The sequence below is a fragment of the Lichenostomus cassidix genome, chromosome 9 (genome assembly GCF_008360975.1).
Source record: "Lichenostomus cassidix isolate B80296 chromosome 9, HeHo_3.0, whole genome shotgun sequence".
Lineage (NCBI taxonomy): Eukaryota > Metazoa > Chordata > Aves > Passeriformes > Meliphagidae > Lichenostomus > Lichenostomus cassidix.
The window spans coordinates 14,654,644-14,933,361 of NC_139490.1; the positions used below are offsets into that span (position 1 = coordinate 14,654,644).

At 38.4% G+C, this 278,718-nt stretch overlaps 5 protein-coding genes and 1 long non-coding RNA gene across 15 annotated transcripts; 4 read left to right on the forward strand and 2 right to left on the reverse strand.

Annotated features, from left to right (window-relative positions):
• The first annotated feature begins 25,730 nt into the window (after window positions 1-25,730).
• On the forward strand, window positions 25,731-40,601 carry SLC16A14 (solute carrier family 16 member 14). 3 transcript variants are annotated; one of them, XM_085069559.1, is made up of 6 exons: window positions 25,731-26,145; window positions 30,212-30,438; window positions 30,703-31,001; window positions 31,810-31,953; window positions 35,942-36,934; window positions 38,432-40,601. In XM_085069559.1, exons 3-6 carry the CDS (start codon window positions 30,740-30,742, stop codon window positions 38,578-38,580), a joined length of 1,548 nt encoding a protein of 515 aa, XP_084925685.1. In that variant the 5' UTR covers window positions 25,731-26,145; window positions 30,212-30,438; window positions 30,703-30,739; the 3' UTR covers window positions 38,581-40,601. The 3 variants fall into 3 exon arrangements, with proteins under 3 accessions (XP_084925685.1, XP_084925686.1, XP_084925687.1); XM_085069560.1 differs by having other exon boundaries at window positions 30,216-30,438; XM_085069561.1 differs by having other exon boundaries at window positions 30,302-30,438.
• Window positions 40,602-40,860: 259 nt separating this feature from the next.
• On the reverse strand, window positions 40,861-46,169 carry FBXO36 (F-box protein 36; the record flags this gene model as incomplete). The annotated part of the gene is given in 3 exon segments (XM_085069562.1): window positions 40,861-41,543; window positions 45,932-46,067; window positions 46,069-46,169. Coding segments are annotated over 3 exon segments (417 nt in total), but the record flags the coding sequence as incomplete, so codon positions are not given.
• A 15,029-nt stretch (window positions 46,170-61,198) lies between these two features.
• LOC146433339 (uncharacterized) lies at window positions 61,199-66,293 on the reverse strand. The gene is made up of 3 exons (XM_085068784.1): window positions 66,210-66,293; window positions 65,163-66,109; window positions 61,199-63,341 (listed from the first exon to the last, which is right to left on the reverse strand). The coding sequence occupies exons 1-2, from the start codon at window positions 66,291-66,293 to the stop codon at window positions 65,456-65,458; spliced, it is 738 nt and encodes a 245-aa protein (XP_084924910.1). The 3' UTR covers window positions 61,199-63,341; window positions 65,163-65,455.
• TRIP12 (thyroid hormone receptor interactor 12) lies at window positions 65,627-146,288 on the forward strand. 8 transcript variants are annotated; one of them, XM_085069555.1, is made up of 43 exons: window positions 65,965-66,113; window positions 92,359-92,505; window positions 100,992-101,117; window positions 102,081-102,742; window positions 102,821-102,880; window positions 111,740-111,845; window positions 113,117-113,253; window positions 114,142-114,225; window positions 115,593-115,688; window positions 116,671-116,819; window positions 117,141-117,176; window positions 117,261-117,356; window positions 117,780-117,872; window positions 118,013-118,174; window positions 119,765-119,833; window positions 119,942-120,107; window positions 120,810-120,927; window positions 121,068-121,224; window positions 121,529-121,682; window positions 122,217-122,445; window positions 123,087-123,205; window positions 123,827-124,034; window positions 125,065-125,165; window positions 125,281-125,455; window positions 125,829-125,970; window positions 126,810-127,001; window positions 127,657-127,808; window positions 129,500-129,672; window positions 130,108-130,181; window positions 130,296-130,495; window positions 131,281-131,408; window positions 131,671-131,822; window positions 132,283-132,425; window positions 133,671-133,827; window positions 134,812-134,910; window positions 135,476-135,590; window positions 135,891-136,045; window positions 136,564-136,728; window positions 137,923-138,087; window positions 141,524-141,637; window positions 143,438-143,532; window positions 143,744-143,847; window positions 144,896-146,288. In XM_085069555.1, the coding sequence occupies exons 2-43, from the start codon at window positions 92,408-92,410 to the stop codon at window positions 145,090-145,092; spliced, it is 6,123 nt and encodes a 2,040-aa protein (XP_084925681.1). In that variant the 5' UTR covers window positions 65,965-66,113; window positions 92,359-92,407; the 3' UTR covers window positions 145,093-146,288. The 8 variants fall into 8 exon arrangements, with proteins under 8 accessions (XP_084925679.1, XP_084925681.1, XP_084925676.1 ...); XM_085069553.1 differs by lacking the exon at window positions 65,965-66,113 and adding an exon at window positions 65,627-65,766 and having other exon boundaries at window positions 102,081-102,880; XM_085069550.1 differs by having other exon boundaries at window positions 102,081-102,880.
• A 16,040-nt stretch (window positions 146,289-162,328) lies between these two features.
• On the forward strand, window positions 162,329-273,632 carry DNER (delta/notch like EGF repeat containing). The gene is made up of 13 exons (XM_085069563.1): window positions 162,329-162,707; window positions 209,133-209,429; window positions 217,911-218,005; window positions 220,425-220,591; window positions 234,433-234,578; window positions 240,438-240,591; window positions 243,003-243,116; window positions 251,625-251,849; window positions 257,859-257,981; window positions 260,223-260,336; window positions 261,375-261,506; window positions 266,704-266,950; window positions 272,547-273,632. The coding sequence occupies exons 1-13, from the start codon at window positions 162,465-162,467 to the stop codon at window positions 272,656-272,658; spliced, it is 2,169 nt and encodes a 722-aa protein (XP_084925689.1). The 5' UTR covers window positions 162,329-162,464; the 3' UTR covers window positions 272,659-273,632.
• LOC146433342 (uncharacterized) lies at window positions 171,284-176,680 on the forward strand. The gene is made up of 4 exons (XR_014853938.1): window positions 171,284-171,412; window positions 172,637-172,754; window positions 174,997-175,054; window positions 176,550-176,680. It is a non-coding gene; the product is annotated as an uncharacterized LOC146433342 (long non-coding RNA).
• Window positions 273,633-278,718: the final 5,086 nt, after the last annotated feature.

The following is a 278,718-nucleotide window of genomic DNA, read 5'->3' on the forward strand; positions in this document are numbered from 1 at the left end:
CTTCTCTTCACTCAGCTGAGAATGTATTTAATTTTTTTCTCAAGCTGAATTTCAAACTGTTACATCACTGCAAATTCCATGGAGTCAGTATGGTCCTGGGCTCTAAGCACAGGAAGCCAGGCTGAGCAGATACCAGTAAGGGCATAACTCGATTTCCAGGATTTTTGTTATCAATGCAAAATGCACTGAAATGCACAGTGCTTCACTCTCAGGGACCTGACCACTCACTGTGCTTGCAAATACAGAAAACAGGATGTATCACCTAAACCTATCGCCTTTTGATTTGAAGATGCTGAGAGACAATACTCATGACACTTGATGCCAGCTTTACTTCTGAGTAGAAACACTACTAAAAGGTAAAAGTACATGTAAAAGCATGCTTTCTCTTGAAAAATCTAAAATTTGGAAAACTAATCCCATGATTGCAGGTATTGCTGGCAGATGTCAGCTCTTGTGAAGAGTGTTTATCTGCTGCTCTATTAATCTGCTGTGTAATCTCTATTTAGGCCCAATCACTGTTTTCAATCCACATGTGTAAAATATCCCAACCTATCTTTACATGTGGGCAGAACCACATTGCCTTAGAGACCGTCCTGGAAAGTGTTGAAAACCTTTGCAGGACTGCAGAACATCTGTAGTGAAGGTGTCACAAATGAGTGGTCCATTGGTACACTGGCAGTGTTTGGCAGAGGTACTCCAAGTATAGCAAACTTGAGAGTTCACCTGCTCCCAAGTGTGTCCAGCTCAGGGTGACAGGCTGGGCACAGCCTGCTGTGGTCCAGGAGAGCTCAAAGGGTCTGTATATAGGGTTGCAGGAGGGTTGGCTTTAGTCATAGTAATTTTCCACCCTGGCCACAATTAGAGTTAGTGATATTCTTTGAAAGTTTGATAACAAAAATGTTCTACTCAAGCTGTTTTCCAGGCACGAGAAGTAATTTTCCAAAGTTATTCTTTGAAAAACAGGAGCTGAGAGTGTTTCTGATAAGCTCAAGAGTAGCTTAGTCCAGGTGCTGTTTGTCAAAGCTGAGGCTTAATGGGTGTTTCTGAGATGATAGTGTGGCCCAAGGAGGGGAGGTGGGGGGAAAGGATGCACCACAAGAGAAGGCAACCTTGAAGATCACTCCAAGGTATTTCTGTCCACATTCTCTGAAATGACAACCAGCAAGAGCTGTCACTACTCTGAAATCCTCTGTATAAATCATCAGAAGATATCCTCTCCATTAAAAGTGGAGAATATAACAATTAACCAGCAATAACAATCATAAGCTACCAAAGGGAAAAGGATCACCACAAAGACAGTTGGTTTCTGTGTCTTTGCTACATAGCATGCAGTTCTCACCATTTCTAGTCTGTGGTTACTAACTCGGGGTGAGCAGGTTGGCTGCTGCTACTGTTTGAGGTTCTCCGCCACTATAAAATGGACCAATGTCTGGGCAAATGTGGAGGAAGAGCAGAGACAAAATAGCGTATTTTGCATTATGCATTTAAAACATAAAAACACAACAAAGCAAAAGTAGCTTAAGAGAACTTTTTAGAGCTCTCATAAGGGATAAGGTAATAGTAAAAAATTAATTACATCCCTCATTAGCTTTTGTCTACTTGACAAATATTCCACTGGCATTACCTCTCACTTTTATAAGGAGAAGCCCTATTGGAGAAAAGGATTTGATGATTCTGGAATGTTTAGAGTCTTGTTAAATACAACATGCTGAGCATATTTTTTTGAGAACGTCTGTGGTTGCCTTAACTTGTGGTCTATAATCAGCTTACTATGATTAAACTGCATAAAATCTGGTATTATCTAAAGGTTTATCAACTGGAATTTAATTTAACTGCAAACTCTGCCTTTAAAAGATATCGAAATTATTATTGTTGTAGCAGCTACCATAAATCTGCATTAGTGACTTAACTTAAGACCGTCTGCTCCTGGGGCTATAACCCCAAAGAAGTCATAGAAAGGGAAAACTGAGAACTGCTTCCTGATATCTAGGACCTAGGGCTTTTTGCCAGGACAAGGGCTTGTGACGAAGACACTCAGAAGAGGGACCCCCATCTATCACTCAAACTGTGTTACCAAAATTCTGTAGAGATGACTGTTTCCACCACTATTCAGGTTTCAGTTTGCGGTTATTCTAAATCTGGTCCTGTACTTGCAACGCAGTTAAGTGATACTCAGAACAGGCTGTGTTACTCCAGTCTTCACACAGACAGCACTTTTTTCCACCTGTCAGCTTGGACTTTCCCCACCTCCCTGTAGCAGGACTCTTCTAATCTCTGTCCTCCCCTGCTTCAACACTGTGTATAACAGGGTGAAATAAGAAAAGCAGTAAGATTTCAAATTATTTATGGTGAAAAAAATATTAATAATTAAAAGTTTTTTTATTTTCTATTATTTGTCTGAACTTTTCGCTTCCATTGCTAATATGGAGCTATGTGGCTAGCACAGGTTTTTCCCATGAGAATTCTTCTTGTGTTTTATAAATAAAGATAAAGTTTGGATGTTATTGGAACAGTGTCCCAGAACTTGGACAGTGCAGGCCTGGCCAATCAGGCCTGGGGGAAGGCTTCTGACTGACCAATCTGGGTAACTTTTGAGAACTCTATATATGTGATGAAATCAAAACAATAAAGGTCATTCCTTCTTGCCACTGAGAACTGGTGTTTTCATTACTCTGCTAGCTGCTCAACAGCGACAGAGCTATGATATTATTTCGTTTGTTTTCATATTTTTACACACAATTCAGTGATGTTGAAACGTGTACATCTCTAGAAGATCAGCGCAGGAGTTGTGAACGTACAGCTCACACTTCCTGTGCTGTTTTTGACATCCTGTGACGTTTTCTTCAGTGAACCCGTGGTTTCAACGAGCGTTCGAGCAAGCGCAGCCCCGGAGCGGGCGGAAAGGCTGGGCCGAGCAGCTCAGCCCGCGGTGGCTGCGCAGGGCAGTGCCAGCGCTCGGCCGCTCCAGGCAGCGGCAGCCTCCAGGCTCAGCTAACACACAAACCTCAGGCCACTTCTATTTCCCAACTCATTACCTGGATACCATTCTTTGTGCTATACTGCGAGGCAGGAAACGTTTTTGCTCCATCGTATCTAAAATCCAGGGCTCATTCCAAAGTGGAACTCATTATTGGCTGGCTTTAGTTTTCAGTCTCTGTGCAAATCGTGCTGTACTTATGACGATGGTAATAAGCTAATATAAAGGCCAAGCTGAAAACAGCTTATCTGTTTCCGGGCCACAGAAGAAATTGGCAAGTGATTGGGCTCATACTTCCTCTTTTTTTTTTTGTACTTCAGGTTACAATGAGGGATCTCATTGGCTCATTTAAACTGACTGCTAAATACGCAGGTTTTTACTAATTTTTCGTCTGCTTGTTAGATCTGCAAAAGTAAGACCATGTACACAAGGCCACTGCTTTCAAATTTAAATGTCACACGTTGTGCATGTCAATATGTAGTGAATGGTACAGTAATGCAGTAGTTACTGAAATTTTACCCTGAAGTACAGTTTAACTTTTTTCCTCATCACAGCATTATGGGATAGGATTTTGAGATCCTATGAGTAGGAAGTGTATTAGCATTTATTTAAAAATAATTTTTAGTTTCACAGATATGTATCAAAGCTAAAAGCAAACATACCCTGTAAAGTTTAACATGAAAAGGTAAGTGAACACCAGATTCACTTTCCTTTAGTTTTATTATCGTTTAAAAGCTGACAATTCATCATCTGGTGTACACAATTATGAATGGGTCTCTTGGGCTTGACAATGCTGGAAAAATTTTCAATTAAAAATTACTCTCATTTTTGAGATTTCTGTGTCTAGGTAGCCTCCCTAAAAATAACCCCCCAAAGATTTAATTAAATTTACCTCACTCCAAAAGGCAACCTCTAAACTTTCCAGGGCATACAGTGAATGTGGGGAAGTAAGAAGTAAAAAAATATGCATGTCCTTCCCTCAAGTACAGCAATTTTAGTGGTCCTACAAGAACAATGTATCAGCATTGTTAGATCAAGAACTCATTGCTTTAAATACATTAAAAAAAAGAACTTGTGTTCCTACTTTTTGATGTATTTCAGAATCCAACAATAAAAGGGAAAAATTCACCAAAAAAGGTAGTTCACTAAAACCTTAATAAAACTTGATTTTTCTAAATGTAATGAGTAAAGACAAAATAGTATACCACTTTTCAGATATTAAAAACAATTCTAAAACTTGATTCTGCAAGTTGATTTTGCATTTGGAAAGACTGTAACCAGAACTTACTTTACTGCTGTTACTTTCCTTTCTAACAATAGCTACCTTCAGATGGATTCCATTGTATTCTTTATAATCATAATTTTTACTACCAGTGAAAGTAGGTTTTAATTTCTTTTAAAATAAATCTTGTTTGAGATTTCATTTGGCAAACCTGCAGCATTCTCACATGCCAAGTCATATTCTTTTCTGCTTGATCTTGTTTTGTAGCAAGCTTCATAGTAGTAGGGTCATAATAACAAGGATATGAAAATTGTTAAAGGAGTCAAGCAGTTCAGCTTCCTTTAAGTTCCAGTCAGTGTCATAAAAACACTTTGCACAGGAGCATCCAAGGTTTTCTTCTTTATTTTACAGTGCTGACGATAATAATTTCTTAGACGGTGGAAAGTTAGAGTTTTCCATATAACTCAGCAAACTAAATACCTGCTGTGTTATTAGTGTTTGCCACATAGTGAGTAAGTGCACCAAGTCTTTGCCTGTTGAATAGCGTGGTTTGCAGCTCTTTGTTTTGCTGACCATAAACCACAGGGTTAAAATGTAGTGCAAATAACAAAATAAGAAGGGTTGTAAAATAGTGTTTTCACAGTGTCTTCCAACAGCTATTATCAGAAGCAGCAGAAGGTGCAAACTCACTTGCAGTCCATGAATAATGATGGTTTTTCTGGCCTTTTCTTTAGCTGCTTAAATGGCTGTCATGTTTTTCTTCTCTGCAGAAGAGGCAATAGCTAATTACAATGATGATTATAAGGACTACAATTAAAATAATTCCAGCTGTTCTGACAAAAGTAGCTCCAGGCAAAGTTGGCCATGAGGTTCTGTTTTGACTATATCTTGAGGTGTTTCTTTTCTGCCTTCTGCAAGTAATAGGCAAATAGCTTTAAACGTTGTTATAATCCAAGCAAAAATGATAACTTGGTGTTTCACTGAGTGCACTGGTGGTAAATACTGCAAAGACCAGCATATGCAGCAAGATACTGGTGGAGGACCATCAAAGTAAAAGGTCTTCTGCCACTTGCTCCTTGTACTCCAAACATTATCCATATTGTAAATTGCAGAGTTCTCACATTAAGTACTTGCACTGTTTTAACAGATTGCACCAAGGTCACAGAAGAGGGAGCAACAGAGCAGGTGATAGCACAGGAGAAAATACTGCACTTCTGAAAGAATTCTCATACTTTCTCGGGTATTAGCAACCTAAGTGAAGTAATAACAATGTAATCATCTGTTTAAAGGGATGGTTTTTACTACATTTTCTATATGCACTGATACTGAGCATTTTCCCTCTGATGAATTACTAAACATGTTCATGATATTTAAAGGCAGCTCCCAGGTCCTCTAAAAAAAAGCAAAATCCAAAGGTATCATAATTTGTACAGTGAGTTTGATGCTATTTCTTCCCACAACCATAAGTGTGATTAGCAGCTATTCACAATAAGACAGGGTTGTCTGCACAGAAGTAGCTGATTTTACTTTAACCTTTACATGTGATATATTGGTTTTCATGGCTGAAAGAATATCATACTAGAACTTTAAAGCATGTCCTTAACTTTCTCCTTTTGATGGCCATTTAGTGGACAGGTGAATATAGCGAGTATTGAAACGAAAAGTATCCTCATATTAAGGATTGTTTGAAAACGATTTTTAGCAGGTAAATTGATTCACAGAGTCACAGAATGGAAGGGACCACAGTGGGTCTTCTGGTCCAACCTCCCTGCTCAAGCAGGTTCATCCTAGAGCACATGGCACAGAGTTGCATCTGGACGGTTCTGGAATATCTCCAGTGGGGGAGACTTCACACTCTCTCTGGGCAATCTCTTCCAGTGCATGATCTTGTGCCCACTAAAGAAATTCTTCCTCATGTCAGGTGGAACTTGCTGGGCATCAGTTTCTGCCTGTTGCCTCTTGTGCTATTGCTCAGCACCACCGAGCAGAGCTTGGTCCTTCCTCTGCCCCTCCCTCAGAGACTCTGTGTACATCACTGAGGTCCCCTCTGAGTCACCTCTTCTTGAGGCTGAGCAGGCCCAGCTCCCTCAGCCTTGCCTCAGAAGAGATGCTCCAGTCCCTTCACCATCTTTGCAGCCTCTGCTGGACCTGCCTCAGCAGCTCCATGGCTTTCTTGTCCTGAGCAATCCAGAACTGGACACAGCACTCCAGATGTGTCTCAGCAGGGCTAAGTAGAGGGGCAGAATCATTTCCTTCGACTTGCTGGCAATGCTGTTCCTAGTGCACCCCAGGATCTCATTGTCATTTTGGCCACAAGGGCTCACTGCTGGCTCATGGACAGCTTGTTATCCAACAGGACCCCCCAGTGCTTCTCTGCAGAGCTGACTGCTAGCAGGTCAGCCCCCAGCTGTCCTGGTGCCTGGGGTTATTCCTCCTCAGGTGCAGGACCCTGCATTTGGCCTTGTTAAACTTCAGATGGTCCTCTGCTTATCCATCTCCAACCTGTCAAGGTTCTTCTGAATGGCTGCAGAGCACTCTGGAGTATCAGCCACTCCTCCCAGCTTCGTGTCATTGGTGAACTTGCTGAGGAGGCATCTATCCCTTCATCCAGGTCATTGATTAATAAGTTAAACAATACTGTGAATAAGTTAAACAATATTGGGCCCTGTATTGAACCTTGGGGGACACCACTAGTGCCAGGCCTCCAGCAAGACACTATGCCACTGATTACCATCCTCTGAGATCTGCCATTCAACCAGTTCTCAATTCATTTGATACTATTTCATGAGGCAAAGCAAGAACAAAAAAATAAAGAGAATAAGCTGCTTGCTGAGCATTCCTGATGGTCCCTCAATTGGGAAGATGAGTAGTGCAGGGAAATAAACTTGCAATACCATAACCCTAATATCTACAAAACCACTCTAGAATCTTTTGCAAGAAAGATTTACTAGATTTAGATTTACATTTACTAGAAAAACAAGGTACATTCCTGATTGTATCTATCTATCTGAGCATGACATAATCTGTGCTGAATGTTTGCTTTCAAATATCCAAACAGATGTAGTTCTGAACAGTATTTGAGGTAAAATTTTAGTCAGCAGGATATGGTTTTTCATTTAAAAACAAGTTGACTTTGCCAGTTGTCACTAGCAACTAAAAAAAAATCTCACAGATAAAAAAAATCTAAGCATAAATGTAATGTGCACAAAACATACCAAAACAAAACCACCAACCCCCCAAAACAGCAACAAAACAAACAAACAAACAAACAAAAAACCCCAAAACAAAACCCAAAAAAACCCACCAAAAGATATTTCAGAGGCAAGGAGGATGCTTTAAATGATCTACAGAGTCTCGGCTTTTTCTGTGTGATCATCAATTAAGAAAGTACTTATGTATACAAATGCTACAGTTTAAGCACTTCCAAAGCAGTTGAGTAATTTCAGAGCGTAAGTCTTGTTTTCAAAATCAGATAACAACCTTGATGGAAGCCTTCACTTTGCTCATGGCCAGCTGTCACTCAGCTGTTAGCCATAGGCTTTCTCCTGACAAGGTTTCCAGGCTGCTTTGGAGAGCATGGTGACCTCATTTTTATTACAATGAAGACCAGCCTGTGTTTGGCTGTTGAGTAACACCAAGCCATAACACAGGTACTACATATAGTTTGTGTCTCAACAAAACCCTACAGTAGGTTTTCCATAGTTCACCTACAGTTATCTTCTTTCAGAATACTGCTGTATACAAACAACATATGGATGGGGCAGAGTCAGCATCTCTCACTGACTCCACATGGTTCAAGAAGGTGACACGGTCTCCACAGATATGTGTGGTCTTTGGGCACATGGAGAAGAGATAAGCATTTAAAATTATTACATGGGCTGTGGAAAAATACAGAGTATAGGAAATTAATTTTGATGAATATATCAGAGACAGACATTGCATGTGTACGAGCTTGTCACAAAAAAAGAAATATTAGTGTTCTTCTTTTGTTTAAGCAAAAGGCGCCAGTGGCTGCAGCTTCCCTCCAAGGGGCTGAGTCACCACTTCCTGTCAACTTGTTAACACTAACACATCACTTCAGAGTTACAGCTCCAAAGCTTCAAACTACTCCACACAGGCCACCTTCTGTTTTTACAGGGCAGTCACTGAGCTTCAGTTCAGCAGTGTCAATACTGGTGTCTGGAGCTCTTTTTAAAGTGCACTGCACTGTCACGAATCAGCCTTCTGGTCTCCTACTATAATCTGTTTAGCAAATGGTGCATTTAGCTACTCCAACCATCTATATCTAAAAATAAATAAATAAATAAATAAATATATGCATGTAGGCGCTCAATCTTCCATTTATTGTGCAGAACGATGAACTCATTGAAAGGATGCATTAAATAAGCAGAAAACTGCTATTGTTTTTGTTTGAATTCTCAGAATAGATATTGTAGAATTATACCACTGAGTCCCGTGGTCGTCAGGGCCCCTAGAAAGTCAAATTTATATAGGCATAAATAAGGAAAGCTTTGCTTAGTCATTCATTTATCAGTTGGTCATTTCCTATCTATGGGCAAAAGAAAACAGTGGTTAAACAGTGTTCCCTGCAGTTTAGATCTGTATGCTGATTTAGATCAGTCAGCAAGGCCTGTGGTAAAATTTTAATGTATGAATTTTTACAGTTCTTGTAACAGAGTCATGGGGTCTGTTCACCCACAACACATGGAAATCTTCATCTTGCAGATTTTCCAATATTACAAAAGCTGAAAGAATGTTAACACTGAGTTTGATAGGAAGTGAAGCTTATTTGTGCATCAGCAATGTTTCTACATTAAGCTAAAGTTTCATTTTAAAAGCATCACAGACTGCATTTGGAGTTTTTAATTAGACTATCTATAACATTCTTTCATTTACACAAAGTAATAAACCCACTACATATATTAGTTGTATTATTTTAGGTACTGATAATGGACATTACAATGATAATATATTGATAAATAAATTAGGGAGGGTTTAAAGGAAATTAAAATCAGATTACCACTCTAACCTGTTTTATACTGTCTTCCATCACTACATTCATTGACTGTCAAAACTCCATACCAATTTTCAAAAAAAACATATTTGGAAATATTTAATATTATGAAACCAATATTTAGTCACTGTAGAAACAAAAGTATTTTTAATACTTACATATTTAGTGGTTGAAGTGGTCTGGTAATGCAAATAAAAAAGAATACACACTCAGCAGAAGCAAACTCCTCCCTCGCAAGATGGGCGGTCCAATCTGGCGTCCAGGATCTCATATTCACCCACTGCTTGGGCTGTGCCCTGAAGTGTCCCTATCTCAGGAGCCTGGGTGGCCCTTCCTGCAGCCAGGGATGCTGCTGTGTGACATGAGAAGGAACTCCCCTTTCAGCAGTGGTGGTAGCTGTGACAGTACTGACTCTCTGCTGTCTGCTGGCAGTACCTAAAACCCAGCAGCTACAGGGTGTCACACACCTTCAACCACTTTGTGCTCAGGAAGCATGAGGGTCTCCTTATTCTGACAGCCCCATCATTTCCTACAGCCCCATAAGGATGCCGTAGCTAACTAAAGGTGTTTTAAAAGGCACTGGAAGTCTCCATTTAGGAAACTGAATTTCATCCCAAGTAACACCATATGAGCAGGTCTGATTCTGGCCTGCTTCTAACTGTAATACTGATATGAAGGAGACTTCAGACAAGGGGAAATGTGAGTTACACTGTGAGATGCTAGGAAGGCATCACTTGCGAACAGGTCAGACTGATGTTCAGATAAGGTATTTCTAAACTGTCTGTAATACCACAAAGCTGACTGAATCTAACTCTATTCTGAAAAAACTATCCACATGATGACAGAAAATTGTGTATAATTCTAGCTAAAATAATGGACTCTCTTCCACTGAAGCCAAAGGGTATTTCTGGTTTCAACTGAACAGGACTGGTTTGAGATGGAAGTGTGGGAATTGATGCTGAATGCTTTCTAGTCTGTTGCAGTTTTATTCAGACTCATTAGAAAGAATGTTGTTACCTGTAGGTAAAATGTTAAGAAGATGGGACATATTCAAAAGTATTTTGGTTCTGTACCAATAATCTATTCCCAAATTTAAGAAGTATCATTTTTAGAAGTTTCACAATACAAAAAAGTACAGGAACATGGTGAATTTAAAGGACAAGAATGATGAACTAAAAATAATTCAGAAGTAGGAGAATTTTATAGGTTCAAACCTACTGAGGCAATATTTAAAGATATATATAACTCAAATCTTAGGGTGCAGACTCACTGAAGAATATCAAGAGTAATTTTCAAACATATCTTGCAGAGTTTAAATATAAAAGTATATTTTCCAGAAATAATTTTTCTTACTACTGAGAATAATAACCTGGTATTATTATTAATCCCTGCTCTTTCGATGTTTAGGCTGCTGGGTATAGTTTTATTCCTTGAGTGCAATGCAAACTGTAGTCTTCAATTCATCCCTTTACTGATTAAAGTTTCATGTAGGGAATACATGACAGTCTTTTATTTGGAAAACACAAATTTTAAAAACAGATATCCATTTCAGCAGTACACTCATGCCTATCAAACCCTGATAATTAAAGGAATATGATGTAACTTGACTGTATATTAAAATAAAGTGAACTTACCTTGTAGTTTGTCTCTGTTCAAATTGGAGTACTTCTGGCATCTGTTTCCTTCTCTGTGTTGTTAAAATATTGCTCATTGCAAAAGAAAAAGCAAGAGAAATTAAACAGAAGCTAAAATAGAGAAGTTACTTGAAAACCAAAATGTCTAGAACGTCATTATGTATTTAGAATGTGAGTCCTTCTAGAGGCATTTACAGTTTTCTATGCCATCACAGACTCAAAACAGTGATAGCAAGAGATATAAATATTGTAATAAATACAATGAACTCACATCTATCGTAGATTTATTGAGGGTTAAAATTTTATAGAAACAGAAAAAGTAACAAAACTCAGATCCCCTTACTTAGAATGTAATTCTCCTAATTAATTAGTTGTGGTAAAGACAATACCTGTTAATAGCCTAAGACATAGTGTATGCAATTCAGCTACTCTGAGTCACAGAAAAGGGAACACATAGAGTCATTGTCTTTTTGTTGTTATTTGTGGATGATATTTTATCACTGTCAATACTATTTGGGTTCTCAATATGTTTTCTAGCATTCCTCTCTGAAAACATTGCAAACATCCTTCTTCCACCCAGGTAGAATAGGAAAAAAAAAGATGGTTCAAAAATTTTTATGGCATGAATTATATAAACTATTTAATTGCATATAGTTCACTTCAGCTGTCCCTTCAGCCAACTCAAACAGCTCAAAGGCAAGACTTCAAAGCTGTTTCAAAATCTTGTAAGAAATGCCTAAAAATATTTTAGAAATAAAATATTTTTAAATGCTTTCATAATGGATTATTAGAAGCAATATGAGAAGAAATAGGGAATAGAATAGCCCATAGATTCCTTCAAGGTCAATACTAAGTAAGGTAAGTATAGACAAGCAAGATGAAGGGTGTGATTGAGCAAACATACCTCCTTCTACATCAGCACTACCCATTGTCACTACTTATTACTCAATTCTGCATCTGCAACTGAATCCCTGCTGTTTTTATGGAGTCCTATGGTCTTCCAGGCCAGGGAGTCAAGAGACCATCTTCTACATGCTGTAGAAATAAATATATATGAGTACCTATGTAAATGAGAAACTAACTCACTGTAATGAAAAATCATTCCTGGGACTCTCATCATAATTTTTGAGAATCTCAAGTGCACATAGTTAATTTTAACTGAGGAAACAAAACATAAGTAGCCTGGAAAATGTGGGTGAAACAACCAAAAAACCTCCATATTTTTCATGCAGATTTTGGTCCTAAGCCTTAGAATGTCAACAGCCTTTTCCGCAAAGTAGCTGTTGATAACAGTCCTAAATAGGTACTGCAAGCTGATATCCCAGGTAGAACACAGCAGCAACCAGGAGTATCTGCACCAGTACATTTTGTGTGATGGCATGGGCACTGGGAAAAATGTGTCTCCCATCTTCTCTGACTTGTCCTTGAAAGTTCCTCCTTTGCTCCAACCACCAGGGATCAGCAGGCAGAATTTCCTTTGGCTGGTTTTTCATGCTGAGTGTACCTTGTGGCTGTCTCCATGCAGAAGTACCTGATGAATCTGACTTCCATTGCTGCAACCCACTGCATTTTGTTGATATTTCTCAGACAGGGCTTGTGGCTTAAAAGGGGCTGCAAGACCACAGTGCACTTGCTGGCTTTGGGCTTTTTTTTTTTAATATATATAATTGTATGGAATTGGGGTAATAAAATTATTCTGGTTGATGGAACAGATGGAACACATCTGAGAAGCTGTTTTATTGCTATTTCTGAGGGAAAAAACAAGTAGGCAATATGCTGCTTATGAGCAGCAGAGAGGATGGGGGCCCTGCTCTGTCAGGTTATTGTCCAACTGAAGATTCTCAGGATACCACTACTACAAGCCAGGCTCTCTGGGTGACAGTGAGCAAAGACTGCAAAACTGGTAAGGAGAGTTGCAGCAACGCACAGCCATCTTCCAGCTAACATCCTACAAACAGCAGCTGCCAACAGCAAATTAATTGATGAGCTGAGACAGTGAGCAGGGCTTTTCACAGCACAGTGCATTTGAAGTGTGCTGTAATTGGGGTTTGGTAGGTGTGCGGCAAATTCAGGAAGTGCAATTTGCACCTCCTTGTGCCAGAAATGGAATGAGTCAGATCTTTAAAGGTTCAATTTCAGCTTTGCTTCTGCCTCCTCACTGTTCTGACTAATACAATGATTTCATACCCAGCTAAGTATGGCGTCAAAGCTAAAAGACTCCCACAGATTTCAGGGAAGCAGCTGGAGGCCACTCCAGCTACCTGTAAGCAAAGTTATTAACTGCACTAGGAAACACACAAATCAAGATTCATTTAACAATACAACACACTGCATCAGAAGTCATTAGCATATCAATTTTTAGGTGTCAAATTTAAAATATCTTAAAAAGGCCAGAAGTTCAGAAAGAACAAAGCAGATGGACATAAGATTTCTAAAATATCAAAAAACTTAGTAAACTCTCAAACAAGAAACTTAAAATAGGCAGCAACTTTAAATGCAGATCTAGTTCTCAAAACATAAGGAAAAAAAACCCTAGAAAAATGCTCCATATAGTTTCAGCCCCAGATGTGCCCCAATTACAGCACACTCCACATGCACTGTGCTGTGAAAAGTCCTGCTCACTGCCTCAGCACATACTCATCTAACACTGCAGGATCAGTGTCGTGTGTTAACTTCGTATGACCTTGGTCCTGGGGAATGGGCAATATTGAAACCTGTGTCATTCATGACACTCTATATACCCACTGGCACTCTTCATAGTCAGTGTACGCATTTACAGAATACAGGCTTCTTTCCAATTTATTTCATGATTTACTATAATTAAAGTATTTCAAAAAACATTTTTAACCAGTGGGTAGGAGGTTTTTTCCTTCTGTTTGTAAATTAACTTTAGTAATTTGTGAAGAACACTGAGGGTGAAATTAGTTGAAATCATGTAACATTTGAAAGATTTAGTAACAGTTTTCTTTCCTTGTGTTCTCCCACGACTTGGCAATGCATTTGATAACTGTTTTTCCTTCTGATCTTGTGTAAGCCAAAACCTTGGTCTGACAAATGATATTGTGAGAGCAGTTATCTAAAACTGCCTGGAGCTCTGGCAGAATCAGGCCAAGGGTCTTGATACTAACCCTGCAAAAGGTTTGCAGTTGGCTATTGGCAGAGTAAGATTAGATTTGGTTCTGTAAAACTGTCGTAACTACATAAAATGAAGACTTCATCATTTAGTAGTGTTCCTAGTTAGTCCACATAATTTTTTTCTCAAAAGGTTGAGGATAAGGTCAGCGGTGAGACCCAGAAGCTTCCCCACCTCTCCAGAAGAACTGCAGGGAGAAAGACCAGGGTAATTTGACACAGAGTATGCACTTGCATGTACAGTATATTCTAGTCTCAGAATAGTGCAGCTGACAGCTAGGATCCCTCCTTTCTAACAGATGTCAGGTGTATTTCAATAAATATCGAAACCATGGATAGCTTTCTGAGCCTGATGTGAAACCCAGAGATTCTAAGGTTTCCTGCACACAATTTGTAACCTCCTTAGAGGCCCTGATTATCAGCCTTGCCTGCCTATCAAGCACTACCCACTTTTTGGGTCAAAGAGTCATCAAAATGGGGTCAGAGGACGAGCTCATTATTTCCTGTCTTCTCAGCAGTCTGCTCCCAGTGTGTTTCTTGGCTCCTCTGTGACGCACATGGCATTGTTTGTGAAACAATGTCATGTTTTAATGATTTCCAAAGGACCACGAATCGTGCATATTGAAGATACACAGCAAGCATTAACAGCTGCTATTTAGTGCAGCAAAGTTTTATAGAATTTCAAGAATACAGACTAATTATGTGCAGAACAATAAGCCCCCATTATAGTGGCCTTACTTAAATTGCCCGTCAAAACTTCAATAAACTGGCAACGGCATGAGAGAAATTAATGTAGGATTTAAAATATATTTTTAATCTAATTTGCTACATCTGAAGTAGCGATATTTTTATACGGATTTTAGTTAAAATGCATAAAATAAATATTAAAAAAACAATGTATGCTTGCCAAATAATTAAATTTCAGCACCCGTGAGGTGTGTGAGCCCAGGGTGACCCGCTGTCACTAGGCTGGTGTCACTGGCGTCACTCCCGCCCCGCACCGCCCGGTGTGTCAGTCACACCAGCACCTGGCGTACCCTGCGGAGCTGCTGCCCCGGCCCGGCACGACCTGCGGCCCGAGGTGCTCCCGGTGTTGCCGGTGTTGCCGGTGTTGCCGGCGTTGTCGGTGTTCCCGACTCCAGCTCCGCACGGCCCGGGCACAGCGGGCTCACGGCGCCTCCCGAGCAGCCCCGCCTGAGGGCCCGGCCGCTAAGCCATGGCGCCCCCTGGCGTGGCGGGCCCGCCACAGCGCCCCGCCGGCCCCGCGCGCTGAGGGACCACCGGGCCTTGGGCGGCATGGCGGCGAGCTCTGTCTCTCACCGGCCCCACAGCGGGGAGCACCGGCCCCACAGCGGCCCCACAGCGGGGAGCACCGGCCCCACAGCGGCCCCACAGCGGCCCCACAGCGGGGAGCACCGGCCCCACAGCGGCCCCACAGCGGGGAGCACCGGCCCCACAGCGGGCCTGAAGGGAGCACCTGCCCCACAGCGGCCCCACAGCGGGGAGCACCTGCCCCACAGCGGGCCTGAAGGGAGCACCTGCCCCACAGCGGCCCCGCGGGGAGCACCTGCCCCACAGCGGCGCCACAGCGGCGCCACAGCGGCCCCACAGCGGCCCCCGGGCAGTGCCGTACCCACACCGGGATGGCACGGGAAGGGGCTGCCGGAGGCGCTGGGACATTCATTATTTTTAGGGACAGTAAAACGTTGTGGTGACCGCTCGTTGCAGGAAGCCTCATTAAAACTAATTATAGCTCCTCATTACGGCCGTATTTAATTTCTGTTAAGAAATACATTAAAAGATACGAAGTGGCGGAAATGTTAGGGCAGTAATAAGCTGGATAAACCGTGCCTTTTTGAATAAAACCTGGAGAAGAGCGTCTCCAATATTTAACCTAAAAGACAGTGCATCTGGTAGGCAGAAATCCCCACCATCCCAGTGTCAGGAGCATGTTAACATTCCAGATCATGAACAAAAAGTGCTTCTAAAACGATGTTTTTAGAGGTTAACAATCATTTCCTTCCTTAACACATAATAAAGTTGTATTAAAATCATATTTGAATTCCCTATTAATGCAACTCCACAGATGACCAACTGATTTAAATTAGAGACCATTTATTCACTGGTTTGTTTTTCCCATTGCAGTCCCTGCAGCAGCAGCACCTCGAACATCTGCCTGGGCCGCTGGCAGCACCAGCCACTGGAGCTCGAGTACATTTTGAGACCAGGCGACGTGAACAGCTGGCTCGAATGAATGCCGGGGAGTCCACACCCTGCTCTCCCTCAAATAACAATGTTTATTGCATTCTTCTTACACTGAAAGGAAAGGAATAGGCATTTGGGAAAACAACCGACATCTACAGGGTGGTGTGTGGGAGGACATTACGATTTTATCCTGTCCAGCAATCTCTTACTTCTCCCTCCCCATTTGATAATAAAAACAGTGACTGGACAAATGTCCCGTTCACACTTTGCTCCTCTGCTTTTTGTTCTCTGTCACCCTCCCTAAAACAACACAAACTAACCGAGCTGTTAATAGTTTGTCAGATTCCAGAGTCTGGGATGCATTTTTGCCAGGCTGTCTCTATTTGGATGGAAGTGTAGAGCTGCTGCAGGAGCCACAGAAGCACAAGAGGTCCCACACATCCCTCTGGCTCCTGTCATGAGGGAGGAGAGCTTTGGGTACGCATAGGAGGCCATACTGGGCATTTCCGCCATGTCTCCTGTGTCATCTGTCAGCACACTGTTCCACCCCCCTCTCTAAGTTTCTGTGCTACTTAAAGCAATTACAACTCGAGTGACTCATTGCACCACAGTCCTTGGAGTCACTGCCTCATGCAAGAAAATAAAAGCTCTCCCTCTTTGCTATGAGATCCTCCTTCTGCTGGTATTTGAGTGAGGCACTGGCAACCCAGAACTGTCACCCAACACTTCTTCCCAAGTAGCTTTGTTACCCCTTAGTGACTTGGTAAGAACAACAAATACATGAACTCAAACGAAATGGAACTGGAATGGTCCCAGTGACACATTCATTGCAAGGCAGTGACTTGCAGGTGGGAAAGCGCCTCACCCTGAAAGGTGAAGACTCAGAATTTACCTACATGTGCATTGTCTTTCAGGATTCCCTTGACCTGACAGCTTCCCCACCTACCTGTGTGATGTTTTATATGGCAATAAAGAAGGGAAAGAAAAGCACTAATAAAGAAAGTGAGATAATAAAAACACAAAATAGAAAAACATGCTAGAAAGAAGCTCAGCAGCAGAGTTAGAAACCAACTTTCCCCTGAAAACAGCAATAGGAATCTAGCTGAGAAACAATGGTCTTGGTGTACTTTGGAAACTAGAAGTGGAATAATTAGAGGCACAAATAAGAAGTTTGTACTTGAAATTAATACTAAATGCTTGGAAGATGTTTATGCTGTTCTTTAAAAATCTGTTTATTAGGAGACAAACAAAGCAGTAGATTGTAGCATCTAATTATGAAAAAAGGGATACACATTGCATCCAAGTATTGTGGCACTCTTCTTCTTCTTTTAACGTGGACACCACAAATACTGAAAATATTTGGATTAAAATAAGAGGTTTATTGTTTAGGTACATGTGTTTTAAACGGAGGGTCATTCTGGCAAATACTGACAAGCAAGCCGGTCCTGTTCAACATTAAGCTTGCTGTACTTTTCTCCTGAGATTAAGAGTTATTTTTAATCTTGACTGCTGGGTCTTTATTGTTATTTTAGTAAGTGTCTAGATATATGTAAATATTTACACATGTAAGTATTTTACAATCCGTAGAATCACTTTAAAAACAGTGCACTTGTGGAAAAATATTAATATGAAAACGTACCATATTGCAGTGCTATTCATGTAACATGTTGTACATTAAACATAAATTATGATATATTCTTGTTCAGAAAAGCTTTCAAGCTCTGACAGTATTATTTAATGTTTTACATGTGGGAAAAAAAAAGGAAAGCTATTTTATTATCTTCCACTAGAGGGAGAGAGAGCAGCTCTTGTTGCTGGGCAGATTCTACGAACAGTTTCATTCTGCACCATTTAAAGCAATGATGTCGAGTTTTGGGGGAAGAAAAACCAGAGCAATTTAGTCCATTATATTGTCAAATACAAAGTAATTTATAAAATACGAAAGCCCTGAAATATAAAATTTCATTGCTGCTGGGTTACTTTCTGCAGTCATTACCATGTTGATTTCTTTAGACATGGATGTTAATATATCTATTAAAAAACCTAAAATAAATATCAAAAGTAATAGACATTGTAATATTGGAAACGAGTTACTAAGTTGATAATGAAATAAAATTACCCATATTGTGCTATCCATTCTGTATTGAATGTGGAACATTCCTACAGGTACTGCATCATTTTCACTGCTTCCTTAGAAATCAGAGCATGATTTCTTCACTCAACAGGCCACCCTTTATCTCAGAAGCTCAGAGAAATCTCACCTCCCCAAAGACAATTTGACAGTAACTTTTCTGAGTGTTGATGTTTCCTTTTCACCTAAATACCCTGATGATCCAGTCCACGATATCCACACAAGCATCTGTGACTTTTAGTCCTTTGGACTTGTGATCCTGCTGGTTTGCAGCTTGTGGTAGGGTAAGAAAACAAGTGCTTGTGTCTGTGTGCCCACAGAACGTGTGGGAACTGCCCCAGCCCACAGAAACACAAGACACTTGGTTCAGCTTCAAAGTACTGAGCAGGACCATGTCTGATGCATGTAATGTCATTTGGAAAGTGGGCACAGGATGTCCAGGACCTGTAGGACAACCATGGGTGGCATATAATCGAAGGCTGAAATATTACTTCTATTTAAAGCAACCCTCACTGCAGAAAGGGTAAAGAAGAAAGCCTAGGAGGGGTTAATATGTCAATTGGCAAAACAATAATCTGCCACTGACAGTTTAAGTGACCTTGAAAAGTTGCAAGTAGTTCTCTATATACTGAGACATGGACAAACTAAGGACAAGGCAACAACTGTTAAGTCTGTGCTCACATATATTTCAAAGGAAGCCCTCTGTTTATGGCTCAAAAACAAAAACTTAACAAGGGAACACAACCCAGGCCTTAATACAATGTTTGAATTTAATTTTGAAGTTTACAAAATGCTCACAAATAAAAAATACCATAAAATAGATTTATATTCTGCATTCCTGTTTATTTAAATTTTTTAAGGAACTGGAGGCAGTTTAATAATACATTCCTTTTCCCTATCTCTGTTTACGGAGAACTGTAGTTGTTAAGAGTATGAGTACTGTGCAGACAGAGATTAAAAAAAACCCAACAAAACAAGCAAGTGATACTGGAACAGTTACTGAGAAGGAAGGAATGACTCTATCTTGGACATAATGGCAGCTTTTGTACAAATAGTTCTGGCTGAGCTGTCACAGGGATCTCTGTTGCAGGATCTCTGGGTTTTGTTGGCCTAATGCAGATCAGTCACACTCCAGCCCTCCAAAACAGCCCATGCAACTGTGGAGAGTGTGACAGCAGTGGAGAGTGTGAGCACACCCTGGCAGCTGAAAATCCCTGGTTCAGATACTGATGCAGATGACCTTATGAGATGTGAGCCACTAACAGCACACTGCATTTCAGTTGTGAGCTGAGGAAGTCACCTGTTCTAACTTGGCTGAAGTATTTTCAGCTCTCAATTCAATGGAGGGCACTGTATGTGTCTCCTCCTGTCTCTAATCACTGTTTACCTGCTCTGTTCTCACAAATCACAACACTGTTGCTGTTCTGGTGTTTAAAAAATACCTCTTCTGAAAATATATTGCTTTGAGATTTTACACAAGTCAAGTTATTGAAATGTTGCATTAGGATTTCATGTAAGCTTTGATATTTCACAAATTATTTATAAAGAATGTAATACTTTGGCAATGGTGCTACAGAGAATAAAAACGGAAACAGAAAGGAAAATCACACAGTTCAATCTCAAAAAACCTCAAAGTTTATAAGCACAAACACTGTTTTATATTGTATTTTCAAAATGTTTACAGATCAGGAGATTCTTTTACTGAAATGTGTGTCAAGATAAGCAGGAAGCAAACTACAGAACAAAGCTAGGAATGTATTTTAAACTTCATTCTTGATCTGCAGCAAAACCAAATTTATTGGTTTGGACAAGACACATGCAGAACATTTACTTTGTACCCACCGGAGTAAAATATTTCAAGAGCAAAAATTTAGAAAGCTACTGCACATAGATTGACACTATGATTTGAATGCCAGAAAATCAAACAAAGCCTTGGTACCACGGAAATAAATACTTGCATTTATGTTAACTAGTTCAGTGCTAATTTGACCTTGCTGGAATTTGCAGTTAATTTGGTATATTTGCAGCAGATGCTGCTCATGACCAAGTCATGCACTGAATGCTCTGAGATCTCTTACATGCACAAGTCTGACCTGGAGGAAGTGACTGCAGTGCCAGTGTGAGTCATGTCGGAGGCCTCGAGTTCTCTCTCCTCACACGGTACTTCAGATGTCCAGCCAACTGCAACCATAACCGTATGCTCACACATTTTAAACCAGAAGAGTGAGATATCACCATGTACAAAACACGTTAGTGTTACAATAGCACTTAAGACTAATAGGATTTTTCTTGATAAGATAGTTTATTTTATCTTCTCAATATACAACTTCGATTGCTAACGTACAAAGCTGAAACTAAATAATGCTATAAAAAGGGACTGTTTTATCTGCTCTTCCTTTGTTTTGTGAGCAAGTCTCATTCCTCCTGTGCTGTGATTTTGTATCAGGGAAATTATTATAATGAGTTGCAGAGCACACATTTTTCCATGGACGTCTTTATCTACAACATGGAAATGTAGGTTTGCTGTTGCTGCTGCCACTGAAGAACTTAGAAGTGTGTGGGTGGCAGCAGTTCAGCTCAGAAGCAGCAGCCACTGTACACACTCCTACCCTTCCAATCTACCCTGCCAGCTCTTTAAGCTTCTTCTCCAGCTCAGTGTCCTGTTCCTACTCACTTTCTCCCTTCATTCTTGCTGTACTTCTTTGTGGCTAGCACAGTTTTTCCCATGAGAAGTTTTCTTGTGTTTTGTAAATAAAGATAAAGTTTGGATGTTTTTGGAACAGTGTCCCAGAACTTGGGCAGTGCAGGCCTGGCCAATCAGGCCTGGGGGAAGGCTTCTGACTGACCAATCTGGGTGACTTTTGAGAACTCTATAAATGTGATGATATCAAAACAATAAAGGTCATTCCTTCTTGCCACTGAGAACCGATGCATTCATTACTCTGCTAGCTGCTCAACAGCGACACTTCTTGTGGCAGGATGAACCTGGCTCTAACCTCTCCTGTGAGGCAATACTCAGTTTTGCTGGGGGAACCTCTAATATCAATCTTGAAAAGTCATTGATAAAATAGCCCCTCCACTCTGAGGCAGGACTGTTAATCTCTGAAGCAACCCCATCTGCTGAGAAACATCCTTTCGTCCTTTTAAGACACTCCGGGAAACTTTCACCACTCTCACAGGATACACAGAAGTTTTTTTACACAATTTAATTGAAAGAGGGTCGATTAAATACTACAAAGAAATTCTTCACTGTGAGAGTGGTGAAGCTGTGGCTGTCCCTGGAAGTGTTCAAGACTAGGCTGGATGAGCCTTTGAGCAACTTGGTCCAGTGGAAGGTGTTCCTAACCACAGCGGGAGGTTTGAAACTACATGATCTTTAAGGTCATTCCAACACAAACCATTCTATGATTCTGCACTGTCCTCCTGAAAGATCTGAGAAAATTGGGCAGGGCCTCCTGTATCAGTAGCTGCTATAATGTATCAGCTGTTGGAGAGAGAAGAGAGAGGCTAGAAAACACAAATAGTTGTTCTCCACATGGAAATCTCCATGCCAGCAATGATAAAAATGTTGCTTTTCCCTCTAGTTTTGAATTCCATTCCCATGGTCTATCCTCAGTCTTGGGTGAACTTGAAGATAGCAAATTAGTTCATTCTTTCCCGTTTGAGTAAGACTCTGCAGCTATCATGGGAGTAGGCGGGGGAATTGCTGAAAATGTTCATACTTGTTCAGAGTATTGTCTAAGAATGTTGTTTTGTGGTGAATCCACCAAAGGTACCAAGGATTCTCCACAGACAGGCAGTGGGAAAACAACAAAATATGCATTATTTGTGTTTGGCAATCTGGAGTTACCAAAATGAGGAGAGGACACAAACACAACTATGAAGAGGTTGTCATAAGAAAGCTGGACTACTGTGCAATCTCTATGCCAAATGGCAATATTAAGTGGGAATTGTTTTCCTTTTTGTCTTTTTACCCAATACCAATGTAACATGCCCTTGCAAATATATAGAATTCTTCAGTCACCCAAAGAGATTAATGGAAGAAAGAGGAGGCAAAATCTATAAATACCATAAATTATAATTCCTTTTAATAGTAACTGTGTAACTAAGAATTGGCCAGGTCATTTGGTGATACTTTGCACTGATTAAAAGTTCAGCGGCTGAAAAAAAGTGAGAGGAGGACTTTTTTCTGTTCTGTATCTTGGTGCTGCAGCAACCAAGCTGCTATTTCAAACCTTTCCTTCCTCATCAATCACTGCAGCACTACCACTTCATGGGAAGCAGGGTGGCAACTTAATGAGAGCTTTAGGGAGGAGAGAAATCAGCACTACAGCAACAGTAGAGGAAAAGTGCTGGGAAGATAAATAGCACTTTATATTTTCATCAGCACACATTTCCAGAGGGCTGAATGGTCTATAAGCTCTACAGCTCAGCTGCCCTTTTGAGCAATGGGGATTAAGCAAGTGGTTAAAGCCTAAGGTGAGGAAAAAGCTGGAGTATGGTCTGGATGAATGAACTGCTAGATGAGTTAAAACTGGATGGATTGCTGGGCTTGAAGAGTAGGAATCAATGGGCTGATGTTTAGTTGGTGACCAGTACAAGCAGAAAATTTAGGGGTCAATACTGGTGCCAGAATTGTTCATTATCGTGACTGCAACTTGAATAATGATACAGGATGCACCTGAAGCAGATTTTCAGACATCACTAACTTAGAAGGAGTGACTTTCAAACCCAACAGTGGAGGTTGAGTTGAGAGACCTTTGTGAAAATTAAGAATAGGGTCAACAGAAACCTTGTGAAGTGTAAGGAGGAATGTGAACACACAGGGTTGAATAGTGCCAGGCACCAGTGCAGGCTATCAGAGCAGCAGCAGCAGCTGAAGAGCATGTGGCTGTCACAGCAGACACTAAGTTGAACATGAGCCAACAGAGTGTTTTCATTGTGAATAAAGTGAACCACAGTCTGAGCTACATTAGGAAGGGAGCATGGACAGCAGATGAATGGAAATTATTATCCCTCCTTATTTAGTGATAAGGAGTTGACACCTGGGATGATGTGTCCTGTTAGGGGTTCCCCAATTCAGAAAGGATGTCAAGAAACAGGAGAGGGGCATCCAGAGGGCTGATGAGATGATAAGTGGCCTACAGCATACAACTTGTGAAGAGATGTTGAAGAAGTTGGGCTTGGTTTGCCTGGCAGAGAAGAAAATAAGCGGGTATCAACAATCTAAAACTACCCAAAGTGGAGTGGCAAAGATCATTGAGCTGGACTCTTCTCAGTAGTAGTGAATGGCAAAACCAGAAGGAAAAGTCACAAGCAGTGTCCTTGGAGTTGTGACAGGATGCATGTGATTGTGCATGGCTGGTGCTACACAGGAACATACTGCCCAGAAAGGCTGGCCAGTCTCTATTCTCGAAGGCTTTCAAAGGCAGCTTAGGCAAGGCCATGACTGACCTGAGATACCACAGGTCACAGCCCTGCTTCCAGTGGAAGGCTGGACAGGGTGGACCCCACAGATCCCTTCCAACCACCACTTCTAGGACTATGCTGGCACAGTACCCTCCAGATAATAAAGAAAATTGAGTTATTGATTATTCCTACTTCTGCCTTCTTCCCTCTCTCCCTCCATTCCTCTTTCCCTTTAAGTTATATTATGATATCTAATTACCATTATGTTTAAGGGACTAGTAAAACATCCTTCCTTGTCAGCTGGGGTTTCTCTGTTTGCCATCCAACCATTTTACACCGTTATGATTTCTAAGGTGCTAGAGTCCATGAGACTTTGTTTATATCTTATTTTACTGGATCAGGCACCTTATTCTTCATAGCTAAAAACTGCAGACTTTTTCTGATACCATAGGATTGTCCTCCCTGTTCTTACAAAATGGACATTTTTCCTAACTGAACATAATTTGTACTCTTGCTTGTACTTTTACTTGTACTTGTAGACCTGCACAATTTAATGGTTACAATTCAAGTAGATCCATACATGCCCATATTCCCAGGAGACAACATAAATCCAAGATTATCCAAACCCAGAACCACAATGGTATATGAACTAAAACTGCTGAAGCAGTATGACACAGCTAAGTGAATTCTCCATCAGATCAAATCTCTGTTTTAGGCATGTAGGCAGCATCTCAAGTACTGGAGGCAACATGGGTTAACAGACAGTCAATCTGTTTCTGTGGAAGTCTTAACAAAGAATGTTAGCCTGTTAGATAATTCATAAATCCAAGTGTATGTGTCTCAAACTTGAGTAATAACACTAGTCAATAAGCAGCAAATTTCAAGTTTCAAGTACCTACCACTAAACCTTTTAAGAAACCAGACTCCAGTAAAAAAGCTAATGCCAAGTTATAAAATCAATTCTTGGATACCAGTGCCCATACACTGTTGGGCAAGTTATCATGATAAAAGATGAAATAACCATGGAACATGTATACTGCAGAATGAAACACATTTGCAATGCACTATCACAGTCTTTCAAAATGGAAATCTAGTTTTGTTCATGAAGAAGATGTAAATGAACACAATCACAAGTCTCTGACACTAATCTAGTCATTTATTCTGGAAAAGGATTACTTTTTGATGACTACAATGCAAAGAAGTGCAAGTTTTATGTAAAGGCTGAAGCCCCAGCAATAGCCCATAGTCTGCCACACACTTGAACCAAACCCAGATAGAAGTGTTTCATATTCATATACTTGATAGACTAGATACATACTGGAACAGCACATTTTTAAAATGAAAAACATGGATCAGATTTGCATTTGTAAACATCAGATAGAGGAAAGAATCAAGTAAAAAAGTAGAAAAAAATATTTTAAAAGCCCCAGATGCATATTTTTAACCTCCTTCAGACCATTTCTTCTTTAACAGATTCTGTCCCACCATGTTTTGTACATAAATAGCATGTGTAACACTATTAAAACATTCCTGTTGGCCTCTCCTCATTTTGTCTTCTTTCAAGGTACTTCTTATTTCTTCTTGAATAGCCTCCATTTATAGTACTCAGTGCACTGCTAGGACATCAAGACTCTGTGAGGATGAAAGTTATGTGCAGTGGGTTACAGTCACCTTAGCCTAGGTATACCTGGGTATAGTCACTGCAAGCAGAGCAACAAATTGCAGAATATAAACCTCATTAGTCAGGTTGTTCAGAAAGATACAACTAAGGAGTGGATAATGGTGTGAAAAACTAGTGTAATTTTGCAGCTCTTCTCCCAAGGGTGAAATATTTTTGAAAATTATTTATTGCACATATAAGGTACCATATAATGAAACTTTCCAAGGTGCATTGTTAGGGTGGTTTGGCTACATAAATTCAACCAGCCACTCTTAAATAAACATAATTCACGGTCGTTAGAATCTTGATACCGGCTGCTTTTATTGGATAATATCCTCCGACTCTCTGGGATGTAAATTTCCGGCCATAACCTGTGCAGCAATAAACTTCATTCAGCCACAAGAGTGTGCATGTGAGAGGATTGCAAATCTGCTCCGCCAAACCAGAATTAGCCGGTATCGCAGGAATGAAAGAGCGTGGAGATTTGAAATTGCAGGGAATGGAGACAAGGCGGTGCAGAGGACGAGCTGCCTGGGGGGCAGGAGGCCCCAGACCAGTGCCGCACTCCTATGGAAAATAAGCCCCCGGGCGGCGAGCAGGGGCGAGGCTGAGCCGGCGCGGGCGCTGAGCGGAGCGGGGCGCAGGTGGACACCGGAGCCCGCAGCAGCCCCCCGGGTCCCGGAGCGCGGAGCTGCGCCGCGCCTTGGGCTGACAGCGGGGGCTCGGCGCAGAGGCGCGCAGGGACGGCGGAGCTCAGCGCGGTGAGTACCTCGGGAGAAGCCGGGAGCCACCGCACGGCACCGGCACCGGCACCGGCACGGGGCGGGGAACGCGAAGGGGCCGCGCCGCCCGCGGCAGAGGCGCGCTGGGCTGCGCTGTGCGGGGCCGTGCGGGGCTGTCCGGGGCTGTCCCGGCGCGGGGCTCCCGGGCCGGGGTCGGCGGCCTCTGGCGGGCGCGGCGGGCCAGGCGCGCGGCTGCCGCAGCGGGGTAACTCGCGGTCATCCTTTGTGCTCGGCGGGCGGGCGGTGCCGCGGCCGCGCCGCCTCCCGAACGCCGCCCGGCCCCGCCGCAGCCCCGCGGGTGAGCCCTCGCCCCCGCCCCGGCCCCGGGCTGCGCGACACAGCCGTCCCTGTGGCACCCCGCCGCCCGGGCGGTGGCGGCCGTCCCCACCCCAGCTCTGCTTCGCTTAGGTGAACCAGAGTGCTGGGAAGGCGGTGCGTGTGAACCTCCCAAAGCTGTTCTCTTGGGAGAAAAAAGTACATCCCCTGCCTTCGGGCTGCTCCCGAAACTGGCTGTCAGCCTGTACAAAATAGAAGTGCACCCCTGATGCAAGCTGCCCATTCCTTTGGTACCAAGAGGAGAAAAATGTCCACCATCTGAGGCAATTCCGCCGTCCCCGAGGACATGGCACCACTCGTGGGTCACACCGGGGCACAACAGCACCGAGAGGTCTCCCGGGGAGGCTGCCTGAGCAGGGCTTGGGAAACATCCCTCAGGGAGGGGCAGCAGGGCAGCACCCCCGGTCTGGAAACGGAACTGCTGCCCACTTTATGCAAACTTGTGAGCCTGGCAATTAGTATAGCTTTTTAAGCATGTAATTTCCCTGATTTTGTGTTCCTTGCTGGGCACACAGTGTTATGCGCTGGGGCTCTGACTGGCCGAAGTGGCCAATGTCCACATCTCCGTGAAGTTGCTGACAGCTGAAGTGCTCAGCATGTTAGCAAGGTGAAGTCAGACTGCCAAAACATATGACAACCAAAATAAACCATGTTTTTAGCAATGTTTCCTCTATATGCCTTCAGCAGCCAAATAATTACGTGTGGCATGTTTACTGGTCATATTGCAAAGTAAAACTCATTACTATTTACAGTGCATTTATGAGTTATCCACTGAAAGTGCCTTTAAAATATGACTTTATTCTGTAATTTTTAACACTGAGGCAGTCAAATGGAAGAGGTTGACCAAATATATGTAAATTATTCATCACATGGACTTTTTATATCAAGAGCAGATGTTTTTTGATGATCTAGCTGAATTGCAAGCTGAAGAGCCATGGCTCCACTGATGGTACATGGAACTTGGGTGTTTTGCTACTAACTTTGGTCTTATTACAGCACCTGCATTTGTCCCTAAAATAGCTCATGAGTCAGGTTTTCAAAAAAGCTCAGCATCTTTGCAGGCACTAATGCTTGGGCCATTTTTCTAAGAGCTCTGTGTACTTTGTGTGCATATAGTCTAAAAGGCTTTTCTGGAAAAAAAATCTAGTTCTTCTCCAGGTGACCAAACAAGAATCCAGTTTCTCCGGCCTTTAAATGAAATTACTTCAGAGAGGCTGTATTCAAAGACTGTTACTTTGAGTCGGTCTTCACTGCCTTGCTTATTGGGGAAACTGGCTGGCTGCACAAGTCAGCTGCTGTCGTTTTCATTACAGTTTCTCTAGGATTTCCCAATTGCAAAGAGTCCCTTGGGCTCCCCTGCCTTTTGTGAGCCTTTCTTGGCAGTGTTGTGGTGTGGGGAGAAGACTGAAGGCAGGTAAGTGCCTTTCTCCTGGGCACAATGGGCCATGGGGCGATCAGTCAGTCCTGGGGAGGGGATCCAGGCATCCAGTCCTTGCTTTATCCAGAGCCTGAGAGTTTGTGCACTTATTGGAGATGACCTCTCCTGCTTTTGAGTGCATTCACTCTGAACTTGTGACCTCAGTGAATAGTATGAAGGTAATAATAAGCAAGAATTCAGTTCAAATGGAAAATATATGCATTTTCTGAAGATTTGTGGGGGTTGATACAAGCATGACATTAACTTGCATCTACTCAATCTAAGCCCGTTCTGTCAGTTAGACTGCAAAGAGGAGTGTCATAACTTTTCAGCTCAATATCAATTATTTTTCTTCAAATAATTAAAAATATGTAGAAGATGTGCCTATTTCCTGTCCAAAGAAATTTTTTGTATCCAGTATCAGGATTCAGGTGTGCACAAAACCAGTCAAAAGCATAAGAGAGAAAGGTGAGGCTTTACATTTAATCTTGACTCTGAATCTTCAGTTACATAATTTTGTATTCCATTATCTAAGATGCACTGTAATATCCCTCATACATTTTCATAAATCTTATACAGAGCATGTGCAACAGCTTGCGATTTCCCTTCATTCTCCCACTTCTTATTATTTCCCATTAGCATGATTATTCACTGTGTTTATCACCTTTGTGCAGCTAGTCTGTCTGCCTTGTGAGTGGCCTGAATCCTCCATAAGTAGTCCTGTAACCTACAGCAGCAGAGGTTCTGGCTCCAAGTACATTGTTAGGAAAGGGCTGAGATGTCATCTTTAAGACCTACCTTTTGTAGAGGAAGGGGGAGGTATAATTATGACTAAGGCTGTCCTCTTTAATTTAATTAATAATTTAATTTAATAATTGTGACCAGGCTGTCCTTTTATGGTCAAAAAAACAGTCAGCACCTCCACATGGCTCTGATTTGTTCCCCTGCTGCCTGTCCTGCCTCAAACACCCTGCAGGACCTCTAGAAGGACCTCTAAGCACCATCCCCATTCTCTGCTTCTCTGTTTGGAAAGGAAAAGCCTGGAATGCCTTTCAATATCCATTTCCACTGGCAACTCACCATTTGATCACAGCTATCTGCCTTTGCTGCTAGTGATTAATGTGCACAGTTCTTTTCTTCCTGACTGTGTCACCAGTACCTCCCATGGCCAAGACAGGGCTGGTGACAACTTAGTCACTAAAGAACATCCATTTATGAAAAATTTGCTACCAGGAGTGCAAGGTATTTTAGCTTCAGCTCACTGTATGAGGCAGATCATTGTGCTCTTGGGAGAACCTACGTGCTCCAGCTGCCCTTAGTTACACGATTCAATTGCATTGCAAGGAAGGGTGAGGTGGCACTTGACTACAAAGGGAACTTAGGCAGAAGAGGCTGCACAGATCAACAGGTGTTCACTGGTGTCTGGGGCTGGCCAGCTGTGACTCAGGCTATGGATTACCGTGGAATGCCTCAGGGCCTTCTCTGTGTGTTTGTCTAGCAATAAGAAAATAACACTTTGGAAATGCAGTAACTTGAGAAGCAAAATGTACTCACATGTTTAAAAACAATTTTTCAGTTTGTACAGTCTGGGTTAGTCCATTCACTGCCTGTTTGCAGCAGTGAGGAGCCAGCCCAGAGGCACACCTTCTCAGAGCTCACAGGATATGCAAGCAGCTTTTTAAAACAATTTTTGATAACTTTCTTCTCTCTTTCAACTGTTGTGAAGCTGATGTTTATTTTTATTTCTCTGGAGAAGAAGAAAAAAAATTACCATCTCTGGTAATTTGTATCATTGCATTTCTAGTCTCCATGGAAACCTATGTGGTGCTCCACAGTTGGGTAATGTTTGAATCTGTTGCGGCAGAAATCAGATGGAGGGATGACTGCATACTGCACCTTGACTGTTAATCAATTAAAAGTGGTTTTGAAATTATTTTCACCTTGTGTGGCAATCTTCACTTAGAGTAACAATAAATTGCAGTAACCAAATTAAGCTAGTGTACCCTGATCCCATGTACACCTATGCACAGAACTCCACCACTCAGTTTGATTCTGATAGGCATTGACATTAATTTGAAAGAATTCTTTGTTTTTAGTAGGATTATGTGGATTAATACTATGGAAACTGAAAGCATAATAGCAAACGGTTGTCACATTGACTCTGGTAAAAAGCTTTCCAGAGAGGTAGTAACAATCTCCTTGTTGTGATTTATGTAAGCAAAGCATTTTGAGAATTAAGAATCTTAATTCTTTATCTTTTGCTGTCTTCATTCTTGTTCTTCCACTGCTAAGGAAGAAAGACATCCCCAAACTGGTTTCCTTTGAAAAGATGTGGTAACTTCATCTACCTGCTGCTTCAGGATTTAATTTCTTTACTCCCAGCTTTATGAACTTGAACACAAAGGCACATCATCTTGCTGGGACAGCAGAAGGTAATAGAAAGAAATCTTATGCAGAGAGAGACCAGTCTTTTTTGTGATCACAGTCAACCCATGAAGAGTGCTCTCAGCCACCTAAAAGTAAGTAAAATATATAGTAATGGAAATAATGCAGCCTACTGTCAGCCTGTAAATACTCCTGCATAGATAGCTGTGGTAATAAGGTACACAAAGAAATAAATAAATTGGACAATTTTCATTTGAACATGGACATTTTACATTTGAACAATGATACCACAGTACTCACTACAACTGCACTAACCACAGTGGTGAAATATGATAGTGATTTATGGTATTCACTATAACCAAACTACAAAATCTGATCATGTTGTATGTATATTTTAGGTATTTACTACATTTGCTTTAGAATACTGTGGAGAAAATGTATGCTAGTCGAGAGGATATTGGATATGATTTTGGAGATGACTCAAAAGTTGGAAGTAAGCCAATTAAACCTAATCCAAACATCGATGGAGGATGGGCTTGGATGATTGTACTTTCCTCTTTCCTTGTGCACATACTTATCATGGGTTCCCAAATGGCCCTTGGAATACTCAACATGGAATGGCTTGAAGAATTTAATCAAAGTCGTGGCTTAACAGCATGGGTTAGCTCCCTCAGCATGGGCATCACACTTATTGTAGGTATGTGCCAACATCACATATTTCAAAACTGTATAGATTTTTAGAATATGTTTGCAATTCGTCCTTGAAGTATTTTCTTACAGTTGTCCTGAGTTGACCTTTTAAAGTCACCAGGACAAATTTTATAATTTAGATGGAGAAAGGGAATAACAGGGAAGATGACAGGGAAAACAGTTAGTCCAGGAGACTGGAGGAGGAAAGGAAGCCTGTGACTTCCAGGTCTCACTAGAATTAAGAAAACAGATGATCTGTGAAGCTTGTGGTCCTCCCCATACTCCATCTGGGAGGAGAAAATGTTGAATTCACACAGTTTATATTTCAGTTTGGCAGCTGAATTAAAATTTATTTTCTAAGTTGCGGTTGGATCAACCCAAAATAATATCTGGCGGAAACGTTTGTGTATATATGCACATACACATCTATGGCTCCCTAAATGAAGACTGAAAAAGTTGTGTTTAGATCTGCCTAAAATATTCCATGGAAAACAAAATAAAATGCTTAACTTCTGGTTACTTGTGAAAAAGTCTTGCACTCATACAGCATCAACACCGGGAACAAGTTATTCGTCTGTTTAAACTGTCCCTTCTTCATGGGGCAATTTTGATTTTAGGTCTTGCAGGTATTTGCTAAGTATTTAATCGGTTGGTTATATTTCTCTTTACAGGATTTTAAGAAGTAATATGTAAAATAAACTGAGTTGCCCGAGGCTTAACATTTTATTTAAAACATTAGGAAACTTAAGGTGAAAAATTATTAGAGCATACAGAATTAAATAAATAATTTATAATTTCTTTCATGTTTTTAACAGGTCCTTTTATTGGTTTATTCATCAGCATGTGTGGGTGCCGCACAACAGCCATAATTGGAGGAATACTGAATGCCCTGGGTTGGATACTGAGTGCCTATGCCTCAAATGTGCATTACCTCTTCCTGACCTTTGGAGTGACAGCTGGTGAGAGCTGCACTAATGTCTGAAGGTTCTTTCAATTATTTTTGATTCCTTTGAAGCTTATCTGAGTGAGTAAAGAGGGAAGCTAGACTGTAAAGTTATTCCAGCTCTGCTTTTACACTCTTTACAGCCTATTATCTTTCTAGAAAACTTATTTTCTCAGTGGATTTGGCCCAGTGACTTCTCTTGTCATTTAAATCTGCCATGTGAAGGTGGTATTTTTATCAGTTTCACCAAAATGAATATATTAGAGGACATTTTTAATTAGGGGAGTTAGTGTAACACAAACTCTAACCAGTAAAATTTAAAGTTGAATTATATATGTATCTAACTTCACTCCTTGGAAGGAAGGAACAGATGTTTTCTGTTTCTGTTATCCACATTAATAAAATACTGGATTGTGATAACTCTGCATTGCTTCAAAACCCATTTTAAAGGGTGAAGTGGGTTACAGCTGGTAGGCAGCTAAGCTTCACACAGCTCCTCATTCACTCTCCCACAGTAGAATGGGGAGAATCAGAAAGGCAAAAATGAGATAAAGAGAGTTCAGTAGATAAAGCCAAAGCCAAATCAAGATAAGGAATGTATTCACTACTTCCCATGGGCAGGCAGGTGTTCAGCTGTTTCCAGTAAAGCAGGGCTTGGTCTGGGAAGACAAATGCCACAGCTCCAAATGTCCTCCTTCCCCCCTCTCTTCACCCAGTTTTATTGCTGAGTACAGCATCTCATGGTATGTGATGTCCCTTCAGTCAGCTGGGGTCCCCTGTCCCACTGCATCCCCTCCTAGCTTCTTGTGCTCCCCCTGCTCACTGGTGGGGTGATGAGAAACAGAAAAGGCCTTGATGCTGTGTAAGCACTGTCCAGCAATAGCTAAAGCACGCCTGTGTTATCAGCAGTATTTGGGTCACAAATCCAAAACACAGTACCATAGGAGCTGCTAGGAAGAAAATTAACTCTATCCGAGCCTCACGTAGGATAATGCATGGGGCTGCATTTCATATGTAAGTTCTAATAAAGGTTATTCAGATTGTATCAACAACCACTTAGAGCAACTAATATTGCTACAGTTTTAAAAACCAAAATTACTGAAGTAATGTTTTGTCATTTTAATGAAATTGGATGTCTAGAAAACCTCTCGACATGTGTAAGAGCCCAATCAAAATACAGAAGGGCGTCAGTGTTCAGGCATTTTCCTTCAAAACCAACAGATCCTTACTGCCTGAATGCTCAGTTTCTAGCAATAAGTTTCTTCTGAAAAAATTTAGGTACTTGAAGTAAGTTAAGTAGAAGAACCCAGTATTATCTACTTAAACCACTACTCCACTTTTTTTACTGTTAATTTCTGAAAAGAGATACTGTTAATAGATATGAAACACAAAGGTGAAAGTTATCCATGTAAGAAATACAAAATTTGGGCTTTTATTACTATCTGAGCAACACTGAACAGTTAAAAGGGCTTTGAAATATTACTTACTCCACAGATACCGTGGCCAGTTATGTTTGCAAATGAGGCAGTATCTGTGTTATATTTGACAGAGGGAAACATTAGGAAAAAAAGGGATTGTTTGCAATATTACTAATAGCTTCAATACCCTGCATTCTCTTAAACTGTTGTTTCATAGAATTTCATAGAAATCTACAGTAGTTCTATACATAAATTTTTATCTACCTTTCTGGATGGAGAAACACTGAGACTTGCAGAGATCACTGTGATGACCCTTTATACCACCATACCATAGACTTCAGTAATGTTGTAAATTCCTGAACAAAGAACAATGATCACAGAGAGGATTCTGCCTTTTTCAGAATTTCTGTTTCCATATATATTGAATATAATCAAGCAGCCGGGAATCTACACAGTTCTTGCAGCCCCTGCTGCCTTTAAGAAAGAGCACACAAAAAATAACAAATGGCAGAGATTATATGGAGAATTTAAAGAGCAGTGAAAACCCTATTTTCAGAAAAAAATCAGAGACAGACTTTTATGTGAGGTGGAGAAGTGAGGTGCTGTTGCAGGAGTAATTCTGGCCATAAAAACAGTGTAGAGGTGCCTGGGAGGTTCCTTCCAGCTCCATGAGACCTCTGCTCACTGTCCCCTCCCTCATGACCTACTCACTCACCCTCAGCTCCTTCTCGCTCACTCCCATCCCCTTGCTCACCATCACCTCGGCCCTGCATTCCCCAGGGGAGTCTCTCCAAGTTCTCATGGCTGCTGGATGAAAATCTGCTGTTCTCTTGCAGTGGCCACCTCTTGCTGCCGTCACTTCTGGGCCTCCACGCTGTGCTTGTGGCGCTGCTCATGGCTGCTGCCTTCAGTTCATCCCTATGATCCCACCCTCATCTCTTTAGCCTCAGCACAGTCCCGAAGGGCCCCTCAGCTCAGGGTTCCCTTCCCCAGCTCCTCACAGCCCCGAAGGGCCCCTCAGCTCAGGGTTCCCTTCCCCAGCTCCTCACAGCCCCGAAGGGCCCCTCAGCTCAGGGTTCCCTTCCCCAGCTCCTCACAGCCCCGAAGGGCCCCTCAGCTCAGGGTTCCCTTCCCCAGCTCCTCACAGCCCCGAAGGGCCCCTCAGCTCAGGGTTCCCTTCCCCAGCTCCTCACAGCCCCGAAGGGCCCCTCAGCTCAGGGCTCCCTTCCCCAGCTCCTCACAGCCCGAGCCCCTCAGCTCAGGGTTCCCTTCCCCAGCTCCTCACAGCCCGAGCCCCTCAGCTCAGAGTTCCCCTTCCCCAGCTCCTCACAGCCCGGGCCCCTCAGCTCAGGGTTCCCTTCCCCAGCTCCTCACAGCCCGAGCCCCTCAGCAGCTCCTGGGCTGATTCTCATGGCAGCCAGCAGCAGCCCCAGGAGCAGGAGGTCTCCTGAGGGGTAGAGAGGCCTCCCTGAGTCTCGGGTTGGGTTTGGGGAGGGACACTTATGCCAAATAAAAGCCCAATTGTGTATTTGCCTAGGAAAGAAAGAAATACTTCTAACAAGCAAAATGGGTAAGCTCCAGCCAGGGTCACTGCTGTGATGTTGAGGGCCTTTTTTTCAGGCTTTTCTGCAATCAGGGCTTTCTCCGGCCTAGCTGTAGCTAGATCATGCTGTAGCTGCATGGAGCTGCGTTAGCATCGATTTAGGAAAACTTCTAAGCCACAAAACACTTCTGAATTATAATCAGAGTGACTTGAGAAGCATCTTCTACATACACCTGTTCCAGTCCAAATTCCTCTATGAGGAATTTGCTGTGAGAAAAAACGGTGAACTGTTACCTCTAATGATGTGTTTGCACAACTCATCGCCTTCTGCTCAAGGTATATGCTGTGAATACCCCATTTTTTAACTACAGGTAAGGAGTTTTCTACAGATTTAGAGATCTGCCTTATTGGACTGAGCAGCTACTGTGTGGCCCTCCCTGAACTTCCCTGGAGTGCCCAAAGAGAACCAGTCTGGAAGCCACCTGAGGTCCTACCACCACACCAACCCCACGTGCTGACTCCTCAGATACATGTCACTGTCACTATGGCTCCACAGTTACTGAACAAGGACAGAAACTCAGTGTGAATCTGCAGTGCTGGGGATCTTAGGTGAAAGCAGCAAGATGTGCTCACTAAGCAGTTTAGATCGCAGATACCATCAGATGTGGGTATTATAAATGCAGATATTTCAAAGCAGGCTGTTCTACGTTTGTTCCCATAGTAACTGTCACTGATTGGCTGTGGGACATTTGTAACTTTCCGGTGTTGTCATGCTGACTTGAGGTAAAGGTTTTAAATTCCATGTGTTAAGTTTTTCCAGCAATTAATATCAGTATTGTATTCTCACTGGAATGATTATTGCAGATTTTGGAAAACACTACAAGACAGAAATGAAAGGTAACATCAGAATTGAATATTACTGGTTTTACTACTATGCTTACATAAAAGTTAGGAATAGAACTAATTTGTTTTTCATTGCTTTTTACATTGCTGGCAAAAAGTTCAGATTTATTTAGGGGTTTTTTTGGTCTTTTTTTTTTTAGGCATTGGAAGTGGCATGGTTTATCTGCCTGCAGTGGTCATGGTAGGGCAGTATTTTCAGAAGAGAAGAGCACTTGCACAAGGGCTCAGTACCACAGGAACAGGGTTTGGAGCTTTCCTAATGACTGCCTTACTGAAGTACCTCTGCACTGATTTTGGGTGGAGGAATGCCATGTTCATCCAGGGGGCCATCTCCCTGAACCTTTGTGTCTGTGGGGCGCTGATGAGACCACTCTCTCCCAAAGTCCTTCATGAAAAATGCATGGTGAGAAGTGATAGTGAAGAAAATCGGGCAAAAGCTCCATCCAATTCTACAGAGACTATAAAATCTAATGGAGTCCTCAGTGAAGAACCAGAGAAAAAAGAAGAGGCAGCAAATGAAGAAGTGCATGGCAGTGTGCAGCACATAGAAACTGGAGGTAAATCTGGAAGTGGAAGGAGTATGTATGGACTGCGCATCCTTAAGACAGCGAGCCAGCTGACAGTTACAGTCAGGAGGGGCTTTGCACTCTGGTACTCCAGCTACTTTGGAGCTGCATCCCTGTTTACCAATAGAGTATTCGTGGCCTTTATCATTTGGGCTTTGTTTGCCTATAGCAGCTTTGTCATTCCCTTTATTCACCTTCCAGAAATAGTCAAGCAGTACAACTTATCTAGGCAGGACAATGTATTTCCTTTGACATCCATTATAGCCATTGTTCATATTTTTGGTAAAGTGATCCTTGGAATCATCTCTGATCTCCCGTGCATCAGCACATGGAATGTCTTCCTCATGGCTAACTTTACGCTGGTCACCTGCATTCTTACTTTGCCACTAATGCAAACATACGTTGGCCTGGCTGTGGTTTGTGCTCTAATAGGATTTTCTAGCGGCTATTTTTCTCTAATGCCTGTTGTGACTGAAGATTTAGTTGGAACTAAACACCTTGCAAATGCCTATGGCATCATCATTTGTGCCAATGGAATATCTGCTTTGTTTGGACCACCCTTTGCAGGTAAAAAATTCAAATTGCTAACCAACAGATGTTTGTGTAATGACCGTGTGACTCTTTATATTATTAAACTTTCTTATGCTATGAGCATGTGTAGTTAACAAAATCACAGCTGCTCCAGAATGGACCTAACATCCAGCTTAACATTGTACAGATTTGCAGGTCACATCCACTGGGTTCAGGCTCACTGTCCTCACATTGCAAATTACAGTTCTTGGACATAACCCAAATCTATAACAATCTATCCTTGCAATGGTATGTTTCCTTAAAATAGTATCATACAATTTTTTTCTTTAAATGAGAAAGGTGTAACCTATTTTTTCATGTTTTGTGTAGTATATGCACCATACATACTCATTCCACTACTCACATGAAAAAATGGTGATTACTTCGTGGGGTAGGCAGCTGTTTGTACCACAGCATTACCCCAGGGACTGTGCTGTGTGTTTGGCTGGCACCACTCCAAGCTGCCAGTGGATGTGTTGATTTAACTACCTTTGCTTTGCCTTCCTTCAGCTAGAAATACCTACTTTGCACTGCTCATAACCTCTTCACTGCCATTCCCAGCAGAAGGGAGAAGTGTATGTATGTTACCCCCAGAGTTACTTAGGTTTAAACAGACATTCATTATAAATTTTCTCATAGAAAGAGGCAGGAGAGTACAGAAGAGATAACAGGTACTGATTGTCAGTACTATCCCAGACTCCACCTCTCTTTTACAGAGGTGCTGATCAGAGGAAAGCAGTAAGAAAGTTTGGCAGTCATGGCCATGGTCAGCCAGGGGCAGCTTGAGGCTGAAGGGAAAGCCAGCAGCAGCATGAGCAGCCCAGAAAAGCGAGAGCCCCTTCTCTTCCCATCACTGAGTGAGCGATGTGAATGAGAAGAAAGCTTCCTTGAAAAGTAGCAGTGTTTTACTCTGCCATGTCCCCTCAGCACCTCCCAGTGTGTGCTAAAACTGTCTGTGTTTGTCTTTGGTTATGAAGAAAATTGAATACAAGTAGCTGATGTAAAGAGAACTTCTGATCTTGTGGGTACACTATAGTGCAACCTGTGTGGTGTGAGGGAATTCTGCTGGTTTGGGTTCTCAAAGCTTCCCAGAGTAACTTTAAAGTGTCTTTGCAAAGGAATTGAGGTTGGAATGAGAGTCATTGCTGTACTGAGATTGTATCTCTTGAGCAGTTTTCTGTTGGTATGTGAGTCTTGGTGACAGCTATGGGGAACATGTTTGCTTGCACAAGGCACAGCATTTGAGCTAACCAGTACTGGGCATTTGACAGGGGCACTGGTAGGGTGGAAGGACTAATGGTTTTGGGATTACAAAATACTGATTTTAAAATCAAACCTGTGATGACTTGTTTGAAAAATATTTTTTTTGCAGAAAGCATCTATGGATTTGACAGAAATATCATGAAAGGAATGTGAAGTAATTTTTGTATTTTCCCATGCAATGTACCTTTTCGTCAGGCTTTGTAACAAACATGTTTTGTCCTTATTTTCCAGGTTGGATCTATGACATCACACAAAAATACGATTTTTCTTTTTACATAGCTGGATTGCTATACATGGTGGGAATAATATTTTTACTTATACAACCTTGTATTCAAAAGAAGCAACCAAAAGAAAAATCTACAGAAGAAGCACAAGTATAGAACAAATTCCAGAAGTTTTTTTAACAGAACTTTTTGTTTTTATGTTTCTATTGTGTGACAATATGAAGATGTTTTTCTTACGGAACCAACCACATTGAGCTGCACTTAAGTGAAAAGTGAATGTGCTCCATAATGCTAATAAATTATTAGAAATATGCTTTTAAAATTAGTTAAAATATTTTACTATAGAACTACCAAATACAGTGATTAAAAGCACACTGCTAGTCTTTGAATATTAGAACAGTACTAAGAGCCCTTACCCTTGCTTTTCTTTTAACTTTTCACCATTGACACTGGTGAAAATCCATTGACTGCAGTGCAGTTACTCTGATTTACACTAGTCCTATGAGAGAATTTGATCAGGACATGAATGATTTATAAAGTCCTTCCTACTATGTGTTCAATCTGATAAAAGGTTAGTTACTGAGTAAAAGAAAGTGATTGTATTTCTTGCCTGGCTAGTCAAGTACTGCTACTATAATAATCCCATTAATTCAGTGTACTAAAATTACTATTTCTGTGATGCAAATCTGAAGAAAAATTTTCATATATTTCTGAAGTGACTCAGTTGGACTCAATAGGTCCCTTCCAACTTAGAATATTCTGTGATTCTACTTCAATGATTTCTAATTTTATTTTTTTTAAGTACCAACTGCATGTAAAGTAGCCATCCTCAATACACAGGCTGCATTATAAATGCTATGACGCTTAATGCACCTGAAGTAAAAAAGTCCATAAATGCAGAAACAGGAAACATACGGAAAATATTATTGTGACTGGAAAATGTTTCCAGAAACAGTTTGAGGTCTCTGTCCCCTTTACCTAATTAGAGTTATTGCAGAATTTAATAACATTGCCAGTGACTCCTTCCATGGGAACAAACTCTACTACAGCACACTAAATTTTGTCATAATTTAATTTAATTGTTCACAAACTCTGTTACTGTCATAGATACAGTCATGTTGCTGCTCATAATGTGCACCATGAGCTAAGATTCATCATGTTTGAGAAGTTTATTCACTAGAAAATTAGATACTGCAGAGCATCAAATAGCTAAAGATAATTTAAAATATTCAAAAAATTTTTCTTAACATTAAGCACCTGGTAACCAATGCAGAAGGTGCTGTATGGTGGTAAAGGACATAAATTTTTCAGCTTTGAAAGGTGAGTCTTATGTTAATTTTCCTATCAAATAAAAGCCACTGTAAGTTTTCATCCTCTTAGCTTTATTAAAGTTCTTTGCATGACAAATCAGGTTCTTAGTTTAATACTGCTATGAGCTGCTGGAATTCCTTAAAAAGCAATTGAAACTATTCTATTCTATTGAGGAACTATTGGGAAACAGTTCAGTAGGCAACTATCAATATCCCGATCTTCTTTTTAGCTGCAAGGTTGGTTTAACAAAAAGTTCTGAATGTGTACTGTTCTATATTGCAACTCACCAGCTTCTTAGTGTTTCACTTCTACAACTGTTGGCAGGGACATACATTAAAATAGATCACTGAAATGAGCCAAGTTAGAAAAGAAAACCTTAAGAAACCCTGAACTACTTTAAGATTTACATCAGTGCCGTCATATAGGGTAGTTATGTATGGCCTTTAAAACTCACATAAGACAACTGAGGTGGCACTGAACTGCAACACACGGTAAGAACACACAGTAACTTCTTCAAATCAGCTTTTTTACTGGAGACAATGTGCACGTAAATTTTCACATCAGTTCTTTACTACAGGCTAAATGTCTTCTTGCTGGGAATGCTGCTGATAGCTCATTTGAGCTGAGCTTTTATTGGTGAAATATATTTATTGAAGCAATGATTTCCCTAATTTTCCTTTTTTTTCTTTTTGAAAGATATGTACCCTCTATACATAGATCTTCACTTTGTATTTTGTCAAAAGCAAATTTATTTGCCTATTACAGTAATAAACAATATGTTGTTCACTTGTGATATCTGCAATATATCCTTCTATAGAGGTCCTTACAGGGTCATGTGTTGGGAATAAACTTACATTACCCAAAAATACACTTTCTGTTCATTTATTAATACAGTATTTTAGCCACATAATAAAATTTGTATTTGTCATTATCTTAAATGAAGTAATCACAAAGAGGAAAAAATATATATGGAAGTGTTTTTTATATTTAAAGATCAACAATCACTGAATTTTTCCAGAATATTAGTGTATCATTGTAGAGCAAAAAGAAAAATCTTAATTTAAATCAACAAATATTTAAGTATTAAAGTACTGGTTTATAAAGAAACAGAATGATACAAGAGCCCTGCATTCATAGTTTTTCATAAATTTATAAAATCCAAGTTTAGTACTTGGCATGTTAAAAAATTGTAAACTCCTACACTCTTCAAATATTAAATTATTATATCCAAATACTGAAATCACTGTATTATTTGGTCCTAAATCCAGTCAATTGTAAATGATGTATTAATCAGCCTCTATAAATGACCATGCCAAAGCATCTCATATAAGCCATGGAGCACGTGTAATGCAGATACAAAACAGAAATCAGAATGAAGGAGTACAAAATAGCCACAACCTCTTCTATTGCTGTAACTGATATAGTGCTGATTATAACACAATTTCAGGATGCCCAACATATTAAACATTGTAATATTTACATGTTGCTCCTCCTAGTAATACATATTTTGTTTTTCCTCTTTCAGTCCTTACAAAAATCTGCTTTCCCTAGTAAAGAAGACAAGTCCATGTGTGTGACCCAATAAACAACCATGCCTTATAACAGTTGCTTCAATGAAAAATGCACCTTTATTCTGTTAGTTTTTTATTCTGAGCCGGTTGTTTCTGCCTTCTTTGGAGCTGCAGCTGTAGCTGACATTTGTGTGTGAAGGTTCCTAGCCCACTTGCTTGGGGCTCTTTCATTTCAGGTGTGGTTGTGTCATGCAAATTCTCCATAAGAGCTTCCCAGAGCACATTACTGTCACATAGCTACTTGGAAGAGTCTTAAAATCATCGTTTGGCTTACTCACTGCTGATTATTCTACTACACAAAATGTGTTTCGACAGCACAGAGGCCTTGTATGAAGGTCACTTGCAGTGCAAGCAGCCCACGCATTTTGAAAGACACAGTGATAATTAAAACACACAGGAGATCAGCAGAAGTTTTGCCCAGCATTGCCAGTGCAAGATATCACATATTCTTCTGTGAAAAATCTGAGAAGCTATTTTTGGTATGATATCCAAGGCCTTTCTGCTACACTTAAAGCAGCTGTAATGCCACATATTCTGGTGTGTAATTCATACAGCTGCTCTGAAATCAACCAAGCTGTGTAAACTAATGGCAAAAAACTTGTTAGGATGTAGAAATCACATCACAAATACAAATCTGTTTTCAAGGTAAGTAAAAGAAACCTTGGGGTTTGAACAGAAATGCAATTTTAGAAAACTTTCAGATGTACTATAAGGATTAAACCTGTTTCTCAGGAGATGCTTCCCTCTTTCAGAATGACTCCATAAACAGAATCAGGTGGAAATATTATAAGGGGGAAGGAAAAATGATGTAATTTATTAGACGACAGGACCATCTCAAAAAGATTAGGAAGATACTTTGTGTCATATAACATCTACTCATCGTGAGTTATACAAGAACAATGAAACATTGATTCTCCCCCCAGATGTTATACTTTCCTGCATGTACAGTTGCAGGAGCCTAAGTGCAGCTGTACTCAATGACTCCAATGCAAGTGGTAACAGAAAGAGAAGCAAAAGCCCTGGTATAACTTCTGTTGCACACTGCAAATGGAGCTGGATACTTTAAACTGCTCCATTCACTGCCTACAGCAAAGCTCTCAGAGTACATGTGGTCCTGGCTGTTCTTGTGCAGGCACACACAACATCCTAGCACGTTCTAGCAAAGGAGGAGGGATCACTGGGGGAAAATGCTGTATAAGTGCTGAAATGAAAATACAGGAACCTTTAAAAGTTCTCTTTACATTTCTTCTTACTCCCTGCCTCTTGCCATTCTGCTTTGCCCATGAAAAATGGACACTGGGAGAATAAAACCAGTGTAGACTGGGTTTAAGTATTGCATATTTTTCTTTTCAAACACGGTGTTCTACAAAGGAAATACAGGAAGAAAAGCAAAGACGATTATACCAGCCATTCCCTGCTCCGGGTTATCCCGGCCATTCCCCGCTTTGGGTTATCCCGGCTATTCCCCCGCTCTGGGTTATCCCCAGCTCCGGGTTATCCCGGCCATTCCCCGCTCTGGGTTATCCCGGCCGTTCCCCGCTCTGGATTATCCCGGCCATTCCCCGCTCTGGGTTATCCCAGCCATTCCCCGCTCTGGGTTATCCCGGCCATTCCCCGCTCTGGGTTATCCCCAGCTCTGGGTTATCCCGGCCATTCCCCGCTCTGGGTTATCCCGGCCATTCCCCGCTCTGGGTTATCCCGGCCATTCCCCGGCTCTGGGTTATCCCCGGCTCTGGGTTATCCCGGCTATTCCCCGCTCTGGGTTATCCATTCCCCTCTCTGGGTTATCCCGGCTATTCCCCGCTCCGGGTTATCCCGGCTATTCCCCGCTCTGGGTTATCCCGGCCATTCCCCGCTCTGGGTTATCCCGGCCATTCCCCGCTCTGGGTTATCCCGGCCATTCCCCGCTCTGGGTTATCCCGGCTATTCCCCGCTCTGGGTTATCCCGGCCATTCCCCGCTCTGGGTTATCCCGGCCATTCCCCGCTCTGGGTTATCCCAGCCATTCCCCGCTCTGGGTTATCCATCTCCCGCTCTGGGTTATCCCAGCCATTCCCCGCTCTGGGTTATCCCAGCCGTTCCCCGCTCCGGGTTATCCATTCCCGCTCTGGGCTCTCCCGAGGCGCAGTGACAGCAGCCCTGCCCCGGCGCGCCCTCTGGTGGCATAACCGCCCGCAGCGCCCGGGACTCGCGGCAGGGCTCGTCCAAAATACCGAACCGAATCCCACCCTGGACTTGTGCCGGGACACATCACAGGACAGCAGCTCGCTGGAAAAGTGTTGGGAAAACACACAGTGCTCACGGAGTGGTGTCCACCTTAGGACTTCTGTTCGCTGTTTCTTTAAAGGTGTAACTTCTTTTACGGGGAGTAAGAACAGTACCTAGTGAGCAATCTAAAATACTCTGAAATGCACATTGAAAACACCTGCATCTCCTGGAGAGCAGGATTTATGCTCAGAACTACAGTCAGAGAAATGCCTTGCTTGGCATAACAATGCAGATACCTGCTGAGTTCAGCCTACACGTATGCATGGCACGGGATGGATGCACAAAGCCTCCCACACTCCACTTTGCAGTCCTGTGTGCAGAGACTGTTATATTTCCCCTGTTCAAAAATCTGAATATGCTATTCTATAATTCCACAGAGAGCAGCATTCCAGCCTACACATGAATTAGTCTGGAAATGAAACTCCTATTATTTGGGCAAATTTTTAATTCCCTAAATATGCTGCTGAAATGAGAGAAAGGGAGCATGGCATTATTAGTTCTAATAGATTATTGCACTGTGCCAAAATAATGTCTTTATTATTATGCAACTGAATTATTTCTAGGATTTCTTTAAATTCCAAAATATCTAAGGCTTTGTGTTACACTAATGAAAACTTTACTGCCCTCCACAGTACCTCATTCTACTCCACTCACATTCTGCAAATGACAGGTGAATTCCAAATATACTGAAAAATAATTTCCTGATCTCTCTTCAATCCATTCTCTTCCTCTCCTTTAGCTGTTTTTACACCCTTATTCTCCACCCAGTTGTTCCCCAGTCACAATATCAACTGATTTATCTTCAAACTGAAATAAAGCCCAGAACTTCGACAAGCTCATCTACTCCCATCTGGCCTTCATCTCTAAATTAATGACATGCTCTATTTTCCTATCTTGCCATTTTCTCCTGTGCTTTCTTTGCACCGTTCCCTTTTCCTTGTGCTCACTAGAACTCACTTTCGCTACAGCATTTGTAATGCCTTTGTAGCCACACCACAGGAACAGCAGCACAGCCACGTCCTCTGGAACTGCCAGTCTGACACAGAACTTTTCTTGAAATCTTGTCCCACATAGCCTCAAAATAATACAAACCCCGTGAGCAATCTCATCCTGATACAGCTGGTAGATGTACTCTGCACCAGACATGTCCTACTCTCTGTACTACAAGTTTAGCCTGTGTCTCTGAAGTTTTTCAGAGCATATCCAGTTGTCACAGCAGAATCAAAATGACAGAACCTGTTTTTAACTCCCTCATAAGGTCTCACTGTTACTTATGTTTTCATTAATTGCTCCACCCATAAATTGACAGGCTTCATTCTGGGCTTCTACAGAATCCTCAGCAATAAGAATAAAGTTATTCTTCTCTTTAAAACATTTCTTCTATTTCCCATAAGCTAAAATCCTTTTCTTCCCTTCCTGAATTATTGCAGCAGCCTTTTCCCAGGCTCTGACAGAGATAGAGAACACAATTTTGAGGTATTCAGACCCACAAAAATAAGCTTCCTAGGACATAGTTCTGAACATATTATCTTTTCATCCCAATTTCCTGACCCTGCACAGACCAGGAAGCTGGAACAGTTGACCTCCCAAAGGCCTTTCCAATACAACTTCTCTCTTTTGCACCAACAGATTGCCTCTCATTCTCCTGCAACTTCCAGGCTATCCTTGTAATTCTTTGCCACTCATTCAGCACAGAGAGGTTACCCTTGGCTCCAACTGTCCAAGAGGGGCAACATCTGTTATTCACTATTCAAGTTTTAATTTAACATTTTCCATACTATTTCCCATATTTTCCTGTGAGCTGGGAAGAGCTTCCTAGCAAGCAAGCTGAAGTCACCTCTTTCTTCTCCCATGTTTCTAACAGCTCCTTGCTGCAAAATCTACAAAAAATATTGAAAAAAATCTCTTTCCCTGTGTTCCTGTCATTTGTCAAAAACATAAAATGTGAGGAATGGCAATGAGTCCAGCATAAGGGGATTCCAGACTGTGGTTAAAGTTTCTAGACACTAAAATAATACAAATCATAACACAAAGCAAAGGTTTCACATTTCCAATACTTAATTCTGGAAGTAGTGTGTAACACCCAGCAATGTTGCAATCGAATTACCTGGATCACTGTGTTTATTATAAAAGAAAAGCTTGCAAAATAAACACAGCCTTTCTAAGATCTGGTTTTTACTGCACCCATTCAGTTTGATTAATTTATTGTCTAAATAAAAAGACAATCCTTATTTACTTATTGTCTTATGTGCAACAGACTGATGATTATGTTAAACCAATGAGATGACTCAAAATCAACAGACTGCACAGCAAAGCTAACAATTTCAATTTTTAATTTTTGGGGTTTCAAATTTTTACTGTTTCAAATCTGTGTGAAATTTGAGAAAGCCTGGCACTCTCCTCAAGTTCCAGAAAGGAAATGATGTTCAGGAGCAATGGGACAGGAAGCTGTTCCAGGAAGTCATAGTTACCTTGGCACAGACTGAGGACGTTTCAGAACTTTGGCACCAAATAATCTGAACTGGGACAAGAATGAAACCAAATCCAAGAGGCAACAGATTTTTAAAAGCCTGAAATTTCTTTCCAATATCTCAAGTTATTCAGACACATCTTTAAAAAAAACCCAACAATGACCCAACAAAAAGTCAGCTTTTTTCCTTTTATGTTTCTGGAGAGAAAACAATATTTAACATGAATGTCCAGATGCATTTTCCACATATATTTTTACATAAAGACTGTGCTTTTTACTCAAAGGGAGATTAGTAAAACAACTGAAAAAAGTACTTCAGTCACACGCTGAAATATGGCAAAATAATGATGGCTCTGACATGACGAGCGCTGTAATTCTGCTTCTTATCTTACAAAGGTACAGTTAAACCTCCAACGTGAAATTGAAGGCAGTTCCCTTCTACATGGACATGGCATTTTTTGACTCATTCCTTTGTGATCCAACACAACACCAAACTGTCCTTCTGTAAGCTTCCTACTTAGTGAGCTACTGCCCATCCTGCAGTGAGTCAGCTGATTATTTCTGCTTCTGTGTCCAACTTGGAACTTAGCCTTTTGAGTTTAACACTGTTTCTTCAGATCACTTATCTACTTCATCAAATTGCTGTAATAAAATTACTGGTTCATTATAAAGCAGAATCCTGAATTCAATTTTCTATGCTTTCAATGAACAATCAGTGGTACATTTTGAAGCTGCATGCTCTTTTCTAAGATCTAACAAAATGAATGCAGTCATCCAGATTTGTACAGGGTTTTTCCCCCTTATTTTCCATGGAAGTTGAAACTATCCTGACTATAGGCCTATTTTGATGCAGCAGTTTTCCTTCCAAAGTATTTTGTAAAATTAATTATAGAACTCAAGCTTGCATGAATACATTTGAAAGAGCTTTGAAAATGACACAATTTTACTGTTAAGATGTTAAGATTTTTTTTCTTCTTTTTTCCCCCAAATATTCCTAAGGTAACTGTAGGGGAGGAAGTCATCACCTTATCTTCCTTCATGTCTTTGGATAGGCAGCCCAATAGTCTGCAGCGTTCTTTTCCATGCTGTATCACACTGTAAAATCAGTTTGCTGTCAGTTCTCCTTTGCTTTTTTGCTTTCCAAGCATCTCAGTTCTATATAGTTGGTAATTTCCCTCAAATTCCATATGCAAGTACAAAATTATCTACACAGTCAACTAAAAATGGTCAGGCTGATCTAATTCAAGCTGATGCTCCAAATCTTTTCATCCCAAGAATGATAATGATAAATAATATTTGCACTGCGCATTCAATTCCTGTTGAATGATGAAGCAGGCTACCACACAGATATTTTGAGTTTTTCCTGAAATTATTTATTTCTAGAAATAAGAGTGTGCTCTGGCTTGGCTATTCTAAAATATTTTCAGTATTTAATTTATTAATGTCTCAAGCTAATGATGATCTAACTGTGAAAATCTATTGAATTTTAACTTTTCTATGAAATTTTCATTCTGCAAGTGCTGGAGAATATTTGATGACTTCTACTAAATGTTCGCTCATCCAGAAATACAAGTAGACCTCTCTTGCTCGACACTATCATCAATTAATTTTCCATCATTACAAAACCAAATACAAAACCTTGCTCTATCCTCTTGGCTTTATGAAATTATGAAAAGAAACTAATGATATGTTATTTCACTGCCCAAAAAGAACAGAAAACATCTCAAAACAAATATGAATGTTTACAGCTGTATGGTAGCTCCTATAAATTTAGTCAAATGGTAATGTTAATAGTTCAGGCACCTTACTAAAAAATTCTCTAAAAATCCCAATCACATGAAAAGAGATACAATCTTAGGAATGAAAACCAGGAGATAATGACAGGAAATACCAATACTTAACAGGAAAACATTTTACTGGCAGGAATGTACCAAATATTTAGCAGCAAACCATAGATCTGGTGAGGAGTTTTTTATTTGAACCCTCAGTTGGCAAATAAATCAGTGTGGATAACTAGAATATCCAGAATATACATATCTCTTCTTCCAGTGTATATATATATGTGTGTATATATATTTGTAGAGAATTAATAGAAAAATAATAATGTGTGAATACTTAGGAGCAGCAAAGCTCTTAACAGGAGGTGAGGAGGTGTAAAAACATCTGATTGTGTGGAACAGCAAGAACCATGGACAGAAATAATATCAGTATGACAATACAACTCACAAACATAGTAATTTATACTTGTAATACTTCTATTTATGTTAGTGTTTTCCTAAAAAAGAAAACAACTTTATTTTGTATTACAATTTTAATAAAAAATAGAGGGGAACCCCCCAGTTTTAGAGATAATTTTAGAAGGAGGAAGAAATAACTACATTTTAGAAAGGAATGGCAACTGTGGCTTTCAATACTTCCTATAGGATAGGGAACCCCTGAATCACCAATAAGATTTTTCAAGAAAAAGCAGGTAGATCTTACTTATAACCTACTTAATGAATTGTAACCTACTCAAACCACAGACTAACAGTAGAAAACTGCTTGTTAACAATAATTTAATTATCTAAATCATTGCACCCATATAACGTAAAACAGATGTTTCATCATGTCATCATATTAATATCAAATCCTGCAGGAAAACCTCACACTACAAGCAGTGAGTAAAAAACAAAAAGCTAGAATCCTTCTCACAAGCACATATTCGCACATGAAATCTACTTTTATGAGATAAATTACAAAAAAAGAGTAGAAAACAAAAAAAGGTATAGAAGACTACTTCTTTGAATGCTCAAGTTAATGAAAAATTGATTATCATTTTTGCCATGAATTAAAATGTGGTACAATTTTTTCCTTCAACTAATGGAGCAATTAGGAACATGCACTGCAAAACCTCAGCATATTTAGACTCCCTGAGCCAAGTTCAACAGGCAGTTCATTTTCTATTGGTTCAGGACACATTCATTCCCCTTCTAGTCAAAACAAGCATTAATAACTGGAATTAAAAGATTGGTTTTGTCATGGACTGCGAGTGCTGATTGAAATATTTTCCATGGTTTGTGCACATATCCAGCCACTTGAGCTCAGAATGTGCAGCCTTCCCATCCAAGGAACACTAACAGGGCTCACTTGCAGCCATACCCAGCAGCCAAAGGAATTGTTATTATTTTTATTAGTGAGGTGAACATTTATAAGCACATGCACATACACATGTATATAAAAGCCACAATCCACAGATCTTTATTTTTTTCTACTGGCATGCCAAAAAGGAAAATGAAAAGCAAGACCTGAGTTAACTGTCAATACTCACATATATTGACTGAAACACACAGAGTTACTATTACAAATCTTAGATCTGGCAACAGTGGTTTACATCTCTCAACATCAAGTTTAACTTTAGATGTCTCCAGTATTTCAGTACTAAAATGTAGATTTTAAAGTTGAGCATTAAGTATTTGTAACTCCCAATGAGTTGCATTTACTTTAATCACTATTTTTCAAATTAAATCTCAGATTCCAGATGATCTTCTAAGGCAGGCCTACACCAACCATTTCTGTATTTTTCAAGACTTTCCTTTATCCTGTTGATATCTCATATACAGCAACAGTAAAGAAGTTTGAATAAATGCTTAAGATCTTCATCTGAATGTCAAATATAGCCAGTTAAAATTTATCATTTTGATGGTTATTGTGGCTAATATATCATTATATGGGGTAATCAGAATTGCTAAATCATATATCTGATTGCATACATATAAAATAGCTTTGATTAATGCTCAGGCATATCCGCAGTACCCCGTAAAACAATCTGATTATGTGAATAAAAGGAAAAAAACCTACTTAGTTACATAAGTTCATCTTATTTTACAATACACAATCTTTATTCCTCTGCAGTGAAACAGTTGCATCTTTGAAGGCAAAAAAGCCCATATTCATCCAAACCGCATTCTAGAATTTAATATACAAAAAATAAGTGATACCACTGAAACATTTGGCTACAGTGGAATTAACATTTCTGCAATGTACATGCACAATATAGACTAGCATGTTGTTAGAATAACACCATTTCATACACGAGTGGTCATACAAGGATTCAACGTGAAAGGGATTATAAAGCCCTTGTCATTCTGAGATGATGTTACTACCTGGGAAAGCTTTAGAACTAGAAAGTTTGCAGCCCAGCACGGGAATAACAGGACAGTGAATGCTGTACTGTGCTTCCTAAAGCTCTTTTTATCTCTAGCAGGGTAGGAAGAAAAAGCTCACAAGGCTACTTCCATTCTTATTTGTGGAAAACATGAGGTGAGAATAAGGTCAAAACAAAACTCACACACAAATGGAGAAATAAAAGACATCTATCTAACGTGTTCCTCAGCTTGCATATGCTTTGATATGGTCTGCAAGAATACACAGGGAAAACCCCCATTGCTCAAGGAGAAAAGAAACCTGGTAAATAGGCTTTCTCTTGGCCTTTTCATGTTACTGTTGGAAGTGACATTTCTTTAAAAAAAAAACCAAACAAACCCATTTCTCAGCATGAAAATGCCAAGTGTAAGTGAAAAAAAAAATAGCTACCTGCCCCCAAAACCACTTACCAATAACAATTAATGACTGTTGCTTTTTAACTTTTGAACTTTAATACCTAACAATGTTCCACAGATTAAATCTATAAGGTTATACAAAAAATTAAGTACACACAATTTTAGAAGTCTAATTTTTAAGAAAAGCAGAGCTATATTGCACAACAGGTTACAATGTTTTACGATCTGTTATAAAATCCATTAATCAATACTTTTCAGTCTGGGATATACAGTACAACAAAACAAAGTGTATGCAGATAGCAGATACTCAAACTCTGCACTGCTGTAAGCAAGACAAACTTTTCACAGTAAGTATTCTATGTAATTTTTGTTTATTATTTTATGTATATGAGTGAATTTGTCTGTAATGTAGTTTAAATAGATGTCAATGTCCAAGAACATATTTATTCCAAGCACTAGGGTGGGCATATATGTGTTTAGACTCTTGAAAAAGACTTTTATCTTTACAGAATCCAACAAACTTTGAAATGGAACAGAAGCCAATACTCTGCAAATGAAATATCCCTGTCCATTACAGCAGATGTTTTAACATGGGTATAAAAATTTACTTTCTTGCAGTATTGTTGCACAATTCCACATTATTGTTATATGAATTCCAAGGCATTTTAATAGTAATTTCAAAAAACTACAGAAATACATATCTCCGTAATACCTTCTCCTCTTAATTGCTGTACCAGGAAGCACACTGCAATAGTATTATCTGCCAAAATGAAAATATCAAGCCAACATGAAAAGGCACAGGAAAAATAAAATATTCAAATTTTATTAAACACCACTGGGTATTTTCAAAACATTATTCTTTGATTTACAGTGGAACAAACTGTCAATAGCACTATTCCACTAATAAACTTCTTCATGTGCAAATACCCAGGACAAATTGCAGTTACCTTGGTAATCTAGTAGCATGTGGTTATTTCAAATAAAAATATTGCATAGATTTTGTAATACCTATACTATTTGCATAGATTAAAAGTTGAAGAATGGAATGTGTTATAAGTGCATCCTGGTTACCATGGACACATTCAATTCCCGATGTTACTTGGAGGTGCAAATGGTAAAGCAATTCACTACCACATTGCTTATTCCAGTGGCATTTTCTTCATTAAAAAAGAAAAAAGGATGAGCAAAACCAGATTTAAACAGCAGCAACCAATCAAGGCTTCAGGTAAAAATTCATTGCCATTTTTTTTAACAAATAAAACAACTAAAATATTTAAATGAAAATTAGCAAAAAAGTAAAATATTTAGGAAGTATCTATTGTCAAAAGTAATCTGGACTGTAGATTACCAGAAGCATGGAACTATTTACATTGTGTGAGAAAATAATATCTGAAATTTGTCATATGGTGGGCCAGCTTTTAAGGATGTTGGTCTCATTCTTCCTTTAATTTTATCTATTTTGGAATTTATAGAAGTAAAGACAAGTCTCACAAGTCAAACTCATACTGTATAAGAAGTTGGGGGAAGTTGAAGACAGATGGTGTGAATTGTGAAACCCTGTACAAAGGCAAATATGAGAAACTTTTTCCTTTCCAGGACACATTTTTAGGATTTCAAACTTCTTCAGATTCAGCTTTTTGCTTTGCTTAAAACTAGTAACTCAAGATATAATTTCCCAGATTACAGGCTATATGGAGGTTAATTTTTCCCTTAAATTGTTTTTCCTTAAATAGTTAAACATTCATTGGAGAAGGAAGGTGACTCCAGAATCTCAAAAATAACATTGTTGAGATTCAGGAGATCTAGATTCAAACATTTTCCTCTGTCCAAGGTGAATGGCCTAAATCCCCAGTTTTTGTTTTCAGCCTTAGATTTGTTACTACAATCCAAGCTCTCATTCCACTGTGCAGTGAAGGAACCATTGTGTCTTCTACTGAGAAAATGTCACATTCTCAGTTAGTCTTAGTGATTCTATCTCTACTAAATCCCTTCTCCCAGACTATTTTATCCCATATCCAACTTCTCCATAGTTTAAAAATAAAACAAAGAACCTGTGCTTTTGGCTGGTTTTGGAGATTGAAGGAGACCATAAAAGTTTGATTTCAAAATCAGAGTATTCAAATGCTCCTGTCACTCATTTTATTTTACCTTATTTTCTCTTGCACAGTATTGTTGCATTTTTAATACAATTTCATATGAATCTATTGCTTTTAAAACAATTCACTTTCATGTACTTTGGTTAAGAAATCGCCCATTTCACCCTCACATAAATCTTTATAAAATAAAAGTGGAATAAATATAAACATTAGTGAACTATCTTGAGATAACTATAAATTAGATATTTCTAAAATCATTATCTATATAACTAAATATCTTTCAGTTAATTGGTTGCTTGAGGCCAGTATCTGCTAATCTGTTGCCTAAGAATTCATAAATCTAGGCTCAATTTCCAAGCCATGAAGTCAAATGCTTTCGCTAGATAAATATTTTAAATTCTGAAATTAATTAGTGAAAATTACCAGCTCACCTGCTTCCTTCATCTTTCCAACCCCTGCTGGTGTAGTAGAAATTTTACTCATGAAAAGGCACCCATCCCATCATAGCTTTTTCTACTCTTTTTCTATTCAATGTAGTTGCATCTAATTGAGAAGCCAATACCATAGTAATGGGATTTTTTACTTTATAGTGAAGTTTTTCACACAGTTGCATTTAAATCCACACTGCAGCTTTGACTACATAAGGAATAAAGCAGAATTTGAGTTGGACAACAGAAAACTTTAGGCTTAGACAAAGCTATGCTCATTTTTCAAGTGAGTGAAGCTGAGGCTTCTAGGTCACTTTAAAAAATGCAAAACAGGTACCTCAAAATTTTACTCAGTTTTCTCCAAGGAGAGGAAACCATGTATTGTGTCTAAACTATGGAAGCATCTAGCACTGACAATGGACAGGTATTTGCGAAATAACTAAAATAAAATGTTTCATAACTTTACAAACAGCTGGAGAGAGGCTATCCTTAGGCATGGACACTGACCCAGCTCAAGCCAATGCTATTTTGATCCCTGGGGGATAAGCTGCTGCGGAACGTAACACACATGGGCAATTGTTTCATGGGAGGCTACAATGGCATATTGTGATTAACTTAAAAGCAAGAATGCAGATCTTGTAGAACTGAAGAATCTGTTAAGTCTTCTTCTTTCCTTCCTGCCTCCTAAACCAGTTAGACTCTTGGTAATGAAAATATATGACTGGCCAAAGCAGATTATTTTGAGAGTCCTAAACTGGTTAATATGCACGAATGTGAACACTAGCAAATGCAGCCCGGAGGAAGGGACTACACTGGTTTCAGGGGAGGTGGTGGTACATAGCTCAAAATTACTGACAGGGTTTGACCTCTTTCATTGGAAAAAAAAGTAAAATGGACTATCAAGAGATTGATAATGAATCAATTCAGTTAATGAAATTTTCATTTATTTAGGGTTCTCAGAAGTCTTTGAAGGACAACTTTTTAAGAGTAAACAGAAAAATTGAAACACACCTGGGTGCAGTAGTGCAAGAATTAATTTCACCAAACTGAAATTAATCTAAAGCCACATATTGGTGCCATTCCACATTTCAGGGATGAACAATATAAAATCAAATAGGTACTAGCTGCTGCCTCTTATGTATGTGAAATTGGATGTTTTTTGTTCTTTTGGCAATTTATTAACTTTCTTTTCAAATTTAAGATAGGGCTTACAAGGTCCCTGCTTCATTTGACAGCTGATACAAAACTCTAACATCTCCATTTGCTTCAGTATAGGAAATGATATAAATTACTATTTCGTCTACACTGATAGGATTACAGAATAGTAGTTTCCTGATGATGTGCACTCATGAGAAGCAAAGATAGGTCTCTTTAGCATTTACTAGACATAGTCAATTTTTCAGTCTTTCTAAGAGATGTCCATTTCATATATACCAAAGAGTCTAAAGTGTAAAACCTAATACAAAGTAACTGTTCTACAAGAGAAACCCGTAATTTGGTTGAAATTCTGGACAACAGTGTGTACTTGAAAGTTTGTACAGATTCTTCTCAGGACCACATTAGTCATCATGCAAACCCACATACTTCCCTTCCCTATGTCTGCTTTGCTTTTGCAAAAAAAAGAGCATACTATTAATAGCAATAAAAGCTAAAACAATTTAGTTGGCAAACAAAAATACAACAGTGACTTCAGCAGGGTACAAAGGTAAAGACTGTGACACATGGAAAAAAGATAACTACCTGGTGTCAAGGCAAACTGTTTTGTCTGGTGCTTTTAACAAATATTTCAAGTGCATGAAGAAGAAGAGAAATGTCTGAATTCCAAAACTGAGCATGTACCAATTATGATGTGGATAATTTTTCCCTCACTTCACTCACACTCAGAAACAACACCCCACTTAAGCCAAGGGATTAGCTTTGCGTGTGTGTGTGCATGACTACCAAAGGCTCTCACTTAGAGCATCCGAAAAACATTTTAGTGAAATACAGGAGGAAGACAGAATAAAAAGCTTGGAAATAATAATTGTCTTTTCCTTTGGGGAATGCAGTAGTTATATTTAAGCACAAAATCTGCAGTCTTGCCATGGTCTCCTCCCTTTCATGCAGCTACATGCCTGGTTTATTCCTATTTTAGTATCTTTCTTCCTTGGTTTTCCTAGAGCTTTTGAGTGGGAGGGGGAATAAATAAAAAGTCAAGAAAGTAAGAAAAAAGAGTAGGTCAAGCTGTTTATCACAGCTGCGTACAGCACAGGTGCTTTGGAAGCAAAGGTCTATCTTTATGCAGACTTGTGCACACAGATCAGAGAAACAATGCAAGAGCAAGAGACAATGCAGAAGGGAGGGGATGCGCTGAAGAGAAAGCAAAACTATCAGAGGGAATAAAATATTACTCTAGAGGATCAGAGTCTTCAATTATGAGCATGATACTTGCCATTTATTAATGTGATTAAACAAGCAGACCTAGATTAGACTGCCACAAAGAGATTATTCCACTACTTAACAGAACAAAGGATGGAAGCGAAGGGCAAGACATAACATTCCTTTCTAGATGGATAGGACACTGACAGGCTTCATTTATAACCATTTCTTTTAGTTTTGTCCTCCTTAACTCAGTTTCAAGGTCTCCTTGTTACAATTTCTGGTCTAGTCTATGCTTTAAAATTACTCATTTATTTCTTTTCCTTTTTTTTTTCCCTTTTGAGTTTGTTTCCCCTTTATTAGAGTAAAAATCACAAACAAGGGAACAGAGCAGTCAGACTCCTGCCATCTGCATAAAATGTCCTGAAGTACAGCAGTGTTACAGCACAAAGTAATTTTTAGGGAATCTGCACCTCTTTTAGCATGGTCTGTACCTATATCTGGCCATCCTTTTTATTACAGATGAAGTTTTAGTCAAATCACCCCATAGTTCCCTTCTTGGATACTTCTTATCATCCTGATCTGCATATATCTGCCACCAGTTGAATCTAATATCTGCTGAAAATTGTTTTCCTATAATCTTATGTGGGCAGCTCACTTTCAGCACTATCTCGTAGTCTGAATTTTGAGAAACATCTCCTGCACTGGCCCCTAAAATCTCATCACGTTCTTTAAGAAGAAACTAACAATATCAGTCGGTTTTTCAAAGTTCTCTTGCTGTCTATTCACAGCTTTAATGCCACCTCAAATCAAAAGACAGGAACCCAGCCCCACTGTGCCTGGAGCTCCAGGCTCTTTAGATCTCTCCAGCCTGACCCAGGCCCCTGATGGCAGCTGAGCCCTGGGCAGAGGTGCTCACCCCTGTGGCAGGTCCAGAGCAGAAAGGTGTGAGAGCAGCAAGGCTGGGGCCTTGTCGTGTTTGCCTTGGCAGGCTATCAGATGGTGCAGACATTTTTGATGCACTTGACTCCTACGAATGTCTCCAGTTTTTAGAAAAAGCTGTGTTAACAAGTGTGCGCTTTCTCTCAATCACTTATCAGCTCAGTACTACAGGTAGCATGTTCTAACTATTGGTTGATTTTTTTTCCTGTTTCTTCAAAGACGAGGATTTTTTCACTCCAATTTTAATTACTCATTTTACATGAAACTTGACATTTGTTATCTTTAGGTTTCAGTCTCATGTAACCTGCATAGGAGGAAACAACTGCACAACTCAGCAGCAGCACCAGCTTAGCAAATGCTGAAATCTATCCTTTCATTATCTTTTGTCATGAAAATTTGATGGGTACATATATTAAAATAGACATTGCATTTTCTGTTAAAAGTATCTGCTTGATTTTTGATGCTTTCCAGCTCTACAGCTTCTGTGGTCTGCAATCCCCATCTGCTGTCATTCCTTTCACTCTATTGTTCACTATCATCCTATTATGTTATATAGAACTCTGGCTTCAGACATTCTTCCAGGCTTCTGCTTCTACAGTATTACTTTGAGTTTTTCAGCAAATGATTTTCATTATTTTACAGTACACTAGTGTTCAGTCTTCTAGTTCCCACCCTTCTCCAGTGTAATTCAGGTTTCAGCCAACAAATGACATTTACACTGGTTGCACCCAGTGCACTACTTTAATCTAATTTAGTGAAGTTCATCCAAAAGCTGCAGGCACTTTTACTTTGGTTTAATTTAGGCTTATTTCAGTTTAACACAAACTGATTTAGTTTATACCCAATCATAATCAAGCGAATCTTTACAATAAAAATCCATAGAACAGTTTAGACCAGCAAGTTTGTTTAAAAATAGCTTTTAGGTTACACTGGTGTGTCTTTAGATAAAACCTTTCCTAGCCTATCTCATTTTGAAATAAAAATTCTGAACTTTTTCTAGCCTTGCCTTCTACACTTGCCTTCTTTCTTCCCTTGAACACTTTGCTGAGTGCATATAACTACTTTAGATAAATGAAAAAAGTATAAATGCCTAGTCAAGTAAACATACCTGATAGGTCTTCTCTGTGAATACTACTCTGTATATGGAAAATTAAATAATGTAAACCGCTCTTGGTTAATAAAGGCAACAGAAAAGAAGAAATAATTTTTCTAGCTTGAAGCAGGAAATATTCATTTCCATGCATCTTCAAAAGGAGAACAAGACAACAGGTAAGAACACAAATGTGCTTTTGGTAACACAAAAGTAGAATTATTCCTGAAGTAGCCCAAGACAGAGAACAAGATTGATAAGGATGTACTACCTAAGTAAGGCAAGTGAAAAGTAGAACTAAATATTTCTCTGGAAGAACAAGCACTGGCAATAATGAACATATGAACCTCAGTTGGGTCCGGCAAGAAATGTTTACATTATTAAGCAGAAAGTAGTCGTGATTGCTTACTTTGAGAAACTATTACACCTTCATGACCTGAAAATCATCTTTGTCAGATACAACTAGATCAAGCATGATACTTTCAAAGAAAGCCACAAATTTTCAAACATGCATAAAACTTAAAATGGGAGCTTAAACATTGCAATTCTGTGAGATCCTGCTGTCTGTATATTAAAGACTAGTTTTAAGTAAACAAAACCTAGCTGAGACAAGAGTAAAAAATACATCTCTAGGCTACCAGTGACATAGAAAAACAAGATGAATAGCAAATAATGGTAACAGAGAATTAGCTAAGATTATTATCTTTAACACACCTTAATTGAAACGGATACGAGAATATTCCCATGCATCTTCACATAACAGCTCAACCACTACTGAGAAAAGAATTTTATAAGCCCACACGACAGCACTGCATTATCATAGGCTCACTAACAACTGAACTTCACAAGTAATAATCACTCAATATCACTTATATACCTAATTTCAAATCAATAAATGAATGTTTCACAGGGATAAGCATTTAGTAACATTTGTGGGGGAAAAAAAAAGCCAAAACAACCACCCTCTGGGAAAGATAATTGAGTCTTCTACTCAAAAGCACACCACTTACACTGCTGTATGTGATACCTTCTGTAGAAAAATCTTTCTCCATTAATAAGGAAAATCCTGAAATTCCAGCATTGCCAGTACATCACATCACAAATTGCATTTCAGTTGTTGAAAATCCAAATTTTCCTATGTCAGTTCTTGTGCTGTGTTACATCTTCTGTATTGTAGCATGACCAAAGAATTCCCAAATCTTCCCCAAAACCTTACGGATAAGATTTAGCAACTGCATATATCCAGAGATGGCACATCATGGAAGAAGCAAGAGGTAACATCAGGCATCCAACTACAACACATCGCAACACTGCTAAACAAACATATTTTAGCTTTGGACAGAAACACCTGACAACAATATTCATGTTTTTCCAATGTAGCATTATTTCCCCAGAGAAACCATCTCAATCTTCCAAGCAGCTTTACTGTTTACTTTGATGTCTGAATTAGAGACAGCAAAAAAGCTAAGGAGATTTCCCTATGAATTTTATGCTTAACAAACATTCTCCTGATAATAACTGCTTCATACCATGTGATATCATTACCATAAAAATGTTCAATTCTTTTGGAAATAGACCTTTTCAGCACAAGAGAGCATTTCCTGAGCAGGGACAAAATGGCTTCCTTCTCCTGGTCTCATCAAATTATACTTGAAATATTTCTAATTTAAGACAACAACAAGAAGTTCCTAGTTTTATGCAATTGAAGTGCTCCATACAAATAGCTCATAATAAAAATATAACATTTTAAACTCCCTCTTGAGAAATTTCTGTGCTCTTTTTGTCTGTTAAGAACACAAATCTCTATTTGAAAAGTCAAAGAAGAGACTTGAATAGAGTTGGTCCAGCTAGGTAATAACTGGTATGGCATCCTTCAGGTTTCAAGTGCAAATAAAATAGTAGAATTTTGAAAAAGTTTCATCTCCCACAGATCTTTACTTAAAATAAGGCTTTTCTTTCAAAAGATTGTTTTTGTGTAACATGAAATTAATTTCAGCTCAATTACTATTAGAACATCTGTTAATTTCCCCCCCCTCCTCCATCTGGCTTAAGCACTTCAAATGGCAACTGCTGTCAATCAAATAGGTTACATATCAAATGTCATCATAAAGACTTACAAGCCCAAGATATAACAGTTAACTTTACAGTATCTTTTTTTTTTTTTCCAAATGGAGGAGCTATTCTTGCAGGTTTAGTAAAGCATGAAGGTTCTCACAACTGAAAATCAGCCAGCCCACAACCATTACAGTGATCATTTATTAATGTCTCCTAAAATGGAAATTTTAGCAAAAATTATAAGCTGTTGGTTTTGTTTTGTTTAATTTTTGTTTGGGTTATGTTGTTGTTGAGGTGGTGGTGGTTTTTTGTTTGTTTGGGTTTTTGTAGTGTAGGACTTGGAGAGATCAGTCACAGAACTGGGTTGCTAATTAAAAAAGGATTTTAAAAATGTTCTTAAAGATTTAAGTTTCGTAGGTTCAGAATTTTTGCTTACAACTCAGTAAGCCAGAAAACAGCTTTATTTTTTAAATTAAAACAATTAATTATTGGATCTTTTAGCAAATAGTGTAGTACTCAGTATGCAAAATAATTTGCTGTGCTCAGAATGTATTGATTTAATCAGAAACTGATTGAAGATGTAGAGGCAAACACTAAACAATGGGAGCAATGAGGGGTAAAGAACAAGAACATTCATCAGAACTGTTTGCCCAGTTACTTACACTGTTTGCTCATCTACATGTCCCATGTATATTTGGTAGAGAACCCAGTTGCTGATCTCTGGCCAAACACAGAATTCTGCAGTGGCATATTTGTCAGAGTTCAGTTATCCTGGCTTTACAGGAGCAGATCATATGTGGAATATTGCACAGAATGACAGCAGCCTCGTGTATGTACAATGCCGCTCTTTCGTGGGTAAGTAGCTGAACATTTTACTAACATGACAAAATCTTCTGATTAGTGCAGCATTCATTAAATGGTGACAGATGCTAGTATTAATTACATGTTGAGCGGATCATTTTCCCATTACATTTCTTTTGTTACCAGCCTCATCATTGCAGTTATCAGCATGCCCTATAAGCAGATTAGGCACCAGACTTTTTTGGGGGGTGGGGGATGTGTGTCTATACTCCTTGTTTGACCAAAATGAGCGACCGATCTTTCCTATCCTACCATCTGGATTCCTCTCTTGCACTTTTCAAAACCTGTACTTATCATCTGTTAGACAATTCATAAGAAATGTTATTTTGAAAGGTTATTTGCGTGGCTCTCTCAAGCCATCTTACATTTAATGTTGGAAGCCCTATGATTAATCGCTTGCTTTGTACAAACTGATAACATCTATTGTTGTTTGTGATAAAGCTTGCCAAATTATAACTGGCATATCAAATATTAATTTGGCATTTCAAGATTGAAAAACATGTACAGTGAAAGGTAATGGAAAGGCATGTGAAACAAGTTGCCATCCCTCATGTCAGTCTTGAACAAAAAGATTCTATGTAGTATTACATGCACTCAAAATGAAAACTAGTCACCATTTCCATGAATCCTAGCAAGATTCCTAGTATACATTTTATGGCCAAAAATAATTTTTTCTTTATTATGTTTATTTATTATGTTTATTATGTACACCAACTTCTCCTTCATAACAACTCAGAGCAATCCTGGAGAGGAAAAAAGAAAACAAACAGTAAAAAAAAAAAAATTGAAAACTACAAATGACAATGTCATTCATTTGGAAATAATTTCTGCCATAAACCAAAAGGTTATAAACCGAAAGTTGACAGAGGAGAAAGACATTAGAATAATAACTAATCGAAGGATGATCAAGAGTCATTAATGTGATTTTGGTAGAGAAAGTTAAATACAATCCTAAAATTTAAATCACCCAGGATTTTCCAGAAGACATGAGGAAGTAATGCTTTTGTACATGGTACTCATTAGGCTTATTATTATTAAGAACAAAAGTAGTAATGAGAAGAAATACAGTGAAAAGATATGACAGCGATCAAGAAACAGAGTCTGTTTCACAAGTGGAGACTGAAAAAACAAAACAAACCCTATCCAGACCATATATTTATTAAATACATACAATATATCATATATATGTATACACACATATACAGAATTGTTACCTATACACAAGATAGACAAACAAGCTGTAAATTAATCTGCGTAACTGCACTTGTAACCATCACAGAAGTGATGATCTGGAGCAGTTGTTCTGTGTGAAGTAGCAGAGGAAAAAAGCCTCACTACCTTTGAAACACATCAAATCCCATTTATGCTATAAAGAACTATTATGTGGCTGGATGAAACATCAGGCACTGGGACTGGATGACCTGAAGTTGTCTCTTTCAGTCTTGTATTTCTGCAGTGGAACTAGCAGATGCCCACGCAGGGGAAATATGTGCAATGGTTTCTGTGCATTTGTAAAATTATGATTGCTGACTTGAAAAAAAATATTTTCACTGATGGCTCAGAAGATATCTCCTTCCACACAATCCAGCTAGGTGAACTGTATTCTGTGAATGCTCATTTATGCATCTGCACCTCCATATACTCTACTTCTAGAAGAGTTACTTGCAAAGGGTTACAGGGCTCTCCCCTTCTCCTTACTCTTCCTCCTTGAAGTACCTTATACAGAAACTAGTTGGTATTCTTCCCTCCCTAACTTCTCAATGGAAGCACAAGCTTGCTGCTCACTAGTCCATATCTTCATAAATTATTAGCTCCAATTTTGACATATAATTGATCCTGAATTTGTATCTGGTATGGAAGCTGTCTCTTGCTACAAAACTAAGGTAGCATCAGGCTCCCCTTGTCACATTTTGGACACAAACACCTCCACACAGACAAGGGGGTTTATTTATAGTTGTTTGTTTCACTTTCTTCCCCCAAGTACTGTTGCGTTTGATTACTTAGAAGAGTTCAACAAAGCCTCTGCTTTTGTCTGCTACCAGTATCTTGCCCAAAGCAGGCCCTGCTTTCCTTTTTCCAGGTGGTCTAGTTTCTCTAGAGTTGAGTTAAACATAAACAGTATACTGAAGTACACTTTGCTGTTATTACAGATACCTATACTAAGTAATAACTTTCCAGTTTATTTTTATAGTAATAAAATAACTCACATGCTTAGAGCTTAGAGCTGAGGATGTATGCCCCTGTGGTATCACATTCTAGGTTCTCTGTTTGTCTGTCCTGTCCTCTTTACTTGATTATTGTCCTATACTTAGCTTCAGCAAACTTAGTAGTGTATGCTTAGCTCTACTCAGAGACATCCTTTCAGTCAATTTACAGTAATTCCTCGTAATTAATTTTAGTTATTCAATAGTGTGGGCCTACTATAGTGACTTGAGGCAGGCAGCAGCAGAATTCCAAAATGCCTTCCAGAGAACACCCCTAACCTATGAGGTTGCATGACAGAAGAAAGATGTCAGTCCTCTTGAATGGGGGAAAAAACTCAACAAAAGCCACAGACATTTCACATGGCTCAGGTGAACACAAAGCCTGCTGCCATGGATTTGTTTTACCCCCTGATAGGGCCTCTTCGTCCAGCTAAGTTTCTTGCCCTAACATATTTCTTAAGATTTTCTGTATTTGTACAGGATTTCTGGTTCTATGACAGTTTGACTTGAGAGTCAGCTAATACCTGGAAATCCTGGCTATGACCACAGGTACACACACCCTGGAGCTTTATAACACATGCCCAGTAAATTGATAACTTCATCCTGAAGGAGCTGAATTTACTGTTCACGTAAAGTCCAAGCAGATCATTCAAAGAAAGGCAACACTCACAGAATTATGGGAGCCTTCATACAAATCCACCATGCAGCCACAAACTCCTCTTCTTCCTTTTAAAGAAAAACAATGGACGGTTCTGAAACCACTCACTTCCAAAAATGGGACTATTCAAAGTAGCAGGTTTCAGCATTCATGTACCCATGTGCAAGGCTGGAGGCTTAGACTGTGAGGCCTTTTAGGCAAAGACTGTAATTTATTCCGAGACTGACTACAAAATAGCACACTGGGAACATGAACCAACAACAAGGCCTCCTCCATGCTAACACAGGACAGCTAAATATATTTTACATGAGACACAACTTGGAACATCAGTGATGCACATACCTTCAACTGCTATTTTTGACACAGGTCTCTTCTCAGGAGACTCCATAGCCTGTAGAAAGGCTAACTAGCATCCAGAAGTTTTACGTGTACAGAAGTTAAAACTGGAGACACTACTTATGTGAAGGTGTTTTGAGGAATAGTGAATTAAAATTTGAGTGAATTGGGAAGTTTTGCTGGAATCAGATACATTAACTTCAGAAAATATAGTAATATATTCAAATACATACATTTACTGCACCATACTCAAATGATGTTATTCCCATAAAATCAAAGCTGAATTCTTCAAATAATCCAAACCAGTTATTTTTCAATGACACCAACTTCCTGGTAATGCTTTGTACAACAAACATTTGCAGAACAATTTGAATTTAGTTACACTGAGTGTTATGAAGAGTTATGAAGCTTTTTTGCACGGTTTATGTTAACTGACTTTCGTTTGTTTTCAGGATATATTTGGGCAGCTGAAAACAAACCCAAGAATAGGTACCTGAAGTGTGTGACAGGAAACAGATATGAGAACCAAAAAACTGAAGAAAACAACAATAATAAGAACAATCTTGTTTTTATTATCTAAGTGCAAATATGAATAGCAAAGACCCCACAACACTCAATGCCATTCCATGGACAAGCAGAGCACCGATAGGATTCCTATGGGGTCAGTGGGACAGGCCCACTACAAGACTTCAGCCACTCAAAAGCACATATTTCCCAATTATTGTGCAACAGCTCTTTCCCGAAAGAACATATGCTCATTATTTTGGTTTACTTTATGAAAACAAACTGGAAACTTCCTCCTTGTTTAAAAATATGTTGGGTGGGGGTTTTTTTGTTCTGGTGAGGCATTTAGAAAACTTTCTCAGAAGAGTTTCTGAAACTTCACAACTTCTAAATCAGTATGTCCAGCCTGAGACAAGCATTTGTGTTTGTCTCTCTAATACGTATAAAGTAAGTAAACTAAGTAAAAAATAGGTAGAAATGAAATAAGGATTATAGTATATTTGCATTTTTATTTAATAACTTCATAAACTCATAATCAGATTTACTAAACCTCATATGTTTACTGTCCAATATTCCTCATTGATGATTCTATTAGACTATTCTTAAAATACTCTTATTGCACATTTTGCAACAAATTTAAAAAAAAAAGTTCAAAAAACTATTCCAGGATATTTAACATTTCTTATTTCCCTGTGTGAAAACCCAGTTATTTACATTGGTGTAAGGCAGGACACCTAACATCTTCAGGTACAATGTGGAAAATATATATTGCCTTCCCATTCTCCGATGTTAATTTTAAGTCTTTGGAATGACATGTTAGACTATTGCTTCCCCCCCTCCCTGCCTTCAATCTGATTACACTGAAAGTGCTGCTCAACTTATCTTTCTTTAGAAAGAATACTGTGGCACTACTTAAGGATTTGTTATTTATTTGCTCTAAATTTAGAACCTTATTTATTTGTGAGGCATTTCTGAGAGAAGATTTATGTCTGTTTTGAGGGTACAAAATCACGATGTGTCTATACTGCTTCACAAGGCTACTAACTCACCATTTTGACAGATTTTTATTTCCTCCTTTTCTCTGGTTCCTCACCCAGAGCTCCATCCCACAGGCTCGGGAAAGTCCAGGTAGAAGGAATCTCTCACGTGCTGATGCTCCTGGTCTAGACGCACTCTCACCCACGCCTGGAAATACCCTTGTTGCAGGCAGCCCTCCCGCAGCCGGGCGCTCCCTGCCCTCAGGAGGCCAGGCTGGCGGCACTTACCGCTGGCACCTCCCGGCTCCCTTCCTGGCGGCGTGAACAGAGCCCCCGTCCTGCCCCGGCACGGAGGAGCTCCTTCCCTAAGGACGAACCCTCAGTAAAGCCGCCTCCGCCTCAGGCTGCCGGCCTGCCTGCCTTCCTTCCCGGGCGGCGGGGAGAGCGCCGGGCCCGCTGCCGCCATTTTGGGACGCCGGCGGGCGGTCTCCATGGTAACCAGGAAGGGGCGGACATCGCGCGGGGTCACCGCTAGCCCGGCCCCCTCTTAAAGGAGCAGCCGCGGCGGCCCCGCCGTGCCGGGCAGGCTCTGACCCCCGCCGCCGGTGCCACCAGCGACCCGCGCCCCGGCCGCCCCCTGGCCGCCCCGAGGGGGGGACATTCCCGCGGACCCGAGGTGACGACCCCGGCGGAGGGATACCGACCGCCGCCAGCAGCGCCGCCGAGCGCAGCGAGTGGGCCGCGCTCCGGGCCGCGGCGGGGGCTGCGCGGGGGGCGGCAGCCGGGGCAGGGGCCGCCCGCCGGCCCGGAGCGCGCGCGGGCCCCGGCGGGGCCCCGGCGCCAGGAGAAAGTAGTCCCGTGGCCTCCCCCTCGCGCCGCTGGAAGGCGTTCGGCGGCGGAGGCGGCGGACGAGGCGTCGGTCGGTGCTGCGGCTTCAGCTGATAATTGAAGGGAAGCGAGGCGGCTGCTGCCGGGAGGAGGGAGGCACGGAGCGTCTGCGGAGGCCGCACCGGGACAAACTAGGTACCCGGGGCCCCTCCGCTCGGTCGGGGGGCGCCGGGCGGGCGGGCGCGGGGCGGCGGGGCGCTCGCCGGGCCCCTCGGCGACTCCGGGCCGGGCCTGTTGTGTCATCCTGGCATTAGCCGAGCTGCCCTTCCTGGCGGCCCGGGGCAGGGGGAGGGGAGCGGCGCCATCCCGGAGCATTGTTGTAGAAGGGGGTGGGGGGGCGAAGGGGAGCCGGGAGCGACGCGGCGCCGCGCTGGTGAGTGTGTGGGGCGGCCCGGAGGGGTGGAATGGGGCCCTCGCCGTGCGGGGAAGGGGTGGAAATGGAGCTGACAAAATGGCCAGGCGGTCCCCGAGGCCGCTGCAGGGACATCCCTCGCCCCCCCGCGCCGGGCAGGGGTGCCGGGGCCAGCTCGCCTCTCCCGGGCCGGCCGGCGGGAGGGGGGCGGCAGCGCGGCCGCCCCTCGGCGGGCCCTGTGCGGCTGCTGATACAAAAGGGCAGTGTCAGTGTTGACACTGCCGTGCCGATTTCGATGCCCTTCCCCGTCTTCCCTCCCCCACTCCGCTTGGCCCCCTTTTCCCTAGTGGTCCTTTCTTTCCCACCGACCCCCCCTTTAACCCCCCCTCCCCTTTAAAGGAGCTGTGGAATATCTTAAAGGAAAAAATAGCAATTTCTCTTTCTTTCCCCCCTGCCCAGCTCGGTAAAAATGCTAAACAATCGGCCGACGTCCATATTTCACAAGCTTTTTTGGGGGGAGGAAGAAGGTGGGCAGAAAACGGAGGCGCCCGTGGGGTCGGAGTCACAAAGCTGGCTGCCCACGAAAGGGATTATTTTCGCAGCTAAATGGTTTAGAGCTGATGTTTTTCTTGTTTTCAGTCAAGAAGCAAGTTGCCTGGTCCTTGCGTTTGCTTGCATAATGCGTCGTACTTGGAGGCTGATCAAACGCTGGGTTCTGCCTTTCCTGCCTGGCTCTTCCTCCTTCCCTTTTCCCGGGGGCCTGGCTAGTGGGACGAGTCTGGGGGGGCTGGTGGCCCCGGGGCTCCCGGCTGCTGCCCCGCTGATCCGGGCAGGGGTAGCAACCGAGGCCGGGGCTCTCGCCAGACCTGCAGGCCCGTCTTCCTGTGTCCAACTTTTTTATTGTTCCCCCTTCCCCCTTCCGAGTGCCCGGGCGCTCCGGCAGGCGGGGGTTTGCACGGCTCGGGAGTCCCGAAGTCTAGACGGGGAACCGGAAAATAATAGGGGAAAGAATGGAAAGTTATGTCAAGGGCTTTGGGGGAAAAACATCGACGTATCGAACAAAGGTCCTGCCTGTGTTGGAGAGAGAGGCCTGCATGTGAGGCCTGATTGTGTCGCATTTACACACGGGGAAGAAATGAGTGCTTGGTACTGGCCTAAATTTATTCTGTAAGTCTGGCGTGCAACTTAGGAACGCTTTCAGAGAGTGTGTAGTTTGTTTTGGGAGTGTTTTTATTATGTGTAGCAATCCAGTAATAATTTTTTATTTTAAATACTACCCCCCTCAAAAAAAAAGTTAAGTTTTTTTTTTCTTCCTGCCTTGTTTAGCAGAAATAATATTGATTCAGAGCTTCTAACACTGAAATGCAAAACTTTACTCAAACAGGGGTAGCTTCCACAGTTTATGTATTGTGTGTAATATGAATATTGAGCTTCCTGGTGCTTTAAAGTCTGTCAGTAAGAGCAGTTGAGTAATTACCAGCTGATAAATTTGAAGTACATCTATCATAATGAGAAAGAAGGGGAATTCTGAGCACTTAAATTAATTTTTCAAAATTTTCTTATGGGATCTGTCACTGTGGATATACTTTTGTAAGACTTTAAAAGCTAGCAAACATTGCTGTGATTACTTCTGTTTATCTCTGGTATAGTCTCTTTCCAGTTCTCCCTCTTCCAGTCCCAAAACTGGAGTTCTAATTGAACAGGGTTGGGGTTTTGGTTTGGGTTTTTTTTTTTTTTGTATTTGATTTCTGAGGTTTCTGAGATTTATTAAGGTTTTCACCAAGCTAGAAGTTTTTAAACATATTTCATTTTATGTATATAAAATATGTGCAATGGATGTGAAAGCACTGGAAAAATAACTGTAGCTTTCTATTGTTTGGTAGCCTACTTAATAAATATAGCAATTGAATGTATTTATGAAAATATTAGAACTTCAGCTTTTGCAGCTGATATTTTAATAAAATATGCATTATTTGAACTAAGAAGTTTAAAACCTGTGTTCTGGTGAATAAATTCTGTAAATAATACTTGGAATTTTTGGCAATATACATGTTTTTAACTTGCAGTAGTTTCTATTTTTGTAAAATGCAGCTGATTGTGAGCAGCTCAGTTCTTTTGATCTTAAATGCAAAGATATTTTTAATTTTATTGTTTGGTATATCCTATTATTGTGTTAGAAATATATGTAATCAGATCTTCTTTTTTTTCCTTTCCTAAAGACTTTCTGAAAAAAAATCTGAGTAGTAAACTTGAATTAACAACCTCTAAGTCTTCAGTCTCCAGATGGTTCCATAGGTAGGAACCTAAACATGTCTTAGCTGTCAGTAGAAAAATTGTAGGTCATCCACAGCATGACATTACTACTTATTAATATAGCAGATCTACTTCAGTAGGAGTGCCAACCTGTTGAGTAAGAGCTTATGAAAATGGAGTCTTTTGATGTCTTGCAAAAGTTCTTCAGGCCAAAGTGACCATTAGAGGAAACATTCTGCATCTTCCTAGTAAATGAATAATCAAAGCTGTCATTCCTAATCAGGAATCATGCACAAGTTTGTTTTTTTTAATTTTCTTTTTATATTGTACATTGACTGTCTTCAAACCCAGAGTGTAAATATTACAGAAGAAAAAAAAATGAAAACTTGTTCCTACAGAATAAACTTGTTCCTGTAGAATAATTCTTAAATTTGAGGCCTATAGCTCTAGGTGACAGCACTATTAGTTCTGCAGCAGTGTGGCAAAAATATCATGCGTTTGGCTTTAATGCCATCATTATCAATTTCCATGTGGATCCTTACATCTCTGATCAGTACAGTTACTTACTCTGCAGCAATCCAGAAACATAACCAGACTGAATTCCTTTTGTTTCTAAGTGATGAAGCTGAAGCAGAAGTAGGAATTGTATTGTTTAACTAAACTATATGTTTGTACCTAACCTGCAGCTGTCTCTCACAGCTGTCTGTGTTAATCTTGTATTTATATGCCATGCTATATTTTCTAACAAACTAATTGATAAGCATCATGTAGAACACTTTTGATCATGGATCTGTCTTTTGTCACACTGAGGCTAAATTATTGTGACAAAGAATAATCAAATCCCAAGGTTGTACAACACGGTGTACTATTGCATTGGCAAAAACTGGCAAAACCAGGCGTCCACCACTGGCCTGTTGGATGGTCAGTGTCCTGTTCATCACCTGTCAAGTTAGTAACACTCCCTAAAAAGCACTTTGTGGACTCTGTTACACTCTTTTCATCAAGCTGTCACTGCCACATTCAGCACTGACTCTGAATGTAGTAGTACATAAGATGTTTTTGTTTTGGTAGAGTAATATATTAGCTGTGGGTGAGTATGCTTAGATTTCTGAAGAAGTAATACTTTAAATGTGCTCTTAATATTTTAATCACTATATAATATCACAACAGATTTGTGGCAGTACATGAAGCAACTTCTTGCTGAGAGTTTTCACATCTCAGTTTTAATTTAGGACATGAGATTGGTTACTACAAAACAAAGTCATATTAACTTTTTTCCTCCTGATGTATTTTAAAAAAATTATATGAAATGAAGTGCTTCTCAAGGAACAAAACTCTTTTCAAAGTTCTCAGTGGTGATTAATAACTGCTTGTATGTAGCCACTTGTTTCAGGATGTCTTTTTTTAACAAAACAATTAGTTTTGAAGCACAAATTCAGTAATCTTCTGTAAATAAAGAATTTTTAGCTGCATATCAAGTGTACAATGTCTGTGGAGGACAGGGCTAAGTCAACTGGCTTCCTCTGCTTGCATTCAGATACCAGCAATGGTTGCTTTAGTATGAAGTTTAGTTTGAGGAGCAATTGTTCTCCTAATCCTGCCATCAAGTTGGTAGAATCCAATTGTGTAAATATCCCGTCATGTTCTCCTTCCATTCTGTCTGGCAGCCAGGGTTCAAGCACACAGAACCAATCTGTTTACTCTTCCAGTCTATAATAAGGCTTGTCTTGCCAGCCTTACTTGACTCATGAAGGTACTCGGTACAAATATGGCAGAAAACTGCCATGTATGAGAGCAGGAGATGGTCAACGCTGGAAGAAAGGAAGGTTTTCATATAGAAAAAATGGAAAACTTAGGTGTATTATCAAAAAAGTTAATAATGGTAATTTAATACTGGACTTCAATACTGAAGATACATGAAAAGTGCTAGCAATGATGTTCAAGCCATTGTGTCCTCAGTTATCCAGAAAAGCCTCTCTTGGTAGGATTCATACAGCAAGCCACTTTGGAAAGGACCTCAGGAAGTTACTTGGCCCTTCTCACGTTTGACTTCTACCCTTGAATAAATAGTTTTTCGTTTATCACAGCTGATAAAAAGACCTTCATTTTCTCGATTGACCTGACAGGAGAAAAAACCCCAAACCTAACAAACATACAAGGGTACATGTGGAAAAAAAACCGGAAGGATTCTATCAGTGTCTAGTAATACCATGCTGGCTCATGGAGCTGGGGGGAAATCCCATTTTCTCAGTTTTTCCTGAATGATTTGCTTTGCTAGTGTCCATAATAAAGTGCACATGCTGAACTGCAAAGATCTAACCTTCATAAAAGGTGTGAAAGGGTCTGAGTCATCTGGAATGTGAACCTTGAGTTGTGGGGATAAATTTGGTGTTTCAAAATGGAAGCTGAGGCCCCTGGTACTTTTTGAACAAGATGGCTTTTTTTAATCTGAAGGGCAAGGTATATTTCACATTTATCAGCGCAACTTACTACTGACAACCAGTGTTGTATTGCATGATGTCCAAATAAGTAAAGTTTAGTGTAAAGAAGGGCAAATAGTTGCTAGACTTTTGTAAAGCTAGACATAAAAGAATACAAACATATTCTTTATTTTCTGATCTATGTATGTGTTTTTTGGTAACAAAGGTTAAATTTTCAGAAGGCTGTCAAGCCCTGTGATGGGTATTAGTCTTAATACTAGCAATGTGGACCTCCTTCAGTTTTGTGGCTGGCTGTTTGAAGCATGGTTAATACCAATTTTTATTAATGTGGAGCAGTAACTTTTATTTTTTACCTTGATTTTCAGGTGTAGCTTCTAAAAGTAAAACTGTTAGGAAAAAGGTTTGTGACAAACTCATGCCCCGAGGTAACTAGGTCTAGTCTTATGCTATGTTTGCTTTTAGAAAGCATGTATGTTGTTTTTTTCTCCCTCATCTTTCTCCATGTCTGGCTTCTGTCTTACTTGCCTTACTTTGAGCTTGTGATAGTTTGTCTTAATCAACCCTGGGTAGGAGAAATGATCTCTCTGTACGTGGTCTTTTATGTGCTTGATGTCTGTTCTGTACCTCTGCTCTAGTCCAAGACTATCTAGATGTAAAAGTACAGATAAATAAACAAATCTGGAAATCAAAAATACCTTTTTGTATAGTATCTTCTGGGTTGAAAACATAAGGTTTTTTAGGAGCAAGAGCAACATAAATGAATTGAAGCACCAGAAAAAGAAGGATGGAAACAATGCATACTAGCACAGGTCATGGTGGACACTCCAACATCCCCCCGGGCTGTCCTCCTCCCCCTTCCCTCCAGCCCTAAAGAAGAGAAAAAATACACACATGCATCCCACCCACTCATCAAGGGACTTGAATTACATGTCCTTGATACTGGTATAATGATTAATTGCTTACTTTAACTCCTGGAATTAGTGAGGAGAAGCTGTCTTCACATATATGCATTTGTGGAATATGTGGTAGATGTGTGTTTTTGGACAAGGTAATATTGTAAGATGTGGTTAATGTCAGGGCTAGAGGATGGCATCTTATGCAAGTTAATAATGTTCTGTGTCTTCTAATGTCAAATCCCTTATGTAATTAGCTTATTCAGTGTAGGGAGCGTCCTGTCCTGGAAGGTGTGTGCAGTGTAACTGAATCTTCTGATCACAGGTGAGATGTGGCTGTGCATTTAAAGAGAACTAATGAAGAAAGTAACTGAGGGTGCATATTAATAGGCTGTATGCTGAATATAAACATGGAGCTCTGCCTTCCTTAGAGAGTGAGTGTTTTCTTTCTCTTTATTTTGAGGATACACTTCATTAATAATCAGCTTACTGACTACAAATTGTAATTTCTCCTTAAAACTTCACTTGTTTTAAGCTTTGCAGTTGTTTCAGGTGTGATGGCTTGATGAACTTGCCTGTTGTACGGGGTGAGGGGAAGGTAAGAAATCGCTCAGCTGAACAAGGACAGCAGACAGTCATAAGCTGTGTCAATAAGCCTGAGTGAACAGCACCTGAGAAGCAGCTACATAGCTAGGTAGGTACTTAGGAGACCTTTAAGTTAAACAGCTGGAAAAAACATAATTTCCACTGAATCTCATGTAATGAAAGGGATGTAAGCTGCATAACTTTGGCAAACTTCAAGCCAGGATTCCAAGTGTTAGAGCTCGTGCTTTAATGCAAGTGTTAAAGCACTGCTGCTGCAGTCTATTCCACAGTGTTATTCAAGTTTATGCAATGACCATGGAGGCTGCCATACCTTACTCTGGTAGTATTCTGCCTGTTGTACTTAGCAGATTATTTTCTACAATAAAATACTGATAATAAAAATTAAGACTGCATTATAACATAAGATTGTAGATTAAAGAAGTTAGTTTCACTCCCTTACTCAGTTACAAGAAGCTTGGCAGAAGAACAAATGCGTTTCTTTGCCAAAAGTAAGATAACAAATATGTGTTAGTCAAATTTCCTGTATGGCAGCTCTTAAGTTGATATAGTTCTGCTGCATATTTGTAGACTTGCAACTGAACGTAGCCATGCTGGATACCTGACTTGACAGCCCCTTAGAACTTTCACCAGCACTTTGTAACTAGAATTGGAAGAAGTGTGTTAAGGGAAATGCCACTGCACACCTCAGTCTGCACGTTCAAGTGCTCCATGGAGTGGGTGGGAATTGAGCTCTCTTCAGATTAGCTGTGAAGAGGAAAGATGAGTTTTATGAAGTTTACTCTGTGAAGGAATGGTACCCCTTAAATGCTTTCTATTAATATTGATATATTTAAGCGCTATGCTCATAGTTTTTTAAAATAATTCAGAGGTTCTTGACATATTGTCTAAACCAAACTGGAGTTGGAAAGAATGGGCACTGAAAATTCCAACTTTATTGTGCTTTATGGAGAAGAACTCAAGCTAAACATCAGAACTATATTTTAAAACTTGAGGTAAACAGAAATGTAGTGATGAGTTGATTTTTGAGAGTACATTTAAACTAAATGTAAAGTTGTCTGTGAGAGTCCACTGAAGTGACAGGCAAAGTCACCTCAATCTGTCACTTTCAAAGTACAGTGCAGTGACCACACTTGTTGCTATGCTTCATGGCTTCCAAAGGTTGCCTAGAGTAAAGTGTATTCCCTGTGTGCATCAGACTTTTCCCTCTGTCACAGACTTGGCCAAAAGCTGTCAAAATTATTCTTGTAGTTTAAATAACGTAGATTTCTATTAAGTAACAAGTCAATGGATAAACAATTGTATCATGTGTTTTTGGAAACTTCTTAATGAATGTATTTTATTCAGATGAAGCCTTGAGTTTATATCGGATTGAGATCTCGCTAACTTGAATGCTAACTGTGATTCCTGCTGGTAATATCTGTAGTGTCACCAGAAACACTGTCGACTCCCTCGACCTGTTCTCAGCAGTCTGCTTGTTCTGAACTAGTGTTGCTTCTGTTTTGGCATCTGTTTTGTTGCAGTTTCACATCTACCTTGCAATTACTGGATACCTTATTAGGACTCATCTGTACTATTATGCAATTAATTTTAATCCTATTTTAGTGGTGTTGGAGCATCTTAAAAACTTTTATCAGAAGTAATTCAAGTAGATCACTCTGCGTTACAAAATGTGTAGTATGTTTTAATTTAAAAGCTGTTCACTTCCACTAAGAAATGGTTTCTTCCTTAGACTCACAGTTCTGCGATACTGCTTTCCTTGACCAAAATGATGTTAGGCTGTTTGGAAAGTCAACTCAGTAAGATGGCAAATCAAAACCAGATAGCAGGTGATAGTGCTAACTGATCTAACGGAAGAGTTAAATCAGTAGTTTGACTTTCTCTGTTCTGTAACCCATTCTGAAATATCAATTGAATTGAGTGTTAGCAGTTCAATTACAGAATTTCTCTGTTGCACTTTCGTAGGACTCCTGTGTTTTTTGTCTGCTAGTTCTACATGGAGCTCTTTCCACAAATGGAATAACTGGTTTGGTTTTTGGAATATATTAATTTTGGCAAGTTTCCTCACCCCGCCCCCCCCCCCCCCCCCATGTGGCAGATATCAAACATGAACATATGGGCACAGAGTGACACAGCAATAGAAGGATCAAGATGGATAAACAACCTCTGCACAGACTAACCCTATCCAAAAGTGTGGTATATGGTTTGTGGTTTTTTATTTTTAAATCCTAGAACTTGCTGCTTGCTGCAATAACTTGCTTTGTGGAGGGCTGTCTTCTGCCTCCCTTCCTCCTTCCCAGGAGAAGATGTGGGGACAAGTTTTCTTTCCTTAGGCATAACAGAGCTTCAGTGGTAGGTACCATGGGACAAGAAGGACAGGAAAAGCTTCACAAATTATAGATAATACAGGCTTGCTTCTTTGCAGTGTCTTCTCTGACTTCTTACATCTTCTGAGAAAGAAAATGGGTGTTAAGATAACAAGAATGCTGTTCTAGTTAACAGCATTAAGCTCCAAAGAGGGGGGACTAGCTTTTTCTAGGAACTGAGCTGTTAAAGAGATTTTTGTACCTGAGCCTCTTCTCTCTCTGTTAGTGGGCATAGTAGGACAGCAGAACTTGTTAGTTGTCTGTAAGGGCAATGAAGGCTCTCCAGGAGTATGCTTAGTAAGACTCCTCATAATGTCAAAACTGTAATTTGCTAATATTGTTGATATATCACTTAGCTGCTTTTTAGATGGCTGAAAGTTAGAATTAAGTGCATGCATTGGGGTTTATTTTCCGTACCTGCCTTTTTAATTCTTCAGTCCTCCTGGGATATCCTTTCAGCATGTGGTTTCTCAAAATTCAGGATCATCGAATTTCCAGCCTGAAAGTTTCTCATAAATGTTTGCCTGCTAGCTGTATCAATACTATCCTCTCTTTAAGTTACTTTCTTCTGTTGATGTTTTACTCTTAGCACTTACATAAAGTATTTACAACCTTGTTGCTGGGCTAAATAATACAGGTTTTATTACATAACTCCTTTAAGATCACCCTTCTTTTTTTCAGCTGGAATTCATGTCTCTTGACCACTGAGGTGATGGGATAGAGTATTCCGGATAAACGCTATTTTTACAAAAGCACTGAGAATTCTCGGTTACTCTGTAATGGTGTATTCACCTCTAAGCACTGGTTCCTCTTTCACACCTTCTCTCCCATTCTCCTCCAGCATCACTCTGGGAGGAACTGGAACATATAGTCACTAATGCTTAGGTCAGCTGACAGGGGTTTGGCTTATAGTTATGCTTTTTGGGTTCAGTACTGAAGTACAGCATCTCTGTATTGAATGGTGTTATTGTACTTCATAGCACTGCAAGTGTCTCATTAGAACAATTTACTCTTCCATATTTTGATGCATACTTGGTATTTTGGGAGGGGGACAGAGGAAAGAAAAGGGAAGTTTTAAGTTTTGGTAATTTTGGAAAAATGGGAGTTTTGGGGAAAACAGCTCTGTGTTTAGTTAACTACATCTCACCTGTGTAGTTATGTGGACATAAGCAAGGCCATAATAATAATAAAGCTTTCATCTTAGTTCAGATTTTTTTTCTGTGGGTAGTAGTCTTCCATCATTACCAATACTTTCAGTTAAACTTGTGCAATGATGCATTCTATTTGGATGCTACTTAACAACAATTGGTTGTTTAAGTAGTTGTGGGTTTAACAGAAATAAAATAACTAGTGACTTCTCTTCTGTGAGCCTAGTAACAAGTGTCCAGAGTTCTGCTGTCAAAAAAAAAACAAAAAACTTTTGTTTCTGGTGTCTATTGATGTCCTGTCATTACTGAAGTAGGGTTTCAAGATTTAATACCATTACAAGTTAATCATTATTGCCTGCCTTCAAGTGTTACAAATGTTTAAGCACCTACAGCTTACAGAGACAATAATTTTCAGTTGTTTTTCAAAACCTTGGGCCTTTGACTGCGCATTCAGATTAGCTGAATTTTAGGTCCAGCTATGTGTGAGTGGTAGAATATTCTCGCTCAAGTGTTCCTGCTGTAACACTTTGAAACCAGCCAGGTGGAAGCAGTACTCATCAAAGAGTTCTTTGTTGCTAAACTTTAAAACATTGGTTCAATGAGAATGTCTATCTACATAAGTTCTTGGAGTAAACGAATATAATGTCATTGCACTACTGACATAGGGGAGGAAGGTAGGCTGTCCTGTGAAAAGTCCGTGGGAAAAAACAGACTGTTTCTCAGGAAAGGAGAGAGCGTATTCCTGGAAGTACACTCAGCACTAAGGGTATCTCTTTAAATAGTAATGAGTTTTCTAAAGCAAAGGGACAATTCTTCCTAACTGTATTTTTGTATTGCTTTAGGTTGAAGGACTTAAAATGCCTGATTTTAATCTAAAATATCTAGTTGCCAGCTAAAGGCTAACTTAGGGAGGAGAAAAAATGAAGTGCAAAAGTATGTACAAGTGTTCAGTTTTCATACAACCGATTCTAGCTGTGCTGTTATAAATATTATAGCTATACCAGGAAAGATAGTTACTTTTATGGGAATCTCTGTGCTTGTGTCCCTTAAGGGAAGACATTCTGAGGATGTTAACCTGCCATGCCTAAGCTTTGAACAACTGAGTCAAGGAATTCAAGAACCGAGAGTTTTGTGTCTGTGGACTCAGGAATGCTGCTCAGAGGTCACTGACAAGTAGAGGAGATGCAAACTACTGTATTTCCTCAAATTCTCACCTAACTTTGTGAGACATTACTGAGTTGGGGTTTGTAAACCCCTATCCCTGCTTTATGTATGTTATCTACCTGGTTAAAAAGCCTACTTTGGAAGGGTTTGGGCTTTCTTTTGACAGCATCAAATGCAGGATGCGACTAATGCAAGCCCAGACCTGTGGCAGCTAGGAGCAGCAGCTCAACCTGTGGTGGAATATAGTGATTTAAATGTCTAAGTTTAGCTTAGACACATCCAAAATCAACGTAGTTTGTTACTACTTAATAGTATTCCAGGTTACGACAACATACTAGAATTGCATCCACTCCTGAGGTATGTTTGGTGTGTTGTTGGGGAGGTTGGTGGCCCAGCTTTGAAGTGGGAATAACTTGAAAATACCAATTTGTGACTGGCTATCATTTAAACTGTTTCATTCTTTGTACTTGAATAGACTGGAGTGGTGTTTGTGGTGGCAGAGTGGAGGAGAAGCTGATGTAATTTCAGGTTGTTGCTTTGGCAGAATTTGAGAAGTTTAACTTGTGGCAGTTGGTGGCAGATCAAAGTGTCAGGTTTTAATTGTCTATATCAGTTTGTACAGATGCAATCTACATTTTTGACCAGCTCCCTGAGTTTCATATGCTGAATTTTAATGTGAAGGTGCTCTATCCCCATATCCTCTGAGGTACAAAGGAACTTTGGATAAATACATGTAACAGCTGGAAGCTTATCGCCTTCTGTGAAGTACACAGAACTTCCACCTAGGTTTGGATTAGAGGAACTAACTTGCTTTCCTGTTTTATCTAGGTGACCACACTCACTAGGGTATCTCCCAAGAAATATAGTTGAAAGTTTAGCTTCCATCAGTGGTTGGTACTCCTTGGAAGATACAATGGAGATCAGCTGAGCAACTGCATAGTGCAGACTTATGGCTCTAATGCACTCAAGTCTGGCCTGTTTGTTTTCCCTCTTTGGTCTGTAGTGTAACTTCAGTAGTGAGTTAAATCTTGCATGAGGACTATAAGGAAGTGTAATCACCACTAAGCTTAGAATTAATGGAGTTACAAAAAAGCCCAAAAAACAAAGAGGTGTTTGGCTCAGAATCTGTCATACTTGAATATGTATAGAATGTTTTTAGTGTCAATTTTAGAAAGTATCCATTATAAAACACAAACTGTGATACCACATCTGAAATGCTTTTCTTGAAAATGAAAAAGCACTTCTGAAACTTTCAGGCTCTTATCATGCATCTGTTTAATATAATAAATACTGCCATGATCTGCTAGTGGCAATGCTACCCTTGATACAAGAAAAAAACAACTTTGGACTTCAGTTTTGAGAATCCAGTGTTAGACGCTTTATATCCTCCAGTTCCTAAGTAAGTACACATTTAATAGAAAAGAGTTTCAACTATTTTTTCATAGCTAACTGCATGGTTGGTGAGCAGTGTTTTCATCAGCTTTCAATTCTGTGGAAGAAGTTTGTGTTGGACAGATCTGGCTGTTTTCAAATAGCTGTACACGGTGTCTGTGTCCCAAAACTGTTCTGTCAGGAGAGCCTTTAAATACAAAGTAAGCATAAAGTTTGAAAAGCATAGGATAAAGATCCAGATTTAGTGCAATTAATTTGGCATCTTTGATAGCCAATAGGAGTTGGAGATGCTAGGAAATGGTGTTGTAAAGAGAGTTCTTTTATCTTGCACTGTGATGAAATTCCCTCTCCAGTTAAATATCCCTCTGTTTGTCTTACTAACTAGTGCATTTTATTAAATGGCTTATAATAGAGTAAAGAGAATGATGTGGAGTAGGTCTGTAGTGCCTTATGGATATTTTTTAAAGAAAAAAGAACCCACACAAAAACAAACCAGAAAGACAAGAAATCTTGCATGGGAATTGAGTGACCTTTGCTTCCAATTCAGTGTCATATTAACAGTATAGGATTATTCCCATGTTTGCCAAAATGTATTTTAGGAGTGTAGCAAGATGGATGCATTACTTTGCTTCTAGGTGTTATATCATTGATGTATGCACAAAGCCGTTACAGGAAACACTGTCTTCCTTTCCTCTCTTCCTTACCATACTCTCAGTCCTAGACAAGGCCAAATTAATGTGTTGTTTGGGGGGCAGTAGGTTGTAGATTGGCTCATAAAGTGTAGTTAAACATTAGTGTTGGATGAAAGGTCATCTGTATAGGAGACCTTTGAGTATTCTGATTGGGTCACAGAGCAAATTCCAAGAGCAAAGGCTTATCAAACCAACATCTTAAATAATCATTTTGATTAAGCTACAGAAAGCTTAAGCTCTGCTTGTTCTTTTATGAGTTTCTCAGAGTTGTGAAGAGACTGTGTTCTTTGGATGTGTGTTCTGTATTAGTTCGTGAATCCTTTCATTGTATCAGAGAGCAGCAGTTTCGCTGGAAGGTAACAAAAACCATTGAACAGACTAAGGCAGCATCTGTTGGAACATCTTGTTGGTAGAAAGTAAGAAAGTCTTTCTTCCACCTCTGAAGTGATTGTTGACAAGGAATTCAGGCTTTGACAAACTTGGCCATGCTAGGACCCTAGGAAAAATACCTCATTAGTGTTAACATGTTAGTCTTGTGAGCTGTAACGTACGGGTATAGTTACCATTGTTCTTGTTCAAGGAAAGTGTGTGGGTAGCCTGGGAAAGAGGAGGTAAAAATCATTGATGAGGTTAAGCATAAAAAAGTCCTGGTGGCACTTGTACATAAGGGAAGGAAGAGAGGAATCTGTAGCAGGCTTTTTTGTGTGTATTTGGTGATGTTGAGTTCTTGTCTAACTTAAAACCAAGTCTGGCATCCTGCTAAAAAAGCACTTGAAAGAGCTCTAATGTTTAGATTTGCTCAAGTTCAGCATCTTAACTCTCTGCATTCAGGTCTTTGGATAGTCATTTGCTTTTCTCATACTCTGTAATCCCCATGTACAATGCCTTGTTCCCACAAACTTGGTTTATTTATGGAGCACTAAAAAGGTGTATATGTGCAGAGTGGAGTAGACACTTGTCAGTAAAATGTGCCATAAAGTTGTTTAATTCCTTCATAAAGCTCTGGCTTTTTACACGTTTTTCCATGACCGTAAAAGTTTGAACCTTCCAAAAATACAGTTGTGGGAGCTAATATTGTATGGTGTTCCATGTATGTAATACGAAAGAATAGCTCTGAACACTTTAAAGTCATGATCTTATCATTGATAGGATCAGTTTAAAAGCAGCTTAATCCTTAGTGTTTAATAGGTGCTTCTTGGATTGTGACTTCCTTTTGTTCAGCTTTACACAGAACTTCTTTTGTTTATACAGATGTTTGGTAGGCAGTTTAGTTCATGATTTCATACAAGGTAAATGTCTTTAATTGTGCCTGTGTCAGTAATTTGGTATGTGTATTGGAGCTTGCTTCTAATTACATCACTGTAAGGAATAATGTAGATGTATAAATTTTTTGGTGGTCAAGAAGATGCATCTGTGGCACCTAACTCCCAAGATCTTGCTGGTTTGCCCACTGCCTAGTTCAGAAAACTTAAATGTGTTTTAATCTCTTTGTTTGTTGTTACAGTATTCTTGTGATAGCTAAAGATCCATATGCAGATCCAGTGCTGAGGAAGCCGGAAACTTAACCTGTTTTAATTGGATTTCTTCCTCAACAACTGCAATTAAACCATTTCCCAGATTGTGTCATGTGGCATAGGAATCTTGCTATGCATTAGGCCTATGACCTTTTTTGTGTAGCATTTGGATGAAGTCTCTCTCTGTTCAGGGAAGCATAACCTGCTTGAGCCAGTGTGGGAAAGGAAACCTCAGCAGACATTAGCCTGAGTCAGTATTAAATATCAGTGATTAGAAAAACAACAGGAAGGAAATCTCCTGAAATCTTCCTGATTTGTCCCAAACTTGTCTAAATTATATGTTGAAGATGCAAAAATCTGAGGACCTGTTCTAGGTGAGTAGAAAACAGATGAGTACCTTCTTACCTGTCCTTGGAAGCATAAATTATTTTTTAAAATTTTTGTTCTTATCTCTGTAGTTTTTCTTTTTAAGACATGCTAGCATTACTGAAAAGGTTTGTAGACTGGTTTAGAACTGTAGGTGCATATTATCAAAATGAAGGTGCAGTCTCCTGCTTCTTTACCTTGTTTTCATAATACCCTTAGACCTGTGGTATTGAGTTCATCTGCGTCACACTTGTCTAATTTACATCTACAAGTAAACTGGTTTTTGTGTTTCTTCTTCCAGCAGTAACTTCTGAATTTCTGAAGTTTCTGAATTTCTCCAGTTTAGTTGCTAATTAAAGTGGGGTTTTTTGTTTTGTTTTTGCCTTTCCCCTTCTAGTTGGTATAGAAGATTGCAGAGATCACCTTGTGTTAATTTAGACTTTGGGTGATCAAACCATGTTTTACTAGCCGCTGAGCTTGCTAGGTCTCTCAGTAATATAAGACAACCTGGCAAAAGTTGATAAGGAATTTGGCAGGTCACAGAAAACCTTCCATGCTGCAACTTGGGGCATGTATTGTCTAACAGGCTCTGCAGGTAAGACATGGCTATGTACCATATCAGTATTTGTCTTGTTCTATTGCACTGGCTTTTGCTTAAGGGCTGTGGGTGCCAGACGCAGGTGGATGGAAAACTGCAAATAAGGCACCATCTGGTCTGTGGCATTAGAATAGGGAAGAGGCTTGGTGTTTGAGCAGTAGGTTCTGCATTCAGACTCTGTGTTGTAAGTAAATGGAGCTATACAGCTCAAAGGGAGCTGGGCATTAGGCATTGGGCAGGGCAGATTTAGAGTGGGTGATGGTTTTGAGCACTCCTTGGTTCACTTGCATAAAAGTACTGAAATAAGCTACTAAATTGAAATCTGTATGAATTACTCCTTGTTTTTTTCTTTCTTCACTGGTTATAAATGCCCCCTCTCCTAACTTCACCACACCCGTTTACTTGGTCCTAGCTTGACCACCTGCTTCTAACTTGCCTTTTCTGATAATGTCACTGATCTGTACTTCATGAAGGATTCCATACTTTGATTCATGTTTTCTCACAGGAGGTAAAAGCTCCTCATTCACATTCTTTCTTGTCTTCTGAATAGAATCTTCTTCATTCTTGCCAGACAATGTTTTGTTTGTTTGTTTTGGTTTTGTTGTTTGGTTTTTTGTTTGTTTACTATGATGTTAGTGAAAACTTAAGCCACTATACAGATAGTGACTTTTGGCCCCTGCTAAACAAGGCTTTCTAAAGAAGCTGAAAATGAAGATTAGGTAAGATTTTACTTCTGTTGCTTCTGATGTTTTTTGGTTAAAAGTCTTCAAGAAATGAAGAATTCACATCAGTTCACTCTGTGTGCAAACAGCAGAGTTTTGGCCAGAATTTGGCTGCTGGAAAATGTTCTTTTCTTTTGGAGAGAGAGAGAGCTGCTTTTGTTTAATTTTAAAAAGGAAAAGAACTATTATTTTAATTGTTATTAACGAGCTGAAATGACACCAGGTAGCAGAATTGCATCCTAGAGCTCTAATAGTGTAGACCTTGCTGGGGAGCAGCTTGTCAGAATAGTAGTTTTAAAGCAGTAGTAGTTTTTGCAGTTGTAGCAGTAGTTTTAAAAGTCCTGTAGAGCTGAAGTCAGGCTCTTGCTCTAGGACTGATTTGGCAGAAAAATTTTACTCTGTGACACAAGTGTACAGAAGAAGAAACTTTTAACATACTTGTTCCTCACTTTTCCTTTCATTCCTGTTGTTATGCTAAAAGGGAAAAAAATCTGTCAACAAAATGGGAAGCCTGGTTCAGTATTTTGCAGCTAACATTTGCTGTGTTTGTGTGTGCCTGTTCTCTGTGTGGTGTAACAAATCTTCCGTGTTACTGACATGGCTTAAATACCCCTGGGCTGCTTCTTAAGCTGAGCTGTCTCTGGCTGACTTGCAGCTATATAGATCAGACTATTCTTTTCCTTGATATAGATTAACTCAGGAGTTTCTGGGTTCTTATGCTTTTGATAACCTTTATATCTCTGTGGTAAAAAATTTAACTGCTGCAGGGTTGACTGAATTCTGCAGCAGAACTTAAATGTTTAGCTGTTTAAAAAGCCAAAATGAAATAGTACACTGAATTCAGACTGAGAAACTACAGGTGTTGTAAACATAAAAATATTTTCTTAAAGCTTCAAGTCCTGGCCTTCAGCCACAGCGAGAGCATTCCCTTCCTTTGTTAATGAATTCAAGTCAACCTGTACACTAGAGGAAAACTTCCAGTGAACTAGTTTGAACGTGTTACAAATGGTGACATGGAAAGGTATCAAATTTGGTTTATTTGGAGAAGAACAACTATAATGTTTTAATTTTTTTACAAGGGCACCTTCTTTGAATGAAGTTGTGAGTAAATGTTCTAGAAGATTATTTTTATAGTTAACTGTGTTTCTGGTGCACTCAAAACTAAGAGGAATAGTTGCTTTGACAAAACTTTCAATATATAATGTGAAACTACAGAGAAGCAAGAGGAAAAAAAAAGGAAAGGCTTTCTGTTTTTCCTAACTTCTCCTTTGGAAGAGGATCAAAGATCTGACTGACAGTTGTTGTTTTGTGGACCAAAGTGCAGTCCAAAGAGTGACACAAATTGTAATATTTCAGTTCTTGATGAACATAAGAGAAAGAAAGCAGTGATGTGGCAGAACTGAACTGAAGCGGGCTGCCCTCCAGAGACCATTGTATTTGTTCCATACAACTCCTTTAATTTTTTTCCTGTGACTGCAGTTTCTGTTTTTCCAGAGGAAGAAAAGTACTATAGGAGTAAAGGCTTATACTGTCTCCATATTAGGTAGCCCCCTTAACCAGCTTGCAAAAGTTCAGTTAAGATTTAGACCTGCTTTTAATTTCTCAATTGCCAAATACAGTGATTTTTTTCTTCAGTAATGAAATGAAGCTATGGATTGCTGTGTACCATGATTTGGGAACACCAGGAGTACAGTCAGACCTGAGATACTTGAGCTTGCCCTTGTATGCTGTGCAACCATATCCAGAACAGAACACGAGCACCTTTAGTTTTTTTGTTCCTTTAAGCTATGCAGATGAATGGGAATGTTCTGCTCTCTAACTTCTGTGGGTGCTTAATTTTTAAATTTTTTTAGCTAACTTTTAGCCCTCCCCTCTATCCATAGCTTTCTCTTGGTTCTTCAGTTGACAAGTTAGTTGTACTGTTGAGTGCCAGTTGTACCTGTACTTCACTGTAATTTTGAGTAATGCCTCACTTGCTATTTCAATGTGACTCTTCCACAGCCCAGAAGAAGGTTCTGGCTGTGGCATAGAGGCCAATCTGTTTATTTCTAAAGGAATAATGGGTGTCAGTTCTCTGTAATCTTAATGGAACAAGTTTTTAAGTTTCTTCCAGGCTGCTGAAGAAGTTTGCTTTTCCCATACCAGGTTCAATGAAAGGTCTCTGCAGTCTCAGACTTCAAATTCAATTGACCTGCTTGAAGCAGGGGAGACTGTTCAGCTTCTACAACTCAGTCATTGTCACAAAACTGTTCTTATCAACACTGCAGCATGGGATGTATGCATTTAGATTTTTCCTTAAACAATACTTGACCTCTGACTTCCCAGACTGTGTTCTCAAGCCGTGGTATCTTTTGCACAGATATCTTCCAGTCCTCTCACTAGACAGGAGTTAATAGGTAAATGTGCTACTTAGCTTGCTTGCGGTGATGGCAGGGATGACCTTTTGGATCACACAGTCCTGATAACCTGGGCATTCCTCTAGCAAGTAGTGCTGAGCATCTTTTCAGAGGTGTTTCCAGTGTTCTTATCGCCTGTGGGAACTTGTAGATCTTCTGGTTTCAGTAGTGAATATTTGAACTGCCAGTTAGTAGTATGAGATCACAAATGAAGGTTTGTTTTACTCCTCTCCCTTGCTTGTTCATGCCAAGACTTTCTCTTCCCAGTTGTCTGAATGTCATTACCCATATATGCATTGATGCAGGCTGGAGACTTGCCTGGATGTAACCACCAGTACAAAAGGTGACATCCTTTCCGGCTCTGAGCTGCTCACTTTGCTGGTCTGTGAAGGTGGCCTTCAGCACTGCCACTCTATTGCCTGGAAGGGGAGGCAAGGGCTGAGCTCTTGAAAGCCTGGGAAGGGGAAAGCTGACTTCCTAATGCAGCAAGGCCCAAAGTTTGCTGTCATTTTCTAATGGCTGTTTGTTATAAAGTCAAGGGAACAGGGAATAACTCCTGTTCCTTGTCTGATTTATTTTTTATTTTTCTTTGTTGAAATCTCTCCAGTGATTCCAGAGTAAGTGAATTAAAACAACTTCCACTGTAAATAAAATCTAGGAAGAATTTTTACTGAAGTTTTGCTCTTTTGTTGGCAATTTGGAAAGACCTTCTCTGGCTAACAATATTGTACATACGTATTGTCTAAAGTTACTCTGTAAAAACGGGCATGTGAGCTCATCTTGAATCTGTAATATCTTCAGAGGCTATACTCATTTGAAGTTTGTAGCTTACATGCCCATTTTTCCTACTTCCTCCAGGTTACTGGATTGTGCTTTTGAGGAACTGAAGGGGATGGAGGGCTTTGTGAGCTCTGTATGATTGCAGTGAGGAGGTGGGCCATAGTTAGCTGTTCTGCTCTGAGCAGTTGTCTTTGGGAGGGATGGGGAGTGTGTCCTTGTGTATATGTACATCTACACAGATCTGAGTTCTCACCTTACTTGAACTAGTATCTGTTGAATGACTTTTTAAAGTTTCTGATACTCTGCTAGTGTCTTCTTTGCATGCTTTTATATGTGGTGATGCTTTGATACCTCACTTTGTGATTTTTCCCTTACCCCTTTCTTCAGGGTAGCTCTTGTGATTCACCTCTTGTTCAGGACTCAGTCTATTTTGTCATCATGGTTGGCAATTGTCACTTCTCAGAATGAGGGGTGTCTAATGTAATGTGAAGTCCTACTTTCAGCAGGTGGTCAGACCATATCACCTTGAGATTCTTTCCAGCCAAGGCTTTTTTAGTAATTCTGACTTAACTCTTGTACTTCAGTTGAACTCTGCGTCCAAAAGGCATCAGGTGTGACGAAGAGTTCGCTTCTGAATGCCGTTAAACTCCACTTGTCTTCCCATCAATACCTTATTAATGTCTTCAAAGGGAGCTGACAAAAATGTTGCAGCTATATAACTCTGTAGAAATTCTGTGGCAAAGTTGTAAAAATCTGTTTCTTTACAGCTGTACATGAGTGTTTTGAGAAGAAACTTCCTTGATACCTCCTTATCTGTCTTCTTAGCAGTGAGGTAATGTTTACAGCATTATAAGGCTGTAGAGTCCTGTTTGTCCTGGAGATTTTTGTGTATGTACTGAATTTGCTCTGTAGGGTATCTGTACATGCATTTCTGTGTGTGTAGTTTTCTAGGTCTTCTCTAGCATTGGAAAACACAAAAAGAATACAGTCCAGCCTAATATGTGAATCAGATGATTTTGTGTGGTTTCTGTACCAGAAAAAGTGAATCTGATAAAAGTCGCCATGTGAGTTTTACATCATTAGGTGGAGTGCAGCAAGGAAGCCTTAGTGTACTGTGGCATCTTTGAATCATGTAGACAACTTATGGCTGTTCATGGGGAGAAGGTAGAAATGGAAGTAAATAAGGAAATTGTTAACTTGGTCTTTCTTTGTTGAAAGAAGAAAAGTTTGTCATTTTCTTAAGGCTCAGTGGTTTCATGCAGCTGAATAACCCAGGATTTGCATGAATGCAGATGAAATGTGTACATCTTACTGTGCTTTATAGCACCTTGCAGCTCATGGGAGAATATATTTTTTCTTTGTGTATAGGAATTTACTGTCAGGAAAAAGGGAGGGATGATGAGAATTTAGGATATGTTGCAGAAAATTTTTCTAGGAAGTTTTCAGTATGTTATTGTATCCACTCCCTAAAATTCTTCCATGAGCTACTTCTATAACCAGAAGGCACAAGAGGTTATAGAAGATATACTTCTATAACAAGAAGGCTAAACTGAAAATACAAGCATGGAGCTTTGAAATCTGCTTGAAGGTCAGGATCTTAGTGGAAAAAGAACAGGGATGAGTAGATAACTCTTGAATTTGGAGAATATAGGGAGGGATAGTACTGAGTCAAAATCATCTGCACAAGACTGAGTTTAAAGTAGCTCTTTGGACTAAAGAGTCATCTTAATTTAAGTCAGCTATTGAAGTAGTAGTAATTGAGTACTTGCAAGTGCTTGCTTGTAAGGCAAGTAGATAGGTGTGTGTGTTTGCAGGTAAATGAGGAGAACCTCGTGAACAGTGAGCAAAAATGAGGTGCAGCTGAGATCAGTTGAAAATGATGTAAATCTGAAACAATTCAGCAGTTACTAAACCACAGGGAGTAATTTCTTCAGTTTAGTTGAAATTAAAATCTCAGCTCTTAAATGTGTTGTCTGCTTATGTATTTAGAGTGGTGTTTCTATCTTTGGTGACTAGATTTATTGCAGAAAAAGCTGATGAAGTAAATTATTGTTGTCTACATTGAAGTAAAAGAATACAAATCTGAACTCCTAGGCTTAATATTTTCTGATATGTACACTGAACTCTGGGTTCTGGCTGGCAAGATGTGCAACTTGCTGGAAGAAAATGTTCTGAACTTGCAAGGCACATAAACATCCTCCTGTCTTTTTCTTCTTCCCTCCCTCCTTTTACCTAATACTGACTTCAGGGCAGTAAGTCTGTGCAGTTCTGAGGAGCTGGATGGCTGCAGCAGCATTAAAAAAGGCAACTGGATTTTTTGGGCTACAGTACAAGAGAGGAAATGTGCTGCAGCAGCGTACTTAACTCCAAGTAGATAACAGGTGTTACAATGGAGTATTATAGGCAAAGGTGCTAGGCATGTCCTGAAATATTCAGGAGAGTACAAGTTGCTTTCTGTACAGTCATAAAGATGACTTTAAATAATGATCAAATAGTGTCTACTAAAACACAAGAATACTATGCAGCATAGTAAACACTAGATACCAGTGTTGTTACATGGCTTCAGAAGATGTATTGTGGAGTTTTTTTTGAAATGCTGACTTTTGGAATTCATCTTCATTCTAAAGAATCTACTTATGATGAGAGCCTCTGCAGGCCCATGCTTTGGCATCATCGTAGCAAGGAATATGGAGTTATGAAACATTAGCTAGAAAAGCTTGTGTGCAGATAGCTTAATGCTAGAAGGGGACCTGAGCTTAAGAATTTCTAAATAGCAATGTCTGTCATGGAAGCATGGAGGTCTGATGGATGGTTGTACCTTTTTGTTATTGTGGGTGTGAGGAAAAATCAGTGTAGTTGAGGCAATTGTCTTAAAATCTGGCAGGACTGCACTGGCGTGTTTGGCTGATCTCTACTGAGTTGCATATTTCCTTTGAATGTAGGTGTCTGACGATGGGAAAGAAGTTGCCAAGTGCTTGGAGTGAGACTCAGAGGGTCAAATCTGGATGAGAGCAATTCAGATTTAGGACCCTCTGGGCTCTTCTCTTGTTTTTTCAGGATATGGAAGGCACAGTTGTGAAAATATCTCTTCATTACTGGACTAACTGGGCACATGGTATTGTGTGGCTTGCAGTGAGACTTAAGTTAGTGTTTTGATGTTAAAGGTCACAGCTGAATCATGAAGCTGCATAGTGTTTAAAAGCAAACTGGCAGTCAAATGGCAACAAGTACACAGTAAGAAACATAGTTGGGTCAAGAGGTTTCAATATAGAAGCTAACTCCGGACATCATCTTGACTTGACAGATGCCTTACAGGATAAAACAGCTGTTATTTCATTCTTCTACGCAGCTGAGAATACCGTGTGTATGATAATACATTGTGCTACGTAACTCCTATGCACAGACTAGTTTAGGTGTCTGGCTAACCCTGTGTGTTTCATGGTTTAACCCCAGCCAGCAATCAAGCACCAGGTAGCTGCTTCCTCACTCTCCTACCTGTGAGATTGGGAAGAGAATTGGAAGGGTAAAAGCTGGAAAATTTGAGGGGTGAGATAAAGACAATCTAACAGGAAATGCAAAAGCCATGCATGCAAGCCAAGAAAGACGAAGAATTAACTGCTTCCCATGGGCAGGCAGATGTTCAGCCATCTCCAGGAGAGGAGGGGTCCATCACAGTAATGGTGACCTAGGAAGACTAAATCCATCACTCCAAATGTCTTCCTCGTCCTTCTTTTTCCCTCTTCATATACTGAGCATGAAATAATGTAGTCTGGAATGTCCTTTTGATCAGTTTGGGTCACCTGGTCCTGATTGGGTCTCCTCCCAACCTCCCATGTGCCTCTAGCCTCCTTACCAGTGTGACAGTACAGAAAGCAGAAAAGGCCTTGGCTCTGTGTAAGCATGTCTCACCAATAACAAAAACATCTGTCTTATCAACACTAGGCTCTGTTGTCAGTGCTGTGTTCAACAGAAATCCAAAACATAGCCCTGTACCAGTGAATGTGAGTAAACTTAAGTCTATCTCAGACAAAACCAGCATACCCAGACAGATCATTGTTAGACTAAAGTTTCCCTAGGGAAAGTAGCCAGGATTGCCTGTGGAGTGTTTTCTTCAGCTGACTCTTGTGGTGGTGTGTGGCAAAGCCCATGTTGTAGCCCTAGGTGGGAAAGTGTGTGGCTCACACAGCAGAGCTCTTAAGTGTGCTGTGCTCCTTGCAGAATGAAACCTGCTGGAATGCACATCTTTGTCAGTACAAGGTGAGAAAATAGTTCTGTGGCAACCATTTCTGTAGTATGACTGAAAGTCTGACATTAGTATGCCAGCTGACCTTTGTGCAGAAGGGACACTACTCCCTTCTTTTAGAAAAAGCACAAAATGCGCTTCATTTCTGATAGTAGAGAGGTTTGATTTTTTTTTTTTTTTTCATTTGGTGTTTGAATATAAGGAAATAAAAAGAGAATGCGCAACAACGTTTGACAGTGCCTGTGACTGACTTCAGCTGGACCCCCTAGGTAGTGCTGGGCCCTTGGTCAGCTTTTAGCCTGGGTAAATGCTAGACTTTGTTTATTGCGTTGCTGTTCTGAAGAGAATGCTATAACCTACGATCTCCTCAACTTGACTGATCTGGCTACACCAGCAAGCTGGCATGATTTCCAGCAGTTGCAAGCTTTTTCTATTTCATTGTAAATCTTTGAGCTCCAAAGTGTGAGAAGTTGTAGATTGATGGTGTTACGTATTACTGAAAAGCTTTAAACTTTTCTGTTAGCGGGAATACTGGCTCTGAAGTAGTTAGAATAAGAGGAAACAATTGTGAAGAGGGAAAGCTCACCTTTTGAGGAGTAGTGTTTGTAGCCTTCTCAGCTTAGTCATCAGGACTTCTAGTGAAGAAGTTCATCAAACAACTGTATTTTATAGGGTTGTGTATTTTGTGCTTTACTTACATTCTTTCAAGTTCCTAAACATAAGGTAAAAAAACCCAAACAACTAGCTAAAACCAGTGAAGGTAAAAATGATTTGTTAATTAATTCTACTTTCTGTTTTTGCTGTTTGCTGCTGTGTTGGACCTCATAGTAGAAAGAACATGAACTTTCAAAAGATGCTTTTGGCTCCTGTGATGTGGGGATTAGGATGGAGAGCAATTCTTCTGCCTAACTTGTATTCTTATTCAATTCCTGGAAATATTTGAAGTATTTCTGGCATGCTAAGTGTGACCTTTCAGTATTAGGTTGTATTACTACAGTGTAAACACTCCTGTTACTACAGGAGTGAATCTGAGTTAGCAGAATCCTGATCAATAATTTCCTGCGCTGCCCAGGTGTCTGGATGATATATACATGTTCCTTTTAGCATCATACATGAGTAGTGGTTTGCATAATACTAGTTTATATGCCTGGTTTCTTTTGGCCTACAGTAAAACTGCATCATTTAGGATTCTTTCTTGTCCCCCCTTCCCCTCCTGTGCCCTTTGTTCACTTCTGTAGGCCCTTTTCAGAAGAATAGACAATTATGTTCAGCTATTCACTGTCTTTACTGACAATGCCAGATCTTGAGAGTTACTTCATTGGAGACATTTGAATTTGAATCTGAAGCTGCAGTGTTTTAAACTTCTTTGTGACAGACTTCTTGCTTACTGTGCTCTAGATATAATAGGTACCAAATCAGCATAATCACTATTGAGTTTTTAAACTTGGGTTACTTTCCTTCTTACAGCTTCTTTTTTTGCACCTGCAAATACCCTTTTTTACCAGATTCCACAAAATTAGAAACAGTAAAACTGATTTGCTGGTTGTGGTCCTGTTGCTATGCTCTACATGGAAATACCAATTTAGCACAGGATACAGAAGTCACCTTTCTTCACTGAGGAATTAAGTGAAGATTGTTCTTGAAATACGTCTGATTCGGAGGACTGTGGCTGGGGGTTATGGTAGTCTTCTATAAATAACTACCAAAATAATACCTGTAGACCTCTAGCAGCCACAAAGCAGTTCCAAAAGTAGTAATACAAAGCCATCATAGATTTTTTTTTTGTAATAATTGTGTGCACTCTTTAAACCTTCTGTCTCAAATACCTTTTCTCTTTAATTTAGCTCTCATGAGCAAAACGTCCTGATTATAAAGCTAGATCTTTTTTCCTGAATGATTATATATCTTGCTTTATGCAAATGAAAGTTGCATAAATCAGAATAGAGAAAGAAGCTGTTTTGAAAGCACTGTGGTTATGTTATGAATACTGCTGGTTATTCCTGAAGTGGGCTTTGTAATCTCCTGCAATGAAAACTAAAATACTTGAATACTGTTGTTCTCTATCAAGCATTGAGTGTTTCCTTAATGTTGATAAACAGAGATCTTCCTAAACTGCATCTGTCTTGTCTCCTTACAATTAGAGAAACCTACTAGAAAAGAATCTTGTCATTACAAAGTCATTTAGGAGCTTGTAGTTTGGGTTGGAAGGGACCTTTAAAGGTAATATAGTCCAGTAGATCATCTGTACGCTATATATATCAAAACCTCGTTGCTCTGTATTAAGGTTCTAAATGTTTTTGAGAAGAACCTTGTCTGTGTGTCTTTTAACTAAAAATTGTGTAAAAGTTACTGTCTTTAGGTTTTGCTTAAACAATAGCATTTTACATTTGCCTCTGGAGGTGTAGCAGTGAGTCTTCATGCCACATGTCTTACGACTCTTTCTCTCTTGTCTTTCAGTGAATGATAGTGTCTAGAAAGGGTATGTCCCTTCAGGAGAGAGGTGCCAATGTCCAACCGGCCTAATAACAATCCAGGGGGGTCACTGCGACGTTCACAGAGGAACACTGCCGGGGCCCAGCCACAAGACGACGCAGTAGGAGGAAGGTATGACTGTTATCTATGGGTGTGTTCAAATGTATAACAGTGAAATTGGTGTGACTTAATCAAAGAATGAAGTTTTCCACCCTGCAATGCAAGCACTGGAATTTGCATAAAATCTTTTTGCCCTTGAAATGCTACCTGTACTGTTACTGTGTGGGATGAACCCATGGATAACTCACTACCATACATGTTCAGCTAGAGTAACAGTAGTAGAGCTATAGGGCGAAAAAGTTGTTTTCTGTAAGTCACAAATTCCTTCCCCCTCTTTTTTCCCTGACACTAAAAATATGGGAGGGGGATGACAGGGAGAATCTGTTACTGGGAATCTGGGAAAATTTGTATTCCTCTTCAAGAAGACTGAATAACTGGTACTCTGTTACTTTTGCACTGCTTATAAATACTGTGCAGCTTTTGAATAATTCAAGACAAAAAGGTTTGCCATCATTTAATATGTCTGATGTAGTGAGCAAGTGGACCAGATTGTATTTGTTCTGTAAGCGGTTGCCTCTGCAGTGCGGAACAAAGAAGGTCCTTAAAACTTTTCTATGGATGACTGTACTATTACTGCCATGAGTGAAGCCTGTATGGATATAAATGTTTTTTAAAAATTCTGTTAAAAGATCAGTCTAATGAAGAAAGGTTATAGTGTGAGGGTAGGCAAATCTCTCTATATTCTACTCCCTCAGATATGTTACTGGTGCAGTTGTTGAATATGTGTATCTTGGGCTTGATTTTGTTTAGGGTGAGTATTAAAATATTGCAGGTCAGTGGCACAAAAGTCTTCTGCTATGAAGGAACTGGGCTGAAAAGTTGTATGATGAGGTGTGTTTCTTATTAGGATAACGTCTAACTGGGAAGTTGAACAATTGTTGAATGGGTGAAGAAGGCCAATTTCTAAGGAACTTCAGGGAGAATAATAATTCAATTTGAAAAATGCAGCTTCACTTTCTCTAAACTAGTCTACTGTACAAATGGAAGAGCAGATGATAAACACACGGATTCTCTCCTGGACTAATGTGGCATAAGGAGAGGGAAGTTGCTGCCTTATGTAGCTGATTATTTTGTAAGCTATTTCTTTTAATGGAGGCATAGTGAGCCCTTCATTCACTTCTGTCCATTTTGTGTTGTCTCTGTATCTCAGTGGATGTTCAAGTTAGATACTGCCCTACCAGCTCCTTCCCTTACACTGAACTTCACCTGGGGTGAATAAACCTCTCCCTAGAATAAAGAGTTGGAGGCAAGTTATTTGGAGATGAGATGGAGCATTCTTCTTCAGATATCTCCTGTTCAGATTTTACAGCAGAGTGCCAGGGAGATGCTCCACAGTGAGTGTCTGACAAACTGAAGAATTTTTAAGGGTAGCACTGTTTTCTTTTAAGAAAGTCACTCATCCATTGTTTTGGTGCATTGTGATCTGTTTTGCTGTCATGCAATGACTGAAGACTGACTTTCCTTAAATGACTGGACATCTTCCACCCCTCACCAAATCTGTACCAGACTTCCATGAGCAAGAGTGTATTGCACTCTTAAACTGTGTTAGACCTTAACCAGAACCAGAGCTCCTTGATTTAAGTAAAGAGGATGGAAAAAGCTTTCAGTCTTCTTTGAATCTGGATCTCTTTAGAATAGGACCTCCCCTGCCTTTGAATATCTGAACAAGCATTTTGAGCTGGCAAAGCCTACAAAAAGAGGCCTAGTTAAAATATGCTGGTTAATATAAAATTTAAAATGAATTCATCCTCTTTTGCTGTCATCGGCATCTCCTTTTTAGTAAGGTGGTGGGCAGATACGGCTATTGTACAAGGACCAATGTAAGATAGGTCTGTCAGATCCTTACAAAATTAGCAGATGATGTGGAAGGAGACAGGTTCTCAGATACCAGTTTTTAGCTGGTAGCTGTCTTTGGATGCCAACCTGACAGGCCTCACCCTTCCATGTATCTGGCGTGCAGTGGGATAGTATGTTTCACTTCTGCTGCCGAGCAGTGTACAGGAGAGTCTAGAGTTCACAGCTTGATGTGTCTTTTTATGCCTTGCTGCACTCCAGTGATAAACACTGCTTTGGCTGCTATATTAAAAAATAAACCCCAAATACTGAACAAAAAACAGCATACCTTTTCTTACATTAAGGGTTTCTTTGGGATGCCCAAGACAATTTATTTTCAGTCTTTCTTGCATTTGTCATCAGTAAAATGAAACTCTTCAGTTTCAGCTGTAAAAGCACTTAAAGTAGAATAAACTGTGGAAAGACTAGTTTCAATAATATGCTCATATTGTGCAAATAACTGTGAACTTGGGATGTATCTATGTTAGTATTTTAGTTGGAGCTGGGAATGTTCTTTTGAAGTAAATCAGCCATCCTCACCTGCTGTGTCTTGGCTAGTGTGGAATGGTCTTGGAGCACTAGAACTGGAATCTTTTGGATGAAACTGAACTGCAAGTTGTGCTCTATGAGAGCAGTACATGTATGCTGGGCACTTGTAGTTGTAATCTGGCCTGCTTTGAAGTAGAAATCATTGAAATGCAGAGATGGTGGACATGGATCCTTAATGGCAGCTGTCTTGCTTTACAGATTTTCTTCTCTTGATCCATACTGCTTATTGATGTTGTTGTGCAGACAGTGTGAGATTTTATTCAGCCACTTTTAGATCCAAATGTTTCATAAAAGAAAATCCCAATAAACAACAAACCAATATACAAAGATTAAAAATTCTTAACATCTGCCCTCCCCCCCTCAAATAAAAAAACTAGAGGGAATTAAGCAGTAATGTGACTCTGTAGAGGGCTGTTGCTTCATGCCTAAAATTAGCCACAAAGTTTGTAAGCAGACTTAAGGGCCACACCTTCTGAAGTGTTGGAAGTTACTTCACTTTGGTCATAGATATGCAATCATAACTCTTCGAGCAAGGACAGGTTTCGATACTGTCTGAACTTGTGTACTTGATTGCGTTTCTGCTTTGTATAAATAGCTTTCTCAGTGCTGGAAATGCAACAGCTTTTTTTCTTAAAGCTTTCTTGTGGCTGAGGTGCATGCATTTTCAAAATACAAATTAAGTGACGAAAGCTTGGCGAGTTTATGGAGTTTGTCACTCATAATTTCAGACTTGGATGTTAAGGCCAATAATCCAAGGTAAGCAAGTGGTATGGCCAGATGGCCATGTAATAGCCTTAGAGTTATCTCAGTCTCTTTTATGCTCTGACTGGAGTGAATGCAAGAGACTTTAGTTGAAAAAGGTGTTAAAAAAGAAAGTCGAGAGAATGATAGTGCTGCCAAGCTGAAGTGCTAATGTATGTCTTTCCATAATCTTTGACACTTTTATAGCTTAAAGGTCTTTTGTTAAAACTTTGCCAATTTAACTTGCTATTGAGCTGCTATTGTTCCCTTGCATGAAGACCTTGGAAATTCCAAACTTCTCTTTGGTCTGTTCTAAACACAGAATCTTCTTCCTGTTATATCAAGTATTGACTGACTGGCTTAACCTGGAAGCAACAATGCAAACCCATTTTCCTCTAGACTGGGCTTGTTTGATGTCCCTGTAACATCAATACTTGTAGTCACAATGAGCAGGGGATGCCTGTAATGGTTTTCTGCTGGAGTTTCACCAGCAATTTCACACTCAGCATAATAAATTGATAGGAGCTTTGAGAGTTTGATTTTGAGGCGCATTTGTTTAAAAGTACAAAGAATGATACTGGGCTTAAGGAAGTGTAGAAAGATGCTGTTTATTTCCAGTTTGTGCTGTAGCAATGATGCGTGCTTTTCTCTAAAAGAAGAAAGAGATGTGTATTTGAAAAGAGATACATAAACTGGTGGTGGTGTGTCATTCCCTCCCCATGTATGCATGTAAGCAAACTGGCCTTGGTGAAGTTGAGCTAATGTGATTTTTCACTTTCTGTTGTCAGCACTGATGTTGAAATAACTTCATGCTTTGGATGAATTTCAGCTGTTGTGGGTATTATAGTTCTTACAGGTTTTACCAGGTACCACAAAATACTTTTCAATACCATTTTGAAAAGTATTTAGTGTTTACCTCCTAATTGAGAATTACTGTTATGATGGCACCTTTATAATTGTACAGCGTGAACCCTGTATGAAGTCTCTTGGAGCACTTTCCACAGAAAGATGACTCTTTGCAGGTTTGTAAGGAAGCAGTAATGATGCTAAAGTTTCCCCTTGCAGCAGTAAACCGAAGCAGATGCGTTAATGAAGCTTTCATTTCATAGGGGTAGGAGGAGGGGGTGGAAGGTACTTACTGTCATTTTCTTAACTGTATATCGACATTGTTACCATGTGTATTGAAGAATTGTGCCCTCCTGGCTTAGTTCCCAGTGATGCCATAGTATTTACTTTGAATGGGAGCAATTTGGAAGTGGTATTGTGAGGCACACAATAAGATCTTTTCTGCATGTAGTGCAGTTGATTGTTCCTTTCAGTGGTGAGCAATGTTTCACTGTGTTGGTATAGAGTAATGGAAGTGGTCCTATGTGCTAGAACTTTTTACTAGTGCTGCAAAAATGATTTTTTTATTAGTGACATTAAATGGCAGTAGTGTTTATCTTTTAGCGTACTGTTAGTCTTATGGAATCTTTAGGAGTAGCAGCATATAAGTAGGATATTACTTTGACGTAAATGGCTGCTATGCTGTTAAGTTGTATACGAAAGTAGGATAGTTTATAAACAAATTTTAATGTTTTGGAATAACATATGTACATGTTCCTGTGTATTTGGAATTGAAGGCTAAATGACAAATGAGATCCTTGTTGGCTGCATGTAGGACTTTGGTATAAGTGGATAGAGTGCTTTTGTCAGTTATAATGCTTTTGTTCTAAGGATTTGGTTTTGGACCAGTCTTGGTGATATGTTAACTGATATGAACTTACCTGAGACCTGTGAAAAGCTAAGTATAATGTTTGAGTTAGTCGGGAAGACAGGTGGGATATTTCTGAGGAGAGAAAGTAAGTGTTTTTCCACTGTTTTAATTTGTGCTATTGCTTTTTTCTTAATCTCAGTTTTGATAGAAGTGAAAAGATGATTTTAGAAGACTTTGGAAGCGTTTAATAGCTCACTCTCAGCTGCTGAGGAATATAACTTAGATTAAACACTGTTTATTAACTAACTTCAAAAGCTGGTTTTTTTGTTTTTTTTTTTTAATGCACACAGAGTAACTCTCTGAGAACAGGTTCTAGTTGGTTCTTTATTATGGTTTTGCTTAGGGCTGGCATTTTCCACCATATTGTTTATATAACACAGCAAACTACATGGTGGTTAGCTTGTCAACGTCTGTATGTGTGTTACTCTAAACTTGAGTGTCTGCCTGTGAATTAAAATGTGCAGCAGCAGACAGCTTTGTCCAGTTGAATGCAACCTCGGAGTTGTTTATGAAACTGTCTTTTAGTTTGGGGAGGCAGGGAAGGAAAACAAAAAACTCCTGCAAAACACAACTTGAAGGTGCAGCAAGAGCACAGGCTTTCTGGAGCTGCCCCAGAGAGTGGAAATGGACAAACACAAGCTCATAAATACTTAGCTTATCATTTTTTGTCATTAATAAGGAACTCAGTCTCTCAAAACACTTGTTGCTGGAGTGTTGGTTTAAATAAAAATTCTTAATGAATGATACATTAATGGAAAAAACTGAAGAACTTGTAACGGTAAGTTACAAAAGAAAAGCCTTGGAATGTGGGCAAAAGTACACATAACTTAAACCTTTAAAAAAAATCAGCCTTCTAGTTGCCTGTGTATCTTTTACAGCACTGGATTGTTCTCCAAGCATTGCTCATTCTGAGCGCGACAGACTATTCTAACTACCTTTGTATGTGAATTAACTTTTTTAAGGAGACCTTTAGTAAACAGCCACAACTTCAGTATAAATGGGCACAGTGATACTTGTTAGTTGGTGTATAGTAAAGTTAATCCTGCAATCAAATTCTCAGTCTTCTTGCTCTTGTATAAACTTTAGAGAAGGAGAGTTCATGTCATGTTCCTGTTGACTGGCATGCTACAGCATGCACAGTTGCTGTTGTCTTGTGGACCTTCTCTTTGCAATACGTGCAAGGTGAATGATTAAACTAGGAGTCAGAAGTGAGAGCACAGTAGCTGTTTCCAAATAAAATTTAAAAAAAAATTCTCCTCAATTGTGACTCCCCGTTTGTTACGTTTCTAGAGCAATGTTTCTGGAGCAACCTTTCTGCTCAGAAGGTTGTTTGTACCAATAGTTTGATGGATAAAGAAAGCAAAGCAAATGCAAATAGTATTCATGATCCCTAGGTTATGGCTGTACCTTTAATAGTCCACACAAATTGGACATTGGTATGAAAGTGTATTTGTAAAACTTGTAAGAATCTGAAGGTTATAAATGTGTAAGGGGAGGAGCCTGAAACAAGTGGAACCTCTTCAGTGCATATTTTGCATGTATTGCTTTAGCAGTATTTCAGTTGAAAAGTTCTTAAATTATTGTGTTTTGTGAATATCTAAAACAAAACAAAAATCTTTACGGGAAAGTAACCTTTTAAAATATACTTCAGAATAAATGACCCCCTGATTAGTTTAGCTTACATAAACCCCAAGATTCCTGCCAAGTGTAAATTATGTAATAACATCTGTTACTCCCATAATAAAAACATTTCACGGGGAAAATTAAATTTCACGCCTTAATCTTGTGTTGGGAAAAGGAAAATCCAAACACTCAGGATTAGGTGGAACGTTCTCAAGTTTACCTTGATGGAGTTTGCTGTTATGACCTAAAGATCTGTTTTACTTCACTTGCTTTTGATAGTAAACAAGGTTTCTTATGGTATGGTAAATAAAAATTATTTACTGGAGTATGGAGAAGGTGCTGTTAATTTAATCTTTTCAGACTGTCATGCTCTTAGAAAGATGGGCCATGGAAAGTGTTGAATATGTACTATGTGCATTCATCTGAAAAACTGACTAAATAGGAATAATTCAGAAGAAAGCAGAAGGAGGAAAGTTACCAAGAATAACAGTCCTATTCCTGAAGTTTTACCATTTGGACTCTAAGCAAATTAGCATGTGGTTATCATCGGGATGGTTAGACTTGGTACTTGTTTTCTACTGAGAGTCAAGTTTGTGTTGAAATCCTGAAGAGGGTTGTGAAACTTTCTGGTCAGAAGTGTACTTAGCTCTGCCTTTGCTACTAGACTTCTGGCATTTGATTGGAAGAAACTATTTTAAAGCTTATGGAGCTCTTACCACTTCCACTTAGTCTGTTGGCCTAAACTTTGTGGTGTTTGGGGTTACAGGTTGGAGTGAGGACACTTACATTGGAAGTCCATGTTCCTTGCTGTCCCCCATAGCTTTTGAGGATATTTGCAGAGCTCAACTCGAAGGCTAGCTAGGCCTGGGTTAATAGCATATGAACATGTAATCAGCAGTTCTTTAACTTTGAAACATTGCTTCTTTCAGCATTAAAACGTTAAACCACTCTAGTGTTTCAAAGGTTAGTGGTTCTTGGTGCTTCTGTATAGGTGGATGTGCAGTAGGGTTTTCCTGGTGACAGCTGAAGTCAAAAGTGCATTTTATCCAGGGAAGTGCAAGTGAGATGTCTGTTGCCTTAGCAATTATTTATACTGTCCTGTTTTAAATGCTGATGAGCACTCTCTCCTGAGTCTTGCAGATGGTAATTGAGTGGGTTTCAAAGTAAATATGGAATATATGAAGATGCAACTTAAGTCTTAAATTTTATCTATGGTGTATAGTATTATCTTTGTCCTTCAGTCAGAGTTCCTACAATAAACCATTTTTTGCATGCAGCTGAAAGCTGCTTAGAAGACCTCTTACAGCTTATCTATGTGAAACTCGTTCCTGTCTCTGACATCACAAGTTTCCTGTCTCATTTGACTGCCTTCATTGGTGGCATGCATTTCTTCATTACTCTTCTTCAGCTGTTACCAAACAGCTCTCAGTCCTTTGAACTGGTAGTTCTGCAGCCAGAAAGTAACTGGTAGGGTTGAGCTTTCCTACCAAGTGGAGCTGGCTGCATTCCCATTCTGAGCACTTGTTGTTTTTTTAAACTGAAGAGCAAAGATGTAAATACTCATAACTGTATTAGGACTTTATGCATGGAATCTTGAGGTAGATGAGTATGTATCTATTTTTGAGAAGAGGCCTTTGACAGGTGCTCTAGTCTTGTGCTTTAGTGTGCTAGCTTAATGCTTAAGTGAATAATCCAGTAATCTTGCACACCAAAAAGATCTGAATTTATCTGCAAAACTCGGGTGTGAGATGTTTTATTCATTTTAAAATGATTAAATAATTGTGTGCTTTGCAAAACAGTTACACTGGTAGTGGTTTGTAACTGCATCAGATGATTCTTTCGAAATGCTGCTTTAATATTAGGAGCTGGTATGGAAAGGTTTGTAGCTGTAAATTAATATTTGTAAATGGTCCAAAAATAAACAATATTCCACCTGCAGGTCTGTATCTGTATCTTGGAATCCTGATAGCTTTCTGTTTTGACTTTCTGCTGACAGGTCACATTTAGGGCAGGCAAAACATAAGGCACATAGCCCTCCTGAGAGTAGAAAATCTATTTCAAAGACACCCAAAGTGCAGTCTAATACTACTTCTGAGCAGTCCAAGGGACACTTTTCTAAAAGGTAATTGTGCTTCATATTCATATGTTAACCAGTGTTATCTGCACTTCAGAACTGTGTATAATTACTGAGTTATGCAGAGTTCCTATAAAACTTACGACTAATAGATATTTAACTAATCTAGGTATTGCATTCACTGGATATATTTCAGTGTTTCAAAATGTTAGTTTTTTTTTTTTTCTAATTCACCAACTAAGAGCATTCCATCAGTGATGGGGAGGAAATGATTTCTGCATAACTAGTCCTGGAATACTTGCAAGGTCTTTCTCCCCTTCTTCTGCTTCATGTTGGGGGAAGACTGCCTAAGGAGCTTAGAGCAATGTCCAGTATGAATTGAAACATGCAGTAATCTAAAGCAGGCCTGTGCTCAGGGTAATCATCTTGGTATTGCTTGTGTGCTCCTCATATGCTTCCACAATATACACTCTTGGAACAGTTTTTCTGGCATGTAGAAGAGAATTTTGCCATTTTTGTGTGTGATTCACTACATCAAATTAAAGATTGATGAGAAACTATCATTAAGAGCCTTTCTTGAACTAGAATCCAGTTATGACTAGTTATGCATTACTAAACACTCCTTACTCTCTTGTGGAACTTACATTCTCAAACATTCAGTTAATAGCTTCATGGCTTGATTTTTTTTTTTTTGTTTGTGTTTAATCAGTTTGAAATATGTATATAAAAAAAGTAAAATCTGTTCAAGTTATAACGTCCTTTTTAAAAAGGCAGTGCATTGTGCTTTTATTTTGAAATCTGCTTAATTTTTATGCTAGCAAATACGTGCAATATGACTGTTCTCATACAAGCATGTGGGGCTTTTTGTTTGTTTGCTTCAATGTAAACTTAACAGTGTTTCTTACATGCAGTTTCCTTTATTATTAAAGAATGATATTTACCATGCAAAACTCTTACTACTGTGAGGCTTCTTGAGTTCAATGCTAATGCTGTTCCTGCTTACTTCTACAGAGGCTGTAGTTCATCTGCTGTTTTAATACCACAACAAGAAGATCCAGAGAGAGTCAATACTTCAGAAAAGCAAAAAACGGGGCAAGTGCCTAAGAAAGACAATTCTCGAGGAGTTAAACGCAGTGCTAGTCCAGATTACAGGAGGACCAATTCTCCTAGCTCTGCTAAAAAACCCAAAGCACTTCAACACACTGAAACTTCCTTGGAAACTAACAAGCCACATACTAAATCTAAGAGAAGACACTCAGACCAAGAGCAGCCCAAGTCTACACAATTGCCATCAACAAGCAAGGCTCACACCAGAAAGGGTGGAGCTGCTGGTAGCTCCCGAAGTCAGAAAAGGAAAAGGACAGAGAATCTGTCTTGTATAAAGAGTGGGTCATCAGTTGAATCAACTGGCACTGAAGAAAAGTCAGCAAAAGTCTCCAAGCTGGCTTCAAAATCGGTGACCTCAGCCAAAGCTGGGTGTAGCACCATCACCGATTCTTCTTCTTCAGCTTCCACCTCCTCTTCCTCTTCTGCTGTTGCCTCTGCTTCTTCTACTGTTCCTCAGGGTGCCAGAGTGAAACAGGGAAAGGACCAGAGTAAGGCTAGACGTTCCCGTTCTGCATCCAGCCCCAGTCCAAGAAGGAGTAGCAGGGACAAAGAACCGAGTAAAACAGGTGGCTCTTCAAAGTTTGACTGGGCTGCTCGATTCAGCCCAAAAGTCAGTCTCCCTAAAACAAAACTGTCTCTACCAGGCTCTTCCAAGTCGGAGACATCAAAACCTGGACCTTCAGGACTACAGGCTAAGCTAGCAAGTAAGTCGCTCTTTTGTGGAAGAATAAACACATATGTTTTAAAATCAAGTCTTCTAAACAAATACTTCTGTTTTTTCAAGCTGCTTGGGCTCTTCCTAGAAAAATTAACTTTTAGTATGTTCTGCTGAGTTAAGTAAAGCTATGACTGAAACTACTTAAAGCTAAAGCAGACCTTTTAAGTTTAGTCAGTGTTCTGTAAATTTAAGTTGCTTCTGTGTCTTGCAAATCAATTTTAAAAATAAAATACATGCAAAATAATTGGATGTTGTGATGGGGACATATGTTATAAAACACTCTTGATTATATTCCTTTTGTCAGATTCCATCCCCCCCTCACAGCCCCCCATTTTCTTAAGTCTTCTGTTCTGAAGTGAGAATGATAAATGCTGGAAAACAAACAGATCATATGTGGTTTCTTCTTTCAAACGTACTTTCCTGATTTTTCCTTGTTGTGAAAATCTGTGATGTTTAAGAACAGTAATCTTGTAAACCTAGTGTACGTAGTGCTGGGGATATTAGTCACTTTATCTTTTAAGTTGTTCTTACAGAGTATGACTTGTGTCTGGTGCTGAGTTTGAACCGCAGGTACTGTTCTAGGACATGGTCACTAAGAAATATAGGCTGTTTCCAAGCAGAGCACCTGCTTGCTGGTGTGCAGATATGCTTGTAGCTCTGTTGTGTTGAACAATTCTTCTTTTCAGATGTGTTATGCTGACTTTGTGTACTGAATGATTTATATGCTGCATGTATTCTCTATACCTTGATGTAAGAGGTTGGATTTCTAAGCTTGCTTGCTGTTGTTCTTTACTTAGGCATGATCACAAGTAGCTTGTCCCAGCTGGGACACATCCATAGCTAATACTAATAGGCAAAATAATCAAAAGCAACTGGATGTCTTCCTGTATAATCAACATAGGTCAATTAAATTTAACAGGGGTGTTTTGGATAACATGCATGACTGGAGTATTGATTCTGGAATGACCTAACCTAACAGATGAAGAATGGCATTTGAGAAGGAGAGAGGAGTTATTTGCTTTACAGCAAAGGTTTTTTTCTATCTGCTCCGTGATTCAAGGCTACCAGGTGATGAATTCCAGAATCAAAACTCTGAATTTGCACAGCGTGGAAGGAGGGGGAAGTGACAGGTAGCAGTGGGAATGACCATCAAGTTCTGAGCTAAGTCGGGCTATAGGCAATGAAGAAAAACAGGGAGGAGAAAGAATTTACATCAAACAAGAAGATGAAGGCAGAGAGTAATTAATGTCATAAGTTACAAAACTTCATCAAGGAGTAAGAAGAGGAAGAGTGGGATAGCACAGTGTAAGGGGGTGCGTGTTTGTTGAGTATGTTGAAAAACAGTATTGAGAATGTGAGCCTAAACTGTCACTGTACTGTACTGAGAAAGATACTTTAACTTGACTTTCATGTCAAGTTAAAGAGCTGAAGGTGTTTTGTCAAAAGATAAGACATCCAAGTGTATGTGACAAAACCAACTTGGTAGGGAGTTATGCGTGTGTGTATAAAACGTCACTGCTAAGGGGCACAAAGCATGGTAAGAGATGTTCCTACCTGCAATAGAGAATCAAGGTACTTTTTGTAGATGGCATTTCAATTTGAGGGAGGAGAAAAGTACTAACAGGTGATACAAGGAAGTCTAAAATGTGTAATACCTCTTTATTTTACCACAGATTACAGCAAAACTTATTCCAGTAAATATAATTGATCACCAAATACCACTGTAAGAGCTCAGCCTAGAACAGAAGTCTTAAACTATGATATTTTCAAACAGCCTCTGTCTTTCAAATAGTACTCTTTGACAACAGGTTGAAGTGATCTTGGAATCAATAACTATTGTTAGCTTAGCCTTTAAAAAAAAAAAAAAATTATGTGACATACAGTTTCAAACTATTTGGAGAAATCTGAAGTATTGTAACAAAATACACATTTTTGCATAATGCTGGGAAATGTCATGAAAGTATGAAGAAAATAAACCACCAGGGTAGGTTTTTGAGAAAGAATGGGTAGGTTCAAATTTATTTTCTGTAGCAGACCAATAGCCTTAAAGGTTAAGGGAGCAGAAGAAAGTGATGTCTCACTCAAATATTAACACCCTGAAGCTTTCCAAAGCTGGAAGGCAGAGAGTGATCTAGATGAAATTGAGCTGTCCACCCTTCTACCTGGAAACAAGCCCTTAGAAGTCATAGTACTCCTGTGTAGAAACTAAAAGCTTAAACTTGGTAGGCTGTTAGAGAAGTCTGAAATAGGGCCTGCAGAGCTAGTGGGAGATAAAAAAGCAAAAATAACAGCTGAAAAAACTTCAGGAAAAATGACAGGTGGAAATAATTATCCCACTTTGGATAATAAGTGGGATGAGAGGGGAGATTATTCAGGCTAACATTAAATCATAGAATGGTTTGGGTTGAAAAGGATCTTAAAGATCACCTCATTCCAAAACCCCTGCCACAGGCAGGGCCACCTTCCACTACACCAGGTTCTCAAAGCTCCATCTGGTCAGTCATGTCTGTGTAAATGCAGTGCTGTTCACTTCTGGGTGATGCAGATCAAGGAATACAAGAAGTATTTCTAGAGGCTGTGATCTTTGAAGGAAAAATAAGAGCAGCTGGTCTGGCTTACTCTACTGAAGAGAAGAATGAGGAGAAACGTGGCTGCCACATTTGCAGAAGTTTTTCACATGCTGGAGGAGAGCAAGAATACCCTGAAGTTTCTTGTCCAATCCTCCTGGATAAGTAATAGGTGTTAAATCCAGCCAAGGTGACTTTCAGAATGTTAAGCTCTACACAGCAGTCTGCAACAGTGCAGTGACATCACTGGGTGACAACTAGAGAAAATGTTGGAATAATAAAAACAGGTTAGACTAAAAGTTTTTCCACATCTATTTGAGTAGTTGAATATTTCTTCACAGGAGGGAAGAGAGGAAGAAAGCAAGTTGCTCATTTGGCTCTTGTGATTTGACTATTTTCACATCCCTTTCAAGCCATATCTGTTGTAGGGGCTTTTCAAACGTTGCAAATCGGGTCATGTTACTGATTATGTAACAATATAAAATCAAGCTTAATTATGTTTCCATTATTAGGGAAATCTTTGCTGTCCTTTGTGTAGTGTCTGGTGGCCCTTAAGTACAAAGAAGCTGGCAAGAGTGGCTGGGACAGTGCTGAGAGCAGAATAACTTAGAGATAGCTGTCCCTCCTGGGGAAGTCTCTTCCTAATACTTGGAGATTTGGGGGACTAGGGAGGTTATTTGTGAATGCACTGAAAAGCCACATGAACGTAAACACGGAGTATAAATGATATGTAACTCCTGGCTTTGAGGGATTTGGCAGAGGTGAGGGAGAAAAGAGTCAAAAAATAGCTCTGAATTAGTTAATTTGGGATTGTGGGTAACAGTGCTGGCTTGGGTGATGGTAGTTAAAGCCTTGGAGTTGTGGACTTGGGACTGAGGCAGTAAGATGGCTGGCTTGGAAATACTTGGTGTTTAATTGTGGTGGCAGATTGTGTGGGGCTTTAATAAGAGCTGGGGATGTCTGGGTTGGTACTGAGGGAGGGTAATAGTGGAATATTAGAGTGGCAGGAGGCTGTCTTGGCTTCCCCTGCTGCAGCTCTTTTCACCCTATCTCAATTACTGAGGAGAGCAGCTTCTTAGAGGAGCCAATCTGAAGTCTAAAATTCCAGTCTTAACACGTAAATCACTCCTCATTGCCTTTCTGAACTGCAGATGAAGGGCTTTGTAGGTTATGAACTGTGAAAGTTTGAGTAACTTTGTGTTGACTTGGGTGATACATTCAGACTTAATAAGTGATTGCAGCACAGCTGCATTCAGAACTTTTTGCACAAGAAAATATTCCTTAAAATGCTGACGAGTAAACACACTTAAATATGAAGTTGTTAAGATTTTTTAGTTTGATTTGTTAGGCTGTGCTATTTCAGGTTTAGCCTGTTTGAATGTGTTTTCCTTCTGACTCATAAACATGAGTGCTTGGCATGCAAAATAGGATGATGTCAGGGCATAAGCAATATATGTCTGCCATAAGAAAACCTGTGCTTCTGCTTTAATTCTGAAGTTTACTTCTGAAGTTTTTGTAGGTACTGAATGTGAGCTGCTTAAACCTGAACTTTGAGGGGGTTTGGATTAGAGATCATTTAGGTAAACTTGACACCCACGAATCCATGGGCCTTGATGGGATGCACCTATGAGTGTTGAGGGAGTTGGCAGATGTTACTGCTAAGCCATTCTCCATCATTTTTGAAAGGTTGTGGAGAACAGCAGAGGTGCCTGAGGAAAGCCAGTGTCACTTCAAAAAGGGCAAGAAGGACCCAGGAAATTACAGGCTGGTCAGCCTTACCTCCATCCCTGGAAAGATGATGGAAGAGCTCATCCTGCATGTCATCTCTAAGCATGTGAAGTAAAAGAAGGTTATCAGTAGTAGTCAACATGGGTTCACTAAGGGGAAGTAATGCTTGACCAGTCTGATAGTCTTCTGTGAGGGAGTGGCTGGCTGAGTAGATGAGGGGAGAGCAGGGGATGTTGTGTACCTTGATTTCAGCAAGGCTTTTGACACTGTCTCCCATGGCATCCTTATGAGTAACTCAGGAAATGTGGGTGAGACAAATGACAGTGAACTGGGTTGAGAACTGTGCATGGCGGAGTTCAGAGGGTTGTGACCAGTGACAAAATGTCCATTTGGAGGCCTGTAGCAGTGTTCCCAGAGGTCAGCACTGGGTCCAGTCCTGTTCTACTGGTTTATCAGTGACCTGGATGAGGAGGCAGAGTGCACCCTTAGCAAGTTTGATGACACAAGAGTGGGAGGCGTGGCTGATACACCAGAGGCCGTGCTGCCATTCAGTGAAACCTGGAGAAGCTGCATAGGTGGGTGCAGAAAAACCAAATGAAGTTCAAAGGCAGGTGTAGGGTCCTGCACCTGGAGAGGAATAACCTCACACACCAGTGCAGGTTAGGGGCTGAGCTGCTGGAGAGCAGCTCTGTGAAGGGCCTAGATGTCCTGGTGGACAGCAGGCTGTGCATCAGCCAGCAGGGAGCCCTTGTGGCCAAGAAGGCCAACAAAATCCTGGGGTGCAGTAGGAAGAGCACTGCCTACAGATCAGTGGAGTTGATCATGCTGCTCTACTCTGCCTTGATGAGGCCTCACCTGGAGTGGTGTGTTCAATTCTGATCTTCCCAGTTCAAGGAAGACAAGGGACTACTGGAAAAGGTCCAGTGGAGGGCTGTGAAGGTCATGAGGGGACTGAAGCATCTCATGAGTAAAGGCTGAGAGATCTGTGCCTGTTTAGCCTGGAGAAGGCACAGTTTATCAGTGCATACAAATACTTCAAGGGTGGGTGTCAAGAGATTGGGGTCAGACTCTTTTTTCAGTGGTGCCCAGCAGCAGGACAAGCAGCAGAGGACACAGACTGAATACAGGAAGTTCCATCTGAATGTGAGGAAAAACCTCTTTCCTTTTCACCTGATGGTGACAGAGCAGTCGAACAAGCTGCCCAGAGAGACTGTGGAGTCTCCTTTCCTGCAGATACTCAAAACCTGCTTGGAAACAACCAGTGAACCAGCTCTAGCGGGGGGGGTTGGACTAGATGGTCTCTGAAGGTCCCTTGCAACCCAGCCTTTCTATGAGTCTGTGAGAATTGCTCTATGTATTACAGAAACAGTGCTGAATAAACAACTTTGAGAGATGAGCATCAAACCAATTCCTCTGAAAGCTGTTGCTGGCTGTCTGTGGCAGTATGACTGGTGCTTTCCTCCATTAGGCATCCGCAGGGCATCTTTAATCTCATTTTCCTGAACACTGGTTGTGCTCTATTTACTGGTGAATGCTTGCAACTTTTAGCCTCCTGCAACTCCTGAAGACACAGGACTAACTTCAGTTTGGAGCCTGTGCTGGCTATCCCAAATTATAATGACAATGTGAGCAAAAGGAAGAAAGCTCAGTCTGAAGAAATCAATAGTCATGAAGTTATTGTATTGGGAAGGCTCAAAAAGGATTTGCAAAAGATGTGAGTTGCAAGATTGACTTGAAGTTGATTACTTAAGAAGGCTTCTTAAGGGCAGAGTGGCATTGAACAGCAGGAAGGGAACATGATCTGAGGAGACTTTCTTTGCTTTCTTTTTTAGCCTTTAAAATTAGTAGAGGGGGGTGGAAGCTCATTTGTGCCATGGTAGATGCTCAGAGATAGAGAAGTAAAGACTTGGGAGGAGAAACACGTAGAAAGACCTGACAAGTAGAATGTTCTTGAGCAGCAGGAGAAAATGTGCTCAGCTCCTGTGGGTGCTCAGGGTGTGATGTATTCTGCAGCTCACTCACCAGGCAGTAACTGGGTAACTTCGCATTCTCTTCAATTCTCTGAGGTAATTCAGTTTAAAGAGATGGCTCAGCTAATTCTAATGCCACTTATAGAAAAGGAAGACACATTTTATTGCATTGTTGCCCTACTGCTTGATGGTGTCTGTGCTCATCTGACCCTTGTTAAGCAAGCTCAGCTCACCAAACTGGCAGAGTACTAAAACAAGAAAGTGTGTGTCAGATGTGTACATTGTACATCTTGGGACTGGTCTGGGGAAAATAAGACATGAGTGTGCCATGCTGTTAAACAGCAGTAGGTTGTTAAGCCAGCTCTGCTGCTTTGTGAAACTTTTGCCCTTAGCAGAAACCCTACTTTGATACAAGTTAAGGCAGTGTTCACTTACAGTGAATGTGTGGTGTCTCATCAATAGCCCATTACTAAGCTAATATGAAGTTACCTAATTTAGGTCTGACTACTTGAAAATGACTACCCACAGATTTGAAGTAGTGAATGGTGTGCTGACATAAAGGATGAAAATGTGCCTTTTTTCCAGCGAACTCTACTGTATGAAGATGATTAATTTATTCTTCTAATGTAAAGCAAAAGTACATTTCACTTAAAATTTCACCATAGTGTTACAGGTAATCTACCTTTCCATATGTGTTACAGATGAGAAAGTTTATCTGTGAACTCAGAGGGGCAAATACATTTTCCCTGTTGAGTAATACAGTGCTATGCATAGTGCCAATTAAAGCATGCATTTTCTAGTGTAAAATACTACCAACTCTGAGGGAAATTTTGTTGTATCATTGCTAAGTCCTTGAGAAGATTAACTATGGCATGAGATCCTGCTGCAACTGTTTCAAATTATTTTTGTGTTGTATCTCTACCTTATGACATGTTTTCTCCTGTCACATGTACCCCCCCAAGTATTACATATACTGTATGTAAGTAGGTTGAGTCATTGTGTTGTAGTCACTTCAACTTATATTTTTGGTTTCAAAGCATATGTAGTAAAAATGCCATTTCTTTGTGAATGTTTGAAAAAGTTATGTTATATTCTGTATGTACAGACTGTCTGGAAATTGAAGTGACTGGCCTGCTTCAGTTCAGTGCTTCGTGACTTTTAAATTCAGAATGTTGTTGTTTTCTTAAGGTTGTCAAATTTCTTGAGTTGCTAAGCCAGGTGTGTGGTGAATACATGAATATCAGGTTAACCTTCATCTGCATGGAACTGAGCTGCACACAGCATTGTATCTCTGGGTCAAATATGCAGTGTTGTTTGAAAGGATACACTATAGGCCAAAACAGCCATAGCTTTTTAGATCACTTTTCCTTTTCAGTTGAACATCCAGTCAGAAGCTGCATAGTTAGCATTTCATCCCTCAGTACCACAGCTCTGCATTCCTGGAATGTTTTAGGATTAAGGAAGCAGGAGCCAGTTTGATAACTTCTGAACTCAAACACATTGCATGTTAAAGTATGTTTTATTTCTGCTTTGTTGCCAGAAGAGGGAGCAGTGATCTAACTTTCTTTTCAAAATTGTTTACATCTGTTCTAGTAATAATATATCTGAATTTGATGTTATGATGTTCTCTTTTATTTTGTTAAGTTATTGTGGAGGGGTGTGTGTGAGGTCACTGCAATGTCAAACTAGGCCTGATAAAAATTTTTAATTTTCACCCTAAATTACCAGTTTTCTGCTTTGGAAGCTGCCGTGGGATATTTTAAGCTGAGAGTAAGCTTGCTGAGAATGTTGTATTGCATGGGGATGTTGTGTGTTTAAGATTAACCTGGTTCTGTGGTGGGATGTTATCAGAACAATGGCTTTGAAACCTAGAGCAAATTGGTATCAATTGGGTCAGTTTTCAACAGTGCAAATACTTGTAAATTAAACACTGGAACTCCTTTTCTAAAGCCATGAGGATGTGCTTGATTATTTACATCAAGGATGGCCTTCTGACAGTAAGAGGGGCTGAAGTGGTATAGCTGAAATAGGAACACAAATAATATATGTGATAGATCTCAGCGCTGACAGTGCTTGACTCCTGGAGGGGAGCATGGTTCTGATTTAAGACAGTTATGTTTAAGCCATATTAGTGTGAGTAAAACTGTCTAAAATCTGAGATTGCAACCACCACTGGCTTCCCTCTCAAAATGGGAATTTTTTTTCTGTTTACGGCTAAAGCATTATCTTTTAAGTGTTTGAACATGGAAATAATGCACTTGTATCACATAATGTGATATCTGTTTAGCATGAGAAAGATTATCTTCTATAGCTGTAGTGTATAGTTTAGGAAAAGGTGCCTACATAAAAACTTGGAGTATTACTTAACTCAAAATAATGAGTAAAAGTAAATGCCTGACCCTTCCTTTTCCTGGTATAGCAGTTCAGTGTAAGCTGACTAAAATCGATGTGGACTTACTGTGATTCTTACATAGAAGCTGTTCTACGTGGAAGTTTCCTGTATGCAAAAGTTTGATTTCTTTGTAGAACTGCTGTGTATTTAAAGACTGATTTACTCTTAATTCTTTACATATTGCACAGGTCTAAGAAAATCTACAAAGAAGCGCAGTGAATCACCACCTGCTGAGCTCCCCAGTTTACGGCGGAGCACACGGCAAAAGACCACGGGCTCCTGTGCTAGCACCAGGTAAAACTTAGGGAAATGAAACCTGATTACTGCAGTGAGTTGGTATTGATGTCATTTTCAAGCATGAAAATTGGCCTTGTCTATCTTTTAGTTGGCTATTGTAAAAGTAGCTGTAGCTTTTCAGACCTGCTGGATTACTCTACACTGATACCATGGATAGCACATTGAATTTGTCACCATCAGACTTCCAGGAAGTCCCTCAGCTGTGTAGGTGGAGGGAGAGAAACAGCCAAAGCCAGTATCACAAACTTAAGTAATCCTGTCATTAGGGAGGTGTTTAAGATGACAGACAGTAGTGCTGAACTACTTACTTAACACAGACAGTAGTGCTCAACTACTGTCCATCATGAATAGTAAAAGAGATGATTGTTTTGAAAAGTAGGACTTCATGGTACCACATAGGAGTCTGTTTAATGGAGCGCACTGTTAAGCTGACTCAGCTTGTTAGCAGTTTCATCTGAACTGTATGTAAGTACTTAATGTACTTCCTGGTGCAGAGGAGAAGTAGTCCTGAATTAGTAATTTTAAACACCTGGTAGAGTAAAGAGGGGGAGATAGTTAATGTGTCCTGTGATGCAATAAACTTCTGTAGTTGCATATATTCTGGAACTAGATGTAGGAAGCCTTAACAAGCTTTTTTCTTGTTCTAATGCCTAGACTGTGTTTCGTAGTTCCAGCAGATCCTCTTTTCCCTCTTCCACACCGTTTGAAAAAAAACACTTCTGAAGTCTTGATTCTGTTGCTAAGTGTGCATTTGAATTTGACTATATACTTTGTAGGCATATGTATTTGTAGTGATAAAGGCTGCAGTGTTTGAAACTGCAAATCTAAATAGGCTCATCTTCTCAAACTTGTTCTGACACTGAAAACCAAGTTGAATGTCAGAGTCCTCTTCTTGCTTTCGGTAGTTCAGAACTTCCTTTAAAGATGGTTACTCTATCATCAGCCTTCTCAAATGGTTTAGAGCTAACAGTCACTTTAAGCTTGCTCATTTTTACTGTTATATATTCGTAGATTGGCTGGTCTTGAAAGGTATAGTGTAAGGACCTGTCTGTGATGCCTTAGTGTAAACAAATCATGGCCATGGTGCAGGGCAGGGAGTGGAGAAGGGTTGGATAATTTTGTGAAGATTGATTTGTACACTAATTGCTCGTTTGTGCAATGTTGTGGTAGTGATGTACATGAACATCATGTAGTCTTTAGCAGGCTTACATTAATAAATCTCTTGTCTCAGTTCATAAGGTCTGAAACTTTGTTTTTTGAACCTTTAGTCGGCGAGGCTCTGGCCTGGGCAAAAGAGGAGCAGCTGAAGCTCGCCGACAGGAGAAGATGGCTGATCCTGACAACAACCAGGATGGAGTTAACTCTTCAGCTGCACGAACAGATGAGCCTCCCCAGGGAGCTGCAGGTAAGAAGAAATTCCAGCTGAAGAATTTTTTGCATAGTTGCTGATATAAACTTCTTTGCATTTAAAAATAGTTAAATGGATTAAGTTCTGAAGAGAAATTATTTAAGCTGGTAAATAATGGTGGCAGGTTTTTGAGTGATTTGATTGTGATTTCTTGGCTACTTGGTACATGTTTCAGTTATGCTTTTTGTAGTATCCAAACTATATCCAGTAATCTGGATGTTGGTTTTCAAGCTTCTGCTACTTTTTTAAAAAGTAACTTCAGCTGATGCTACATAAAATAACCACCAACTGAAAAGACATCAATCTGTTCAGAATACAGAAGGCATGCATTTACCTGTAAAAGCTCTGTGTAACCTACTCATAAATATTCCCCAAATTTTCTGTTGAAACTGCAAGCATGTCTGTACTGGAGAAATTTGTGACCGAATTCAATTTTGTCACTTGTCACAGTCCTATCAGATGATAATTTTATCATCTGGTCCTAATTAGTGAGTTAAAGGAGCTGTTCAGTAATTATGCTGAATGGTAAAAAATACTAAACATTCTATGCTTAGCGCTGGCTACCTGAGTACAAAAAGAAGTAATGGAAACCAAGTACAACATAATACTCAGTTAAGAAAAGCATACATTTATTAAGGATACAGGTAAATCTGTCTAAAACTTAATTTTATGCATCTGGCTCTATTTTCTTTCATTATCTTGTGTTGATAAAGCTGTTCTCTTCAGCTTTTGGAAAGTACTAGACCTTCAGACTGGTCTGTTTTAACATGAAAGTTGTACAGGAGTTTGCTGGTGGCAATGTTAAATGCAGAGCATGCTTTTGATGGTGAGTTTTATGGCTCTAAAAACACTGTAACTTGTATTAATCTCTTGATGTTCCTTTAGCTTCTAGTTCTGTTGCTGGAGCTGTAGGTATGACAACTTCTGGAGAAAGTGAGTCAGATGATTCTGAGATGGGAAGACTACAAGGTATAAAAGTTATTATTAATTTACATTTTTGGTTGTTAGCAGCCTGTAAATAACTACACCTGCACAAACTCTGTATGACATTCAGTGGGAAGGTTGTATTTTGTTTCACTGTCTGTGAATGTGTTTTTGCTTACATTAATTCTGAAGTAGGGATTGACAAGCCTTAATTCACAAAAGATGCAAGAATTGGGGGGGTGGGATAGTATCCTTATTCATTTAAATGGTGTTTAATACACTACTATTGATGATTTTCTAGGAGGAGGTGAGGGGGGAGAGAACTGAGAACTCAGTCCTATTAAGTGTGTAAGCTCAAATATGAAAATACTCTTTGCAAGCATGTTTTAAGTTTAGAGGCCAGGTTAGGCCTACTATACTCTGCCTGCTTCTAGATAACATTTTTTTTGTGCTTGTCATTGATACCCATGTTGCTGTAAGCTTTGACCAAAAAAACCTGAATGTTCTTGAAATGCTTGCTTTTGTGCTTGGGCTAAAGACTCTGGTCTCTCAAAACCAGAGAGTATGACAGGTATAAACTCAGTTTGCATGTCCTGCAACTGGTCTAATGATTTTGCTACTACAGTGCAGGGAGTCCTGAGATCATGATCTCCCTTGCAAATGATAGGTTTTTGTTAATCTGGATATTCAATGTGGAAGTGAGTCCTGTCAGTATCAGTTCACTTGCTTATAGTTCTCAGTAAAAATCGGTTTGCATTAGGAATATTGGGCTAAATTGGCTTTCCCTTTAATGATTATTGTACTGATCAGCAGTAGTCATGGTTGCTACAATAAAAACCAGAATCACCCACTTAGTTCAGCTTAAGTAACAGTACTGTGAAGTGTTGCAAATCAGTCAAAAAGAAACCCGCTAATACTTAGCAGAGTTCTTCCCTCTCCTTCTCATCAGCAAATAAAGCCGTGAAACTGTTTTTCAGTGTCATTTTTTTCAGATTAGTAGTGCTTACAGATCCTGAAAACATGACGATAAGCTTAACCTATCTAACCTATATAGTTTGAATTCAGATTTGAAATTAACTGCTGATGTATCTGCTGTTCTGGCTGTAGGCTTATAACAGTTTAATAGACCAGATTACTTTTGTGAAACACACAACTGTGGAAACTCAGCGGGTGACTTCGTAAAGGACCTTAATGCTCTGATAGAAACAAAAATTAGTTACTTGTTCCTTAAAGGTCATCTTTTGGATGGGTTTTTTTTTTTTTTTTTAAATTGAGGTAGATGCAGTCATCTAATCCTAGCTCTCAAAGTATCAAAATTCTAGTAGTCTTAAATGGTAACATCACGGAATTTAAGCTTTTAAAAATATACATAGAAGCTTTGACAATGGCTGTTATCCTCTGTTTGCTTTTAGCTCTATTAGAGGCTAGGGGTCTTCCTCCTCACCTGTTTGGCCCTCTTGGTCCTCGGATGTCGCAGCTCTTCCACAGGACAATTGGAAGTGGAGCTAGTAAGCAAAGTTTGTCTAATTTGACTTAATTCTTTCCACTTCCAGACTAGTAGAATTCAGCCAATAGTAAATCTAATATTTGTATTAGCTTCATAGTTTAATATAATATTTTACGTGTTGGAGACTTGTATGTCATGATAGTACTAGACCACTGGTCAACAATTTTAATTTGCTTGTCTTCCTATAAGGAGCAGAAATTTGCCTTAGCTGTATTTCTTTGCTTTTCTCTTTTGGGGCATCTTAATGTTCCCTTCTAGGTGGGGAAGGGAGGGTTCTTGCCTTTTCACCCCTCCTTATCTTTTTCTTTTGCATGATGGGCTGCTTAACAAAAGACCTCTCCAACTCCCTTGAGTTTTTTGCTAGCTTTAAACAAAGGCTTAAGCTAGCTTTAAAACAATTACATGTCAGTTCTAAGTTATGTTGGCTTTAGTTTCAAAAGTGTCTTGGGTTTCAGACAGAATTAATTTCCATCAGGCATTGTGTCAGTGAGAACATGGGTGCTTAGACTTGTTCTACCAGGTCTGCATTAGGCAGCTGGATAAGGTGTGTACCTTCCAGTCCAGGTCTGTTTGGCTTCCCAGGAGAGCCAAAAGCAGCCTGTTACACTGCATGCCAAGAAGAGGATGGGGTCTCATGGGTGCTCCATGTGCTGTATTATCTGGGGGGTGTTGCAAAGTCCTTTGCTGCACAAAGGCGGGATGGTTTGGGCTCTGGCACCTGCTGTAGGTTGGCAAGATGACTGTGGTGAGCAGTGTGGCGGACTCCTTGTGCTGACCAGTCTGCACTGGAAAGGCTGCCAAGAGTGAGATTTTTGTCTCCCTTCCCTATTCCCCCTTTCTATGACAGAGAAAGGAAATGAAACTACAAATACAGAGGAAAACAAACTATCTCTGGTCTTCCACTCTGGCAGAAGTATGGCATAACAGTTCTCTTGAACACTTTCTAATACCTTCTTTCCTAAATTTTTTTTCTGGATATCTAGGCTCTAAAGCTCAACAGCTTTTACAAGGTCTCCAAGCCACTGATGAAAGTCAGCAGCTACAGGCAGTGATTGAGATGTGCCAGCTGTTGGTTATGGGAAATGAAGAAACATTAGGAGGATTTCCAGTCAAGAGTGTTGTACCAGCTTTGGTAAAGATTTAATCTCAGATTTCTATTGGAGGATGTAATATCTCACTCAATATCTTGCTTAAATTAAATCTTTATTTATATTTTTTACTTAAAAGTGGGTGTAGGTGTGTCTGTCTATCTTATTATTCGTTTTGAGAGGATGTTTTGCTAAATTTTGATAGTCCTATTAATTTTTTAATAGCGCAAGAATAGGCAGTAGTTCTTTTGGAACTCTTAGCAACATTCAAAATCCTAAGTCAGAAGCTACAGTAGTGATGTATACCTTTTTTATGGTATCTAGATACAGTTTTCTAAACAAACAATACTTTTCTTTTTAAACAGATAACACTGCTGCAGATGGAGCACAATTTTGACATTGTAAGTAGTTCGTAATATTTAAGAAACTTTTGAAATATAAAAATGTCATCTGAACTTAAAATGAAATATCTGTGTATTTAATAGATGAATCATGCATGTCGGGCCTTAACATACATGATGGAAGCACTTCCCAGATCATCTGCTGTAGTGGTAGATGCAATTCCTGTCTTCTTGGAAAAGGTAAAATGAAATCAAAACAGTGATAAAATAGTGTGAGAGGATTTTATCTTTTGTTTTAACTTTAGGAAGTGCCATTAAGATGGTGGCTTCTTTCATGGCTTACAATGTAATATAAAATGCATGAGAAGCTTCTAAAGCCAGGCTTAATCTTTGCTCCCACCCTTACTGAAAAGCGCTCTCTGATTCACTGAAAACTTTTTGTTGGATTCATGTTGCAAACATAAAAAATGTGTAATTATATGAGCTGTTGCCTCTTGGAGTAGCTCCATGGCTGAGGTAGCTTTGAACTGGTAGGCTTGGTCAGAACTGGCTTCATTACTGTATTTGTCTTAGCAGAGGCTATATGTCCAAATGTTAATCAAGATGATTATTCTTGCAAATTGGTTTAGAAATTGATCTACAAGCTTTTTGGTTTTCTTCTAGCTGCAAGTTATCCAGTGCATTGATGTGGCAGAGCAGGCGCTTACAGCCCTGGAAATGTTGTCACGCAGGCACAGTAAAGCCATTCTGCAGGCAGTAAGTAAAAATAAAAAAAAATATTTTTGCCTCTACCAGTTCTTATATCTTTGTCATCTTCTGTGACAATGAAATAAGAAAACAATTTTCTGTGACTTTAGTAGTACTGAGAGTGAAAATGTTTGTTTGTTTTGTTATAGGGTGGGTTGGCAGACTGTTTGCTCTATCTGGAATTCTTCAGTATAAATGCACAAAGGAATGCACTAGCTATTGCTGCCAACTGCTGCCAGAGTATAACACCTGATGAGTTTCACTTTGTGGCAGACTCTTTGCCACTGCTAACACAAAGGTTAACCCATCAGGTAAGAAGCTGTTAAAAAATGGAGTGTGTTGATTTTGATCTGAAGGTTGTTTGAAGATGGCTCCAGATGCTTGGTTCTTTGCTGTGTATTATTTGCCTATGCAGGGTGATAATTGACTTTAAGTTTCTATACTGTCAAGTTGTGATATCCCAATGTACATATGGGCCTTTTGTGTTTCTGTAAACATGACATTTTATAAAGCAGGACAAATAAGGTACTTTACCTTGAAGCATGAGTAAAAGTGGTTTTGTAGTCCTTGTAAGAGCAAGGATATCAGTAAAGAAGTCCAGTAGCATTACTGGTTTTATTTTTTTCTTAACAAATGAGTTGCAACGTTCTCTCCCACTCCGAACAGTTTAAATTTTTGTGGGTTTTTTGTGCTTTAACTTTTTGGGAGGGTTTATGGCATTTTTAAAAAGTCCCTGCTCTCTTGCACAGTAGTTTGGAGTGACAAATCTGAAATCAAGGGGCTCATGAGGGCTATATATCCTGCAATGCGGCTGTATTTGTAAATAAGCACTTACAATGACTGGTGCACCAAAAGAGATTTTTGGTGACCTGCTTGGTTAGCAGATCCCTATTAAAAAGATGAAAAAGGAGAAATATTTTGTTTGTTAATAAATGCAACTAAATGGAAGTCTCCAGGTAATAGTTTTGTGTATTTTTGTGCTATTCTTAATTTTGCCTATATCATCTTGCTGAAAGACTGCTTGAATCTTTGAGGTAGCTTATAAGAAGTCAGAAATGACAGCTTTAGATTGTACTGTAGAAACAGCACCATTCTCACCAGTAATAGGGACAAGTACTGATTCCTGCTCTCTGAAGAGAAGCTATAACCCACCAAAGGAAGATTTCAAGAAATTTTGAAGTGGAAATTTTCTGGAAAAGAATCTTGAGTTAGCTCTTAACAGAGTAGTTGAAGTTGGAAGAGAGCTCTCGGTTATCTAGTGCTAGCTCCCCTGCAAGGTCAGCTAGAGCAGAGAATGAGCATGTCCAGCTGATTATTAATTTTTTTTTTAAGTATCTTCAAGGATGGAGACTTAATCTCTCAGGCTACCTCTTCCAGTGCTTAGCCACCCTAACTGTTAGTATTTTATTATGTTCAGATGAACTTTTTTGAGCATTTCACTGAACTTTTAACTAGAGCTATTTTCAGAGCAGTCTCTCTTGCTCTTTTGGCTGTGCTGCGTAATACCAAAATCAGGTTTCATGTAGTCTGTAGAACAGTAGCCTTCACTCCTGCTCATTATCTATGTCTCCTGTTACTTTGGCTTTTTGTAGCTCTTTACCCTGTTGTTTTGTCCTTGGAGAATCAAAAAAGAATGTTAGAGATGAATTTATTCATCTCTAAAGGATCCCTGAAGTTTTTATGTTGCATAGTGAGGGTGTTTCCCAGGGAATATGTAGGTAGCACAGCTCTATCAGGAGGTTAGTTTAGACTGTCAGTGAATTTAACAGTCAGAGCTGTAATGTTCTGTAAAATGTGTTTAGACTGGCCATTTTGGTGAAATTTTATGAATGCCTCAAAATGACAGGATGATCTAATGCAAGTTAAAATATTTCAATTTCAACTAAACTTTTTTATAACAGGACAAAAAGTCTGTTGAAAGCACTTGTCTCTGTTTTGCACGGCTAGTGGACAACTTCCAGCATGAGGAGGTGAGAGTGTAGATGGGGGTGCATTTTTTGTTCTCCCCCCACCCCGTACCCCTTGAGGGCTTACTTTTCAAAGACTAATGTTTGCCATCTTATTGTTCCCTCCTGAAGAACTTGTTGCAGCAGGTTGCTTCCAAGGACTTGTTAACAAATATCCAGCAGCTCTTGGTCGTGACACCTCCTATCCTAAGCTCAGGAATGTTCATCATGGTGGTGCGCATGTTCTCCCTGATGTGCTCCAACTGCCCCACACTTGCAGTCCAGCTTATGAAGCAAAGTGAGTTCTTACTCTTCCATGTTCTAGGGGGCTGTTCACGTTAATGCCTACAGTTGATATGGACCTCTGTGCACTTGATTATATGAATATTCGGTTCTTTTAATTTTTCTCTCTTACTGTGCTTCCTCTGGGATAAAAAGTTTAGTTAAACTTCTTGAAAAATTTTATCTAGAGGGGTTTTTTATCCGTTTTCTAGTTCTAGGTATTGTCACTGCAGTGGTCACCTAATTTTGAGTCTGTATTGGCTGCACAAACTATTCTCATTCCAACCCAAGCTGAATAATTATTTTCTTAGTTTTTACCATGTGGGGGAGCCATGTGCTTTAAGTACATCCTCTAGGGGAAACCATTAACAAAAGTAACTGCTACATAGCTGTCTTAGTTGTCACTTGTTTCCTTTGTTCCGTCTCATAAATTTTGACTTACCACTTCAACTGCCCTGTATGTTTCCGTTTTCTTCTGTGTCTTGTATATTGAGAGGTATTTCTCCCCTAGTTAGCCCTTAAAGGAAAAAACACACACCCAAAAAAGCCACAAGCCGCAGACCTGAGAACCAACACATCTCTTGGTGTTCAAAGAGATGGCTTTTGTCGTACTGTCCACTGTCTGTTTGCTTTGGGCAGTAACTCTTCCGTGTAGTGTCCAACAGAAAATGGAGTCCATAGCTGATACAGGCAGTCTCACGAATAATAATTTTTATAGATATTGCAGAAACGCTTCACTTCCTCCTTTGTGGAGCCTCAAATGGGAGTTGTCAAGAACAAATTGACCTTGTTCCAAGAAGTCCTCAAGAACTTTATGAACTTACTTCTCTTATCTGGTAAGTCTTGCACCCCTAGGTTTTGGGTCTGGTTGGTATGTTAAAATCCTTAACTTCACTAAAATAAGGCAAACAGTTTTCAGCTTAGATGGACTTCATTGTATACTTCTAGTAAAATACTGTTTTAATGTTCTTTACAGTGAACTGATGCCTTGCCTGCCAAAAGAGGGAATCTTTGCTGTTGATACTATGCTAAAGAAAGGAAATGCACAAAATACAGATGGTGCAATATGGCAATGGCGAGATGACAGGGGTCTCTGGCATCCCTATAACAGGATTGATAGTCGAATAATAGAGGTAGTAATTCCACACATTTGTGTGGTGATGCTTTTCAAATCTGCGTGCGGTTGTATAGGGAATTGAGTGCTTTCTCTGTCTTTGAAAATATCACTCTTGATCTTTCTGAGTGAGAAACACAAATCTCCTCAAACATCCTCCTGTAATATTACACTATTTCAGCCATACCAAAGCTCTTAATCACTGTTCTTACTATATTTCTGTCAGTCATTGTTTTTCCTACTGTGTTATCCCTCTCCTCACCTTTTATATAGCTTTCTGTTTGTTAGGGATTTCTTAACTTTAAGTTCTTCCTTGGTTTTAGGCAGCTCATCAGGTTGGTGAGGATGAGATCAGCCTGTCTACGCTTGGGCGTGTCTATACTATTGATTTTAACTCTATGCAGCAAATAAATGAGGATACTGGAACAGCCCGTGCCATTCAGCGAAAACCAAACCCTTTAGCCAATACAAACACTAGTAAGTACCGCTCAGGAAACACCTGAGCTTTCTAGCTGTGGCTCATTTATGCTGGGTTGTGGAGCAGTTTACTGCTTAACTCTTAAATTTCTTACAGCTTCTGTGGAACATCTACCTATTCTGATTTACATGAATGATGAAAGCTTCATAACAAAACTCATTCTGTTGACATGTGTGCTTTTTAACATGTAAACTCCTCCTGGGACCTGAAAATGCATCGAACTGGGAGGGAGCTGGGAGTGTTCCTGGCTTGGGATTTCTGAAACAGTTTTATTCATACAGCTTTTTTATTTAACAAAGTCTCTGTGAGGCCTTCTTACTATAAATATAAAAATACAAAAGAAAACTGAAGAAATAAAGATTGAGCTCCTTGAAAGAGGAGGTTTTGTACCTACTGATTCATTTTGACTTCTGATTTTTGAATTTTGTCTTTTCAATCCAAGAGCTGAATTAAATAAGTTTTAACAAAAAAAGTAACCATCAGAGCAGAGATGCAAAGGTTTGTACAGTGATTTGTTGCATACTTTCTCACAGGTGGACATTCGGAATTAAAGAAGGATGATGCTCGAGCACAGTTAATGAAAGAGGACCCAGAACTGGCAAAATCCTTTATCAAAACACTGTTTGGTGTTCTTTATGAAGTATATAGTTCTTCAGCTGGACCTGCTGTTAGACACAAGTGCCTTAGAGCAATTCTTAGGATAATTTATTTTGCTGATGCTGAACTTCTGAAGGATGTGCTGAAAAACCATGCTGTTTCAAGGTGGGTTCATTAACTGCTGTGAAAGAAATTAATTTTGAGCTTACAGCTCAAACTTGTGATTACTTTTCTTGAATCATGTCTTTTAGGGGAAAAGGATACTTTTAAAATTTCATTTCCCAAAAGCTGAGGCTGCCAGCTCTGCAGGAAATTTTTTTACATCATAGATTTTGCAGTAGTTGCCAACGCTAGGCATTCGCACTAGAAACTTACATGGCCTCTGGCTGTGTGTACAAGTAGTGTCTAATATTACCCTTTATTGCTTTTTTGATTTCTAAAACAATAACAGATGCTCATTGCATTCAACTGGTTTTATTCATTAAACCTCTCCTACATGTTACACATGAAGTTGGGGATCTGCATAAAAGGATGCAGCTAGAAAATAAACTAAATATTTTTTCAAAGACAGTACTGAGTTTCATAACACTGTGTTTATAGGAGACTCATTTATGCCATGTTGAAACTTGGTAAAAGTGATGTAGATGGGAAAAGAACTGTTTCGGTCCTCTTATTTGTAGCTTTTATAAAAGCCTTATGTTTGCTTTCAGTCTCCAGTGCTATGTATGGAACATAACTGACTTGATTTTAAAAGAAAAACCAACCAAAAGAAGATAAAGCTAACTCTAATAAATTATCTGTTTTAGTCATATTGCCTCCATGCTGTCGAGTCAAGACCTTAAGATAGTAGTTGGAGCCCTGCAGATGGCAGAGATTTTAATGCAAAAGTTACCTGACATTTTTAGTGTTTACTTCAGAAGAGAAGGTAAGTCGTGTTTTTCTTTTTTCCTCGTCACCTCTTTATGTAATATTTTAAAAATGTGTGTATGGAGAATCCATATCCTTTACTCCGTGTCTCCACTCTCCCCAAGCTGTAAAAATTGAATATTGTTCTTGAATAATAAAGGCAAATCTGTGCAAGCTGTTCTCATATTACAAGGGAGGAGCTGACCCAGACTCTGGAGGAGCCCAGCTTGTGTTTTCAGAATCTGAAGCAAGTTTGTACAGGCTTACTAGCTACTAGTGAACTCACTTAGGCTGAAGATGGCTCACTGAAATTACATGGGAGGTCTTACTGGAGAAAACTGATGAATCTTTGGCAGGAAGTCTTTGTGCTTGGGGTTTCTTTAGCTGCTGTTGATACGGCTTTAATTTTTTATTTTTAAACTATGTAGGTTAACATTTTGAAGGAAAGATTGAACTGCTTTCAAAACTTAGTATTGATGGTTGGGGTGAGCAAATACTGCCACAGTCAAAGCAGAGGTTCAGATAACAGTCAGTTCTACGTTTTCAAACCCCCTTGTTGCTGCCACCACATTTGTAGCACCCCCTCCTCTCCCCCTACCCCAGACCAACCCACCAAACAAAGATTTCTTCTTTCTCCAAGGGGTGATGCACCAAGTGAAAAACTTGGCAGAGTCTGAGGCTTTGCTAACAAGCCCCCCAAAAGTATGCACTAATGGATCAGGAACGCTGGGCACCACTACAATGATAAGTACTGGGACAGCCACTGCTGCCAGCAATGCAGCTGCAGATTTGGGCTCTCCCAGCTTACAGCACAGCCGGGAGGATTCCTTGGATCTGAGCCCACAGGGGTAAGTGCACTTGCTGAAAAGTAATCTGTTTGCTCTGGCTTTGGTGCTTTCTTGTGTGGTTTTGTCTTTAGGGTTTTTTTTAATATTGTTTTTTAAAAAAAATTCTAGAGTGGTATGGGCTGCCCACATTATCTGCATTTTTCTGTGGTGTTTTCCTCTAGAGAACTAAATTGGAGCGGTGTTGAACTTTTCAACAGGTAGTTTTGATTCATTTTATATTAAATATTTGAGAGAAAAAAAACAAACTAGTGACCTGATAGTTATGTCTCAGTTACATTACATAATTTTCTGTTTTGAGAGAATACCAGGAGCAACAGCTTTAGTTTCATCTAACTGTTGAGGACAGTGGTTCTTTCAGAACCAGGTGCATGGTTCCTTTCTGCTGGAGACTGGAGAAAAAAGAATCATCCTTGTTTTGTTGGAAGTCACTCACTTTGAACACTTGTAGAGTTAAAATACAGTGTAGGAATAAATTACTAGTTTGCTTTTATTGTAAAGGTCACATATTTGTCACTTCAAACCAGAAATGAAATATGTGAACTTGTGAAGTGTAGTGATTGACGAGTAGAAATGCCACAAATTGTTGAAGAAGTGTTTTCTGGGCTTTTGTAGGAGAGGCATGTCAAATATCCAATGTTGGTTGGTGTTTATTCAGTGGTGATTTGTGGAATTTTTTTTTTCCTTTTTAAGTGTATTCAACTAAATTAATGAACAGATGGTTACACTTAAAGCATGAAAATTGTGAGAAACCTCTATTTAGTGTTACTTCTGGCTGCATTTGGCTGCTCATAATAGAAAGATGACAGCCAGCAAAACCCTTTCTTTCTGGACCAAGTAGTCACTTTGTCCTGTCAATTACAGAGTTGAGGGCCCTTCTCCTAGAGCAGGGAATGTCCTTGTTATGGGATGGAATCTGTTTTTTCATTCTCAGGGAAGTAGTTGGCTATTTGCTTCTTTAACTAAGGGATGGGTGTGTGCATGAATATGTTCATGGGTGGAAATAAGTTACTTTATTTTAAACTTTGGGCAGACGACTGAGTGATGTTCTAAAGAGAAAAAGACTGCCAAAACGAGGGCCAAGGAGACCAAAATACTCCCCTCCAAGAGATGATGACAAAGTAGACAATCAAGGTAAATAATTTTCAAAGTACCAGACTTTTATTTCCTTTTAAAGTAAGCTTATAAACTGCAAAAAGAGCTTGCTGTAATAAACCTGTTGATTCTCTTAAATTTTGTCTTCCTCCAGCTAAAAGCCCTACAACTACTCAGTCTCCTAAATCTTCTTTCTTGGCAAGTTTAAATCCTAAAACATGGGGAAGATTAAGCACACAGTCCAACAGTAATAATATTGAACCAGCACGAACAGCAGGAGTAAGTGGTCTTGCAAGGGCTGCTTCCAAGGATACCATTTCCAATAACAGGTAACACAAAAAAAAATCATGATACTTGTAACAGATGTTGACTATGATCAGGTGATTAAGTAGCTCCTAGAAAGAAATTTGATCTTAACCACAGTTGAAATAATTCTGGAAAAAGAATCAAGGAATTAAAGTAGAGAAAATAACATCTTAAAAATATTAAGTTGCGTGGTGGGGAAAAATTGGAGAACTGAGAAGAATTATGCAAGAAGTGATCTGTGGAGAAAAGTACTTGACTGTGTTGGTATGAAAGCAAAGGGTTTTCCATGACTGCTATTTAACATGGAGAAAATTACACTCAGGCTGTATTTACTTGTAATATTGATGTATGCAAATGCTCAATGTGGCTAAATGCCTTTCGTGTGCTTCTTTACAGAGAAAAAATAAAGGGCTGGATTAAGGAGCAAGCCCATAAATTTGTAGAACATTATTTTAGTTCTGAAAACATGGATGGAAGCAATCCTGCACTAAATGTATTACAGAGACTTTGCACTGCAACTGAACAACTCAACCTCCAGGTTAGAAGTGGCAAACTTATTTGGAATGGGGAGTCATTTCTTGACTTGACTTATGAGTCATTATGACTTGGTGTAATTTTTTAGAATGAGTATGTAAGCTTTGACACAAATCACTTATGATAAAAGATCAGTCCTAGCAATGTGTCACTTGCGTAGCATTTTATTTCACATTCAAAAGTTCTACAGCTAAGTGTTAGGGATTGACTTTATTCTTAAAGAACAGTACAGTTTGTAATAAGAACTTTGAGTCTGAGGGGAGAAAGAGAGGGAAGCAGCATTTTGTTAAAATGATAGAAAAAATACAGATTGGGGTGAATCTGATAGCATGTCAAGAACTTCAGAACTTTTCAGACTACTGTGGCCCGTGGTAGGTGGTCTAAACACGTAACTTCTAAAGCAGCACAAGAGCTGAGTTACGTTCTGAGTTATGTTCTGATCTAAGCAATCATTAAGATATGGAACTTTCCCTCCTCCTCTCTCCCACACAGATGTCACATAAAATATATACCAATCTGAGTTGTTGGGGGGTTTTTGTTTTTGGTTTTTTTTAAACAAAAAGCACCCCTGCGTGGAGCTTATCTTTACCTTGCATGAGAAAATGGGACCTTGCATTTCTCTCAAAGTAGAGGAAATGTAGATGTTGCCTGGAATGTCTCTCCTTGAATAGAGAAGTGCTTATCCTCAGATTATTTGCCCTTGCTGCTTGTATTGAGTTACTTTATGCCCCAGAATTTCCCTTTTCCCCCTCCCCATAGAGCTTTCCATGCAATAGAAAGAAAAATAACATTTCTTAAGCCTTTAATACCTGGGTAGTAAAATACTACCTTCATATTTTTCAGGTGGATGGTGGAACAGAGTGCCTTGTAGAAATCCGTAGCATTGTCTCGGAATCTGACGTCTCCTCATTTGAAATCCAGCATAGTGGGTTTGTTAAACAACTGCTGCTTTATTTGACATCTAAAAGTGAAAAAGATGCTGTTAGCAGGGATATCAGATTGAAAAGATTTCTTCATGTATTTTTTTCTTCTCCAGTAAGTTTTCTTGTTTATTTTTTTGGCATTCTTAGTTGTCTTTCTCTCAAATTTTATTTCTCAAAAAGCCATCTAGCCGGGTCTGTGTTGACTCATTTTAAAGGTGGAATACAGAAAGAATGTTCTGTTTATGTCAAAGCTATATAACACTGCAGCTTTCACATTTTTCAATGTCTTTATAGGCCATGAACTTTTTTGAATACCCTGTAATTACAGAAAATACCACACAGCAGTGGAAGAAATGCCAAAATAGCCAATTGTCTTGAACAACTTAAAAGTTGTTTCTGTCTTTTAAGAAGTTGATACAGGGTTTGGATAGTAATCTTACCACTTAGAATACTAGTTTCTTGTAGTATTTAGTCCTGTCCTGAAAGGAAGAAGTTTGAAGTGGAAGAGAGGAAGGTAGATAACTCAAACTTCCAAAAAGCTTATTGCTCATGGTTAAGGGTGAATGCTTAAAATCTGTAGGGCTGTTCAGTTGAAACCTGGAGAGAAAAGTACATTCTTTGAAACAGGTCTTTCATAAACTTGTGTTGTTTAGTCATCCTGATACTGGCGCTGCTTTCAGTGAGAGCAGTGATTCTTAGTTTATGATATAAATTGTTTAAGATGGCTTAATTCAAGCAGGTAACTAAAAGACTGGACTATATTTCAGCTTCCCGGAGAAGAGCCCCTTGGAAGATTAGAGCCATTAGAAAATGCACCTTTGTTGGCATTAGTCCATAAAATGAACAACTGCCTCAGTCAGATGGAACAGTTTCCTGTTAAAGTGCATGACTTCCCTAGTGGAAATGGAACAGGGAGCAGGTAAGGATTAATGCTCAGGTAACAGTTTTTTGGGAAGCTTTATTTTCCAAAACTTGTTTCAAACAACACTAAAAGGAGAAGTGCAAGTAGAAATACCATTACACAAGAGGAGGTGATGGAAACTTGTAACCCTGTTAAAGACAATAAATTGGGGATGGTAGAGTAAATGCAATCTCTAAATTTACCCTTTAAAAATCCAAATGTCTTCCTTTTCACCATAAAACAAATACTGGAAAGAAACAATCTATTGTTTGGACACTGATGGTTTTTAGCAGAGTAATTGCAGGGAGTGTATTACAGTGCTAAACTTTGTTATTTGTATAGGTTCTGTTCTCTGGGATTGTAGTGGATTAAGTGATAAGTCTTGGCTGTCAGTAGAGTTTAAAATAGCTGTAGACCTGCCCTGAGTCTTAAGATACAGAATAAATTTGGAATCCAGCTTGTCAGTTGTGTTTTAAGTAACAAATCTGAGTACTAAAGACCTGTGTCTACAGTTGCTTTTCTATACTTCAATAAGTCAAGACTATTTTTTTTTCGTTGTATAACAGGAAGTCTTTTTCAGTACAAGTTGAGTGTAAGTTCTGAAAGTATTTTTTGGTGCTGGCTTAAAGCTCAGCTTGAGGGGAGGAGCTTTAAAAACTCTTCTTTAAAGTTAGAAATGCCAAAGGTCTTCTATGTCTTAGGTAGCAAGGTAGTGTGGAGGGATTTTTTTGTCACTAATGGTGACACAACATCCATTAAATTGGATGTATTGGAGTTCCACACTGTCGCATTAATCTAACTAACATTAAAATTTGTACTTGTATTTTGTGAAACTTAAAATCAATAGGAATGAATAGAGTACACAGATTTCTTATTAGAAGAAATTATTGTCTCTATACTGGCTTTTGCAAGAGTATCTACTGTCTAATCTCAGAATGCTTCCTTATATACATTATTTTTGTAAAAAGTTGGATAACTACCAAAATTAAAAAGCTGCTAATCATAGAAGCCAAATCCTGCTGTTCTTTTTGATGAAAAATGAAACATGGGAAGCCAGACTGCTGGTAGGATTGTTTGCTGGTTTTACTGTGGATTATGTCAATGAGGATTTTGAGGCATTAAGTTTTGGTAGCCTTTTACTAGCACCTGGAAATAGAAGCAGTGCAAGATAAGAGGCTTGTTGTATAAAACCAGCTAGCTTGAGTATTGGCAGTTTGATGAGGTGAAATGTGTATATAAAGTAGGCAAGAAAAAGCCAAGAGCTTTCAGGTTTTCTCTTCAGGTCCTTATGGAAAAAAAAACCATGGAAATCAATACTTGTATTTTCCGTGCCCATTTCTGATCCTTGTTTCACTGCACGTAAATGCAGCTCTAAATCTCCTGTGCCATCAGCTGACCACTGAACAACTTCAGATTTCAAAGATGGTCACTATAGGCCATATTGTAATCAGACCTCAGGCTGGACTTACTCTCAATTCTTGTAGCTTCCAGATTTTGTTCTACTTGGATTCTGGTGTTCTTGTAGAAGAAAACTTCTAATCTATTTATCCAAGCCGTAGTTGCTTATTTTTTGAGAAATAGTCTGACAGATAGTGCTCTGAACAAGTGAAATTATAAATGCATGTATAAGCCTATTTTAATGCATTTTTAATGCAATTCTGGTTATTAGATTCTTTGTGTAGCAACTTTTTTTCACAAATTATTTTGAGTTTTTCTCTTAACAGAGGATCCCAAGCTTTAAAATTCTTCAATACACATCAATTAAAATGCCAACTACAAAGACATCCAGATTGTGCTAATGTGAAACAGTGGAAAGGTGGACCTGTGAAGATTGATCCTCTGGCTTTGGTACAAGCCATTGAAAGATACCTTGTAGTTAGAGGTATTTATATATTATACAGTCTCTTGTGTTTTCCTTTTTGGAACAGTTCCTCCTGTCAGTGTAAAGACCTGTGAGAATTATGCTGAAGACAAGTGGAAGTTACCTATATAAATGTATCTTGCTCTTAAGGGAGGAGACTAAAGCTGTAGAGAGCCTTCCTTTTCTGGGACAAACTTTCTCATGTTGGAAACAGTTCAATCAAAATACTAAGAGAAGTATTTCTGCTTTACTGTCACACTGGCTGTAGCTTGGCAGTTTTGATGCCAGGTGTCAATACTGAAATTTGTTCTAGCAATTCTGAATCTAACTGTTTTTAACTGATGTATTTTAGAACTGTTTTAAAGTTTTCAAAGTTATAACAGTGAGAGTACCAAAGCATTGTTACATTTCATGTGAAAAAGCAAATGAGCATATCTTTCTTCTCTATTGCGTCAGGCTATGGAAGAGTTAGAGAAGATGATGAAGATAGTGATGATGATGGGTCAGATGAAGAAATAGATGAATCTTTGGTAAGGTTTTGTTCTGGGAGTTAAGGGGATGAAGCAGTTGCGGAGTGGCTTAACGAGTAGCTATGCAACAAGTTTCCTAACTTGTCTGGTTTGGTTTTTTTTTTTTTTGTTCAGGCTGCTCAGTTCTTAAATTCAGGGAATGTGAGACATAGACTTCAGTTTTACATTGGAGATCACTTACTGCCATACAATATGACTGTGTATCAAGCAGTCAGGCAGTACAGTTTGCAAGCTGAGGAAGAGAGGGAGTCTACAGATGATGAAAGCAACCCGTTGGGAAGAGCTGGGATTTGGACAAAAACGCACACCATTTGGTAAGTTGCCTAGAGAAAAACTTACCCAGTTTCCTAGATGCATATACATTAAAAAAATTGGAATATAGCTGTCTGTTGACTTTTTTTTTCCTTCCTGTGGAAGGAAACTGTGGAGCTTTTTATTTCCTGATGTGCTTGAGATACTTAAAACGTAGTAAGAATTCATTGCTAGCTCCTGATGTTCTTTCTAGCTCGTTAGTAAAGCTGCTGAACAAGAAATGGAAAATTTTAAATGACATCTGCCAGATGGGGAGGAACCATTCTTAGTGTTAGGTAACTAACCACAAACAGTAGAAAATGTGCACAAGGGTCAACTTCTTACTAATTTTCCTAGCTGATTGCTGTGAAGGTGAATGTATTCCCTGGCCATACTTTGCCAGACGCATTGACACACAACTGTGCTAAACATCTAAATGTTCAGCAGTGTCTTTGCCATTTAACCATGGTAAAGAAAAAAGGAAGCAAATAAAAAACCACAACACAACAACAAAAAACCCCAAAACCTAACTTAACTCTAACTTCAGTCACTTTGGGGTTTTGTTTATACATTCACCTTCTCTCCTTCCAGTTCATGGAGCTGAAGGGTCCCCATTTTTGACTCCCCTGTGAAACACTTTTCTTCTGAGGCTGCATCACATCCCAGTGCAGTGTTCTTGTCTTTCTGCTTTTAATTGTCATTCAAGTAAAGTTGTGGTAATCTGAGAACTAGCACCTTTAAAAGTGCTTTTGTTTCCCTGTAAGTTAGCTTTTCAAAAGTGTATTTTTAACTTCCATTTACTTTGTAGGTACAAACCTGTGCGAGAGGATGAAGATGGCAATAAGGACTGTGTTGGTGGTAAAAGAGGAAGAGCACAAACTGCTCCCACAAAAACCTCCCCTAGAAATTCTAAAAAACATGATGAATTGTGGCATGGTGAGTGAGGTGTCTTGCTAATATGTTAGATTTCCTGTCTGTCCTTTCAGAACTTTCAGAGTGTTTACAGACACTTTAAATGCAAGCATAGTATAAAAATAGTAAGCATATATTAATCTGTATATTAAAACTAAAAATATGTACTGAATTGTTTAAATAAACTGTTGTAGTTAAGTGAATGCCATGACTAATACTACCAGGCTCCTAATAATTAAATCTTCTGATTGAATTGTTTTGCTAACATGTTGTTTTTTCTTGCTAGATGGTGTATGCCCTTCGGTATTAAATCCTCTGGAAATTTACCTCATATCTACTCCACCTGAAAATATAACATTTGAAGACCCCTCATTAGATGTTATTCTTCTTTTGAGAGTTTTACATGCTATCAGTCGATACTGGTATTACTTGTATGATGTGAGTAGAGCACTTTTAAAATCATTTTGATACTTGGTTCAGGACAGAACAATCTGTAATATCTTCAATAAGCTTTTCCCCATGTCTGCTGCCCCTCAAGAAGAAAGAATAATGCAAATACTGCCGTCTTCCCCACATGTTTCTCTAACTTCTGATAAGATGAAGGCTGTAATTTCTTACAGTCAGTCATACTTCCTCCATGGTGTATTGAACACAATTCCCATGCTTTCTCCTTCCTTAAGTTCAAAGACCAACATTATTCCTGAAAAGAAAATGAGTAGTAAAAATCTATGGAGTCCTTATTTCATGTCTTAGAATCTGGATGAACAAACAGCAATCAAAATTGTTTTTACTTTCCATGATAAGCAAATTAGAAGCATTAAAAATCTTTTTGAACAAAGACTTGGTATTTCTTTCAGCATTTCTCTAACTAGAAATACATTGCTTTTATTTAAATCAGAATGCAGTCTGCAAGGAGATAATTCCAACCTCAGAGTTTATCAACAGTAAACTGACAGCAAAAGCAAACAGGCAGCTTCAGGATCCCTTGGTGATTATGACAGGAAACATCCCGACTTGGCTGACAGAACTTGGAAAAACATGGTATGAGTTATTTGCTGTGTAGTTTCTCTAATTTCAGTTCAGCAGGAATCTTGGCTGAGCAGCACAGGTGCTTTATAGCTTACTTGACTCTTGAGAGTGCAAAACGGAGTCACAGAAATCTTGCCAAGTTACATAGTGACACTTGGATGGATGTTTACACCTATATTGATAGTTTAAATCACATTCTGAGGGACAGACCAGCTGCAAAGTTTGGACCACTTCTTACAGGAGTTTCTGAGGAGTCTGAAGGTTTTCCATTGAAATTTTGATTATTCAGGTGATGTTTTTTCTCCTGTTAAACTGCTTAATGGCATTCTTACCATATCACTGTATTTATCTTGGCATATTCAGTATGGTACAAAGGAAGATATGTTTATCATTACTGATAAAAGAATCAAAATAATTTATATAAAGCTATGTGTATAGCACTGTGTAGTATCTTGATACAGAGTGCAAGCTGTAAAGCTCTTGCACTTGAAAGAATGAGAAATCAGAATTGATATTCTTGGATTTCTCAAGCTTGTTAATTGCAGCAATATTGGTGAGAGCTGACTGTAGAAATAGGTACTTTGGAGAAACTCTTTGGCTTTTCATTTTAAAAATAAGATCTCTAACTTCATTCATAAGAGTTCCAGATAACAGATGATGAGCATGAATGTATATTCTTAAACATTGGTATTTGTTAATAAAACTGCCTTTTCACTTAATGCCAGTGGAGGACCACACTGTTAACATACACGTGCCTTTGAGACTAGTGGAAGTGATAAAATAAGTTTCACAGATCATTTTAAGTAATTTTGCAAATGGTGGAAGGTAGAATACTGGTGCTGCTGTAGGCAGGTTCTCATGTCTTCGTGCTGCCACATATGGGATCTTGAGCTTAAAATCTTTGATCTGTTAGATTTATTAATTGTACAACAGTAGTGACCAAGGATTTTTATTTTCTGATGTAAACTTTGCACAGCCAAGGCATTCAAGTATCTTGAGTTATTTTTCAAGAAGAGTTAGAAGTTTCTGGAACTTTTTGTGTCTTCTTCATCTAGTGCATTTCTCTAGACTCTTCTTCCTAAACATTGTAACTGAAACTAAAGTGTGCTCTGGAGGGCTTCCTTTGGAAGCTGCTTACACCACAGTGTGTAGTAAAGCACTAATTTCAGACAGACTACATTTCTGTTGTGTTTTAAACCAAATGCTGCTCAGAGATGCTGCTTGGCACACAGCTGACTAATCCAATGCCCTTTACAGCCCATTTTTCTTCCCATTTGATACCCGCCAAATGCTGTTTTATGTAACGGCCTTTGATCGCGATCGAGCCATGCAAAGGCTACTGGATACGAATCCAGAAATCAATCAGTCGGATTCTCAGGACAGCAGAGTGGCACCGCGACTGGACAGGAAAAAAGTAAGTACACCTTGTTTAAAATGGAGTGAAGATGTACGTATTTTTATACTGTCTCTAAGAATATACTTGTGAGCAAGATTGATTTGTAAAGCTTGAGGGTTTGGTGGTATAGTGAAGAAGGGGAGGTGGGTTTTGTTCCTGCAGTCCCCCAGCAGAAGGCACAGTGTCTTGTCCGTGCTGGCTGCATGAGGGCAGGAGGGGGCACCCTCAGCCTGCCTCAGCAGGGCTCTGACAGAATTCTTGAAACTCAACTCTGAGAGTGAACACAGAGTTTTGGGCAACATTAGTGATATTTCCACATATTGGCTTATAGACTTCTGTTTTGCTTGATTCTCAGAAGAATTCAGGCGGCACAATTTAGACCCTTAGTAAACAAAAATACTGTTGTTGTATTTGGGGAGGGTAAATCACTTGTCACAACATAATCAAACTAAGCTTTGACCATGTTAAATTTGAGGGAGTCTTGGATGTCTGCCTTGAATATGGAGAGATAGTATCTTAAAATTAGATATTTTATATATGTTATATGATCTTGAATACCTGTGGGGAAAAACAGCAAGTGACATGAGAACAAAGTTCAAAAAGAATACAGCTGCCCACATGTAGGAATCCCAGTACTCTTTGAGTTTCAGTGTCTTTGTTTTCTTTTCTACATAGTAGTTTGAGGCATGTAACATGGCAGTACTTGTTTGCTGTATCATAATCCTATTGCTATATTCTTAGCAAGAACAGTACCTATTAGTTATTTTGATATAAATGTAATGCATTGATTTTTCATTTTATATTGAACACTTTAATCCTAAACAGTTTTCACATAGAAGAAAGAATTGTTATATCAAAGTATAAGCTTACAAATTGTTGAACTGTGAAACTGTTGGCATGGGGTTGAAAAAGGTGCATAATTGATTTTTTCCTGTTGTAACTGCCTTTGGAGATGGGACTTTAAGCCATAATTTCACTACTTAAAACTTCTCTAATGTGTAGCGCACTGTGAACAGAGATGAGCTGTTGAAACAAGCAGAATCTGTGATGCAGGATCTAGGCAGTTCAAGAGCCATGTTGGAAATCCAGTATGAGAATGAAGTAAGTAATATCAATGCAGTCTAATTTAACCCTTTTTTACTGAAGATTAATACAAAATAGCTACAGCTTTCCTGAAATGGCTTGGTCAGACTCTTTGTCTTTCACATTGCTGATGCTAAAGAATTTTATCCTTTAATTATCCCTAATCCACTTGGCTGTGATTTTTAGTTGCTAGGAGAAGCTCTTTCTGATCTAAATTTCATAATCAATCTTACTTGGCAGACCACATTTTATTTCTTACTCTTAAGCTGTGTGTGTTTATTTCTAACACACGACTGTGTGTGTTTCCTCTTTAATGTGATCATTAGGTGGTTAATACTTTTACTCCACTGTTAATTCCTCTGATATGTGGTCTTTCCAAGCTGCCTCTGTCATTGTAAATGGTCCTGTAGTTAGGTTCTCTAGATGCTTTTTGAAATTTAGTTTTCTTTATAGCAAATGATGTATTGTATTATATTTCTTAGACTAAGTAAAGATTTTTGTATTCCAGCTTACCTAATGGACTAATATATTTACTTATTTATCTCATTCCCCCTCCTTTCCCCTCACCCTCTGTCCCCTGAAGGTTGGCACAGGCCTAGGCCCTACACTAGAGTTCTATGCACTTGTATCTCAGGAACTACAGAGAGCAGACTTAGGCCTTTGGAGGGGAGAAGAAGTGACTTTAGCCAATCCAAAAGGTAATTGCTCTACTACCTAATCTATAAATTTTGATTAGTATTGAATGGATTCAAAGTTGACTTTAGTTATGTAAAGAGCAGCTCAGTTTGTGGTCAGATAATGTGCCTGATGATAGTGTGTGATTATCTTAGTGGGTTTTGTTGGGGTTTTCATGTGGGTTTGGTTCAGGTGTTTTTTTGGTTTTTGTTTTTTTTTTAATAAGAAGCTTAGGTTAAGGTTCTCCTAATGCCACTTGCATCTTGAAAGAAGCTAGCAGTGTAAGTACTGAACTCTCCTTTTTTTTCTTTCTTCCTCAACAGGAAGCCAGGAAGGTACCAAGTACATTCATAACCTTCAAGGCCTTTTTGCACTTCCCTTTGGTAGAACAGCCAAGCCAGCTCACATTGCAAAAGTTAAAATGAAGTTCCGCTTTCTGGGAAAACTAATGGCCAAGGCAATCATGGACTTCAGACTGGTGAGAATAGAATAGAAAATCTATTCTGAAGGGGTTAAATAAAAACACTAGTTCTGACTGTAGAGGGATAAAAGCATTAAGAGTTAAATGGTATTACTTTCAGCTCACAAGTAAGGGCAGTCTGAGGGGAGGGCAAGGAAGAGGACAGCTATGTAGCTGAACTTTCTTGGGGGAAAGGGTAATATGTGTTGAAGATCTTTAGAGCGGCTTTTGAAACCACAGTGTAAAAACAAAAAGCCATTATGTGTTGCAATCTCTCTCCAATCTTCTTTTAAGAATGTTTTGGGCTTATTGTTACTCCAGTTGCTAGATGGCTGATTGCTTCAATGCATATGCACTAGGCAGTCACTTGTGTTTTTTTGACTAAATTTCTGAGGCAGAACCACTCAGATATGGTGTTTTGGTGTGTGCCAGAACTATGAGACAGTATTCTAGATCTAGTCAAGAGTTGAAACAGTTGAAGATAACGCTTTTGGAAGACAGTTCAATACTAAACAGTTCAGTGCTTTGGTTTCCAGGTGGACCTTCCTCTTGGACTTCCTTTTTATAAGTGGATGCTACGACAGGAAACTTCCTTGACATCGCATGACTTGTTCAGTATTGATCCAGTAGTAGCCAAATCAATATATCACCTTGAAGATATTGTAAGACAAAAGAAAAGACTTGAACAGGATAAAACTCAGGTGGGAAAGTAACCCTAAGGATGGAAGAGTGCGTCGTTACACATTTGGATTTTATGAAGTAGCAATAATTCAGAATGTATCATAGGGTTTAATACTGATTGTAATAGTGATAATTACTTTGTTCTGATACAAAGTATGTTTTTAGATCAGTAGCTAGTAATTAAAAAACAGTCTACTTGAAAAGTCTATAATGAGAAATTCAATATGGGATTCTTCTGTGTAATTAAACACAGTCTAGAAATGTCTAACACTGCCAGATGTTTGCCTAACTTCTCTTTTGATTCACTTTAAAAATACTAACCAACTTAAATATCAGAGGAAAAAAATCTGTCCTTGGTTCCTGAACAGTCAAAAGGTTTGCCTTTTGTACTAGTTGGTTTAGTCAAATTTTCAGATTTTCTTAGAAGTGCCTTTTTTGTAGAGTTTTTTCTTCTTCACTGAAGAGCTGTATGCAGAACAGTTGGAAACTCATTATGCATGAACATACAGGTTCTTTCAGACATACAAAAATATCTTTAATTTTTCAAGGATATCTGCTTAGCTGAAAGTACCACAGTTCACTGTGGCAGTAGTGATAAAATGCCTTTGGCATGCATGCTTTTTCTAGCATCCAATATTAATAGATGGTAGGAAGTAATAACCTAATTTATACTCAATACATCTGCTTTGTTACTAGTGAAATTATTGCAAGCTTATGGGTCTTTGTTGCTCTTTTACCTTATTGTCTCACTCTCTCTCCTTGGTCACCGCTTTTAATTTCCCAAGAGTTTGAAAAACCTGAAACCTGATGGATGAAAGCTGAAAAATGTCAGTATGCATGCCAAATATGAATGCCATTAACTGTTCTAAGGAAAAAACACCCTCTGACCCTTAGAATAGTTCACATTTCCTTTTCTTGCAGTAGTACTTTCTAGATAGTTTGTCTTCTGGCATATTACATAATTCCAGAAATGCCAGAAAAAGTGTACTCCTGTGATCTTTGCAGTTTATTCATTAAATTTATTTATCTGGTTTGTCTTGGTTTACTGTTATGTATGAAAACTACAGAAGGCAAGCAAGGAGTACTGTAACAGTTTTAATGGTAATGCTCTTAGAGAAATGTCTGCTTAGTCAAAGCTGCTTTAGATGTCATAACTTCCAGATAAGTTTATTTCAATGAGTTGTTCTCACTGGTTTTCACTTCCAATTTTTTAGACCAAAGAAAGTCTACAGTATGCATTGGAGGCTCTGACTATGAATGGCTGCTCAGTAGAAGATCTGGGGCTGGACTTCACCCTTCCTGGGTTTCCCAATATAGAACTGAAAAAAGGGGGAAAAGATACACCAGTCACTATCCACAATTTAGAGGAGTATCTCAGAGTATGTAAAAGCAAACCTATGACTTAAAATTCTGTTTTTCTTGCTCCCTGGTAGTTTGTTTCCATATATATTTCAGTTCATTCTCATGAACTAGGAATGGACATAATTTTCCTACTGATTATGTCTCTTCTGTACTAGTTTATTACTACAGAAAAACTGTTAAAAATCTTATTGCACCTGACTTGAAAATTGTATAATACAGAAAGTCTGCTTTACATGTAATGAAGTCATCAGAAGTTTGGCTTTTTGGAGAAGTGTTGTAATTGGACTCATCTGACCTGTGGAATTTCAGAATATTTTAACAAGTTTGCACATCTGCTTATGATAATTAATTTTTTAGGAATTGTAATTTAGCAAATTCTTTAACAGTAGTGATCTAGTATCTGCTACCTAGTGGCCTTTGAGCTGCTGTAATAATAGTGTAATTTTTTTGGACTCAGACTTAAAACATCAGCAGTTGTGAGTCAAAATTAGAGCAGTAGTTTTTTGTCAAAACAACCAAAACCAACCAATCAAAAAAAAACCCCAAAAAAACCAACAAACTAAGGAAAACCAAACCAATCAACCAAAGAACCTCAAACATGGGTGAAAAAACCCCAAACCCTGAAAAAAATTTGTAAGGAAAAGATAACAAAACATTGCCAGAATAAATTGACAGTACCACCTGTGTATTGATTAATTCCTATGTCAGAAGGCACATAAGGCATAGAAAAACAGAAGGTTGATACTGCTGAACAAAGGTAGGAAGCTGTTTCTGTCTAAGAAAATGATAAAGGGAATTAGTTCAAAGCAGCCAGGAAAAGAGATGAAGAGAGACAGGAAGAATGCAATATTATCACATGAAGTCATGAGGGGGATGGAGTTGAGGATCACTGTATTCCAGTTACTAAATAATGCATTCCTTACAGGTTAGTGTATTGCCAGTTTCACTCTGAGCACTGTTAAGTTTTGAAGCACTGATAAGAAACACATCTGATGTTGTGGTAGAAACAATTCAATAAGTGTCATGTAAGGTGCTGCCTATCAGCTGAGAACTTTGCAAAGCTATTCCATAATTCTTACAATGGAATATTGAGCAGTTGCTATCCACCTTACAGTTCCAAACTGTTACCTGTCCAGTTCTCATGTATTAATTTGTTGAAAGAAAATTCTGCTAGTCAGGAATCACTTACAAAATTAACTATATGTGGATATAAAGCTCTTTGCAGACCTACACAGGAGAATATGAACTGCCACAGTTCATTAAAAACAGAATTTGCAATCTCTATTTACTGAGCAATGTTGCTTTCAAGTCTGATTTTCATTCAGTTTGCAGTCTTTTTTTTTCTTCTAAGTAACTCAGATATCTGATATACTGAGAAAGGCTTACAGATGGCTCAGGTGTCCTGTAGTTGTCCTGTTGCAGGCTTCAGGCATTGTAAAGGAGAAGGAGGTTGACAGAAAGCTTGCTCTCCTCCTTTTGAACATCTCTTGGAACTATTTTCTTAAAGGACCTCTGCAGTTTTTCCTATCCTTGTCATTAAAGCTTTACAGATTTGATGTGAAAGAAATAGATTTTAGAGAGAAAATTAGTGCGTTCTTTATCACACGTATGATGAATTGTATTTTAGAAACAATATATTTATCAGCTGGCCTGCACAGCTCCTTGTGGGTCAGCTGTTCTGCTCTTGAGCACATCGTTCTCATTAAAATCTTGTGTGAAGATTAACATGAAAAATAGTTTATAAAGCTGGAATATCCTACTGTTGCTTTCCATGCCTCTCCTGCCATCATGTCATTCTATCCTCTACCCCCCTTCCCCCCCTGCCCAGACAGTTCCCACAGGAGCTGCCTTTATCAGAAAGTACAACTACTTCAATTACTAATATAGTGAAAGACTTTATTCTCTCTCTCTAGTCTTTTTTCCTCTTCTCCCTTGTGCTATAAAGAGGCCAACTTGCATGTTCTAAATTTGTGAACAAAATCTCCAGTAGTGTAGTTTTTTGCCTAGCAATTTGATCTTCTCTTTGAATCTGCAAGAATAGAATACAGTGCAGCTTAATGATGCCACATGCTCTTGTAACTCCGAGATTACTCCTTAAAGGTAATCACAGTTGTAGGTAAGCAATCCTGCAGTTAAAATAGCCATAGAATATTCTATATTCTATATATGTAGACGAGGTTTTTGTACTCCTGGTGCTTACTACCTGCCTCTTCAGTATTAAAACCTATGTGTGAAAGTAGGGGAATATATCTCACCTGAAATTCAATGCCTGACTCATCTGTAGGAAAACTTATCAGCAGATCCTGATGAGCTTTCGTATCTGAGAGCTTTCTGGAACAAGTAACTCTTCAGTTATTGGGATAGGGTTAAGTACATGCTTCAGGACTCCAGCAGGACCTATGAACTTCTTAATCCTATTCAGATGCATCCACTGATGACTTTAATTAGCACCACAGAGCATTTTAGAACTAGTAGTTCTGTGTTGGCAACATATCTTTTACAACCAGCCTTCATTTCTTGCTAGAGTTGAGGATATCCAAGACAAGTGCAATCATTAACAGGAGTGACTGACAAGAATCTGAACTTGGGCTGCAATCTGCTATGTATCATATCTTAGTTTAGTGGAGAGCTACTGGCTGTGGAAGATTAATTTAAAAGAACTCTGGTCTCATTTGTGCCCTTCCTCCCCCCACTGATTGTTGTTTCAGTATGTGCTGTCCACTTTGAAAGTTAATTTAATGTTGAGGGGTAACTACAGATACAAAACCAAAACAAAACTGAAAAATTGTACTCAAAAAGCCTAGACTAATCTCTTACTGTCTTTTGCATTATGGTTCTTAACCATATTCCAGTAACTTGAAATGAAGTTACTTCTTTTGTTCCTATGTATACTTGTAATATTAAGCTACTAATATATCCAACAGGCTAGAGTTACTTTCTTAAAACTTTATATTAGAATAGGGACCCATATATTTCCATGGGGGAAATTAAGATAATACTGATAATATGGATTTCTGCTTCAGTTGCTGCATTTTAAATGGAGTAGAGAGAGAACACCTAGGTTAGGCTTCCAGAAATAACTACTAAATGTTCAGATTTACTTCAAATTATTCTGTTAAATAGGTTCAGTTTAACTAGCTGTTGTGAATTCTGGTTTTGTTTTGGTTTTTTTTTTTTTTTTTGTTAAAAACAAAGGCAAATAAGTTGTTTAAATTCTGCATAGCATTCACGTTAAGGGCAATCTAAATTATTAATTAAGGCAGAATGAGGCAACGCTGTAGAGCAGCTCCATGAATCAATGTGCACCCTGTGGTAACTCCAGTGAGCAGATGGCTGGGCTGCTGGAGTTTGGCTTCTGCTGTTGTACTCTTTTGTACCGTAGTGATCACTGCATGCTTCCTTTGTTCAAATTGCTTTTTTTTCATTTTTGGTGTTTTTTTTCTTTGCCTGCAGTTGGTTATATTCTGGGCACTAAATGAAGGTGTTGCCAGACAATTTGACTCCTTCAGAGATGGATTTGAGTCGGTCTTCCCCCTTAGTCATCTTCAGTACTTCTATCCTGAGGAGGTTGGTGAAAGTGTTTTTGCTGCTGCTTTTATAACCTTATATCTGCATGTGTGGGCAGTTTTAACCTGGCTGCAGGGCATTTGTGACAGTCTGATGACATTACATTTCTGAGGAAAACCGGATGTCCCAAGAATTGCATGCATTTAACTATTAAAGATTGCTCCTTAATAGGCCTGTAGTCATTTATTTAATGTTTTTATTATGAGTAACTCCATTTTCTTTGAAATTGCGGGTATCCAGCTTTTCTGAGGAGTGCTTTAATTTATGTATCTTACTTAATTTCTCAATGTTGGTATGGATATTCTTAATTCCTTGTATTTCAGTACCTCTGAATAGCTATAGATAGATGTATTTGCTACCTGGATCTTCTATTTAAACAATAAAGCAAGTAGGCAGCTCTTCAACAAAGCTTCAGACAGTAAGAAAAGATTCAGATGAAGGGGTAAAGAATATGGATAGTTGGTCTTGCTTTGTTCTCAGCACTACTATACTGATTTCCTTGTAAAATGCTCACACTCTTAAGTGAAACAAACATTAAAGCACATTGTGAAACAATGTGTTAGTCAAGCCTTTGTGGTACTCTTACATTCCTGGTGCTTCACAGTGCAGGAGTCTCTCAAAGCTGAGACCTTTACCTGCTATAGTGATTATTCTTCATGCCCCTCATTTGGTGCTACTTTCAAAGAGTATGACGATGTTTTTTTTCCCACAACAAATTTAAGGCTAGTAAAAATAGCAGATTATTCTGGTTTATCCAGTGTTTTATCCACTTCTCAATTTTGTGGTATATGTAATACTCTTTTCTGTCTTGCCATTATTTGGTATGGTTTGCTTTCCCTGGGAATTTTTAAAATACTGATGTTAGTCTGTCGCTAATCTGCTAATAATACAATTGATCAGACTTAAGCTATAGAAGGCGTAGTATTAGATGGAGCTTTTCTCTGATGGAATATATCTGTGTGGTCTCATGTTCTGTTGCTGGTAGCTGTCCAGCCATTTGAACTTTTACACAAGCCATGTCCAAACTATTACAAAGAACTTGTAAAATTCTTTTGTTCATAAACAGAATAGCTAAGTGTATCACCCCTCTGGTGTTCCTGAGATTGGGGCTTTACAACTCCTTTTGTATCCTAGGAGGATGGCAGTAGAAACTTGTAATGTTTTGGCTTTTGCACCTTGTCATCCCTGCTTCTCCAAGGGCATAGAAAGAGCAGCAAAAGAACTGAAGAACTGCTGTTTGACAGATCCATCTCTGTCTAATGATTATTCTTCATGCTTTCAAAAAAGAGACCATTTTTCTAAAATGCACATATAAACACTATTCATCATATTCCTCTAGATTTCTTAAAAAATGGTGAGATTTCAAAAAAGTTAAGGCATTTTTGGTTCTCCAGTGTAAGTTGTTTGTTTTAAGAGATGTCACATTGTAGTGGAGTGCTGGCAGAGGCAGACTTGGGAAATGAGGCTGTCACTGGGCTGAAATAATTGCATCCAAAGAATTTGGGAGGATTGGTTGGTCTGAGAGTTGGTTTTGCACCAAGCCATTCCAGAAAGTAGAGTGCCATAATAGTATTATTTAATTTATTTTATTTTCAATTTTATTTAATAATTATTTTATTTTACTACGTTTTAAATTTATTTAAATTTGTTAATTTATTACATTAAATACTTTGTTATCATGGCAATAATAATAATTATTATTACATTATTATTACTGTAATAATGTAAGAGAACAGACAGTACTCATCCTGCCTCAAGTTCTAAAAGGGAGTCCTTATTCCTTGTTGTGTAATTTTACAGTTGGAGCAGCTCTTGTGTGGCAGCAAGACAGACACTTGGGATGCAAAGACTTTAATGGAATGTTGCAGGCCTGATCACGGTTATACACATGACAGGTAATATCATGTTGGTCTTGTTAAACAAATAAAAGAAACCCCAAAACAGTAGAAAATACTTTCTTTCAGTCATCTTGATACATTGTTATTCAAGCTAAAGGATTTATAGGAAATCTGTTTGAAAATACTTATATGGCATTGAATATGAATCTGATGCAATTATTTTAACTACAAACAAAATAATATTCTCTTGGTTCTTTTCCCTCCTCAGTCGAGCAGTGAAGTATCTCTTTGAAATTCTCAGTAGTTTTGATAGTGAGCAGCAAAGACTGTTTCTTCAGTTTGTGACAGGCAGCCCCAGACTGCCTGTAGGAGGTAGGTTTTCCTTATTACATATTGATGTGCGTGAAATCCCTGTTATTGATGTATTTCAGAATAAGATGATTACTTCAGTATAGGAAAAAGTTCCCTAAGTTATGTATTTGAGAGGTTCATACTAGTTTGTAATTTCAGAAGTTGCTGGGTAGACTTCAAGAATAATTCTGTGTTACTCTCATGACACCTCATTCTGTTGACTCTCCAGGTTTAAATTGTTGCCAGAAGATCTGCTGGAGGGCAAAAAGTGTTCAAAATTTAAATAAAACTGAAAGCTCCTAATGCTGTGTTTCTTGGTTAGAGGTGCATTGTTATGACAACAAAATGATGTGTTGCTACCTGGAAACAACAGTCTCCTTTCTAGAAAGGAGACAATACCAGCATAGTATAAATCTTATTTAATTTCTCCCCCTTTGAATTTCTGAATTTAGGTAAGAGGTAGTGTGGTAAACAGAGAAATCTGCTGTCTTTGCTAGGGACCATTGTAAAATACACATTTTACTGTCTTCTCAGCTGAAGTTTTGCAAGTCAAACCAGAATCCGTGCATCTGTTCCTCTACTTACATTCTTTGGGATTTGGGAGAAAGACTTGATACTGTTTTCCTAAGTATTTTTGGGAGCTCTTTTATGAAGAGATGGTGCAGTCACAAGAGAGAGTTAAGAATGTAAAAATCTTAGCTGGAGTAAGAAAAATCAGGTACTAGAGTCGTAGATAATTCCTGAGAATCTTAAAAATGTGTGCAAAGCAAACAAACTCTTAAAAACGTTATGATCAGAATAGAATTTTTACACATACAGAACAGAAATAAAAAAATATTCATCTAGCTTATTCCTTTATTTTAAATTCATCTTGGCAAATTAATCTGCAGACGGGATTGTAGGTATTTTTAGCTTGCTGTGCAGCTTTATCAATCTATACTCTAGACTTTTAAAGGTGGAGAGGAAGTTAGTTGTGCCTTGTGTGCTTCTGTCACTGGGGGATGTCTGCAGTCAGCTGTGGGTGTTCAAGAGGAGCAACCTTATTCTGAATGTCTTTTCTCATTCAAAGGTTTTCGAAGTTTGAATCCTCCCTTGACGATTGTACGGAAGACATTTGAGTCCACAGAGAATCCTGATGATTTCTTACCCTCAGTAATGACTTGTGTGAACTATCTCAAATTGCCGGACTATTCAACTATTGAGATAATGCGTGAAAAACTCTTGATAGCTGCAAGAGAAGGGCAGCAGTCATTCCATCTTTCCTGATCACAATGAAAAATGCAATGTCTGCCTGTTACAGCAAAAGAGAAACTCATGATTCTTTTCTAAATATATCACCTGAGTCAAGGAAACGTGTTACGCCTTCTTGTTGTAGAAAAACGGCTTGCAGATTATAAACAAAGACACTTGGTTGATATTCATTAAAAGCCCCTATGGACTTAAAGTGATCAGGCCCTAAAAGTTGTTGTGACAAGGTTTCTTTAGCAAGTTCTTGTTTAAATTATCATTTATTTGATGAGTGAAGTTTTTAACTTGCTTTGCTGTGTGAAATTTAAAAAGGGATGTTTTTCCAGGCTGGATCAATAAATGTCGCTGTGCAGTTTAATACTGGGCTGTGTGTATCCATCTAGCTAAGTCTGAAGTTTTTCCTCCAAAGACAACTTTTGTACATAAGTACAGAAATTAAAATACACCATGTATTTGACGAATCTAGTTTAGTAGACTAGTTCTGTGTACCCTCACCTGCCTCTAATTTTACCCATCCTCATGTATTGTCTGATGTGCAATTCACTTGGTTCTTTTTGTGTGCAACATTCAACAATTGTTATGTTTTGGTTAGCATGGGCATTTTAACTGCTCCATGCCTCTTTCTCTGATTAAGATAATTTAAATTTTACTGAAATCAGATATATATTGTCAATATAATTCAGCCTTTGTAACTAGGTAGAACCTTTCTTATAGCATAGTTTTACTGTAGTGGTAGGATATAATGGCGACAGTCGTTACCAGAGCGCTCCAGAGCTGTTTACACAGTGATTCAGGCAGCAAAAGCCTCGTACTGGAGGCAAGGAAGAATTATTTCTTTCATGTAGTTCAAGTCCAACAGCTTGGGCTGGCCAGTGTGTATTGTGGTAAGGCCCAGAGCATTTCGAATTGATGTAAAGTTTTTTAAAAGACAAATTAGTTGTTTCATTTGCTGTTTGAGTAAACAGTTTTCCTGTTCTTGATCTAAGTTCCTGGTTAATTTTGTAGTTTTTTCTCCTTTTTTTTTTTTTTCTTTTTTTCTTTCCCCCCAGTGCTAGCTTGGAACAAGCAGTTCAGCCTTTGTCTTTTGACACAGATAAAGCACCTGTAAGCAATGCTCTGTCCAACTGTTTTATGTGCTGATTTCTCAAATCTGCAATAATTTACTTCATCAGGTTAATGTTTTTACCTGAATATAAATAAAAAAGTTTGCTTCACCTTTTTGTTCATAGTTTTGTACTGTATGCCTAAAGCTCAATTGTGTAAATTACTGTAATGCAAGTAAATCATCCGAAATCTACTTGGCTAACAACTTGCAACTTGTGGATGATTTACTACTAAAACAAGACCTTTTAAGACCTCCAACTTTGAGGGAAATTTTTTCCTTTCTATGGGTTCAAAAAACGGGCAATTACAAATATTCCTGAGATGTATGTGCCACATAGCTAATCTTTATGAAAATGTGATAGTTAATTATTTTTATTCAACTTTGAGAAATCAAAATTCCTTTCAGTGCTTAGAAATTGTTAAATTTTGGCTAATCAGGCTAGTGTTTCCCCTAAACTAACAAGTTTTCTTTTATCCAGCTGAAGAACTCGTACTTCCAGAACACGTAATGGACATTCTTCCAGTGAACATTCACAGAATTACTTGTGCTTGCTCAGACCAGTGCCACTGAAATGTAATACAGACCTGTCATGAGCATGAGTAGAATGTGAAATCCTTGCACAAAGAACCTGATAACTGAACAGTTTTTTATTACCGTATTAAACCTGACTGAAGGCGCTTCACCCTGTACATACAATAATGGTAGCGCACAGTGCGGCATAGTTTTCATCCAACTTCAAGGCAGTGTTTAAACTATGGACTGGTGTTTAAATTGTTCTGATAACTTGATCAAACTGAGCACAAACAAGTGTTTATAGTGTGTGGATAGCAATTTGTTCATTTTTTTAAGGTTCTATATTTTAAAAAAACTGACTTGTGTAAAAAAAAAAGAAAAAAGCTAATATTTTGTATTAAAATATCATGTGTATTGATACTTTTTTTACCCATGTTGTCTCCCTCTAGAATCTGGCTTTCATTGACTTGGAAATTTCAAGGAGCTTTCAGATTTGATACCTAGCCTTTGTGTAACTGTTTCAGTGGGAAAATAAGTTGTTGGTTGCCTGTTAAAAAAGGAAGGAAAAAACAAGTACCTGCAGTAATGTGATTTTTGGTTGTTCTGGCTATCATTTGCAGCACAGACTAAGGTTTTATTTGCCTGAAAAACAAATGAAATCCTTTTGGATGACACTTCTTTTTTCCTACCAAGGGCAGCTTTTAGAGTATTAGAAGAGCAGTCTGGCTTACAAGGTAAAGGTCGTAAATTATAAGAATAAACTCAAAAGTCACGTTTTGCATGACTACAGTACTGTTCTGCAAACAAATGTATCTAAAAGTAGTCCAAAATGAGTGGAGGGGTGGGGCAAGATCTTAAGGATTCCTCCTTTCCAGGAATTTTGGATTAAACGAAAAGCTCACTATGACCAGTCATGGGTGTGTGTAGTCATCTTAGTACTGCACTGCTTTGTATACCTTTATAAGGTATAATAAAAGGTACAATCAGAAGTCTTTTAAAATAGATGCCTTTTTTTAGCCTGGTAAGTTCAACTGGTTTTAGATAATTCAGGTACTGTTTTGGATGAGTTTCATGTCCTTCTGTATTAACAAGAGCAGCAAAAAATCGTTCATGGATGAAAGAGCCATCCAAGCAGTGATAGCTGCTACTGAACTTGTGCAGTATTTTTTTTCCCTGTTGTTAGATGTCAGCTTTTTTACCAAATGTCTTGTGTAGGCAACACTTTAGCGTCCATCTGACATGAATTAGTTACAGTTCTTCATATTCTCTAGAAAGATGCACAAGAGTGAATTCCAATCATGTGTAAAGTCCCCATGCCCAGTGCCAAACTTAAACAGATACTCAAATTTCCATAGTCAGACTGCTTGCATAATTGAATTGTCCAGATTCTTCCTTCTCACACACCTCAACTGTGTGTTTATTTTCTTCTATCTTTCTTTCCCTTATTGAGCTCTCTATTGATGAGAAGGTGGGTCTCTCAGGGAGGGGACTGGTGAAATTCCAAGTGCTTGTGACACTTGTGCCCTCTCTCCTGGGCCCTGCTGGATGTACATCTGTCATCTATAGAGTTTTTGGGCCCTGTCACAGCTGTCTTCACGTAAGTAGTGCCAGTGCCCATGCTCTGAGCAACCTGTACTCCGCAGAGGCAGGAAATGAAGGCCTCTACCTAACATGGTTTCAAAATGAATGTGCTTCCCCCAACCCAACACTTTTCTATAGCTAAAGCTGTTGGCAAAATGGAGAAAAATAAAAAGCCGTGCAGAAATGGATTATGGAAATGCTGAAATTGGAAGAGGACGTAAAATCGGCTGATGGGTGAACCTTTTCCAGGGCAAGCCCTGTCTCCTACTTTCCTTTCCTAGCCTCTTCCTTGCTTGAACTGGAAAACATCTGAGCTATGTGACCTCTTCCTGTGATCCTGCAGGAAGTTCCCAGCTGTGCATTCCCAATGTGCTGTATCTGTCTCAATGTGTTGTTTTTAGGAGCTTTTCCCAGGTGAGTGTAGGTGGTTGCCCCAAGAGCCAGACTGGTCACCCAGCCCAGTGCAGCAGTATGAGCTGCACAGGCAGTGTTTGATGAGAACGTTGGTATTTGTACAGCAGATGGGAAACAGATTCCATCCTCTGCTGCTTGTGACTGACAGCAAATGGCTCAAGGAATGAGTGATGCCTCTAGAGGAATATCATGTCCTTGTCTCCTGGTGCTGAAATGTGCCTGTATTGATCAGGTATGAAGCTGTTTTGGAGGCAGAGGGAGGAATGGATCCTGGGTCTCTTCCTTTCCTTTGTGCATCTGGGGACTAATGATGTCTTGTAAGGAGAACTAAGCCAAGGGGAAATAGTTAAGACACATCTAATGTTTTTGAGGCACTACATTAAAGTTCCTGGTAATTCTGGGTCTAGTTTGGCAGCAGCCTCTGGAAAGCTGGTTCAAAGAGGTAAAAAGAGAACAAAATGCTGCAAGACAAAAATCCAAACCACTCTAAACAGCATAACACGCAACATGAAAGCCACTCTCCCACCCACCCTCTACAACAAATTCCTAAGTCCTGTGTTATATTCCCATAGTTAGGGAGAACACTGAGCAGTTCACGCTGGAAGAAGCATGTTGGGATAAAGCAGCATTTGTAGTGTGGGTTGGGCTAGTTTTTGGTCTTCGTGTTCTCTGTCCTGTTTCCCCTCCTACCCCTCCCCTTAGGATTAGGCTGTGGCTATTGCTGAGATCCGGTAAAACTCAGATAAGCTTGGGGGAAAATGTGGAACAGCAACCACCCTGCCCTCTTGCCTGAGAACAGGAAGAGGTGGAAGGAGGAGGTCTCTCTTTGTAAAGGTAAGCTTACACACAGGATGTTCTTACACACTGAAAGCCAAGGTAGTTTCATGTTTTGGAGATACTTAAATGTACTTCAGTGTTCCCATCTCAACAGCTATTTCCCAAATTATTTTACTGTTCCTTTAGCTGCTATCCAAGGTGTACTAGGCTAAATATAGGCCTGGTCTGACTGCAGCTCGGCTGTTCTTGTGACTTCCTGCATGTAGAAGCCTTTTTGACAGGCAGGGCAATGCAAGCAGTGATCCAGAAATAGCCAGTCTAAGAGGTGGTATCTTATTTCCCAGCCTCTTCTTCCAGCCCTTTTTACAGATTGTTACTTCTGTGTATCAAAACTGTCAAGACATTGGCTAAACTGAAAATTTCCTAGCTGATAACTTTTTTCCCAATGTTTCCCATAGTCTGTGCTATGCTTCCCAGAAAAAAATAATAATAATCTTCAGTTTGTAGCTTGGCATGCTTAATCTATTAGAAGTATTGATGTTGCTAACCATTCAGAAAGGTTTACCACTGTTTTGATATTTCTTTGGTATGCAGAGGACCAGCCCTTATTCTGGGGCGCTAAAACTATAAATGCTATTTGAATGGGGAGAAAAAGTAATTTCAAAATTTAGCAAAATTGTTCCACCTTTTTTAACACTAGGTTCTAAGAGTGATAATTTCCAATTTATGGCCAGCAGTTCTGGCTAATTCTGCTGTACCAGAAGTGAGAGAGAAAGGGAGGAAGTGGCTGGAGAGCAGCTCTGCTGGAAAGGGTGAGCCCTGGTCAGCATTGTGCCCTGGCAGCCGGGGAAGGCAGCAGCATCACACTGCAGTGATGGGAGCACAGCTGGTGAATCAAGGGAAGGGATTATTTCTTTCGCTTCATATCCCCAGAGGAGAGATTGTGCAGTCCCCCTGGGTTTTTTAAGACCCAACTGTATATATGTGTTTGTTTCACTGAAACATATTACAATTCTAAAATGAGCTCTCTTTAGAATTTAAAATCAGAACTGTATACAGGCACTTACTGATGACAGCATTAAACTAAGTTGATATGCATCTTAGTCTTGCACTGTTTTGTGCTACATCAATCCCATCAATTTAAATAAGTTCAGTGGGAGAAATTTATGTACAGAGAGAGGTTTTCTAAATTTTCTGATAAAATAAATGGAAAATACAAGCGTCTTAGTTTCAGCTGCAGGTTATGGATAATCTCCACTTCAGAGGACTCTGTTTCAACTGGCTGAAAATTACAGGCCTTAATTACTTCTACTTTTCCAAATGGTTTCAATTCTCAAAACTTTTTCTGGCCTCTTATTCTGTTTTTAACGTTGAAAGAATTGGCACTTATCTGTAATGAGAAACTGTTATGTCTCTATGTTCATCTCTGCCCCAGCAAGTATATGGTCATTTCCAATTTATTCTGGAGTAAGTCGTTAACATGATTTGACAGCAATTATGGAGAGATGCCATAGTTGCATATACAGGATTTTCTGGAAAGAACAGTTTTCACAAGTATTAACAAAAAAATAGCATCCTGAAAAGTGCCTAAAAATGGGGTAGAATTAGGAATGTGGAAAAGATAGGAAAAAGTTCTAATTCTGTCCCAATATGTGGAATTTGAAAAATGAGTACTGATAGGTGAGTGACCACAGCAGTGCTGGGTATGTCCATGGTGATGCTCAAGATGTTTATGGCTATGTTATATAACCTCCTGCTTTACTGTGTTAGTGCAAAGGTTAGTGCAAAGACCTGCAAAATACATTTTCTACCAAAAGCTCACTCAGTGCAGGTTACAAATTAACTAACCCTTGATTCTAAGAAATGTGTGGGCAAAGGAACAGAGTAAGATGCTGTTTAGGATCAGATGCCAAATTTTCTGAGACCTTTCCAGCTGTCAGTAATATTTGATACCGTTGTTGAAAGCTGTTGGAGGCCTGTTTTTGAGTTGGTATAGATCCTGCATGGCTGTGACAGGATAAACAGAAAAAGGTAGAGCAAGAATCTAGCAATTTGTTGAAATAAAGCAGGATTTCATTTTGTCTGTCAGTTTACAGATCCACCATTTATGGATCCACCGAGCAATCTTTGTTAATGTAGTTTCATAGAAAAACACTTAAGAATGACTGAGACAGCAATGATGGGAGTTAAAGCTGTAAAGACAGCATGTCCTAGGAGGAACACAGGTGCTTCATGCCCTGACAAAGGTGTGACCCTGTAACTCAGCAGCCTCTGCTCTCCTCTAGCAGCACTGATCTGTAATACACCTCTTTCAAAAGTAAGAGCATAAGTAATGCACGAGTTGCATTAGGTAGGCAGAGTGGAAGCTTTACAACTCCTGAATGTGGAAGCACTGTTAGTCACACAAAAGGGCCAGAGGCTGTCCAATACCAGCTGTATATTATATCCTATATGCCACTTTTATCTTCTCATATCCTTGTTACTTTTGCTACATACATTATATGTTACAATTGCTGTCCCCATTCTTGGTTTCCTCTTCTCTCATAGTCTTTTTTCAGTAGTCTTGCACTAAAACACATTCAGTTGCTTCCTTCATACTATTGATTTAAAGGTTTTATCCTTCTGTGCTGAAGCAGACTATTTCTGACCAAATTCCAATCCTGATGTAATAGCACTGTCCAGATGTTTCATATCTGTTAAGTCCAAAATAAGGCTTTTAATCGTTCTTCCAAGAGATTTACTTTTTTTCTTTTTCTTTTTTTTTTTTACAACCATCCTCCCCTGGCCTCAAAAATAGATTCAAAAATGTCACCCTGGCCTCAAAAATAGATTCTTGTATCCACGCTGGATCTGAATGTACTGATGCTTTTTGCTTAGCAGGTCCTCTCCTATCCACATACATCATTCAGTGGTTGTATTGGATCCATAATGTAACTAGCATTTTTGTTTAAGTTTTCATTTATTTTGCTAGTAAAGACAACTTTGCTTATTCCCATTCAGGGGACAGATATGCAGACTGCAGCTTTGCTTGTGTTAATCATCTCTCTTCTCCATGTATATTTCTTAGCTCCCTTTCCCCCTGCACATTAATTATAAAGTTTTTGTCTTCCAATGCTCAAAAAAAGAACTGTTGTTTCCTCTCCTGTTCTTCATGTCACACTTGAATGTATTCTCAGGTTGCCTCAGGCACTTTAAAAATGTTTAAAAAGCTTCTTTGTCACAATATTTGCCCCAGAAATGATAAATAACTGTTGTGGATGCTTATGGCTTGTTGTGATGGTTGATATTGTCTCATTATGCCCTTCACAATGAGTTGTTTTCCTGTAGTGCCTGACTTTGCCCTCTCTTGTGCTTTAATGGTAAGAAAAAGTGGGGAGGTTTTCTTGCCCTTTCTATGCACAGCATTAAATAGAATGTGGTAACAAGATGAGTATCTCAGAACTGTTACCCAATCTGGAAACAGAAGCAAAAAATTGCCAGCTGCTAGAGACTTACTTTTTAATCTTATGTGAGAAAATAAATTAAAATATTAAATTTAATAGCAGTAATTTTAGCTTTTCAATAATTCTTAAATGGAATCAGGCAATTCCAGTTAGCTAGTTGTCAATATAAGCACTTACCAAAGATGATATGGCTTTTTCTGCTATTTCTTTTAGGAGGTCTACCTATTTGATTCTTAATCATGAAAATGCATCTCTTCACACCTGAATTAATGTGAAGATCAGAAAAATATATGATATTATGTAATAATGTCTTTTACACTTCATGTTATCATCACAGAGTTTTAAAAAGTGTTAGGTAATCTAGACTATATTTGCTTTGTATTACACCATATCAGCAAATCAGCTTTTCAAAGGGCAAATCCGCACCTCTCATTCAATTTTTACAGTAAAATTAATCTCAGTTCAATGTAATCTTCTTACTTGGCCAGGGCCATTTATGAAATTTACTGAAAAATTCAAGTTAAGCAGTCGTCTACAGAGCTTGCCTCATTTTCATTTGTTGGAGCTTTGTTTAAGTGCTTGCCTTTCCCCTCCAGAGGCTCAGGGATTAGGTACTCTCCATTTGCTGACAGGCTGCACACAGCATGGGGATCTGCTCTGCTGCTGCTTTTCCAAAGTGTGCTGTTTTCCAGAGAGACTGAGCTACAGCACCTCTGCATGGAGCTGAAGCTGTCAAATGGATGACACAGATTATTTCTGCAATATGCTTTGTTGTCGTTGTTGTTTTAGTAAGAATTACTTAATATCTTGCCTTTTTGACTACAGAGAGCAGAAAAAAACCCAAAAAAACGTGCTAGTGGAAAGCCAGATGCCATCTGAACTCGCCCTTGCTCTGCGTGCAAAGATAGCACTTTGGTTTTCAAGTTCATAATTTATGTGTCTTTATATAAAAATCTTCTATAAATTTACAAGTACCAGTGACTCAGTTCCTATGGTTTTTATACATGCATTTTTTTTTCCAGAATTGATGATTGCTGAGGAAAGGAACAATTTTAAAGTGACCTGGACACTGTCTTCAGCAAAACTAACCAGCTTTCCTCCCAAAACCAAAAGCTTCATTTCTAGAAGTACCACCTAATGCAAAATTGCCTGATAGAGGTCATCTGTAACTCTTGCACACACCAGAAGTGTGTACTAGATGTTGGCATAACCTGACGTATCTTTGAGATAGCATGCGAAGATTTTATGACTTAAATTTCTCATTACTTGAGCAAAAATGGGGAGTTTAATATGTGTACCTCTACCGTGGAGAATCCTGTGAGTATATTCCTTGAGGTTAACAGATACACAATCTCTTAAATCAAAAAAAGCAAAAAGCGGTTAAGCTGAATGTTGAATATAGATGAAGGACTGCATTTCACATTTTGGATTATTCACTTGCTAAACTGTGTAAGAGCATGAACTTTACAGCCACTTACAAACTAAGCGAGAAGGTATTATTAAGAAAAAATAAACAATTTGCAGTGGGGTGGGATTAATAGTTATCGCTGCTGTATTACTACAAAAATGTCTGGGGTGTAGCCATAGAGATCAAAGTAAGCTATTTACTGTTTTTAGTACTGTAGATTTCTATAATTTTGTAGTAATTTCAGAAACATAAAATATTCATATATAATTTATTAACCTGGAACTAAAATTAAAGTCATTCTACCCATTAGTCTGTTATATAGTATCTGTCAGTCTAAAAAAAAACCCCAGGTTGGCATATGAAACTAACTCTTTAAGGTTTTTGATTTGAGGTTTGATAAATCCTCAGTTGCCTTCTGTCTGATGATGTCAAAGACTAAATTATTTAAGTACTGAGGCACAGATGAAGAATTTTTGTATTTTGTGTTCCCAAGTCCCAAGAGACACTCAGGGCTCAAGTCATTCAGCCATGTTTGTTGCTGACCTAGTGAACACCTTCCAGACAGTACCAATCCTGCTACGATTACTAAAAGCAATTGAGAACCTTTATATTTCAATTAGTAATACATTTCACATCAGATATTATTTGTTTTTTTATTGTAATTTATGTGCATGTAACTTTGCACACCCTGGCATTTCTTTCGGAAGATTTTTACAGTATAAGGAAAAGCCCATGTAATTTTTGGCCTATTCCCTGTAAAATCTTTACAGGCCCACATAAACTAAACATACTACATCTTTCCTCAGAAACCAAAAACTGTTAGTGGGAGATAACTGCATGAAGAAAATGTACGTGCAGTGATTATACAAGACGAAATGGTGAAGATTCAACTTTTGCTGCCATGAAATGTCCATGCAAACTACAGTGCATTATTCTTAATGAACAGTGACCACAAGATGTTCTACTCCTCTAAAAGCATGTTAAAAATGGCCTAAACTTAGTGCAGAATCATCTACAAAGTAAAAATGCTATGTTGATTATTTTATTAGCATGTAGGTCCTGAATCTGTGAGGAAAAATAGTAAAACTAGATCCAGTGAGTGACTGATAAAACTAGAGTAATTCAGATTAAAATTATGATTTCTGAGAAAAATATACCTCGAGTCTCCATCACTTGTGGTCTTCAAATAAAGACTGGATACTGTAATTCATGCATATTTCTAGTCTGAACATAAAATAAATGAGAAGTTCTTTATGTGGGAGGCCTCATGAAAATTGCCCCAGAACTGTCTTACAATATTACCATTTTGTTTTGAAAAGGTTTTAAGAAACAGTGGATACAGTTTATAACTGTGGACTGTGTGGAATGCCAGCACACATCCACTACCTCTGCAAACACCACTGATACCTTGAATCTGTCAAGTCTACTTTTCCCTAAATTTGGGTTGATGTTTACACCACATATTGCACAGTGGCCCTCTTTTTCAAGACAATGAAGTCATACTGGCTTCATTGTTTTTCCATAAATATATATTTATTCTTCATTTTCACAGAGATTAGAGCCTGGTTGTTTTCTCTGGCAAGGTTCAGCATTGTGTAAATCAGTAGTTCAGACCTTCAGGATGAGTTTTGTATCTAGTCCAGGTTCTGTAGATGTTAGGGAAGAATCTACCTTGTTGGTCAAGTCTTTAAATTGTTTAGGATCTGGGCTGGAGCTTGAGCTGTAAAACTGGGATAAATCACCACCTCAGGAGAGGGGTGAGCAGGGGTAAGTCATGATCAGCACTCAGTTAACTGGGCCTCTGAAGATTCAGCCTATAAAGGAGTCAAGATATTTTGTGGATCCTCATTTATTAAAATAGGTGCATACATCATTTAATAAGAGCAAGTGCAAGGTGCTGCACCTGGGTCGGGGCAAACCCTAATATCAGCCCAGGCTGGGGGATGAAGGGATCAAGAGCAGTCTTGCTGAGAAGGACTCAGGGGTGCTGGTGGGTGAGAGGCTGGATATGAGCCAGCCATGGGCACTGGCAGCCCAGAAAGCAAATTACACCCTCGGCTGTGTCCCCAGCACTGTGGGCAGCAGGTAAGAGAGGGGCTTCTGCCCCTCTGCTCTGGTGAGACCCCACCTGCAGTGCTGCATCCAGCACAGGAGGGACAGGGACCTGTTGGAGACAGTCCAGAGGAGGCCACAAACTCCTGTTACGAGGAAAGGCTGAGAGAGTTTGGTTTGTTCAGCCTGGAAAAGAGAATGCTTTGGGGGTGTCTAATTGTGGCCCTCCAGTACCTGAAGGGTGTCCAGAAGAAAGGCAGAGGGATTTTTGACAAGGGCATGTATTGACAGGACAAGGGGCAATGGATGCAGACTGAAAGAGAGTAGGTTTAGATTAGATATTAGGCAGAAATTCTTCACTGTGAGGGTGGTGACACACTGGCACAGCTTGCCCAGAGAAGCTATGGCTGCCCCATCCCTGGAAGTGTTCAAGGCCAGGCTGGATGGAGCTCTGAGCAACCTGGTCTAAGGAAGATGTCCCTGCCCATGGCAGGGGTTGGGACTATATGACCTTTAAAGTCCCTTTCCACCCAAACAATTTTGTGATTCTATGACATCTTTTTGAAATAAATGCTAAAGGAGAGAATGCAATTGAAAAGACAAGCCTGGACTGAGCCATTGTCTACTAATGTAAAAGAACAGATAGAAAAAAAGTGACATTTAATTGTGAGTTTGAACTCTAGTGAGGTTGATATTGCAGAGCAATAATAATCTGAAAAGCTTGAATTCCTGAAAAAGAAAGTTTGAAAGAATAATTGCATGAAAGAAAAAAATGCAAGATATAAATTCAGCTTTGTATATGTTGTGACATTTAGTGCTGAAATTAAAGCAATAAAAGCAGTTCTTTATTTGGGGTATTTTTTACTGCTGGCTGCCCCTTGAGAATCTCAGGTACTGATCTTTTGTGTCTACAAACCAAACTAAAGCATCACCTTTTTGTTTACTGCTCAGGAAGAATAAAAAAAAGAAGCATTAAGCCTTAAAACCTGCAAGTAAATTATGTTTGTTGTTTTTTTTTTTTTTAGGAGGGGGGGAACAAGGAGGTAGGGTCAGGTGTGTATTGGCATTTTATTTTTCTTTCTCCTTTGTACAGCTTCTAATGTGTAAGGTTTCCAGTCAACCAGAACATCGACATCCTGTCCTCTGCCATACACACCTTGAAATTCATAGAAATAAAAATTCATTTAATTACTGGATATAAAAATAGCTCTTCTTGAGCTTATATTACTTCCTTGAAGTTCTTACGGTCAAATACTTGTTCTGATTGCTGCATATTAAGCACAACACTTGAATTACTGAAACATCTCCGTAAATTCTAGGATGAAGATTTAAGGTAATTCTGACATTAATTAATTCTGATCCTGTTGTTTGCACTTGCTCTGTTTCTTTAACTAAAAATTACTGTCTCCATGAATGATACCTTATGAATTATTTTCTTTATCTCTACTGAAATTGTAGTTACATCACATCATTATTTGAAAGCCTAAGTCACAGCTTAAGTATAGAGCAGAAGACCGTAAATGGCAAACCCTGTACATTCTTTCTTAATTACTTTGTTGTATCTACACCATAGGATTTAAAGACCTTAAGCTGCACCTATGTCAGTTGCAACACCTGTTTTGTGAGAGACTTCTCAAACAAGCACCATAGAAGGTAATTCAAACATGGTATAAACATGTAGGATTTTACCCTATGTAGTTTGCCTAGGAGTAGATCCAGATCAGTTTTTTCCTATGATAAATTTCTCATTTTATGAAGTACAGTAATATTTGCTGTGGTGTCACACAACACGGTGATAAAAAAACATTGTAAGAGTGTAAAAAGCGCATCTTTGCTGAAAAGTGCCTGTGTTTAAATGATGTGTACAGCTTTCTGGTGAAAGATTGGGTAGCTATTGAGAAAATCTTTCTGTTAACTTTTAGAGAAAGATCTTAGATATCTGAGAATCATTTTGTTTGTGAAACAGCTATATTGTGTATATTTCATTTCATTGTTCTAAAAATATTTAAAACCCACACAGGCTGATAAAAGTTGCTGTGAACCAAACAAACAGGTGAAGATGTGGGAAATGCTGCCACTCCGCAACTGCCTGCCACTGATAAAACAGGCATCATGAATTTTCACAGCACAGCGGCTTCGTGCTCCCTGATAGAAGAGTTTAACTTCTGCTCTACGGATTTTATCTTAAAGCATGGTTTATGACTCCCAAGAATTTATGATTCCCATGATGAAGAGTGTTTCTCTACCTTGGCTGGCAGCTCTCTCTTGGTATAGTTGTATCAACACCCTACTTGTACCACAGCTCCCCCCGCGCAGCAGACATTAAATGACAACACACAGTGTCACTGACAACAGTCGTACACAAATCGGCATGATTAGCACTATTCCTTATTGCAAAGTTAGCAAACAAAAAGAAGATAACATGCAAGCAGAAAAGCAGGTAAATCCCCACACATCATCAGGAAGCAAGGTGTGTACCAGTCTGTGCTAAGATAAAAGAAAAATAGCAATTATTCAGGTACACACAAAAGTAAAGCAGTATTTCCCCGTCACCCACCTACAGCAGTAAATAAAGTACTTTTAAAAATTCTATCTCTGTTCAGAGCCTTAAATGATCTTTCTCTATGGTTAAAAACTGCCCTCACAAGCCCATGGAGGCAAGACAAAGTAAGTTCCAATGTGACACACCTGAGCATGCTCCTTTCAAGATGAGTATTCTTACTGAATTCTGTGAGCTCAGAATGTGTCCTCCAATATTTTGATAAATTGAAGTGTGGGTAATTCAAAGTTATATTAATAGTTTCTATTCCAGTAAACTGTATGTCCTTCGAAAAAGAAAGTTATAAACATGTAGCAAACATTTTAAATAAATGCATTTTAAGCTGCATGAAACACAAATACAATAATAATTTCTGTGATTCCAGAAATTATTTTCAACGGGATGTAGTTTTAATTTTGCCTGCTATTTGATACAGGATTGAGAAGATAATGGGTATTCTTTTGAATTTTTACTTCATTTGCATGAGTGGGACCCTTCTGAAATTTCTCAGAAGACATTAGGATCTCAGTCCTTGTGTAATTTGGAACGGAAACTCATGAGATGCTGTAAAGCAGGCACAAGCTGAGGGAGACATGAGGAAAATGTCAGTTCACCACTCAGCAATTTCAGCCTGACCCAAAACACGGAACAAAAGAATCACAGTCCAGACAGTGTTCAGAAAAGGATCAACACAACAATTTTTTCATCTACATTAACCCCTATACTACTTAAGAAAAATGCAAGCAATAGCTAGAGGTTTTAAAGGAATTCATCAATATTTAGCAGATCATTTTTGTCATAGGAGACATTTAAAACATGCAGCTTCCTTTTAGCAAATAAGAGAGGTTTTTGTTCCTTATTAAATATTTAATCAGAACAGTTAAAAAAATCTCTGCAAAATCTTCTTCAAGCCACTAGAGGATGAGTACTTCTCCATCAAAATAAAGAGTTAAGCTGTAATGTAGCTTATCTAAGCCACACTAATAAGCTATTAGACTGGAATACAATTCAAATCCTAGCAAGTGTAAACGAGGGATACAGCTTGAATCCTTATTGAATACTAAGATTAGTAATTTGTTTATGGAAAGCTGACTATAAAATTATTTAAACTATGCATATTGCATTATTAATATGCATAAAAAGAAAGAGTATTTCAAAAAACACTAGCTAATTAGGTAAGCATAATATTTTCTGTTGTAAGGTTAAGTGTTTCCATATCAAAATAATACAAACATTGCTTATATATTCTCTAAAAAGCTAAGAAAACTGTGATGTAGATATGTACAATCTGACTCGGAGCACTGTGTCATGTCCTGCTTGGCTGGCTGCATTGGTGGACCAGCTTATTTTTAAGGTTGTTCTTTTCTGCAAATACCAGGCTATTCCACCAACAGAATCCGTTGTCTGCTGTAGCTGTCAGTCCTGAAACCTTCTTTTCAATGCTTATCTAAAATGTCTTTCTCCTTAAAAACATCAGATATAGACCAGAATTTCCAACCCTTTATGGGTACAGGAACAACTGGAAAATAGGGTCACAACATAACTGACTGTTCAGGCATCCTCTTTGTTAGGAAGATCAGTCAGCGGCTCAACAAAATTAGCATGAGCCAGGAGCAGAGCTTGAGCAGAAAGAAAGATGGGTCAGGTTAGGGAGGAGAATGTTTTTTTAGATTGCCTGGTTCTGATGATTTGTTTTATAAAATGTTTAGAGAACTGGCCAAAGCTTGTTATTAACAAGTATCTTTGCCAGCCTGTGTGGATGGGTGAAGTCCTAGGAGACTGGAAAAGGACAAACCTTATTGAGAAGGAGGACAGAGAGAAGTACAGCCCTGCTGCTTTAACAGCAAATCCCAGAGCAACCTGGGATATAAAGTTATTTCAGAGCACTTGGAAGAAAACAGGGAGAGAAAGAGCAGCCTCTATGGACTTATCAAGAACAAATCCTGTCAAATGTAAATGGAGTCGGTTCGAGCGAAGCGGTCACTGCAGCGCTCGGGCCGCAGCTGGCGCGGAGGCAGCAGAGGGAGCCGGAGCGGCACCGAACGGCGCTGCGAGTAGGAAAAAGGGGATGGGGGGATGGAGGAGCAGGGACAGCTCCTGAGGAACGGGGCTGGGGGGATGGAGGCGCAGAGACAGCTCCTGAGGAACGGAGCTGGGGGAATGGAGCAGCAGAGACAGCTCCTGAGGAACGGGGCTAGGGAGATGGAGGAGCAGGGACAGCTCCTGAGGAACGGGGCTGGGGGGATGGAGGAGCAGAGACAGCTCCTGAGGAACACGGCTGGGGTGGGATGGAGGAGCAGAGACAGCTCCTGAGGAACGGGGCTGGGGGAATGCAGGAGCAGAGACAGCTCCCGAGGAACGGGTCTAGGGTGGGATGGAGGAGCAGAGACAGCTCCCGGGGAAGGGAGCTGCAGGAGGATGGAGGAGCAAAGACAGGATGCAGGAACGGAGTATCATGGTCAGGCTGCTAGAAACCCTGATGAATTTTCAGTTCAATTAGCGTCACCAGTTATTTCTGCTCGTGATAGGGCTTTTGGCCTTACGGGAAGTGTGAAAGTTTACGCAAATTGCAGCCAGGAATCCTCCTGTACCCTGCGATGGGGATGTGACAAGTCGTTAGCTATGAGAAATTCAAACACTTCACTTTTGCAGAAGCAAATGAATAGAAGGCCAAAGAACAGAGTTATCTTCTTGCTCTCTGTTGACTGATTTACAGATTTCGTATCTTAGTTCTAGTACGATGTAGTAAAAAAATCCCCAGAAGACTGGCAAAATATAAATCGATTTTTAAAAATCAGCCGTAGATAACCTCAATAGAGAAAACTCACAGGTTCTTTGCGGTACGAGAAAGGGTAGGATTAATGTTTATGCTTTTCACCTGACCCTGCTTCGGTCTCAGTAGAACGTTAAAGCAATTATAAGCGAATTACACTTGTGAAATAGTAAATAAGCAGCAAACGGTGAGTTGGTCTTACGAAGTGTCCCTTCCCGGCTGCCTGCCCAAGCCAGGGCAGCGCTCGCTCCCGCCGGGCGCCTCTGCATCGCCACTCGCAGCCGCCGGGCAGGCGGGAGGCCCGGAATGTCCATCGGGCAGCTCAGCAACGCGCTGCTCCCGTTTGCAGCCAGCGGGCCGGGGGCGCAGCGCCGCTCCCCATGCCCCGGCAGCTCGGCGCAGCCCTGTCGCCCCGCCCGGGGCTCAGCCTGAGTCGGCGGGGCGGGAAGGGTAGCCCTGTCCCGCTGTCCCAGCCCATCTCGCCCCGCTGTCCCAGCCCTGCCCCGCTGTCCCAGCCCTGCCCCGCTGTCCCAGCCCAGCCCGCCCCGCGCCCCCCTCAGCCCGTCCCTCAGGGCCCGCGCGCTGCGGGCGGGCGGCGCCCCCTGGCGGTCACGCGGCGGCGCGGCAGCGGCTCCGCCCCTCCCCGGCCCCGCCCGCCCGTTGCCCGGGGAACGCGGGCCGGGAGCAGCAGGGCGGCCGCTGCCTCCATCCCTCCATCCCTCCTTCCTTCCCTCCCTGCCGGCGCCAGCAGCGGAGCGGCGCCCGCATCCGCACGCCCCGCCGCCATGCCCCGAGCCGCCCCGCTCCTGCTGCTGTTGCTGCTCGCCCTGGCCCAGCACCGCGCCTGCCTTCCCGCTCCTGCCAGCGTCGCGCCCCCCGGCCGGGACCCCTGCCTCAGCCAGCCCTGCCGCAACAACGGCACCTGCTCGCCGCTGCCACCGCCCCGCCGCCTCCAGCTGATCCTGCCCCAGCCCCCGGCCGGCTACAGCTGCACCTGCCCCCCGGGGGTCACCGGCGACTCCTGCCAGGTAAGGGACTCGCCTCAGCGCCGCCCGCCCGCCGCGCGTCCTTGTGCCCGTCCCTGCCCTTGGGTGTCCCCGCGCTCTGTGGGGACAGAGCCAATGTTCCCCCGTCCCCCTCCCGCCTCGCCCCTGCCCCGTCCGCGGGCTGTGCCCGCCCTGCCCCACTCTCCATCCCGCCCTTCCCGCTCCCCTGCGCCGGCCCTGCCGCCCCGGCCGGTCCCGGTCCCTGGCGGGCGGTGTCGCTTCCTCCCCGCCCCGCGCGGTTGCTCCCCCCGCCGGTCCGTTCCCGGCCGCCGTGGGCACCCCTGGCCGCGGTGGCAGCGGTGCTTCCCGGGCTTCCCGGGGGCTGCCGGCCCTGCGGGCTGCGAGCCGCGCCGCGGGCTGCCTCCCGAGCCGGGAGCCGCGACCCGGGGCATCAAACGGAGCGGCGGCGGGCTCGGGGCTCGCTCGGGGTGAAGGAGGATGGGGCTGAGCTCAGCCGGTGCCTCTCAGGTTAATGTCAGTACTTCAGCGCCTCCCCCCCTTTCCCCCCGCCGCCCAGACCTCGCAGGTTGTTTAGCACTGGCTTACTGGAAGGTGAAAAGGATGGTCCTTGGAAGCGGATGCTCTATTGCATTGAATGCTAATCCTTAAATCGTGTCTCCAGTGGTCATTTTCATAGGCTAGAAGTGCTCGTTCCCACGTTTCGGGTGCTTTTTGAATTGATTTTGGATTCTGAAAGATCGGAATGCTCAGAGTAGGGATAATGAGCTAAAATATTTTAGATCATAAAAGTAGTATCTTTCTAATGTGCTTGGTCATATTGGGACCTAATGTAATGACATAATTGGATTTAATTATTGTAACGTGAAATAGTAATTTTTTTAAATTTTTTTTTTTTTTTTGTCTCTAGCATTAAGGATGGCAATCTTTGTTATCATGTTAAGAAATTCACAAACACTCAATTTTCTCTATCTCCAGATAAGGAAAAGCAGGTGCAGGCACCCAGAGGTTTGTTTCCTGCATGTGTATGCGCTGGGTCACTTTCTGTGACTGTGGTGTACAAAAGGCTTTGTGGATTGACGACCATTGCTTTGTCAGTGCTCTTGCTTGTAAGTGCATCTGACATAGAAGCAAATGATTTTAACTAATTTCAGTCTGCTTTTTAGGCTTTATTTTCTTGTTCCTTTGTCATGTAGTATCTGAACTGTACTGCTGAATAAATGAAAGGGATAATACGTTTACTGAAGACTTAATGTGTAGTCGAGTATAAGAGTCATTGTAAAGTAGGAGCGCTATGCACAGACTTCTCTGCTTTCCCTGAAATGCCTCAGCTGGTTCAATGTAACAATGAAAGTGAAAATATTTACACTAATGAGATTCTGTAAAATCGGAGAGATGAAAGTGGATTAAATAGATTTCTCTTTGGCTAATTTTAGATCTTGTCTTAGGAGTTTACTATGTTTCTATCTCTACAAAGAGAGAAAGAGAGCGCTGTGTGTTTGCTTCTGCACATTGCTGTTAGACTTAAGTGTCTGAGATCCATGACTGAAAGATTAATGACCCTTTTGAAGACCTAGTAAAATGTAATGCTGCCATCACACCTCCTGTGAAGTGTTGTGCCTGGGGATCTGAGTTTAATTGTTTTTCTAATGAAAGACATAGGCAATGTTTTCATAGCAGTTATGCATTTTATTAACTAATAAGAGGAGGCTTATGGTGTTATGCATTTTGTTTATTTTTATAAAACACAGAGTAATGACCCTTGCAAGGAATACTGATAAAGAAATGAGCTCTGCTTTAGCTACATGTCAGCAGTTAAAGTGTGGATACCAGGTAGCTCTGAAAAGTTAATATGGTTTTGAAATGTAACTTTAACTGGAGACCAGGCAGGGATTTTTAAAGGTGTAGTATAAACACAGTACACCCATCTTTGAGGTTTTGCTCATTTTTGATAAAATAGGGAATAAATAAATGTACAAATGCATTACTTCTTGTGTTGCTCTGTTATTCAGATACCTCAGAGCTTAACAGATGCCTAATGGCTTAAACTTCCAAAAGAAAGGTCATGTTTTGTAACTCAGTGAGAGTAAATGATTTCAAAATAACAATAAGGATTTTTTTTCATGTATCTGTTTCAGGTAATGAGAAAATTATTGGCTAAATCATGGTATCACTGGGATATATCTAGATAAAGGTTTTTGTCTTAATGCTGAAGTTGTTACTGAACAGTTGGACTTACAGAGAAATTCCAAGAAGGGAAGAAAGAATAGGAATTATTGTCTTTAAATACTTCAGATAATGGAAAGGAAGTTTGGATTTTTGGAATTTGTAATGTAGCTGGAGTTCTTTGGGAACTCCTGCTTCCCTGGAAAGGTAGAATTACTTTCATGTCGCTTCTTGTAGTGAAGGCAACATTTCAGTGGTTCTGCTTAGACGTGTCAAGATTTTAGAATGAAGACAAAATGTTCTCAATGTGCCTGTGAGTCAGCTGAGCATGGTGAAGTTGATAATGCAGAAAGATTGCTGAGAGTCAAACTTGGAGATTGCACATCAATTTTACCTCTGAAGATTTTACTGTAACTGGTTTTGATGCATCTGTGGATGCTGGTGCTGGCTGGGAAAAGAATAAAACTGACACCACATACACATGAGATACTTTTTAAAGCCCAGAGCTTTCCTATCACCAAGTGATGTATTTTACTTAGGCAAGCCAATTCCATGATTTCATGTTATAATTGCTTTAGTAACTCATTATTTATTTAACAACAGAAATTACAGGTCCTTCTTGTACATCCATCCCATGAATTATGCATTTGTATATGCCTCACATTATTTATGGTTTGAATATACTTTGCTTTGCAAACTTCAGGCTAGTTTTGTTATGGATTTTCTGGTCTCACATTGTGGGACATCTCTCCAATTCTCCTCCATTTCTTTTAATGATTCTGATTTTTTCCCCACTTCTCTTTACAATACTTCTAGTCTGTAAAGGAGACATAGTATTACTGTGTTGAGGTATCTTAAACTTTGGTCTGAGCAAAGAAATTGCTTGTATTCCCAAGAAAATCGTACAAAATTATAGTGAATTCAACTACCTTTTTTCTGTGGGAATGTATAATTGGCCACTTCTCAGGTTTACACTGAGAGAATTTGGTGAAATAAATGGAAATATACCGATACCGAAGTTCCATTAACTTTATAATTCCTAAATTTTTAATTGTGTTTTACTTTTAAAAGCCATCTTTGTTTCTAATGACAATGTAATGACTACTCTTTCATTTTAAAGGATGCATAGAATTCAATAAAATAGTTTCTCTTTACAAGGAAAATTGAATGTAAAAATTAATTTTTGTTAGTGCCTCATAAAATAATTTTAGAGACATAAGGTACAAAATAACTAGTTGGGAAAGGAGAAAACTTCATGATCAACTTGGTAATTTACTTAAATACAGAATCTGAACTTAGCTAATTGCATTGAATTGCATGATGTGTATTTGATCCAGTGCTAGTGCTAATTTCATTAAAAGGCTATCACATGAAGAAATATTAAATTATTAATGTATTTTAAAATACTGTCATACATGCTTTGTTTTGGTTGCTTGTCTTGTTTGTTTTTTTAATTTAATGTTTTTCCTCTCTTTTGGTTGATAATTTTCTCTCGTTCTTTTACTTTGCTGCTTTTTAATAGATTTTTAGTTATTTTTTAGGTTGTGTCAGTAATCAAAACTAGAAAACAAGTAGCGTCCAAGCATACTGAAGCAGCATTCTGACTTTGCAGCAGTTCTGTTCCATCCAATCTGATTAGTGATGACTGCATGTTCCACTTCTGAGCATGACGTGGGAGCCACTGGTGCAATATCCCTTTTGAGTTAGTGTTCAAGTTATTCTTTTAGTAGCAAAGAGATCTCTTTGGTCTTGGGGAGGATTTGTTGTGTTTAATGTTGTATTTCCACACCTAGAACAGAAGGTATTTTTTAGATGTAATTGTGGACATCTTATTTAAAATGGAATTCTAGAAAGATGTAGACTGAGTTTAAAAAAGTCAAGGAAGGAACTGATATTATAAAAACTGGTCAGTAGATTATATTTAAAATTTTGCTCTTAGAATTATTTTCATAATTTTTAAAGTTATTTTTTATTTCCCTTCCTGAATTTCTGCCTGGTTGTTCTTCTTCATTCCCTCTCTTTTTGTTTTTGTACCTTTGAATGCCAGATGAATTCATTCTTGTCTTTGATCATAGTATTTGAGTGTATTAGACTTTACTGTAGTGATTTCAGGTTTTTTTGTCCTTTGACCCCTGCTTTTGTATTTTTATCTTCTGTTGGGTTTTTGTTTCTTTTTTCTTTGGATTTATTTCTGGTCTCAATAGATCTCTAGTAATATGGTGTTTAATGCTGAATGCAGAAATCCAGAGTTAGCAAACTGCTGCAGGAAGGATTGTTGTTTCTTGACTCACTGGTCTGATACTTGAGCATGACCACTATGAATTTCATTGGCCAGGTTATTTCAGGTTGCAGTGGACAGTGCTGTGTAAAAGGACATCCTTTAATCTAACTGCTAAATCACCTTGGTGTCAGTATCCTGATTAATTCCTCACATGATCCTGTTTACTATTAAGTGCTGACATCCCTTCTGAAAGGTCCCTAATCCTTAAATTCATATTGAATTCTCTAGTATATTTAAAATGCTATTTTTCCCATTCTGTACTTTTTAATGGAGGGTATTTACTCAGATTATGTGGTTATTGTGATTCAAATGTTTTGTGACGTGACCACTCTGTTTGCTCTTTCACCTTTAATAACAGTAACATGTAGAGTTAGCAGATGCCCTTCAGTTTTCTTCTTTTATTTGGGTGGTGTTTAGCCTGAATTTTGAGATACCACGTTGTTTCCTGCTGACTAGCTCTGCTCACTCTTGCAGTACTTTCAAGATGCAGAATTTAAATATTTTCACCTATAAATATACTATGTGTGAGAAGAGGCTGTGAGAGCTTGGTTTGTTTTTCTTGGAGGAGACTAAGGGGGATCCAAGTGCCATTCTCAGCTACCTAATGGGTGATCATAGAGAATGTGGAGCAAGACTTTTCCCAGATGTGATCAGTGAAAGGAAGAGAGGGGACACACATATTATAGTAGGGGAGGTTCCATTTAAATCTAAGGAAAAGAGTTCCTTGCAGTGATGGGGGTCAAGCACTGGAATAGACCTTTATAACAGTTGTTGGACCTTCATCCTTGTAGATTCTGGGCTTGAGTGGCCAAAACCCCAAGCACCTTGGCCTGAGCAGGGGTTGGGGCAGAGAACTCCCTCAGATTCCTTCCAGTCTAAACCATTCTGCATATACACACCCCTGTATACCTTTTTCCCCATTAGATTTTGTGTTTGCCTATTACTCTTGTCCTGTTCCTGCCTCCCCTTTGCTGGACATTTGAATTATTTCCATATTGTTATACATTGTTTTACATCAAGTCTAGACTGTACCTGGATGCTGACAAAGTTTGTGCTGTGCAAGCAGGGCTCCTAAGATGGCATACATTTGGTATGAATTTCAGGACACTTAGTTTACATCTCCTTTAGTCACAAATGGGTATATTCACATTTCATAGTCATTGTTGAGGTTTTTTCAATTTACAGTTGTGTGTCACATGGAACTTATGGGTGTAATTTGTTTACTGTGAGTTCTTGTGGTCTGGAAGTGCAATGTTGTTCAGGTACCTCATGAACTCTGATCTCCAGCCTGCAGTGGAGCTGATGAATTTCTGCACTGTGGCAATGTGTGGTTTCAAATAGCACAGAATAAATTGATGTGAAAACTAGTTTCTCCACCCAATTTCTTTTAGCTGTTATAACATCTGGTTTCTCTAAGTGTAGTAGAAATGTATTTCCAGTCAGAAATTTAAGCTTTGCAAATTAGCATCTTGCCTTGAAGCATATCATGTGAAAATACGTAAGTAAGAGACTATTCAGCAGTTTCCTAAGCAGTCAATAATGAATTGTGCTGTGATTTTTGCCACGGGATCTAAACGAATTTATTGTAAATTTCAGTAGAGGGAAGCTGGAATAATGTAATAACCCAAACTGTCTCAGTTATATAAGAAGTAATTATTTAGGTATCATCTACACATTGACCTTTGTGAGTCTTTGTATCATCTTTTCCAGTGTCTTGAAATGCTCTCTTTAAATTTGTTAAAAGTAGTTCTTTTTAAATGCTAGTCAGGTCATTACACAGTGCACACTATTTGGTTCTGCAAATTCCATCATATAAATGACAGCTTCATGTGTTGGTTTTCAATAATTTTTTGTGATTAAAGATTGCAGAAAGCCAGATCAGGTGTAAAGTAACAGAATAGTAGTAGAAGATGTGCTGTGCTAAGATGCTTCAACTTTTCATATGTTGTATTTTATTGCAGTATATGCTCTTTGATCTAAGAGAATCACTTCCCAATGATACCTGCTTAAAAACGGTCATTGTTTTACTTTCTGTATTACATTTGTGGTCCAATTAATCCCACAGTTTAATTGCATGGAAAAAATAACTTTGCTAGTTTTAATTTTCTGTCTTTCAATTTAATTGCATTCCCTTGTTGTATTTTCCCTTTTAAAAATTAGTTATTCCACTCTTCCCTCCATGTGCATATAGAGAATGTTTTTCTTTTTGCAGTGTCCTTTCTGAACTGAATAAATTTAGTTAATGATGTTCTTTTTGTTTGTTGGTTAATCTAACTTAAGTTTTTGTACAATGCTAAATGCCATTTTTACATATACTGAGAGGTTATCTGTTCTTTTGACAACTGCATTAGAGGGAAGGCTTCAATAAACAGTAATAACTTTTTTTATACTTGTGGTTGATGTTGTAAGCTGAGCGCAGCAACCTGCCTAGTGGTATGGTGATCTTCAAATGAAGGGATGCAAATTTCCAGTGCACATGTATCAGTTGGAAACACATTTTTTGGCAAAAATAGGGCTAATTGCGCTAAAATTTCTGAAAGGTAAAAGTCTGAAGGTAAAAGCAGTTTAGTATGTGCATTTGACACTGTAGAGCATTGTTTATTAAAAGTCTTGAGTTGATTTTTAAGGGAAAAAAAGTAGTTTTATTCAGCTTTTTGTGTCTGTATAGCTTTCCTAATTTATATGCCACTGGAATAAAGTAAACTCCAAAATAAATGTCCCCTGGAGCGCAACTTGTCATTTGTTAATATGACTTCACAGAACATGAATTGTAATTTTGTTATTAGGAAAAAGATCTTAAACTGTGATTCAGTTGTAATTTTGCAACAATTTTGTAACAAGGGAAAGACACATCAAAATAAACATTGAGAAAGTAATGTTTGCTTTATAAGAAAACGCTTTAATTTTTCCATTGGCTGAGTCTAATCTCTTACAAAGAAGCAGTTATGCACTCAAAAGCTGATTTGCATGCTGCATATGGAACCTGTTTGAGTTCAGCAATACATATCGCTGCCCTACATTATTTTTCAAGTTCACCTTGGTTTGCTTTACAATAATACAGTCTGTGACAATTAGAATGTATTTTTAGTATTATATTCTGATGAAAACCTGAAAAAGTAGATGTAAATTCTATAGAAAGGTCTGGAAGGGATACATAGAGACTAGGAATGGGAATATCAGGATTTGGAGTTTGGCATTTTCACTGCCTTGCTGAGTCACACTGGGCAAAAACTCATGCAACTTTCTTACTTACATTTCTTCTCTCTAAATTCAGTTAATCCTGGGTGTTCAAAAGGTTAATTTGTGAATACATATGAAAGCTCTAAGAATGCTGAGTGAGAAGCACTTTATAAGAAAACGTAGTATTGAAATGCCAGATTCTGAATTACACATCAGTGACTTACCAGAATATATTTAAATTGCAATGAAAAAAGCCTTCTTACTAAAGAGAAAAATCAACCACTTGGACTATTTTTATGTCTGGCAAATATTCAGTCTAGCAGTTTACAGATTAATTTAGTTTCATAATGTTCTTTCCCACTGGAAACAGGGCAATATATCAATGATCAGTATTTCAAAGACTTCAATAGCAAAGGTGTTTGTGAACAAGGTGCTCTTGAATAAGGTAAGAACAGAATTCAAATTGGCTCTGAAAGTAGGGTTGTTTTACTGAGATAAGGTCACTGAATGTTAATGATTTTGAGAACTTTCTTGTACCTCATGCTTTAGTTGCAACAGCAACTGTATTGTCAGTTTGAGAAGACTTTTGGGTAGCTGTAGGAACAAAAGCTGTAAAAAAAGTAACAAGATAGGGTTCCTTTTCTTTCCAACAAGCCTCTCTTTCAGTCTAGGTAGCCCTTATCTGGTCCTTTGTGCTGGATCTAATAAAGCTGAAGCTTGTTGTCGACAAGTGCACAAGAGAAGGAATAACTTCATTCGACAATGCATATTCTGAATAAACTCTGATTCTTTGGGAGGAGGACCCGTATGTTTTGGTGGGTGTATGTGGTATAATCTTCACTGAGCCTGAGTGTTCAACATGCAATTTAAAGATGTGTAGATAACGTCACAAGAGAGCAGGAACTGTTCTAGAATGTTGTTCCCTTCCGTGAGCACATAGTACTTGGTTCCCTGAAATCAAGTTGAGGTAACTTTATTTACAAGATGGAGAGGCCAGAAATAGATATCACCCAGAGAAAGATTCATAGATAGGGAGAGATTTGAATAACCTGGGATGGACTACTTGTTCACTTTTACAGAGACAAGCAAGGAGAGTCTGAAGGTAATTTTGTGACAAGGACAATCCTTTAAAAAACCAACATCAATGAGAGCTAAATTCTTCTGGGCATCAGCTATTAATCAAATCATGTGACTAAGTAAAATAAATGGACAATTTTTTGTAATTTTCCAGACTGGATATGTTGCTGTGCTCTCCCTTGGAAATAATTATTAGTTGTGTTTGTCCATAAGGGCAGTAACTATCACCAAAAACGACATGATTATTCTTATTTCTTATTCAGCCCTGTGATTTGTGGTTTCAATTCAAAAATTCTGTAAAAAATCATGCAAATTTTATTTATATCCTTGCCTAAAGGAGGTGTATGGTTTCTTCTGCTGAAGAAATTACGCAAATTGTTAAATACCTTTCTCAAATTCAAATTAATGAACAAATCTCTGTAATGGCTAACCAAAACAAATTTCTTAGGTTTCACATGCACCTAGAAGTCTATTAATAACTGGTGATTGACTATATACTTGTGCTTCCATTGTAATCTAATTTTCAGGCAAATTTAGCAATTTTCAGACAAACTGAACATTAAACGGATGACGGCAGTGTAAAAGTCTAATAATAGTTTATGAGCTAAATGCCTTTTGTGTTGCAAATTCTAATTCTGCTGTCTGGTGGCAAGAGAGCTTTCTGGCATTTATTGTGACTATGGAACACCAAGGTTGTGTTCTTGCATGTGGGGATCTGAGAAACTTTCTCATTGGAGAATGTCTTTGAATTTCAGGGAGTTGGGTTACACGAGGTTTACTGACACAGGCAGGGTCTGTAAGATCAGATACTTGATTAATTCTTTTTAAGGCTACAGGGTACTGTGTGATGATGGCATATGTGACAAGTGAAGAAAATGGTGTTGAGTCCTCTGGGAAATTAACATGTTTAATTGAAGGAAGGACAAGTTGACTTAATTTACATAACTGTAATAGACTCTAATGTTAAAATTTGTCTAACTATTGCCTTTTAAAAGTAATGGAAAGGTACTGAGTTGATGTTTTAGAAATTCCTGATCATCTTTCTGATGGTGTGTGGGGACCTGGTTTGTACAGAGGATTCTAAAGATGTGGAACATATTTAAAAGGCTGCTTGGGACTTGACTGTGATACCACTTTAAGCTGATGTAAACTCATAGTCATTTCTGTGTTTATGAAAATAATAAATGTAAGTTTAGAAATGGTTATTTCAATAATGTTTTGAACTTTGCTTTCTTGAAATGTACCAAAGAAATACTGTAAGGTGAAAGAATGCAGGAGCAAGGTCAGCTGTGCCATGTGGTTCTAAAACACCTCTCCCCAGCTAAACATCTTCCCCTGCAATCATCAGATTTCAACTCCTTCTGCAGGTGAGTGAGAAAGGATGGATCAATAGTTACAGTGATTCTGCCTTGTCACAAAGGCCTGCATGATAGATCTATCAGTTACAGTTTGCTCTCTGACTATCAAGTCCTGCTAGTACTTGACTATCTAGTACCTGCTAGTACTCTGACTATCAAGTGCTGCTAGTAGCATGTGGCAAGCCAGGGTATGGCCCAAATTTCACTGTGTTCCATTTAGGAACATGGAGGCTTTTCTGTGAATGTAACATATTAGTGAGTGATTTACCCATATTTTATGTTTATATGAGACATAATGTAAATCATTATACTAATCAATTGAAGGATACTCTGGAATGACCACTGAGCTAGCAAACCTTAGTAGGTGACATACAGCAAACACAAGTGTAGTATCTTAGTTATTTTTGCATGATGTGTGTGCTTTTCACTTTGTGATCAGTACTGCAGCATCTTCCAGCTTCAGATTTCTAGTTCTGAGGACATTCCTCTTTTCCAAAATGCATTTGCATCTGGTTCTAGTCTACGTTCTCAGATTTTCTAAACTCCTTGCCTTCGGTGTGGAAGTTCACCCCACTTGGAGCTGGGGCCTTTACTTCCAGCCGCTTTTGAGCTCTGAGAGCTGCTGGTTGGCAGAAACCCTTCCAAGCTTCTTGGCAGTAAGCAGGGCAGTTCTGTGAAAATGAAGTTCTATGAAGTCTTGAGAACTTTAAGTTACCCTGGCAGTCTTATGGCTTTGAAATTCTCATCTCTGGGAGTGGGGCTGCAGCTCAGGCCTTCAAGGGGCAGCATTCCCTGATCTTGGAGCAGAGCATTAGTGCTGCAGTAGGGAGAGAAAGTGTCTGTCAGAAACACACCTGTGATTTGGCCTCCTCTGATCAGAGGTGCCAGCACAAAACTCATTTTAATCAATGGACTGACATTTTCTGATAACCCCTATGTTCAGCCAGAAGTTTCTACCACTTGTGGTGTCTAGAGAGAAAAGTTCCTGAGTATTTAATAGTGTATTGATTTAGATGTTAACCTTGCCATTACCTAGTCTAATTTTGGAGATAACTGTAAAACTCTGGAGTACCAGTTGTTGATCTGCACAATTTATTTTTCTCTGTCTTTTTAAAACAATGAGGTTTTCTGTTTTTAAAGGGAATTGTAAAGGTGTTAGGTTGATTGCTGATCAGGCTGAGCTGATCAGACTTGTATCTCTCATTTTAGAAGCATTTGCTTTCTTTCTAAAGACAATCCTGTCAAACCCAGAGGGAACCAAAGTTGGCATAGGGATGTTTCCGTGCAGAAACTAATTTGCAGTCATTCTACCGCAATTATGGATGAGTAGAATAATAAGTTGTTCATAGTCCCTTTAAGCCTCATGAAGTAAGTGGGATGAAGATGAGTATGGAATACGATGTGTGTTTGCATTTCCTTAGTTAAGACATGAAATACAGCCAGCATTGGGGGGAAAAAGGGCAAAAGTTAAACCTTATGAATGACTTTTAAGCTTGTATAACAGAGAAGCTGAAATATTTACCACAGATATTCATAATAGAATGAGGAAATCAATACATTCAGGCTTAATCACAAAACACTTGTGTCTGTGCTCTGGCATTTGACAGTTATAGAAGCTTTGATTTCATGTACAAAATATGCTCTGAGCAAGGGAAGTTGGCATTGCTGTGTTTGCTGGTTTGGAAAGGGAGAACTGAGCTGGGGTCCTGGTCTGACATCCACAGCACTGCTGCTTCTAGAGCACAAAGCTGCCCTTGCCTTTGACCTTCACAGGGTTTGGAATACTTTTGAGGATACATCAAATGGCCATTAGAAGGCAATCTATTTGAAATATTTTCTAGGTATGTTTTCCTGGTTTTCCTCTACCTTTATCAGAATAACATCTGTTCGATTCCCAGTTTGTTTGATGTTTAGACATCTGTTCACTGTAGTTGTAGGTATGTAATTTCTGTAGCTTCTGTTGTTGTCTTTTAACTGTGAGTTGCATAAATAAAGTTAGCTTACAAAAATAGTTGGTTTTTTTTTCTTAGACAGAGAAGATTTAGATGTTGAAAAAGTCTGATAGCTTCTTTTCTTGCTTGACTTGCATTTCAATGGCATTGTGGCATTTTCATTTCAGTACTGACAGTTCTTTAGGTACAAGTAAAAGCATAGTTGGTTTGAATTTTCTATGTCTCAGCTAGGTGAATTCACATAACATATCAGGGAATTTGACTGTTGGCCTTTTCTTTGGCACCTGCCTGTATTCCAGGTCTGAATAAATGCATTAATGATGCTGCACTGTGTTCCAGGTGTCCTTACTCTCACAGGTATGAAAGGATTATGAATTTCCCTACTCCTGTTATATGCCATTGTTCATGTGGATACAGCAACCCAAATTATTTTAAGCCATCTGTATGGATTTTTGAATTTTGCGTCCTCTTAGACCATCATTGTTCTTTAATAGAGAAGCAGAGAGAGTTAGACATCTGCCACGGGAGTTCACATGAATAGAAACAGTAAGAACTATTTTTAGCATCAAGGTATAAATTGGTATATACAAGAAGCAGATAATTTAGAGAAGAAATTGTCAGTTTTCATTGCTGATGACTTTCCAGATATAATAATCATATTTATTCTCCTTTCCCTTTTTTCGTTGCAAATCTGATTTACATTTCCATAGTGAATGCTAGAGAACTAACTAGAGTGATCCAGTTGGTTTTAATTTACTCCTATTAGTCAAATTACAGTCTTATCATAGGTAAAATGTTTTTGCTCAGCAGTAACTAACCAGGTAGAAGTATTTTCTACATTTTTAGTTCTGAAAAGTTTAGTAAAAGTTGCTCAACGCTTGACAAATTTAGTAGATTTCCATGTTTTTTATTGACTTCTTAACCCTGACTTTCACTTGTGACGACTTTCACTTGTGACGACTTTCACTTGTGACTGTTAAGTAATACTGTTATTTCAGAATGTATTTAGGTCTTTAGCTTTTTTAGATCTCATTTCCGCTTTGGCCAATAACTAGCGTGGAGATCCCAAACCTTTTTGCCAAGGTCATATTGCATAGTCATTTACATCAGCTAGGAGATGTGAGTGGATTTTATCTCTTCTTATTCCAGACCGAATGAGAGGATTCTTCTAGAAAAGAAGTTTCTCTAAAATTCCTTTCTGTGAAGTATGTTGGGAGTCAGTCTTTATAATTCTTCACTGCTGATACTTTTTGGTTTTATGGACAAGATTGAGTTTCTGAGGGGCTAAGTCCTTCAAGGAGATTTCCAGTTGTAATTACAGTTTGATAGTTGTTTTACTGTTTCTGTTTATTCTGGAAAGGTGTTCCTGGAGCAAATAGATGGCTCCTATCACCAACTTTGCTGAAATGGGAATTGTACTTGAAAATCCTATGAAGCACAGCAGCAACATTATGAACAAATTTGTTTTCAATATTTGACTGTAAAATTAAAAATACTTTGTGGAAAATCAGATGACAAAAGAACTTTATTAGTGTTGCAATTCATCTTCTTGTTTTGTTTCAACTAGCTAAATCATATAACAACTTTCTTATCTTTCTATACTTGTGATAACTTAGCGCAGCTTGAGAGTGTAAGTAAAATCTGAGATTCCATTTTTGTATGGATTTTGGAATAGATTTGGAATAATCTATTGTTGAAGCTGTGTAACAATAACTTATTTCTAGCAACATTTAAAATAATTATCTACAGTGATGCATTTAACAGTTGAATTGCACTCCCATCCCTCCCATCACTAATGTATATATGCAAATACACCTAGTGGTGTGGCAAGTGCAGTTTAATCTTTTCACAGTGAATTGTGGTGCTGCTGCTGACACTCTTCAAGAAGCTCATTTCTCCAGGTACTCTGAAATGGCTTGATTTGAGCAGTGCAGCTCAGAGGCCTTGCTCTGAAACCTTGAGTCATTTGCTGTGCTGTGTAGATGTGGTAAGCACAGTTTGTTCTACGTGCCCTTGGGTTTTACGCTTTTTTAAAATGTTTTTTTAATGCTTTCATTGTGTATTGCTATGGGGTGAGTTCTATGTTGGATTCTATGAGAAGATAAAAGATTTGATAAGACTCAAGGTGAAGGAAGGAAAGGAAAAAAAAGAATCTATTTTGCAGGCATGCTTAAATTCCTAATTAAAGGCTGTTTCCATTGCACTCAGCTGATTGTGGATTGGATCAATAAACTGCAATAGTGATCAATATCTGCAAGATCATGATTGGTCAATTCAGATAAAATGGTTCTGTCTACAAAAAAATAATAGATTTAATAAAAAAAATTCCTGTTTTCACCCTGCTTGTTCTTCCTTGTCTCCTATGTGATCTTTTAACTTTGTCTTTTTTTTTGATCTAAAGGTTTGGAAACTTGATATTGCAAGGCTTGGCTTATAAGCTGCTCCTAGAAATTTCCTCACAATTTCTTCAACATCAAAAGTTTCTGTATCTCTATAATGTTGGAAAAAGAAATGCTCACATTTCACTTTGGAAATCTCTTGATCTTATGAGAAAAACATAGACTTTCAGAGCACAAAATGGACTCTGTATGTTTCATTCCAAATATTGGAAACTTTCTTGTGCAGTTTAACAATATGGTGACCTTTTAGAGCTTACAGAGGTCATCTTCAGGGCTGATAGGTACTGTAGTTTTTTACCTGCTGATACTAATTTGCTTTCCTTATTGTCCATATCAGATTTTTAGTAAATTGTCCAGCAATCTGGTGGAATTTGATGCCTTATTTAGTTGTGCCAAATTCCTAATTTGGTCCCCCTTTATATTTAGGCCTTCATTTGGTCCCCCTTTTATTTTTACTTTTACCAGTTTACCTTGTCACAGGATGCTATTCTAGTGAATTTTTTATTTAGTTTGTCTTCATTTCTGTAGAGGGGTTTTGAGTCTCTGAAAGTGTACCCTTGTGTGGGCTATAACCTCATGGGACTCTCAGTAATGGTTAAAACTCATCTCATTATGATGAAACATTTTCACTCTGTAGTAATAAGCACACCAAATGCAAATTCTGTTTTTCACTTTATTGTAGGTTTGTGTTTGTGCCTCTATGCCAGTGCAAAGGTTTGCTTTCTACTACTAGCTTCCTCTCTTCCTTGTACATTTTTGGGAAGTTTTGTACAGAGGGGCTGAAACCAGAGTGGAACAGTTTTGGACAAAATCTTTCTTCTGCTAGTAGTCACTTCCCATTATCTATTATTGGGGAAATAGCATACTCCACATGGAAGAAAGCTCCAGGGTACTGATGAGGATCATGTGGAGTCACCTACATTTGTCTGCGTAGAGCTGAGCTTTATTTAGAATGGTTAATGCTGATCAGGAGCTAACAAAGCTCCTGACTCCCTGCCAGCTCCATGCACAATTACCCAGGTCCCTGGAGTGTGGTGCTGAGGCACTGCAGCTGACTGGTAATGCAGCATCATGCCAGAATTAACCCTGCTGAGCCAGCTCCAATGTTTTCCCCATCTGTAGTCTGCTTATTTTCCACCCTGAAAAATCTGCTAACAACTGAAAGCTGAATGTAGTCATCAAATTGTCCACATGAAATTCTCTTATTTTATATGAATATGAGCCAGTTCTAATTTTGTGTCTTAGGAAGTTTCGCAGAATGCTCTTTACTAATTACAATAACCTCCAGATGCAGAAATCTTTTTCTGCTCATTGTTCCCTGGCTGCCAGGTCAGCTTGATATAAAGGTTGGTGCACATCCAGCTTTCTCCCAGCTGTTTGCTTGCAAATTGCAAGTCAATATTTGATCGTCAGCAAATCTCCTTTTCTGGACTTGGTTGAAGTAAAGAAACTTGTCTTTTACAAATGATGTATGTATAAATAATTATTTATTTACAAATAATTATTTATACATATAATATTATTTATATTTTTATGAATATATTTAATTTTTATATATTTAATTATTATTGACAAATAATGAATGGAATTTCTTGGAAGTAAGAGTACATATTTATGTCTATTTCTCCTTGCCACTCTGGCTCCTATGCCAACATTGAGTTCTGTAACTCAATGTTACAGAATTTCTGAAATAAACTTTCTCAGTTGTAATCCATCATTTGGAATTGCTTTTAAACACTCTGCTTTTATAGCCATTCACAAAGTAACTGTTCTTGCAGTCTTAAAATATGCTTGAAAAAGCATTAATTTCATATTAATAGGCATAAAAGTGATATCTTTTAAACCCTAGGATTATAGGCATGTTTTACATGCTTTCTTTTTTCAGGAGACAATGATTTGAGACTGCATGAGTCCAGTTGAGAATCATTGCTTTATTTCACTAGATTTTCCTGGGTTCTAAAAGGATGGAAACTAAGCAGCACCTCTGGCTCTTAATTGCTCAAATCATTCATGCATTAGCTGATGCTCATGCAAAGCAATTAAATGCTATCAGTGTGAAGTCTGTTTATGCTGTTTTGTTGTAAGACCTGGAGAAGAGCTTAAAATAGCAATATCTAATAATAGAGAATGCATAATAGAAAGACTTAATAGTGTGGAACGATTCTTTCTGCAGAGGGTTTCGCAGAAGGCGCCCAGACTGTCTCGTAGAGCCTGAGATACTAGTGTTGCTAAATCCCAGTATTGAAAGGCTGCCGTGGCTTTTTGCAGCCTCATCTTCATTCAAAGTTTAGCCAGGCTGGGGTCCTTGGTGCTCCAGCGTGTGGCAGGAGTGCCAGTGCTGCCTGAGGTCTGCAGTACAGCTGTTGCCAGCTGTTGCCCTGGACCCTTAGCTGAGCCAGCAGGGATGTGATTCCCAGGGCTGAGGGAGGTGCCCGATGGGTTCCAAGCCCTGCTGCCCACCCTGCCGGTGCCCTCCAGCCCAGGCAGGGCAGGGCGTTGCATGGTGACTGCAGGCTGTCCCTGCCCTTGGCCTGCTGCTGATGCACAGCCGCTGTCCCGGGGGAGCTGCGCGATCCGCGGGAGGAAAACACTGCGCTCAGGGGCAGAATTCAGTGGTTAACAAAAGGCTTCAGTCCGGGAAATAGTCTCATCTGTAGCACAAATTCTTGTCTCACTGCTGTGCCACCTGCATCCTTTCTTTCCCGTCTCCTGCAGTATCCTCACCACAGTGTTTGTATTTTTTAGCTGTTTGAGATCTGCACAGTTAGCAAAGCAAATTTATTGTCACCTCTTATGTTAAAATTAAATAGAGAAAGGTTTATAAAATTGGGAAATACAGAATTAGGCCTGGATGTTTTCTAACTTGTCTGTGGAGGAAACAAGTGTATTTTGACAAGTATCTTTAATCATAAAAATGGTACCAGTAGGTCATTCTGATATTGTTGCATGCAGGGAAAGAAGTAAAATATTATTTTCCTGTTACAAACGGATGAATGACTGGGATTTCAAATGTTTAACCATTTGATCTCCAATCTGCTGATTTCAACAACAGAAATTTTTGCGTATGCTTGGGTCTGTGCAGAGATAGTTTATTTCAGTCTTCTATTGACCTGCAGTAAAAAAGGGAGGGGAAATGAAAAGGGAGAAAGAAGGAGCAGCAAAATTCACTGAGAGCAAGGGCTTGCTTTGCTTGCTGTGGTATTACTGCAATGGATGGTATCACTCAGGTTAGGTGAGGAAGAAATTTTAGTTTAAGAAATTATATTGCCAGCTAAAACTCAAATAATTGATTAATTTCTGCAACATACCTTGCCCACGTCTCTGCATCCATGTTCCAAATGAGTAAAAGCTGTTTATGACTTTATATTCAGGTTTACCTTTATGAGATGAAATACACAGTTTCTGCTTTGGGCTGGAATGCTGTCCAGATTCCATTATCTGAATTCTGTGCTGCCACTAAGAGTGAGTTGTTTTGCGGGATTGCACAATTTCAGGGAATAGTGGTAGTTTCTGTTCAAAACCGTCAGCCATGCCAGATTATAGTGTCCATTATCAGGGAAATAAGCTTTCTAGCTCGAAGTTCTTTCATGAATGCTTAGTCTTGTCCAGATGCAGGGATGTCAGTGAACTGGTTCTTTGATGTAATAAACTAAGCATGTATTCCTAGACACTTCTAAAAATATGGAATCTTTTGAAGTTTTATGACAGTTGTAGGGAAAAATTTTTTGCCTGAAAGCTTCAGTGCTTAATGACTTGAGTGCTTGAAATTAGAGTATTGTAAGGCAAAAAAATAATAACTGATGTTATCAGCAGCAAATGCAGTGACACCATTTCTATTCCATTGCATTTCATGTGAGACGGATTTATATGTAAGAAATTAAATCTAAAGGATTTACATCTGTTGGGAACAGGATTATGTTAAAAACACCAAACAGGATTTCTTTTTCCCTAAATTACAGGAAAACAAATTTTCTGATTTTGAAACCACGTGTCAAGGTTTTTCTAGTTCTGAAATGTGATATTTTGATGTCTCTTTTCTTTTGTGCCAGTGTGGTAGTACAAGTATAGTGTCACTTCTCATATCTCCTACTTTAACAATATTTGAGATTTATTTTCTTCCATATCAAAGATGGTGTTTGGTGGCAGTTCCTCATTAGTCTCAGTTTATTTCTGCATTTGCTTATCCCCTTTAAAAATACTTCGCAATCTTGCTCCATGTTATATCGAAAATAAAAATAGTAAGAAACATTCCTTGCTTAGTATTAAAGTAATAATATTTCTAATTATTTTAGAAGTGTACTATTTTACTAACCTCTTTCCGCCCCCAGAAGTATCTGACTCTCCTTTTTGTAAAACATGCCTCAATGTTCTTGAGGTGGTAAAATTTGCTATCACTATCACTGCCTTGATTGCTTCAGGCTTTTAGTCATAATGTGTTGTTCTTTCATTTCTCTCCTTGCTTTCTGCTTTTTAATGGGTAGACATGAGATTAAATTTTAACATTCTTTAATAGACGTGTTTGACAAGCACAGAAGTTAATGAGGTAGTAACAAATGTTTTTAATAACTTTTTAACAAAGTATTTACATGGGGTTTTAGATCTTACAAGTAACATTAGACCTGACTTTAATATCATATTTTTAATTAAAAATGGAGGTTTAATGAAGGTATGTGTGTAAGCTAGGGAACATTTTCTGCTATGTTGTTTTGTTTTGATTTCATTAAAAAGTAAATGGTCCTACACATAAGTTTCAATAGATAATGAATTTTCAATTACGGCTAGTAATTTGAATAGAAATGGGGAAGTCTGGCATTATGGAGAAATTGGATCCAAAGGTATGACAGTCAGGACTAGCCTGTACTTGGTTCAGTAAAATGTAAGTAGTTACCCTTAATTATTTTCTATGTAAAAGAAAAAACCCCACAACCAATTAAAAAAAACCCCTACGTTTTCATACTAATCTGCTGGAGAACTTCTTATTGAAAAAAACTTTGTGCTGATAAAAATACTGCCTTTTAGATGTAAACATTATTTGACATTGAAATATGGAGAATTTCAATAGCATACTTTTTTCATACTCTCAAGAAAACAATGAACACTTGCTTTGCATAAAATAGCAGCAGCTGGATCGACAAAATTGTATGCTGTAGTGAAAAGAGAAATAATTTTATTGTCAGGTTGAAAATAAGAAAATTTAGAATAATTTTTTGTTCTTTGATTTGAGCATCATCATATGGATGACACATGAGTTTACACTGATGGGAGAATTTAGGTCTAAATTTAGGTCTATTGGAGAATTTTAAATTTAGGTCTAAATTTAGGTCTATTGGAGAATTTCTAAGAAAAATGTATAACATAATTCTTATAGTTTTTAGAATCTTTAGTATTGGGTCTTTTTATTTCTAGGAGAAACTGATGAGTTGCTAATTTTAATAAACAATTCAAAAAGGCTACCTTCTCCCTTGCTTTGTTTAGTAGAAGATCTGTATTACTAGAAGATCTGATAGAGGGTGAAAACAAATACACACAAAAAGATGTTTCTCCAACTTTTTTATTCTGTAAGCCCTATTCTTCCAGCAAAAAACTAACCCCACATTTTACCCAGTGAGTTTTATGTTGCTGTTACTGTCTTTTGCTCATAGTTCCACAACTGCTAAAACAACTTTTAAAGTCGAACGGTTTTCTTACTGTCCTTTACTGCAGCCTTTTTTAGGTTGAATATTAAATAGTATCCTGGTCTCAACTGAAATGAATGACACTGAAAAGACTTACTTGGTTTAATGGACAAACCTTGTAAACCAGCAAACACCTTATAAATAATGTACTAATATTGGGCTTGTGAAAATTTAATTCAGGAATTTAATCTAATCAGCACTGCCATGCCTAAAAGTGTGGAATATTTGAATAAGAGTCCAATATAGTATTGATATAGCAGAAGATAATGTGGGACAGGACTGAAGAAGTTGCCAGAAAAATCTTCAGAAGCAATTTTTTTTTCTTTCTCCTGGAGTATGCAGATTCCATCAGGAAAAGTGTGTCTTCAGTTACCCCTTCTATCAGACTATCAGGATTTGGTTTCTTCTATGTATATGGGTTCATGTATCTGGATCAATTAACTGACTGATCCAACAGTGGGAAAAAGCCCCAGTATTCACCACCCTTACCTAATGTTATCTAGATTTGTGGTGGTTACCACGTATTAGTTAAAAAGTAATAAAAGGAGGGATTATTTTGCAAATTTTCAGCCCTGTTTTTATGCGTAAGAACTTAATGTGACAGCAAAGCTTTTGGACTTCTTTTCCCCAACATGCATTAATATTCATTTCTGTCACTTTCTGTCAGCTGGCTGTTCATTCTGGATATCCACCTAAGAATGAAACAATGCTAAATGACAATAGAACCCCAACTTAATTAGGTAAAGTACTGGCTGTAACAAACTATGCTTCAAACTGCTTGTTTACTTCTACATTTCATGTAAACTGCAAGTATATTTGGTTAAAAAAGACGATTCATTTTTATTTTTCCTCTTAGGGCCACTGACTTCTTCCCCCTCTGTAGATTTTTTTTTTTTTTGGTGTGTGTGTTACCTGAGGTAATTCTTGAGACATTTAAGCTCCAAATATAGAATGGCCACAATAGAATTCCAAATGAAAGCTTTGAGTGTGTTCCTACATGTTTTATTTAACAGCTTCTCAATTTAGGCTGACATGTTTTGGATTCCAGCTAGTTAAATTTTTAGCAGTCTTTAAGGGTGGAGTATAACATACAAAGCTCTTGCATTTAGGCATTCTCATGATAGATATTCTCAGATATGATAACTGAAAAGGAAAATACAGTTTTTCCTAAGCTACCTTTGGATGGAACTTCTGAGTTACAAGCCTGTTTCCCTTGGATGTAGAGTCCTTTCCAGATAACAATGATCAGTGAGGTGTACCCTTCCTGGGTCAGATAGTTTTAGGCAGACAGTGGAAAAGACACTCTCAGCTCTTACACTCCTGTTGAGAGCTGTTCACATTGATTTAGCTTGGGAAGGGCTGGAGTTTGCATAGCCTGTCAAATTTGGGTCATTTGAGCTGACTGCAATAACCTCCTGTGTGAGATTCTGACCTTGCAGCCATGGTATCAACCAAGGCCATAATTTTCTTGTAATTCTGCTTATAATAGTTTAAGTATGTTTGTAGCATCTAGAAAATTACCACTGAATGAGGATCCTGCTGTACCAGTATAAACATAGAGGGAAAGAATGATTCCTGTATGAAAGAGCTTCCAGTTTGTCACAAAAGAAAATGGATGGTGGAACATGGAGACCTAGCAGTATTTGCTCCATGGTTGCTTTATCATGACACTGCAGAAAAAGTAGTGCTAAAAGCTTGATTAATAAGACATGAAGAAGAAATATTTGTGGCTGTCTTTGGAAGTAAATGGGATAGCTGCCTGTCTCCAGTCTAATAATCCTCCTGCCCTATCTACCCTCTCCATGTCTGCCTGCAGCAATGAAAGTGTAGGAGTCTGAAGCAAGAGTTCTCTTTAGTAGGATTATATGAAATTCTCATAAAATGAGAACAGCACAACTTTACAGACACAATTTAAGTTGAAATAAGTATTAGAAAACCTATTATAGAAGAGTCCCTGCACAAAGAATGTATTAGTTTAACAAAACCTATTTCAGTTAACCTGGCATGACTTCAGTAACCAGATTCCATGGGAATTGCTTTTGCTAACCCTGTATCAGTGGTTCATGGTTGCTGTTGAAGCATAATTTCCTAGTTATAAAAGATTTTATATAAATGTAACTGCTGGCATTATTGTCCATGTTTTGGCTAATGCATATTTATCAAAGTACCGAGTAAAGTAGCTGTCCTGCTGTGAATGGGCATCCTCTTCCATTATTTACATATTCAAGTCATTGTTTCCTTCGGTGTGTATCCTCAAATGAGACCTTGTGAAAGTGTCTGATGAAAGACTTCAGTTAAAATACCTGTTTTATTTAAAAATACCCTTTTTTTTCCTTTCCTTTTACAAAATGTAGAGGTGTGACTGCTTTGGTGAGTTAAGGCAATTTAGAGATACCTAAGGTCTTATGAGACATGAAATAAAGAACCAATTTGGACAGCCTTGAGGTATGACAAGGCAGACTTTGTTCTACTGTAATAAAGTAAATTAAAAAAATTTTAAAAACCCAAGAATACAGTAATTTTATTCTTATCCAAGAGATTGTATTATAAACTGGTAATCTTTTTACTGAGAAGTTTAATAAACAGCCTGTAGAGGTCAACTGCAGTTTGTGAGACTTTTTCCTACTGCAGACTTTTTAAACTTGAGTGCTTTTATCTCCTCTTTCTTACACACATCTTTGGTGAAAATTATCCCCTTTATTGGATCATGGTGGCAGCTTTGTTTTGGCCACTGTTCTGGAGCTAAAGTAAGTATTTTCCGGGAAGTTCAGCACTACTCTCCCAATGTGAAACATACTTGGGCTGCTTTGGAGATATGACAGATTTCAAGCAAGATTGCTAATGATTTTTGTGCTACATGAGAGTATGTTGAGATGAGAGATCTCCAAAAGGTGCCGTGAATGCAAGGAAATGGGAGAAAAAAGAAAAAAAATATCTGAAATATGGTAGAGGAAATAAAACCTTTATTCAAATCCACATATATCTAAAGGAACAGAATAGCAATCCATCTTCATGATGTCAGGAGGGTTGGGAAATAATGCAGAGCTGGTAGTAATGAACTGAATTTACAGCATCTGTCTTGTTATATCCATTTTCCACTGCCAGTTAAAAGATTAGGAGCTCTAAAAGAACTAATTTAAAACCAGTTTTTAATTTTGAGCTGTGGTGTTTTTGCTTTTTGCATGAGAACCTAATGAACTGCAGCATGTGGATCACAGTTTTGCTCATTAAATTTTAGGAATGTTCATTTCTAGTAAGTATATGTATTTATAATAAGTAGTTCCTGTTTATAATGTGATACAGTGCCATGCTCAATATAATATTATAAGGCAAAATGGAAATGAGTAGTTTATATCTTGAAAATACAAAAATATGTTTGAGTGTCTTCTGAGGATGCAACAGCCTTGTTAGGAAAAGGCTGTTGAAATCAGTGGAATGGGAGCACATACCAAAAAGGTACACATATTTTTAATAAAAAAAAAAACCAAAACAAAATGGGTGGTGTTGGTGGTCCATGCTTCAGGCCTGTAAAAGTTCTTTCTGCATTATACCTGAGTATTATCCTTTTATGTCTGCAGATGTATTTGGAGGCATTGGCATATAAATATACTGGTAAATATCTCTTATTCAGAAGGGATCTATTTCTGAGGATAAATGGGTTTATAACAAGAGGGTTACAGCTGTGACTGCATTTATTTATAAAGTGTATGTACAGTGTCCTATAATTACTTTTGTAAATGTATGAATGCACTTGTGTGAAGAAACAAGAAAAGAGTTTTTTCCCATGTGTTTTTTTCTTTTTATTCATTTTGTTATTTTTGAACACTTACTAGAGTTATGAAGGTTGCTTTGTTGTGATTGCAGCAAAAGTAAGGAGCAAACAGATTTTTGCATCAAGTTAATGAGTTAGCTGAGGTTAATTGCTGCAATCTAAGATGCTGACAAAGTGGATTCTAGTAGGGTTTTTCAAAATATTTATGGTAATTAAAAGTTTCAGTTTGAGATGCAGAAAGACCACTGTCTTACTTAAGCCTACTTTTATATTCAGGAACTTTGAAATTGTTGTAGTCCACATTTTTTGAGAGGTTTCATACTTCTAAGAACATTATTAGAGAAAAATCACTTCTTGGTCACAGAGAGTAAAAACTATGGTATTTTATTAAAATGAAATTTTTGAAAGGTCATTTTTCTGGCCCGATGTTTCATACCTGTCACTTACAAGCAGTAGTCATGTCTATAACAATTTGTCTATGATTTTTTCTATAAAAAAATTAACTATAGAACATGTTAGGAAATCTTTGCTTCCATATGACTCATGCAATGTGAACTGAATTATGTTTTTTGTAGTCCTACTTACTAAGCAAAACAGGTTTTATGTGGAAAAATATGAAATAAACATGAAAAAATTAATTTGATACTTTTTTGAGGCACAAAAGCTTGGTTTTCAATGTTTTATGTCAGCACACATGTAGATGACATTTGTTTTGTATGGTATAAGGCTATGAAGCAAAATCCATATTATGCCTGTTTTGGCTGAAGTTTGATGCTTTTAGGTTGTTGCTGTCAGTACTGTTTTGTTCTGAAACAATGAACATGTTGAAATATCCTTCAAGTAATTTTTTTCTTTTAACCTCAGTAATGACCCTTAAGCGTAGATTATAGACAGGGCTAAGAGTTCTATCTAAGTCAATGTTAGACAAAAATCTTGCTATTTTACTTGACTTGCCGATAACCCCAATTGTTCTGGCATGGATGAGCTTTGAGGTGGCTTCTGCATGGAAATGCAGGTAATTAGAGGTTTTATTGCCAGGTGTAGCCAGTATACATTCATGCACAAATAAGGAGGCTCATGTTTATAGACACTGAAATATTGGAGGTAGTCTAAGAAAATTCTGACAAATAGTTTGCTGCTGTAAAAGCCCTGGAGATCCATTGGAATTGCCAGCACTGGGAATCCATAAAATTTGAAACAGCAAAACTGAATTCTAAGAATAAGGAACAAACCTCTTATAGCTAAAACAAACAAACAAAATTGAAATAATAACAGAGTTTGGAGAGGTTTCACCAGAAGTTTCCTTCAGTTAATTACACATGGAGGAAAGTCATCGTTGGGGTGTCCTGTAACAGAGCTCCTGATGTCAAAGTTCAGTCATGATGCAGAGAAAATGTAATCAGCAAGACCGGATGGTTTTGGCATTGTAAACACTTGAAGATCAGGCTGTTTGATGCATCTAAGAAAGTAGTTCATGCACAATGCAGGTCTCAAGGGTACTCCAGATTTCAAGAGAATTAGGTAGGATAACAGAACTATTGTCTTCCCACTTTGCTTTCAGTTAATAAGATAAAAGTAATGCTCACAGTAATTTTATGTGCTCCCAGAGACTGAAAATATTTTCTGCTCTGCTTGTTCTGCTAATCAGTGCTGGCCCACTTGTTAGAGGACATGTGAAATGGTAATTTAAGATAATTCATGAGCTGTTTTTGGGGTGATATCTCTATATGTCCTTTCTAGAGTTCTAGGAATTCCATGGCTTTTCCATGACTAGACTTACTCATTAATTTTTATATGGTGTATGAAATGTCCTGTACTCACAATGTCAACAGAAGTTATGTTTGGGGTTTTTTTCTTTCTTTGTAAGTACATGAAATCTGTGAGTAATGGTGCTCCTGAATGACTGTCTGAATGGGCAGAAAGAGGTTAGGAGGATAAAAGTAACAAGTTGAGAGTTTTAAATTTTTTTTCCCCCCTAAATCCTCCTTATTTTTGTATAGTAGAACTTCACATTTTTACCAACTCCTGTTTTCAAAGCCCTGGTGAGAACAGCCCATTTCTGTCTTATTTCAAAGGAACACCTTTGTGCTTGACTTTACATCTACAGGCTCTTGCTCCTGCTGTGGCTTCAGCTCATCAATTACAGCCAGTTCTGGGTGCTGCAGAATTCTGATAATGAGACTTTGTCATTTTATATATAGGTCACCACAAGGACCCAAGAACAGAAATCAGATGAGAGGAAGCAATTGGAAAGAAAACATGAAAATTCAGTAACAGTATCCTTTAACAGGGAGCTAATTGGGTATAACTTTTAATCCATAAATTGGATCAACAAAGCCTTGGTTAGGATTTAAGACATTATACTTTTTGTCCTTTCCTTTCTGCATGGAAGACATTTTGTGATGTTCTTGGATTCAGGCACTTTAGAATGCAGAGGCTCACTGTGCATGCCATAGAGTCCAGGTAAAACAAGTGTTAGTGAATATTTAACATTTTTGCAGGGATAATTACTATGCAGAAGACTGAATACTGGAATGGTTCTCTCCTCTCCCTCATTTTAAACATTTTCTTGTTGACTTAGAGATGTAGTATTTAGCAGGCGAGAATATCCTGCAATGTATGAAAAAATCTCTGTAGAACCAAGGGGATTTTACCTGGCAAGTGCATTAGCAGTGTCATTAATTTGTAGAGTTTCCTTTGAGAGATTCCAAAATTATGATGATCCACATAACAGAGGACCCAAATAAAATTCAGCAGGTCATTAGTAAAATAAGTAATGATGGTAGCACTAAAAGGCAAAGTCAGGCTTGGATTAAACTATGATTTAGCATTATATGAATACAAAAAAAGAATTTGAACATAGTCCAGAGACTTAGTCTGGTGTAATTACGAGCATCTGATACACCAACAATAAGAGGTGAATTCTGATACGTGTGTGCTTGTGTTGGTAAAACTCACAATTAAATGTTTGTCTTTATTCACTGAAAATAAGTTTATGTGAAGACAGTGTAACATCTCAAGATGGGGATGTGTGCCAATGAATATCAGGTTTTGGGTGTAAATGTTGGATGCAGGGCCCAACTATCAAGTCTTTACTTTACTTTGTTTTTACATGTAGTTTAAGTATGTGTGGTAACCTACAATGCTGTGTATGACTTCTGGCTTATCCTCAAAAAGTTACTGTATCTTCAAATAAGTGGAACAAAATGTGAATCCACTTCTGTTTATAAAGAAGTAAATATAAAAAGTCTTCCATAATTTTCTGATTTTCTGTATCTTGAAAGATACAAGGGCTCTGAGAAAAAAAAGATTTTAAATGGGAATACTTTTTGGGATAGATATAGACATGAAGGTGTCTTTTTTTTTTTTTTTCTTTATGTGTAAAGTTCTCTTAACCAGTGGGGAATTTGCTATTGATCCATCTTATCTGTAACAAATTCTGAGACAAGTTAGGCTGCATTCCTTTTAAAGAAAAGAAATATAAACTTTACATTTCAAGGAACAAATTAAAATTGTGCCTAAATGTTGTTACACACAACCAATATCTTTTGAAGTGGGATTGTGCAGTTGCAGCCAATGTGTAGATAGGTACACCTTTCCACAAAGACATACTTTAAGAATGTAGCTTTGAGTAATAGAGGAGTGTGAAGAGCAGGGAGTTTTTGTCTTTGGCTAAAATAGGACCAAAGCTGTGACGTGCAGTGGACACAGACTGAAATGAAGGTTTTTCAATTCAAGAATGAGTTACAGAAGCCTTTGCTTGAGAGTGACACATTCGCTAATTACCAAGACACACTGTAATTTATTCTGTAGATCTAAGAGGATTGTGAAAGGAGTAAATTTCTACTTAGTTCAACAAGCAGTGAAATGTGACATTCTCCCATTTTATCAATGTGGGAAAGGAGGATGAATGCAGCAAGGTAAGAAAGGGAACAATGGATGGAGCTGATGCAATAAAAGGTCAGCTGTAAGATAGAAGTATCTCATCCTGAAGATAAGTCTCAATCACTCTTGCCCCTGGACAGGCAGAGAGAGTGAATCTCACATGTGTGTGATTCACTACTTTTTTCTTTTTTTTTCCCCCTTTTGCATAGCAATAAAGCCGCATTTTTAAAACAGTTAAACAGATTTCCACTGTAAGACAACGAGAGCCCATATAGGATGGACCGACACTAAATCAGAGAGATGTGGCCTATTTCTAACAGTCTCAGGCTGAGGGGATCTTTTTTGAATGCCATGATACAAGGACCAGAAATTTTATTTTGTATATAAAAGTAGAGGGGCTGTTGCCTCATGGATCTTACATAGGGTATTTTTCACTAACCTCTCCTACCTCCCAGCTTGCTATGTACTGTGTTATTATTTTGGAAATTATCAGAATGGCAGTTCTGTCAGAATGGAGACTCTAAAATCCATTGCTGTAAGAAGTAGCAAAACCTGAAAAATTTATGATGTATTTTTGAAACCACAATTTTTAAGGCAGATGAGGGTGATAAACACTGAACTAAGTGATCTATGGAACATCTTTTTGGTTCTAACTAGGCTGTTCATGTGTTTAGTTTTTATGAAATAATTTATATTTTAGCTATTTCTCTTTCAAATTTTGCTTTTAGTCTCAAATGTTTTTTGACAACAACCTTAGTTGTTGTCTTTCAGTTTATTCACTCCCACCTCTTCCATCTCTAATGCAATTTCATGATGCCAATGCACACTATCTGGTGCTTGGGTTTTGGCCTGTGGGTAAATATTGATTGTAAGAAAAATTAAGGCCAGTGTCCTGTTTGGTTCGTTTTTTTGCTGCAGAGATCAGAGAATCTGTAGTATTAAGGGGCGTGCAAACATACATTTTAAATTTCTGTGATTCTGTGATTTACCAGGTGTTTTGACTTTTTCATATCAATTTTGGGAGACTGTATTTAAAGAATGTGAGATGTATTTTTACTAGTGTTTCTTTCCTCAGCCTCAGGGTGGTTGTTTGCACTGTTAGGTCATTTCTGTACTGCTGGCTGCTGTTGGGTGTAACTTGTCATATTGTGACAAGTTATGGAGAAAAGACTTCATGCTAAATCAAGAGAATTTCTGTCATCTGGTTATGCATGTGCTTGAATATTAACAATGTAGGTGTCATGCATTGCTTCAGTTGTAGAATATGTACCTATAAAATAAAAACTCGCTGTCTTGTCACAGCACTCACTAAGTATCTTACTACTTGCTTTGGCAATAAGTAGCTTACTTTGTCTCAGGGCTTGATTGTTTTTTTATACTTCTTAACTAACAACTTAAGCTTATTTTTGCTTCAGTGTAAAAATATTTTTTACTAGCTGGGTGGGATTTGTAAACAGAACTGATGCATTTTGCTAGGTGAGTTTGATATAGTCGGAAAATGCTGACAAGCTAATAATTGTGTCTAATAGAACCATTCAGAGGAAAAATTGTACAGATTGTGGGGTGTAATCACATATAATACGGAGTCATATGCATTTTTTGGCAAGAGCTCTTTATGGGAAATAAAAATTACAAGAAGGAATGGTTGAAGTATTGTTTGGGAGCAGAACAGGGGTTTATAAGATTAGTGTAAAAAATAATCAGTGCATTTGCTTGTCTTGGGTAGTAAATCTTGGCCACGGAAAGGCTAATGAAGATACAGAACAAGTCTACTGGGATGGAGATAAAAAGACAGTTTTATTTTTGGAAATATTTCTATAATAAGAAGAGCAGGTAAATAGGTGAAATAGACGTGGTGGTTTTTATCTAAAAGAAAAGGAGAGAGAGAAAAAGAAAGAATGTATGATAGTGCTTTGTTTTGCAAGATCATTGCAATTTTAAATCTAATAAGGATTGCTAATGAAGAGCCATAAGAAATCAGCGGGCATAATTTTCTACTTAACTAAAGGAATAAGTACAGTTGCATTAGGGTATATCCTAAATTGTGAATGTAAGTCCAATTTCAGCACTCTAGAGTGCATTTTTAGTTCCAAGCTTATTATATTGTGGGACGAGAAAATATAGCTAGTTACCAACATATGGGAAGTTATTGTAAAGGAAACAGAGTAATTATTGTAGGCATTTTACCAGATGGTTTGTCATCTAAAAACAGCATTGCTTTGCTTTGCTTTTATTTTTCTGTCTTTGCAATTGAAGTGTGAGCAGAAGGAACGTACCCTAAAGAAATTTGGGATGGGATGGTGCCATGCTTCAATCTGCTTGTAATACCAGCCTTTCAGTTTCCAAATATTTATCTGGCAGATCTCTACATGTTTGTGATGGAAAATGGCTTTATTTTTTATGTGCTAGATACCACAATGAGGGGTTGCAGGCACACCTACAGCACTACTTGCTGCCATTCTACTGGATTATGAGGGAGGGGGTTTCTGTGGTTAGTTGTTCAGTTAATATAGACAATTTTTTTTAGTTGCATTTCAGACATAAATAACATTGACTGTGTTCCACAGAAGACTAAAATTGCAATGCAAGGAAGTCATAATTCAGGTTGTTCCTTTGCTTTTTATCAAGATTCAAGTCCTCTTCAAGGTCATAAATTAAAATGAAATTGCTCATTATTTTGTTCTTACTTGACATTTTTGTGTGCAAGAAATTATTGCTGAATGTCTTCATCAAATATGCAGTCTGTTTGAGTAATGGATAATAGAAAAATAAGAGAAGTGTGACAAACCAATCTGGAAATATTTTGTCAAAGCAATGTCGCAAAGCTTGTGCATGAGCCACCTGCTTTTATCTTACCTTTCAATCTGTTTCCAAATTCAGTACTAATTTACAAGACCAAGAAGATGCCTTAAAACTTCTCTGGCTTGCAGACTTCTCTTTACTCTCTGAATCTATTGCAGGCTGGTGTGGCTGCCAGAACTGGACTGACATTTAACCTGCAGGTACATAGTCACTAAATTCCAGTTAAATTGTCGTGGCAATACTTCATTCCTGGTAAGCTGTTTATGGAACTTAAATTAAATAGCAGTGGAGCCATTGGAGAAAGGACAGCTTTGGCTGTAATTATGTTTATCATTTGTTCATATTTTGTCTATAACTGTGTTTTAAATTCATTTGTTCTGGCTAATTATTTGTGCAGAAGTTGACACTGGACTGAAACATCCCATTTTACTGCATGTGTTGTGTTAGGCTTTGTAGATATCTGTCCCTTTGTTCCACTTGATGTGGCAAAAGCAGATAGTGAAATACAATTCAGTCTTGCTGAAAGCACTAATGAGCAAAACTTTTTATCTGATTATCTGATTTAAATGGGAATTTAATGTTTCATTTACTCTTCTTTGTTTTTGCTGTCACAGGAAGTCAGTGATTTGGCAGAGGAGACCATAAGAATAAAATTCACTTTTTATGTACTGTTTCTCTCCATCCTTTAGGCTTCAAATGTAATTTCAGTAGCATTTCACAAATCTGGACTTACTTCTTTCAGGGTTTAAGACCATGAGGATTTAATGTGTATCTTATTGTAGAATTATTTTCTTTTGAGACCACAAATGGTATTTTACTTCTGTCTTTTTTTTCTTTTCTCAATGTGTATTTGGCCCTGGAATTCAAGGAGGTATTGATAGAGGGTGAATATGAAGACTGATTATCAAAAATTGACTGGAGTTTCTCTGAATCAAATGCAGGAACGTTAGGATAATGAATTGTTTACTGCCAAGAGATATTGATCCTTCCACATGGGCTTGTAATTAAGCAACAGATCGTTTAAGCAGGGAGGGAAAATTGTATGGATTTGGTAAACTATCAAAACAGACTCTAAGGCTGTAAAGGAGGGATGCTTTTTTTAGTGATTTTTGGACAGGGGAGCAGATTTTACAAGCCTAAATGTAAGAAAGCTTTTGGACTGACTTGTAACCCAAGTATCCTAGTGTAGCCTGAGCAATGGAAAAGGGATTTTGTTCATATATTGTTGATTTTCCACCCCTTATACTCCTTTTCTTTCATTTTCTCCCGGTAAAGTGGGTGTGTGTCTGAAATCTCAGTGTCTGAGTGTTGGCTGACTTCAGTGTTAGAGATGAGCTAAAGAATTCCACCATGAAATCACCTTTGAGGATACATCACAGACTAATCTGAGTTGGAAGGGACCCATTATGAGAGAGTTTCTCCTGGAACAAGGGCATGGATATTTCCGAATAGGAGACTGAAGAGGTGTTGGGAGTGCCTGTGAAGGGGTGCTGAAGGATTTGAACCCAGAGAGACAAGAGTAAACTGGAGAGAGCAAATGAAATGCTACATAAATCCAGATTTGGTTAGGAAGTTCAGTCTGTTTGTGAATATCCGTCAGAACTCACACAAGTTACAAGGTATCGAGTTGCTGACATCTTAGGCAGGGTAATGGTATTTTCTAGGATATTTATTGATTCTCTAATTCTGAATCTTATTTTGAATTTGCAACCGATTCCTCTTTACTCAAGGATGCATAAATGTCCATTGCTCATTAGAAGCTCAGTTCCAACATATGTTTGATCATCAAGAGCAGTCTCTAAGAGTGTAATTGCAGTAGATTTCCCATGATGGTACTGCAATTATATTATATTTTAGCATTTACTGACAACTTACAGACAATTTGATCAAAAAGCAGTAGTACTGCGGTGGAGAATTTCACAAGAATGTTTCTTCAAAGGTGAGCAGCAGCCTGATTTTTCCTGAACAAGAGAGAAATGGGACTATATTATTATCAGATTGTTTCTGTTTCAAAATGTAGGTCTCAGTAGTTCTAAAAATTCTTTCTGCTGTGCCTTGCAGTAGGTGGATTGTAGTATTCCTCCTACATATTTAGTTAGTAAGTAAAAGTAATAATGGAAAGCTTATATGATATACATACATAAATAACATTTTTATCTCTAACACTTCAGAATTTAAATTTTTTACATCTTTTTCTTTACATCATTTCAGAAAGTAGTGCTTTAGTATTCTAAGTATTTTGCAGCTGAATGCTTCAAGAATGCATCTGTAGTGGGAGATTTCAGGTTAAAGATACACTACCAAGTTTAGCAAGTGTAGCTGGTTTATTTTTTAAATGTTCGTATATTCCTGTGTAAAATCCTTGTGTTCTTCTGTCCTTGCAATACAAATCTGTTTTGGGGGGCTGCAAACTACAGCTCTAGCAATATCTCTCCCTTTATTTATCTTTAACTGAGTGTCTCATTGCAATTGATAAAAGAATGTTGAGCTCATGATCCGTAATTTAAAATACTAGAAAATCAAGCTGATTCTGTGACTAGATATTTGGGTTAATTATTACTTCTTCCTCTTGTATTGTCAGAATAAGTTTATGTCTGTCCAGATCAACTTCTCTTAGCTGCTTTTGCCCTTGCACTAGGGCAAAATCTCTTTGCCAGTATCTGTTTCCTAATATTTCAGAGTTGGCCCCTAATTTTCCTAATTTCAGAGTTGGCCCCTTTCTACATTAAATAATAAATTATTTGATAAAAGAACTTTTTATTTGGATTTTAAAAACCCACCCTTGTTTCCCAGAAAAATATTTTATTTTGGTCTTTAATGAAAAAACAATTTGCATAATGAAATTTAAGTAAATTAATGTGAAGAGGTTTGCCAGCATTAATACCTCATCACATCATGGTTTTAAGGTTTTTTGACTTTCAGTGGAATCTTGAAGGAATATTTTAACTCTGAAAAGTCTCCTGTGTGTCAACAAGCAGACCAGAAGCTAGAAGAATGAAGAGAAAATAAAATTTTTTACTTTTCTTTTTGTTCTCTGTGTTTTTGTTATCCTTTTAACTACTTAACTACTTGGTTCAAATAACACTGAAAGAACAAGGACTAATGACAAAATTTATACCACATTGAGGTTATGCTATATTCTTCCATTTTGCAAATACAGCATTAGGAATCTACTCCATTGCACTTTCTATCCTCGGAGGGAAAGGCAGTGGTGTAGTACCTTAAAATATCTTGTAACCTGACAGAATAAAATGCATAAGAGATGGTACAGCAGGGATTTAATGAGCCATTTTTTGGTCCATCACCAGAAGCTTCCTGTAAGGCATGCCCATAGGAGTGGTTTAAAATTGTTACTTTTTGTTTTTTCTATTTTTCCTATCTTTTTAAAGAAGCTTGTTGTATTATAAATGGGTTTGCTGAAGGTCAAGGACAAAATGCTGATGCAAGATGTGTGTGTGTAATTTTCAATAATTTATAAAAAGCCGGGCATTTCTCAAAAGATGCCATCTCATCCCATGATGTAAATACATGAAATGTAAAAATTGAATTCTGTGTTGGGTTGGGTGGGCCCCCAATGATAGAAATATTGTGCAAAATGTACTCTACTGTTTTGCTATTTGTAAACTCAATGTTTGGCTGCCTCTTCAAGTGTCTCCTGAATCACCATCTTTCAGTACAGTTACAATAGGAGAAGTAGCATTTTCAATATTGTGACTAACGCTTGTATTAGAGCTAAGCATTCTAAGCGTCAGTATACAAGTGCCTCACTCTCATGCATGTGATGTGGAGGCAATATGCTGGGTGATAACCCCCAAAATAACCCAGAATTCTTTTACAGTACCAGGAAATACTCACTTGAATTCTTGTAGCTGTTTCAAAAGGAGGTAAGTGCTTTTGCCCTTAAAAACCTCATAATCTGGAGGGAAATAATATCAAAAAACACTCCTCCTTGCCTCTGGAGTGCTCTCAGACACTCTTGTGTGTCTTGCTATCTATTGTATCATAAATTGATATAGTAGAGTGTCTTTCAAAAGCCCTGATGTTTGCCACCAAAAATGAATGTTTTGTCATAAGAATTAATGGAAACTTGAAAAAAAATTACACAGAAATACACAGAATACACAGAAAACTATTAATAATGTAAGCATGCATGTAGGACTCTAACTGATCAAAGGCTGCTGGAGTGATCTGCAGGAAGCACAATTCTGCTTCTATTGCCTTTGTATTCCATACAAAGCTTCCCAGCATGGCTGTGACCAGATCAGGAAGTGCCCTCATGTGGGTCATCACTGTCATGTGTTGCACAGGTGTGCAGGGGAATGGGGACATGCAGAACCTCAGAGGGTCTGTGTCCAAACCAGTCAGCACAACTTGGGCCTTGGACACAGTGAGTGGAGAGTCATGTGTCATATAGATGGGAAATGATGTATAGTGACAAAACAAAGGAGAATTGGTGTAGAAGTTGCTTGTAGTATTTTAATTACTATGATGAAAGGACCAGAGAAAAGAGGAGAAAAATATCACAATATCAGTATTTAAATCCAAGGTATACCCACATCTCTGGTGCTCTCCAGATCCAGAAGGGACAGTGTATGAACAAGGTGTATGAAACAAGGTGTATGAAACAGCTTCTGAATATCTCAGACTTTGCTTGTTCACCTCTTTTTCAAATACAGTTGTGATAGAATTGTCTAAAACCATAAGTGTTTTGAGGACAAGCAATACATATGCTAAATATCATAAGAGAAGGGGTAGGGACATATAATAAAATTACCAAATTTTAATTGACAGAAGATCTACAGTTTAGTTACTACCCTGAAGATTTTTTTAGATGCTATCAAGTCTTACATCAGAAAATTATAAGTAATTCATAGCATCAAATCATGAAGGGATAAATTGGTATTATTAGCTAAACAGCAGATTTGAAGTCGTTAAAAGAGAGCAATTAAGGATTTGGAGAAGTAAATACTATGGGGAATGACCTGTGAGATAATTTCAGCTTGTCTGGATACAGACTACTTCATGAGGGTAAACCATCAAAAGAGAAATTTAACTGACAGAAATTGTAGAATGATGTTGTTTTAAACCCACTTTTTTTTCTGGAGTTTATAGTGGACAGCAAAATTACAGCATGCGCACAATGTAGTTTGATGACGGATATAAAGTCTTTTGATACATGAGCTCAGAACAAAATTCATAGGAGAGCTTATTTAGGTGACAGCCCTGCTTTCTACAGTGCTAGAAAAATGGGCTGTACAGTATTGTGTCTGATTTCGTAGATTCCAGTGTTTAGACAAACTGAAAGAGATACTTAAGCAGAAGAAGCCCTATAATGATTTACACCCTGAAGGGCCAGGGCCCCTTTATTTGTGCCCTTTCATCTAGAAGGGGCACAAATCCTGTCATTTCTTTCAGGAGCTGTTCATTAATATTGTAATGCATTTGGTAAAAGCTGTGATCTTTGGGGGAGATTTCAAATGATAGATGATGGGTTTATTGCTGGGCTGAAACTTGACTGACTTTACGATCTCTACCATGTGTCTTTCATCGTGTTGAACAGTGAGGATGCATGGCATCCTGGACACACCACTAAGAACATCTTACAACAAACAAGTTTTGCTTGACATCTCTGATGTACAGTGAACACACGGAGAGGTAATTCCCCTATTTATAATGACAGGCTCCCTGCAACTTGCTTCAGGAGACCTGGGATTGCATACAACTGTCCCAGAGAGGGAGGCTGTGCACCAAAGTTCAATTTCCTTACACCTAGAGATTTTTGAATTGTTCCCTCAGGAAGTGCATTTCTCTGCACCAAAAGAAGGAAAAGTCTGAGTATATAAGCAGAAGGTTTGAGAGTGATTGAGTAGATGAAATTAAAAGAAAATAATGAAAACCTGCTATGAGAAGAATTTTGCTGGCATAGACTAGCAAGACAAAACCCTGAGCAATTGTTCCTGGATGGCATGGGAAAAATGATAATCCACTTGATTTAAATCCCAATTTTAGAAGGTCTTTTGGGCCTCAAGATAAATTTGGTTTTAAAAAAAATTACCCCAAGAAAGGTGTTCTACTGACTGAGGAAAAACTGCTATTTCAGATGAGGTTAAAAGAAGCACTGCCTCTCACCTCTGAATACAAAGACCTATTTTATGCATATGAAGAAGACTGGCTTATTTTCAAGGTCAGGCATATGCTGCTGTTTTCATACCTTAACAACTTACTGTGTATTAGGTGCTGTGAAGTAACTGAGTTCACCCAGGCTGCCATAAAATGAGATACAACATTGTAGTTTAAAGTGCTTTCAGAGATGGACAGTGATAATGGCAATGAGTGCCAGCTTGAGTGAAAGATGGTGTTTAAGGAGGTAGGAACAGAGACATTTTGGGCTTCTATCTCCATCCCAATGTTGTTCGAATATTTCATCGAATTACTTCTTGCAGTAAAAGGGTAAGTTCTTTAGGGATGAGGAAGTGGATGTTGATTTGAAACTCTTTTGACATTGCTCTTTATGTGTGGGCAGGTGCTTTGTTATGAGATAAAGATGCCTCCAGCCCTGTCTTAAAATTAAAAATCACTTTTGACCAGAAAACTGTTAGGTTCCTAATCCAGAAAGGAAGGCTTTGAATCCTTGTCTGCTGTAAAAATGAGAGAGCTGAACTCAGCTATTTCACATTGGCATCTCTTTTCAGCTGCTTTCTTTGGATGTCAGACCTGACATTCCTGCGAATGTCAGATGCACGGTGTTGTCCAGGTGTATTAAATGTATTAATTAAGTGTATTTAGTATTCAATGTAACCCCCAATAACCATGTAGAAATATATCTGAGTTTTGGAATTCTAATCACAAGTCCAGAGGATTAAAATCAAGTATATATTAATATATAAAGGAAAAAGTTTCTAAAATAGCAATCACGGGGAGTAACATAATCCAACACAGAAAACCAGAGAGGGTGTACTGAGAGGATGTGTTCATGGGTTTGCAATTTTTTGTATCTTTCTTTAGGCATTTCTTCAACTAGACATTATATTAACTTCGGATCTGACAGCAAGTTTAAGTATGAGAAATAAGCAAAAAATCAACAGACCACATAGCTGTGATTTACTGTGCTGTCAGTAGTACTGCATGCAATGCAGGAATGTTGGTTGTTTGAAAGTGCTGGAAGATCCATCTAATGCTCATGTATTTCACTCGGTGCATAAGCATTTGCTGTTTAATTGATTGCCAAATGCCTCAGCTGCCAAAATGTCTCTTTTCTGATGTGTTGTGGCTTGAAATGATAGCAACTGCTTCTTTTCAAACACCCCAGATTTTAGTTGTTTTTTTCATACTTGATTTGGAAAATGTGACATCAGTTAACTGCTGGTTATGTCACATCTCCTAGGTACCTTATGGATGTGTTCATTATCTTTTCCTTTTTTTTACAGCCTCTTGTGGGCAAAAAGCTATGGGAGTAGCCAATTGTCACATCTGCTGAGTTTTTCAGGATTTCATGCAGTATTGATGGTTCAACTGCATAATTTTGTGCACAACTCACTGTGTTTTTCAGTCCTTCTCTTGTTCTTACAAGAATTGTGTGTCTATTTTGCTGCATCCCACCTAGAAAATGCCTGAACCCTCAGACTTGGAAATCAAGAAATGCCATGGGTACTCAAAGTAATTAAGTCTTATTTTATGCGAATGTTTGTCCTGAGGTTGATTGATGTTGGTGCTAAAGAAAATGAGAATGCTGTTGCTGTTCTGTTGCTGAACTTTGGAAGGATGCTGTGTCTTGTTGATAATCAAGTGTGAGCTTACACTGTGCACTTTTGTCACTTAGAGCACTTACATAGGCTTGATCCTCTGCCTGGTTGTTCGTTCATGCAATGAAGGTAAAATTTTAAATAATTTTTTAGATTTCTAGAAAACTATCAAATCTGGTTTGTTCAATATTTGTAAGGGTGGACAGACACGTAAAACTCAGCATTCCTGTAGAGAGATTATAGCACACTAGTGTTGTTAAAACAGCTAAAATTTTAGGAATTCAGGATCATCTTACTTTGAGTAGGATAAGTAATTTCCTTAGTTAATTTTGAAAATTCCAGTAGCAGATTGTTTGGGATTTTTTTTTTCTTAAAAATAATTGGACTGTATTCCTGCCTGTGCTAGTCCTGATCTCGTCATAGCTAAGAGTATGTGTGGCAGAACTTCAAGATTTTGAAATTATATTATTAACCTTGGATTAGCCTGTGACCCATATGGTTAATCTCAAACTTTTACTTATTGGAATTTACAAATCTTTTGTTTAAAATTTTAAAAAAAGTCTTTTGCATGTAATTTGGAACACTTGCTTGTGTGGCTTTTTATAGAATTCTACTTGTCCTTTTTTAGGTCAATTAATGACTTCTAGAATAATATAAGGGAGCATATTTACTTAATTTCGGCTTTGCACTAGTTCATCTAGAAATAAAAGATGTTATGAATTCTCATATCATCACATATCTTAATATCCTGTCATAAAAATACTTTATGTGCCCTAATGTTGCTCAAGAAAAATTACTTCTAAAAAGGGAAAAAATATTAAGAATAAAGATACTATTGATAATTCTTTCACTATGTGGTGTTTTAATAATGAAATAATGGCATAAGATCTAAAGAAACAAGTGTATTGCGCCACTGTAATAAATGTAATGCTTTGCCTTCACAATTAGCCCTAGTTTTGCCACCAGTAATGAGAGTACCACTGGGGTCCCATCTAACAATTATAGTAGGATAGCAGCCTTTATTGAGAATAAAATGAATTGATTCTGTGGTAAAAAAACACCAATACTAATGTTCACAGATCTGTTGGTTCTTCTTAGATTCTTTCTCTTAAGTAGTTTTTGGGATAGATATCCTGACTTCATTTACTTTTTGTTTTTTTTAAAGAGTCTTTGCTGAATATGGGTGTTCCTGAAAAACACAATAAATTGGCTTAGCTTGTCTATTTGGAATGTAATGTTAAATCTGCTCTATTTAAACAAATATCAAACAATTTGCATTTCCTTTCACAATAGGAGAAAGGCAAATCTATATAAAAACAAAGAAAGGATTAAAGGTAATCTCATGAGAAGAGCCAAGACAAAAGTCAGCTGCTTGTCAGTAATTGTTTATGCACATGCTGACATCTGACAGTTCTCTGTGTTAGTGTGAAGCAGATATTTTCCATTCACTGAGGGAGAGGGAAAGTGATCTCAATTTACTTTGCCGTTATTCCATGATACCTTGAGGTAAGAATGTGCCTGAGGATAGGTAGAGCAAAGCAGTTGGTGTCTGGTAACTTATTGCACAAGGGTAAATCAGCCATTTGCCAGAGCTCTGTTTTTAAAATCTATCATGCTGTTCAAATTCTGCCTTGTTATGTTTGCTGGTTTTTCAAATAGATTTGGGCAGCCATGCTTTGGTTCGCAATTAAACAGACAATTTCTTTAGGCATATTTTTTCTGCTTCACTGAAGTAAAAAAAATGTTTTATATCTATTTATTACATTCACTGGCAGTTTCATTACTCTGAATATTCAGAACTCAGGGAATGAGAATTGCAGCTTGGAAGAAATCCAAAGTTCTCATTGTTAATGGTGTTTCAAAGAATCATATTCCGAATTATCTGATAAAGGTTACACTTTATTAGATTTATTGATGGCTTTCCTCATGGGTTGGGCATTGAGTTGAATTGCTAAATGAAAATAGTAAATGTTTACTTCTAGAAAGAAGTTGCTTACATTGTATTTTCAGTATGATACAGTTCTTGGCCTTGGCCTTCTAAATCTTGATTAATCCCAGTTCTGTCTTGCAACTTGTAGTTAGTTCCTAATGATTGAAGCTGACATAGCTGCCATATTCATGTTTTATGTAATAGAGAAATGTTTTGTCCTGCTTGTACTTCTTTGAGGGATGGGAAAGAAAGCCCTGAATGTTCTGGCTTGCAAAGCCCTTTTTATTACTTTGTGGTTGCCTTTTCTATTAAATCCCTGATTCTCAGGGCTCAGATGGGTGTTGTTCATTGCACATGGGCAGTTTGTAGTATGAAACAGCACCATGATTCCATTTTTTTCCTACTGACAAATTGTGACATTCCAACTCCTGTATGGACTGACTAGTATCTGATCACTGTGGTCACTGCACCCTGTCAGACAGTGTTTCACTGTGATCTGGTGCATGTTGTAGAAGAATTACTTATGAGGAATGTCCTTAAATTCACTCACAAAGGACATTGCAGACAGCTTTTAGGGAGTAGCCATTTAAGGTGGTGATACCTGTGTGATTATGGTGTGGATTGGGGTTTGTTTTGACATCCTCGTGTGACATTCATCCTGACTCTCATAATCGGAGTGTATTAGCCACTTGTTTTGTTTCTGTTGTATTTGGTCACAGTTGGAAACCGAATATATTCTTCAATGCATGTGTTTTCGAGCAGATCTTGTTGAAGAGGAATAGTATGTAAAGATGCAATATCAAGATGGTTTTCCTGTCTATTATGGGTTAATTAGAAGAATTAATGTAATTTAGGATTTTTTCTTCACTTTAAAGTTTGCTGTACAATTCTGTAAATATTTCTGTTCATTGAAGCAAAGAAGTGTTTAGCCTTGCTCTACAGAGATGTATTTCTTGATTGTATTTGTTTGTATTTCAGTGCTGCCTGAGATTTCCTATTACATATGTCTCTGTGGTTCCCATCCTGAAAATAAATTACTTTCTAAGCAGACAACACAGGCAGTGGGAGAAAGGAAGTGCAATCTCCATTTTACAGTTGGGAAAGAGGCAGAGACGGAGTCTGACTGTTCTCAGCTCACACAGGATATCTCTGAGAGAGCCAGAAATTGAACCCAGATACGTTGCTTAAGTCCTACTGAGTCACAAGACAGTCTTTTCTCAAAACAGAAGAAAATGTATTTATTTGATATACTCATCTCAGTGCTTTTCCTGTGGATACGGTTTGGAACATCTGTTTTTTTCTTTTTTAATTTAAATTAATCCTTTTTTCTTGCTTTTTATTTCATAGTTAGCACTAATATTTAATGTGAGATGGAATGGAATTCACAGCTTCACTGTGTGAGGGATTGAATTAGAATAAATTTTAATAGTAGTTTGAACATAATCAAACAATTTTTTCAAAGAGATTCCATTTTTAGATAATCTTTACTGTTATTGCTATGTAAAAGATTTAGATCTGTTTCCATCTCTTTTTCATAAATTGATGCATATGCAAAAATAGATGATATTTCAGATGTACTTAAAAGGAAAAAACTTTCTTTCCCCATACTTTAGTGAAAACAGACAATGGCTTAGGTTTTAATTATTTTCTTTCTAGAATATTCAGAAGTTGATATTTCTAATGTACCATGCTTATCTTGAAATTGGTGTGTCTGATCTTGGTGATATGTGATGGATCTTCCCATCATCTCTTCTGGGAGAGAAGTTGTTTGCTTTTGTATTGGGGAATTTCTTCAGCAATGTAGGAGCAAAACCAGCTTTATTTTTACTGATCTAAATTTTTCCTAAGATCTCATTTTACCAGAACACATGAAGAAGCTACCTGTCTAAATCCCAGCCCCTTCAAGTCACTCTACATATTTGAGAACCACAACAATTTATCCTGTAACTGGAAAAATTACCTTAGGGAGTCATGGAAGAGTTGAAAACTTTGGACTATGTCAATTTTTAACATCTGCAGGCTGATGCAGAGATAGTGAGTGCTACTGGACCTATGTGCAAAATATCAGCCTTTGACATCATTGTGGCAGCTGGGCTTTGTCAACAGGTAGACATTCACTATGTAGAATGAATTTAAGCAATCTGCTGAATTCTTAATATGAGGACTGGATTTACTGGGAGCTTTTTTCCACATTTTACTGAAGGTGCAAGCTGGTATAATATTGTCTGTGGCTGTAGGCAACAGCAGTGAAAACTGACCCAAAAGTTAATTTTGTGCTAACACATCTAAGAGGAGAGTTGCAGGTGGAAGACAGTTTTGGCACTCTGTTTAGGAGCTCCTCTGTAGCCTTGGCTTTAGACTTACCATTCTATTTTTTGAAGCTCTCTGGAGGATCTACCTGGACTATCTCCAAGTGGTTCTACTTCCAAGTAGAGCCACTTGGAAGAGAAGGTGAATGAGCATCAAATGACAAATGGGTGTCACCACAAGTAGTACTGGCAGAAAGATCTTGCACATTTACATCCTGCACTGTTTTATCTTAAACTGAAACCTTAGGAAACAACTGGACTGGCTGGCAAATGATCCGTGATTGTGAGTGTGATTCTTAAACAAGCCCAATGTTTATACCATGTTCAGCCTGCCTTTGGAAAATTAACTATGGTATGAAGGGCACCTTGGTAGGCATTTATCTTAGGATTCTATTGGAAAAATAATTCAAGGATTACGACTGTCCAGGCATATGGAATAGTAATTGCATGCAAATACATTTTATGCTTTTTAGCTTGGCTCTGTCAGCTGCAACGGCTGGCTGTGCCAATTTAGTAAAGAAATGTATTATAAAAACAGACAGACTATTAAATGAAAAAATGGCGATGAAAACAAGAGGCCTAAATACAAAATATACTTTCTTAATAGTGACTATTGAAATTCTGTACCTAAAACAACCCTGGATTTTTTAGTAGTGATCATAAAGGTTTAGTATTTATTCATGGGCTATACGGATATGTGTTACTTGGTTCCTTTTTTCCTCTGTGCAACCATCTCTGAATATACTGTCAGCTTCACAAGGAGTGGCTAAAACCAGGGCTTTTTATTGTGTACTGACAGTATACTTATGTTGAGCTCTTAGTTATGAGACCAAGGTGGCAATGTTTTTGGTTGGTTGGTTGGTTTTTGTTTTGTTTTTGTTTTGGTTTGGTTTTTTTGGGGGGGGGGTAGGGGGTTGTGAGCTTCAATCGTTTGTTGAAGTTTAAGCCTTGAAATTTTGCTAGCATTTAATTCTGATGTAGCTGTGCTGTCCACTGTGTCAAAATGTTTCTCAGATCCCTTGGCCAACCATTTCTGCCACCTTGGTGAGGACCACAGAAACATCACAACCAACACAAATGAATCAGTTTTATTTGCTTATCTCTTTTTATCTGATAATTATAATTGACTTTTTTTAGTTCAACAGAAAATCTATGCACAAAGGACATTGATTTGTTTCGATAGGCTTATTGAAAGACAAATGAGCTTTTGAATTACTACTAACTAAGAGAGATGATGATAAAATGCTGTGAAGTACTTCATAAAACTAGGTTCTGAGGAAGTCTGTGACTGAAGTTCAGCATCTACTCATGTTTTTAAATTTTATTTTATTTTTTATTTTTCATCTAAACTAAACCATTTAAATTATTTTCACTTCCACTCTGTGTGACAGGGCAGGGATGGTTCCTAGGGCACAAGGTGTTCTTCAGTGCATGGCATGGACAGCACTGAGCAGGGCTTGTTATTAATTAAACACATCTGTTTCCAGTCAAATAAGCTCAAAACAGTTTACAGCAAATAGCATGTATCACCCAGCGTTTTTTTATTATTGAGCTTGTAAAGTGAATGGAGGTATTCAGTAATGGGGAAAAGTGCCCTTTGTGATTGAAAAAGTTATTTTTTCTTTCTTGGTACTAGGTTTGCAAATAATAGCCTTAACATTCTGGGTGTGACAAGAACAATTGAATTACTAATACAAAATAGGCTTAATGTGAATTTGGATTTATTTTGAAAGCATAAGTAAAGATGTTATCCAACAATAGCATATCTGTAGTTCTTTGAAACTCAGATCTAGTCTAAGAAAATAGAATATGAAAGACTGTTGCAAACAATTTTTGAACTGGGCTTTGTTCACATGTCAACATGTTTTATCTTCAATATTCTTAAAGAAAAAGGAAATTTCTATGAATATCTCTGGCATTTGGCAGTGGAGCAAAGTTAAAATGTAACTGACAAACCATAGAACAGAACTAGTTCCTTCCTGAAAATTGTTCTTTTCTGTCACTTTATTGTTTTATGGAGAAGAGATTTAGAAATTGTTCTTTGAGAACTTATGTATTCTGTTGATTTGCAGAGAAAAGAGACTTAAAGGAAATAAGACCTTCTGATCACAAAAATCCCTATTCCCTTGATATATCAAGGATATATATCAACTTGCCATATAGCTGAGTATTAAAAATGAAGAGTCAGAGCTTGGCCCTGATGCCTGATGTGTCACCTTATGTGTATGTGATGTGTCCTCATGCAAAGTGAATAACATTCCAAACTGTAACCAAACCACAGGATAAATTATTAGACCCTCTATTTTGGACTGTCCTCTATGGCCTCTAAGCCTTCTACATCAGTCAGGACAAAATCTGACATTCGTCATTGACTGTCTCCAAAATTAACTTTCATAATAATGTTTCTTCTGTTTTCTGTCCAAAAATGTTACAGTCTAGGGTATACAGAAATTTGATCCAAAGAAAGAATTCCAGCTGAGGTCAATAATAGTATTGTTTTATATAAGGAAGTTTAATGTTAGGATTTGGTGTCCCTGACACCAGACCTTTGGACTGATAGAAAAGTAAAATTCCTACTGTAGACCCAATACTTGTTTTTGACATTAATGGTATATAAGGTTTATGTAATTTTGGAGATAATTGTATGAAATGTTTAATAATAAGTAACTGTGGTTACTTTACTGATAAATGAAACAAGAAGCATTGCTTCTGCAGGGAAGGGCAGGAATATTGTACAGGGAAGAGCTGGGTAACTTTCAGGACTGGAGCACTGGGGTGAAGTTTGCATTTAAAGATGAAGAAATGTCTGATTCCGGTGATGTGTTTTCCCTTTGATGTGAAGACAAACAAAGGGAGCTGCCTGACATTCTTTGTTGATGTCAATAAGCCAGCAGTGTGATTTAGCTCTCATTAAGGCAAATATTTCTTAAGTATTATCTAGGAAGCTGTTTCCAGGCCAAGCAAAAGTATTGATGCTTTTGTAAAAGGCAGTGCTAAACTTTGGAGTCCCAGGTGCAAAAATGAACACATCTGGAGGGAAGGGTTTGTCCTCCTCAAGGAAAGTGGGCAAGTATGGCTAATTTTTCTAGGAGATGAAACTTGAAGAGTTTGTAGATGTATTCTATAAATGCATTATGGATGTAAAATTCAACATAGAAAAGGGAAATCATTTAACCTTGAAGTCAGTGATGACATAAGAAACTACAAAATAGCTGTAGGTAAATTCAAGCTAGATATTAAAGGCATGCAAGCCTCGGACAGGATTTTTCCTACATCACTGAGCTTAGTCTTGTCCTATGCTATTACAAATGCTGTTTTAAAAACAGGCACAGTTGCCTCTGCTATCTAAGTCCTGTTAGAAAGCTTTCAGCACCCAAATGAATTGGATTCTGAAACTGCTGTCCACAAAATGAAGTGCTGGTAACAGGCCCAGCTCTTTTACAGTGGAAGTTGTGTCCACAAATAGGATTGAGTGATGTGGTTAGCTCTGACCACACAGAGCTGCTTTGTGACCTGCTGATCTGGATGAGTTCTGTGCCCTGGTCCTATTTCTGTTACTCCCTTAAATTCCAACATATCTGTTGTTTTCCCTGAATAGGTTGCTTTTTTAAGTCTGTTTTGGAAAATTCCTGATAATGAATGGTGGCCACGTTCCCTTTTTGTTTATCTCTTTGCTTGAATGTGGCAACAGTGAATTAGCATAAATGGTCTGAGGAAAGTAGTTAATATAGATTAATTTGTATTCTTCTTTAATCCTTTGAATTTACCTCCTTGAAGATACATCAAAGATGAGTTTAGTTTGTAAATATGTTCAGAAGATGAATACAGTAGGGGGAAAGAATCCTGTTTCATGGTATTTTTAAAACTCAGAAATAAATCCTTTATAATCAGTAATTGACCTATATGATATGTTTTTTCCAGTTTGTTTCAGATCCTTGTGCCAGCAACCCCTGTCACCATGGTAACTGCAGCTCTAGTGGGGATGGCTACCTCTGTGTCTGCAGCGAAGGCTTTGAGGGAACAAACTGTGAGCACTCCTTGCCCAGCCTTGCAGCCTCTGAATGGACAGAGGCCACATCCCCCCGGCACAGCAGCCCAGCCTCGTCCACCCTGGAGCCTGACATTGCTCTTCCCCGGTCGAGAGCCACTGTGACATTACCTACATGGCAGCCAAAGGCGGGACAGAGAGTTGTGGATCTGAAATGGGATGAAATAGAGGTGAGAGTGTTCTAAGTGAAAATTCACAGAAAAAAAACTTCTAAAGTGGTTTTTTTTGGGTTGTCATTTGTGCATGGTTTCGTGATGTCTTGAGAAGATTGAAGATATGATCTCTGCCCTGAGTTAATATGCCAGTAAAATTAAGTGCAAAAACCCGTTTGATACACGTAAGGGACTTAAGATGGCTAATGTGTTGTATTAGGTATTTCTTTGAAATGGAATAATATTGTTTCTTCCAGTCAGTTGTATGATACCATATTTCCAAACGTCAAATACATTTAGGAAAATCTAAAGGTTAAAGCAATACCTTTAATATATTTTTTGCTATTTGCAGTTATAATCACATTTGCTTTGAAAAATACGTGTTCCTGCAGTGTGTTACAACTCTCTGATTTTATCCGAGGTATAAGTATTTACAGGGCTGTATTCCATTTCAGTGGGAGTGCTGGTGGGCAACGTCTGGAGCAGAAAGCTTTATTTCCTGGAATTCTATCTCCCATATCTATTTTTTTTACAGTAGAACATATGTTAGGCACCAAGGATGGAGTTTGGAGTGAGCACTGAAGCAGAAACAAACAATGATCTGCTCTTATTACTTAGTTTAGATGCAGTCTCATCTCTGCATGGGTGGTCCATATGTCCTGATCAATTAAGGGCATGCTCTTCCTCGTACCAGATTTCCCTGGTGTGTCTCCCTCAATTTGTGGTCTGGTGTTGCATAAGGGACATTTCTGCCTGCTTTGCATTTTAGGTAGATTCACTAAGAATTTCAGTCAAACAGATCATTCACAAGCGGGTATTTCATTACCTGAATTTACCCTTCTCCCTGTCTTCTATTACCTGAGAAATACATCATGGTTTGCATGATTATCACTAGCATTGAAATTACTTGCAACCCTATTACTTGTGTTGATAGGTTTTTAATTTATTCTGATGGGTCTTCTATTTTACACAAGCTCTCCAGTGTGGCATAATGACCTTTTACCTTGCTCTTTGGAAGTCACAAAGAGAGAGATGATTAACTGAAACAAAGAGATTTCAGTTGCTGATTCAAGACATTGTATCTGATCTATATTAACTGTAGAGAGTTGATTTGCCTGAAGGTCTGTGTTCCAAAGCCTCTTTGGTGGAGGTTTCAAAAGTAAAACATGTAAATAACATAACACTGCCTTTCCTTATGGCTGTAAGAACTTTGCAAAGCTTGATCCTTTTTTGCTCTCTTGAAAGGAAAAGAATAAAGTAGCTGTAGGTTTTGTATTGCAAAAATGTACTCTTTTGATCTTTGTTGAGATTCAGAGGACAACAAATACTGATATTATGTTGTTATTTTTATTTTTTAAAATCTTGCAAGACAGTCTGTTTTCCAAATTATTCTATACAGGTACTGGAACTGAGCTAATGCTCTTCAGACCCTTTTGCCAGACTTCCCAAGCGAAAGCTCTCACTGTCTTGCAAGGATGAAGTTTCCATTAAAGTTTTTAAGGGTAATTCTGGGAACTCAAAGAATGAACACCTGAGAGAAGTAAATTTGTCCAGGAAATGCATGATGTGTGCTTACAGCTGGGCATGTTTTCTCTATTCCTTGGATACCAGGGATATATTTAGCACTTCTTGCTTGAATGAACTGTCTCAGTAGTGTCTGCACCAATAGGCAACATACAGAAGTCTTTGGATGCAGTTTCACTTCTTCGAGTCGTCTTCATACAAGAAATTAATCTTTTCCTGATATGCAGATTAAGGACTAAAACCACAGATCATAGACAAGCGCATTTTCTCTTGATTGATTTCTTTAGTATAATACGGACTTATCTTCATGCTCATCTGTTGAAAGGTAATTCTTTTTCCTACTTGGGACAACTGGTTGCACTTGCAATGGAGATCCAACAAACAATCCACATTTCCCTAGTCCAATCATTTTTTGTTTTACAGTGTATAAGAGATACATATTAACCAGTAATGGAGGGAAAAAGAAACCTTCTCATTAATCCTACTCAATTAACAGATTTAACGAGGGTTTCAGTGCACAAAATCAACCTTAAGAATAGCAGTACCATACTCTTACATACAATTTATCATAATAGACCTGAAATTCTTTTCAAAGGAAATCAGCTGTATTATTCACATTTTACAGACTGAGATGCTGAAGCACAGAACAGTGAAGTGATTTGCCAGGTGCGCAGCCAGAAATTAGAATGCTGAGCATGTGAGTCCTAGTCTAACCTTCTATTTGTACTGCAATTTTGTGCTCAGATTCAAGGGTTTGGAGCTAGTGATTAGAGGCTACAATAAACTTCTAATTCCCCTTGCAGTGGGGACAGCATTTGTTTTACATGTGTCCTTAGTCAGGAAATTATAGGCCTTTAAAAGGAGTCTGGCTGAGTCAGGTGGAAAATCCTGAAAGAGTTTGTTTCTGCTCTGCAGCAATGGCAGAATCATTCCTTAACTGTATTCTTGAAACAGGAGCCTTTGAGTCTTGACTACTTTATGTGTTGCTAAATGTTTGTGCATTGCTTTGTCAAAGTATGGTACAGGTGCAGAAGGAGGAACAGAGCAGAATCTGAACAAAATCAGAGGAGAGATCCATTTGAGATTGCTAAATACAGAATAGAAACTTGATCCTTAGAATTGACATGCTAGGAAAATCTGTGACATGGAAATGGGTGAAGGCTGGAGTATACATGCTTGCCCTTTTATTAACCTATTTTCTTGGCATTCCCTCTTATGATCGCTGTTAAAGTACTGAAACGTGTGTAATTTGTGTTTGATTTAGGACAGCTCTTCTACCTTTATATGAGATTTGTTTTGGAAATCTCTATTGTTTTTCTTTTGCTTTGAGAAAAAAGATATTCTATAAACACATAAGGAGAACGAAGGAAACACAGATTTTGGTAGAATAATATAAGCTTTCTTCTAGGATAAATCTGTAACTTCACTAATTCTCTCCTCAACAGTATTAGTTTATGGAACTTTTTGTTTATATACAAACACCGTTTCAATAGACAACTTGATGTAAGCATCTCTGCATAGGTGCTACCCTTTATTTTTATTTTCTAAATAAAACCCTAAATGTCTCTAAAACCTCAGTATAGTTAAACAAAATGTATGTGAAGTTCGCACAAACCTTAGTTTATTATGTTCCATTACTAAATCATATTTAATAGGTAAGTAATAAATACTAGCTTTCCTAAAATCAAAGCTCTTTAAGACAGAAATTCTAGTGAGTTCAATTACATCAAGATATTTAAGGCCTGCTTATCTGAAGCTATACTGGTGGGTGGGCTCAGGAATTTTTGTTATCTAGAGCGGTTTTGGAAAAGTATCTGGATTCATTTATCTACTCCTTCAGCAGTCAGCCTATTTTGAAGTCCTAGAGAGTCTGAGGGGAAAAAAGAAAAAAAGAAAAAGCCTGATGTGTTTACTGCCTTTCAGTGTTTTGGTGTAGAAATATCTATAGCTGACTTGACAGTCTTAGGTTGAAGTTTATGTCCCAGCTTATTCTCCAGTGACCTGAGCTCATACACTGCATGCAAAGATTTGACTATGTGGAATTTCTGCTCAATGAACTTGTTTATGCAGTATTTACCTTTCTTTTCAGAACAGCTCCATACACTCTGGAATAATAAATGACTATTAATTGTTCGTGGAAGTAATATTTATTGAATGACTGTGTTGTGATCTGAGCAGAGGATAGGTAGCTAAGCCCGTTGCCCACTCCCCCCTCCAGTGAGATGGGGGAGAGAATTGGAAGCTAAAAGTGTGAAAACTCATGGGGAGATAAAGGCAGTTCAGTAATTAAAAAAAAGGAGAAAGAAAAGAAAAAAAACAAAACAACAAATAAAAAACCTGAGCAAAACAAGTAATGCAAAAAAACCCCAATTACTCACCACCAAGTAACCAATGCCCAGCCAGTCTCTGAACAACAGCCGCTCTGGCCAACTTCCACCCTCCACACCCGGTTTTATTGCTGAGGTGGGACACCACCCCAGGACACAGCCTTGCTTTTCTCAAAGAACTCATTTTATTACTCTTTCCATAACATAATATCTTTTCAAACATGTTTAAAATTTTTGTTTTTTTTTTCTTTTAAGCGCTGATCTTTGCTGTGGGATGAGTTTGTATCCATCTTTTTGATTTAGTTCAAGAATTATGTGTGCATTCATATATTCTGTTTAATTGCAGACTAATTTGCCCCACTTTGCTCTGGCTGCAAGACCATGTAGAGTTCTCTGTTGCCCCACTAGGAGGTAAAAACAAGAGAACAGCTTTTTGTGGTCAAAAGCCAAGAGATTAATCAAAGAGAACTTTCTCAGAACAGGAGGAGAGTATCTGAGTCACAGGTATCTGTGTGCCTGAGTGTGCATGCACATTCACACATACTTATTTACAGTCAGGGATATTTTCAAAATGAATCACTTTGGCTGTGTGCTGGAGTGGGGTTTGGTGAAAGCTGTGGTGTCACTGAAGTTACAATGGCAGTTAACAGGAAGGACTTAATAGGCAACTGACTCATGGGGTGAATTTTCACTCACAGCATCACAGTGTAGGTGAGGTTAAAAGGCACCTCTGGATTTTGACTAGCCCAAACCCTTGCTCCAAGCAGAGTCACCTAGAGTAGGTTGCTCAGAACTGTATTCATCTGTTTCTTAAATAATTTAAAGGGTGGAGAGTCCACAAGATATCTGGGCAACAACCTTCTCCGCTCTTTGGAACTACCTGTTGGCTTTTAGAAATATTCATTAATACCTTTTTAATAGGGTAGTGAGGACTTTCTAAGGCTCATATGAATTTGGCCATTCCACTAACAGACCACTTTTAAATTTGAGGAAAGTGTGGCACATTTTGCAAAAGGTAAAAAAGCCTTCTGCCATTCTATGAAATTGAGGTTGAGATACAAAAGAAATGCAAACGTATCATGGTAGCAGAATGGCTGTATTTTGCACTGTCAGGATTAGTCTGCCCATGTTGATAAGACCTTGTAGAATTACAAATGTCTGCTCAACTTCTCAAGAAATATACTATGAAATTTCATATACAATAGCTGTCTTAAGAGAACTAATTTCAGCACTGAGAGGCTGCATAAATGTAGACTTAGAGTCTCTATGCTACTCTTAGCCTCATTGAATTAAAGTCTAGTACACTTACCAAAGTAATAAAGGCACTCACTCATGTAAAAATATTGCCTTGGGATTTATGTATGTATTTCAGCACTTGTTGAATTAAATATATCTCTCATTATTCTGGTTTTGTAAGGCAGGAGAGTATCTGTCTAACTCACGATATTTAATTTCTTCAGAAAAGCTGTAATACGGAAGAACAATCTGTTGCTCTCTTTTTAGGTACCACCTCTGATTTTCTTTGCAATCTCCTCTATACCACTGCTATGATAAAGAAATCTAATAAAATCACTGCTGTCTTGTTAAGGCCCAGGTAGAGATTCTAGGAGTAAGAACTCTTCTCAAGATTTCACTCTTGTTTTCTCAAATGATGCTGCTCTTTTACCTAGGTAAAGTCTTTAAGCATTTGAAACAGAAATATAATTTTTATAGATTATATTATCTTTTAAGAAACAAGAACATGATTTAGATGCAAACCTATGGAACATGTATGTAAAGAGGAATTCTGTGTTTATTGTCAACAATTTGATATTTAATAATTTTAAACTCTTAAGTAAGGTATGGAAGAACAGTTTTGGTCGTATTCTCTGTTGACACAGGACATTATCTCTGTAATCAGCTCCAAAACATACTTTAGACTCTGGGAGGTGCATGAAGATTTTGTTTTCTTTGGTGACTATTTTTAAACTAGCTGCATCATTTGTGTAAATAAATCTGTTACCCAAGAACCTTCTTGCTGTCCTAAAGTTTCTGTACTATTAAATGCTTCAGAAGTGTTTGATGTCCTTGCAGTTACATGTTACGTTTTCTTTTGATTGTCTTTAAATGACTTTAGATAGTTAGTCTATTTGTGTTTGTTACTTTAAACTAGGAATGATCTTTATTTTGTCCTCTGGAAATCATTAAAGTATATTTCCCAGTGACTTCTGCTTTAAATATCTCCTACCAGTTCTAGCAGCTTTTTTTTTTTTTAAGAGCAAAAATTATAAATTGTTTTCATCTTCTGAGTGTCCTTTATTGTTGTAATATATTGGTTGTCTTTGCCCTCATTCTTCAGTAGTTCCATTTTGCAGAGCGCTCTGTTAAAACATGAAAGAGACACACTTAAAAATCTTTACACAAATTTCTCACAGCTGTGGAAAAACTGCAATTTGTTTCCTAATCCAGGTGTCAAAGCTGTCATTTTTTGTCTCCATAGTACTTGACTGAAATAGGATACTGCTGGGACCATTTTTTTTCTTTTACTTATGAGAGTTTCTGCTTCTTCCTGTGTTTTTTGTCTGATCCAAGTATCAGGGTTTTTAATATATAAAAAATTTCAAATTTCAGCTGCTGTAAAATCCTGGGTTTATCATTCTACTGGTTAAGATAGTTGTTTGACCAGATTCTTAGTCTGGGAGGGCCAGTTTCAAATGGAGTTCCTGGAGAAAGACATCAAACATTAGAGGTCTCTTAACAGAAGAGTGAAAATCATGCATTTTGCCTTTCAGTCTTCTGCTTATCATTGCAATATTTCTATGTGTGCTTTTCTTGCTAAGTAATCCTAAATTCTGATGTGTTTGCAAACTAAAGTATTTCTTTGTTTGTTTGGGGGTTTTTCCATTTTGTCAAGGTTAAATCTCAGCTCTTGTGCAGCCACTTGGTTCAGCTCTTCTGTGATTTTTTAATCTTTATTCTAGTTGCAAAGACATCAATACCTTTTACTTAAAAAGCTTCTAATATTAAATAATAAAGTAAATTAAATGCTTAAATTACAATTTCCTCCCTTGTGTTCCAACATAATAGATTCATGAAATTGTAAAACCACAAAAATATTATAAAAGCAAGTTTATTCTACATGTAGTGTAAGACTGTGTGAGAATAGAGATATTGATTTCTTTTTTCCCTTTGTTCCAGTAGGCATATAGATTCTCAAAGAAAGCAGATGTTTTAATGTTGGCAAATATAGAAGGAGGAGTGTTAGCCAAACTAACTAACTAATTTTGGATGCATCGTACTTTGACTGTTAGGGCCATAATTTTGACTTTTGAGATTTAAAAATTGTAATGGATGTATTATCTTTTTTCAAAATTCATTTGAACAGATAGCATAAAATTGCATCTCACTTTATTTTCATAAACTACATATATTCATATTATATACACCAGGGAATTCAACAACGAATTGAGTAATCTAGATATTGGGAAATAATTCACTTGGGAAATGTGAACACTGAATATTTGTCTTGCCTGAGTCAAGAAAAGTTCTGAACCTCCTAAAAATTATTACTTGCATCATATTCTGAACTGTTGTTGTTCATGTATTTACATGTGTCTTATTACATTAATGTAATATTTACAATGTGAACTTGAATGTTATTTAAATTTAAAATTTATTTTCTGGCTTTTGCTTTGACGTAAAATTCATGGAAGTGTGTCAGGTTGCATTTTTGCTTTTTCAGTAAGGTTGATGTAAAAAGCTTGCAAACATATTCTCTGTGGCTGAAAGAATGACATTGCAAACTGCCTAGAAATTTGAAGAGTGAACTGGTTTGTTGGTTTTTTTTCCAGTATGACATTTCATAGGCAAGTTTATGAAGATACATGAAAAGTTATTTTAAACTACTGATGATATTAAGTGATAGACTCAATTATGCCATGGAAAATATTTCTTATTTGAAATAAATATACCCTTGAAAACACAAATAATTTTCAAACTGTGTTTAGGAAATTACTACTTGTGAAGATGTGAATAATTAAGGGGTCTGTCAGTGATTCCTGTGTTGTGTGACACCTTGTATGGTGTCTTGATCTAGTTAATGTGGTAACTGATTTCTATGCCTAGTAGACATCACTAGATTTGGCAAAGACATCCTTTCACTCTCACTGTGATCATAATTTTTTTTCCAGCTGAAAGCACTGTTTGTCCAAACATCTTTTACTTGGAAAGAATAGTAATGGGCAAGTGGGAGAGGGCTTTTTAAAGGAAAACTGTGTTTGGAAAAAATCGTATTTCAATATAGCAGAAAGGCAATGTCTGTACTTGTTAGTATAAATCCTTCAGGAGTCCATAAATTAATGATACACTATTTCTTGGATGTGGCAAATGTTAGAACTTTGTTTATTATTTTAAAAGACTAGGAGCCTATTCATCTTTTAGAAATGCACGCTTACTTGCAGGAATTTTTGTTAAAACAAAACTCTGAAAGGACAGCTATGTGAATTTTCAGCACCTTTGTTTGGCAGCATAAAGGTTCCAATGAATGTTCCTGGGGATTTTTAGAAGATTATTGCTGGACTATTAGTGTCATTTGTAAAAAAAAATCTTTCATGTTTTCTTTGGCCAGATTTTATGGTTTATTGTTAAATAAAGCTATTTTTATTTTCAGATAACCCCAGATGTGGCTTGTGGAAATGCCAGTTCCAATACTTCTGCTGGAGGCCGGCTTATCTCCTTTGAAGTTCCACAGAATACATCAATAAAGTGAGAATATTCTTATATGTGATGAAATATAAAAGCACTTTTATTTTCATTTGACTGGATATTTTAGACAACAGCTTTTCAGATAGGCAGATTTGTCAAATGACTAAAAGACTGAGAGAATTCAGACAGACTTCAAGCATGTAGCAGAGCCATGACAGCTCTTTGCTTGGCATAATTTCTCCCACACATTTAATATTTTAGAAGATGTAAGCATGTAAGCTGTCTCTGGGCTATCATAATGCATTAGAAATTAGGGTAGATGTGTTGAAGATGTCAGTTTGGAGAAGATATGACATTTTTTTTCTGCTTCATGCAGTGAACACTTTTGCCTCTCTTTAATCTCAAGATGAAGTTGCTGATAGAAAGTGTTATGGTTGACTATATAAGTGCATGTATTTTGTGCTTTTGTATTTGATTTCTGGGTTATTGCTTTGGGTGTCATCATTAGCTGTGAAATCTTTCTGAACGTCCTACAAAGCACGTTTCTCAAAAATTTGAATTTATTCTGTTATTCCCTTTTCCAATTCATGCTTTTTCAATCAAATGCTTGTTTTGTTACATTTAATTAACAGCACCTGACTTCCTAGAAAGATCTGATTCTGTCAGCTGGCATTTTCTTATTGGAAATTTTATTTTTAAAAAATCTGCCAACGTAGTTCTCTGGCTCACAACTTTGCTGCAATTTTAGACTTACACTTTCCCAAAATACTTTACTTTTCTCATACTGTCATCTTATCTTTCAGAATCCCATGTCTCTGTTAGAAAAGGCCATGCTCACAGGAAAAAACAAAGTGATGCAAGCAGACAAGCTGCAGACAGTTTGGAGCAGTAACTGTTAAACGCGGGGGCTGTCCCACCCTTCCCACGGGACTTTGAATTGTGCTCATTCATGAGCCTTGAGCCTAAGTCAGGAAGAGATCTGCCAGTGTGGATGCCCTGGCTGGCTGGAATCTGAAAGCAAACAAGTGTCTTTTCTTGGAATCAGGAAAAAGCTGGCATTTGTGGATTCTAAAGCTCTATTTAAGAGCCTTGGTGGAGGAACCCCGTTTTAAAGGAGATTGCAGAGCACACAGTCAGTTTGATCATTTTTACACTGTGTATATTTAGTAGCGTTTTATGTCTGGGTAGATTAGTGTAAGTCAAGATCTAATTTTATTTTGTTCCATTTACTATCTTAAAGGCCCAAGTAACATATCTGGTTCAATGGTTCTCTGTGAAAGGAAAATAATTTCAATATAATAAGTTTGTTTTGATTTAGTTCTCTCAGATGAGACCTAAACTGTGAAAGTAGTTGCTATCCTGTTCTGAAAGTGAGACAGTCAGCTTTTGGAGTACCAGTTGGGGTTGTTCTTAAAGAGAATGCAAAATAACTGTAAAAAATTTGTTTCTTCTGATGTCTAGTTGCAATATTTTTTCAACTTCTGTCACACATGATTACAAAACTTTGCTTTTCTTGTTTTGAAGCCAAATAACTAGTGACCAGGGATAAACTGACTTGTGTTTTTGGCAGGATTGAATCAATTTCAGCACAGGAAATTGTGGGACAGAGCTTCATCTCTAGGTATTTGGAAGTCTGTTTTCAGCAGGAGAGAATTATCAGCTTTTAGCAGTTGGATGAAGTTGTGTTTGAATTTTTAGAGGATTGTTCAAACTCATTTGGGATTCCTTCATAGGAAATTAATGCAATTATTTGGGACCTTGCCAGAAATATGACAGATTTTTATTGTTTCTTGGTGGGGGTGAGTAGGGAAAAAAAGTGCCCTGTGAGGACAAAGAGTGGGATAGTGTACAGTGCTCCCTATGGAGCCAACAGTGTGGATGCAGTAGTAGACTCTACATCCAATCTGTCAATATTCAGGAAGGCACCATGGGCTCAGTGACCTTGGGAGCATTACATGACTCATTTGATTTACAAGAATAAACTGCCCTGAATCTTCGATCTGGTGTGTCAAACAAATGAGGATTTCTACCAGGATCTGTCTCCCGGTATTGAACGAACATTGAATGTTCTTCAGTAAACAACAGGGCTGAATGTACTTCAGCTGCAGAAAATGATGGCATTGTAGATGTAGCATGGAGGTACTACTCAAAAAGGCATAAATACAAAGAGTGAATAAGGATCCTTTACAATTATGTGGTATTTATCTAAAACTCTTGGGCATTAAGATGGTGACCTTCAAGTATTGGAAATTGGGACTCTGTATGATTTAATCTGGTAGTACATAAACTATTATGAAAATACTACAATTGAAACATTTTTAAATTTTGTGGACAAGGTAAAAACATTCAGGATTTTCCTGATTCCATACTTTCTAGATTTAAGTTTCCCATCTTTGTTAAGCTTCTGTTCTACGGTGATGTGTTTCCTAATAACCCCAATTTCCCTCAGTATAAATATTCTCATAATTTCTTTTCATAGAATAAGGCAAGATGCTACTGCTTCTCTCATCCTGCTATGGAAGGTCACAAGCACTGGATTTAAACAGTGTTCACTTATTGATGGCAGAAGTGTCACTCTTCTGCAGGCACTGGGTGGACTTGTGCTTTCTGAAGAAATGCTTGCATTAGGAAACAACTACTTTATTGGTGAGTAACATGCTGACTTTCTGTCCATCACCTCTAAGTGACAGCTGCTGGTTTATTCAGCATTTAGAGGAACAAAGAACTAATTCCTTTAAGTACTGAGAGATCCTGATGGGATATTAGGACCATGTTTCAGACATTGTTTTGTTCAAACGCGATGAGCTACACTAAATTCTTAGGCAGTTGGCACCATTCACTTTAAAATCTACACAGTCATTTTTGTCTGATACCTTTAGATGGTGCAAGTTATTTTACATGTTCTATTTTAATAAGCTTTTGGTAAATGCTGCAGTGTATAATTGAATGCTTGAGGTGTTTCTTTGTCTGGTAATGTGTCACAGAATGCTTTGTGAAGACGCTTAAGCCTGTACACTGGAAAATTGAAAAAATATATTAGAAGATCAGATTTCCTATTATATTTTAACAGTGTTTAATTGCACTACTTTTTTATCTTCTAGTGTTGTCTCTGAATATGAAACCTTATAAATATACTATTTGTTTCACTTGGCAATTAAATGTTAAGCATCTGTGTGGAAGGAGTATAACGAAAATAGGCTGATATGTTATTTTTAAGGGTATGGGAAATAATACAGATTTAATACCATATTTATGCATAGACACAATAGACTTAATTAAATTGAGATTTCTGGACAGATGTTTTAGTATACCAATGACATGAAACCAAAGTAATTGTAATAACAGCACTTATTATTATCTGCTTGAAATGCTGTATTTTTAAGGAACTATAAGCTGGAACAATTGTTATTTGAAAACTTACCATGATAATAAATGTAAAATTAAAAGCATTCTGATGTAGAAACACTGGGACAAATTCCAAGTGTGTAGTTAATACAGAAAATCCCCAAATGCAGAAGTAGTACCTTGTTCTCTCCTTTTTGAGCTGTCACTTTCCAAAGATACTGCTTGAAGGTTGTTAGTAGGATAATTTAATTCTTATCGTCAGTGGTTTCCTTTGGTGATGTTTATTTTCTTCAAATAATTTTCCAGTCTCTCTTTTAAAAATATTATTATTCCTTCTAAGATACTTTTAGGCTTTTTTTTTCCCTTTTTAATCTAGTTTATCTAATTCATCAAAGTTAAAGCTATCCTCATGTGTCTCAGGAATAAATTTTTGCATTTGCTTTGTGGTAGTTAAGGTATGATAAAAGTATCCTGAGGACAGGCTAATCTGTATCTTTTATGCAGTGGTGAAAGTGCCTAAAGGCACAGCTTGGTCTAAGCTCCTCAATAGACAGCCCAAGCTGCTCTGTGAAGGCTCCACTTGACTGTACAAGCCATGCAGCCCAGGCTGTTAATTCAGATAACTAAAACCTGTGTTGTTTTACTCTTTCATAGTTTGTCTTGTCCTACTCGTCTCTATGGCTGAATTTTTGCCACTGGGATTCTTACTTTGAGTTTTTTATTGTGTGCTGGGTAACATGAGGTGAAAATGTACCTTTTCCTTGATGAATACATGACAAGGTTTAGTTCATAAACTAAACAAGTAAAAGTTTTCTGAGACCTCTTGCTTTACTTCTGTGTGATTTTTGATCATTTCTTTGGTCTTTCTTTTTAATTTCCTGGTAGTGAAATTCTTTGTAAAATTTTCCAGCTGCTGAAACTAAGGCATGAATTTTTTAGTTTAAGAACCTTTTCAATTGTATGGAAATATTCTGCTTACTTCCCATCATCAGTTTTTGTCCAATGAAGTGTAAGTCTTGGGTATAAAACTTAAAAAGTAACTTGGTTATTTGGTGTGTAAATTAATTTTATCTTCACTCAACTGAAATCCATAATTCTGCCAAGGCTGATAGAAAAATAATTTGATCTTTACTTCAGATTTGATCCAGATGTATGGAAGAGGTCTGTCAATTTGAGGTGCTTCACAAGTTTTTAATAATTTAGCTTTCAATAAGTCACTTGAATAAAGTATTTTTTATGGACAAATTTCCAAGTTTCTTGATATACATGACAAGCTTATTCTAAGGTATAATAAGTTAAAAGTGGGTGATTTTATATAAAAAAGCAATCATGTTGCCAGTGCTTTTATTTATATTGAAGCAAGAGTGATATGAGGAGACCACAAGAATGCTGTAGGCTGCTGTAAGCAGAGTCACACAGTAAGGCTGTGGACCATGTCAGTTGATACATTTACTTTATATAATTTCCTCCTCCTTCCCCCACTCTTTTTCTGTCTATTCAAATGAGATTTTAAAGGTTTCTTCTCTTAATTGGTGAATTTTGTACAATGGCAATTTTTTTATCTTCTAAAAAATTTCTAATTAGAACTGTAAAAGAAAAATGAGAAAGATCTGAGTGGATTTTTTGTTTGATTTTTGTATGTGTGTCTTTTTGATCTACATCCTTTTTGAGTCATTTCTCACCATGTTCCTTCCAAGTTTTATTACTCAGCAAGGTACTTTAATTGCCTCCTGCAAATCTTTCTGAATAAGTTATTTATGTAAAAGGTAAAACATTTAGGGAAATATTATTTGTTTTGTTTTACCTTTTGGTGACACAAGTTTAAAGTTGTTTAGACAAGACTGAAAAGACTCAGAAGTCAGCAGCAATGTGCTGATTTGCTGATCATGTGGTTCGGGGCACAGTGTCTAGAGGTTGGGAAGAATGCTATTTCTGAGATCTAAAAATAGCCCCTGTCAGCACAGAGCTGTTCACCCCAGAGACAGTACCTGCACTGTGTGAGAATGAAGGGGGAGAGTGTAGCACAACTAACCCAAAAAGAGCAGTCTGTATTCTGGAATGGGGTTTATAAAATGGCTGCTGCATCTGCAAACAGCCTTTTGCAGCAAAGGGAAAGAGTTATGGTGCTGTGATTATGCAGCATGATTATGTGGTTAAATTTCAGCATTTACCTGGCTGGAGACAGCAGAAGACTGGCTTGTACCTTCTGTAACACATTCCTTCCATGCTTAGAGTATTTTTAAAGAGTTTCTCTTGTTTTCTCTCTCTTGTTTTATTAGAGAGTGTGCTTATTAGCCAATGAGAAAAAAACAACCTATATGGTTCAAGTTTTGAAATGAGAAACTGAATTGTGTGGATTAGGAATAGCATGAAGCACGTGGCATTTCCCATGGTGCTGGTGGCTTTTAATGCCAGATTACTGCTAGAGAGAGGTGGTCACAAGGGGGTTGGTCTGTAGTACAAGCCAGGTATCATCTCTGCTTATGGTTTACAACAACATTTCTTTAGAAGCAAAGATTTTAAAAAAAGGTATTTGATTGAGGGAATTTCTGAACTGTTTTTAGTATCTCTACAGAAGAATATCTATTCTGTGGAGTGCTGTGGGTGGGCATCAAGATTGGCCAAAGAGGTAGTGAGAAAGTGCAGCAGGAGGGATTTAATAGTGTCTTAAAGAAGAGATGGCAATTAAGGGTTCAATATTTAAATATTAATACATTATTCAAGTAAAAGGCAGGCTTTCCATTAATTAGACTTATAGATTCATACTCTTTGTCCCAATGTTTCTTGAAGTTAATGAGTGATTCCTGCATAAACTATTTATGATATTTATAAAATGTCTCATCAGTATTTGTTTTATGTCTGGATCTTCATATATTCATGCTAGCAGTAATGGTACTAAAACATCTGAAAATGAGTTAAGTGCAAAACTTTACATTGCTGGAGTCACACACCTATTCTTCATTGCAATATATCTTGAAAAATTGAAATCAGATTAAATACATTTTATGAATCTGAAAAAATGAGATAAGAGCTCCCTGATGCACAGTCCTGATGCAGGAGTCTTTCAGAAGTCCTCATGAATGCTAATAGGTTAAAGCTAAGGATCTCTGGGGTGAGTTGAAAGTGCTGCTTGTTACGTGTTTTGGGGGGAATCTAATCTACCCAGCACTGCGCACTTCTCTCTTTCAGGGAATAATATACTGGATTTTGGAACATATATTTTTCTATAAAAGATTGTTGCAAATGCAGAAGATTTACTGAATTGTTTAAATAAGAGCTCTCTTGAGAAAAATGATGCATTAACATTTTTCTTTAAAAATTAAAAAAGGTCTTTAAAGGGCTTTGAAGGACATTCTCAGCTTGTATGACATCTCCCACAAAAATCCTTTATGATTTGTTGCATGCATCTCTTTTGTCCAAGCATGCTGTCACGCTCTGACTGAGAACTGGCACATTAATTTTGAGAACACAGGCTGCTGTCAAATACTGAAGAAACCAAACCAAACCCAATGTATAATAAAAGCATTAAATATATTTATATATTTTTATGATTGCATTTTAGAAGTTTTACAGTGATTGTACACCATCTGTGTCTGTATGACGCAGTTAATTTACCCTGACACTAAATTAATATACCTGTTTACTAAGGCAGCAGTTCTGTGCTTCAGGTGTATCAAAAGATACACCTGTGGCTGGTAGACTTGCAGTCAGGCAGGTCTAATTTCACAGAGTTTCCAGTTGATTTGGAAAACTGGTGCAGATACACCTGTGTGGCTGTACAGACAGCAGATCATATTTACCAGTCCAGTTAACAGCCAGGACACGAAACAACCATAGCTTTTTTTAAAAGGCATTTGGATATTGAGTAATAATTCATAGGATCATAGAATATGCTCAGTTGGAAGGGACCAATCAGGGTCATCAAGTCCAACTCCTGGCCCTGCACAGGACACCCCCAGAGCCACACCATGTGCCCAAGAACATTGTCCAAACACCTCTTGAGCTCTGTCAGGCTGGTGCTGTGATCACTTCCCTGGGGAGCTGTTCCAGTGCCCAACCACTCTCTGGGTGAGAAATCTTTTCCTAATATCCAACCTAAACCTCCCCTGCCACAGCTTCATACCATTTTCCTTTTCATACAAGTACAAAACTGCATGTTGTGTGATTATTGTATGATTATTACTTAGTTTTAAGAAGTGTTTATTTGGAAGTTTTGGGCATAATGTAGAAGGTGGAGCTGGCAGTGCTGAATTTGTGTGCATGCAACCTATTTCCTTTCTTTCTCTTAACAGTGTTAAAAAATGAAATTATGTTTGCAGGTTTTTATCATGGCTGTTAGGATATAATTTCTGTTAAAAAAAAAAAAAATCTGCTTCTCATCAGCTTTCATAATAAAATGTTGGAAAAATTGCTCTTCTGCCTTGGTGTGCCCAGAGCTGAAGCAGTAATGATGAGAGCTCTTTCAGAAAAACAGTGAAACAAATAGTTGGGCATTAGTATTTTGCCTCCATTTCCCCACAGGTAATATGATAGAAAAGTATATATATCTATAATAGTAAAAAAATGCATGTAAATAGCTTGAAATGACTTGTTTTTAGACTTTGTGCTTTATTTAGCACTTCCATGTGCTGCTTAAGCAGCTGCTTAAAAGGAAAGATGCTGCTTAAAAAGCAGCTTTCATGAGATATTGCTACATTAGCTTTTTAGCTTAGTGTCTGCTTATAAAATCAAAGGAAGACATTTATGAGCAAAACTGCTGTTTCACAGATAAGACCTTGCAGATAATAAGGTAAGCGGTTTCATGTTAATATGAATTAATATTTTTATCTTAACAGAAAATAAATCCTCCAGCACAATCTTTAAATTATAATGCTTATTTGCATCACAGCAAACAAAAACTGACGTAGACTTGTCAGTTGACATTATTTGGCATGTCATCTGGTTTTCTCCAAGATGCCCAGCCTTTTAGATCAATACAATATAATTAGCTGCTTTAAACTATACTTATCAAGTAGTTAAAAAATACTTCCTTAAATAAAAATGGTAGCTGTACAAACTCACTTGAAAATAGGTGCTCTAGCATCTTTGTGGTGAGATGAAGAGTACTGATGCCATTCAAATGCCAACACCTCTAAGGCAGCTTGCTTGAATTCCTAGAAACTTTTCAAGGTTTGGCTTAAAAAGGAAAATTAATGCTTGGCTTCTCAAGCACAAGATATCTGCTGCTTTTTAATAAGTGTGGGAGCCATATGGTTTTATGTCAGGAAGGATAATATTTTCCAACCCAAAATGCTGTCCTGCCTTTCAAATGTGACAAAGGATTTTCTTTTCCAACTCTGCCCTGAGCAGTTATTTACTCTTCTGTTGTTTTTTGGTTAGTTAATGAATCTCCTTGCATGACCTCATCTTACATTAATGAGTAGTCACCACCAGTATGACTGCAGCTATATTGAATAGGCAAAACGAGACAGTGTAAAAAATACCACGTGAAAAATAAATAGTCTAGAGAGATATTTTGAAACGAGTTGCTCTTTTCTAACTTTTTATCTGGTAATAGAATTTCGCTTTAGGAGGCTAATTGTGTCTGGGGCTTTGTGATGTTGTGTTTCATGTTGTTACAGGCCTCTGAAACATGCACACCTTTCTGTCTAAAGAAAGCAGTTTACTGCACCTTGAAATTGTTTTCACTTAAGCAAAAAATTAAATAGGACAATTTTATTTCATAATAGGAGATGTGTGAATTGAATTCACTGAAAGCCACGTAATCAAGTTACTCTAGCTTTAACAAGTTGCCATGTGTTAGCTGAGTCCATGGCATATGTGCAGTCATTTGACTTAACCCTCCTTCACTCTGGACCAAATTAAATCTCTGTGCCCTGCACTTGCCGTGGTTGGGGTGTTCAGCTGATGTGCAGAACCTCTGTCTGTGTGTGTGACTGTTCGGTCCTTTTGTGCAAGGCGGCCTTGCTTGGGGGTTTGGTGACAACTGGTCCAGTTAGCAGGGCTCTCATTTTTAAGTGTGTAATTTGCCTGGAAGGGCCCTATTGTCCACAGATTTGAGCATTGTGCTCAGCTGAACATTTCCCTAGGGTTCGAGGCATAAGAGCTAACCTTGCAGAAAATGGCCTTTTGGTAAACAATAGCAGCAGCAGCAAAGTGTGAACAGCGAGAAAAGCGCAGTGAAGTGTTAATTTCAATGCTTTGTTTTAAAAATGGCCTTTTAAAGCAAAAAAAGAAGCATACAGCTGAAATCCAAACCACTCTGAAAAATGCTTTGAAGAAAGGGTAACTTTATAAGTATGATAACATTAATATCCTGTCCTTCGTTGCATGTACCTCATCTCATATTAGTGGATGTAAACATCAGACTAGTTACTATTTTAATATATTGTATTATTTTAATTGTACAAATGATTGTATTGTTTTAAGCTAGCATTTAAATAATTTTTACTCTGTAGAGTAATCTTTAATTGATCAGTAATTTATTCAAAATTAATTTTTATTCACTGCTATTTCTAGCAAGTAACAGTGGGAAATTATTTTTCTAGTCTGTCTTCAGAGGTTCATCTGCTCAAATTTGTAATGTTTGGTGAAATACCTTTCAGTTGTTTTATTAATTTTAAGATTATTCTTTCTTCAAATATGACTTTGGTGACCAATTCATAATCAAGATATTTATTTTAGGTTGATCACATGGTTGTTTGCATGATAAGATCTTGGACGGGCTGCTTAACCTGATCAGTGAAATAAGGATACCAGTGCATAACTGGTACATTATGCAGTGTACTAGTGTGAGGCACATTTTAATAATGCTCATAAAATGCTTTGAGATCTTCAGCTACTAGTGTAACATACTTCAAAGTGTATTTAAAAGTAGGGTAGCCACTCACAGAGCCTCTAAGTTGAACCAGTCACTATAGATATATCCTAGCCAGCCTTGCCATCCCATCTTCTGCAGCTGCCCTTACTGCAGTCCCAGCTACGTCACTTGTATTCCACCACACCTAACTGTGCTTGTGAAGTGTGGAATCAGAGATTCTGGTGGTCTACATTTGGGCCCAAAATAGTTCTCTGCCAGCTTGGCAACATGTTTGAAATGCTGACAAATAAAGACATATTGGGAAATTGTGATACAGGAAAGCTTTTAGAAGAATAGTCTTGTCACCCTTTGCTGGGCTTTCACTGTTATTTTGGACCGTAAGCAGAGTCCTTGAAGCTGTGGGAGAATGTCACACTTTAAGCTACTGCCACAGCTCCTTTTTAAGAGTAAGTGTATTGCTGACTGTTTCATAGCTCTGTCATGGGGTTTGGTCCAGTCAAGTTATTAAGTTGGGTAATTGTTTAAGTAACAGTGAAATTCAGAAATTGACATTTGTTATAGAGGAAATGTAATGGAAGGTGTGTTTGGGAATTTTTCTGTGCTTAAGTGAATTCAACTGGCTTGCTCAGTTCATAAATATATTTTAACTGCCAGTCCTGCAAAACTGAGCTCCAGCTTGAAAGTCAAGCTGAGTGCTGTTTCTTCCCAAAGTTTTGGTAATAATTTTCTGACACACAAATTTTGCTTTCTCTTACACCATTGTAACACTCTCACTCTCAACCTGCTTCTGGTAGAATTGTAGTAATGTTACTAAGGATGTAACTTGAGCAGCAGCACACTTTTAAGTGATTATGCCTGAGAAGAAAGTATATGTTTGATTTTAGGAGCCCAAGCTGTTTTTTTGGTAATGAAGGAGGAAAGCATACCTATCTAAAAATTGATTGTGACTATGACAGAAATTTGGAGAAGAAAATGAATGCAATGAGAAGGTTTTCAGTCACTTTCCAGGAAAAATTCTTTAAATTGCTGTTTCATGTAAGATTTTGAAAAATAAAATAACTGAAAGAGTTCTTGAACTGATTGTCATTAAAATCTATGTATACTTTCAAAAACAGTATCTGACCAAGGCTTCTGTGAATAAAGCACAGTAAGCACGCTGATCTATATAGAATTTGGGTGAGTTGTGCCACCTATAAATAGTGCTATTTGTGGACAAAATAGCAATTTTGTTATTGCAGCTATATTTTTTATCCCCAGATGCTATGTTGCCTAGCAGCATCATTAGAGAGTGATCTCAGATGTTCTGTGCAGTGCTGATGGCACTGATGTACTGCATCAAAGATTGCAAATGGCATTGATTACCTGTTTCTCACTTCTTGTTTTCTTCTTATGTATGATAATCATCCTGAGGCAAACTAGGAAAGGATTCCTGACCCATTTTTCATATTCTGTAGAACAGTATTGGTGTCAGGGTCCTGAGAGTATTGGTAGGCCCTAATGACCCTAAGTATTAGGGTCATGGAAAAGGGGATAAATGTTTGTCCATTTGTAAATCAAAAGCAGGCATTTACTACTTCAGCATGTAAAGATAAAGTTTCAGAATTTAGTGCGTTGTGAGAACATCTTGAGATGCTTTTCCATTTCTTAGGTCTGTAAAATGAGTTAAACATCACTTCTATGAACAAGAGAAGGATTGAGCTTGCTTAGATTTGCTGGATGAAAAACTATTTTTGAGATTGAGATATGCAGTGCCAAAAGAGAGGGAAATTGGTTCATATAGTTAAAGTAAATTTACAACTTCATGCTTAGATCCAAAAAGACATTGAAGCATGGTGGTGGTTTGTATAGATGTCTGTTTTCATAGTACTTTTCATGGTATTGAATGTTAGCTATATGGCATGATACATGGAGATGAAATAATCTTTGGATAGAATTTGGACACAAAACATTTTAGGAGGAAGAACTAGAATTCAGGTATCCTTTTTTCTAATTTCTTTTTTCTTTTTTCTGGTGGGTACTGTAATCAAAATATAGTTCTCTTTCTTTCCTAGCTTCCTTTCTTTAAACTATTCTTGTGTCTACAAATTTCAATGGCCACAAAAGAAGAGGTTGAGTATATTGACCACTCTTGTTTAGCTTGCTGGATAACATTTTCTTTTGTGGTGGGAGAAATGTGGTCAAACAGAAAATTTCTCTTGATTCTTTTACACTTTGTGTTAATTCTATGACTTTCCATCATCTGTGGATAAACTATCAGATATACTTAGGATCACTAAGGCTTATAAACAATTGTCAGTATGCTCTGATAACAGCACAGTTGTTTCTAGAAGCTGAAATCTGATCTGGAAGTATCATAGCTTCACTATGTTATTCCATGACAAGAACAGAAGATGTGGTGCAGGCACACCAAATACTGCTGCCTTGATCCTGAAGGACTAATACTGTCTGGTTTTCTTCCATTTAACTGTATCTCAGTTTCCCATTTTCCAAATAATGAATAACTGACTTTACATGAGGAATGGGGAGGAGAATTTACATCACCTTATTCTGGGGCCCTTTTTAGTTTTTCTACCATCTTGACTTAGCAATGCCCTTGGTGCCAGGGATGCTTACTGTGCAGGGAAGCTGTAGGCACTTAGTGTCTTCGAGAACTTCACTGCTTTGCAAAATGTTGAAATTGGCTGCTGACCCCAAAAGCTTTTGGTGTGGGAAAGTGTTGAGAGAGAAGAAGAGAACAGATGGAAACTGATAGACATCCCACTGCTGTCTCATTTCCTTGGGAAACGAGGCTAAAAATAAGTTGAAAACTTGAGGACTGATACTTCATTGTGAGTGAGTGCCCAATCCCCTTGGCAGTCATTCTCACTCATCCAGGAAACCTTTTGGTAGACTCAAAGACCTACATTTCTGTGAACTGGAACTAAAAGGATAATCTATTGTTCCAACCAAAGGTGAATATCTTTGGAATATGTATATTCACTGTGTAGAATACAGAGAAATACATTTGAGCCAAATGCAAAAGGTGTTGTTGTGTGTCAGAGCATGTTGGGTGCATACCAAGAGTTTGTGAATGATTTATAGCGAAATGTTTTGCCTTTCATTAACATTTCGTGCAATAGGATAATGTTCTTGGTGGTCTGCTAGCTTCAGACTTCCCTATTTTGGCTGTACACTATGGACCAGCTCGCTGACCTCAGACTGCTGTGTTTAGAAGAAAGGCATTGCTCAGAAATGAGACTTGTGAAGGCAGCAAACCCGTTTGTGTAGTCTAGAAAGCATACACTCAAATAATGTTTGAGTAGTGGTAATCTGAATGGCATTATATGATCTTCTGAAATTATCTGGACATAATGATGACACCTGTCGTCTTTCAGTTTGACTTTATTCCCTATTTTTCATTCTTAACTTCCTTGAGTAGTGAGTGAAACAGGAGCATCCATACTTAGTGCTCCCACATGTAAGTGTGTGGAACTACCAGGGTGGAATGAGCTGTATTGTATTTTACCATGCATTCTGCCAGTGAAATTGTGCTGGCATTTCCCAAACTATCAAATATGTATGCACAAAGCTTGAAAATGCCTGCTCTGCAGTCTAAATGACTACTCACATCACATTATGATTTATTAGGCTTGAGAATTGTTTCTGTAATATTACTGTAAATAACTCAACCCTGAATTCTGCAACTAAAAATGTTTTGATGCTATTATTTTTTTTTTAACTGGCTTTAGAAAACCAGCAAGGTTGGACTGAACAAAATTACCTTTTGCTATAAACTGCTGTAATATTTTTCTCTAGACCTGAGATGAAGGCTGTAAATATACTTCTGAAATTATTTCCCTATCTAGAAGTTAAAAATAGAACTTGAAACTCACTCTAGTTCAGTTGCTGTTATGGGAATTGGGGAAGGAATTAATTGAAGTGCTATGACCTGAGACAAGCAGGGTGTTATATTTAGATGGTCAAACATGCTTCTTTTAGCCTTAAAATCTAAAGATCTCAGAAAGTTGTATGCAATTTCTATAGAGTGAAAATAAATACCCATGTTTGTATTTTTCTAGTATTTAGAAATTAGGTGAGATAATTAGAAATTACAGAAAAATGTGTGGCATTCCAGAGAGAATGATTTTTTCAGTGGTTTGCCTGAGGGCTTTTGGTACCAAAATAGTAACAAGATTCAAAGTACAAAGAAGGTTGATTTTGTATTTCTTTAGGGAACTGTCCTGAAGAATATGTAACAATCTGCTTCAGACAAGGAAATGTGAACCCAAAGACATTTTCTAAATACCACATTCTTCTAAGCATTCACATATAATTGCATGACTGCCAGTGACAATCGCATTCAATTGTTAAAGAAAAATTCTGGCTGCATCCTTGAACAGATGGGTAAAAATGGGGTATGTATTGAGGCCAGAATAAATTGGCTTGCTTTGAAGAGGTCAACAGATTACAATAATCTTCACTAGCCAAAACACACCATTAGACATTTGGAACTGTACCCAATGCTTTTTTTTTTTTTTTTTTTTTTTAAATAAACCTGATCCTTTAGGATATTCAGCTAACTTGTATTCCCACGTATACCGAAGCCAGTGACGTCTATGTTGGACATTAGATTTTCCTGTTTGAAGGTAGGATTTAGGGATCATAGGCAACTAATAGCTGAAGGAATGCAGCATTTTAAAATGTGGAATCTAAAAATGAAGAACAAAGAATGGAAGTTTCCATATGACTTTCTGTGGAATTTGTAGAATTAGTCATGCTTGACACTTCCATATGCAGAATGTAAGTAATGCTTAGCAGCTGTTCTGAAAGAGAATTCACTTGAAGTTCTGGGTGTTTCACGAAACTTTTGTTAGTTCCTGTTCATTAAAAAAATTTTGTTCTACTATTTTTTTTTCTCTTGACTAGATGTTGTGCTATCTCCAGTCTATAATGCAAGAAGCTGGACTGCATCTTTGAAGCTCCTTAGATGTTTAGGCTGTAAACAGATTTTGCCATTTAAAGTGGAAAATCTAAGAAAAAACATTCCATGTCATACACTGCATCTATTTAGTGTTCTTCTTTTTAAAATTAAAGATACTTATTTTAAAAAAACCCATCAATTTTCCTTAAATTTACTTTAATTCTCTCTATTTTCTAAAGAAAAGAGGAATCATGCAATGGTTCTGTGCCTTTAATGTTCCATTCTGGTACTATGGTCTTAGACCCTTTGGACTCTACCTGCAATTAAGAATAGTGAAGTCAAAGTTTGACAATCTATGGAAGGATCTTTAGTAGGTTTTTATGCCTAAATTCTGCATACACTATATACAGTATACCAAACCCACATTTTTGTGTCAGTGCATATTTATTCTCACCAGACAAAACAATTCACTGATGCCACACATGGAGGGGCTGCAGCCCGGGAGTCTTATCAGTGTGCAGGAACAAGGCAGTTCAAGCTCAAGTGAAGTACAGGAGCAGGGGCTTTGCATTTTGACATGAACTCTGACTTAATCACATGTCATGGGCTGTGTATATGCCCCATTTTATCTTTCCTGCTGTTCTTTTTTTATTTTTCAAATAAATCTGTTAGGAATATGTGTGAGAGTGATGTTGTTACGCTCCAGTGTGTTTTAATAGCTACCAACCAACAATTTTTTTATTCCATGCAATTACAGCTGCTAGCCAGAAATTCATGAATCTTCCTCTTCCTTGTCAAATGCTCCTATTTTGATGTTTAGTTCATCTCTGCTTGTTATATCACCTTATAGAGAGATCAGATCAGACATTCAATAATACTTGCATTGCCAGTACACAAATAAATGCTTTCAAGTGGTGTAAGTATATTCTTGCTAGCTTCATAAAAAATAGAGCCAAAAGGATTCTTCATCTTTTACCAACATAATGAATCAGGGTGCTTTTTAGCTCTGAAGTAACTTTTATGAATTCATTTAAGCATATTTCTCTGGAAAATCTGATTTTAATGTTCCTTGTCATTGAAGAAATTAAAGAAATATATTTTTTAACTTTTCGAAAGGTTAAAGCATTTCATTTTGAAACCTAAAAAATGGTAGTAGGTTTGAGCTCTGGAAGTAGATCTGTTTCACCATCCTACCTTCCTTTTGTTAATCCATATAATGAGGTTTGTCTCCAAACAGTATTTTAATTTGCATTTACATGGACTGCATTCAGAGAGGTGTATATTAAGTATGAGCAATTTTGTTCTTAGTTGACAGTTTATTTCAAATCAGTTTTATTTGTTTATCTAGCTGCAGAGCATTAACAGTATCAGCCTATTTTGTCATATAGCAAGAATATTTTCTTTTTTTTTTGCTTTTTAAAGGTTTTTTGAATGATTCAGTTACCAAATGCATTGTGGCTCTACGCTTGACTGTGGTGGTGAAAGTGAGTACCTGCATGCCTGTGGGAAGCCATTCAGACACCTTCCCATGTTCAGGGAAAGGGAAATGCGTCACCAAGCCAGAGGAGGTAAGCTGAACTCAAGACATTCCTGTCATGTGGAAATTCCGTGGTAATTGTACTTGGTCCTTGGAATGTTCATACTTGCAGCTGTGTTACAGGCTTCTAAAGCTCCCAGATGGTACTAAATGATAACAGTGTATTTATTTGCTATACCTGCAAATCAAGCACTTGAAGTAAGAAAATAACAGATACAAGATGCAAAGATTCACACCCTGCCCTGGCAATAAAAACAATTGTTCAAATCAGATATAAGATGATTTGTACATCTTTGTGCATCTTGTTCCTGTAGAAAGACATTTCTTTATAAGAGGACCAAGGGTACTTGGGATCTCCAATCTCCAGACCAATGTGCTCAAAGTTGTTAAGTTTTCAACCTTGTCTTAGGTTTTAGGTCTGCTTTAATCCAGTACTTCTCTCTCCATGCCTTAGTAATTGCTTACTCAGAATAGACTGACCTGGGCAATGGAATTGCCTGACCATAATTATGAAGAGAAACGGAATGGAGTATTTTGTTAGTGGTTGCAAGTTTTCCTGTACAGCTTTGTCCTTTACATAATACTACATTGAGAGATTATGATGGCAATTCCACTGGACATTGGGGATTTTGTGTGATCTAGCAACATAAGAAAATAAGAACCAAATCTCTCAAATTTGCAGTCTGTATTCTGATTTTACAAAATCAGACTGGGCTTTTGTGATTTAGATACTGTATACTCTGTTACCTTCTATACATGTTTTTTTTTATTTCATGGATTAAAAGTCATTTATAGCACAAATATGCACAGTTAATCTTTGGTTTTATTAATATACATTTGGGAGATAAAAGCAGTAGTAACTGTTGTGTAAATATTAACAGCTGTGAGCCTGCTGTGAGCACAAAAGATTTGGCATATTGAGTGGATTCACTTTTAGTTCATCTGCTACCATTTTCTGATTTAAATTCTCAATAAGCATGTTTGATAGAAAAATGGTGTTTTTAATTGTAACAACAATAATTAAATTGCCACAGTAATCTATACATGCACGGCAGTACTAACATCTGGAATAATTATCTGTTTTATTTCTCAAAAATTAACTTTATAAAATGCTTGAGGTAATGTGTGAACATAATTATTGCAAGATGAATTTAGAAATAAATGCAACTTTAGTATACCAGCTGGCTGTTATCCAAATAAATTATTCATTCAGATACAGTGTTCTATTTCACAGTCCGGTTTAGGTTTTGTGCTTTACTATATTTATTATTTTTATTTTATAAATTCAGTATCTTGAATTTGACTTACATAAATAATATGTTCAAGTTAACTATATGTATAACCGCATATAAAAACACTGCCTTTTTCCATTTTAAATTGCCTTATTTTGTATATTTTCATGTTGTTTGTCTAATTTTATGACTCTAATTTCTTTCTCTTGTTGCATGTCATGTTATGAAATAAAAATAAATTGCTTCCTATATCTATGTTGAAGAATTAATGCTTTTCTATATTAAGGAAAACCCATATATGGCCTCTAATAATTACTCACGTGTTATTAATCTTTTAAGATGTGGTAAGTAAAGTAAAATTTTCTGTAAGAAAGACAGACAGATTGGCTTCACAGCAAGAAACAGAAGCAATTATTTAACCCAAAAAAAGATAAATCAGTATCTGTATATTCCCACCTGTAATCTTAACATTGGTATCTTTATATGTTAAAACTGGAACAGTTAGTGGTGAATTAGCCCTGCCTTGTGTACATGCAATATGTTGTTTTCCCTGGCAAATAAACAGAAACATTTAGGAGTGTTCATAATTTTCCACTATTCTTTCTCTGAACCTAGTAAAGGGAAAATTAATTAAGGCAGTTTTTGGTGTAACATGAACTACTGTAGTTGACCAGGACCCTGTGGCTGAAGCTGTGAGACACAGAAACCATGTCAAAGCCCACCTCTGAAGAGGTGTCTATCAATTAATGGCAGTCAGAGATTTGGAATCAGCAGGATTCTCAATATGTCTAAATACAAAATAATATATAAAAATTAATGTCAATGTATTTATATGACAATAAAATATATTTAGATATCTTCAAATAAAATTTTAACTTAAGAAATGCAATTGCTTCTATTGTTGCTGTCCTGAATTTTCTAGAACTTGAACAAATGGGGAATACTCTCAGTGATCCCCTCAAATGCCACCAAACCTGTGCCAGGTAGTCTGCTGGGCTGGGGTAGCTTGCTAGAACATCAAATGCAGTGACCAAAATGTCAATAATTTATATCCAGCCTGCTACTCCAGGGGGAATAAAAATGCCATGTTGTCTTTTTGTCTGTACTATGTTTTTAAATCCGTGAGCTTTCCTTGCCCTTTAGCCTATGAGGTACATAAGAAAACTTCAGACAGGAAACTGATTCATGCCCAGCATGATATGATAGAAATAGAAGGTGCATATTTCATTAAGTAGAAGGTTTTTGCCATTGTTTAACTCAAATTATGTGAGATATGCCCTAAAATATCTTGATGATTCCCCTACCAATGGAGCAAGCAGCTGCCAAAATTACCTACTTGACATGACAACCATTGTGTTTCCCACAACTCACTTCTTTTTGCAGAACATAAACTTTAATTTTCCTTAAGTTTACAATGCGCCCTTTGTGATTTGCTGTTTGTTTTTATCTATAATTCATTCTGTTTTGCACAATCTAGTCTTGCAGAATGCAAAGCAACTCCTTAGAAGAATGCATAAAAGGCCTAATGCCATGAACTAGCTCAGAGCTCTGCTGGCTGCAGTCATTGCTTCCAGTGCCAAGAAGATTAATGGTTGTCTTTGGGGTTTTATGTACTTCATAGTTTTATTTCAAACCTAGTAGAATGTAAAAGAATGTAGGAACACATCTGCTGAATTGGAAATTTAAATGTAATTAACAATCTGCAGTGATACAAGCACAGGGGCACAGTATTATGTACAGAGTGCAAATAACTATAAACAAATGAATTCTGGTTTAACCTGGGAGTCTTGGCCAGTTTTTACTCATTCCTTGCTGATACATAACTTGACTTCTACTCAGCTAGATGCTTTTTTTAGAATGTGGTTATAAAAAGCAAAGTTCTAATGCAAAGTTTCATTTCCAGTTATCGTTGTTTTTGAAAGGAACATAAAATTCATCACTTTTTAGCCAAGTTTTGTGAAGTGAGGTGATGCTAAGCCCAAGTGATGCCTTTTCCTTCCTTTGTATGAACTTTGTACCTGTTCTGCTGCCATGCTTGCCACTTGCCCACAAGGGAAGCAGGAATGTGTCAGAAGCATAACGCTGGCCTTGGCATCATCACAATACAAATGTCACTCTTTACACCAGAATAAGTTCTCCTCAAAACAGGTAGCAGTTGATGAAAGACAAAAGTTTTGGTGTTAACCCAAATGGGAGAGATTTGTCTGGTGTGAATTTCTGATTTAATGTAAGATTGTGAAATGAACTTGGGCCATCCATTGATTGTGAGTGCCACAGTTTTGCTTGCATATGGGGATAAAATTGTTTCTTTCACAGGTTGCTCTGTTCCATAACTTTGGCTCTCCCATGTAAAATATGGATGAGCTGACTGTTTAAATATGAAATTTTATTGCTAGATTTAGAACCTGTGAGATTTATACAAAAATATCTGGCCTCTGCCTGCACTGAGAAATAATATATTGAATTGAATAGTAATGGTTTCCATGTCTTTTGTGTGGGCTGGAAGCTTTGGGATAGATCCGTTTGATTATAATCTGTAAAAAGGCAAATTATAAAGCCCCTCATGTATACCTGAAGGTATGCTGTCCTGCATATGGGCTTATTTTCCTAAGTACAATATGCTCCTGAGTATGTAATTATCATACAACATTTTGCTCAAACATGATAGCAATTCACTGTGAGTTGTACTAAATACTGAAAGTCTTTCTAGTGAGAGTTAATTTTGTTCTGGTCATCTTAACAGCTTCTTTGCTTTAGCAAAAAAATGTATTTATTACTCTGCTTAATTAGAATAGTGTAAAGGTACTATATTCCAACCATATTTATAATATGATACAGGTTGGAAAATATCAAATTATATTAAAAAGTTTATTTTATTGCTATCCAAAATTATATGATAGATTTGCATTTAAGTAAAATACACAGATGATCTCTTGATTGGTAGTAGATCATTTTGGAGTTCTTAGTTACATTAATTCTAGCATAGTGGCAGTGTGGAGCTGTTTCTTGACTGAGTCTTCCTTAAATATGCAACTACATTTTATCTATTCAGGAAAAAAATAGTATCAATTGGGGTAAGTGATGATAACCTAATCTTCTCCATAGAACAACTTGTCAGCATCTCAGAACTGTTATCTGTCATTAGACTTTTGAGGTTGAAGTGTTGCAATGCTTTTCTTTTGCAGCATTCAAAACCCATTTTGTTAACTACTCTTCATGGTAAATTGATCCCTATATCAAACTCTTGAGAGATATATTATCTGAGTCTTTTCTAACTTCCTATTTCATCATTCTTGTTGAAGTAATGACTGATTGTTGCATTGTTTAAATGTATTAATACTTACATTGTAATGATGAGTTTTTAGTGCAGGCAGAGCCATGCTGCTTGTGTTTCTGTGGACAGCTCATGTGAATTATATTTAAAGATAGTTACTGTGCTATGTGAGTATAGTAATTTTGACTCTGTTTTGCTTGCCTGACTTTCCTTTCTGTTGAACTACAGCCTTGTTTGGAAACCTGTGATTGGTGATGTGTGAAATATTCAGAGCTATTTTGTGAAGAGTCTTGGGTAAATTCCAGAACATGTGTAGACTGTACACTTAAGAAGGGCTTCTGGCACTCCTGATAAATAACATGCTCATCATTTTGAGTTTTGAAGATGCACCAGATTGATTCTTGTATAACTCTACCAGTGTGATATTTGTAAGGAAGAGGGAAATTTTGAGTTTACTGAGAGAAGTTTTTTATTTATGTGAAGATGATTATTTTCTACTTAAGTCCCAGATGTTTATTCATATGAAGCAAAACCAAGTAAAAATAGGAGCCCCCATCTCTTTGTTGGTAGTTCCATGTGCGTTCTGCACTTTGCATTCCAATGTTTGTGTATGGGACAGCTGCGTTCCAGCACTAAAGATCGGCTGTGAAACAGATGAGAGTGAGTGATGTTGCCACCTAGTGTTTAATGAACAAAGATTCAGATTTAATCTGAATGCATACTACTGATGAGAGAGTTTTCTTTGCGTCTTTTCCTGGAGACTTCCTTGACAATCTTAGTGACCTAAAGGTTTTTAAAATCTGATTTTAATTATTTTATTAGCAACAAAAATGTGCCATATCATGCCTCCTTAAAGTAGATACTTTGAACCTTTAACAGGTATAGTGGTCTCGATTTTTATTAAGCAGCGACATTTGGAAAAAGTGATAAATGCATTCAGAAGAAGACATATTATAACAAAATTGAAAGGGGGTGTTACTGCTGAAGCACCACTGAAGTGAGCCTCTGGGAGTCAGTCGCATAAAGAGTGCATATTTGTATTAGGATTATGTTGCAGTAAATCTGCAGATGACTGATTCTGACAGTTATTTCAGCCTATAAATCTAATTTCTGGAATGGAAGGAAAAAATTTGTAATGATTTAGATATTATGGATCTGATCCCAGCTTCCTTGTCTAGATGGAATGACCCAACATCATTAAAAGTTTGAGCTGAAGAATTGGTGCAGGTTTAGTATTTCAAAGAGTGACTTTGTTCAGTTGATGTATTTCTGGCAACTGCTGTTGTTATGAACATGAAAACCAAACCATCTTTGTTCAGAAGTGTATTAAAAAACCATCATCTTTGAAAATTTATTGTGAAGTACATATCTTGCTTGTTTTTAGGCAACATTTTTTTGTGAGTGTGAAGATGCATATAAAGGTTCCCTGTGTGAAGAATTTGATGCCTGTCAGAGCCAACCTTGCCAGAACAACGCAACCTGCACTGATGTAGCACAGAAACACGACAGGAACAATTTCACCTGCAGCTGCCTGCCTGGTAGGTTTTGTATTATGCCTTGAATAATGCAGCTTTGCTTGACATTTGGTACATATCCTTTTGCAGAGTGGTGAACTGTGCACCTTCAGGTTCTAGAACAGATAGAAAATGCAACAACAACAACATAAGGGCAATGGAAGATTCTTCATTGGTGGAAAATGCCATTGAAAGCACACATGTGAACCTTAACCTCACTAGGAAATTGTTCATAACTGATGGAACTCTACCTGCGCAGAACATGAGCAAAATTTAGTTTACATCAGCTTTTTCTTTATAAGTTTTTTTTTTTTCCCCAGAAGTGTTCTGTGACCACCATGCATTATGCTTTAGCTTTAGCTCTTTGGTTTTCTAAAATAATTCTTCTTAATTTTTATAATATCAAGTGCCTAATGTCATTCAAATGGCTCAGTCATTGTTAACTTCAGTGGTTTGTATTTCTGCCCATAATTATTTTTTCCACCAAAATTTTGTCCACACACTAAAAAACAATCAGGAAAATGAACTATTTTCATTTAATTTTGATTTTTAAATTTTGTCATTTAATATGAAAAATATTAAAGAAAATTGTAGATAAGAGTTTAATTATCTTGTATGTCTCCATATGCAAGTTTCAGAAACATTTGTATGTGAATAGGAGTATGTTTCCCAAAATCTGATAGAAGAAAATTTTATGAAGTAAAATACCAGCACAAAATGCAGAGATGTAATGATTCTTAATGTGTATTTTACAAAAAATCTGCTTTTTCTTTTCCTGCCATTATGGTGATTGTTTAGCACCTCTGCATTTCTAGTCCCTGCAACATATTTGGGATGCTATTCCTGAACCATATTCTCTTTCAGATGGACAAATAATGCACTGTAGATGGTAATAAGATAGGACATATTTATTTTTATAAATCTGTCATAAGATATTATCTCTGATAAGTTTTCCTGCAAGCCGTAATGACAATTGCAGGAATTCCAAATTGTGTAGCAAGATTCAGAACAGCACAATAATTTCTGCCTTCGTGCTACATTCTTTTGAATACATGTTGAATTCCAGGGCAATTTTGAACCTTCACAAACTTAGTAACAGTTCAAAGATGGAAGAATGTTTAAATGAGTTAAGCATATTCAATGCTGTGTTACAATTCGTAAAAATTATCAGCTGAAGGTGAGAACTAGAAAAGCTGGGAATCAGTGGATGCAGCCTTCTGTAATACTTCATTGTTGGTTTTGTAAACTTTATGTGGATTTGAGACCAGTTAGAATTACAGAAAATCACTAGTTTTCCAGAGTGAAGCTGATACATGGGTATTACCCTGCCCAAAAGTCATGCAAATTTTAAGTTTTATTGCATCAAAAATAATTATTTAATGAAACCATGTGGTTTTCCCCCCCTATTGTTTGACTTGGTTTTTTTTCTCCTTCTTTTCCTTTTTCTCCCCTGCATCAGCTAAATCCAATCCAGATATGTCCTCTGTCTCAGCTTGGGGTCTTTGTCTTCTATACCTGTTCATAGCAGTCTATTAACAGTGTCATCTGGTCATAGCTTACCAGTCTTGATCACCAGCCCTTGGGTTAAACTTGCTCATTATGGAAGGTATTTATAATTTTTGTAGGGTTCCTTTTAAAGAAATAAAATTTGTCTGTGTGTAGCATGTGATTTTTTTTCTTCAGTCATGCAGCCAAGATATTTTCTTGGAGGCAGATAAAAATTAGAAAAGGGGAATGTGTGGTATTTGTTAAGGAATTTAAGTATGGAGTGTAGAATAATTTAGATTGTATTTTAAGTTTGTTCATTTTTTGGGGATGTGTTACAGACATCAGACATATGGAACAAAACAAACTTATGGTCAAACAGTACAGTACACACAATCTGTAGCTTGTGAACTTATAGAAGCTTATTTGGAAGAGTTTGCAACTGTGCTGAGCAGTTCTTCACAGCTCCCACTTAAAATAAACACTTTTTGAAGCCCAGAAGTAGGAGCAAATGACAGTCATTTAGCATATGCGCAAATAATTCATAGTGTCAAGTTCTGTTTAAAGTCTTGCTAAAGATTATTGCCTTGAGATTCAAGTTGCATTTGAAGACAATTCCAAAATGCCTTCTTTTTTTGTTATATGGTTACTGATGAGGACCCAGCATGTATCGCCAATTCACTAGTGATGTCAGAATGTTGCTGTTGGGAAAATTCAACTGTTGTAGTCTCTAGAATTCTGCTGATTTTTTATATTTCTCCAGTGAAGTATATGTTTTAATTAGAAATCTCATTTTATAAGAAATTAGAAGACTGTCCTGGATTCTATTGCTTCTATTGGTTAATTCTATTCAAGAAAAGTAATGGTATTATTTGAATGACTGAACAATACATTTAGTGGTAAACCCTCATTTTTACTCCGTATTCTAAATATTGTGAGCTGTTTTGTAGGTTACACTGGAGAGCTGTGCCAGTCAGAGATTGACCATTGCATCCAGCAGCCGTGCCAGAATGGAGGTACCTGCTCATCCCACATCAATGGATTCAGTTGTCAGTGCCCAGAAGGTAAACAGCAAACACCTGTCTAGTACCTCATACAAATTGCTCTTTTGTGGGGAGTACTTAGTCTAAATTTTCAGTTATATTGATATGTAGATGTATATATTTAAATGTTCTTAAAATTGTGCCTTAGCCTGTAATTGTAAGCAGAAAAGAAAACCAGATGAGAAATCTTGGTGTAATCAGCAATAGAATATGAAGTGTTGTAGAAGTTGAGTGTTCCAATGTCTATCTGGTGCAGAAATGTTCTTTCATTCTACAGTAGAAATCAGGCTCCAGCACCAATGAGAAAGGTGAATTTGAGGAGACTTAGGTTGTGATCTGATTTTTATGTTGTCCACTAAATGTGTGAGAAAAGGTGCGTCCCTTGCAGTATTTGCACATTTCTGCATGTGGGCCAGTTGGCTAAAATGTGTTTGAAAGTAATAACTGAAAACGAAAGGATTTATTTCAATCCCCCAAAGTTTTAATTAATTCTCCTTTCCATTTGGACATATTCCTTTCTTTACATGAAAGCTTCTCACTGATTCTCACTGGTAATCTCTGTAAATGTGAAACAAGGACACCCCAATGCCAGAGTGTGCTTTCATAACACTGTGCTGACTGCAGTGACAGATCCCTAAATTGCGCATGAAAAAATTATCCTGAGTGGAAGCCTTCAATTATGAAACCTCCTATTAGTTATTTATAATTAAGATTAGAACTTTGAACTAATTATACTTCTGTCCTTCCTTGATCTGTGGATGTTGGTTTTGTTCTGCCAGCACCTTATGCTTGCTCTAAGGGTACAAGTCTTTGATGACTGCTCTGGTAGTATCCACTTGCTTAATAATGAAGATTACTTCTAATTTCTTCAGACTGATTCTTTGCTTTTCTAGGGTGCTATGCTTTAACACTTAACAGCTGTGTTGAAACACAGACACTGACATATTGACAGCCATACAGATCCTGCATGGGGAAAAATTTTGGAAATTGCTTCCCTTATAAATAGTAGTGAAATTCAGGAGAAAAATATTAGATGCTAGACTTGGACAATAATTTACTTGCGATTTTCTTAGGAAATCCATTCAAGAATCTTTAAGGATGCTGTGCTGGAAATGATCTTTCCAGTAATGTTGGGGAAAAGAGCTACTGGGATTTTTGGTTGTTTTATATCTGCCATATTTGTTTCTGTGTGTGGCTCATTAATTGCTCATTCCTGATGACCTGTTGATGAACATGCTGATCATATCTGAGCTTCTCTGCTGCCCACGGGACAGGCTCCCAGGTGGGCTGTGGTCCCTGGGTGCTCTGCTGGGCTGTGCCAGGCACCGTGCCTGTGCTGTGGTTCCTGTAGCAGCTCTCAGTGCTCATGCCATCCCTGCCTTGGGCTCTGGGCAGGGGCTGCTCCAGGGCTCAGGGATCCCATGCCAGGGGCAATTGGCTGTGAGGGGAGAGGGGCTGGCCCATGGCACGAGTGCTGCTCCAGCCAATGCCCCTGCTGCCTGTGCCAGGGCCCCACGCTGTGCCCCTGTGCCACGGGAAACCTCCCCTGCACCTCCCTCTGCAGCCTCTGCCCAAGAGACTGATGGAGAGGTTCTGCTGTGCCACTGCTTGGCACAGTGCAGAATTCCCAGGGGCAGCTGCTCTTTTGCTGCAGGAGAACCAAGTCACTGATGCCTGTTTGTGTTTGAATATCTCTGTGTTAAGATACTTGATTCCTCAGTCTTGTTGCCTGCTTTGTTCCTTGAATATTTATCTTCTACTCTTTTCCACTGATGCGTATTTGTGTGTGATAGGTTTCCAATTGTTTCTGTTTTGTGCTCTGCTTTAAGTAGGCTTATTTTGGCACTGTTATTGTACTGTCTTAGTGTTTTGGCTGGATGCATTGCACTTTTTCCTTCTGGGCACACTGGTATCATTTTCTTAGTATTGTGACCTTTTTGTTTGTTGGCATTTCTGTTTTTATTATGTGTTACAAGCTTGTGCCCCTTTTCTACTTGGAGTCTTGAGGTTTTCTGTGGTTTCTGAACTTCCCTTAAAGACACAATGTGATTTTTGACCCTTCCAGAGGAAAGTAAAAACCAGAACAGTTCCTCAGCAACTTCAAGAAGTACCTTTCTGCTCCTAGGCTTTGTCAATAGGCAAACATACTTTTTGGATCGTCTTTCTGAGACATTCTGTGCAGAGTTACAAGTGCTAGTTTCCAGTATTATTTCCATGTTTCTGAGAACAGCTGTGTTGTAGAGCAAAAATAGAATTGGGGGAAAAGCTGTTACTCTGGTTGCTCATTTATATGTCTGACATGCTCACATGGTGTAAATGTTTTCAAAGGCATTGGGGCAATAAAAGAGAAAAAGTTTTACTGAAATACACTTATAACTCCTGTTGAAATTGGGTATTGTACATTGACCTGCATTATTTCCAATGTAGAAAAGGCCTTTGGAGGGGATAGAATGTTTCAGGAATCACTTTCTGGACAGGCCAGGGTTATTTCTCTTAGAAAGACTAATTTTATTTTAGTTCCTTGGACGTGAGAAAATCATTCGTAGGTTGGCAGGAACAAATGACATCTTGTGGTCATGGTTGCTCCTCTTGTCAGTCTGTGATAACTGAAGAGCAATCCCAAAGGTTCTCCCTAACTCCCTAATAGTTGCTGGGGGTTCAAAGAGTGAGTGTTTCTGGTGAAGTTACACAGCTGGGCTGTCCCTGTGATGAGGGCAGGTGTTGGCACAGAAGTGGCACAGCCTCTCTGCAGGGGCCCAGCCAGTGCTCTGGAGTAGCCTCAGGGGCATGTTAATGACTAAGGTGTTGCTTTTCCATTTTGTTCTGGAAGGTCTAATGCCAATAAGCTGAAGAATTCAGGTATTTTGTAGAAGGAAAGAAAGAGTTGATTTAAGAAAATGTATTGTCTGAGTTTACTTATGATTGTCCCTTGATCATTCTTCTACTTTTTGAGGTGTTTTCTCTCACAGAGGCATAATTTGGGAGCTTTTGTTTGGGTTTTGAAGAGATTCAGTAATTTTTGTAAATACAACAAAGGACAGTGAATTGAAAATTGCAGATGCAGTAACTTTCAAATTTGCCTACCAACCCCCAGTTTTGTAATTTAAGTGAGGTCTCTTGCTCTGCTGCTGTTCTGCTGTGCTCAATAGTAATTGTTTGTAGAGAAAAGGCTTTTCTTTCTGTAGTGCTAATTCAGCACAGTGGGGAAAGGTAGCCAAGAAGCTTATGTTTGTGCAAGAACTACAGACTGGAGACACAATGTGGTTAGGCAGAAAAGGATAAGAAAATATAGCAAGGATCACAAAGGGAAAAGAAAAAGATGGCAGATAAAGGAATGAGATGGAAACAATGAAGAATGATCTGGAGATTGTGCATGTCTTTTACAAATGAGATCTGTGGTTCATGAAAAACCATGTGATAACTGACAGAAGGCCAGATCTGAGGCACTGAAAAAGCAGCCTATCTCAGATATGAACAATTCATGATTATTCTTTAGACAATTTTACTTTCTTAAGAGTCCTTTAGTAAAGAAAATTTCATTATGCTTACAGATTTCATTTTCTGTGGGACACACTGTGGGTTTTAATATCCAAAATATACCAGAAAAGAAACTCTTATCTGAAGTTGTTGAATCACCTGTGCTAAAGAGAAAATTGGATTTTATACTTGAATTTATAGTGAAGTAGCTTAAGTCATACTAAAGACCAAAGAATTTGTTTAAAATTTTGACAGAATTATTGTGAAAATAATGTTTGGATCTTGTGCTTACTTGCAGTGGGGTAGGGATTTTTGATTGTTTTGTTAATTTTAAGTCAGTAAACATACATTTGGGAAATATTACCTTCAAATGATCATGCAAAGGAATTTCTAGACATTCTAAAACCCTGCACATAGTAAACATGTTAACCCAAACATGATTATTTGAAATTTATATTCAGAATCATTCTATAAATACCCTTATCACTCTTAAATATCTCCTCTGATTTTTCCCACTTATTGTAGTGTATAACAGACTGTTGTATTGACAGTAACATTAACACTTTTTATTTGAGCTGATTGGGGTATGGCTCATCAATTGATTAAGCTTCTGAGAAGTTATGTGTATTTCCAAAGTACCCTGAAGTGGAACTAAATATACAAATAATATTTGGAAACATAAAAAATATTCCTGGTTGGAATCAATAGATGTCATTATATTAAATTAATAAACAGATATTATTAAAGAAATAAACATAGGTTTCAGAGGTGTTGAAGCTAGTTATCCTTACTTATGTAGTTATCAAATCCACAGTAATCTTTGTTAAAAGTTAAAATAAAGAGAAACAACTGTATGGAAATTGCCTGATTGTGTGATGAGGAAATCTGTTCCTTCCACATACAAATTTTGTAAAATTAGATGGAATGAAAGACTTGGTACTTGTGTTTGCATTTGTTTTACATGTTTTAAAGATTTGGAGACCATTTGTTAATTTTGCTCATAAGATATTAAATAATTTAGTAGTGGGCTATGGTTTAGAACAAAGCCAGACAGTAATGAGCAAAGTGCTGATCACTTATAATAAAGAAATAAACTTCTGTTGCAAGATGTTTCCGAAGTTCTGTTCCATGCAAGTTTAATGTCCTGATGATAAGTACAGATGAACTGTCTTCAGTGTTATAGGAAAACATTAATCTTTGATAAAAATAGCTTGCATTGAGCTTGCCAACCCCATAAAACTGGCTTGGGTTCTTGGGCTGCTCCTGCTTGCTCTATGTGGAAGTCACCAGCTTCTGGAAGTCACCCAGGACAGAAAGGGCAGAAATATTTTCATTTGGGTTAATATATTTTTGAAAAATTGTCATCAGCAATAATGGATGTCATAGCCATCCTTTAGAATAGAAGAAGACAGAGAGAAAAAACAATGCTATGGTAAAGAGTTTAACATATAGATTACTTGAAATTCACATTTTAGGATTGATTTTATTTTACTGTTGACAGTTTGATTTGAGTAGCTGCAGGTAACTACTGCTGGCAACACACTGAGCAGAAGTGTCCTGAAATATCTGCAGGTTTTTCTGACAATACTGGAAAGCAATAAATTTATGAATGCTCCTATTATGGTTTCTGTGGTTTAGAAAATAGAGTTTGACAGCTATAGAAGATGCTATGTTGTGATTCATATGTGTTGATTTGCAATAGCAGCTAGAAAATGCACATTGTCACCATGAATCTTAATTGACTGGGAGAACAGAAGTTATTTGCCTAGATTTAGAGTAGTTTAAGTTTCAAGGTTTCCACTGTTTTCTCTCCTTAATTGTTCATGGCAAAGCCTTTTTCTCTAGTAGAACTTGCAGATGTCATTCTAACTTCTTTAGGTTTGCATAGTACAAACCAATTTATGATCTTGATTCCAGGAAATTGGGTCACACAGCTGTTGCATATGGAAGATTTCCCAAGGTTACTGGTGATTAGAATGCAGAATTCTTCATATTACCATAAGAGAGTTTAATTTACCTGAAGAACTTTTTGTTGTTAATTAAAATTTTTTATGGCTGTTTAGTTTCTGGTACTTTCCACTAATCTAATGTTTTTACCTGGCACCCTCCCAAATTGCTCTTATTTTTAATAGACTTCTCCTTAATGCTTGAATGGGTTTAGCCTCTATTCATCTTTATCCATAAAGACTTAGCTGGGGTGAATTTCAATCAAACTCTTACAGTGTTTTAATGATTTCTTGATCTTTCTGATTAGTAACTTCTTTCTCTTTACAGAATCCTGATGAAATACCATTTATTTCTATTTCCTCACAAGACAAATTTTTATAGGGAAAATAATAAATTGCTTGTATTTCTTTTAGTACTTATCCCTGTATTTCAATGTTAAAGGTTTGGTAATTCTGAGCCCTAACAATTCACACAGTTTATTTTTCACCTACTTGTAATTCTTGGAATTGGGTCGAATGTAACATTCAGACAAGTTAGTTGTTCTACAGGCTGTATGAAAGGCAGTTCTGCAGTGTCTTCAGAAAATGTTTAACTTCCTTGACTTGCACATGGCTCTTTTGCTTTCAGTAGCCAAGTAATTAAAATCCCACCATGATGAGAAACCTGCCTTTTATCCAGAGCTCTTCTGTCTCTGAACACATTTTTCTGATCTAGTTTCTATCACTGCCCTGGAGGTCTGTAGCAATTTATAAAGCAAATCACCTAACTTAAGGCTGTTACTCTTCTTGATAACTAGCCAAATGACCTGATCCATGTAACCACAAACATTGTATTGTGGTTTTTACCAGTATAAATATTTTCTAATATTGCCTTTCCCCTTACCTTCCACATTATTCCTTGGTCAGTTTTGTGTTCAGATTTTTCAGATTACCAGTAGACTTTGCATTTCAGTCATGTCCTTTTTATACCAGGAATCACCTAGATGCAGGGTTGGGTTCATGTTAGCTGGTTGAAGAGCAGTTCAGGGGATATTTGTCTGCCCATAAACAATGCTGATTTTTTTTTTCTCCAGATTTTGATTCTGTTTTCAGTTAATACACCTCTGAATTTGATTTTTAAAGTTATTACTTGCATTATTTGTTTTCAGCAATTGTATTGATATGGATCTAAATGTATATTTGGAAATGCCAGAATAATAGATTTCCACATTTTCTGCTTTGAATATTCTCAGGTATTTAACTCATACTTGAGATTTGAAGCTCCAGAATCACCTAAACACATTTCACAGTGCAGTCAAAGATAGCACAAGGGCAACATGTTTTGGTGTATTTTAAACCTGCATATGTTCTTCAAGTGCTTTGTCACTTGAAACATTAGCCATCTGCCAGTAACCTCCTCTGAGGAGGGAGGATTACTGCAAAGGTTGTAGTGAAGCAGCATTAGTGTCATTGTGTGACCTCAGATCTCCTTGATCCTTTTTAATCTGGTTTCAGAGTTACCTGAGAGATTTCACTGCACTCATTGGCTGATCTCCTCCTGGTAATAGTCAAAAGTCCTTGCAGATGGTTTTAAATCTGTCCAGATTTTTTGTCAGTGAGCCATTGCTGGAATTGCATCCTTGCTCTCATGGTTTCCATTATTGCAGTTTCTGATGGTTAGTTATCATCTACAGGAGAGACCTGGAGTATAAGATTCCACAGTATCTGTTTTTAGGCTCTCTCTGTTCAGCATTGGTGAGCAGGTGGTCCTGACAAAGCTCATGAAGCAATTGGAGCCATAGGATAGCAAAATGGAGAGGACAGAAGGCTCTTGCCTGTTCTTCATCTGTGCCCTGCCAGACCTGATTTTCTTTCCTGGTCTTTTGTAGAGTTATGTATGACAAAACTTAGAAGTCCAATCTGTTGGTTGCTTCTTCTCTTTTCTTCTTTCTGGTTACGTTTTTTTTTTTGGTAAGTTGGATTTCTTTTCCCATGTTTTTCATTCCATACCTCTGATGTAAGACTTATGGACATATAAAGGAAATGTGACCTTTAAAGTTATTTGTCCAGGACCTAGTATTTTGAAGATGCCTCAAATCCTGCTGTCAACTGTGACCAAAAAAATCCTACATTGTCTGGAACTCACAGAGCAGCTGTGGCCTTTCCATCTTTTCTTAGTTCCAATAATATGAGTTTTGTTAATTCTGTGAGTAGATCTCTGTACTATGCTCTGTGTGGGTTACTCATCTTTGTTTAATATTCTATTGTAATGTTAAGAGCTGTTTTACAGTGTAAGGTATTCCAGGGAACTGTAAACCTGAAAAATGATGGTCTGTACAAATGAACCAAATACTTTGAAAAAAATATAATTGAATTGAAAGGACAGATTGCTCTTTTATTTGGAAGGCTGCTAGAATTTGAATATACCTTTCTGACTTGCTTTTGGATACAATAATCATGCATTGTGTTACTATGTATATGAAGTATGTGTATGTATATATACAAGCTGTAGTTACTTCCTACAATTTGTTAAAATATAATTCATCTCTACATCCAATTAGAAAAAGCTCCCTTGCAAGAATATCCTTTTCCTTATGTCTATTTTTGGCATGGTGTTGCTTTAATAGATCATTGTTTCTCCTGCTAATGAGAAGTCTCTTCTTGTAAAAGATATTCTTTAAATTATTGAAACTCAGTAAACCCATGTTCTGTTTAAGAGGTTGTTATACTTAACATAGACATTAACAGTTAGGAAAAATAGGTCAGTTTTAGCTTTTTTTTCTTTTTTTCTAGGCTAGCCAACTCCTGATCTTCAGAAAATCTCTTCTGCTTTTCTAGCCAGATTCATGCAGAAAGCAAATAAACACTGTCAGTTTCAGCAAATATTTCTGCAATTCTCTGCTTAAATCATATGTAGTATGATTTTAGCTGAAGCATCTTTTTTCATAGAATGTTAATGGGCAAAATTAGAGTTTATTATATAAGAATTCTGCATTTTTGTAATATTCATAGAATTAAAAAAGAAAGTTATATAGACCTCTTAATGGCTTACTTTTAACGTGCTTTAGTCATTAAAATTGTATGCATACCAGAATGCTTACTTATCAAACCCATTTATTTCTTTTAGGGTTTTTAGGAACCACTTGTGAGGACAAAATAGACCCTTGTGCATCTTCTCCCTGCCAGAACAATGGAACCTGTTATGCAGACAGACTTGCTTTCTCCTGCAGCTGTAGTCCTGGATTTACAGGACCTACATGTGCTCAGCTGATTGACTTCTGTGCTCTGAATCCATGTGCACATGGCATTTGCCGCAGCGTTGGAACCAGCTACAGATGCCTCTGTATCCCTGGTTTGTACCAGCAGTTGCATGCTTTGTAAATCTTCTAATATTTTTATATGTAGGATCCGTATATAGCTTTAAATTACTTCCTTTTTTTCTTTTCCCTCTATAAAACACATTGAGCAGATGTTCTATCTGTTTGGAGTAATGATAGGAATCTGCACATTGCACTTGGAAAACCAAAAACTGCACAGTGAGCACTGAAATACCCACTGAGATCCATATGGTTTGACTGAACTCTACAGCTGTATTACAAAACTGTAGTCTGCAGGATAAATCTTTTAAAGGCAAAGCATCAGCACTGTTGGAGTTACAGTATTTGGTAGAGAGAATGGAAAATGGGACACTGATCATTAGGAAAGGAGAAAAACAAACAAAGTGGCTGAACAAAGGTCGAGAAGGGAAAATACTGGTTACTCCAAAGGGTTTAGTTCTGCTTTTCATGCTTACATAAATTGTCTCTCTAGAGAAGATGCTGTGGTGCTGCTCAGGTGAGTTGGGTGGGGAGATGCTGCTGGGAACTGGTTGACAGCACAGCCTGACAGTCATGGGGTCTGGGTAGTAACTGGCTTAGCTCCAGATTTTTTTTTACCAGTATAACAGAATATTCGGGTGCTTATAGGTCCCTTTGTACATTTTAGCAATGATAATTAGTAGGAGAAGTCGCAGTTAGAATGTCTGATTACCAGTGCTGCACATCCTCCTCATCTGTAAGTGCTTAAGCACTTACACAGTGAGCACCAATCTTTGTTTTCACTTGAATAATTTTGGCACCTTTTCTTTTTTAAAGTCTGTTCCTATAAAGTTATAAACTTGAAACTGAAGAAATTAGGGATAAAACAAATTCCCAGTGTACAAGAGATAAATTAGGTAACAATATTGGATAGTTAGGAGCTGTGACATGTTCTACATTCCTTTCAGAGGAAAACCTCTGCTGCTTTTCCTTGTTTTGTGAGAAACCAGTCACAAGTCCTCATCTCTTTCATCTCAGTTAGCAGGATGTGCAGCTATCCTGCCAGTCTATTTGTGGATATTTCTGAATATGGTGATTTTGTAATAAAATCTACTAACTCAGCATTTTTAGGTGGTGCCTGAATTTAGCTGCTGTTTAGAGACATGGAAGTTTAGAGACCATCAGAAGTTTTTTGGGAGGTACTCACAAATTACCAGAAGCTAATGGAAATTTGGTGTTGGAGTTGACAGATTTACAGTTAAATTACATACTCTTTTATAAAGCAGAAAAATAGGAAAGTGAAATGCAGACAATACCATAGTAGTGTTACCTTATAATACATTTTTTGACAGCACTTCCATTATACATACAGGATTATAAGAATCTCATGTAAAAGCTTTAACCATTGAAACATATTAAAGCATTTAATCACAACAATTTTCTAACAAAGTGCCTAAGAGTTTTGCTTATACGTGTGACTGAATGCCATCCTTCCTTTATGTACTTTTTACAGTGTCAGTTGGATTTTCATGTGTTAATTCTGCTGCAAAAATTAAACAGGAGAGGAATTTTAAATAGTTCCAATTAGCCCACGGTCTGTGCAAGTCTCCTTGTCTGGTAGGCAGTTTGGCTTCCATGGTTTTTTGGCCAGTGTACAGATTTGAAGAATGATAAATGATAGTAGTTATACTTGCATAGCTGCACAATTTGCAGAACATGAACAACCAGACGTTTACTACTGATTCTTTGTGTGTGTGTTGGCTTTCATTGTGGGCATCATTATAATCTCCATCATCTAATAGCTTGTACAGAAAGCTAATTTGTACAAGCTAACTTGGAAAGCACTCTTATACTTTCGGATGTTCCTATTTCCAGAATGGAAGGAAAAGTATGTAAGTTATTTCCAAGTGGAACATATTTCAAATGTCTGCTGAGGAGCTCTGTGGAATTCCTAAGCCTGTGCAACCATACCTACTTTGTGTCGTGTGTGTGATTTTTCAATTGCACATGAAACCTTACCATAAATCTTTATTATATGCTTACACACTCCAGTTATTAATATTTATAACCCTTTACAAGTAACAAAGAAATACTTTATGTCTGGATATTAGATTCACAGTTTGTGTCGTGTTTTCCTGCTTACCCCATATTAAAGAACTAATTCTAATGAAAGTTCTTGTGCTCATTTATTGGCTTTCTCATCTGGAACCTGGTTGGTGAAACTAGTGGACCCCCTTGTGTCTCTCTGTAGAATATTTATTTAGTCCCTGTATCCCAAAGCAGTTTATTCCTCCTCTTAAACCTTTTCTCTTAAACCTTTTTACTCTTTATACTCAATTATTTTAATACAGCTACTGTTATAAATTTCAAATGCAAATATTTAATATATTATTTTTAATTTTGTCTGGGCCAAAGTGGAGAAATGTAGCTAGCAATTGCATAGCCTAATATTGCAGCAAAGTTTTGGATATGGGTTTATAAAAGACATAGATTTTGAAACTGCAAAGCACACGTACAGACATTAACACCTGCTCTCTATATAAATATATATGATGGCATATATAGAACATTTGAGAAAAGAAAAAAAAAAAAGAAAAGACGAGTTTTAGAAAAAGTGCTGCAGGGTATGAGAAGGGGCTGCAGCTTTAGAAGTAGTACTATGGAGCATGTTCCCTTGATTTTACTGCTCATGCAGCTTAATAGATTGTTCCAGGAGCATAGGTTTATTCTAGTGCCTTTGCAGAGGCCAGTGCAACATTTTTCTGTAGCAGTTGCAATTTTTCTTTTCTCTGTCTTTCCCCTTCCCACATTTTGTAACTGGGGCAGGATATGTGAGCTCTGGAAGGAGTGACTTTAGGTTAATTCCAGTTCCCGACTGTCTCTGAGCCTGTTATTGCTTCTGTTTCCTCATCTTGTTTCCACTTCTACATTAAGACAACCTTCCATACAATCTGGCCATGGCTGGTAAGCATGGCTTCCTACCTTCCTGCCATCTGGAGCAGTCTTCTTTCTCTTATTTAATTGCTGTATAAGCTCAGACTTTACTGAACACATTTATTTCCCGGCTATATAACCTGCAACTCTGTGCTAGTGAGCAGCCATGTATATGGGCTGATGCTGTTCCCTGCAAAGCAGAGCTCTTTTGCATTGTACCCCATTAGGCTTTCCCATAAAGATGGGATTTTATGTTCTGCTGCCTTGATTGGGTGAAGTGTTAAGTATGGATAAGCCCAGGGAATCTCTATTGAGGAGTTAATGTCTAAAAAGGCTAAAAACCTTTCAGTTTTGTACTTTATTGATTTCTAAAGGGAGAGTAAGCTTCTGCCTCTTTCTTTTGTTAACCTGATAGTGCAGATATTCTTGAGAGTTTAATCTGCTGTGTCTTTTGCTCTTGAAGGCTTTGACTAAGCCCATGTCTTCTCCTCATCAGCCTGTGTGACACAGATTGTGTGCTCCCTTTCCCATTTTCTCCTGCAGTTCTTAACAGCCATGTGCAAAGACAGTGATGTTCAGCATGGAGCTCTCTGAAGGACATGCCAGAAAGCATCAGGAAAATAACCTGATCTCTTTGAGAGCTTCACTGTTGCTTAAGAAAAGGGAAGAGGAATTTGGGGGTCAAGAGGAGAATGGCAACAGGTCTGTTTCTGCCTTTGTAAATTCCAGTAGCAGAGGGACAGTCACAGACAGGGAAAATAGGTAACATAGGGACATCTCTATTTTAGGCTTTTTTGGTTCCCTGTCCATTCCTCAGTCTCTGAAGAGAGCACATCAGGATGGGACTTTCAGCTTCTGCTTGAGTTCATGAAGATGCACCTACTGAAGCCTTTTCCAATTTCAAGTGACCTGGAAAAAGAAGTTGCCCTTTTTTTGAAGCTGCAATGCCTACTGTGCTTTTTTTTTTTTTTATCCTGTTCAGGACACAGTAGCTGGAGAAGTGTTGTTAATGTAGGTGTTTTTCCTTTCTTTCTGAATATGTCCACAGAAATGTTGCACACCACAAAAGATGCAAAGAGCTGCATTTGGCATTGGCTGTGAACATAAAAGCAGGAGAATCATAATAATACTAGAAAGAGAGGAAGCAACCACACTAGAGTCCATTATTCTGAAGTTATTTATGAAAAATTCTCCTGTTTCAATCTAAATTCTTTAAAAAATTTAGAAATTATGTAGTTTTTTGAAAATATATGATATGTGTATGAATTCAGTATAAATACAGTGAATGTATCAGTATATTTTAAAAGCAGTAACACAATGAGAAAGGCTCATTAAGAATGACAAGGTGCCTCTGATGTCGCTGAGGAGAAGCATGCCTTTCCCACAGCAGAATGTTCTCCATCCCAGCAGTTCCAGAAGAAGGGAGCTGCTGCCCCAGGATGAGGACAATGAGGGTGAAATGGTGTGTGGGTGAGACCTGCCCTCTCGTGGAGAGAGGAAACATCTTTCCCTGGCTGTGTGCAGTCTGGCAGCGTGGGCTGCCTGCAGCCTGAGGAGGTGATACCATGGTTCATATTGATTTTGGAAACCAGACAACTATTTAGTCACAGATTCCTTTCGTTCTTGGAAAGGTGAGAAGTGGAAAACACTTTTTCTGAGAATATCTAATTACAGTTAAACACTGGGAATTCCCATCTGTTCTTCTTTCTGATTCTCCCGTCTGATTTTGGTGGTTTGTATGTTTGCTACAGATCTCACCACATAAGGATATTTCATGGTATCATAAGCTAGATAAACTTCATCGTAGGGTAGTAAGAAACCCCATAACATTTAGCATAATTAATTCTGTATTGCCTGGCTGACAACTTTGGAGAAAGTGGTTCTGAAATGTTTCTTAATAAGTTACTAGTCCAACTATTTCCTATGAAAAGACAATTTTTTGAGAATCATAATGGATGGTGTTGTCTGTACATCTTGCGTAGTACTAATGGTTGTATCTTTATGAAATTTTGTTTTGAATTATCCATAATAGAGAGGGAGACTGTGAATGCAAATGGTGTCTGGAGGCAGCATTTGTCCTATTTTCTATGATTCTGTGAGAATTCTGGGGAAAACTTAAACCAGGATGCTGAATGTAAATTGCCACTTACTGATAGGAGAATCTGCCCCTTTCTTTGGTTCTTTTTTCATGAAAGATACCCTCCTTTCATATCTATGAGTTTTGCTACTAACTAGAGATTACTTTAAGAAGTAAAATCACACTGCAGAATCTACGTTTTGTATTTTAGGCCTTTTTCCTGGCATCTGTATTCATGCCCATTGCGTATTTATTCATTGAACGTTCAGTCATCTAATGCTTTTTTTATGTAATGGGTAAATCAAGTTTTTATAAGCACATGAGCACTGTTCCAGTGCATGGTCTTATATCATAGACTACACTACATCTATAATTTCAACTGCTGTTAAGACTAATGATTGTATGGCACCCTAAGTAATGAAAAAGGTGCTGTTTTCAAGTGGATTAACTCCTGTTTTCTTATCTCATAATACAAATGACTCAGTGGCTGTTAACAGGCTGTGTAGCTTTTCTCTGCTTCTGCTTTCTCTGTCTGCCTAACCAGGCTGTAATGCCTGCCTATGGCTTGGGAATACTGTAGAGATTGAAGTACCTTAATGCTCTACAATGTTTTGACATTGTACAGCATTACAGCTAAAACATGTTATCATTCTAACTACTGTTCAACAATTACCACCTCTTTGATGAAAAGTGGCTTTGATGGAAGGATCCAAAGGAGCTAGGAGATGGTCGATATCCCTGTATTTCTTTTTACAATCAGAACATGGGTATTCACATTACTGCTTTTGGCTTCTGCCACCAGCCTCCATCCTTACACCTCAGTGCAGTTTATCACAGGGGCTGGGGCTTCTCTCAGAGCATTATGCTTCCGATATTTTCTTGCTAATTGTCACCTGGGGAACAAATGCCTTTAAAATCAGCATCTTAACATGTGTCTGTCTGCACAGTATCTTTAAATTAGCAAGCATGTTCCCATAGTCTGTAGTTGCCTAATTGTTAATTTTTACTGGGAAGTGTTTCGTAGCTATTTTTAATTCCTCTTCATGTGATTTAGGTTACCATGGCCTTTACTGTGAGGAGGAATATAATGAATGCCTCTCTGCACCCTGCCAGAACGGAGCCACCTGCAGAGACCTCGTCAACAGCTACGAGTGTGTGTGCCTTGCTGAATACGAAGGTAGGCAGGGGTTTGGAATTGTTCTCTGTAATTTTTTGCAGTCGGTTCTGCTACAGAGAGATACCATATCTGCCACTGAGCAGAAATATATCCCTCATATGGAGACAAGCTTCAGTATTGATCCTGATCCCATAATCTTTATTCAAATGGATAGTTGAGATTTAGCTCATCTGTGAGGAATGCATGTCCTTGTCTGGGCCCAAATGGATTCTCTTTGTTCTTTTCAGGTGTAGTTTTTTTCTGCTGTTGTTAAGATGTGTTAGAAAGTGATGAGTTATAAAAAGAAAACATAACTGTTAAATAGACTTTTCATCAGTTATTGTTACGAGCCTTTACATGGAGAGCTTTTGAATTATTTTTTTATCAATTTTCTCCAGTGAAGTGAGCTAAAAACATTAAAATAGAAGACTAGTATTTGAAATAGATTAGCACAAAGGAGTAGAAATAAAGTTTTTATATTGATTGTTCATTTAGAAGACTGTAAAGCCCAGAGGGAGTAGTAGGTCTGTGACTGCTTTTCCATGTTAACTGCAGCTATTCTTAGATCTGTGATCAAACGGAATCCATCTTTGGCATTTCTTAAGTAATTTATAAAATAGACGAGAAGAGTGTTGGTTTGGCTATACAAAATCTTTTCTCTCATAGTAGATTTCAGCTGTAAACAGATTAACACATATCAGTGGCCTGTGACAAGTCCTTCTGGGGAGGGCTAAAATGATATTTTTTAGTGTGTTCCCTGTTGAGTCATGCTGTGAGAACATTTTGAATGTAATTTTATATGTTATTGCCATTAACAATAAATAAATATATATATTTTACACAGAATGACAATGTTTTAAGGAACATTGCTCCAGCATTTTCTCATTAACCATATCAATCCTTATCTGTGCTGATAAGTAATGCTCACTTAACAGCTGCTTGAGGCTAAATATGTATTTCACGCTAGTGATTGCACTGCTCTTTGACAATAGGTACAGAATTCATTGTTTTAGAGACCTGGTGAAGAAATGACCCTCAGCTTTTCATGACAGTTTAAGCAGCACTTAACCGTAATGTTCACCGTGATGTTCCTCTTCTCATGCGACCTGTCTGTGCAGCTGGAAGCTCTGTGTGCAGCACACTGTGCTTTAAATGACAGCAGGGCACCTGGTGCTGTCAGCACTTTTGGCTGATTACTGAGCTCCCATCATTCCAGTGCTGAAGGTGTTCAGTGACACTAGAGCATAGACCCGAGGTGCCCAGCTCAAGATACCATGTGGGCCAGCAGAGACCTCAGGTCTTGGCACCACCACCCCAGAGCTGCCCATCTGCAGTGCCCCTTCTGCCTCCACACCCCCTGGCTGCCACACAAAGTTCTCAGGGTTTGGCAGGACTGGAGCTTTTGCCAGAGGTACCTGTGGCCTGCTGCCTCTGCTGCTCCTCACCTGCAGGATGCTCAATTACAGTGCTCTGCCTTTTTGCTGCTAGCATTGCAAATGTTAGCAAAATGATTTTGGCAGGTCTGTAGTGTGTTTGTGTTTGTATATGTGTGTGTGTATACATATAAAAGTACACATAAAAATAAGTTTTATCTGAACACTAGACCCCAAGAAAATAATGCATGTAGCAGAGGCATTAGAGTCTCTCTCCCCACCCCTAGGTGGGAATATGCTGTGTTATGTGTTCTGCATGCCAGCTTGCACTGTCTTCTGCAAGGCAAACCTGCTGGAGTCACAAGGCCTACACTGGGCATGAAAGAGTGAAGGTAGTGGCATGAAGCAGAGCCATCCAAATATTTATTTTTAACTATACATTTGAATATTTTTTTTATTACCTTAGTTAGTACTAGTCCTCATTTTCCAGCAAAAGTTAATGAGAGACATCAGAGGCATGCTTATATATATTATTAAATAAGTTATTATGTGAAATTCTTAGTCAAGACAATTGTTGTTTCCATTTTATTGAAGGATTTTAGATAACTGATCAGTTTATGCTTCATTATATGTTTTTTTTATAGACATCCAGTAGTTCTTTTACACAGAAGTTGCCCTACCTCTCCTAGGCCACAGCCTGTGGGAAGAGCAGAGAGGAGGCATGTGTGTAAAAGGTTTAGCCAGCATAAAACACATGGCTTTAGTGTTATATCATTAGCCTAAAAGGACAGGTCTGGAGTCTACACACTCATCTAGGTGAAGTCATGTACTGATTTCATGCCGCCAATATTGGTCACGTCAATGGCAATTACTGATTTTTCCTTTTCAGGAAGGCACTGTGAATTATACAAAGATCCTTGTGTTAACATCAACTGCCAGAATGGTGGCACTTGTGACAGCGAAGGTCTAAATGCTACATGTATTTGTGCACCTGGATATGCAGGCAAGTGATTTGTGTTACACAGAAAGTCTAGTTGTCATTGTTCACCGTGTCCAGAAGAAGACAAATACCAAGACTGTCTCTTCAAGAAATAAATTAATTTGGACTTTACTGAATTGTGATCAGTCTAGTGAGAATGAAATTTTTTTATATTACTTACATCTGCTTTGAACTTTGTAGCAAAAAAAGCCTGTTACCAAAGAGACTTTACTAAACTAACAGCTATTTAGCATGGCTTATGACTGAACTACTTGAGACTAGATTGTGTTTTAAAAATAGCATTTTGAAGATTTTCAAGTAAGCCAATATACTAATTGGACACTGTTGAAACTGGAAAATGTTTTAACAGTGACCTTAGTTACTGTGTGCTCAGGAAACAGCTTATTCCATTATCTTAATATGCAATTGCTGAAAGCCCTGAAGTACTTGTTATGAATCAATTTACACATTCAGAGTGCTGGTAAGGAACACATTTAATCCTTTGGCCTTGTACTTAGACTGATGTGATTGATGTAATTCAGATATCTGATGTCAAGATAATTTACAACCTGATGTTCTGTTAGTCATATAAGGTAACATCCAATGTGAAAGTAATAGGTAAACCCATTCATAGCTGTTTTATAGATCAAATTGTGCTTTGTGCTCTGTGCTAATTAAAGGGCATTCTTTGGAAAAGAATTAGCTTTCCATTGTACAGTGTCAGTTTCTTAGGCACTGATTATCTACATTATTGTATAGCATATCAGAATATCCATGATCAACTGTTATACCATGTTTTCTTGGTATGGAAATTATATTTAGAGAAATGAGACAGAGTCTGGGTGAGGTTAGTCAAGTCCCTTGGTCCTCAGGCTTTGTTTTCAGCTGCTTGAATTAGGATAATGCTTCTTCTTGGAATCCTTTTGATGTTCTGAGAATAAAGATGTATTGCACTATAAGGTGTTTTGCAGCAAGAGAGAAATTAAATGAGGATATACTTGCTACATTAGTCATTTGCCATACATAATTTTGCTTTTTGTTAATTTTTTTTCCCTATGTAAGGTGAAGAATGTGAAATTGATGTAAATGACTGTGACAGCAACCCATGTCACCATGCTGGAACTTGCATAGATCAGCCTGGTGGTTACACCTGCCATTGTCCCCATGGATGGGTCGGTGCAAACTGTGAAATACGTAAGTTTTGTAGTTCTCTAAATATTTCTAAAAATTATATGGTATGTTAAAGAAATTTATATTTATCTCTAAATACCTATCTGCACAAACACTCTGAATCATATGTCAATTACCAAAATAATGTTAAATTCATTTTATTTTTGGTCATAGCATTTCAAAAGTAGTTATGAAAGTTAAAAACTTCTCGTTTTGGGCATGCTACTTTGAGATGTGTCAATCTAGACTGTCAGGGATGTTGTCTCAGAGCATAGATCAGTTTGCCTTTTAATTGTGCTCATGCTTCAGAGCATCCCTGCACACTTTGGATAAAGTGTATTCCGTAGCACTGTGAGCACAATCCTATCAGGCTTGTATTGACTTCTGAGCAGCTCTAGTGGTGTTTCAGCCAAACAGCTTGGAACTTGCTTTCCTAAGGAAACCAGTTCCATGTAATTGTGCTGTGACTTTGTTACCAACTTTTTCAGGAATAAGTTTCCCAGCCATAGGCCAAGTCCCACCAAATTTGTTAGAAAGAAGTGCTATAAAACAAAATATTTCCAAAGCATTCAGTAAGACTTCAGAGAGGTTCCACTGGTAGAAAGGAACAGTTTCAATGTGATCTTGCTTCTTAGTTTAGAGAGAAACTTCACTGTAAGGCCATCCTTATGGCACAGTGGAGAGTCCAGGAGAGGCAGAAAGTGTGAAGCCCAACTGTGGAAGAGTTAAAATGGAAATTAGGCTTCATTAGTTCTGCTGTTCAACAGACCTGCTTTGTATTTCCATGATGTCTTGTTCTTGAGCTAGAGATGTTGTCTTTGCTAGGGGATTCGACTGTGTATTTAACTGCTTGAATGCTCAGGTACTGTGGTCATAGATCCCTTTGAGTCATTATACAATACATAGGTTTGTTAGCACAGTTAGTGTTGCAGGGTTAGGTGGTAGATTAATAAAGCAAACATAAAGGCTGGAATAAAAAATGTTTTCTAAATCATTTACACAGAGAGCATGTGAACCTTCTTGTTTTTAAACATCTCAACTGCTTTCTTTAAATTAATTCTGATCTTAATTTTCGTCATGTTACTCCTTGCTTTAACCCAGTAAATTTAGTTTCAGTGCTTTTTGGTGTAAGAAAAGACTGATGAAGACCACTGCCAGCTATCCCAGAGATAGTGACAGCCCTGCCTGTTTCATTGTCTCTGTGAATGGCACACACTTCCCTGGGTAGTGAAGAGCCAGCAGACATTAGGAGCACAGCACTGTGTGCTGTATGCCATAGTGCTGGTGCTAAAATATGCTCAGATGAGCTCTTCCTGACGAGGCTGATGTTGGTGACACCTGCAACATGCAGGTCCAAGTTGATCAGCAAGGCAGTGTAATTCTGCCTGCCTTCGCTATTAAGCAGTTGGCTGACAGACAAATGGGTTTAGCTCTTGGAGAAAGCAACAGTCAGCCTGGAAATACACTTCCTGGAGTCCCTTGATGAAGTAACAATTGCATTTGTGTTATGTTATGGAATGCCAAAGGGATACAAAGGCTTGCATGCTTTCTGGGCCTGCAGATGTGCTGTGGGAATTCAGTGGTGCATGTTCTGGAGCGCTTTGGCTGTCATGCCCTTGTCACTCAGAGTTTGGCTGTTTGCACCACAGATACACAGTGAAGTGTGTGTAAACATATGGGAAAAGGAGAGAAGCAGAAAAGAGGGTGGAAGGAACCTCTTCTACTGTCCAGCTACTCAGTTCTTTCTTCTATCCCCTGTTAGGTGGGATCTTTTCTCTTGTTACTGCTATGACAGAAAGCAGGGAATTACCTGAATGTTAACTGGCATTAGTAACACTGCAAGGCTGATTCTCAACCAGAAATATTTGACCTTGCCTTGTTCATGGCAATTGTTTTCAACTGAAGAGATTGAAATTACTGTGTCTTTTATCTGACACATAGATAATAACACAGTAGATAGTAGATAATAGACAGTAGATAATAGAGTGCATGTATGTGATAATAGCAATAATGGAGGAGATATAAAAATGCAGTGTAAAAAATTCTGGTTTGGATTGGTCTTGAATGAAAACAGGGGAAAAAACAAGTCTTTTTATAGCCACAAAAAGATACATTTTGAAGAACAAATAAGTTTAAAATTTGACGGTTACCAGCCTTTTTTCTGATAAGCTTGACATCAGCAAGTGTCTGATGCTCCCTTGCTATTAAAGTCACTTTGCCACAGCATCAAAGTAAAAGTGTGTGTTGTTATGGGACACCATGCTACCCTAAAACAGGTAAGTATGGGACCCACAGCCTCTCAAATCAATGCAGTGGCTTATGTGCAAAGCTGTGGAAGCTTTTCTAAAGGACTCAGAGTTTAACATGTATATAAAGGATTACGCAAACAGAGAGAGATTGAGTTGAAGAAATCGTTACAGAAAGGATTTAAAAGTATTTTGATCTGCAGATTTTTCTTCTACAGATCTGTGTAGCCATATGACGATCTTTGTATGCACTGTCTTTCCCTGAGCTGTGAATTGACAGACTAACATCAATTCCCTGAGCTGTGAATTGATGGGAACCTAATTCTAGTCATATCTAGAAAGGCCATATCCAGCTCTTTTATAAACAGATGCAACACTTCTGACCTCACTGGAGTTGAGACAGTGGTGCACTGGATTTCTTTGAGCTCTGAAGTTTGAGTCTATTAGTAAATCTGCTTCTGGACCTTGTCATATTCCTTGTATTGTTTCAGCAGTTTGTACATAATGGTTAATAATATGATGGAAATTGAATTTAAACACTGCATACTGACTTTGTATTGGACCATCCCTCTGAATGCTAGAAAAAGACACAAATCACATTTTATCTTTCGTGATTTTCTGTTACTGGCCATGAAGGAGGCTATTGCTACTTAGTCTTTTTTGCAGAACCACCCTATTTATAGTTCCCTATCTTCTCACCAGCTGGTTTAGCTGCTTGAAATGACTACCTTAACAGGATTTCAGGGTTATCTTCTTGTCAGACTGTTCTTTTTAATTTCCAAGTGCTGTATATACAACAAACTAGACAAGATGTGTGTTGCCTGGATGAACTGTGATATTTATTATATCATCTTAAGGTTCTTACCAGTGTTAGCAATTCCAATTAAATAGGATTAAATTGGTCTTAATTATAAAGAGGATATTCTTTCTTTCAAAATGAAATGCATTTGCCTAAAAGGTTAATGGAGCATTCACTGTAAAAATGCTTGCAAATGTCTCATATGAATTCTCTAATGCCTGCTGGTTATTTGTTAATATTATTACCTTTGCCACTTCGGTAATTATTAATGTAGTTACTGAGGTATGCCAAGCCATGTGGTTGCTTGAAAACTAACATTATGGAGAGTTTCTAGTACAGACTGTGGTGTGCATTGAAATCTAATTCCTAATTGATTTTATGAACATTAATATAACAACTGAAAATACACTGGTTTCGAGCTGTCATATGATATTTCTAATCTTTGGAGCATAAGCTGTTAATCTTTGTATTTTGATATGGTGAGGAAAAAGGGAAGAAATTTTTCTCATCTTTGTGATCCCGAGATGGAAGCCATGGAATCTGAATCAGAACTGTCTTGCCATATATCTGCACACATTAGATCTGAATTCGGCCTAGTCTGACAGCCTGACAGAAACCCCTGCGTGTGACAAATGTGCTGCAGAACAGAAATAGAAGCCCATCCCAAACTGCACAGAGCACAGCTGTATTCCCTCCCTCATATCCTGACTGGGCAAACTGCAGTAACAGCACTTTAGAAACATCATATCACGGAATGATTCAGGCTGATCAAAACTTTACCGATCTCTGAAGAAGATAAAGAAGCAAACAGCCCGTCCTTAAACTCAGCTCACATTTGTGGACAAAGTCTGAGCACCCCAGGCTGAGAGGTGCTTCAGGACAACCTTCACTGTTGTGACAAAGAGCAGCCATTTCTCCAAACTCTGCCCAGCTGAATCCCACATGTTACAGCTTCAGGCTTTCTCATCCCCTTCCTCTAAAATGGATTTCTTTTTTTCCCCTGTCCTTGTACATTCCCTGTATTTCTACTACAGATGGCGATTTTATCCACAGATGCCACTAAACTGATGATTTCAACTCAGGTGCTTGAATCAATTATGTGCCATCATCAGCATCCTTGAGAGGTGGCTTCTGAGAATATCTTAACCTCCCAAAGCATATGCTTGGTAGCCCTGCTGCCAGACTGTTTGTGATTAAGTAAAGGGAGCTTCTAAATCAGTGCAAAGCAGAAGTACATTTGAAAAAGGAACAGGCACCTACTAGAAATAACTTTTGCAGAGTGTTACATTTCTGTAGTCAGTATGATTCAAGTCTGTTCCTGTTTTGAAATAATTTATGAGACCATAGGCTTAAAAGACTGCCAAAAAGGAACCCTGGAGGGAAGTACAGGTTAATTAAAAATATTCTGACCCATGCTAGAGAGAAGCAGATCTGAGGACATAGGCAATTGATGGAAAATCTGTTTGGCATAGATAGACTATAGTTTGGGGATCAAGGATATTTATACAGAAGATCTGGAATACATAAATACAAGAAGCCTCTTCCAGATTGTCTTTAAGGTCTGCTTTGAGAATCTCAAGGAAATTATTCTTGGGAAAAGACTCTAGTGGGCTCACTATTGTAAGACCTATGAGGTGTCCTTTTTGTCCTTGAAATGCTGGTTTTGAAGTCTCTGCAGTCTGATAGAGATAGGCATAAGAAAAACCTGTGTTTCAAATTAAAAATCAAGTATTTTTAATACATGTTAAATATCACATTTTAGTGGAAGGCTTCACTGTTATAACAAGCTGCACAGAGGTCTGGTGGGTTACTAGAAGCTTTTGCATAAAACCTGCCTGCCTTTAGTGAGCCTGTCATATAAAATAACATAGTGCAAGATTAACTCAATGGTCTTCTGTTACTTGGGTTCTACAGGAGATCAAACTAAATAGGTATTCCCTTATAACCTTAAAAATCAACAGAAAAAAATGGGTGAAGGTTTGACATAGTGCTTTTCAAATTTATGGCATGTTAGGCCTGGTGGTACATTGGTAACAGAGCCCGGGAAGGCTCAAATTACTTATCTCCACAGCTTCAAAAGCCAGAAATATTGAAAGCTAATATCATAAAGTAGTTCTATTCATCAGGACGGATAGAAGTTAATAACTAATGATAAACTTCTATTTCTTATTGGCAGATCTGCAGTGGAAGTCTGGGCACATGGCAGAGAGTCTCACAAACATGCCTCGTCACTCGCTGTACATCATCATCGGGGCCCTGTGCGTGGCCTTCGTCCTGATGCTGATCATCCTCATTGTGGGCATCTGCCGCATCAGCCGCATCGAGTACCAGGGCTCCTCCCGGCCAGCCTATGAAGAGTTTTACAACTGCAGGAGCATTGACAGCGAATTCAGCAGTGCAATTGCTTCCATCCGGCATGCCAGGTTTGTGCTGGGGATGGGAGCTGGCTAGGAATCTGTTCTGCTGGGTAATTGCGGCTCATGCACAGTGCCCCTGAGTGCTGTGGGCAGAGAGGGAATGGATGGGCTGCTCTGCTGGGAAAACACAGGATCACCAGCACTGCTCAGTGTGCTCATCTGGAGTGTGATAATACAGCAAAACTCCTTAAAAGCAGAGGGAGTTATTCTGGCTTTATTTGGTGTAACTGGTGAAGTGGGACAGATGCAGAGTTCTTAGCCTGTCAGATCTTCTCTTTGGGATATAAAGATTCTTTAACTGCTACACACAAGTAATATGATCAGATAGCAAAGGCACATTGATTTTTGTGACTAATTTACCAGATTATTCTGTGAGAATCTCTTTACATCACTCAATTTTGTGCTCATATTTGCCTTTCTAACTTGCTTTCCTAGAGACAGTAATTTTTTTACTTTGAAATTTAATGGAGCACTTGCAAGGCAGGGCATTGGGTGTCAGAATAATACGAAAGTAGAAGTGGAAGGGATTTGAGAGCTCAAGTGTAAGCCATGGCACTGATATAGCATTTAATATACCTAGTTCCCTGCCAACAATTGTGTTTAAAAACTTCCAAAGGAGCTGAATAGAGTTAGAAAGGGTTTTCCTAAAATCTAACCTGGATTTTCTTTGCTATGAATTTGGCTTCTTCTTTCTTAATGCTCTTCAGGCTGTCACGAAGGATAATTTATCACTGTTCATATCACTTGTATAACAGGTGCTGAGCCCTTCTCTCTTATTTTTTGTGATAAAAACAAACAAAGCAAAACAATTCTTTTCTTTCTTAGGTTTAACTAACCCATTCCTTCAGTATCTCCTCCCAGATCATGTCAACTTCTTTATTGTCTTCATGGGACACACTCCAGATTGTCTTACTCTTTTTTTTTTTTTTAAGGGGTGTCCCTAAAGCTGGAAGTAGTTCTCTGTCTGAAGATTTACGTGCACCAAATAAACTGAGTAATCACCTCCTGCATCTTATTTATGGCATTCCTGTTCATACATCTGAGAAAGAAACTTCTTCAGTTTTTTTTTCTTTTTCTTTTCTTTCTGGTGACAAATGACATACTTTTGTGACCTGTTAGACCTTTTCCTCATTCCAAGATCCTCTGTGTCATTTTGCTTCCTAGCCAGTATGGTTTCTTCTGTGTTTGACATCTCTCTTAATAGAGTAGAACTTTCAATTTTGTTGATTTTTTTCCCCATTTCTTCAATTTGTCAAGATCACTTCAAATTCCAAGAGTGTTCATGTGTGTTACCATTAAAATGCTCTTAAAACAACTGAGGGAGACACTTTCCTGTGCACTGACACGGAGAAATGTGTTCGTATTGGCTAGTGATTGCTGGTAATTCATTCTCTGACTGCTCCAGTTCTGTTTCAGTGAAAATGAAATAGGTTAAATTGTACCACTGCTGAAGTCATCAGAATTATCTGCAATGGGTGATGCGTTCTCACAGACCCAGTTAATCATACCACAGCTTGGGTAGCAGCTCTTCAAAGTGTTCCAGCTAGGTTTACAATAAAACATTCTTTCATTGTCAAAATACATTAGTCAGTAAGTGTTTTAAAAAGAAAGATGTGTATAGTTGTTTTAACACAGTGATAAAATCAATGTTCTTTCAAGTTTTCCTTGAAGTCCCCTTTGCTGCTCAGCCTTAGGTCTTTCCCAGTGGGATCTCAGCATCTCCACACCATAAATGCCCTGAGAACTCCTTTTGCCTTTAGCAATGTATTGGGAGAGGACAGAGTTACTGTAGGACACATAAAAAGCTGAATAGTTTTTTTATTATTTGGCCTTCTGAACGTCTGTATTTTTGTACTGCACATCTCCAGGGGTGGGGAGCAAGGTGCAAATTTAAGCTATTAATCTTTCAAATTAAACACGTCCCTCTGCTCCTGCAGCAGGGATGAATCCATCAGGCCTGTGCAGTTACCACTGGCTGAAGTTGCACTTTACACTTCCCCAAGGGCTGGTGTTGGTGTCCTGAGGAAATGTCAAACACCTGGGTTTTCTTACTTCTTAAAGCAAATTTGTCAGCTTTCTGTTTAAGGGTACCAAGGAAAAGTGTACCAGCAAGACAGGATTTTTTCAATCTGAATTTTCTCTTCCATTTGCAGTTTCTCTGGCAGATAATGAAAAACAGAAAAGACCTTCTGTATGAAACCTTTCAAATCTTGGAAGCTGGGTTAGTTCAGGTCTTTATTGGCACTGTCTGAATTACTCTAAATAAAACTCTGCTTTTTACTGAATGTCGAAGTTTAAAAAAAGTCCCAAAGTTATCATCAGGGTTAAATAACCTTCAGGAAAGTTCTTAGACTGAGATAGATTAATGATGATTTTTCAAATCTATATTATGTAATTAGAAAATGCATTATTGTCAATTAAGGGTTTCCCTCGCTTGGGAAAGGTATTTCTACTTCATGCAAATGAAAAGACATGTTTTCATCGCAAATATTTTTCTGTGCCTCCAAGGATATGATGCCTTATAAAAATCCAAGATAGGTCTGCCAAGTCAGGTAATTCATGGAGATTTATTGTGGAGATTGTTGTGTTTATTTTGCGTTCAGAAAGATATAAACCACTCCTTTGGTCATTTCAATCCAGAAAAAGCAGCCTAGCTTTTTTAGTTATTTTTGCATAAATTATTTGTATATAAAGGTCTGAATTTTCAGAATTACTGTATCTAAAAAATATACTTTCAAATAATAGAAAGTTCAGCATTTTCTGAAAATAATTCCCTTTCACAGTTAGATACCAAAACTTACTGATAATTTTGGAAAATGGAGGCCTAGGGAAAAGTCTGTAGATTATTTTCTTTAAAGGTAAGGCTTCTGTTAAAGTTAGCAGGTGTCCAGGGGGTGTGGATTCCTGTTCATACTCAGTAAATTATTTTAAAATTACTTGTTCATGTTTCTCAGCAGTTTTTGTTCTAGATAATTTTTTAAAAATAATTTGATCTTTATTAATCAAGGTACTTGCTGTAAGACAAAACCAGTGCTCGAGGATCATTACTAATAAATGTCTACTTCTAGTGAATGTTCCTAGGATTAGCAGATCAGAACTAGACATTTTTCCAACCAGGTGAAGCACAGCTCTCTTTAGCATTCATTATGCAGACAGTAAAGAAATATTCCTTTTATGGTAAAGTTTATACATTTTAAAGCTGGAGAACAGTGTAATGAAGTAGTTGACCACTGGCTATGGTGGCCATTGGACATCTTTGAAGTGGAACTAAGATCTGCTGCTGAGACAGAATCATTCCCTTTAGAAGAGCATCGACACTGAGCTCATGAATTACCTGGTTTCAGACTATACTGCAGTTAGTTTTGTGTGTGCCCAGATATCAGTAGCCTTCATGCACCACTTGCAGTGTAGTTTCTTTAATTTTTATTTTCATGTGCTGACCTGTTCTGTCTCTGTGTTGGTTGAAGAGTCTGGTTCATCAGACTCTGAGTCTATCCTGTCACAGCAAGGTCAGCTTCTCTCCACTGCACATTCTCCCCATTCCTGTGTTGGAGTTGGCTGTGTTGGACTGCAATGTCCTAAGCTTTCTGAATCAGATCAGCATCAGCACATGCTCGTTTCTTACCATTTCCTACACAGATTTCAGCTCCTGCCCCTTTGTAAATGTGTGATCATGTGCACATGTACTCTGGTCTCCACATCACCTGCCAATTGCATAATGTACATCCTCTGCCAGGGTTAATTTTCTGGGAACTCGGGGATTATAGCTCAATTATTCTAAGTAAGGCACAATACCACTTGCACACCTGACCTTTTGTCTGAATAATGCAGTGGAAATCAATCTTCTCATTCTCCTCCTGTGAAAGGCAAAAGAATCCCTTCCTCCTCTCAAATGCTCCATCCTTTTTTTAACTTCTGGTCTCTCTCTTTTACTTCTCTTGTTTAAACTTTATTTGTGGACTCCTTTTGCCAGTTGCTGGTTTTGAACAGAACAACACCATCATCACCCATGAAAGGACATGCCAAAGCTAAATGTAGAGCCTCTAGAACTTCACCAGTGCTACTGCCACACTGTTTACCAACACAAGCACATAATTGTTCACAGTATGGTATTGAAGCTAACGTTAAAATGATTATCCATCATGTCTTTCCAGTCTTTTTCCACACTCAGTGCTTCCCAGGATTGAGATTTCCCCACACAGTGTATAGGTTCTTTTTGTTAGATCAATAATCTTGAGTTTGGTTGCCCTGGAAAAAAATCTTTATTCACAGGTTTGTATGTGCTTTTGTTGTAAGCAGGCAGTTAATTGATGCAGCACACTCTGTAGCAGGGACCTGCATCTTTTCATGATTGATTAGCCCTGGAATCATTGCCCCCTGCAGATTGTATTGATAATTGCTTTGTGTGTTCCTTTATATCATCAGTTAGATAGCATAGCACTGTTGTGCAGTCCTACCAGATACATACCCATTGAAACACACTCCCATTGAACAGAGTTCCTATTTAACACCTCTGACTTTAACATAAACCTCTGAGGTTGCTGATGACTCTGTTTATTTGCTGTTATGAGCAGGGACTGACTTCTGAACCACCTGATCAAAGCAATGTGGTCGAGCAGCTCAATGGCTTAACCAGACCATAAACAACTTGCACATGTGCTGTGCTCTTTCCTAATTAGGGGCACATGTCAGCCCTGACCTACACAAGAAAATAGATATTGTCCTGCTTCACTGTGTGCAATAAACCATGTGCTCTCTGCTGTCAGAAAGGGCAGGTAGATTTTGACTTAAATCTCTGGAGAATGTTCATCAGAATTTGTATCTCTGCAAAGCTCTATTTCCTTTAAAGCCTTGAGAGTGATGGTGAAAAAGGGGGAATTCAGAATTCAATGCTGCCTCTGATCTAGTAAGATGCTGTAACTTTATTCCTTCATTTATGTCTTGAAATTTTATCTCATTTGTAGAAAATCAGGTTTATCTATCATGATACTGATGAGCAAATGTGACCTGTCTGTATTTATTAAAATAAGCTACAGAAGAAGGCAGATGTTCATGCATGGGATTGAATCTAGTGTGGCCTTATTGACAGCTGAAGTACTTTGAAAAAGGAAATTTTCACCATATATGTCATAATGCTTTCAGCCATTTCAGTTTTGTCAGCAATTCTGGATCACTGAATACAGGCAAGAATTAAATTGGAAGTCATGAAGCTGCATAAAAGTCTTGGAAGAAAATCAAGTTAATTTTGGTTTGGGCTAAATATTATCCTCAAAATCTGATTTTTCTGAATCTTACTTCCCAGTGTGCACAACTTAAATTAATACTGGCTTAATATAGTACACAAGTGCATAAAAATCTTTAGTGTGGATGACTACATAAACAGTTCTGATTCTGTGTTTCCTGTACTGTTTTCGCTGCATCGGGTCAATAAGAAGAAATACTTGATCATTTTTTGCCTCATTTTCCTGTGGTTTCTTTTGTTATATAGAGTTTATCTAAGCTCTGTGACTTTGTTTCTCACTACAGACCACAACCCACTCTGTTGTTGCTATGAACTCGTTCATATTTCTGTTTGTCACCAAAAGTTTTCCTTTATTTCCAGGTTTGGCAAGAAATCCCGACCTGCAATGTATGATGCAACCCCCATTGCTTATGAAGATTACAGCCCAGATGACAAACCTTTGGTTACACTGATTAAGACAAAAGATTTGTAATCTAGTGTATCTTTTTTGGATTATTTTTCAAAAGGATGGGCTACTAACCTAATTTAAATATTTTTAAGAAGAAAGCATAAGTAATTTAAACCATTAGATGCTTCAGAATTTTCTGTAGAATATTTAAGAACCAATTTTCTGCAGCTTTTAGTTTGGAAAAATATTTTAAAACAGAATTTGTGAACTTCATGATTTACATTTTAATGTACCTTGAGCTCTATAAACTATAAGCTTATGATAGTGTGTGCTTTTTTCTTGGTAGACACTATTACTAAACCCAGATGAGTTTCTTGTGGTTGTTACAGAACAGAAAACAATAATTAATGAGGAGTTCTTTATGACATGTCAGTGCCAGCTTTCTCAGTAGAGGTAGGAAAAATGTGAAGCATAATATGATATATAATATATCCATTAATTAAAAAAGTCTAAAATGTTTGTGTTGTGAAAAAGAAACTAGTAAAAATTATTATTCCTAATCTGAATGAATTAGCTTTTGCCTTATTCCATGCATGGATAGATAACCTATTTCTCCATTATTTCCTGAAAGTTGCTAAAACATACTCTTGAGTTGATGTTTGACATTTTTGTAATAGTTATTCAGGCTAGGCCTTGTATAATAATTAAAGTGCCTCTTGAGGCAAAGTAAGGGCATGATCCTTTAAACATTGAAATCAATGAGAGAACTTCCATTGACTTCACTGGGTATGGGATTGGATCCTACAATTGGACTGAATCTATATTTTTCTTTAAAGGTTAAAGTTTTTTATATTGTGAGTAAACTAAGCATATGGTTTGAGTTGTTTGTTTCCTAAAGGTTGTTGATGTACAGTATTGTTTCATGAAATATTGTGTATTTCTCATAGTGCTTCTTATTTAGGATCAGTATGGGGTTTTTGTGGCTGTATTTGATCGCTTATGGGCGTCTTAAATTCTTGCTTATTTCAGAAAATACCGAATAAACGTTAACCAGTGAAGATTGCAGCTGTTTCTTTGTTTTTCTTCATTTCAAACTGAAGTGTTGCCTATAAATTTGAGAGGACATGAGCATATGATGCACTATAAAGAATGCCAGAAAATTATATTCTCCCTGTTAATCTGAAAAGGGAAAACCAGTGTGTATTATCAAGATAATCTCTCAGAAGTGAGACAAATACAGCTCCAGGGTAAAGGCACAGTCCTGGATGGTGGATATGCAGGTTAGTAGCACCATGCTGTTTGAATTACAGAAATGCCAAATGCTCCTCAGAAATCCAGAATACCTTTCCTGACATCTTGTATCTGCTACCATGGGCTTTCAACGATGGTGGTCCAAGACAATAATTATTAAAAAGAGGACTAAGGAGCTCAGGTCCAAGTTTAAACTAGATTCATTCTTCAGGCATGGTTTTCTATGACAGAAGTTGTAAATTTGCATCTGGTGGCTGTCAGATGAGGTTTTTTCATTGGTACAGTTTTTTGCTGTACCAATATATTGAAACTTGTGTTTGCTGTGACTTCTGGGGAGGTTTTGAGAGCTGAGTGGAAAAGGGGCCCTGTTGTTGTAATTGATTTGTTAATCAGAGGAAATGCTCATTCTTCAGAATTTTTGGCCTTTTCAGTCATAAAATATTGGCTTGCAAATCTATATAAAATAGGGAAACAAGCAACTCTGTTGTTCTAGGGAACATACATATTCATGTCCATATTTTACAAGAGAGATGTTGCAATGAGCAGCAGCATTTCTGCATACAAATCACACCTTGGTAGCGATTCTTGACCAACCTATATTTCTCTCAATTGACTGACCTGAAAGATAAGTAATTTGTGAGAAGCTATTTTCCTGTCAGCTTGCAGCCTCTAGCTTCTGTAAATCATCCTGTGCATCCTGTGAATTGTATTCTGAAAATTACTTTGTCTCCTTCCAATTTATTTTATTGAACCCTGATGGCATGTTATGCATGCACATGTGAGATATTTGTGAGGCACTGCACTGCCTGCCAGATGGAGCTGCCCTAAGACCTGGAGGGAACAAACCCATCTAGTGTTTGTATCCCAACTCTGAATCTGCAGGAAGAAGCTGGTTACTGTCTGTATACAGCAGCTTGTGTCCTGAGGATATACATGAATGCGGACAAAGGACACTGGTTTTTTCCTTTTCCCCAACCATATGAGGTCTGTTCTATATAGGGAGCAAATATAGATGTGTAGCAAATACCACCTGCTGTTAATATACTACACTTTTTTTGGTTTTGTTTTTGTTTTAAGCCGTCCAGTCTCAGAAAGGAGTGATTGTATGTGGTCTTCCCCTAGCAAAGGGCTAACAGCCTCCAGCTCCTCCTGGACAAGCCTCTGGGCTTGTCATTTACCTCTAGTACTTGTGCACTCTTCAAGTTTGGTTATTTTTATATCCTTTTCCATCTGGAAATAGGAAAAAATCCTTGAGTGTTTTTTCCTCAGAAGCATGGATATGTATGAAACTTGCCTTTACAGCTCAGAGTTGTGATATATATGCTAACAGGAAAATGTCATCATTTCCTTGGATTCTGGATAGAGCCAGTCCAAAATTATAAAGACAGTGACCCTGTCCAAGTGGTTGGACAGGGAGGAGCACATGGCTGCAGCAGCCCTGTCAGGAGTCACAGTGGGGCATTGCCAGCCCCATCCCTCACCTAGGGAAACAAACAGAGCATGAAAAGCCTGGAGATGCAGTCCTGACCTGGCTGAGCCTGTGGGAGCTCTGTGTTCAGCTCTCTAACCCTATTCCTGTTAGTATATTTAACAATGGGCTCAGAGGGACACTCATGGCCAGGGCTGGGAGGTGGGGAAGGCACATGTGGTCTGTGAGTGGTTGCAGGGAGACCTGAGGCACCCCCTGCCCTGAATAACACTGTGTATTGTGAGTCAGGGCTGGGTAACATCCTGTACCAAGCATATTGACCTGATTTGCTGCTCTCCCTCCACTGCAAATGTGGCCAAATGCTATACTGGTGTGAGGGGAATGAGAGCTGAAAAGACACTTCAGCTCAGTAAACTGCATCCTCAATCAGCGAGTCTCTATGTGGTTAATCCCTTTGAAAACAATGGGATTTTGAAGACAATGTGTGTGATTTTTTGGGAGAAAGTGTCTCGGTGTCTCTCTGCATCTAAAAATATAAAAGATCTGACCATAGGAGTAAACATTGCTTGTTTTAGTGAAGTCTTGTGTGGTGACACTTCAGTCACAGAACTGATGTTTTCATCTTGTCTCAGCCTAATTTCTGGAAACAGCATGGATTTTCTCCAGCAGGGCTTTGTCAAGAAATGCCTGAGCTAACAGTTATGACATCCCTGAAGATGTGTAGTTTCTTCTTTGATAGCAATAGACACCTGATGAGGAATAAACTCAACACCTCTGAATATTATCCTCTGTGTGAATGGCTGAGAGTAAGCAAAGAGCCACTCCTCACTTTTGTTGCCAGAGGGAACTTCTCTTCCCCTTCATGTGGCTAAATCCTTCTGTGTCCAAAATTTCTCAGAGATTCCCTTCTCATGTTGCACACAACCACCCAGCTTTTGCAGAGCAGTCAGGCACATTGCATCAGACAGATGCAAATCCAGCCTGTCCTTCCTTTGGGTGCCTCCAGCCTGGTTTCTGTGGGAGGCATTTGCTCTGTGACCAGCTTTGGGAACCTTTGTCTTTCACTACTGCCATGTTTTTGAGGTTCATGTGCTGCTCAGTACCAGCTGGGCTGAAATAGCTGTTTGTATGGTACTCTGCTCTTGTATTCCTGACCTCACAGGGGGTGCAGAGGTACAGATCTATGGATCATGGAGGGCAGCTGAAAGCCAGATTAATTCAGGGAAGAGATTAGTCTCTCGTGCTATTCCCTGCTATGAGTAGTTAAAATCCTGAGTGTGTTATCAAGAGCTAATGGGTTCAGAAATGTCCCCAACATAAAAAATGGGAGTGTCAGGGCAGTCCAGTGTGTGCTTAAACCTTCTCTTCAAACCTGCTGAGGGAGAGTGCACTGGCTTACAGCTTTTGAGGCACCTTTTATTTTAGAACAAAATATAAACAAAATTCTTGTTTAAAATATGTTTTCTTTCTCAGCGTCCCTTACCTTTGGGAAATGCTCTGCATGAGCAGGGGAGCAGTGAGAGAAGGGCAAAACACAGAGCTGGTGCCAAATGAGAGACATGGAGCTGATCTGCTTTGTCTCCGCCCCACAAGTTAGTCTTTTGTCCCTTGAGACTTTGGCTGAGCATCTGCCAAAACACTGCAGTTGTGTGGGGTCAGGAGGGATGGCAAAAGGCAAATTTGAGACACTTTTATGTCCATCTTAAACATCTCATCAGGGAGATGAGAGCAGCCAGAGTCTGACATCTGAGCAATCAGATACTGCTGCTACCTGACAGTGCTGGAGGTTGCTACAAAGACGGGCAGAGTGCAATGTGCTCTCAGCTCCTCCTCAGTCTGAGCTGCTGGTCACTGCAAAGGTGTCCCTCAGAAGTCATCTTCGTACTTCTTGCCTCTCTGCTGGTGATCCCTCTGGTTCAACTGCTGTGCTGCAGAATCCCCTCTGTAGGACCCAGCATCTGAACCCTTTATATCCCTTTTCCCTTCATATTTTGGAATGGCTCCAAATAGGTGAAGGCGATTCCTTCCAACAGGATGTGGGTCAACCACTGAAAACAAACAAAACTTCAAAGCAGTTATGCCACATCAGGCTTCATCTGGGCTCAGCTGGCTTATCTTCTGCAGTGCAAAATGGATAACAAATATGACCTCTCTGGAAAAGTCAGATTTCTCTGTTATTATGAATTCCAGTTTCAAATCCTCCTTTTAAGAAGTTTATGATAAGATGGTTATTGTAAATAAGCTTCCCCTTTAGCAAAGAATAAATCATCAAATAGGCTTTGTTTGGTGAGATCTTTGGCAAAGGAATGTAAATAAATAAGCTAACTGAATAAACTTCTTTATCTGATATGCTGGGCAGAAAAGGCAGCAAAGTTAATCATTTAGGAAAATAAGCTAGTCTGCTGTACTTTCTTCAATAACAGACCAGTCTAAGGGAAACAATCTGCTCTATCTCCCTGAACCTGGACTTTTTGCTAGCATCCCACAGACCAGGAGAGATCCTGTTTATCACTCTGTCAGCAATGCTATCTTGTCAAGGAGATGTCCTTCAGCCTTAATTTTTTGTTTGTTTCTTTTCCTGTGAACTGGTCTACTTCCTGTCAGAAGTAGCTCCTTGCAACAGAACAGAGATCTCCTATGAAGTCAGCTGTGGCTTCTATTCCATCTCCTGGGAGTAGAACACACATGGACAATAATGTGCAGTGTCTTAAACTTTGGGCTCCATATTTCTATAAGAGAAAGTTTGCATGCAACTCCACATGGATCTCAGTCCAACATCATTCAAGGAAATGAGTGTGACTGTTCCAATTTTCACCATGGTTTTTTATTCACTTACGGATTTCAAGTAATCTGAAGTAAATCTGCCTGGAATCTGAGCCTATAAGCCAGATACAAGATGCACAAGGTAACAAAAATGAGTGTAGCTTCTGTGGAAAAAGCAAACAACCTAATGCAATTGAGGTTATTTTGGCATCTAGGAGCTGCATTAACAATTAGTTTGTCAGCAGCATACTTTGTTCTCCCCCCCAGTTGTGATAGTTGGATACGTGATCATTGCTTGTGCAATTTGGTCTCCCAGAAGCTTATTTTCTATATTGTATCAGGACAGAGAGAGCACAAACAACAGGTTCCAATTATGATTATTTCTCCCAGAGAAACACATGGATAGGTTATGGAGAGCAGAAAGAGGCATCAGCTTGCTGAAAAGGGTATTTGTTGATCCTAGTGTATGGCATTGATATTTATTCTACAGATCAGTCTGGGGTTGTTTGATTTGCTATGTTGCATCTGTCATGTGGCAAAAGCAACCAGCCAGTAAATGTCATGATGCAGAATAATTTATTTTGAGGATTTCGTACCTAAAATGTGCTGTCCTCAATGTCTTATTTGTGGTCCATACATGACACCAGTTTCTCCTATTAATTTAATTTCAACATTTATTTCAGTTGCTATGCCTTTGTATG

What these genes read in the sequence shown, in the direction of transcription:
- SLC16A14 (XM_085069559.1), top strand. Translation starts at nt 30,740, where the DNA reads ATGTATGCTAGTCGAGAGGATATTGGATATGATTTTGGAGATGACTCA. An exon ending in GACCTTTGGAGTGACAGCTG is followed by an intron (nt 31,954 to 35,941) that starts GTGAGAGCTGCA and finishes TTTTTTTTTTAG; the next exon opens with GCATTGGAAGTGGCATGGTT. An exon ending in GTTTGGACCACCCTTTGCAG is followed by an intron (nt 36,935 to 38,431) that starts GTAAAAAATTCA and finishes CTTATTTTCCAG; the next exon opens with GTTGGATCTATGACATCACA.
- LOC146433339 (XM_085068784.1), bottom strand. Translation starts at nt 66,293, where the DNA reads ATGCTCCGGGATGGCGCCGCTCCCCTCCCCCTGCCCCGGGCCGCCAGG. An exon ending in ATGCCAGGATGACACAACAG is followed by an intron (nt 66,110 to 66,209) that starts GCCCGGCCCGGA and finishes CCGGGTACCTAG; the next exon opens with TTTGTCCCGGTGCGGCCTCC.
- TRIP12 (XM_085069553.1), top strand. Translation starts at nt 92,408, where the DNA reads ATGTCCAACCGGCCTAATAACAATCCAGGGGGGTCACTGCGACGTTCA. An exon ending in ACTACAGGCTAAGCTAGCAA is followed by an intron (nt 102,881 to 111,739) that starts GTAAGTCGCTCT and finishes CATATTGCACAG; the next exon opens with GTCTAAGAAAATCTACAAAG. An exon ending in TGTTTACTTCAGAAGAGAAG is followed by an intron (nt 123,206 to 123,826) that starts GTAAGTCGTGTT and finishes TCTTTCTCCAAG; the next exon opens with GGGTGATGCACCAAGTGAAA.
- DNER (XM_085069563.1), top strand. Translation starts at nt 162,465, where the DNA reads ATGCCCCGAGCCGCCCCGCTCCTGCTGCTGTTGCTGCTCGCCCTGGCC. An exon ending in TGAAATGGGATGAAATAGAG is followed by an intron (nt 209,430 to 217,910) that starts GTGAGAGTGTTC and finishes TTTTATTTTCAG; the next exon opens with ATAACCCCAGATGTGGCTTG. An exon ending in CGGTGCAAACTGTGAAATAC is followed by an intron (nt 261,507 to 266,703) that starts GTAAGTTTTGTA and finishes TCTTATTGGCAG; the next exon opens with ATCTGCAGTGGAAGTCTGGG.